The 288,358-nt window shown below is 41.4% G+C and overlaps 1 protein-coding gene across 4 annotated transcripts; it reads right to left on the reverse strand.

The window, feature by feature from the left end:
• Window positions 1-15,773: 15,773 nt before the first annotated feature.
• Window positions 15,774-233,644, reverse strand: LOC126248465 (epidermal growth factor receptor kinase substrate 8-like protein 2). 4 transcript variants are annotated; one of them, XM_049949474.1, is made up of 19 exons: window positions 233,590-233,644; window positions 96,651-96,741; window positions 93,341-93,411; window positions 92,871-93,082; window positions 92,607-92,762; window positions 85,867-86,047; window positions 80,610-80,826; window positions 79,567-79,687; window positions 70,262-70,497; window positions 68,057-68,213; window positions 54,133-54,290; window positions 42,860-43,133; window positions 42,077-42,250; window positions 37,987-38,098; window positions 32,514-32,681; window positions 22,254-22,422; window positions 22,028-22,163; window positions 21,512-21,704; window positions 15,774-16,095 (listed from the first exon to the last, which is right to left on the reverse strand). In XM_049949474.1, exons 2-19 carry the CDS (start codon window positions 96,704-96,706, stop codon window positions 16,010-16,012), a joined length of 2,877 nt encoding a protein of 958 aa, XP_049805431.1. In that variant the 5' UTR covers window positions 96,707-96,741; window positions 233,590-233,644; the 3' UTR covers window positions 15,774-16,009. The 4 variants fall into 4 exon arrangements, with proteins under 4 accessions (XP_049805431.1, XP_049805428.1, XP_049805430.1 ...); XM_049949471.1 differs by lacking the exon at window positions 233,590-233,644 and adding an exon at window positions 216,670-216,794; XM_049949473.1 differs by lacking the exon at window positions 233,590-233,644 and adding an exon at window positions 100,233-100,269.
• Between the last annotated feature and the right edge of the window lie 54,714 nt (window positions 233,645-288,358).

Genomic DNA, 288,358 nt, shown 5'->3' on the forward strand with positions numbered 1-288,358 from the left:
TGTGGTGCCATCTCCCTCCAGTGACCTATCAAGGCCTCATTGCTTCCAGGCCATGAAGTGTTACTGCTGTTATCTGTGCCAAAGGCATACTGACTATTAGGTAGGTGGTTATAAAGTTCTGGCTGACAGTGTATGTGGAGATATTATATAGATTTCACCTCAAACAGTACTGATTGAGAGCACCTGCATTTACTGATGCCCAGCTTTGCTTTCAATCACACAGTAACATTTCCAACAGGGGAAGAAGGATATAGTGCAACAGCAATTGATAATTTCTAAATACCTCCATCTTTAATAAAATAGATATGAGCCCAATAATAAATTATCTATCTGACCACAATGGTCAAATGACAATAATAAAGCATCCCCCCCTCAATTAGGTGTCGTGGCAGCCGAGCAGCCGACCCGAGCGGAACGCTGCTCTCTGCACCTGGCGTAGCTGCCCGCTGATAGCTCCTCGGAGTGGTCTCAAATAAGCTGCTACTGGCGTAGCTGCCAGTGACGCTCTACTGAGCGGCACGAACCCGCGCAAGCCGCTTAACGCTCTCGGGCGCTAAGTGGCAAGAGTTTCGGCTCAACTCCCTGCAACTTCGGTTGCAAACCTCCCCAGCGGGACTCTCCCGTTCTTTGGTAGGGTAATCTCAGTGTCAGGGGCCCGTTCACGTCGGATAACCCCGCGCACTGTAGGCCGCTCTCTTCATCCCGCGCTCTCTTGCGCCGCGCATTGCACTCCGCGCAGATAGGACGTAGGGATACCCCTCTTCTGTAGGAACACGATACACAGCGCTTTCGCTAAAAAGCAAATTTTGTCTTCTCGTGAAAAGAGCAAATTGTCGTGCATCCATCCCTCCCTATCCAATAAAAACTCCTGTAACAGCAAAGATGTCCGATCTTTCCTGTTCTTCCCCACCACTTACCCGCAGCAAAGCTGCAGCACAAGAGGCGGAAATGCCGGCTACTCCCGCCGCCATTTCCGTCCCACTGTCCACCTTCCAAGAGCAGGTAGCCTTGAAGGACAGACAGATCGCGGAACAGCAGGAGCTGATCGCAGAGCTGATGGGCAGTGTAAACACACAAACAGAAACACCCACAACACACACACAGGCACCTGCTGAACAACAGAAGGATATGCCCCCTACTTCACCTCTGGCAGCCCAGGCACCGACGGAACCGGAGCCAGAGCCGACAGAGGACACAACAAATACAGATGAAGACGGGCCGTGGCAGCAGGTCGGCCCAAGGCGCAAACAGCAGCCAAATACGCAGACAAGTGAGCCCACAAACTCACGAGGCAACGGCCGAGCGCTGCTGCCAACACCATCTACACCGAGAACAGACAACAATAACGCAGGGACCAACACAAACAACCCTGCGACTGCAGCAACCACAAATATACAAGCAGCTACGCAGAACACTAACAACACCGCGACCGGCTTCCCACCGGTCATCATTCACAACTACGGAGACCTAAGTCTCCTAAACAAAGAATTTAACAACAAGCACAGCCCCACAACATACTACTCTAAGCTCACCGGGGAACACGCCGCACTCTACGTGGCGAACAAGGCAGACTACACGAATCTACTGGACTTTCTCAAAGAACACTTCACGTACAGGACAGTCTTGGAAAAGACACAGCAGTACGTGATAAAGGGGATAGACTCACGAACCCCAACGGAAACAGTACACAATGAACTCTCTGCTCTCGGGTGGGAGTGCATTCGGGTAAACCGAATGTCAGAGTTCGGCACAGCGAGACCGTCTCACAACTACATGGCGGAGTTGGCCGACACGGCCAAATCCCGCGACCTGCTGAAGATAAAGCTATTTCTTCACATGGTCGTCAATGTGGAGGTGTACAACACGCCGCGCACCCCCCAACAATGCCACAACTGCCAGCGCTATGCGCACGCGGGTATCAGATGCGGTCTCGCACCCCGCTGCCGCATTTGCGCTGGCGGTCACACAACCCAACGCTGCAAACTCCCCCATACAGCTCCTCGCAAGTGCGCCAACTGTGGTGCTGCCCATCCGGCAAACTACAGAGGGTGCATTGCTTACAAAGCAGCTCTGAGGCGCAAAATCGCGAAACATGCGAAACCTACCGCCATAACAGTCCCAAAGCCGCCCCCGCGCCCAGTAAGAAGTGGAATATCCTTCGCTGGAGTGGTCGCTGGCAGCCCCAGCAGCGCGGGACGGTCAGAGGAGCCCCAGAGCTCAGAACACGCTCACCAAACACCCCCAGCAACAGACACACAACAGACAGGCACAACACCTGACACCACACCCGCACCGGGCACACCACACGAAACAAGCAACAACAACACACTACCCCCTGAGATCGCGAACTGCAGCCCACCACAGGCTACAGAAAACGCACCTACACAGGGACAACCCCAGCGCCAGAGGAGGAGGAGAAGGAGAAACAGCCGTAGCACGAGGAACACGACCGCACCACAACAAGTAAACAGGCAACAGAACACCAACACCCACGAACACATCCCGGACACCAACTCAACAACCCACATAACACACCCACTCACCACAGAAAGCACACAGGCGCCAACAACTGCCACACGAACAACCGACTCGCAGGCCAGCCCTCACCAAACGCCAACACTGGAACAAGCGGCCGCTAACACGACCAATAACTCGCAGGCCGACATGACCAACATCACTACAACATTCCAGAGAATAATGGAAACATTATTCCCCGGACGCACGACCACCGAAATAGTCACGAAGATTATGGGGTGTGTCTCACAACTCTTCATGCAGTTCATGTCGGGTACGCTCAACTGGACTAGCGCCAAAGCTACTATCACACCGCTTTTTACACTACTACATGGATAATACACCACACCAGCCCCGAAACGCAGACTTAAACACTATCACACAGATCCCGTTTCGGAATGCCAACGGGATCGCAAGCAAAAAAGCCGAGATGGCCGCGTTCATGGAGCGAAAGGGTATCCGAATCGCTCTTGTGAACGAAACACTGCTTACGCCTCGCAAACAACTAAACTTCCCAGGTTATTGCGTCTATCGTACCGACCGAGCGGATGGCAGGAGGGGAGGCGGCACGGCAATCATCATACACAGAGACATCGACCACACGAACATCGAGCTCCCAGCACTTGAAAGACTAGAGGCTACGGCCGTCAGGGTCAAGTTCAACGGAGCCAACACCACACTGGTATCGCTATACAATCCTCCTAAAAACATAGTAACACGCGATATCAGCACAGTACTCAACATAGCACCGCGGGTAATAGCCGCTGGAGACCTCAACGCAAAACACCCCGATTGGAACTCACGAATACGAACCTCCAACGGCAAGAAACTGTACGAACACGCACTAGGCCGAAACTACATTATACTTGGACCGGACGTTCCCACGTTCGTGCCCACACAGGCCCGACATAGGCCAGACGTGTTAGACATAGCCCTCATAAAGGGCATCACATGCACACTCAACCTAACGGTTGAAAACGATCTGGACTCAGACCACATGCCTGTAATACTGCACATGGAAGAGACACTGCAGGACATCGTACCACGCAGGATGCTTAACTACAAGCGTGCGAATTGGACACTGTTCAAGGAAACGCTTGATAGTCGCATTCCTAACACCCACGAAATTAATAACACACAGCAAATCGATGAGGCTGTGGAGGCTCTCACAACTGCCGTCCAAGACGCAATGACTGACGCCATTCCATTTACAACACCAAGACAACACTCGACGGCCCTGCCCCAGGAAATCCTGGGCCTTATCTCAATGAGGAACCGCCTCAGGAGATACTGGCAGCGTACCAGGCGCCCGTTCTATAAACTGCACGTCAACAGACTCCAGGGCATAATACGAAATAAAATTCAAACATTCAAAAACGAACAATGGGGACAGAAACTCGCAGGGCTGGATACCACACGTCCTGGCGTGTGGCAGCTGGCCAGACACTTCACCAGGGAGAAACATTACATTCCCACGTTACAAGGACCAGACGGCCCAGCCTACTCCGCGACGGAGAAGGCAGAGCTTATGGCCTCAACACTTGCAGCGTCTTTCATGCCGAATCTGGTTCCTTCAGACCCAGCATTCACACTTGAAACGGACCAGGAGGTTACACGACTTGTAGCCCAGCCCTCGCGCAACGAAATAAGACGTACTAGCACAAATGAAGTTACATGGGCTATCAAGCACACCACCGCTAGAAAAGCCCCTGGGCCTGATGGCATTCAAAACCGTGTCCTCCAGGAGTTCACGGATAAAGCCGTAGAATACCTCGCACACATAACGAATGCCATCCTGACACACCAACACTTCCCTGACTTTTGGAAGGCGGCCAAGGTCCTGATGTTCAGGAAGCCAGGGAAAGACCACTCCCTCCCACAAAATTACCGACCCATCAGTCTGCTGTGCTCGCTCAGCAAGATTGTTGAGAAGGTAATACTAAAACGTATCACTAGGCATTGCATCGCCAACGACACCCTAAGACCGGAGCAATTCGGCTTTAGGAATCACCACTCGTCAACACAACAACTCCTCCGCGTAGTCGAACATATAACACACGGCTACAACATGAACAAAGCCACAGGGGCCGTGTTCCTAGACATCGAAAAGGCTTTCGATCGTCTCTGGCACAACGGACTCATACGCAAACTAAGCGAAGCTGGTTTCCCGGACGGACTCGTACGTCTCATACACTCATATCTCACGAACAGATGTTTCAACACTAACGTGCAGGATAAACAATCAACACAACACGGTATCCAAGCTGGAGTACCCCAAGGAAGCATCCTAGGGCCCATCTTGTTTAACCTGTACATTAATGACTTCCCAGCGACACGAAACACGACGTTAGCCGTCTACGCGGATGACACAGCCATCCTCGCGCAAGACTGGAAACCGTCGAACATCAACTCACGAATACAGACAGCACTCAGAACAGCTGAGCCTTGGCTGGAGCGATGGCGTATTAAAGTAAACGTCGACAAGTGCGAAGCAGTTCTGTTCACACGCAGACCGAAACTACTGCGCAAACACCAACACTGTAGACCGATAACACTACATACACGCCCAATACGTTTCCGAGAGAAAGTCAGATACCTTGGTGTCTGGCTGGACCGGAAACTTACATGGGGGGACCACATTGAATACGTTGCCAACCGAGCGCACGCGAGGCTCAAACACCTCTACCCAATGCTCAACAGGGAAAGCACACTGAATAGGAGGGTGTCGAGGTCCTTATACACGACACTGATTAGACCTCTGATGACGTACGCAGCTCCCGTCTGGGGATATGCAGCTCCCACACGACTGCGCCGCCTGCAGATCATACAGAACAAGGTGCTACGAATCATTAGCAATGCTCCACGCTACACACGCACCGTGGATCTTCACCGTGAATACCGCCTTGATACCCTCAAGGAAGTATTCAAGAAACACGCCACACGACTATACAGGAACTCGAGACACTCGAACAATCCGTTCATCCTCACTCTGGGAAACTACGATCACAACCACAGGTGGAAACACAAGCGGCCAAAGACACTGCTTGCTAGGGCATAACCACCTATGGTAAACTAACATACGCAAACAGCGACAAACGTCGGTAAGCCCCTGCATATCAGCAACACTGACTGGCAACTACCAGCTGCTATTAGAGCCGACCAACAGGCCACAGCAGGGACACCGACGAGCTCGCACACAGACGCACGAACAATCTCCCAACACTCCCTCACACTGTGCCTCCGGTATATGACCATCGGACACGAGACCGATAACAAAACTAACTGTTGCAGGTTGCAGGAAGCTGAACGAGGACTCTGTACCAGCACCAGCCGCCGAGCAGCACAAACGCACGACATCAAGGTATCGACATGCATGATACCCACTACTAACAAAGCCTATCCTTGTACAACCTATCGCAGGCAGCAAGACAACCGCTACTGCTCTTGCCGCCCGACCTAACTTTCGCAGAGGTTTTTTTTCCTTGGCTCTTGCCTTGGCACTTTTTTTCCTCTGCCCTTCAAACCGCTACCCTTCGTCAGACTTCGACCAATCTATCTCCAGATGAGCGCGTATTAATGGTTAATCCTAACCAGACGTACGCAAACATCGCAGTACCCACATCCTGCGACACCTCACTTTAGTGAATACTAACCCTTATGCAGAGATGGCAGTAGACCTTTTGTGTTGGCCATCATGCCGGTGTGGGCGTGGAGGGGCTCCACCTCTATTTAAAAAAAAAAAAATCAATTAGGTTTAGCCAATAAAAGAAAAGTAAATTTTCACATAATTGTAAATGCTGACTCAGTTACAACATTCAGGGTAAATTTACAGGAACAGAAGTGGGAAGACGTTTGCCAAATAGTAGATGAGAAATTTCATCCCTTTCTAAAAACAGTCTTACAACATTATTAATCCAGTTTTCCTTTACAATGGGTTGTTCACATTTATAGTGAGAGCTGAGACAAAGGGTGGCTGCCGTATCCTGCTACAAGTGCATGTGAGTGTGAGTGTGCTGAGTGTAGTGTCACCGCGCGTGTGTACTTAAATCAAATGCCAATGGTATCAGTATGTGTTGCCCACTAGAGGCCACCTGTAGGAAGCATGCACATGGCACAGTCTCTTCACAACACTTACCAGTGACTCGCACCTATACAGGGTGTTACAAAAAGGTACGGCCAAACTTTCAGGAAACATTCCTCACACACAAAGAAAGAAAATATGTTATGTGGACATGTGTCCAGAAATGCTTACTTTCCATGTTAGAGCTCATTTTATTACTTCTCTTCAAATCACATTAATCATGGAATGGAAACACACAGCAACAGAACGTACCAGCGTGACTTCAAACGCTTTGTTACAGGAAATGTTCAAAATGTCCTCCGTTAGCGAGGATACATGCATCCACCCTCCGTCGCATGGAATCCCTGATGCGCTGATGCAGCCCTGGAGAATGGCATATTGTATCACAGCCGTCCACAATACGAGCACAAAGAGTCTCTACATTTGGTACCGGGGTTGCGTAGACAAGAGCTTTCAAATGCCCCCATAAATGAAAGTCAAGAGGGTTGAGGTCAGGATAGCGTGGAGGCCATGGAATTGGTCCGCCTCTACCAATCCATCGGTAACCGAATCTGTTGTGGAGAAGGTACGAACACTTCGACTGAAATGTGCAGTAGCTCCATCGTGCATGAACCACATGTTGTGTCATACTTGTAAAGGCACATGTTCCAGCAGCACAGGTAAAGTATCCCATATGAAATCATGATAACGTGCTCCATTGAGCATAGGTGGAAGAACATGGGGACCAACCAAGACATCACCAACAATGCCTGCCCAAACGTTCACAGAAATTCTGTGTTGATGACGTGATTGCACAATTGCGTCCAGATTCTCGTCAGCCCACACATGTTGATTGTGAAAATTTACAATTTGATCACGTAGGAATGAAGCCTCATCCATAAAGAGAACATTTGCACTGAAATGAGGATTGACACATTGTTGGATGAAGCATTCGCAGAAGTGTACCCGTGGAGGCCAATCAGCTGCTGATAGTGCCTGCACACGCTGTACATGGTATGGAAATGTGGTGTCACCGCCAGACACCACACTTGCTAGGTGGTAGCCTTTAAATCGGCCATGGTCCGGTAGTATACGTCAGACCCGCGTGTCGCCACTGTCAGTGATTGCAGACCGAGCGCCGCCACACGGCAGGTCTAGAGAGACTTCCTAGCACTTGCCCCAGTTGTACAGCCGACTTTGCTAGCGATGGTTCACTGACAAATTACGCTCTCATTAGCCGAGACGATAGTTAGCATAGCCTTCAGCTACGTCATTTGCTACGACCTAGCAAGGCGCCATTATCATTTACTATTAGTCTTGTGATGCATGTACCATCAGACCGATGTTCACCAATTATGGATTAAAGTTAAGTATTCTAGCAGCTATGTACTTTATTTGCTATTCTCCATTACGTGTCCTGTTCCAGACCTCACGCCAGCCTGTGTGAGCTAAATGCGTGCCTTTCGGTCTCCCGTCCATTGTGGATTGGCTGTCTTGCCAGTCCACAACAGGAAACAACTGGTTCTACGTAGCACTCTCCATACAGTGACGTGGTCAACATTACCTTGTACAGCAGCAACTTCTCTGATGCTGACATTAGGGTTATCGTCAACTGCACGAAGAATTGCCTCGTCCATTGCAGGTGTCCTCATCGCTCTAGGTCTTCCCCAGTCGCGAGTCATAGGCTGGAATGTTCCGTGCTCCCTAAGACGCCGATCAATTGCTTCGAACGTCTTCCTGTTGGGACACCTTCGTTCTGAAAACCTGTCTCGATACAAATGTACCGCGCAACGGCTATTGCCCCGTGCTAATCCATACATCAAATGGGCATCTGCCAACTCCGCATTTGTAAACATTGCACTGACTGCAAAACCACGTTCGTGATGAACACTAACCTGTTGATGCTACGTACTGATGTGCTTGATGCTAGTACTGTAGAGCAATGAGTCGCATGTCAACACAAGCACCGAAGTCAACATTACCTTCCTTCAATTGGGCCAACTGGTGGTGAATCGAGGAAGTACAGTAAATACTGACGAAACTAAAATGAGCTCTAACATGGAAATTAAGCGTTTCTGGACACATGCCCACATAACATCTTTTCTTTATTTGTGTGTGAGGAATGTTCCCTGAAAGTTTGGCCGTACCTTTTTGTAACACCCTGTATACGTGCAGAGCAGCACTGACTCTCTCACATGCACTAGTAACAGGATACAGCAGTGGCTAACATCTGGGAACAAAACATCTTGTCTACAAAGAGAGAACTTCACTTAATGCAGAGGACTGTCTCTAATTAAGCCTTAAAATGAACTCTATGCAGTACTGCAAAATTCTTCAGTATGTCATCAAAAAACAAAAACCATGTAATATGCACAAAAAATTCAAAATTTCAAGAACAAGGCAAGGACAATTTGGAGCATTATTATGCACAAAATGAGCACACTTGAGAAGGCAAATGACATTGGGCTCCCAGATGACAGCAGCAGCAAGGTAGATTATACGAAATTCAAATCATTGGTCACTAAATGCGAGGAATTCTTTCTAACAGTAGCTGCAAACACAGCAACAAATAATCTTCCATTGAAAACACATCCAATAAACTTACTTGGGCAGGCAATGTACATATCACCACCAGACATCAGTCCTGCCAGGACAAAAAAATCATTAGATCAGTACAAAGTTGTAGCTTTTCTGGTTATGATGGTGTCCCAGAACAGTGCTAAAATCTTCTGCTAGATTGGTAGCACCAAACTTGAGTTGCCTTTATATTAAGTCAAGAGTATTTTCTGAAAGTCTAAGGTATGTGATAGTAACACCAAGATTAAAGAAAGTGGAAATAAGCTACTGAGCTCTAATTATAGACTAATGTCCCTTCTTCTCATATGCCCAAAGTTTTTGAGAAAGTAGAATGCAGCAGAATACTGAACCATCTATCTGAGAATAACCTTTTAACGACAGCTCTTGGAATTCCATAAGGCTTCTCTATTGAGAATGCAATATATGATCTTGCGAACTTAATTCTAGCAGAATTAAACAAAAATTACCCAGTTGACATTTCCTGTGATTTTCTCAAGGCATTTAAATGAGTAAATCATAAAATTCTGCTTTGGAAACTAAAATGGTATGGTATTAAAGCTCTCCCCCTTGCATTGGTGGATCCTTACAATAGAAAATGAAGTGTCACATTAGTAAATGATACAACAGGGATAAGATTAAATTTAGAGTGAGATAACATTAAATATGGTGTGCTGAAAAGTTCAGTGCTTGGTCTGCTCCTGTTCTTCGCCTATATTAACTATCTACCTGGCACATTGTAGGTCTCTTCAAAAACTGTAAAGTTTGATGATGGTATGACTATACTGGTAAATAGACCAAAGACAATCATACCAGAGAAAGCTGAGGAAATAATGGAATTCAATCACAACTGGCTCACAGCCAATGGCTTAACACTTAATCTTGCAAAAACTCAAATTACTTCTGTCCAATGCCCAGCTTTTGTATCACTCTCTTGTTTGGTTTTTAGAAAACTGAACAAAGAACATGTTTGGTGAGGCCATCTCTGGCGGGCTGCTTGAATTTGCACATGCAATGGCTAGATTGGCTAACTTCAATGCTAATTAACTTAGAAATGGCACAAGATACTTAATTTTTTCTCAACAATTATTTCTCAGCACAACTAACCCTAAAATCCTAAAATACCTTTACTAACTTTTCAGGTTGTTCTGACCACCCTGTCCAGACAACTGATATAGGTCTGTGTAAAGCTTCATAAATGCTTTGTTTTTAAATATTGGATAAAAACAGCAGCTGAGTAGCACAGGAGGAGCAGAAGTGGTTTTCTTTTTTAAGAAAATAGCTGTTTTTCTCTTAACATACACAGCTATAAAAAGTAATCTAGAAGTAATCATCATAATTATAGTTTGAGTAGATTAGTGCGAGTCACAATTTGGTTTTAGTATGCTTTACAGAAGCAGCCAGTGATGGTTGTTTCTGATTCTTAATGTATAACTTGACTCATTCTGCATTCCTGAAAGATCTCTTCCATAAAGAGATGTAGGGAACATGATGTGTGAATGAATAAAATGACTGAATCAGCAACTGTTTGCCTGATTGGAAAGTTCACAGTAGTAAAATGTTGAATGGTGAAGCTAAAAATAGCTATAAATCAATACCTGTAGAATTTTTAAGAAAATCTATATTAAAATCACCAGCAACCACTATTGCTTTTTGCTGTCAAATAGGAAAATAGGGCCTCAAGACAATTTTTGAAAGTATCGAAATTTCCTACATATGCTCAGTATACACTTACTATTGTAATGAATTTGTTATGAAATTTTACTTTTGTCATACATGCCTACATCTGCTGCTCTAAGCAAAATGTATTTATGTTTGTCAGAATGAATTTTCACTCTGCAGTGGAGTGTGTGCTGATTTGAAACTTTCTGCAACATTAAAACTATGTGCCAAACTTGGACTCGAACCTATGTCCTTTATATTCTGTTAGCAAATGTTCTATTCACTCAGTTATCTAAGCTCAAATAATGACCTGTCCCCATAGTTATACTTCTGTCTCCTGCACACGTGCAAGGTATCTTTGAAATCTGGAAAGTTGCTGAGAGGTACTGGCAGAAGTAAAAATATGGTTCAAATGGCTCTGAGCACTATGGGACTTAACATCTTAGGTCATCAGTCCCCTAGAACTTAGAACTACTTAAACCTAACTAACCTAAGGACACCACACATATCCATGCCCGAGGCAGGATTCGAACCTGCGACCGTAGCAGTCCCGCGGTTCAAGACTGTAGTGCCTAGAACCGCACGGCCACCGCGGCCGGCGGCAGAAGTAAAGCTGTGAGGGTGGGTCATGAGTCTTGCTTGGATACCTGTCAGCAGAGTACATGGTCACCAAAGGCAAAGACCCCAGGTTTGAGTCCTGGTTGAGCACATAGTTATAATCTGCCAGGAAGTATTTATGTTTACGTTCTTATACGTATGAGAATTCCTTATGAATATGGAAACTCCTCCTGGGCACCCACATGGTAAATTGTTTTCTGTCTACACTGGCTCAAGTAGCGAAAGTTTAATTATAACCACCCTGTATGTTGGCAAGGTTTATATCACCACATTTTAAAAGTCCTTGCAAGAGCTGTTACATGTTTTCTCTATCACATCTCTTGTACTAGTGAATTTCCCTTGCCCACATCAGTGCAGCTGGATAGTCCACTGAAACATTAGGGGTAAATGTCATATGCCCTATCCAGCAGCTTCATTGTGCCCCTCATGAATTCTATAATGAGTGTGGTCTGACACCCAAATGACAACGTGAATTCGCAATCCAATGTGAAAATATTTTTTATGGATCACTATACAGGGTGGTCCATCTGAAGTTTTGGATGAGATTATCTCAAAAACTATACATAAGTTAAAAATAGTGGGTAAGACAAGTTCATAAGCTCAAAGGGGGGACATCAAATGATACTACATGTCACCCCCAACCCCCACTTTGGGTGGGGCAGGGGGCAACTTTTAAATCTTAAATGGAAACCCCCATTTTTATTGCAGATTTGGATTCTCCATAAAAAAGTAATCAAGTTTTGTCTGAAACATTTTTTTTAAATCATTCACAGATGGTGCTGAAATCAAGAAAAATTAAAATTTGGGAAGAACTCCGATTTATTTAGAAAGATCATAGGACGCATCAAATCAATACAAAATGTGCACCAATTCTTTTATTATGCCAAATTAAGCTATTTTTCTACAAAATGTATCCTACCCGCCACAGTTTTTGATGGAGGGAGGCAGAATGGTATTAAAATCTCATTAGGGAACTCTTTCACAATTTCGTTACTCACCTGACTAAGGCGCTACCATGGCCAAACTGCAAACTATGGCTCAGTATAAAGGTCGGTGCAATGCTATCAGATGTCACTTCACTTTCTGATTGTGAACCATTAACATCAACTGACTAAAGTAAATTATTCTTTAGCGAAACATGGCTCACTATCCTCCTACAGAGATTGTTGATATGATGTTAATTCTAGGCGAATGCCATAACAATTACGTTGCAGCTGCGCAGTTGTATGCGGATTGTTTCCCAAACAGATGACATCCAAGTGAAAACATTATTCGAAATTGCACTCAATGAGCTCAAAATGGATACATGCACCGTCCACCTCGTCATTGCATATACAATGAAAATGATGCCCATACCCTTACCATTCTCACCTGTGTTCAACTGGATCCAGAAATGAGTAGTCATGCAATTCAGAAACAAATTGGAATACCTAAATCAACTGTTTTGAGGATTTTGAAGGCACATAAATACCATGTGTATCATATCACACAGACACGGGCATTAACACTGAAAGATATGCAAATACACATGCATTTCTGCCAATGGGCCTTGGAAATGATAAGAGGTGACAATGATTTTTTTAGATACGTTATGTTCACCACTGAAGCCACTTTCAAAAACTGTGATGAATTAAATCGTCATGATTGTCATTATTGGTCCCCTGTCAATCCACACTGGCACAGACCCCTGACAATCAACAAAAATGGTCGTTAATGGTCTGGTGTGGAATTTGAAACGGTTACGTGATACGACCATATTTTTTTGACCGAAATGTTACTGCGGAATCATATTTACAACTTCTCCGCGATGATTTGTTGGAGTTAATGGAACATGTTGATTTAGAAACTAGGCAATGAATGTGGTTCCAACAGGATGGAGCAGCTCCTCATTATGCTAAAAATGTGCAGAATGTTTTAAATTTACAGCACCCTGGTCAGTGGATAGGGCACAGCAGACAAATACAGTGGCCTCCACGTTCACCTGACCTAACATCTCCCGATTCTTTCTTGCGGGGTTATTTAAAAAAATATTATTTATGAAAGACAGCCCATAACCCAAAATGATTTTGAGTAATGCATTCGAAGAGCGTGTGCAGCCATACCACGGGATGTGCTGCTCAAAGCTGTGGGCAACTTTTGCAGATGCATTGAAGCAAATGGGGATAATTTTTAACAATTTCTTCATGGCTAATTTCATTAGTTAAGCACCTCAAATTGTGAGAGGCAAGGGGACTCACACTAACGAAGCACCCCAACATGTGAGAGGCAAGGGGACTCACACTAAAGAAGCACCCCCATGTGTGAGGCAAGGGGACTCACACTAATGAGCAACCCGTGGGAACATTATTCTACTATGTCCATGTCATTGTTCCTGGGTAATGCTAAAAGTAGGATACAGTACATTTTGTACAAAAGTAGCTTAATTTGGCATAACGAAAGAATTGGTACACATTTTTTATTGATTTGACACGTCTTTCTTGGATAATTCTAAATAAATCAGAGTTCTTCCCCAATTTTACTTTTTTCTCAATTTCAGCACCATCTGTCAATGGCTTAAAAAAAATGTTTCACACAAAACTTGATTACTTTTTTATGGAGAATCCAAATCTGCAATAAAAAAAAATGGGCATTTCTATTTAAGATTTAAAAGTTGCCCCCCACCCCCACACAAGGGGGTGGGGGCTGGAGGTCACTTGTAATATCATTTGATGTCCCCCTCTGAGCTTACGAACTTGTTTTACCCACTATTCTTACCCGATGTATAGTTTTCGAGATAATCTCATCCAATACTTCAGATGGACCACCCTGTATGTAAAATAAATCATTTAATCCAGAAGCCAATATGCAATATTATTTTCAAATATTGACACATTTGTTATTTTTCTTTATACAAATATCTATTGCATACAAAGTATATGTCACAAAGCTCTAAGAACCCTCTGTATTCTCTTGATGTCTGGGTGACAGCTTTGACAGGTTTTTATGATCCTGTAATTGAAATTAGTGTAATAAGCATTAAGAAAACAACTGTATAGATATAAACAGCATTAACATTTATGAACTTGACAAACTGCACAGATGGATTACAGACTGGAAATGGAGGAAAAAGGGTCCTATGAACATGCACTTGGAAATGCATTATTGCCACGGTAAATGGTGCTGACAAATAACGTTCCTTTGACCACATGCCATGTGTTTCTCCTGTGTAGCACACTGTGTGATTGACATAGCATACTGTAAGCAGCAGAATGGTCTGGTATTCATGTTGGGAACAAGCCAAGATAGTGTTTTTGTACTGCCAAGCAGATGGAAACAGTTGAGAGGCAGCACAGCTACACCAATGCAAGTACTCTCACAGACATCAACCACATCATATAACATTTCAAGTTCCTTTTGGGTGTTTGTGTGATCACGGGTCCTTTCAGACAGACGAACATGCAGAGAGGCAGCAGGCTGCATGTACAACAGATTTGTTGGACTGAGTTCTATAGGATATTGAGGCGAACCCTAGTACAAGCCTCAGGCAAGTGGCCTGCCAGTGTGGTGTAAGCCAAAATATGATAATGTGTATCCTGCATGACAACTGTTACTATCCCTATTACCTACAATCCTGTGGAAGCCACTTCGAACATCTGTTGTGACATGAATGCGATGCAGCTCTGTACTGTGTTCCTGGAAGATCTGTTGTCATTGTATGCACACCGTCTATTTCTGGACACATGTTCATAGGAACTTTTTCCCTCCATTTCCAGTCAGGAATCTGTCCCTCCAGTTTGTTGGTTTTATTAATGTTCATCTTGTTTAATCTTATTAAACTACTATAATGGAGTGTGGGCCATTCTGTAAAAATACACTTTTTTATTTATATTGTATTCATAAAACAGCAACAAGAATCTTTGCTAGTTTAAGATACAACATTTTACTACGTAGAGAACATGATACAGAACAAGAGAATAAAATGATGAAACTATCTCTTATGGAAGTATGTGCTTTTTACACTCTTATTTCTTTCTCTTTGTAACTGACATAAAAATTAAATCTTATAATTTGAAATGAAAGGCAAATACATTTTATGGGCTTAAAACTATAACTGATGATCACAAATTTAAGACCATTTTCAAACATGTACTAAGTAGAAAAAAGGGAATAAAATGTATTTCAGTATTTCATCAGAAAAATAATTTTTTATATATTTACATACAGAAACTTGGAGCTACAACTTTGCAAAATTAATAATTAAATATACAAGGGAATCATTATAATATCATCTGTATGTCTAATAATATAAAGCCATCTGCATGTCTAATAGGAATTTACATATACAGTGAAGCAGGAATAAATTGTTTGTTCTGAAATTTATACAAAGACTTGAAAAAGCAAGCAGAAAAAAATAATAATAATTTCAAAAGGGCTGATAAAACAATTGGTTGAGCAGAACAAAGTGTTGAAATTTTTGTTTTGGTAGTTATGAGAACACCATTTTAAATAAAATAAACAAACAAAGATAACTCCCGCTAACGACACATAAACGCATGTCATTATTTTCAATATGTGTGTTCATGTTATGCTTTGAATCTTCTGTTATTTTTTCTGTTTCATTTCTAGGAGCCTCTGCTTCAGCATGTTACTGAAGTGAGAGTCAGAAGTGGCATCATTATCTTGTGAATCTGAAAAAAGTAATTACACTCTATTATATGTCTGCTAAGCAGAAACATTTCAAGTTCCTTTTGGGTTTAATAAAAGTTCCCACCACACACTAGTAACACTAAATGTACATGTCTGTTCATTAATTTCAATAAACCTAATAACTGACATCTAATTCCCTGTAGATATCATATAAAACCATGGCTACAGCTGAGTAAGCAAAGCAACAGTACAACATTGGTAATCATGTCAGGTTTATGTAATTGTTTTCATCTATATGCAGTATTATTCAGAAGAGTGATGTGTATACACAAAATAGTTAGCTGAATTGGTATGTTTGGTCACCTGTGTGACAATGAATGACCATTCCATGGTGCCCTGTTGTTCCAAGTAGTGTTGTGATGTCTGCTGTGTACTTCAAGCAGTGGTATGATACAATTTATATGGTTATGCACTTCAGTTTCTTAGTGACAGTTGACAGTGTTCACATCTTTATTATGGCTCCAAGAGTGAAAATATCCATAGACAAAGGTGCTGCAATTGTGGTACCCAAACAAGCAGGCAGAGGTGTAGGCCAGCAGTTGCAGGAAGTGCTTGGGAGTGAGTACCAGGTCACCAGCATTGTGAAGCCTAATGCAGGATTGGCTCAGGTGACTGTTAACATAGGGGGGTTATGTAGGGATTTTACTAAAGAGGATCAGGTAGTGACTGTGGGTGGGGCTGGTAATAGTATTGATAGGGATGAGGAGTATAACATAGATGGTGACCCGGAAAAGATAGCCACTCAGACTGGCAACACGAATGTGCATTTTGTGGAACTGTTTCAGCGTCACGATCGGCCTCATCTTAATACAGCCGTCAGGCGTAATAACATGAGACTTGGGGGTGCGTTGATGACAGAAAGCATGGGTCACATTTCAGTGGTGTCGGTGGAGTCTATCAGCAGGACAGGTTTCACTAGACATGGCCTGCACCTCAACAGGTATGGGAAGGGGAGGTTGGCAAAGCTTATAGGTGACAGCATAGGTGGGGTTGGTAGGATCACTCATGGGAAAATTCCTGCAGTAGTGGGTGTTAGGGCTGCACCTTTTTTAGATTGAAGTCAGCTGATAGGTATTCCTGCTTAAGGGAAGTCTCTCTAACAAAGGAACCACTTTTGACAAAGCTTAGGTATCCGAGTAATGAGGGAATTAGTATATTTCATCAAAATATACAAGGTATTAAAAAAAAGGGGTTCAAATGGCTCTGAGCACTATGGGACTTAACATCTTAGGTCATCAGTCCCCTAGAACTTAGAACTACTTAAACCTAACTAACCTGAGGACATCACACACATCCATGCCCAAGGCAGGATTCGAACCTGCGACCGTAGCAGTCCCGCGGTTCCGGACTGCAGCGCCTAGAACCGCATGGCCACCGCGGCCGGCTACAAGGTATTAGAGATAAAGTTAGTGAACTGCTTATAGATGTTGACTCTGAAATTATTGGTATATCCAAACACTTCTTAAATAAGGAGATAATTCAGAGGTTTCCTTTACCAGGAAACAGGTTGGCTGGCAGCTTTTCGAGGAGCTCTTTTTGGTGTGGGGGAGTAGCCATGTATGTGAAAAACAGCATCCCATTTGAGTCAATTGATGTTTCAAAGTACTGCACTGAAAAGGTGTTTGAATGTTGTGCAGGTGTGGTTAAATTTAACGGAGCTAAACTTCTAACTGTTGTTATTTATAGATCCCCAGACTCCGATTTCACAACATTTTTGCTAAAGCTAGAGGAGGTTCTTGGTTCACTTTATAGGAAATACAAAAAGTTAGTTATATGTGGTGACTTCAATATTAATTGTATAAGTGATTGTGCAAGGAAGAGGATGCTGGTAGACCTCTTTAATTCATATAATCTTATGCAAACCGTATTCTTTCCAACGAGAGTGCAAGGGAACAGTAGAACAACCATAGACAACATTTTTGTTCATTCCTCATTACTAGAAGGGCATTCTGTTAGCAAAAAGGTGAATGGCCTTTCAGATCATGATGCACAAATTTTAACTCTAAAAGGTTTTTGTGCTGCAACACGTGTTAAATATAGTCATCAGCTGTTTAGGAAAGCTGATCCAGTTGCTGTAGAGACCTTTGTAAACCTTATCAAGGAACAAGAGTGGCAAGATGTTTATAGCGCTGATACAGTAGACGATAAATATAATGCTTTTCTCAAAACTTTTCGCATGCTCTTTGAATGTTGCTTTCCATTAGAACGTTCAAAACAGGGTACTAGCACAAACAGGCAGCCTGGGTGGCTGACTAGAGGGATAAGAATATCTTGTAGAACAAAGTGGCAATTATATCAAAATGTTAGAAACAGTCAAAATCTAAATGCAGCAGCCCATTACAAACAGTATTGTAAGGTGCTTAAAAATGTTATTAGGAAGGCAAAAAGTATGTGGTATGCAGATAGAATAGCTAAGTCTCAGGATAAAATTAAAACCATATGGCCAGTCGTAAAGGAAGTGGCTGGTCTGCAGAGACAGGTCGAGGATATAGAATCAGTGCGTAGTGGGAATGTCCGTGTTACTGATAAGTCGCATATATGTACACTATTTAATAATCACTTTCTGAATATAGCAGGTGAACTAAATAGAAACCTAGTCCCAACAGGGAATCATATAGCGCTCTTAGAAAAAAGTGTTCCGAGACTGTTACCTGAAATGCTCCTCCATGATATTGACAAGAGGGAGATTGAGTTAATAAGTAAATCACTAAAGACCAAAAACTCTCATGGATATGATGGGGTATCTAGCAGAATACTGAAGTATTGTTCTATGTATGTTAGCCCAGTACTTAGCCATATCTGTAACTTTTCCTTTAGGAGTGGTCGGTTTCCTGACCGATTAAAGTACTCGGTAGTGAAGCCACTTTATAAAAAGGGAGACATTGATAATGTTGACAATTTTAGATCTATTTCTATGCCATCAGTGTTTGCTAAAGTTATCGAGAAGGTTGTATATACAAGGTTACTGGAGCATTTAAATTCACATAATTTGCTGTCAAATGTTCAGTTTCGTTTTAGAAATGGTTTAACAACTGAAAATGCTATATTCTCTTTTCTCTGTGAGGTTTTGGACGGATTAAATAAAAGGTTGCGAACACTAGGTGTTTTCTTTGATTTAACGAAGGCTTTTGACTGTGTTGACCACAAAATATTACTGCAGAAGTTGGACCCTTATGAAGTAAGGGGAGTAGCTTACAATTGGTTCGCCTCTTACTTTAAGAACAGAAAGCAGAAGGTAATCCTCCGCAATATTGAGAGTGGTAGTGATGTTCAGTCCCAATGGGGCACTGTTAAGTGGGGCGTTCCCCAAGGGTCGGTGCTGGGGCCACTGCTGTTTCTTATTTATGTAAATGATATGACTTCTAGTATTACAGGTGATTCAGAAATATTTCTGTTTGCTGATGACACCAGCTTGATAGTGAAGGATCTTGTGTGTAATATTGAAACAGTAACAAATAATGTAGTTCATGAAATAAGTTCGTGGCTTGTGGAAAATAATTTGATGCTAAATCACAGTAAGACTCAGTTTTTACAGTTTCTAACTCACAATTCAACAAGAACCGATATTTTGATCAGACAGAATGGGCATATTATAAGCGAGACAGAACAGTTCACGTTCCTAGGCATTCGGATAGATAGTAAGCTGTTGCGGAAAGCCCATGTCCAGGATCTTGTTCAGAAACTAAATGCTGCTTTATTTACCATTAGAACAGTATCTGAAATAAGTGACACTTCAACACGAAAAGTAGTCTACTTTGCATATTTTCATACGCTTATGTCATATGGTATTATTTTTTGGGGTAATTCTTCTGATTCAAAGAGGGTATTTTTGGCTCAAAAACGGGCTGTTCGAGCTATATGTGGTGTAAGTTCGAGAACCTCTTGTCGACCCCTATTCAATAGTCTGGGAATTCTGACATTGCCCTCACAGTATATATTTTCTTTAATGTCATTTGTTGTTAGCAATATTAGCCTATTCCCAAGAGTTAGCAGCTTTCACTCAGTTAATACTAGGCAGAAATCAAATCTGCATGTGGAATGCACTTCCTTGACTCTTGTGCTGAAAGGAGTGCAGTATTCTGCTGCATCCATTTTCAATAAGCTACCACAAGAACTCAAAAATCTTAACAGTAGCCCAAACTCTTTTAAGTCTAAACTGAAGAGTTTCCTCGTGGCTCACTCCTTCTATTCTGTCGAGGAGCTCCTGGAAGAGCTAAAAAATTAAGCAAATTCCAGTGTTACATTGCTCATTTTCTTTATTTAAACTTACGACTTGTCACCTGACTATGTTTTTTTATATTTCATTTTATCTGTTTCTAATATTGTGTTATAATTTCATGTATTGACTCGTTCCATAACCATGGGGACTTCTCCTTAATTTGGTCCCACGGAACAATAAATAAATAAATAAAAATACAACAGCACAAATTCGTGTAGAACTGGTTGAGCTGAACAAGAAAAACATATCTGTTGCAAAAGTAAACAGGAGACTGATTGATGCCTGTTTAAAAGGACATGTGGCAGCAAGGAAACCCCTTCTGAAGCCCACGGATAAAAGAAGAGACTCCAATGGGCTATGAAACATAGTAATTAGACATACAAAGAGTGAAAGAAAGTGTTATTCATAGCTGAATCAAAATTCAAGATTTTTGATGCTAGGAGGAGGACATTTGTTCATTGATATGAAGGAGAAAGGGTGACCTTGCAGTGTATTCTACCTACAGCTAAAGACAGTGTGGTTTCAGTTATAGTTTGGGGATGTTTTTCAAGAGAAAGAGTTGGCAACATTATGAAAATAGAAGAGTGTACGGATCAATGAACTACCATTGCCTACTTCATTATCATACGATATCATGTGGACTGCACTTAATAGGGAAAGGGTTCACATTACAAGAAGATAATGACCCAAAATATTGGCCAGTGTTTTGTAAGAAGCACATTGCATCAAAGAAAAAACAGAAGATACTGAAGGATATGGAGTGGTCCTCCCAAAGCCCTGATTGTAACCCTATTGAAATGGTCTCAGATGAAGTAGACAGATGTATCCAGAATCTTCACATAACAAGCAAAGAACATCTCTGGAATGCCATTAAGGATGTATCGAATCATATAGACTTGCAATACCTACAAAAACTTATTGACCACATGCCTCAATTTTATGAGGCACTCACTAAATCCATATACTTTGATAAAAGTAAAATATGATTTATCTGTTTGGATATAACTTTATTCCTCCAAAAATAGTTTTTTTGTGCTCCTGTTTGAAATATCAGATAACAGTCATGGTTTATTGAAATTAATGAGCAGTACTGTATGAAATAACTAAGGTGGAAGTCACTGCCAATGACATCATCATTTTCTGAATGGGCTATATGCTGCTAGTTAATTTAGACTCACCATCATTGTCAGGGAACAAATTTGCATTTTGAACTTCTGCAGTCAATGGTTTCTGACTTTCTGTGTGCTTATCAGGAGGAGGTGGTGGTGAATTTCCCTTGTCTGGTGTATCATGGCTCTCAGTAGCAAGCTCAGCCTTTCTTCTTGCTCTTGCTAATATTGCACTCAGTTCTGATGAGCGAGCAGTTTTATACTGCAAAACAAGACATTACCTATGTGATTGCTAATATACAATAAATGATAACAACTTCTTATCTACAATAAGTGTTAGGTGTTATCATTACTACAACACAGTAATAATAAATATCCAATGGCAAGAAAAAGACTGGCATTCTGCGCCACTTCTCCAAATGGCACTGTATAATTAGTAACATCAGTAATAACAAGATGTACACCTGAACAAATAACTTAATTTAAGAAACAAAGGTCTTACTAATATGTAATGTAAGAAAGAATGGAATGACATTCATAATTTTAACATGACTTTTAAAAACAGCAAAAATCAAATATACATACACCAGAAACATTTCTCTGTATTGTTATTTGGGAATCCAAACGGTGACCTTCAGTCTTCCCACAGTAAGTCTCAAGCTGTGTTCGAGTAAGTGCAAACAGTTCATTCCCTGTCATACCTTTAAGCTGCTTACAGATCCTGAAATGATTAATTTTACATTTTAAGAAGGATTTCATAATTTTATGTAGTTTAACATTGGTCACTTCACGTAGCTATTTTCACTCTTACTTCTCACTAAAGCCTTTTTCCTGCAGCCACTGCTGCACTTCATCAGGTGTAGATTTCTGATCAATGTAAACTTCAGGAGTTTTCACAATATCAAGCTTCCTTGTTTTGCCTCGGTATAATGTCAACACTGTCTTTAGCTCCTCTTGCATTATGTCCTGCATACTTGGAGCTGTAATGCAAACCAATTCAGTTTGTAGTGTATGGAATTTTTTTTACATTTGATAAAATACTAAGTGTAATAATATTTTCACAATAGTAACAGAAAAAAGGAACTAATGCTAAAACTGTATTTATCTTCCTGTTTGGTATACATAAGGTGTATTCAGAAAGTAAGGTCCAATTAGGCACAAAAAGGAAACCACTGTGAAAATCCAATGGAACTTCGCACAGATGTGTTGGGCAGTGCCTATAGCATGCCTGTCGATCACTTCACGTTGCTCTTTTCAGTTCAGAGTGTGAAGTCTTCACATAGAAATGCCTAAAACAACAGTGTCTCCTGCAAAGTATGTGGATCTGGTATGAGATTTTGCCTGAAGCTATGCAGCCCACATAACATAAATGTCATGCATTTCTTTCTTCAAGGCAAATTTCAGCTGCATTCTGCAGGGGCAATGAAGATGCTCCTGCAGCATTTTCTATGGGAAGTGTTTGATCGCTCACAATACAGCCCTAAATTTGCTCCATCCATTGTTCATCTCTGCTCACATGAACCGCTGGCTATGAATACAACATTTGGCTCAAACAATGAAAGGCGGACTAGTGTAGAGAATTGGTGGAAAGCACAGGTGGCTGCTTTCTGTGACAAGGGTACTGGAAAGTTTGTACAACATCATGACAAATGTAACAGCCGGAGAAGTGACTGGAGAGGTAGCTGGAAGGTATGACTAACTGTTGCAAAAAAAAATTATTTTCACTGTGGTTTTCATTTCGCGACCAATTGGACCTTACTTTCTGAACAGCCCTCATAATATCAAAATTATTTGCATTTCATGTTCCAACAAAACTTGTCTTTTGTGCACTGAGTGGCATGAGTATATACCATTGCTTAAATTGAAGATAATTATTGAAGAAACTGCAATTGCTCATTTTTTAAGAAATAGCTTTATTTGTTTATCCATTAAGTAGTTGTCAATTCTCACCAAGCTCATCATTAGACATACAATAGGTCAGCTGATAATTCTAGCTATTTGGAAGTCTGGTCTAAGTTTTTCACATATTCCTTGCTTTTTTTCGGTGGCCAGACATTTAAAATGATTAATACAGGATGGGAAGAAAGGAAGATAGGGTTTAGTAAGCATTCAGTTACAAAATGATTAAAAATGGAGCACAAGTTCAGACAGGGCTTATGGTCATTGATGAGTGCAAATGTTAGTTAAGGGCATGAGAAAATTTCCCAATCATCAAAATTGAAGGAGGAATGGGTGAAAAGTTTTCACACAGCATTAAGAAGCAACACATGTTTCACTCTTTTGTGCATTTCAAATTGTTCACTGCTAAATGGTGCTTCCATGACAATGATGGGTTAACAGGAACTGTGACCAGCTGAGTATTATCACTAATAGCAAATTTCTGTGAGAAAGATATACAATATCTGGTCACAAAATATGATCATTATTTCAACAATGGAGGCAATAATGTAGATAATTAATACAACATATTTTGTGAACAATAAATATTATCACTATTGCATCTCAAGTTAATTTTTGTTTCTTTTTTTTTCAGAATGGCGCCTACTTTCCTAATGATCCTCATAAAATCAACTACAGGATTTAGGGCTGTAAAAAAAGATACTTGAGACACCATGGATGAATGGATTGCAAAAAGCAGACTTGAGAGAGATTAAGGTCAAATGATGGTTAAATTGTCATTAGAATCTCATCAATAGATTATTTTGGGTTCTTTCTTGAGTTAATTAACTACATCTGCAATTGAACATCATCTCTGACCAAACCAATGTATGGGATGCATTTCATCTCCTACAACTATACAATATCTCCTTAATCAGATTTTCCAATTATCAGATTTTGTGTGCCACATGTTTACTTCACAGCTTCTCCAACAGCAAGGTACAGACACATTATCAGTGTTTCAACTTTTAACATTGTTTTACCCAGCTTACAGCTTGGGTTTAGAGTTCTCCACTCTCATGCCAAGACCCTAACTTCACTCACATCCCCTTACTCACAGTCTCTACTCCACCTGTTCTATCTCCCCTCTCAACCCACTCTTCCAGCTCATCGTGAGCACCACAAGCTCATCTAACGCATTGCTGAAGCAACATTCCTATCCAATGCACCAGTCTCCTATCCTTCTCCTTCTCCTTCTGCAACCTGCTCTTCCACTCCCTCTCTCCTTTCTTTCCTTACCCACACCACCCCATACAACTACTCACCACAGTCAAGCCACAGAGCTGAAGTGCCTAGTCAGCCAGCATGATCTTATCATACAGGCGCGCACACGTGTGTCTCTGTGTGTGTGTGTGTGTTTACTTCTTAAAGTTAATACTATAAGCCCCTTAAACTATGGCACAAAATGATGCACTTCCTGCCTACAGGTCTTCATATTCTACCCAACAAAATGATCCATTTAGCACACAGCCTTTTAAATATGCTTGTCAGATTTTTGGATTTTCTTACCTTGTCTTCCCTGTTCTAACTTTGCTATGAAATTTCATATCCAGGTAGCCCCCTTACTAGAAAAGACATAAATAATTGGAGATTCACATTTTAAACTATTGATATCATGTACAAACTGAGTCATTATAAGTGTACACTCTAATTTATGTGACCAGCACAGAAATGGCCCATACAAATTATCACAAGCAAACAGTCTCTGTCACATGTCAGGAACTGGCAACAGAACATAGTTTCATGTAGAACAGGAGGTTCCACGTACTTTTCAAGTTACTTTTCTCATTTATATCCTGTAATGAACACCCATGTTCTGCAACAGTGATGGTAAATTATCTTGATACACACAATTATTCCCCAGTTTGGATCTAAATAAAATGTATCATACCTCCTCTTTTAGCTCTTGCCTAAATCCTCCCCCCCTTTCCAACTGTCCACACCCTTTTTTACTTCTAAACCTGTGTAGTAAAGTGATTTGTCAAAAGTGTCCTAAATTTGAAGGCCCTATTGCACATGCTATGCCTTTGCCTCTCAATTGCAATAGCATTAGAGTATAACATGGAACTTGTACCATGGCCTAATGTGAAATTTTTCCCTAGTACAAAGCATTGCCAATGGTGAAAGAAGTGTTACGTGATTTACTTATTAATTAGAATAAAAATTCTAGGGTATCAGACCTCGAACTTTTACATTTTTTCTATGACAACCATTCACAAAGTTACAGGAAATGGATTTTTTAAATATACACTACAGCACATATTCAAATACAGAGATATGTAAATAGGGAGAATATGTCTCTGCGGTCAATAACTCCTATATAAGACAAGTGTCTGGCGCAGTTGTTAGATCTGTTACTGCTGCTACAATGCCAGCTCATCAAGATTTAAGTGAGTTTGAACATGGTGTTATAGTCGGTGCATGAGCAATGGGACACCACATCTCCAAAGCAGCGATGAAGTGGGGACTTTCCCATACAACCATTTCATGAGTGTACTGTGAATATTAGGAATCCAGTAAAACATCAAATCTTTGACATCACTGTGGCTGGAAAAAGATCCTGCAAGAACAGGACCAACGACAACTGAAGAGAATCATTCAATGTGACAGAAGTGCAGGCCCTCCACAAATTGCTGCAAATTTCAATGCTGGGCCATCATAAAGTGTCAACGTGTGAACAATTCAATGAAACATCATCGATATGGTCTTTCAGAGCCAAAGGCCCATTCATGTACCCTTGATGACTGCACAACACAAAGCTTTACACTATGCCTGGGTCTGTCAACACCAATATTCGACTGTTGATGACTGGAAACATGTTGTCTGGTCGGAAAAGTCTCATTTGAAACTGTGTCGAGCAAATGAATATGTATGGGCATGGAGACAACCTCATGAATCCATGGATCCTGCATGTCAGCAGGGGACTGTTCAAGGTGGTGATGTGCAGTTGCAGTGATATGGGATCCCTGATATGTCTAGATATAACTCTGACAGATGACATGCACGTAAGCATCCTGTCTGGTCACCTGCATCCATTCATGTCAATTGTGCATTCCGACGGACTTGGGCAATTCCAACAGGACAATGCAACACCCCACATGTCCAGAATTGCTACAGTGTGGCTCCAGGAACAATCTTCTGAGTTTAAACACTTCCGCTGCCCACCAAACTCCCCAGATATGAACATTATTGACCATATCTGGGATGCCTTTCAACATGCTGTTCAGAAGAGATCTCCACCCCCTTGTATTCTTACGGATTTATGGACTGCCGTGTAGGACTAATGGTGTCATTTCCCTCTAGCACTACTTCAGACATTAGTTGAGTCCATGCCATGCCATGTTGTGGCACTTCTGTGTGCTCGTGGGGGGCCCCCTACACAATATTAGGCAAGTGTGCCAGTTTCTTCAGCTCTTCGGTGTACACATGACACTTACTTTATCTAAGCACTTCAGTTATATTTTTAAAGTCATATTGACTGTTAATAGACCACGACTGGTTCAAAAATATGAAAAGGTGTGTCGGGTAATGGTCTTCGAAAACCTTTTACATACTTTGAATATGTTTTTGTTCCTGGTAACGGCTAACTTACTTATCATCTACAATTACTTTCCAACTTATTTTTCCCCCCTTCTTCCTTTACAAAATCTGCAGTTACTAGTATTCTTCCATTTCCTGCTCCTACTATCATCTTTCTTCTGCCTTCCACAATATCCCTGCCTTCAGAAACCTAAAAATTTGGTAGTTTTTTCCTTATTTATACCTAAATTATGGTATCACTTTTCTCTCCACGTCACATGTATATTCCGTTTTCCACCTTTTCTAATTTTTTTTATTTTAAAAATGCAGTACTTTCAAATGTCAGCTACTGAACAAACACCTCAGTGGGTCTGAAAGTTTATAATTTGTGTGTGCACTTAACACCAGTAATGGTAGGGAGATCCTCTCCAGGAATAGGATGCTATGTCTGGATGCTACAAACACAGAAATGTTTATGTGAGGTACTCTGGGCTCTCATTACATTTTGGTCAGATTCATCTTTAGAAGAGTTCCCTAAAAGATCAGCTTGAAAAATAAATTTCTCTGATTTCACATAGTGCAGACTTGAACAGAAACTGGCAGCCAAATCTGGTAAATTTTTAAGTTCTATAGAAATAGCCAAAGTGGACCAATGTTCCTAAGATTTTACACCTGTTTCTTTTCCACAGAAGAGTATGAAGTCATAATGGTCCAATAGCTGTCAAAGTAGGTAATGTTGGACTGACATGCAGAAAATTGCAATAAGATTTTGTATCATAAATCACAAAATTAAATTATTCACAACCATTGTGGTTTCATAAACAGTAGGCCATGGGGCATACTCAGCAATTTCTGAACCCACATCTTGTTACACTATCTTTGGCTGAATAAACGGCAGCAGGGACCTTAGAAAATCAGTTGTTTCTAATACCAGTTATTTAGGGGTATTAAATTACTTAAGTATGAGCTGTGAAGATGGGTTAGTGTAGCTAGATGAGGAGTTAAATAAGATAAAGTGGAATATAGAATGGTTATCACAAGGCAGATAAAAAGTTCTAATTGAATTAAAAAATAAGGTAACTTTAGAGGAAAAGGTATGGAGGAAATTCAAGAGTTAGCTTTATTGTAAATATGAATAAATATTATGGATATAGAAAGAAGTGATCTTGGACAGAATGGCAAAAGCTGCTTTAATAATAAGCAGAAGATATTCCATGGAAGTCATTCAAATCTATGCTCCAACATGTTTACATTCTCATCACAAAGTAGAAGACCTTTGTGAAGAGTTACAGAAGCTGATAAGTGACAGAAAATCCCATTACAAGACAATAATGGGAAACAGGAACTAAAGAACAATTCCTCAATAGGAAGGTTTTGGCACATCAGCAAAAATGGCATAGGTCCTATATTAGTAGAATACATTGGCAGAATCTGCCAAGAAGAACATGATTGTCATTAACATATTATTCCAAAAAAAGGGCAGTGATAAAATGGACTAATAGAGAACAAAAATGGGGCCAAAAATTAAATGATGCAACAGTCTTAAACCACAGTCAAACTGCAAGTTATCACACACCTGTAAGCTGCAGACTAAAACTAGATAAAAAGAATTGGAAAGAAGAAGAATCATGCAGTAGGATGTAAGAAATATAGATAATCAGGATTTATCTAAAAATAGACAAGGTATACTATGTAAAATTAAACAATAAGTTGAAACTCTCAGAAAATGTAGATTATACAGGTAGTCAAAATGAGCAACTACTTGACAAAGTTAATTATGCAAACAGCAAAAGATACTGCAGGTATGAAAAAAACAAAACAAAAGAAAACTTCAAAAAGAGCAAAATAACTATTACAGGGAAGATGAGAGCTTTAAGCAAACAATAACTGGAACTTAATAGAATCTGCTGAAGCGACCAAAACTGTTCACAAACATCTTCAAGAGGGTGTGTGGTCACAAATTGATATTCATAGAGGTATCTACAGATAATGCAAAATTCTAAGCATTGACAGTCGATGGATGAATTGTGATGCTGCTGCACAATTTCACCACACAGCTGGCAAGGATAGTAAACAGGGGACATGTCTATACCAGGGCATAAAGTCTATGCAAATTTCATTCCATGTACTCAGTTGGACAGCAACTGTGCCTCGTGGACAGGCGTGTACACAATAAACACAGGTGTCAGCATTTGAGGGAGGAGGCACAGTTGGGCTCAAAGACGACAGGTGGAGTAATCGGCAAATCATGCAACATCTGAATGGGAGCAATGCCACTGTTTGATGATGTTGGCTAGAATGGGTGAAATATGGCTGCAGACAGCATCAAAAAGGAAATTGTTTCCCTAGAGAGACAACACAATGTGAGGACCAAGCAATCATAAGAGAGGCACACAGAGTCCTGGATTCATCATTATCACTGGTCTGGCATGCAACTGATACTTCAATGACCACAAGGACCATTAACAGGCACCCTGCAAAAAGGGGTGTGAGCTCACGGTGCCCATTGGGTCAACTACCACTGACCTCTGTACACCAACAAGTCTGTTTGTTGTGGTGTTGGGCACATCCAGCCTAGAATCTCATTGAATACAGTTGAATTGTCTTCAGGGTTCAGTCCTGCTTTGAAATGAGCCCTGACAACCAGCGGAGATATGTCTGGAGATGCCCCAAACAATGATGGGATACCAACCTGACAGTCATCCACCATATGGCCTGAAAACCAGGAGTGATGATCTGGGACGCCATTTCATTTCGTAGCAGGACCCCTTTGGTTGTCATCCAGAGCATCCTTTCAGCATACCGGTACATCAATGATATTCTACATTCTGTTTTGTTGCCCTTCATGGCGAGTCATCCTGGGCTTACATTTCAGTAAGATAATGCCTGTGTGTACACATGTTTTCCCCAACTGAGAATTTTCACAGCATTATGGACAGCATCCTCCAACCAGGTTAAGATTTGATGATGTAATGTGCCAAATTGGCAGAATTTGGCACAGTATCTCCCAGGAGAACATCCAGCAACTGTATCAATCAATGCCAAGCTGAATAACTGCTTGCTTAAGGGCCATATGTGGATCAACATGTTACTGACTTGCTCAATTTGTGAAGCTCTTTCTATTAAACAAACCATCCAATTTTTCTGAAACTGTAATCCTTTGTTTGTCTGTACATGTACATCATATATACAGATTTCCATCCCATTCAGGTAATTCCTTCTAGGTGCTTTTTTAAAAAAATAAAAATAAAAATGTATAACAAAAACAAAACAGAAACTCACTTTGGTATACGTCACATTTCCTTAGTTACGATGAAAAATAGCACAATAATTAACAAAAGATAGAAAAATGTCCAAGCAGTCCAAGATTTCTTTACATGTTTGTATATGTTAACAAATTAATAAGATGCAGACTTAGATAATAATAGATTATTGAGAGAGCTAGCATAATGCCAGACAAGATGTATAAAGACACTCACGGCATGAAGAAGGCACTGAGAGAGGCTGAGAGACGATGGCGTTCTAATAAAAATATTATGAGCTGGAAGAAAAGGTGTACAAAAACAACTTGCAAAATTATTTATAGAATGTTTGTTGAAGAAAACAAATACCCAAAACTGGACATTGTTGTCATTCTCCTTCTGTGATGTACAAAATATTCACTTATACAGCCACCAATCACATTGAAAAAAAATAGATTTTAATCAGCCAAAGGAACAAGGTGGCTTTACAAGTGGATATAGCACAATGGGTCTCTTGCAAGTTATAAAAGAAATCACAGAATGAAGCAATGAGTATGAATTAACACTTTGTCTGGGATTCATTGATTTTGAGAAAACTTTTGTCTCAGTTTCAATAAAATTTGGACTAAAGAACCTTGGAAAACAAGGCACTGATTCAACCCATGTTAGTATACTGAGGAATACATACTGCTTTCACTGATTTTCTTGACACATTTATGTACACGCAAGAGAGAATGTAGGTTTATTGGGACCTTTATCCATATGGAAGAGAGCATGCTGACAACTAGAGGGGCTGGATAAAAATATGAAAACACCATGAGAAAGGCATGCTTGAACATAAATGCATGTGCTAGCCAAGCCCAGAGGTTTTGCTGTTCTATTCGACCACAAATGGCACTTGTGTGATGTCCTCAACATGCTGCAAGTTTAATGTTTCACTCGCAAACCATGTCAGTGTCAAAACAACATGAAAGGAGCTCCAGAACCAGGGAATTGCAGGGTGAGCTGGAATTTGAACCACTCATCAGTAATCCAAATGTCCATAACAGAGAAACATGATGGCAAAGCCACAGAACCAGGACTCTGGAGCATTGGAAGAAAACAATTTGGTTGTATGAGTCTTGTTTCACACTGTTTCCAACTTCTGGCCAAATTTACATCCCAATAGTGAAATACAGCGAGGGTATAGTGATGATTTGGGCAGCCATATTGCAGTATTCCATGGGCCCCATAGTTAATCTGCAAGGTCACATTACTGCCAAGGATTATTTGACTATTTTGGCTGATCAGGTCCATCCCATGGTACAATTTTTGTTCCTCAATGGTGATGCTGTGTTTCAAGATGACAGGGGCCCTACCTCAATATTATTGAGCCATTGTGGTCTACGTAGGAGAGAAGGGTGCTTCACTGCTATCCACCTCTATCATCATCATCTGAACATGCTAATGTTTTGGAGGATGAAAGTTATAAGATTTCCTTGAAAACCATAAAGGACCTATATTTAACTATTCCTAGATGGCTGGAATCTGTTTTGAATGCCAATGGTTTTCCTGAGCTGTATTAGGCATGGTAATGTGTTGTAGTTATGATGTTTCCATATTTTTGTCCAACTCTTGTATTTCAAATCCATCAAAAATAATTAAGAAAGCTGGCTTCAACATTATGATTTCAACATACCAAATTTTTAAAGTTATGTGCTTCGACAACACCAACGAACCCTGATATTCTTATCTCCTCCATCATTATAATGCATGCTTTTATATTATAAACACTTTATAGAATATTTGGTCAAAAATAACACTAAATAGTGGCCACCAATCATCATACAGGCCACATCTCACATCTTATTCCATCATCTGAAATTAAAACTACATGAAAAGCAACTTGAATCATGGTAGATCATTTCAAAGAAATCAGAGGAGGGCCGGACGGAGTGGCCGAGCGGTTCTAGGCACTACAGTCTGGAACCGCGCGACCATTACGGTCGCAGGTTCGAATCCTGCCTCTGGCATGGACGTGTGTGATGTCCTTAGGTTAGTTAGGTTCTAAGTTCTAGGGGACTGATGACCTCAGAAGTTAAGTCCCGTAGTGCTCAGGGCCCAATCAGACGAGGTTGTGAAAGCTATTCCAGAAGACTGGTTTCAGAATATTTACCAGTACTGATGATCATTATTCCAAATACTTATGAGGCACACCTGACTGCTAGTGAAATAGCACATCAATCTTCACCATGCCTAAATTATTTCAGGACAAAAGATTCATTCTCAGTCTCTACTTAGTGGTTCTCAAACACTAACAAAGAGTGTATGCATATTTCCTTATTTCACTAAAAAAAATTAAAATTTATGAAATTATATGATAGAGTAGTTACCTCGTGATAGTACAGTACTCGTTCTGGGTGTGTGTGAAATGGACTTAGGTTCAGAGTCAGTTGGTGTGGATACCGGAAGTGGAGGGGGTGGTGGGGCAGGGGGAGAATGGTTCACACTTCTCTGCAGGCTGCCATCATCAGAGCTCTGTTCAGAGTCGAAAGTCATTTCTGTAACTCGGCATATCAAACAATACTGATAAGTGACAGTAATATGGTTAGTTAACTACTTAAGTTAGTTAACCTTACAAATAGGTTATTTGTATGCAGTTCAGCAAAACAGAAAATCCTTATGTCAATTTTATTGGAGTAGTACTAACACTGTGCACATATATGGAAGTTTTTAGAGCTGATAGATGCAAAGTCTCTAGCAAGAAAACTTATTAGTAGTGACACATTTGCTGAACAAAAGATACTGCAGATATGGTTGAGCATAGATAACTGTTACTGATGTTGCAGGAGCCAAATAATTTACAATCTGTTCTCAACATCATAGTTATTTGTCATACGTGGCCTTGGTATAGCTAGTACACTGTAGTGTTTCTCGAGTCTCTTAGCCACCAAACACATTCATTCTGAAGGCATCTATAGTGTACCATGTCATTAGATTCATTCTTTATCTTTGGTGTTAACATAAAATGAAGTGTCACCAGGAACTCAATGTGGAAAACTACAGATTTACGTTTTTTTATTTCAATAACGTTGCAATTGAGGTAATGCTTAGCACAAGCTCATATATATTTTTCATTTTTAATGATAAAGGGCTCTTAAGAAACAGTTTCTTCTACATTCACAGCACACTTTTACACACAAAAACCTCTGTGCACACTGAGACAGGAAAATGGGACAGCACATGATAGAAGGAAAATAAAAGAACTGAAGTAGTTATGTTCTTACATATAAGTACATTTATTCACTTTCACAATACATATTATCAGATAACAATCAATATAATTAAAAATATACATTCAAATCACCTTTTACAGTAAAAATGGCAAAGGTAAACAAATCTGTTATAACAAACACCATACTACACAATATACAAACAAGGGATCTTTGGAATGCAAGAATTCAGTACACAGTTGAAAGAGACACCACAATTAGCTATCATGGACAATGGACAGTTGCTTTCTTCTTTTTTTTTTAGACAAACAACAACAGGTCACTACATAAAACTCCACTTTTTGATAATGAGTAAGACAGCAAATTCAGCAAACAATTGACACGTTCACAATCACATCTCCATGTATATTAAAAATATATAGTGTTTACTGCAGGCATTATAACCTTTTAATAATACATAAATCGTATTTATGTTAAACTGAGTTTATTATTATGAGATTATAATATATACAGCCTGTATGTTAGCCACTGTGTCATCTGTTTCATGGGGTAACGACAGATACAGAAATGTAAATCGCCAGAAAGAAATGAATGCAATTAGATAGACAGCACAGGTTCTAATGTGTATTCTCCTACCCCATCTAAAACATTTGTCGGTTTCTTTTTTTTACTTATTTATGTTAGGTAAATGAAGTATTAAAAATTATTTAGTTTACAGCTGTTATTTCAGTTTTCCACATACAGTATCACTACAACACAGCATTCACTTTGCACTGTCTTTTTCTTTTTCTCTATATCAGTGCATTAAGAGCTTTTACAACACTATAATAAGCTTGACGGTACCTAAATGGTAGAGGTATTGTAAATGAACTTCATTTAGTATGTGGAACCCAACAATATTAAAACTTTCTAAGTCACTTAAATGTGTGATACCAGGTAGACTGTTAAAATACAGGAGTATCATAATTCAGAAATTAAATGAAACTTAACATATTAAATTTAAATGTCATATAATATTAACTAATATTGAATGCTGAAATTATTCCTAAGAGCTTGAATATTTATTCAAAATCTAAGTGAGGTGATGGTGATGTAACTGTTTATAAACAAATAATAATAATCTGTGGCAAATTTGGATAAAAATCTACTTAAAGCTTTTTAATGCCAAATGTATACTGTGGATGCAAAGAAACTCTAATTACATACAATTTCATTTTTTCTGCCCACTCTGCAGCATCAGTATTCACATAAACTCATCACTAAACTTCACTGCTATCCAGAAAAGACTGAAATACAGTGCTTCTTCTTTGAGGATTTATGCAATAAATGACAGACTTTTTCATTCTTCTGGCTGTAACTTCATTGTGTTTGCACATAGAATATAAGGTGAATTTGCTACAAAAATTAAATGTAACTGGCAGAAGATTACCAAAGTGCATTATAAATTTCAGGAATAAATTACATTACTTAGCTAACAAAGCCAACAAATAAACATGTAGCTACATACACAAAATAACAACACATCAGATGTAGATGACAGAAAAATACTTAAATAAAGGAAAAAACTGTGAAGCAGGTGTGCCGATAAGAGAAATAATGCTCCAAATCTATATAATTTGTAATATACTTGTGTATAAAATGTTGTATATACAACACAAATGTTCTAGTGTATTACTAAAGCTGTTGCATTATGCAGAAACAAAGAGTCACAAATTAACATGGAGCACAATTAACACTGAAAGAATATTAATTTTCCAGCACATGCATAAAGATTAAAAAGCTGATGAATGATAGGCGCTATGGCAACAAGACATTGAAATCAATATATAAAGAAATTTTAGTTGTTTTCTTAGACATTTTCAAAATTAATCTGCCACAGGACTTGTTTTGAAAAGGAAAAAAGAGAATAGTACTGTGCTTGTTCATGTTTTGCACTATAATTTATACACTGCAGTTTTGTTAATTTGCAATCTCAGACTCAGTTCAAAGGTTTTTGTTTTTCCTTGATTGTAATAGGAAGTTGACTGTAACAAATATTCCAGTCCTTAACAATGATCAATGGACAAACAAAGCAATCACTGTTCTTCTTTACACTAGAAGCATGACCCTATGTTTAAAATGTGTGTAGATAACAAGAAAAAATGGAATGAAAAAAGCTAGATGTATTTAAAATGTTGTTATATAAAATGACAGTAAATACTAAATGAGCTGTACTGACAAAAGGTTAGATAAGAGGAAATAAATCTGTGGAGAAATCTTGAGACAAGCAGAGATACCATGTTGTGGCACAGGTGAACTCATTCAGGATTAGTTTATTTACAGTAGGTTGGGATACATAAATTGAAGATATATTTTATAGTGATGAGAAAATTGTCTGTGTTATGCAAACAAGAAAAACAAAGCTTGAAATCAGTAAGGATTAGTAGAGGGACTAGCTGAAGGTATGAAAATCCATTACTCCTCATTTTATATCATTAGAGTTTAAATCCTGGACACCCTGTTTACACTAAGTTCTGTCTAAAATTGAACAGCAATGGTAAAGATTCTTTTTAAATGATTAAATTCTTCTTTATGAATATCAATCTTTTATATAGTTTTAATACTATCAGTGACTAGATAAATTAACAGTGTGCCAGTTCTTTTATACTTTTATATGGCAGTACTAATGTCAGCCAAGTTTATGTTTTTAAGCATTTATGAATGCTTAATTCTGAAATCTATTTTCAGTGTAAGAAAATGACCATGTTTAGAAATATTCAGCAGAAAAGTAAAGTTTCAAGTATCAGAAAAATCTAGGCTTTCCCATTATAACAGAGATAAAGCTCAAAACCAAAGCAAGTGAAGGGTGCAGATGTCAATAATTTTCTACAAGCATAAATACAGCATGTGTAATAGATTTACTGAAATCTTTGCTGATAGAAAATTACATCAATGCACAGTGAAACTGAAAAAAATACATTTTCACCTCCCTGATCGATCAAAAATTACCATACACATCCCACAGTTCCTAACAGTCTCTTCAATTATTCATGAATAGTAATAAGTGTTTTTTAACTTCAAACCAAATTTGTCAGGTAATGTTTCCCAATTTTCATAGCAGACTTAAAAAGTTTTGGCTCTGTCCCTCATTTCAGTAAAGTGAGCTTCTCTGTTCCATTCACACTTATGATATTCCTCTTTTTCAGTAACCTTTCTTTAGACAAAGAACCCTCCACCACTAGGAAAAATTATCAGGGTTTTATATTTTTGATTCAGGACATGAATCTTGTGGCACAGTATGTGGTTTCCTCTGTTTATTCAAATTAGTCTTAATGTTAGCTTACTGTTCTATCACCTATGTTGCAGTTATTTTGTGTATGATTATACGTACTGCAGAATTGTTAATACTCCTATCAAAGCACATGTGCATCTGAGACAATTATGGATGCAGTGAACTGTAAAAACTGCAAACCATTCTTCGAAGGTAATACATTGTAAAATCTTTTCGTGAAAAAAGAATCAAATGAATTAACATTACAATGAATGCAAATATTCTAGATGCCATGACAAAAGAGAGAGGACAATCAGAAAAAAAAATTATAAAAGGAATTAAATTTCCTATGATTGTTAGGCAACAGTGTAAAATGTGATCACATTTTAGAGATGAATTACTGACTGAGTAGCACCTGGACACATTGTGAACAATTAAAGACTAACTCTTTACTGCTAATGTCCCACAAAACTGGAGATCTAAATTTTTTAAGGGAGTAGTATCACTAACTTAAGCACCAAAAAATGGATTATGGATAATGAAATAGCATGAACAGACAGTTTGAAAGCAATGATATCTGATAATAAATGAAATGACACATCTATATGAGTGAGGTAGATACATATCACTGTACCAACAAGTATTATATAAGTGATGAAGCCTTAAAATCAGCTATAGTCTCACAAATACTTCCTGTGAACAGTTAATTAATTCATGTATTGCATTGAAAACTGACCAAATGAGGAGACTGTGAAATATGATAGTTAAATCACTACATTAGCCTGACATAATGTGTAATTAGTAAACATGCAGGCCCAATGTTTATTTGCACTTTCCTCAGTTTAATAAAAGATTATCAATAATATTGTGTAAGCTTATATGAAACTATGATGAGTATTGTAACATGTCCTCACATACAGAAAAAATGTAATTAAAGTTCATAATAAAAGGCAGTCATTTCTATACAACATAACAATAAATTGTTTTTCTTCTATATGTGTGTTCTCATCTTGTGGCAGTTCTCAGGTATTACAAGGATTTGAATACCTATACTGTATCTGCTGTTCATGTGTGACACTGAATGCAAACAATTCATTCTTTGTCTGTGTAAACTAGATCAGCGTTTACATACTGCCACTGCTTTCCTCTGACACTGCTGCTTCAAATTTTCATGTATGTGATTTTATTGTGAAACAAATTGTTTCATTAAAGTCATTGTCGCAATGTAGTCACTTACATTCATATTGTCATAAAAGTACTGGGACGTTTCCCTTTCTTAGCAAATTGAAAGCCTTAAAAAACAGTGAATATTCTGGCCTTTTTGAGGACGGAGCTTGGGACTTTCCACAAAGTCCTCAAATATTTAGAAGTATCTAAATTCACCTTTCTTTCCAAGTCTTTCTTTACGAACCCAGTCAGCTGGGGCAGGAGGTGGAATTGGTGGTGAGCGTGTGGGCATTCTTCCATCACCTGACCCTGCATCACGTGGCGAATCCTTCAAAGTGAAAACACAAAGTAACTTCTCTCACAATCATGTAAGAGACACTAGTATATAAATATAATATGTACTTCAAAGCTAAACTGTCACACACTAACTAAACAAGTGTACCATTCAATCAAAATTAAAGTCACATTACTAACTCTTAAAGCATGCATTACCGACTTAGAAATTAATAACTATACAAGGATATTTCTGAAGGTATTGTACACTGATAGGGTCATATTAATGTACACAGATCAAACAGTCTCAAACTAGTGTATTACATGTCCTGTGAGATATACACTGTCGAGTCAGATTAATGTGACAACCTACCAAAAGCCTGAATAACCACCTTTTGCAGCACACGACATGCAGGAAGAGAGTCAGTGAGGTTCTGGAAGGTACTGACAAGGATGTGGAGTCACAATGACTCCAGTGTCATGCAAGCTGCACTAGGTTCCTCAGTTGAGCCTGATTAAGGTGGTCCTACAGATTCCTGACTGGGTTTTAATTTGGGGAGTTTGCTGGTCAGGAGAGTGTGGTAAACTCACCTCAGTGCTCTTCGTACCATGCACATAAACTAAAAACTGTGTGACATGTCGCATTGACGTGCTGGTAAATGCAGAGGAAATGCAAACTGCATGTAGGAGTGGACATGACCCCAAGGATGAACACATACATGCATTGATCCATCGTGCCTTCCACAATTCTGAGATCATGCAGGAAAAGCCTCAAAAACATTCCCAGACCATAATGCTCCCTCCTGGTTTCAGGGTGTTTGTTTTCACATGTTTCACAGCATACATGCAAACAGCCAGCTGTTCAATGGATATGGATCATAAAACATTCATCTGAAAAGGCCACCTGTTGCCAGTAAGTGGACATCCAGTTGCTATACTGCACGTATATTCAAGGCTTCATTATCAATGAACAACAGTCAGCATGGTTGCATGAACCAGTCGCCCACTGCAGAGGCCCGTATGCAGCAACATTTGTTGAACAGTCATTGAGGAGACATTGGTGGTTGCCCCCTGGTTCATCAGGGTGGTCAGTTACTCAACAGTTGCATGTCTATTCATCTGTGCACATCTCTGCACCCATGATTCATCCATCATCTATGGCCTATGGTGCACCAGAGTTGCCTCGACACCAGTTTTGGAATCACCACTTAGCCATGCATGGTATACTTTAAACATGGCAGCACATGAACAGTTTACAAACTTAGCTGTTTCAGAAACGTTTCCATTCTTGGCCCAAAAGTCAATGATTTTGGATGTCAGATAAATTGCTTGTTTTCACATTAAGATAACGACTGCACTGTTTCCTGCGACCCCCAACATGCTTTATATACCCTCCACTGCTAGTGCTCCCACCTGCTGTCTGTGAGAGGTTATTGCATGTTGATGTCAAAAATAAACTAATTAATGTGACTGGACCATGTAAGAACAATTTCATTTTATAAAGTAATCACCAGGCTTTAAGAAACAGTTGCAGCATCAATCAAAATTAGAGTCACATTACTTACTCTTAAAGCAGGCATTATCAACTTAGAAACTAAGCTAGAGCTAAGATGCTTGGAATGTTTAGGATTTAGTATTTGGCCAGAAAGAGCTTGATATATGAAATACAGGTTCTGTATTCAGAGGTGACATGGAAAACAAAAGATAGAAAATGGTAAATAACAGCGGCTAAGACTCAAACAAAAAGGGACATAAGCCAGTTAGAATATAAAGCCAAATTAAACAAAAGTACTGGACATAGATCAAATACAAAGAATGGAAAGCAGCAAGAAAAGTTTAATGGATGTCATAAAAAACAAAACAAGAGAAACACTGACTGGAGTGACAAATGGAAGGAGAATTTATCATGTTCGCTGTCAAAGAATCACTGGAGAAGTACGAAAGTGAGCACTTTTGATGCAGGGAAAAAATCAGTCATTACATAAACATGAAAGTAACACAGCAGAGAGAAAAAATAGATGCAAAAAAACACATATTAAGTTATATCTAAAAACAAAGGTGATGTGACTTACCAAATGAAAGTGCTGGCAGGTCGACAGACACACAAACAAACACAAACATACACACAAAATTCAAGCTTTCGCAACAAACTGTTGCCTCATCAGGAAAGAGGGAAGGAGAGGGAAAGACAAAAGGATGCGGGTTTTAAGGGAGAGGGTAAGGAGTCATTCCAATCCCGGGAGCAAGTTATCAACACATGAAGAGGCCATTGAAGATGGAGAAGAGCAAGAAAAGTAAAAATCCAAGAAATTAAACAGCAACATGGAATCTAAAAACATATTATTTGGAAATTCTTAACAGATTGAAACTATTGTGTTGGACCAGGACTCAAACCTGGAACCCGGATGGGTAATAACCACAGCAGGTAAGGTTCAAGTTTGGAGTCCTGGTCTGGGACACAGTTTTGATCAGCTAGGAAGTTTCAAAACACTGCACACTCATCAGCACAGTGACAGATTCATTCTGTAAAGATATTATTCATTAGCTAAAGCTGTTCTCAAACTGAACCTTGTTTTTAACACAATATTTCTTTACTATGCATACTATTGGAGGTGATATGGCTTTTCCTTCCTCCAGCCCTTGAAATTACTTAACCAGCCAGATATAGTAGGGCTACGAGTTTTATTGTGGACTTCGTACCACAGTGCCCCTCGGCTTTTCTCATTTACACAAGTCACTGCCAGAGCTGAAAGAATGACATGTGTCAGAAAAACAATGCTAGTATCAACAGTGGATTGAGTCCTGGACTTCTGGATTTTTAGGCTGGCACTTAACTCATTTCACCACTGTGCCATACCGTCATTCATTATTGAGATTGGTTATGAATTTATCTGCAGGGTATCCTCCATAAAAGTTGAACAGCCACAGATTCATCAAGTCTACTAGTACTATATTGAAATACTTGAAGAAAAAGTGAAGTCACATTTAAAATTTATTGATTTTGCTTTATCTGTGAATACACATGTGCATAATGCTCAGTCCACATTGTGTACTGGAAAAGTTTTGCAGTGTGAGGCACTGGGTTGGCAGGTCAAAACTTCTGTAAGTGAATGTTACTCCTGTCATAAGCACTAAGAAAATTATACCATAGCACTTATGACCAATGATAGGTAATGCTAAGGTTAGTTAGTTAATTGGTTAGTCAGTTACATATTCCATGGCGGATTTTGCACAGTAGATTGTAATGATGTGGAATGAGTCATTTTACATTCACATCACAAATTGATTTGTATATATGATTATATTCTGAACATTTGTAAATTATTATTATTATTATTATCATTACTGCACAAAAACAAAAAATATACAAATGTAAGTTAGTAATTCCTACCCACCACATTACAGTAATAGAAATTCTTCTACAGAATAGAAGTTGTCAAGGATAAACTTTAGGTATTATTCTTCTTCAAAGCAACTGATCTCTGCACATTGCTCAAAAAAGAGGCAAATAAAACTTTCCAATGTAAATAGTTTAATCATCCATTTTAGTGTCCTGATCAAGCACCCATTGATTACCATTCTTTTCTATAGCAAGAAGTGAGTTATGTGTCAATAATCTGATAAAACTGAAGAACTGAGGAGTTCACTACAAAATTGGGGCACCTCCCAGGAAGAACAATTTTATACAAAGGTTTCTTTGAAACTGAAATAGTACCTGAAGAAATTATATCAAGATGCACGTGATAGAAACCTGTAATGCATGCTTCATTTTCTTATTCATTCCTTCTATGTAATACATTTTCTTATTCATTCCTTCTATGTAATAAATTTTTTTATTCATTCCTTCTATGTAATAAACTACCTCTTATTTTTAAAATGCACCGTGTATCACATCTTTGTATGAAAATTAGTTTCATTCCTAGAGAACTGTCAAAATTCTGTGAAAAATTTATTCTTGAAGTTCACCATCTACTATCTACTAATCAGCCAAGAGAAAAATGAATTATTTACTAGAAAATTGATTTGCCCCCACCTGGCTTGCATAATGGCGGTCATAGCCCCTTGGTGGAGCATACAGAGGATTGCTGAAGACATCACTCGAGTCAACACCTCCTGGTGGATATGGAGTGACTATTGTATGTGGAACATGAGCCACTTGGCCTCTAATATTGCGTGCCTTCCACCACTTTCTAGTGTCATCAATGACCTAAAATACATACAAATACAGTTTTCAGTACCCATTAATCTTACTCTTGTAGAACAAAAATATGTACATGCTGGATTAAGATAACATTGTTAACAATTATGATACCTTAAAATATAAGAATACAAGTATAATCATTAAACTGTTGTCAAAAATTTAAAATACTGATTAATATAACAAGGCTTCCTGTTTAAAATTGTTGAAAATGTATTCCTACCAGCTCTAGTAGCATTTAAGATAATTTATTACCATTTATTTCATTTCTATCCTCAAAACAACTTCATAAGAAACTCTAAAAAAATACTATGAATTCAAAATTCTTCTTTTTATCAAAACATAGCTTCTTTTTATCAAAGCCAAGCTGAAGTTTAAGCACATATTTCATTAATAAGTCTTATGTGTGGAAGCCTTTAATTTCCAGTACTAAGCACAACAGAGTAATTTCATTCAAAACTTGTTATTATTAAAGCTTGCATTTACATACCCAAAAGATCCATTTCAAACTTGATTAGTTATTCAGTAACATGCAGATGGATGAAAACAACATACATAAATTTTATTATGTTTTGTCCCACAGAACAACATTCATTGCTAAAAATAAATAAATCTCACCTCCAAAAATTCTCCTCGTACTACAGTCAACTCTTTGTCATTATTGGCTGTTCTGGGGTATGTAACCTGGACAATCTTAGCTCCACGACTACGAAGATCCTCCAACCAGCGAGCTTGATCTCTGTGAATTTCTCTTCCACCACCAGTTCTCTCAATTGAATCTGCTGAAATATCACTACGTGAACTTATATCTCTCGGTGACATTGGTACTCCTCCCATTGATGGGACTGCTGAGAAGTCCCTATCAGAACCTCCTGGACTCTGTGATCTTTCCCTAACACAGACATTACAAAAATTACTTGTAAATTGTCAGGGCATACTGACATCAGAAAATAGTATTAAAAGGGAGTATGAAATTTGTATCACTACTTAAACAACATATCTCATTAATTATTGTTTAATCTATATGATAATTAACAGAACTTCACAAACTGATAAAAAATATTAAACCCATTAAACAAAAACAAAAATTCTGTTTAAACAACAGTAAAATACAAAAGTAGATACTAAATCAAGTGTTTGTTCTCTGTATGTGATATGAAATAGAAAGACAAAATCAAGTCCTGAAAGAAGTGTTGGATTACATGGAGGTTCAAGAGTAATTTGCAATTTCAAATAATGACAAAAAATTTAAAAAAAGCAGTGTCAAGTCAAATGAAAGCAATGATAAAGAGTTAAAGATAAACTATAAAAGAAAGTGAAAGGAGGTGAAGGGGCGAGAAATAAATTACTTAAAGAAAAAAATCATAAAATAGGAAACAACAAGAAAAATTAAAAGGAAAAGACAAGATGAGTGGGGGGAATACATGGAAAGAGAGCAGGAGAAAGGCCATCAGAAAAATGACCATTACTAGTGACAAGATGGTTCAAATGGCTCTGAGCACTATGGGACTTATCTTCAGAGGTCATCTGTCCCCTAGAACTTAGAACTACTTCAACCTAACTAACCTAAGGACATCACACACATCCATGCCCGAGGCAGGATTCGAACCTGCGACCATAGCGGTCGTGCAGTTCCAGACTGTAGTGCCTAGAACCGCTCGGCCACCCTGGCCGGCTGGGACAAGATGATAGGAGCATAAGGAAAGATGTAGGAAGATTTGAGTACAGTGTCACGTGACATTTTGATTATTATAGAAGTAGCTCTAAGTCAGATAGACAGGGAAGGGGGACAAAATTACACATTGAATTGTTGAAGGAACTGAACCATCAAGACATTCACCTGCACTAATTTAGGTAAACCATGGAAACTTAAATTCAGATGGATTATCAGAGATTGAAAATTTGATATAATCCATTATGGAGTCGAGGTAGCAGTTGTCGTTATACTGGTTATCAATGTTAGCATTCAACCGCGATTCTTATACATATTTTAACAACGCGTTTCAAGAGACAATGCTCTCATCATCAGGTTGTAAAATCTATGTCATGAAATTAAACGGACTAAAAAGACAAAATACCATCACCAATAGTTGGGAAGTCCATAGAGTAAAACAGAATTAAAAGTATATTGGACTGTGGGTCCTCGTCTTACATTGAAGTTGTTGACACAAGTCAATGGCCGTCCCATAGCTACCAAATATGCTGTCGACTGCGCCGGCTCGGGAGCTGTTGTGCCTAGGTGTTGTGGCGTGGTTACAGCCGTGTGCTTGACGGTAACGCTACGCTATTGGGCGCCTCATTTCCTTATTGCATTGGTCTGCCATCGTTAGCCTCTCGCAACTCCGTCATTGACATGCTACAAGTTTAAAGTCGCATGCCTGCCCTAAAATAATTCTAAAAACCCGCTAAAAAATCTCATTTCTTTAAAGTTATCTTGTACATTTAGGATATTGCTTTGTTTCTTTTCATGGATAGCTATCTCGAATTCCTCTAGTAAATCAAGTTTCCTCCCTTTCTTTTCTACATGCAATATTTCTACGTTGTCTTCTATGCTATTAAGGGAATGGCCTGTTTCATATATATGGTTCGCAACAGCTGATTTGTCATAATTTCCTAACCTGAACGAATCTTTATGTTCTTTTATACCGGATCGCGAATGATCTTCCTGTCTGCCCTATATATTTTGCATCACACGTTCTGCACTGAATCTTATAAACTCCTGATCTTTCAAACTTATTTCTCTTCTCGCCAATATCGTGCTTAAGGCTATACCTCACTAGGTTATTAGTCTGAAAAGCTATTTTGACATTGTATGGCTTAAAAATATTTGCTATCTTTTGTGAGACTTTTGCGTAGTATGGCATCGTGATAATTTTCACTTTCTCTCCATCAGGTTTATTCTTTTTGCACTTATTACTTTTCCGTAACAGTTTTTTAACCATATCTATTCTGTAACCGTTATTCATCGCTATTCTCTTAACGGTATTAATTTCAGTCTCCCTATCTTTTTCACTCATAGGTATATTGACTGCCATATGCACGAGACTACGGAAAGCAGCTTCTTTATAAGCCTGCGGATGGCATGAATCATTCAGGATCACGGCATCAGTCGTAGTTTGTTTTCTATAAACGGAGAACGCATGTTTGTTGCCCTGCTTTTTTATATTCAGGTCCAGGAACTGTAAACAATTGTCAGTTTCATACTCCATGGTAAATTTTATTTTATTATGTGCGTCATTGAACTTTTTTACTATTTCCTCCATGTCCTCATGGGAACCATCGACAAGTAACAGAGTGTCGTCTACATAACGTTTGTAATAAACAATTTTATCCATAATGTTATCATCATGTAGAAAAGAAAGGGAGGAAACTTGATTTACTAGAGGAATTCGAGATAGCTATCCATGAAAAGAAACAAAGCAATATCCTAAATGTACAAGATAACTTTAAAGAAATGAGATTTTTTAGCGGGTTTTTAGAATTATTTTAGGGCAGGCATGCGACTTTAAACTTGTAGCATGTCAATGATGGAGTTGCGCGAGGCTAACGATGGTAGACCAATGCAATAAGGAAATGAGGCGCCCAATAGCATAGCGTTACCGTCAAGCACACGGCTGTAACCACGCCACAACACCTAGGCACGTCAGTCCACAACAGCTCCCGAGCCGGCGCAGTCGACAGCATATTTGGTAGCTATGGGACAGCCATTGACTTGTGTCAACAACTTCAATGTACGACGAGGACCCACAGTCCAATATACTTTTAACCCTCTATTGCACAAGAACAGTAAAACTAAGAATTTTCCAATAACAACTTTGGATTTATACTTCATAGTGCCCATGAATGAAAAATAGATGATGATAAACTTTCTAGTATATATATTTTGGAAAATATCACTCTGTATGTTCAAATATACACTGCGCAAATATGGATGTAATGAGTACGTACATATTAGTTCGTATAAGGTACTACATTTTTGGAGAAGAGAGTTCAAAATTTATGGTACATCGACAAATTAAGACTTTAAAATAATTTTATTTAAAAAACGAAAATAAAAAACATTATAAAAGTTGGGTATACATCATTTAGCAAAATGTCACTACTATGCAGTTACATATTTCCAGAATTTATACATAGTGAATATTGTAGAAACAATTTCTATCTGGTACAAAACACAAATAGGTGTTACATTTGGTACACATTACTTTTGTTATTTTTTGACATTTATTATATTTACATCTGGCAGATTTTTCACAGTAGTTAGGCCAGTGATCGATTCTGTCCTTCCTGATGTCAGCATTTGCTGTATTTGGCTGCCTTCTCTTTTTGGTGCCACTGCCTGGTGAGCTATCCAGCGATTGTCTCTTGGATGGTTTTCCTGACCAGCATAAGGATTCAGCAATATCAAGCTTGAAATCAAACAAAGCCATCTGGGTTTTCTCTTCAATACTATTTTCATGACAGGCTCTCTTGTAAAGTAGCCAAGCAACAACACAACTCATGTCCAATAAATGGAAGAACAGTCTCATGTAATATTTCTTTGACCTGATTTTCGTTCTGTACAGAGCTAATAAGGAGTCAATAGTGTCAACACCTCCCATAAACTTGTTGTACTCCTTCACAATCTTTGGGCATTTTATTTCGATATGTTGCTTTGTTTTTTTGTCATATCTTGCAACCTGGCTTTCTGGGTGAGTGCCTGAAAAGGTGCCCAGAAGGCTGACACACCTGTTGTCTTGCCATTTCACAAGAATCAGGTCATATCCAGAAACAGATGCAGTGGATTCAACAGATGTGCCTCTTCCCTGCTTTTTCATTTCAGCATCAGATGGCATCTTATTGTTTCTCACTCTATTCAACTGTACTGTTCCCAGACAGTGAATACCACATTTTACCAGCTCAACTTGAAGCTCTGGACTGCAGAACCAGTTATCATAGAACAGTTTATGATTTTTGTACTTTTGTATTCTTTCAGCCAATCTGAGCACTACATTTCCACTGGCGTTTACATTAGGAAGATGACTGGGTTGATTGACGGGTCCAGAACAGATTTCGAAATCATAAATAATACCACTGGCACCTGCTATGCAATATATTTTGTAGCCCCACTTTTTTGGTTTCTTGGGATTATACTGTTTCAAGCTACTGTGACCTTTTAATGGCACAGTTTGTTCGTCCACTGCAATGTGTCCTTCAATTGGTATTTTTGATAAATTTTTTTGCAGCATATCTGAGTATACAGTGCACGTCAGTGGCACAGTTACATCACATGAGCCAGTACAGAGTTCTGAAAATATGTATATTTAAATATACACAGTGCAATAGAGGGTTAATTCTGTTTTACTCTATGGACTTCCCAACTATTGGTGATGGTATTTTGTCTTTTTAGTCCGTTTAATTTCATGACATAGATTTTACAACCTGATGATGAGAGCATTGTCTCTTGAAACGCGTTGTTAAAATATGTATAAGAATCGCGGTTGAATGCTAACAGTGATAACCAGAGATTGAAAACATGCATCCTCAGAATATGAGGCCAATATCATATCCAATGTGCTACCTCCGAGAGTGAAAGAATAATGAAATGCGATTGTTTTCCAAAATAGTGCCAACAATGTCAGTGTAGCAGGCTTTTGATTGTTATGAAATATAAGAAATTTACAAGTACGTGTCTCTCATGCATTGCACATTCAACATATCATTTCACATTTGAAACATTCGTTTTTGATCACTCGTGTCAAATCTCAACATACTTAGTTTAGGGCCCTGCCACCTGTATCATTTTGAGCCTTTTAGTTTGGAACACCCAGTTTATAAGCCTAGCCTACCCATTTCAGAGGGTGGTGTAATTCTGATGATTACTTATCATGCCTTCTTTGAACATCTGGTATCATTCTTATTAGTTATGGCCTTCCTTTGTGGTTTTATGATTTTCAAAAAAAGTACTTTTTCTGGGAATAACAATGGATATAAAAGACATTTTAACTGTGATACACATACACTTTTCTTCAATTTACTTCCAAGATTACATGCACTTAACACACCCAGTAGGCCTGCCGCTGGGCGAGAGAAGAAGCTAAACATGTATATGCACTCATCAGAACCACCTATAATATATTTTGTTGAAAAATCTTACTTTCGAACCTATTCCACTTTTTGGAAAGATGTATTTAACTGGGTTTAATATAATCTTTAATAGGACTGTGCAGTCATGGGATGATGTATAAAACAACACATGAAACTCAGCGACTAATATTGCCTTTCTCTGATACCTCTCTATCTTCCTCCACTTCATCTTGTTAGTTCACTTGAGGTTACACCCTGTCCTTTCTGCGGTCACGAGCTCATGACGTCAGGTCACCAAGTACCTAGTGCTGCCCACAGGTGTGTCAGTCAGCGAGTCAATCTCAGTCACGTGGCCTGGTCTCGAGGCAGAAAAGCTATTCTTTACATGAATATTTTGTCCATAAAGGAGGTATCATGAGGGCTGTGACTATTGGAATAAATAAAACAGTTTACTTGCAACTGATGTAATAAACTGTTTTATTTGTATTATTTGTATGTTCGGTTAGTTATTTGTATGTTCGGTTAGTATTGGTGAAACAAACTTAGTTCCTTTGTTGACATCAATGAATGCAAGCAATTCCAGTGTTCAGAGCATGGGAAGCAGTACAAATATGACAAACATCTTAGAGAACATACTTCAAAGATTTGCCCAAATAAATTGAATGTAAGTGCATCTCTCCAAAAAAAGTCAGCGTAAAGCCTGTGATAAAAATTTCAGTTATGAATTCAGCTTCAAGGGTCATCAGCAACATTATCTTGGTGAGATCTCAAGTAACTGAGTTGGGAGAAAGTCAATAAAGTACCGTGTGTGTAATTTTGAAGCATTGTCAAGAAAAGTGCTATTTAGACAATCTAGATGTAATGCACAATGTTCAGGTTAATATGGAAAATACACAGTTCTCAGTGTTTTCTGATTTTTAAAAGTGGAAAGAAAATACTGAGAAGATAACAATGGCAGTCTTTGTTAAAACAAAGGTAGCTCTAAAATGGCAAATGATGGTACTATGAGACATTAATATATATGCCATCACTCAGGTCACTCTATTCCACAGAGTAAGGGTATCAGACATTCTAAATTGCAAGGAAGCAAAAAAATTGGTGGAGAGTGCCCAGCACAAATTAAAGTTACTCAGACCTCAGGTGGTCGATACCAGGTAATATTTATTTCAAAGCATATTGGTCTTGACAACAACTCATGTCACATTAGATTAACGGAAAGAAAAAGTGTCAGCATAGCTGTAGATATGATGAAGAAAATTCCTTTTCAGATTAAAGTGGATAAAATCAGAGCTTTAGTCTCTGGTTTTGAACTGGGAAGGATTAATCTCCTAATGAGGCACGATATTGCAAATACTAACCCAACTTGTCCTCATCAGTAACAAATCAGGACGCAATTAGAGTAGAGGCCTTGGTGCATGAAATAAGCACAGGTGATAACACAGAGCTATTTTGTAATCCCAAGGGGTAGTTAGTGAAACTCAAACAAGCCTACAAAGCTCTAATTTTGCATTAATTACAATGAATAAAGCCCAGAGGGAACTCTTGAAGAAATATGGACATGGCTGTGTTTGTGTGGATGCAACACATGAATTAAATAGACATGACTTTGAATTAACTACATTATTAGTGCTAGGCAATATGAGACAGGAGTTTCTTTGTGCCTTCCTTACATCAAACAGGAAGCAAGCAGTCTGCCCTGACACACGAAATTTAAAGTAATGCTCCAAGAAGATAAGGGGCATAGCATGCCATAGTGGTTGTTTTCCCACGTACTTTAATATCTTCATTCCATTTTAATTGACGGTTGACATATTTCTCACATGCATTGTCATTAGTCATGCCTAAATGTTTGGGATTGCCATGAATATCCAAAGTACCTTCAAAATGCAGAAGTACAAATTATAACAAATTATTGCAAAAGTGCTCAGTGCACTGTACTGCTTAAAATGACACAAATTGTGACTTCCTTTTGAATGTGATTTAAAGAAAAATACTAATAACAGTGTTAAAAATAACACAGTAGGGTACATGAGGACCAATTTTACACATTTTCAATGAAATGAACTTGGATATTATGGTAACTTAAGCCTGTTGGCAAATAAGTACACATTTTCATGAATCATGCATTTTGTGGTGTTTATAAGGGTACTAAATGAATATTTATATTAATAGCTAGCTCCTTTTATTTCTATTTTTGGCATGAAACAGACATACCATAATACTGTGTTATTTTCGGACATCGAACATGTCAAAATACACTAATGCACATACGCAATCCGCAATCTGGTATTTACAGTTTCTCCTCATTGAGTTTACCATGGATCCATACCACGGTGCAGCTTGCAACATTTTTTTGAATAAAGCAAAAAAGATCAAATACACAGTACATCTGAACACTATTGGTACAAAACTATATAATTGACAACCACGATGCCATTATATCTGCATAAATTGTTTTACCATTTGTACACCTGACTGTTAGGTTCTTTCAATAAAGGTGGCAAGTTCTCATTTTCAAAGAAACAAAGGACAGCAATGGCTTCCAAAACTGGAATGAGCTGTTCGTTTAATTCGTCTGCTAGAAAGGCTGCCTTAGTTTAGTATCTCAAATGATCTCAAAAGTTGATATGTAGCTTCAATCATCTTTAATACCGTGTCTGCACATCATAATGACACCAGACTTGAGTTTATCATGGTGCAAATAACTTCCTCTCCCTTGCTGGTATATAGCTTTTTGCTTAGGTGAAATCAGCAAACTTGGGAAGTTAGATGGCTGACTCATTGAGTGTGACATCTACTGACATCACTAGGTACTTAGTGGCCTGATATTTTAAGCCTAAAATACCAGAAGAAAGGACAGCGCATAATTTCAAGTGTTAGTTCTTGCATTGTTTTTTGTCTTATTTTCTCTTTCATTTCTTTTTCCCTCCTCTATTGTGTTCTTTTCAACTTTTCATCACATTGCTGACTTTGCACATAGTAATTCCATGAAAATGTCTTGATCAATAAAAACTTCATTTATGATCCATTTTGAGTCATCAACATAGTCCGCTCCCTGTAGCTGAATGGTCAGCATGACAGAATATCAATCCTAAGGGCCCAGGTTCGATTCCTAGCTGGGTTGGAGATTTTCTCCGCTCAGGGACTGGGTGTTGTGTTGTGTTGTGTTGTGTTGTGTTGTGATCCCCATCGACGCACAAGTCACCGAAGGGGCGTCAAATTGAAAGACTTGCACCAGGCGAACAGTCTACCCGATGAGAGGTCATCATCATTAGATAACTGTGGAAAAATTTACACAAAAAACAAATTCAAAAAACTAATACATAATACTTACGAGGCCAAAGTAACATTGAGAACAGAAATACATATCACGTAGTAGTACTTACAATATGCTTAGGGAAGCTCATGTAAGTGAGCAATACAAGAAAAATGTATAGTCTCATACGCATTTGCCATTAGGCAATATTTGCAAAAGATGTCATTTGGAGACTTCGCACTGTAAACTGAAGGTAGTCAACTTGAGGACTGTATTGTAATGACATGACGCCAGATGGCGTTGATGTCAAAGATTGAGACAAACCAAGACATAAATTTTGTAATACGCAAGATAACATAAATATTCCTACCATGTTACATCTGTTTTTTTAACAGTGTCATATCATTAATAAATAAATAAAACAGAATATGCTATGAGTCAAAACCTGTCACAGGACGTACAATACTTCATACAGCACCTTAGACAACTAGGCACATTGAGAGAGGAAGCAATGCAGATGCTGCCATTATAAAGGAAGACATGCAAGGATGCTTCAACCTATTGACACCACAGGTGGGTCATGTCACAAAACAAAACCTATCACAAAATAACAATTTTTCCAACTGTGTCAGAGTGCTGGGGATGGATAGGAACAAGGAACAAGGGGGAGTGGCTGTAGGGGGAGGGGGCACCAAGGGCAAGGTAAGGGTCAGATGAAGATAGATGTTGAATTACTTGGAGGGGGGAAGGGATAGGTGTACCAGCATAATGGTCTACTTTGAAAGATAGTAATGTACTGAAAAATAAAGACCATGGTCATTTCTATTGTAATGTAATTTTAATGTCATTATGTTTGTTATATTAAGTTAGTGAAAATATACCATTGGAACAATATTTCCTCCATCCCTTCCTTCTTTATTCTCCTGCATCCCTTCATGCAGCCCTTCCGTCCAGTTCGTCTGTTCTCCACACCTTCCAAACCTCTGTCTTTTCCTACACAGGTCCCCCTCCCCCTCCAAGTAATTCAACATCTGTCTCCATCTGACCCCTCTTCTGCCTTTGGTTCCTTCCCCCCCTCTTACAGCCCTCCACTGGTTCCTTGTTCCTCAGTCCAACCTGACCCAGTTGGAAAAATTGCTACTGTGCTTTTCAACAGACATGCTGTCCCATACACATTCTTCATTCTCTGATGAAGTTATAGCAGTGTTTCTCCTTTGGCAGCCAAGAAAAGAATAACAGCATGCTGGTCCTGTTTGGATGAATTTGGTAATAACATCGCCATAGTTCACATTTCTGCAGTCACAACATGCATGTTGGACAGATACGAATGCCACTCTAGTCCCTTGCCTACATGTCAGTGCTTATATACCCACATTAGACTGAGTTATGTCACTTACATGCTGTGGCAATGACATCAAATGGAAACTCTTAGATCGCCCCTTACATCTATGTGCCACCTGAGAATGAGCCATCACTCTGAACTGGTAGTGGCAAATAAAATGTTTAAAAAAATTTAGCTCTAGTGGATTATTATTACAACAGTATGCATTTCACAGAAACTATTTAGTTCAAAAGCAGTGCTTATGGGCTGCACGTGTGTCCAGCTTGTATAAGGATCATTACAGTCCCACTTGATAGTGAACTCTATTTCTAATTATTTCAGTCTATATATGAATCAAAAATATACCTGCAACTAGAAATAAAAACATAGTTTTGCAAACTTCATGGAGATGACACAAATACAGGAATTAATTAAGATGGTATTATACCTGATTGTGCAATAAATGTTTTGTCCCTAATCTTCTTGATTGCACAATAAATGTTAGCTTGTTTTTAGACTGATGTTACAGTCTGTTGCAAATCAGTACCAGTGTCAACAAACTGACATTTCTTCATGGCTGCTGAACAACCCCAGATGGGGTCTACAGGCCAGTAATGACAAATGAGTGTTTCAACTGTTGTTTGATTTTTGTAAGTGCAAGAATTTTGCTTCATCAACAAAAAAGGAGGAAATGGTTATGGGAACTGTGTGTAATCAAGGATTAACTAGGAGAAATATGCAGACCTGGTATCAAAGATGAGACAGCTGTGGTTCTGAAAGCCAGCACCTATGTAAAATTTTATGTGCACCTCTATCTGTTGCTGGATGGAAAACCGAGCGAGGTGGCGCAGTGGTTAGAACACTGGACTCGCATTCGGGAGGACGACGGTTCAATCCCGTCTCCGGTCATCCTGATTTAGGTTTTCCGTGATTTCCCTAAATCGCTTCAGGCAAATGCCGGGATGGTTCCTTTGAAAGGGCACGGCCGATTTCCTTCCTCATCCTTCCCTCACTGGAGCTTGCGCTCCGTCTCTAATGACCTCGTTGTCGACGGGACGTTAAACACTAATATCCTCCTCCTCCTGGATGGAAAGTATAACTTTTTTTCTATCTATAATTGATGGTAATTTCAATTTTAAGATGTTTCCTTATATTTATTGTATACTGATGACATTCATGGTAAAGAAAATAAAAATAACTGACACACTAAACTTATGAAATCAGGCCTTCAATTTATGATGCACTTACCTTTCATCACGACTGTACCTATCAGTTCGAGAACTGTAGTATCTGTTTGGATCAGGAGGGGAAGCATCCTGCTGCTCATAGTCAAAGTAGTCACTGCTATAGTGTGAATCATCACGCTCAGGTTCACGGTGATGGTAATGTTGGTCACGGAGATCAGGCTGTTGCAGAAATGTTGAGACTAAATACATATTTACTTCACTATAAAATGAAGTAAAAAGGTAAAGTACATATGTCATTTAAACAACAACAAAATCTGATATCAGCATATTCCTGCCTTACATAAAATGTATATGTATATGTTTCAGAAAAATAAAAGAAAAAACCCACTGAGGATGAGGATGCCACAAATGGGGTGAAAAATTTTTTTGGGGTTAAGCAAAACAAAAACTGAGTTCTTGCAAGAAGGTGGACCCTCTTTAAATCATTATTATTTTCTCCAAGTATGGGAACATAGCTTAAAATTTGATCAAGTAATTACATAGCAAATATAGCATAGCCTATACTCTCTTCTCTGGATATTGCAGGTGTTTGTATTAATTGTTACTCTGAGGTGACAATACCAAAATTTATTGATAGGGACCCATCTGCCTTGTGTACAAAATGAGATGAAGATGAAGTAAAAGACATCAGTGGGAGTAGAAGATCAAAGATGGTACATTACAATGGACCATGTGATGAGGTGTTTATCATCCTGTGATTATATATTTTATTGTCCCCTGCTAGGTACACTATGTGGTCAAAAGTATCCGGACACCCTCAAAAACATACGTTTTTCATATTAGGTGCATTGTGTTACCACCTACTGCCAGGTACTCCATATCAGCGACCTCAGTAGTCATTAGACATCATGAGAGAGCAGAATGGGGCACTCTGTGGACCTCATGGATTTCGAACGTGGTCAGGTGATAGGGTGTCACTTGTGTCATATGTCTGTACGTGAGATTGTCATACTCCTATACATCCCTAGGTCCACTGTTTCTGATGTGATAGTGAAGTCAAAACATGAAGGCACAAAAGCATACAGACCAACCTCGTCTGTTGACTGTCAGGGACTGCTGACAGTTGAAGATGGTTGTAATGTGTAATAAGCACACATCTATCCATACCATCACACAGGAAATCAAAACTCCATCAGGATCCACTGCAAGTACTATGACAGTTAGGGGGTAGGTGAGAAAACTTGGATTTCATGGTCAAGCAGCTGCTCATAAGCCACACATCATGCCAATAAATGGCAAACAAAGCTTTGCTTGGTGTATGGTGAATGCCCAGTGAACGTCATCTGCCAGCATGTTTAGTAAAATTCGGAGGCAGTGGTGTTATGGTGTGGTTGTGTTTTCCATGGAGGGAGCTTGCACCCCTCGTTGTTTTGTATGGCACTATCACAGCAAAGGCTTACATTGATGTTTTAAGCACAGTCTTGCTTCCCACTGTTGAAGAGCAATTCAGGGATGGCGACTGCATCTTTCAACACAACTGAGCACCTGTTCATAATGCATGGCCTGTGGTTACATGACAGTGACATCCCTGTGATGGACTGGCCTGCACAAAGTCCTGACCTGAATCCTATAGAACACCTTTGGGATGTTTTGGAACACCGACTTTGTGCCAGGTCCCACCAACAGACACTGATACCTCTCCTCAGTGTAGCATTCTGTGAAGAATGGGCTGCCATTCCCCAAGAAACCTTCCAGCACCTGATTCAACATATGCCTGTGAGAGTGGAAGCTGTCAGCAAGGCTAAGGGTGGGCCAACACCAAATTGAATTCCAGTATTACCGATGGAGGGTGCCATGAACTAGTAAGTCATTTTCAGCCAGGTGTCCAGATACTTTTGATCACATAGTGTATATGATCTATCAGGTTTTATTTGAAACATATAATTCTCACTGCCATCACTCACTTCCTGCACAGGCTACAGTTTCACACTTCAATGTGTGATATTCATAAAGGCTGAAGATTCATCCCCATTCAAACTTCATAACTTTCCCATATTTGTTACAACGTTTGATACTGGTAAACAAAAATAAAATGTTCACTGGTCTGCTGCAATATTTTCTGTGTGTCTGAATGAGCTTTCAGTGTGTGCTGCCCTACACACCCATACATTTTTCTAATGTTAAATATTTGCAAACTGTTTCTTTCTATTATTTGAATACGTCATTAAAGATGATGCAATTTGTAGATATAGTTGTTCACTTGGTAGAATTTTTATAATTATCTGTTGGAACATGGTTTGACAAAACAGGCAAGACATGTAATTACTGGAGACCTTTATTCACAACTCACTGTACGGAGAACAGCACAGAACTAAGAACCACAGAACAACAGGTTATGGGCCCAGGTTATTCGATTGGCAAAAGTTCCTTTTTTTGATTAGACAAAAACTTAAATTTGTAAGCTGAAAAGTGTGGACATAAACAAGTTCAGTAACAAGTCAAATACGGTGTATGTGACTGCTGCACATGGAGTCTGAATAGAAACACTTTCACGTGGTAACTACAACGCATGGAGAATACATTACTCTGCAGCAGAGTGTGTGCTGATGTGAAACTTCAGTTTTAATCTGCCAGGAAGAGGGTAAAGTCAAAGTGATAGTAAACAGATTGGTAAATTGTTTTATTTACAAGAAAATTGTCCATAGGCATGTGTTGTTGCCAAACCTAAAGTTAAGAAAAATGATATGCAAATCTGGCATGCTTGATAAGACAGTTGCACTTGCAAGATTTGGTCAAAATACTCAATGTGAGAGGCTTTAAATCAAAGATGTCAATCTCACTTGATGCACTATGTGTCTTGAAGAAAAAATCACATCCACTCCCTTCACCAAATGAGAAAGGAACTCAAACAATCTTCTGGAGTTAATCCACTCTGGTGTCTGCAGGCCAATGACGGCAACATATCAAAGTGGTGCAGGTTTGTTGTGACAACCACAGATGATGGTATCAAGTCTATTTCCTTTGACATAAAGCAGAAATTGTCAATAAATTTGTTGAATTCTAAAACCTAGTTGAAAATCAGACTGGTCATAAAATTAAATCATTTCAGGCAACTACATCCAAAGTCGTTGCTTAACTAAAGGACGGTACAATGAAAATCCATATGAGAAGCGGCTGAAGAGAAAATCTGATCTATCTAATTTTCATGTATTTAGTCAAAAAGTTGTCATCCTGGATAAATTACTAACTTAAATTTAAAACAAAGGAGAGTTCAATCCTAAAGGCAATGATGAGGTTTTTGTAGGCTATTCCAACTGTTTGAAAATCTATCATTTGTGGTTATCAAGAGATCACATGATTCAGAATGTCAAGATTTGTGAAGTTCCATGATCATGATAGTTTTGATCCCAAACAAAGTTATGTGGCCTCCTGTGAAGATGAACCAGATCATCACCAAAGAAGAAGCATCAACATGATTTCTGTGGGAGCAGATTTCAGTGGTGACACAAACAATGAATCAGAGCCACAGTCAGATGATGAACTATTCTACGGTTTCAAAGATTCAAAGAAGATGGGCCTCCAATCACTACATGCCAAGAATTCATCCCCAAAGATGACTTCAACTGTGATCACGACAATAATTCTCCAAGTGTCACAGCTGCTCAACAGTTTGTATCAGATGTAGAATCATCAGATGTTTCAGTTCATGTTAATTTAATTGCAAATGCAACAGATGTCAATTTCAATGATGTGTTATGCAGTACAGATCATCGAGAGTGGTTCAGGGCAGTATATGATGAGATCAAGTCACTTGTAAAAAAAGATTCATGGGGCATTGTAGACAGACCAACAAATGAAAGAGTAATTGACAGCAGGACTGTTCTGAGTAATAACTATACAAGTGATGGATCTCTGTTAAGGATAAAAACATAAATAGTTGCATGAGGATTCAACCAAATGTCTGGAGTTGACCCTTTGTGGAAATATTCTCCCAATTGCAGGAATTAAATCCTTTACACTACTCATGACTCTGTCATTCAAATTTGACCCGGCGGTTCTCACAAATGGATATCACCACTGCATTTCTCAATGTGGTGAAATGTATGCAGAAATATTCATGGAACAGCCAGACTCGCTGGTCTAATTCTTATAAAAGATTAAATATGTGGAGAAAGATAACCATATAGTCAAGAAGGCAAGTGACATGCTTCAAACACTGAAATCCAATGATAAAAGTGTGTAAACTTAGAAAGGCATTTATGGGCAGCACCAAGATGGCCGACAGTGGTATGTCAAGTTGAATGCATTGGTAATGTAATTTGGATTGCAACCCACAAATTCCAATCCATCCACCTCAGTAGACAGTTTAGGAAAATGTCAAGTCTTCCTACTCATTTGTGTAGATGACACTATGATTGCTTCAGTAGACCCAGAAAGGACAAAACAAATCAAGGACTGATTAACTGCCAGATTTAATGTAAACAATTTTGGTGCCATCAGATGCTACCTGGCTATATAGTCTGTTGAAAACATGACATTATGCCAAACTGGTTAAACCAAAAAAGTTTTGCACTGACTCAGAATTGATGACTGTAAGCCAGTAAGGATTCCATTAGCTAGTGGGAGCAAGTTGGATGCAAGAGCCACAAATACAGAAGCTGCATCCATTATCCATTCAGAGAATTGGATGGAGCACTGATGTACATTGCCATTGGTATTCAGCTGAACACTATCTTGTATTCCAAAACATGCCCTCATGTCATAGATATCTTCCCTTTCCTCCAACAAAGACTGCCAGCAGTTATTATGTTATTGACTTTGCATTTAATCCTATGCACAGGACAGGATACTTCTGCCATCAAACTAAAGACCCCTCTGCCTACAATGGATTCATCAGGACAAGTATTAGCAGGTTGATTGGCAACTAAACTTGTGTGTGTGTGTGTGTGTGTGTGTGTTTTAGTACTCCTTCTGTGGGAATTGCAGTAACCATTGATTAAAACTGCAACACTGTATACATGAATATATTAATCAGCAGTTACTCAACAAATTCCTGGAAAGATGGTTTGAAGTACTATTAGATATCATTGACAATCCTAATATGAGAACATTCAACACTATGGAAATGATGCAGCCCAAAATGGTACTCTTCCTTTCATACAATTCTGAAGCTGTATTGCAAGAACACACTATTAATTCACTTCCACATTCTCCGTGCAAATAATACTTCTTCTACTCTGGCCTACTCGTCTGCCTGACACTGTAAAAAAGAAAAGTCATCTACATGGAGTACTAACTCAATTGGAGAAAGATGAGGGAATGAAGGTTACTTGGTCTACTTAAGGAATAATACTGGTATCCATCTGCATTGATGTAGGGCAACAATGGGGAATGTAACTCGGAACTGCTTGACATAAGAGTTGAAACCTGCTTCTTGTAATATTAGTGTCTTAACCACTGCCTCGCCCTGTTTCAACTCTTTATTATGTTTCTATTTTTACAAAAGCAATGTTCACAGCTGAGAAATTTATAACTGCTTCATCGAGCAGTATAAAAGAATAAGATGACCTATAAACTGAACTTAAGGAAGCTAAATTGTAAACTGGTGTTAAAAATTTAAAATTTATGCATAAATTACAACCATCAGAGAACATTTCTGATATGGGCAAAGTTATAACAATTGGTTACTGCAAATATTCCATTTCATAATTGTAAACTACATGTAAAATGATAGAAACAGGGAAAACATTTTGACTGTGTGAAAATTAATTCAGTCAATATGAAAAGTTACCATGGGTGTGGAGAAAAATATGGAGACACCAAAGGCACAACACATTACTGTACCTACTACCATGTACGAAAACTGTTGGCATTCAAAACAGCTCCCAGTCCTCTCCGGATGGATAAATACAGGTTTGGTACAATTTTCAAGGTAATCTTTTACCGTTCTTTCTGCAAAATTATGGGAAGTCCAGGTAATGATGATAGAGGTAGATAGTGGTCACATATGATTCTCTCCAAAGTAGACCACAAAGATTTGGTGAGTGGTGGCCAGAGGAGATGCAACAATTCATCCTCATGTTGACAAAACTGGTCTTGGACAATGCAATCTGTCTGATCAGGGGCCCCCTGTCTTGGAAAATAGCATCACCATTGGGGAACAAACATGGGATGGACCTAATCAACCGAAACGGTAACATCTACATCTACATCTGCATCTACATAGATACCCCACAAGCCACTGTAATGTGTGTGGCAGAAGGTATCCTTTACCACTACCTGTCATTTCCCCTCCAATTCCACTTGCAAATATACTGAGGGAAAAATGACTGTACGCCTCCATATGAGACCCAAAATCTTGTATCTTAACTTCATGTGCCTTATGTGCAATGAACGTTGGCTTCAGTGGAATCATTCGGCAGTCAGCTTCAAACGTTGGTTCTCTAAATTTTCTCAACAATGTTTCCCAAAAAGAACGCCACCTTCCCTCCAGTGACTCCAATTTGAGCCCCGAAGCATCTCCGTAACACTTATATATTGTTCAAAACTACCGGTAACAAATCTAAAAGCCCTCCTCTGAATTGCTTCGATGTCTTCCTTCAATCTGACCTGGTACGGATCCAAAACATTACAGCAGTACTCAAGAATAGGTCGCACCAGCGTACTATATGCAGTCTCATTTACTGGTGAACCACTCTTTCCTAAAATTCTCCCGATAAACTGAAGTCGACCATTTGCCTTCCCTACCACAGTTTTCACATGCTTGTTCCACCTCATATTGCTTTGCAGTGTTATGCCCAGATATTTAAACGACTTGACTGTGTCAAACTGGACACTAGTAATACTGTATCTGAACATTACAGGTTTGTTCTTCTTACTCATCCACATTAACTTCCATTTTTCCACATTTAGGGCTAGGTGCCATTCATCACACAACCAGAAATTTTGTCTACGCCATCTTGTATCTTCCTACAGTCACTCAACTTTGACCCCTTACCATACACCACAGCATCATCAGCAAACAACAGCAGACTGCTGCCCATCCAGTTCCCCAAATCATTTACGTATACAGAGAACAACAGCGGTCCTATCACACTTCCCTGGGGTACTCCTGATGATATCCTTGTCTCTGACGAACACTCACCATCAAGGACAACATACTTTGTTCTATTATTTAAGAAGTCTTTGAGCCACTCACATATATGTGAACTTATTCTATATGCTCGTATCTTCGTTATCTGCCTGCAAAGGAGCACCATGTCAAATGCTTTCTAAAAATCTAGAAATATGGAATCTGTCTGCTGCCCTTCATCCATAGTTCTTAGTATGTCATGGGAGAAAAGGGCAAGATGAGTTTCACACAAGCACCGCTTTCTAAAACCATGCTGATTTGTGGACATAAGCTTCTTAGCCTCAAGGAAGTTTATTATATTCGAACTGTGAATCTGTTCAAGAATTCTGCAGCAAACAGGAGTTAGGGATATTGGTCTGTAATTTTGTGGATCCATTATTTTACCTTTCTTATATACTGGAGTCACCTGCACTTTTTTCCAGTCACTTGGGACTTTGTGCTGGGCAAGAGATTCATGATAAATGCAAGCTAGGTAAGGGGCCAATGCCATATAGTACTCCTTGTGAAAATGAACTGAGATTCCATCTGGACCTGGTGACTTATTTGCTTTCAAATCTTTGAGTTGCTTCTCTATGCCAGGTACGCTTATTTCAACGTCGCCCACATGGGAATCTGTCCGACGATCAAATGACGGTATGTTTGTATGGCTCTCCTGTGTGAATGATTTCTTGAACATGAAATTTAAAACTTTGTCTTTCATTTTGCTATCTTCAACTGCCACACCAGACTGGTCAACAAGGGACTGAATGGATGCCTTAGACCTGCTTAATGATTTTGCATACGACCAGAATTTTCTTGGGTTCTCTAACAGATCTTTTGCTAAGGTGTGACAGTGGTAGTTGTATGCTTCGCACGTAGATCTTTTCACAGACAAATGAATCTCTACAAACCTTTGCTTGTCGTCATTTGTGCATTCCCTTTTGAACCTAGAGTGCAACAGCCTCTGCTTCCTCAGCATCTTATGAATTTCGTTATTACACCATGGGGGGGTCTTTTCCATCTTTTATCCACTTACTAGGCATGTAACTCTCCAGACCACAATTTACAATTTGCTTAAACTTTGTCCATAATACTTGGCAGTAATGCGCCCTTGCAGAGTAGTCATGAGGTCTATGGAATACCATGGTTTGGTTGCCCAGATCATCATTGAACCCCCAGCATGTTTCACTTTTGGGACATAAACTCACCCAGAAGTTGGAAACAATGTGAAACAAGCTTTCCCCGACCAAACTACATCCCTCCATTTCTCCATAATCCCGGTTTTATGGCTTGAGCACTGAGTTTTCCTGCTTGCCAATCCTCTTTAATGACCATCTGTCACGATGGCTCGGCACACACTTTTGTCGGCATCGTGACGAAACGGATGATGTTATCCCATTTTTCCTGTAAGCAGTATATATATCTGACATGGTGCCTCTTAAAACACCCAACACTTTGGCTCCCTTGGTCATGGAAGCACTCACCATATGAGCACCAACAATTTATCCCTCTCTCTCTCTCTCTCTCTCTCTCTCTCTCTCTCTCTCTCTCACACACACACTCTATCTGTCCATCACCTCTAAGTATTCCCGTCTCTTCCACATTCACCCCAGTGGCATCAGAACAGGATATAGGTGTGAATGATCTAGCAAATAATATATGCAACTATTCTTATAATGTATGGTTTCCTTTGCCTACACAACCGTTGTAAGACTTCCACCTCCACAACAAAAACCAGCTTTTTCTCTTCATCTATGAAATTCGATAAACTGTCAACACAAATAAAAGGTTAACTTTGCATTCCTTCATGATTTTAAAGTATTCACTCACTGTATCCTTGTAACAGATATATGAACACTTACACAATATTTCTCTAACTACAGAAATAGATTATGGCAAATCTTCACAGAAAGTGAAAGCAATGTTAGGCACACCACAAAAAGTGTGATAGGAATTGCAATACTCATCACTACAACATTGTACCAGACAATGTATTCATGAACTGTATAAAAGGAACCCTCTCCCCATGAACCATGGACCTCGCCGTTTGTGGGAAGGCTTGCACGCCTCAACGCTAGAGATAGCCGTACCGTAGATGCAACCACAATGGAGGGGTATCTGTTGAGAGGCCAGACAAACGTGTGGTTCCCATAGAGGGGCAGCAGCCTTTTCAGTAGTTGAAGGGGAAACAGTCTGGATGATTGACTGATCTGGCCTTGTAACATCAACCAAAACGGCCTTGCTGTGCTGGTACTGTGAATGCCTGAAAGCAAGGGGAAACTACAGCCGTAATTCTTCCCGAGGGCATGCAGCTCTGATGGCGTCCTCTTGGGTAAAATATTCCAGAGGTAAAACAGTCCTCCATTCGGATCTCTGGGTGGGGACTACTCAGGAGGACGTCATTATCAGGAGAAATAAAACTGGTGTTCTACGGATCAAAGTGTGGAATGTCAGATCCCTTAATCGGGCAGGTATGTAAGAAAATTTAAAAAGGGAAATGGATAGGTCAAAGTTAGATATAGTGGGAATTAGTGAAGTTCAGTGGCAGAAGGAACTAGACTTCTGGTCAGGTGAATACAGGGCTATAAATACAAAATCAAATATGGGTAACACAGGAGTAGGTTTAATAATGAATAAAAAAAAACAGAAACATGAATAAGCTACTACCAACAGCATAATCAACACATTATTGTAGCTAAGACAGACACAAAGCTCACACCTACCACAGTAGTATGACTTTATGTGCCAACTAGCTCCGCAGATAATGAAGAGATCGAAGAAATGTATGATGCAATTAAAGAAATTATTCGGATAGTTATTGGAGATGAAAATTTAATAGTCATGTAGGACTGGAATTCGATAGTAGGAAAAGGACGAGAAGGAAAAGTAGTAAGTGAATATGGACTGGAGGAAAGGAATGAAAGAGGAAGCCTCTGATAAAATTTTGCACAGAGCATAATTTAATCATAGCTAACATTTAATTTCAGAATCATGAAAGAAGGTTGTATATGTGGAAGAGACCTGGAGACACCGGATGGTTTCATATTGATTATATAATGATAAGACAGAGATTTTGGAACCAGCTTTTAAATGTAAGACATTTCCAGGGGCAGATGTGGACTCTGACCACACTTTATTGGTTATGAACTGCAGATTGAAACTGCAAAAAGGTGGAGGAGATGGGACCTGGATAAACTGAAAGAATCAGAGCTTGTCGAGAGATTCAAAGAGAGCATTAGGGAATGGTTGACAAGAACACGGGAAAGAAATACAGTAGAAGAAGAATGGGTAGCTTCGACAGATGAAATAGTGAAGGCAGCAGAGGATCAAGTAGATAAAAAAACGAGGGCTATTAGAAATCTTTGGGTAACAGAAGAGATACTGAACTTAGTTGATAAAAGGAGAAAACATAAAAATGCAGTAAATGAAGCAAGCAAAAAGGAATACAAATGTCTCAAAAATGAGATCGGCAGGAAGTGCAAAATTGCTAAGCAGGGATAGCTGGAGGACATATGTAAGGATGTAGAAGCACATATCACAAGGAGTAAGATTGATACTGCCCACAGGAAAATTAGAGAGACTTTTGGTGAAAAGACAATCAATCACCTGTATGAATATCAACAGCTCAGATGGAAAACCAGTACTCAGAAAAGAAGGGAAAGCAGACAGGTGGGCCGGCCGGAATGGCCATGCGGTTCTAGGCGCTACAGTGTGGAGCCGAGCGACCGCTACGGTCGCAGGTTCGAATCCTGCCTCGGGCATGGATGTGTGTGATGTCCTTAGGTTAGTTAGATTTAATTAGTTCTAAATTCTAGGCGACTGATGACCTCAGAAGTTAAGTCGCATAGTGCATAGTGTTCAAGGAACCAGACAGGTGGAAGAAGTGTACAGAGGGTCTACACGAGGGTGACGTACTTGAGGGCAATGTTATGGAAATGGAAGAAGACGTAGATGAAGATGAGAGGGGAGATATTATATTGCGTGAAGAATTTGACAGAGCACTGAAAGACCTAAGTCAAAACAAGGCCCCGGGAATAGACAACATTCTGTCAGAATTACTGATAGCCTTAGGAGAGCCAGCCATGACAAAACTGTTCCATCTGTGAGCATCATGTATGAGACAGGTGAAGTACCTTCAGACTTCAAGAAGAATATAATAATTCCAATCTCAAAACAAGCAGGTGTTGACAGGTGTGAAAATTACTGAGCTATCAGCGTAATACACAGTTCCAAAATACTAACATGAATTCTTTACAGATGAATGGAAAAACTGGCTGAAGCCGACCTCGGGGAATATCAGTGTGGATTTCATAGAAATGTTGGAACATGCAAGACAATACTGACCCCACAGCTTATCTTAGAAGATAGGTTAAGGAAGGGCAAACCTACATTTCTAACATTTGTAGACTTAGAGAAAGCGTTTGGCAATGTTTATTGGAAAACCATCTTTCCAATTCTTAAGGTGGCAGGGGTAAAACATAGGGATCGAAAGGCTATTTACAATTTGTACAGAAATCAGAAGGCAGTTGTAAGAATCGAGGGGGACAAAAGGGAAGCAATGATTGAGAAGGGAGTGAGACAGGGTTGTAGCCTATCCCCAGTGCTGTTCAATCTGTATTGAGCAAGCAGTAATGAAACCAAAGAAAAATTTGTGCTATGGAGAAAAGAGAAAAACTTTGAGGTTTGCTGATGACATTTAATTCTGTCAGAGACAGCAAAGGACCTGGAAGAGCAGTTGAACGGAATGGACGGTGTCTTGAAAGGATATAAGATGAAAAGCAACAAAAGCAAATTGAGGATAATGGGATGTAGTTGAATTAAATCAGGTGAGGCTGAAGGAATTAGATCAGGAAATGAGACAATTAAACTAGTATGTGAGTTTTGCTATTTGGAAAGCAAAATAACTTATGATGGTCGAAGTAGAGATTATATAAAATGTAGACTGGTTAGTGCAAGGAAAGTGTTTCCGAAAAAGAGAAATTTTTTGAACACTGCATATAGATTTAAGTGTCAGGAAGCCCTTTCTGAAAGTATTTGTCAGGTGGCTTGCGGAGTATGGATATAGATGTAGATGTAGATGTAGTGCAGCCATGTATGGAAGTGAAACATGGACAATAAATAGTTTAGACAAGAAAAGAATAGAAGATTTCAAAATGTGGCGCTACAGAAGAATGCTGAAGATTAGATGGGTAGATCATGTAACTAATGAGGAGATATTGAAGAGAATTGGGGAGAAGAGGAATTTGTGGCACAAGTTGACTAGAAGAAGGGATTGGTTGGTAGGACATGTTCTGAGACATCAAGGGATCACCAATTTAGTACTGGAGGGAAGCATGGAGGGTAAAACTTTTAGAGGAAGACCAAGAGATGAATACACTAAGCAAATTCAGAAGGATGTAGGTTGCAGTAGTTACTCATAGATGAAGAGGTTTGCACAGGTAGAGTAGCATGGAGAGCTGCATCAAACCAGTCTCAGGACTGAAGACCACAACAACAACAACAACAACAACAACAACATATGCGGGACAAGTGCCTTTTTGGAAAACTACAAGGAAACAAAACATTATCCAAATAAAATTTTTAGTTGGCCTATAGAATGGTATCCAAGACCGTACAAAATGACAACTCTAAAATAACTCTATCTTCAAAATATCATTTGTGTTGCCACTGTAAAATGAAGTACAATACAATAGATCATCTACAAAGATGTATTGCCATTTCTTATTTCCCTAAATTCAGAAATGTAACCCAAAATGAAACAGATGTAACCCTACAGGACACAGATAACCGAGGTAAAAGCACCATCTGCCAATCACTAATAAGTGACTCGTGTATTACACATGTAGATATTATGCTATCCTGGCTTAAATGTTGGACAACTGTACTCTTCTTTTTTTATTCGTATTAGATTCCTGCAACTTTCCTGTGAGTTCAAGGATCTACCATATTTGGAAACTCAATAGTCAACACTTACTTGCATCATACCTCTTAAACACACCATTATCGTTTTCCTGATGTCCCCCCCCCCCCCCCAACTTGGTTATATCACTTATAAAGTGCACAGAATGCAACACCTCATCTACATCAAGGATAGAAAGTCTAGTAGCTCACAGCAACAGTGCACTTTCTTGTATATAATCAACTCAACAATTAATAGTACTGAAATTGTGTGAACACCACCTAGATACTTTTCACAGGACTAGAGCAGATAAAATACATGGAAGTATTGAAGGACAGACAGTATTTACAAAGATTTATGACAGTTCATGCACATTGCATAATGTGAGCATTTCAGATATGGAGTCCTGTAGGAAACCCACCCCTAGTGTATATTTTCTTCGAAAATACTGCCTGAAAACACTCATGCCTTCATATGGCTTGACTGGTTTCCCACTTCAAACATGTTTGTTGTGCAATTTTTTTTACGTTTCTGACTGTCTTGTCAGTGCTCGTTCACACTCCTGAATAAGCTCTATGCAACACTTGGATTCATCCAGCTACATTAACAGATAATTTCACTCAATTGTCAGTTGTGTTGTAATCTGGACTGACAATCAATGGTTTCAATACATTATATGCATACATGTCAATATTTTTATCACAACAGTGGACTGGACTTGTTCAGCTATATGAAATCTTTGGTTAACCATCACAAACTGTTTAGTTAGACTTATATGCTGTTATTTATTTGTGAGATGAATTCTTCTCACAATGACTTTTTGGTTATGTTCATTTCCCTCTGTTTATAACTATTGCAATATCCCTTCAGTAACTATACTGCAGTGTTTATCAGAAATTATCTAAATACCATTCTGTTTCAGAATCTTGCACTGAATGAAACAGAAAGCAACTTATATTTCCTTACTCAATTTACCTCATGGGTTGCTGCCCTCATGTCTTCTGGATGTGTCCTCTTTTCTTCTACAGAAGATGAGAGGGGACCAGAATGCTCATCTGTGACAGGGTACTCTGGTGACCAACCATCAAGGAAAACAGGATGGTATGGTGCTACATAACTCTTCCACTGATTACTGCAATGAAATATCATTTGTCATTACCTTCTTGAATGGATATTTGTAACTGTATGACTGTCTCTTACTTAGCTAAGCTAACTGGTTACAACAAAAATTATTTTACATGACCACATTATTGAACTGTTACTGTGTGTTAAAAGCCACCATTTTCTCGGGAGAATGTCACAAGCATGTATGGCATAAGGAAGAATAAAAAGCCCCAAAACCTGAAATTTCCCCATGTGCATAGTATAGGAACAGAAAGAAGGGAATAAAAATGTACTACATTTTATGATTATGCGGAGGAAGCTTACTGCAGAAAGAGAAGTGTGGAAAAAGAATTTAGTAAATACAGCCAGAGTGCTTTACAAGCAATTCTTTATTTATGAAATGAACACAAAATATAACATTGCAATCAAACTAAAATACAGTCAGAAAAGAACATTAAAAACTATTAATTTCATCTCAAATTATTTCTAATCATCATCACAGTGCAAAAACAATACTGCCCATTCAGTTCCATAAATATGCTTATCTACATCTATTACTTGACTGAGAGCACACACATGCACATGTATGTCCTAAGGCTCATACGCACGCACACACACACACACACACACACACACACACACACACACACATATGTGCCCCTCTCCCCCTCCCCCCCCACACACACACACGCATATGCACCCCTCTCCCCCCCCCCCCACACACACACACTAACACACCCACCAGAAACTTGTTCGTATCATTACCAAGTCCATCATCTCTGCTTCTAATACGTCTACTTGTTATGCAGCACTTTTCCTTAAGGATGAGTCTTGTCTTCTCACTCACAGTTCATTTTCATTGCAGAATGAAGAAAACTGAAAGTACTTTATTCATATTTATTTACTGTAATATGACAAATGTTCTATTCAGAGTAAAAACCACAAAAATCTTTAAAAAATGAGCTTCATCTACATTTTTTGTTTCTTCTTATGGCAGTTCCACAGTCTTTAGTGCACCATATGATATTCAGAACAGTACAGATACAGTATGTGGTCTGAAATCCATACCTACGGCATATTTATGAATGAATTTGATAGACAAAGCTTTCTTTTGTTTTGTATTTCCTGTAAACATAATTTCATTTCATTAACGAAGTTGCAAGTTTGGGCACATATCATCATTTCTGGATTCCCAACATTCTGATGTACTATCAACAGTTATTATAACATTTCCTCAAACAAAATTGGAGTAATTTTCTAGCTAACCCACTGTTTTCATTTAGTCAAACTTATTTGCCTAAACAGTTTGAATCACCATGAATTACTGTAAACAACTGTTGCCTTGTCTGCCAACTGATGAACTTTTTTTCATCGTTCTCCACACATACTGTGACAGTACATAGTTCAAAAATACCTATGACACCAAAAAAATATTATGCACATAACAAACATAAATAAAGAACTAGCATATGTGTGGTATTAGTGTTGATAGAAGCCATCAATAATTCTTTATCGTTATATATGTTAAACGACTCAATGGAGTTACAACCAAAATAGAAATTCAATCTACCTTTTACAATATAATTGTATTTCCACAAAACCAAACTTAAACAATAAAAACTCAAACTCCCAAAGACTATTACTGACATTTCACATAAGTGGTATGACCAAACTTAATACACACGTTTATCAATGTTAGAAACCCATTTTCCCAGTCACTCACCCATTAACTACTAATTTTGCACCCGCATCAATTATTTTTGTGATGTGTGCATCAGCATCTACACTTAAACTACATGAACCAATGAGTAATATAAGATGAAGGATAAGCTTAACAGAGATTTAGTTGGTTAAGGTCCATTTAAAGATGTGTTACAGATATTTTTCTGTAAAGCAGTATTAGTTATGGCAAGAATGGAGTGTTATAAGTTGAAAATATTCAAAGTGTTCATATACTTGATAAATTTGAAACCTTGTATTCAGAAAATCTTTGTACAAAACTAGCATACGTATATTATAATGGCACACAGTTTACAAAACCTTACACTTCAGCAATCAGACTCTTCTTGTTCATACCTTGGTATACGCCAGGCATCTCCCAGTGAATGCCACAGTTCAGTTTCCTTGCTTGTAACACAGTTCATTAAAAGATTAACAGCTTCTTGTGTAAGTAGAGGAGACACCACCTTTGCTGGTAAGTTGGGTCCATAATGTGTGTCATGTGATGCATCCACAATTAATGCCAAGGGAGTGAACAGAAAGTGAACTAGCTCTGGAGCATTGGGGTCGTGTATGTGTGTTTTCAGTTTAGCCTGTTAAAAAAGAAAAGAAGCTCAAAAAACATAGTTTAATAAATTTTTTGTATTTAAATGAAATAACAACATTTTTTTAGTATTTGACCTATTAATCTTCAGTTACTATTAACATTCCAACAAAAGAATGTTTAAAGTTAAATTACATCACAAACAATATTTCAATCTCATAACAAGTTACACTTCTAAAATGAACAAATTTAAAAACCTGCAGGTAGAAAATAACAATATTATTCGCCATGCATCTGAAGCCTTTGAAATTGTTTTAGATAAGTTGCTATAATTAATCTCATAAGTGGACGAAAACACCACAACAAACAATTTCATAAATTGTACAACATATCTGCACAACCATACCACCAACAACCAATTTCAGGCTTGTGCAGGGCAACAGACTGGATGATTGACTGATCTGGACTTGTAACATTAGCCAACATGAATCCTGGTAATACAAGTAGCTGAAAGCAACAGGAATCTATATTCATTTAATTTCCCGAGGACATATAGTTCTACTGTGTGGCTTAATGATGATGACATCCCCTTCAGTAAAATATTTTGGGGATAAAATAGTTGCCCATTTGAATCTACAGGCAGATATGACTCTGGAAGATGTTGCCATCAAGAGAAACATAACTGGTGTTCTATAGTTTACAGCATGAAATGTTGGACTTCTTAATTTGGCACATGGTTTAAGGACTTTAAAAAGGGTAATGGAGAGGCTAGAGTTAGATATAGTGGGAATTAATGAAGTGCAGTAGCAGGAAGAACAGGGCTACTGGTCAGGTCAGTACAGGATGATCAACACAAAATCAAATAGGTGTAATGCAGGAGTATGTCTAATAAAGAATAAGACAATCCAGGATGAAATAACGACAATATTATGAAAGGATACACTGCTACTCACCGCATAACAGAGAAGTTGAATCACACACAGGCACAACAAAAATGCTGCTAAACAAGTCAACTTTCAGCCAAAAGGCCTTCTTCTGAATTAGAACACACACACACACACACACACACACACACAGGCATGCACGCTTGCACACACTGGCGCGCGCGCACGACCACTGTCTATGGCTGCCATTGGTGGCTGCAGTTACTTGCAGTCTGTCCTCAGCAGCCAGTGGTCATGTGTGCGAGCTGCATTTACACCTATCACAGCAGTACACATTTATATGCCTTCTAGCTCTGCAGAATATGAAGAGATTATATGATGAGATAAAAAGAATTATTCATATAGTTAAGGAATATGAAAAGCTAATCGTGGTGGGAGCTTGGAATTGGATTCCCCTCAATCAATTCTTTGTTTCAGAATTCAAAATTCCCTTATACGCCATATGTTAACCCAACGAGACGTATCAATGGATCAATTGATATAACTGTACATGCATCCGACAAGGTCTCTTGGTGTGGTGTGGAGTGATACATCTGTCAGCCCCATGTAATGTGGGTGAGCAACAGTGGCAGATTTAAAGACTGCCTTAGACTGTCTTGGCCTCATTTGTCTCAGTTCGCCAATGTGTACTACATACTCTCCGGTGGACTTAATTTTCGACAGTGTTCAACTTGGCTATCTTCTGGACAATGATTTGGACTCTGTTATTCCTGTCTATCAATAGTTGGCTTGCACACAGAGATGTTTATTTTCATAATGTGGTGCAGTCTCCGTTCTCCGTTCAACAGCATATTGTGCCTACGTTGAGTGCACTGATGGCATGTGTGTGCACCAAGACTCTGAATTAGACTTCCTTCCCAGCATTACAAAATTACAATGTTCTCCAGCATTAATGTTGAGTTCTCCAGTAATTCTCCAGAGCATTTTAATTGCAAAGAAGCACTGACTTCTACAAGTATTTTTTCTGTCTGATCCATAAGATTTAATTGTACTTAATTGGTGTTCAACAAGAATCAGTCATACAACACATATATAGGCAGAAAAATTCAAAACTGCAGAATATCTAAGGATGTGTGTCAAGAGCAATTTAATGTTGAATCCCAACATAAAAGTAATGGAAAGATAGGTAAATTATTGTCTAAGATTCATGGCAAGAATGTTAAAGAAATGTCATTCATTCATGAAAGTGATAGCTTATAAAACCACAGTTTAACTGTTTCTTAAGAACTTCTTTCCACTCTTAAATCCTTACTGGTATGATTAAAAAATGGATACAGGGAAGACTCAGACAAGAGCAGCATGTTCCGTCCCTGGTTCATTTAATTAGTGTGAGAACATCAAAAAGAAGTTGGTATACATTACAAGACAGTGTGCACCATGGAAAGGCTTACTATGACAATTCTGAGAATCCAGCTGCAAACAAATTTCATGCAAAATACAGCTTCCTCACACATATAACCCTTGAAATGATTTGGATATTTAATGTTTCTGTTATCATAAAACTGGTCTTGGGTGATACTACATGTCTGTGAGGTTCGTACAGGTAAAATATGTTAGTCATACAGAAGTGTAGACTGTGCATAGGACAATAAATGTGATACAACAAATGAAAATCTGAAACTACAGATAAAAAAGGATAAAAAAATAATACTGTCTAAATGTCAAATACGTATAGTTTTACTAGAGAGCTGACCTGGTTTCGTACTGGTAGCATGAAGTACCTATGGTCAGACAAACTGACTGGCATAACATTAATAACTTATATGTGTACGCAATGTACGAAGAACACAACAGACCATGTCTTTGATTAAAATGGTGACTCATGTACATTTCAAGTATTTCCTTCTCTTGATTTACACAATGATCAACATTCCTGGTTCTGATTCCAATTTTAGTAGCAGTCTCAAAGAACTCTTTAGAGGTTTCCCTTATATGAGATCCAGGAATAAGTGTGTACTGACATCCTTCTACACCAAACACACATGTATCAATTCAGTATCAGTTTGAAGAAGGCCACTACACTATGTAATGGAGATCGACGAGTATCCAGAGCCATTTCTTACAAAACCACAAATTTATTTCATCATTAACCCCTCTGCCATCCCACTCTGACCCCCCCCCCGCCCCCTCATCCTCGATATGCCCTTACCAATGAAGAACAGAAATATGAATTCAATAGCAAGGAAATTTTAATTTTTTCTATTTGTTTTACTTAAGTACAAAAGGCTCCATCCATCTCTTTCCTATCACTAGATATACTTACAAGGAATATTTATGGAACGTGAAGTTCAGAACTCAAGTATCAATTACCCAAAGCTGTTCAATGCAACTCTCTAAATTCTCAAGGAAACTCTTTGAAGTTTTCAGAGAAACTTTAATTCACTAAAGTTATGGCAATTTTCACAACTAGCTGTGTGGTTTGCTCACAAGAGAACCTCCCCATTACACCCCCCTCAGATTTAGTAATAAGTTGGCACAGTGGATAGGCCTTGAAAAACTGAACACAGATCAATCGAGAAAACAGGAAGAAGTTGTGTGGAACTATGAAAAAAATTAGCAAAATATACAAACTGAGTAGTCCATGTGCAAGACAGGCAACATCAAGGATAACATGAGTTCAGGAGCACCGTGGTCCCGTGGTTAGCATGAGCAGCTGCGGAATGAGATGTCCTTGGTTCAAGGCTTCCCTCAAGTGAAAAGTTTACTTTCTTTATTTTCGCAAAGTTATGATCTCTCCGTTCGTTCATTGATGTCTCTGTTCACTGTAATAAGTTTAGTGTCTGTGTTTTGTGACCGCACCGCAAAACCGAGCGATTAGTAGACGAAAGGACGTGCCTCTCCAATGGGAACCGAAAACATTTGATTGCAAGGTCACAGGTCAACCAATTCCTCCACAGAAAAACACATCTGATATATTTATATGACACTGGTGACGGCATATGCGTCACATGACAGGAATATGCTGTCGACCCACCAAACATGTACACTTGGCGAATGGGTAAAAAGATTCTTCTACCTTGCCCGATTAAGGTTTTCTTGTGGATGTGATAATCACTCCCAAAAAAGTGATGAAAACATAAGAGTTTGTCACATAAACTACTACAAATGAATGCAACAGTTTCACAGTCGCACAGTTTTCCCTGTGCTCTGCCAAAACGTATGTTTTTAATGTTTTCAAATTTTTCCATGTGTTTCAATGTTTGTTTACGTGTAGCATCCCCATACTATGGCGCAGTTACCTCGCATCGGATGGACGGACGGACAGATAATAATTGTCTGAAAATAAAAAATTAAACTTTTCACTCGAGGGAAGACTTGAACCAAGGACCTCTCGTTTTGCAGCTGCTCACGCTAACCACGGGACCACGGCGCTCCTGAGCTCACAGTGTCCTTGATGTAGCCTATCTTGCGCATGGACTACTCAGTTTGTATATTTTGCTTATTTTTTCAGAGTTCCACACAACTTCTTCCTGATTTCTCGATTGATCTGTGTTCAGTTTTTCAAGGCCTATCCACTGTGCCAACTTATAACTAAATCTGAGGGGGTGTGATGGGGAGGTTCCCTTGTCAGTAACGTTGGAGGATGGTAATCAATCAACAAATCTCACTCGCGAGTGTATACCTGTCCTTTTTTCCCCCTAAGGTAAGTCTTTCCGCTCCCGGGATTGGAATGTCTCCTTACCCTCTCCCTTAAAACCCACATCCTTTCGTCTTTCCCTCTCCTTCCCTCTTTCCTGACGAAGCAACCATTGGTTGCAAAAGCTAGAATTTTGTGTGTATGAATGTGTTTGTTTGTGTTTCTATCGACCTGCCAGCGCTTTCGTAAGGTAAGTCACATCATCTTTGTTTTTAAATATATTTTCCCGCCCTGAATGTTTCCCTATATATATATATATATATATATATATATATATATATATATATATATATATTTTCATCAATTATACAATGATTAACACACAATTAACCATCAATTTTATGAAAAACACTCGTCTTCTTGTTTTTAATTACATACTGTACACAAAATTCCAGGTTTCATTGCAAATACAAAATCATAATTACCAATAGTAGAGCACTTGCCTGTGAAAGGCAAAGGTCCCGAGTTCGAGTCTCAGTCTGGCACACAGTTTTGATCTGCCAGGAAGTTTCATAATTACCAATATTTTATAAAAGATTGTTAATAATGATTTTTTATTTTTAAAAGAAACATTACAAATTTATTAACACTCTGCTTATAAAATATCAAAAATTAAGAATTTACTTTTGCCATGGAAACTGGAATTTTGCATGTGATATGCAATTAGAAATGAAAAGATGTGCATTTTTCATTAAAAAATGATGATTACATATGTGTTAATTAGCTCATGTTTGATGAACTTTATATTTAAATGATCTAAGTATTAGACGTGGATTAAAAAATAAAACAAGAAAAAGACTACACTTAGTTTTGAACCAGTTATCCGTAGTGTGATACTGTGCGAAGAGTGAGGTCCCATAGGAATGTTGGTACCTCATGATGAAATCACAAGCTAAAGACAGTTGCTGTCAGATGCAGCAACAAATGACAGACATTGAGCAAGACAGTCCTCAACAGGTTCCATACATTACTGCTGCTGTAAATCTACTTATATCAGAGCACAGTGCCATTTGACCCACTCTTTGATAGTGCTGTTTGACAGCAGCATCACTGCAGTTCAGATGCAGCAGCAAGCTAGTGTCATCAGTCAGGACTGTATACCAAAGTTAATAGCTAAATGTACAGGGATGCGTGCTGTCATTCAGTAGCATTCAAAGAAGTAAACAATTATCGTTTTCTTCTGTGACAATACTAATATATACTGTTACTCATGTGGACACAGATTTCATCCAAGTTAAATATTTGTATATTACAGAGTTTTACTAAAATTAACTAATATATTTTTTTTATATGTGCTGTAGTAATATCTCGACCTCCTTCAGAAGTAAAACTATCAAAGTATCATCTAGGCTACAGTGAATTAAAGCTCCTTAGAAAACTTCAAAATCAATTTTCTTGGGAATTTTTTAGAACTGCATCAAACTACCTTTGGTGAGTGATATTTGAGTTCTGAACTTCATGTATCATAAACATATACAATTTAAAAAAATTCTATTGCCAGGTAGCTTCCTTGTAAGTTAAAAAAAGTGTGGTAGTTTTATTCTTGTCTAATTTTAGAATGTATATTTTCTATCCTTTCCCATCTCCCAACTTCCAGTTCTCAGTATCTTTATTACAAATATTTCTATTAATGCATGTGAAAAATATACATTACACAGCAGTATTAGTAAAAATCAGTATCACCAGTCCAATTGAATACAAGGCTAGACTGATGGCTACAAGAAGTCTATCATCAATCTCAAAATGTATCTATTTTATCTGGTGAACTGATACTGCACTTGATGATTATTGGTGGAATTTTGCAAACAGATCGGAATTCTCTAAGAGCAGCTAAGACAGAAGTGGTGAATATGTAAAAAGAAAAATCAGCAAACAGTCATGCAATTTGAGAAGTTATTTTATTTTATTTTATTTTCACAACCAGTTTTGGCAATTCAATATGCTATCTCCGGGCCCCGTATGCACCTTATGTACAGACACTCAAAAGTATGATACTGGCATACTGGAGCCATCAGTTTCTGGAAATCATGAATTTGTATTCAAGTTCTTCCTTCGAAGACCTGATAATTCTTCAAAGAAAGTACTTGAAGTGATGTAGAAATCTTAAGCTAATACTTTCATAAATTGAGGTTACAACCTAACTCAAATGAAAGAGAAGATGCATGTTTTCATTTGTCCAACAGATTGGCACACAAAGCCCTCATATCTATTTTGAGCAAGACAAAGTTTGTCACAACGTGCATCCAAAATAACTTGGGATCATGTTAGTATACTTTCTTTTAAGGAGCACTTGACATGAATATCTGCTAAGCTTGAAAGCAGAAATAACATTCTTGTGTCAGCAGACACTCTTCAAGTATTGTCACTCAGACTGGTAAACTCTGCAGTGGAGTACTGTGCATATGTCTGGCTTAATAGTCCATATGTGAAAAACATAGATGTGCAACTTAATTTATCCATGAATGTAGCTAGTGGGTCAATGCAACCTACTCCCACTAACTGGTTACCTATCTTGAGTCACATTCCACCGCCTGATATCTGACAGAAGAGTGCACTACTAAATGAATACTAGAAGATGTTGATAACCCCAACCTTCCAGTACTGAATGACGTAGTCCCACTGTAGGGAAAAATATTATGATCAAGACATTCCACTCTTATGACAGCCAGGATTCTTACTGAAAATGACTCAATAGCATCCATGGACAAAATGCTGTTGGCAACAAAACTGTCCTCCATAGTGCCTGACACTGTCTGCATCTAGGAACAGCCCCCCAAGATTTAACCAGCTTAGGATGATTTGGACCACTCTGAAACACATCACAATGGGCAGAGGAAGATATGCAGACACTCTCCAAAACTAAGGCAAATCTTCATCACCATATTGTGACTGTGGTGATGAATGACAGACAGTTGCTCATGTTGTCAACATGTCCCACAAGTACCTACAATGGTCCTTTCAAAGATTTCCTGACAGTGACAAGTGGTGTGATAAACTATATAGGGTGATCAAAAATTCCCATAACGCACTTCTACAACTTGTACAGGGGGGGGGGGGGGGGGAGTACATAATATTTTGAATAGGAAACCATGTCCGGAGACATCATCCAACAATGCTACAGAATGTCGAAGTTGTGCCAGCATCTGTAAATGTATGTATATACAGGGTTATACTATGATGATGTTACAAACTTTCTGGAATGATGGAGAAGGATAAATGTATAAATTTCAGTTAATGGTCCTTGACCCAGAAACGAATGAGTCGAAATTAATAATTGAAAACTGTTCTGATAACTCCCACAGTAGAATACATATACTGGTACTGTTGTTACAAAGATTATAGAGTAGGCAACTTTCTGGGGGGGGGGGGGGGGGTGTATGGACCAAAACAAGGAAAAAATGTCCAATAAATATGGGCTCTAAAATGCATACCTGAGGAGCTATGAACACTTGTTCACCTTCACAACTGTGAAACACACCTCCTCTCTTGAACAAACGCTCATAGCTCTTAAGGTATGTGTGATTTCCCAATTCAAAATATTATGTAATCATTCCCCTCTACAAGTCCTAGAACTTTGTATAAAAGATCTTGATATTCACCTACAGCTATTGTCATTTGTGTTATATTATGCTGGAGAGTTGTATTGAAGTGCTGATACACGGTAATTTATTTATCTTTGTATAAAATCTAGTAATGTATACCATACAATAAATAAATGAAATATATCAAGTATGTCAGAAGTGGTCTTTCCTCATAATAACTGTTAACTAACACATGTACAACTGTAAAATACAGCTACACACTACTCCAGTTTTAAAGGATGATACATGTATTACAAATGTCTTACATAGCTATTGCTAATCTTTTCAATATATCTGTTCCAAGTACACTATCCAATCAAATGTATCCTGACACCTATTAGAAGGCATTAATAGGGTGTTCCACCTTCACCTTTATGATGGCTTGAACTCTCTTGGGTGGGGACAAATTCAATGAGGTGTCTGAATGACTGTGGAGGAATGGATGTCCATTCCACCTCAAGAGCTAAAACTAGAGAAGGTAGTCATGCTGAAAACTAGGCCTGGAGTGTAGTCAGTGTTCTAACTCATCTCAAAAGTGTTACACTGGGCTCAGATTGGGAATCTGGGTAGGCCAGTCCACTACAGGAATGTTATTGTCCACCTCACACATGCTGCTTTATGACAAGGTGCACTGCCACGTTCATACAAACAATTGTCATCTCTGAACAGCTCCTCTACTGTACACAGTACACTGCCAGTCACAGTCAGGCTCTAGTGCTCAGAGGCAGTAGCCATGTGAATGTAAGTTGTTGTTGTTGTGTGAATGCGTAAGAGAAAGGACTTTGTCTGAAAGCTTGAATATTTCTACTTTTTTTATGACTCAACACTTCCTCTATGTGGTGAGTGGTAGTCTATCCTTTCTGTATTGTTGTTTTTCAATAAAATGAGTTTGTCAGGTTAAGAACATCGTTAGTGAGAGTATTTATTAGCATTAAAAAAAAACATATACTACTCACCAACAAATTAAAGGAAAGCTTGAATTTCTGAAATATATCTACAAATTCAGCTTCTGGTGGAGGCTTTGCCCTCATTGTCAGCATACCATCACCCAGATCTTTCTTCTTTGACTTGCGAGTCCTGTTGTTTACAGAGAAATGAAATAGATAATGTATTTGCATTATGTGAGTAGAATCTGCAATTACCACTGATCAGTACACCTGACATTATTTTGTTATTAAAAAATAGTGCTCATTCCAATTTTATATACGGTAAATATAGAAAATGTGTATGACATTATCAAATGACAGTTATTTTACATCTAAAAGACACAATTTTAAAATATATTATAATGCCACCAATCTCTGGAAGCCTACAGTTGAGTGGGTGCATTAATGTGGCCCAGGAAGAGGGAGTGGAGGCAAAATGAGAATATAGCACTAAAAATAATGCAAGCAGCAAGATATTTTCCCACTTTTAGTGGAGACATGGACATGGGTCATTCATACCTGGTATTACTGGAAAAAGAAAGACATGGTAAATCGGGTTGGATATAAAATGACATCTGATTATGGCACACAAAAGAATCTTTGAGTGTACTCAAGGCACTCAAACATCTTACATGTATCATTGCTTCACTACTAGTTCCTATAATAGGATAAATGTCAAATACAAAGAAGCAGCAACTAAAAGCAGACCTACGCATCATTTCTCTCACAGAACACTGTTATCTCACCACCTTTAGTAATAACACACATACATAAGAATACAAATAACACACTTTATTCGCTGAAACTCACTCTTCAGTATTACAATTCAATAGCAACTCACTCTTCAGTATTACAATCCAATAGCAACTAACAATTATGTGCCATACAGTCACCTCTAGAGGTTGCAAAGAGAAATTATGTATGCATAGTCTCATAACTGTTGTAAATCTCAAATGTAATTATGCACAATAAATATGATTTTGTGTTGAGTAACGCATGAATTCACAAAATGGTAATACAATATAATACACAGTCAGATTTAGTTTTCTCAGGTATAATGTACGCGCATTTACCTGCGCCTGCGCTCCAGTTCTCGTGAGGCAGCAGCTGCATGTTGAAGCCTTGCAATGAATTTTTCAATATCATCAAAACAGTGATTAAGTATTGTAACATCACGTTCATACTTTTCACTTGATGTTGAACTTGAATCATCATTCAGCGGCATATCATCACGTTGAGGATACATCCCTGATGCTAATTCTGCATGTGGGACACCACGTGATTCTGATTCTGAAAAATTAAATATTCTAACTGAACCCATTACTACATTAATGTGGAGTGTTGCTTTTTAGATTTAAATCATGACACTTGTCAATAGTAAGCAAGCAATTTCTGACACAGTATCTCATACCAATTCTAAATCTCTCCTATTTGGATGTAAACACATAATACACATAATAATTAATCAATCCTGCATTTCAGTAAATTCAGTGGGTGAAAGATCACACTAAGAAACTAGGCATAATATAAGATTCACAACTTAATCATTAAAATTGTAACTAACATCTTTATTGACTGATTATCTTCAACTGCTTTCCAGAGCAAAGTCCATGTCTTATATTAGATATGTTATTAGAAAGTCATGCTGGAAAAATATCTGCAACCAAACTAGTATAGACCCTGGAACAAACTACAACATAATTAGTGACACATTAATGCCAGACAAGGACCAGGAAATCAATTATTAGACTACTGAAGAAATTATAGTAGTTTAAATAAACAGGAAAGAGGATAAAATGAATCTTACATCTCTTGAGAAATCTTATTAAGTTTATTAAGATTTACTGAAGGAAGATTAACATAATTGTTAACCTTTAAATCTGTTTTTACAATCATGATCCAAGCTTGTGTTCCATTCCTAATCTACATCTATGCCTACATACGTACTCCACAAGCCACCGTACCTTGCATGGCGGTGGGTACCTTATACCACTACTAGTGATTTCCTTTCCTGTACCACTCACAAATGGAGCAAGGGAAAATCAACAGTCAGTATGACTGCATATTAGCCCTAATTTCTCCTATATTGTCGTCAAGGTCCTTACAAAAATGTATGTTGGCCACAGTAGAATGATTCTGCGGTTGGCTTCAAATGCCAGGTTTCTAAATTTTCTCAACAGTGTTTTGCAAAAAGAAATCTTCCCCCCATGGCTTCCCATTTGTGTTCACAAAGCATCTCCATCATACCTGCAAGCTGATCAAACCTACTGGTAACAAATCTAGCAGCATTTCTTTGAATTTCTTCAATATCTTTCTTTAGTCTGGCCTGGTGGGCATCTCACACACTCAAGCAGTATTCAAGAATGGATTGCACCAGTGTTCTACACACTGTCTCCTTTATAGATGAGCTATATTTTCCTAAAAGTCTCCCAATTAATCAAAGTTGATCATTTGCCTTCTCTACCACCATCCTTACGTGCTCGTTCCATTTCATATCACCCTGTAACATTATGATTACATACTGTATTTAATCAATGCAACTGTGTCAAGCAGTACACTACTAATGCTGTATTCAAACATTACAAGACTGTTTTTCCACCTCATCTGCATAAACTTACATTTCTTTTTTAACATTTAGAGCAAGTTGCCATTGATCACACCAACTAAAAATTTTATCTTCAGTCATTTTTGAACCTCCTGCAGTCACTCAATGACAATATCTTCACATACACCACAACATCATCAGCAAACAGCCAAAGACTGCTGCTCTCCCTGTCCATCATATCATTTATGTATATAGAGACTAAGAGCAGTCCTATCTCATTTCCGTGGGGCACTCCTGGTGATACTCTTGTCTCTGATGAACACTTGCTGTTGAGGACATTATACTGAGTTCTATTACTTAAGAAGTCTTACAGCCACTCATGTATCTGGGAACTTATTCCATATGCTCATACCTTCATTAGCAGTCTGCAATGGGGCACTGTGCCAAATGTTTTCTGGAAATATAGGAGTATGGAGTCTGCCAGTTGTCCATCCATGATTCATGGTACATCATGCAAGAAAAGGGCACACTGAGTTTCACATGAATGATGCTTTCTACATCTGTGCTGATCTGTGGACTGAAGCATTTCTGTCTTCAAGAAATTTATTATATTGAAACTCACAATATGCTCAAGAGTTCTGCAGCAAACTGATTTTCAGGACATTGGTCTGTAATTATGCAGGCCCATTCTTTTACCCTTCTTATAGATAGAAGTCACTTGCATGCTTTAACAGTCACTTGGGACTTTGTGCTTGGAGAGAGATATGCAATAAATGCAAGCTAAGTAGGGGGCCAATGCCACAGTGTACTCTCCAAAGTGGTATTCCATCTGGAACTGGCAACTTACTTCTTTTTAACTCTCAGTTGCTTCTTTACACCAGGGATGCCTATTACTATGTCTTCCATACAGGAATCTGTGTGACAGTCAAATAGTGGGATGTTTGTATGATCCTTCTATGTAAATGATTTCTTAAATCCAAAATTTAAGAATCCAGCTTTCCTTTTGCATTCTTCTATTTCGACACCATACTACTCAACAAGTGAATAGATGGAATCCTTCAACCCGCTTGGCAATTTTATGCAAAACAAGAATTTTCTCAGGTTCTCAACAAGCTCTTTCACAAAGCTATGATGGTGGAAGTTATATGCTTCATGCATTGATCTTGTTACAGACATACAAATTTCTAACCAACTTCTGCCTATCGACATTAGCATGTTCTTTTTTGAACTGAGAGTGCAATAACCTCTGCTTCCTCAGCATATTCCAAATTTGGTTATTAACCCACAGTGGATCATTTCTGTCCTTAATCCATTTACTCGGCACATATTTACCCATAGCGTGATTTACAATCAGTTTAAACTTTGTCCATAATTCTTTAATTGTTACAAAATTATGTCCGTTCATTGCCTGTCAGACACTAAAAACTGCTTATTTGCTCTATCCAGCATAAATGCTCTCCTAGCCTTCGTGACAGATTTATTAACTTTAGGAACCGTGACCACTATGATAACATCATGATCATTAATCCCTGTCTCTACATTCATACTCTCGATAAGGATAGGCCTGTTTGTAGCTACATGGTCTAAAATATTTCTATTGCATGTGGGTTGTGTAACTAGCTGTTCAAGAAAGTTTTTGGAAAATGCATTCAAAAGTACTCCACAAAACTGTCTGTTGTTATCACCTGCAATGAATTCATCGAAATCCCAGTCTACACTCAGTAGATTAAAGCCACTTCCAACTAATTTTGCACAATCTGGGTACTTCCACACTACTGAGAAAAGACTTTCTTTGAAAGATTCTACAACTGTTATGGTGGAATCGGGTGGCTGACAAAACATGTCATAATTAACTTGAGTTTGCTTAGGTCTATTACTCACATCCAAATAACTTTAAAGTCAGACTCAATTTCAACCATGACAGAAACACTATTTTTGTCGAGAGCAATGAACACTCACTTTCAATGGCATCCAGTCAGTCCTTTTGATAAATGTTCCATACCTCGCTAAATATTTTGGAGTTTTCTACTTTGGGTTTAAGCCAGATTTGAGTTCCAAGAATAATTTGAGCATGACAACTTTTCTGGAGGGCAGTTAAGTTCAGGAACTTTGTTACGAGTAGTTCAAAAATTTACTGTTAAAATTTTGAGAATCTAAGTGTCTTTACCTTGTACACAGTCTGATTTTGCTCTCTGCATATTGACTGATGAATGTTCATCAGAGAACCTCAAACGACTGCTTAGCCTAAAAAACCTCATGTGCACTCCACAAGTACTCTGCTATCTGACTAGCTGCATTCTTTTTGTGCTGCACACCTGACCTATCAAGGGGAGTCCTACAATTCTCCACCACATAATGAAGGTCTAGAAATCTGCAGCCAAAATCAATGGATCCTTTGGTTGAAACCCTCTCCCCACCCTCAGCTCCAAACCAAAGGACATCAATCAGTTCTAGGAACAATGTTGCAAATTGTGAGCTCTACTTGCACCCTGCATGCAAGGCCAGTAGTCTTCATCCAAATTGAAATTTCCTCAGAACCAAAGCAACAGATGTCACTGGTGCCAACATGAGCCACAACCTGCAGCCAACTGCATGTCGTACACTCTGTAGCTGCAGGAAGGGCCTCCTCCACATCTTGGATGATCCCTCCCAGCAGACATACACAGTGCACTTTGGTTTTCTTTCCAACCCTGGATGTTATTTTCCTAAAGGGGCTCCTTAATGCACCTAACAGTAAACTTCTATCCCTGTTTGGACCCTGTTGAATCAATTGCCACCTGTCCACTCAAAAGGTGAATGGATGACACCAGACGCGCAGTCTCCACACTGAGTTTCGGCCTTGGGCGACACGAACGCACTACAAATTGCCACTCAACCTGCGGAAAGTGCGGATCCCTGTGCCAGGTACATTGGAAGTTGCATTGGCAGCAGAGCATGAGGGCAAAACAAGTTGCACCTGAGGTGTGCCATGTGATGCACCAGATGCTCCATCAACCCAAGGCAGCAACCTGTGGATGGCTGAACATCTCCATCTTCAGCTGCTTGTGAACTGCAGCCAGCTCTTCCTGTGACCACGCCACGATCATGTCCATGTCCACACACACACACACACACACACACACACACACACACACACACACACACACACACACACACACACACAATATTCATCCAACTACTACCAATTTAAGAACTAAACAATAAAAACAAGAAAAATTAAATACACAACTTGCTGCTCTTCTGGTGTCACAAATGAAGGCTGGCTGCTGACTGCTGTGATCAACAGCCATTGACCTTTCAAAACAAATAATTAATGTGCTACAGATTGTACAAATATACACTATACAGATACTAATTCACAAGACTACTCCCTGACCTACAAAAATATGCAACGAATTTAAGAATTAAACTATGCATGCACACAAAAACATGCAAGGAATTTAAGGCTTAAACTATGAAAATTAGCAGAATAAGCTAAATATTTGACTTGATATTCTCCACATGAGTCACCAATGGAGACTGGCAACTGACCAATGTCTAACGATCTTGTTGAAGACAAAATGTTAAAACCTCATTTTCTTTCTTTACTTTCTTCTAATATCACAGAGCCCTGGAGTGTCTTCCAAACCTCTCCCTTCCCCTCTACCCTTCACATCTTCTGCCCCTCCCAGTCACAACCCTGATGTATTTTGACAATTATTAATTACTGATGTAGATAAGCAGTATGAAATATATTTATCAACTTTCTAGTTGCTATGGCATAAATATTTTGAGTTGTTACTTACGATGAGCTGCAGCATTGAAGACTGAAACCTGTTCCCTTACACTTATCCCGTTACTTGGTGGTTCTGGAGGGGGAGTTGCTGGTGGTGGTGGAATATGGCGAGACTGCCTTCCAGGAGGTATTTTTCCAACTCGTAGCATCTTCAAATCCTCAACTAGTTCTTGGGCTGACACTGTCTGGCACTACATCAACAATCAAAAGGCACATTATTCAGAGAGATACAATGACAATTAACATTTACTAATAACGAAATCTAAAATTTTTGGTAACTGAGCCATATTACTCTCTTCAATGCATAAACAGTAGTACTTTGTGAACATACAGTTACAAAACATCTAAAACAGACAATACAGATGGGAAAGACATACTAGGATGACTAAATGAAGTTATTACAACACAGAATGTGTACTGAAACCACCAATAGTGTCAACTCACTATTATATGAAATGAATGTGATGATATAGTGGTTATGACACAAAAGGAATAAAATTAAAACACCAAGCCAGCCATACTGACTCAGTCTTTCCATAATTTCTCAAAACCAATTTGGGCAAATGTCATGATGATCATGATCAATTCACCAACACTGTCTAATGAAGTTGCTGTTGTTCTGTAGTGGATCATCAAATTCTGACTGCCCTTCCTCTCTTCCTTCCTCCCTTTATACTACTACATTATGCTACCTGCATTCAGAACTTCTTAAAATAGCACAAGTCTTAAGAAACAAATTACATCCAACCTAAGCACATGAAAATCATGAGAATCATATAAATATGAATAAATACTATGATTTCAAAGGTGGGTACAGAGCTGCTGAATTCCCCCTCTATCAACTGCAAAAATATTATGTCCACTGTAATTCTAGCTTTGTAGGTCTTCCTTTTTTCCTGTCAACTGCCTTATAAGATCTTTCAATGTGGGGTAAAACCAGAAACTTAAAAATGTACAATAACAGCAACTAAATAGGCTGACTAAGTGAGGTGGTACAGTGTAAAAACATTGGATTCACATTTACAAGGATACCAGGTCAAACCTTTGTGCAACCATCCAGATTTAAGTTATCCATGCTTTGTATAAATTGCTTAAGGCAAATAAATGTTAGTTCCTTTGTAAAGACCTACCCATTTTCTTTCCCCATCTTTCTTTAAACTGACATTTTGCTCTACCTCTAATGGCTTCATCATCAATGGGACATTAAATCCTAATCTTCCTTTCTACAATAAAAAGCAGCCCTTAGGAACATTTCAGGAGATGCTATATTTCATTAGTAAGTACTGTCCTTTCATCAAGTAGACAGTCTCAAAATATTATCTTGGGCAACTGTTTATCAACGTGACACAATATCTGTAAAAATAACGTTCTGTACATCTACAGATTAAAAATAAGGCACTGCTGAACAAATGTGAAAGTCTTGTTTTCTCCCATTGCAGTACAATCAAGTGGCAGCGAGCTGAAGTTTTGTATATCCTGACATTTTCCTAAAATACTAATAGAGGAAAAAAGAGTAACAAAAACTGTATGAAAGTGGTAAAATATCATTTGAAATATTCCATTAACTGCAACCTAAATGTTGCAAAGGCAAAGAAATTGTAATTATGCAGGATTAAAATCCCAGATAAATTAACAAAACTGTGTAGAGGAGAAGCTTATTACCTAACTGCAGAAAAATACTTTATGTGGTTGAAAAATAAGATGTAAATGGCTATCACAAGAAAAATGAACAAACGTAAGTTTAATTATAAGTAAGTCAGGCAAATGAAGATCAAAAAAGGGAAAAACAGTTTGAAGAAGAAAGCAATAAATGATAGGAAATAAAAAATAGATAAATAAAGGTAAAAGGCAGATAGTTATGGAAAATATGTTGGGCCACTTTTCTAAGTGTGACAGGACTCCAAAGGTAAGTACTGAAATATGCAGGGTCTGCACGTAAGATAACAGGGAATTTGAAAATGTAGAGGTGGAACTGTCTGATGTAATGTCATGAATTAATACATTAAATAATACTAGATTTGTCATTTATAAACCCTTTATTCAATATGTGCCACCTCATCTAACAATATCATAATTTTCTGTGTTTCATTTTACTTACATTTTTTAAAAAATTTAAATACCTAAGAATCTATGAGGGGCATTCAATAAGTAAGGCAACACAATTTTTTCTGAAAGAAGATCAGTTTCATTCAGGATTCCACTAAACCATATTATTTCCCATTCTTCTGGCTAAAAAACTATATAATTCAATTTAATCTTCATTCAATGCAACGGATTTATATCACCTTACTTGGAGGGCCTGTAAGCCTGCAAGGTAGCACTTTACTGCTCAAAATCAGAGCAAACATCTTGCTGAATCGCTCGAACAGTCCACGGGTGTACTGCCGGTCCATAGTGTCCAATGGGCACAATATTTCGGTGATCAGACATGTTGCCATCATCAGGTGCACTGACGAACTGAGCTCCTGAGGGCAGGTGGCCGTATTAAATCCCCTCCCCTCACAAGGCATTCTCTCTGCGGTTCGTGCCCCCACGTCAGTGGTCACTGAGACGCTGGCTTCGGCATCTGTGGTGGGGTCGGTGTAATGGCCTCATCTGCCCTAGTCGCCCGTTTGTTTCCTTTGCTGCCCTGCTCAGGCTGTAGCCGCAATCTTGGTTGATAAGTCCATCCCTGGAACGAATTTCGATAACATCTCTAACAACGCTGACCCAGTATTTAGATGTCTGTGCGAAGACCCTGGTATGTTGATAGTCCATTTTGTGATTTTCAGACAAACAGTGCTCTGTGAGCGCCGACTTGTTGTGGTGACCAAGTCGAGTGTGCCTCTGATGTTCTCGGCAATGATCTGCAATGGTGCGCACTGTCTGTCCAATATGTCTTCCCACATTCACATGGAATCTGGTATATGCCAGCCTTCCGCAAACCAAGATAGTCTTTGTCACTTCCCAATAATGCTCATGTTTTATTTGCCGGGCAAAAGACAGTTCCTACTCAGTGTTTCCTCAATATTCATTCTATTTTCCCAATAGTGCACCAGTATATGCTATATAGGCAATGGCTATCTCTTTCTCCATGACTTCTTCCATCTCCACACGCTGTACTGTAGAAGTGGGGCGGAGAGCGCATCTGATCTGCCATTCCGAGTACCTGTTTTTCCGGAATACAGTTTTGAGGTGTCCCAGCTCTTGGGGCAGACTCTCTGCGTCAGAGATGGTGCGTGCCCTGTGGAGTTTGTCAGCGCACCTGACGATGGTGACATGTCTGATCACTGAAATATTGTGCCCATTGGACACTATGGACCAACAGTACACCCGTGGACTGTTCGAGCAAGAAATATGCCGGGAGAAACTGAAGAATCACATCTTGCTGCATCAATAACCTTGTCACCATCCAAATATTGCATCCCATGGAGTACATCCTCCATTGGGCCAATAAGATGGAAGTTGGAAGGTGCGAGATCCGGGCTGTAAAGTGGATGAGGTAGAGCAATCCAATGTAGTTTTGTAAACTCCTCTCAGGTGAGCAGACTTGTGAGAGTCCTTGCTTCGCGATGCAGAATGAGAAGTTCATTTGCATGTTTGTGCTGACAAACACACTGAATGCATTTCTTCAGTTTCTTGAGGGTAGCACAATATACTTCAGATTTGATCATTGCACCATGAATGAGGGCAGCAAACAGAACAAACCCTTCAGAGTCCTAAAGACCATCACCATGACTTTACTGGCTGACAGCGCAGTTTTGAACTTTTTCTTCTTTCTTGGTGTGGCACCACTCATGGATTGCCGTTTTGTTTTCTGGTTCAAAGTTATGAACCCATGTTTCATTGCCTGAGAAATTTTCAACAAAAAATTATCACAATCAGTCTCGTAACACACAAGCAATTCTGCACAGATTGTCCTTTGTTGCTCTCTAAGGTCTTCTGTTAGGTAGCAAGGAACCCCACAAGCACACACGTTCGAGCATCCCAACTGGTGGACGAGCATGTCAGCGCTACCAACAGAGACGTCCAGTTGAGCAGCTGTGTGCAGCCAGTCTGTACATGGGAGATCAGACAGGTTTCCATGATCTTGTTGCAATGATGACAGACACCTTGCCCAACAGCTCACCATCCTTTAGTTCACTGCTGGGTGTCCATAGACATTTTGCAAGGCCCTGGTTTTCCACCAAAAGAAACTCAACGACAGCTCTCTGCTGAGGCACCTCTGTTACAGACGCCATTTTGAAGACTATATATAGTGCCACTACCCATTGGAACTTCATTAAACTACACACACTGAAGCAGAAATATTCCAATACATTCCACAACAAATTCCGCATTTTTTCAACCAAAAATGGCCAAGGAAAATAATGTGTTGCATTACTTATTGATTGCCCCTTGTAAAAGAAACATATTCTGAGACTAGTCCATTCTGCAATCAGCCCTGATTGCTAAATTTGCACAAATTTATAAAAAACATTACTGGGTTCAATGAATCAAATTTCCTTAGGTTTCTAGCTGTGTCAAGTGATTAAAAATTTAAACACTTTTAGTATTGGTTAAAAACAGTCTTGGTTGCAATTTTAGTTTTTTTTATATTTTTCAACTACGCGTTTCGCCTTATTTAGGCATCTTCAGGTTGATCTTAATTTGGTATTTCTTAGAACAATCCTTTAGACAGTGTAGCCAAATGGCATTGTCGAATACATCAGGCCAACATTGCCTTCATTAAACTCAGTAAAAACTTTTCTAGATGGATGCGAGTGACTCCAAGACCTGCATAACATGTTCCCATTCACAGGAGGAGGAGGAGATTAGTGTTTAACGTCCCGTCGACAACGAGGTCATTAGAGACGGAGCGCAAGCTCGGGGGAGGGAAGGATGGGGAAGGAAATCGGCCGTGCCCTTTCAAAGGAACCATCCCGGCATTTGCCTGAAGCGATTTAGGGAAATCACGGAAAACCTAAATCAGGATGGCCGGAGACAGGATTGAACCGTCGTCCTCCCGAATGCGAGTCCAGTGTGCTAACCACTGCGCCACCTCGCTCGGTCCCATTCACAGGAGTGAGTAACAGAATAAGATGGGGCTCAGGCAGTAAGTTTGATATCACATACTATATCAATGGCACTAGGTATCAATGGAATCAAAACCAGAAGCATAGGTACATTTGAACATTGCAGTAACCACACATCAGTCATACCAGTTGAAAGTGACATGGATGCTAAAGACCTATAAGTTGAGACTTTTAATACTGTCCTCACCATGATAATGACTAAGGACAACTTTTCTGAAAGCTATTTGGCTTTTGGAGCCATTGAAGGGAGATGCTGCATTCAAACAATAATTTTCTTATGCGCAATTCTACTGTCTTTGGTACTATACCACAACAAAGATGCAGATTATGTATGACAAGTACAACAACTATAGTAAATTACATATAAAGTAGCCATGCATTTATTACAAAAGCTTCACATCCTTAAAGAAATTAGACTGCCAATTGTATTTCTCATAAAATTCTGTGCTTGTGAACAGCAAGTAATATGTAAGACTGTTTGACATGTATCAATAACAGCTGTAATTGTAAAAAATTAATTCACTAGAGTTTGTACATACAAATGTAATTCGTTTAAATAGATGTAATCTCTTGAAATGATTTGGATGTACTTTTGTTTGAATTACTGAGATCATTGAGTTTTTAATAGAAAATACATGAAATATCTGCATTAAATTTTTTCATTGTTCAAGTAGAATAATGTTAGAGTTGGAACTCAAACTTGTGAAAATATGCACCAGGTTTTTCATTAGGAGCTGACTGACTGCCATGAGCAATGTGTGTAGTCTGGCTTACTATTGGCAGAATAGAAAATAAACAGAGAGATGAGTACAGCCCCCCTATTCATCTCTGCCAGGACTACGAGGTGGAAGGAGAATGGAGATTGCCCTCAGCACTACCACTTTTATTTGAAATCAAGTTTTTTACTTTGGTTCTTTGAGGATACTCAATTTCTTTCAGCACCTGACTCAGGCCATTCAAGAATTACACAAACTGTCTCTGTTAAATTTGCTAGTGCAAATCTGAATTTTTACCACTTTTTTTGTTATGAAGCCCCATAAAGTTGCAGCATGAGATAAAATCTTCACATCTTTGAAAGATATCTTATGTCTATGTTCAGCCATCAGTGACTGTTCCAAGTTTACAAACTTGATACATTGTTTTCACTTACAACTTCCAGACTGATAGGCAGTGGTCGATGTATAAAACTCTCCCCTGATGTTTTCATCTCCAACTGCAGGAGACATCTTCCAAGGTAAAGTGGCAAACACAGAGGATGTCTCCCACAGTCGGAGACAAAATATCAGGGGAGAGTTTTATACATCAACCACAGCCTATCAACACGGAAGTTTTAAGTGAAGACAATATCAGCCGTGAAAGCCTACATTGTATGATTGATACATTGTTCTTACTGGTATAGTAGTATGACACTGTGCAGATTGTCTGCCCTACATAATTTTCACCACATTGACTCTTACAACAGTTTAAACATGAAGATAACTTTTTACATATATGCTGTTGTGAAAAAATTAGGAGGCCACATGTAAAATGTATGTTAGACAATACCCTCAGTGTTGAATATGAATAATTTCTGAAATATGGGAGCAAAATTTCTTGGAAGAAAATGTTGTCTAGTATAGATTTAGGATGAAGTGAAATCATATGACAGGCAGTGAATGTCTCATACAAAGATCCTTGCAATTCAAGCAAAATTTACCTGAAATATGTGCATTTCCGAACGTTGTCCAGCACGTTCATGTCTCTCATCACCAACAACAAATACCAGGATGTTGTTGTAAATCTCCATTGGGTCATGACTAGTGAAAGCCGTAGGTTCTTGTATCAGAGCAACAGGGAAACGTTCCATAACAGCCTACAGCACATAACAGTCACACAGTTAAATGTAAACTCTTGACCATAAGATACAGATAAATACAAATGAGATAGAGTAAGTGTATTTGGGAAAACAATAAACACACACCCCTGTTTCATAGTCCATTATCAATACTTCCTGTCGGTCCAAGCGCAACGACATTTTTTGTGACCAAATACCATTTGACTTTTCTAACTGTAGTAGTCTTCTCATACCATCTGCTGGATAAACAATTCCTGTCTCTTTTGATACTGAAAATGTGGCAAGATGCTCCATAACGTAGGTTGGAGCATCTTCTCCAACCACACTTTGTTGGCCATCTGCAAATAGTATTATATGAGCTCCATTTTGGAAGATAAATAGAAATGTTTCAAATTTTAAAATTTTCTTCACTGTTACTTTTTCTGTATTTTCATAAGTGTTATGAACTGCAAAGCTCAGTACATGAAAGCAGCACAATCTGAGCACTATGTTATAAAGTTGTATAACATTATTGTGTAACATTATTTCTTCAACATTGCACATGAAATTCAGTTCTGCAATTCAGATTGCATAGGGAGCATCAGACAAATACTAACCTCCAGAGTAGCCATTTGAATGGATGCTGCTGTGGTGATACATGCTCCTTGGATCAGAAGAATATGAAGTTCTGAAAATAAACAAAAGAAAATGTTAGTTAAAGCATTTACCTAAAGATACATCCACTGATTCAATAGAATACTCACATTCTCAGTCACACAAATTAATATTAATTTTTTCCTTGAAATATGAATCATTTTATTTAATCTGAGTCATTACTCATTTCAGATTCCAAATCAGGTATAATTAGAACCACCAAATGTAAATCCACGCAAGTACTTCTAGGCCTACTTATCAATCGTTCATCTTGTGAAAGCAAAATTATCATCGGGTACAGAAATGGAGTACAGGATTGATGGAGCATTAGTAAACTTAAAGCAACTTACGACCAGTAAAAAAACACCTTTAACTAGCAATACTGAGTTCCAATATGCTGATGACAATGTTGTTCTGTCCAAATCAAAAGATTATCTACAGGCATTGGCCTAGTTCTTAACCTCAAAAAGACCCATATTCTGTATCAGCCTACTTAAATTGCTTAAGCAACGCCTCTCACCACCATAATCAATGGCAAGTTTTTGCAGAGCATATGACGTTTTCCCCTATGTCAGCTCTTACCTATCAACTTGTGAAAACACTGATGCTGAAATTCAACATTGTCCCAAATACACCAGCACAGAGTTTGGTCACCTAAAGAAAGGGGTTTTCAATAATTATAACATCAGCTCATGAGCTGAGCTGTATGTGTAGCAGTCTACTATAATACCAAGATTAACTTATGGCACTGAAACTCTGACCACCTGCAGGAGAGATGTCATTTGCTTGTAGAAATATAATCAATTCTCTGAAGAAAATCCTTAAAATAAAATGGCAAGCTTAGTAAGATTGGTGTCCTCCAAAAAAGCAAATGCTATTAGCATTGAGGCAACAATAAACAAACATAAATTTTGGTGGAGTGGTCATGTGCTCCCTATGAAAGACTCTCATCTCCATAAGCAAATCATGGACACGCAACTTACAGGTGGATAATGTACATATGGAGGACAGTGCAAAAGGTATTAAGATGCATCAAAATGCAAGATGCAGAAATGCTTGATCAATACTCAGAATTGGGAGCCTAAGTACCTAAGTGATTAGCATGTCGTCGACACTTCAAACAGGCAGGTCAAAAATATGAAGTGCACAAATGACAGGCAAGGAATTAGTGTATCGCCATTTGAATGAGCAACGTGAGCAAGCTGTGGTTGAAGAAAATGTCTATCATTGTGGAAGGATTTGCAATTCCACAAGTGATCCATGTAACCATCAGAGAACCCATAACCAATGAGCTGAGATCCCAAAAGAATCAGACTCCTTAGCAAGTGACAGTCTTTGATGATGACATCTTTGAGTTCAAGAATTACATATTCCAGTTCATTCAACTACATCTATATCAGCTCCCATCACCTTGATGTTAGATTTTCACATACAGAAGGTAATACTATTTGGGTTCTAGTGTTCTTCCCTGTTTGCGACTAACTTTTGACACTATTAGCTGCAAACATTGTCCTATTCCTATTACTGTTTAACATGAGAACTTCCACGAATATCTTCAAAACCCAAAAGAAGGCTCATTCTATCTCCTTTTTTTAGTAGCATTTTATAAATATTTAAATCTCATTCTGTCTATATTTACAAATTAACTGAATCTTTACTGTTATAAAGAAGTTTTAGTTATGGTTGATTAAATTTCCTCCTGATTTAACAAGAGATTAGCTAATATAATGCACTAAAATAAATGCCAAATGTCACTGTGGCATTCAGATGGTCCCTCACAATCCAGCCAGACATCACACAACAGAGTGATGTGGGTTGCTCCCTTGTCAAGATGCCTGCAACTCAACTGCAGACCATCCCACCTTTGACAGCTGCTGCAGTATCCGTGAGCACCACACTGGCCGGAGACAGTGCTGCTGTTGCCAGCACTTGTTTGCCTCCATGAGTCACATAATACTAGACAACTTCCCAGCACTCTTCTGCTGGGTGGCCTTAAAGGGTGCTGCCCAGCACCTTCCCAGTCATTGCCAGTTCCAACCTCGACCTCGACACTTAACATTTGATGTTTCATGGGTTTATTCACCAGAGCACAGCAAAGCCCTGTTGGAACCAAGGACATTGTCAGAGGCATATATACAAACCTTGCCTACAGCAGTGTTTCCCTTACTGTAACAGACTGTGTACTCAGCTTGTACATTCAAGAACTGTTATTGTGTTAGTGACAAACTTTCACCATAATATGATGACCTTTCAGTTGCATTCATTCTGAAACAGTTTCAGTTGCTATCCAGAACTGAATGTCATTGTATACTCTCTGTGTTAGTAATAAAGTTCTTGGATACCTGGGCACATTTCTCTTCTTGTAGTGTGCATCACCCACAATGGGATACTAAATTGATAATGTCTATGAATAAAAAACAAGACCCTAAACATAGATAACAGTCCAAATGGACAGAAGCTGCAGAGCCTATTAATCATTCTTATATGGGTACCAATTAATACTTTACTTTATACAACCAGCACTATGTATAACACAATGCAAAATCTATTATCTTAGACCTGTTCTCAGTCGTTCCACTTTTCTGAACTGCACCACCCTTGATGCACATAGCACGCAACACTTGCAGTATCATAAACAGGTAGTTAACTGTATGGGGATAGCTCACTAATCAGTAAATAGAGGCATCGAGAAGAAGACACATGCAGGAGGACAATTACCAACACACACACACACACACACACACACACACACACACACACACACTCTTGGAAGGTTAACATCACTTTATTTATCACTATTCTTAGCTAGTCTAAGAGTGCATATGGCTTTATGGCTCACCCAATAAATGCTAAACTATATATCCAAGTGTTCTGGGTTTGACCCCACCCCCGTTATCTTTAAACTTTTGTTTCTTCTTTTTGTGTAAATTTATCTGGTACCTTGATTTAGATTGGGTGTTAATCTGCAGGTTCTCCTAATAATTATATGTCTAAACAAATCCACAGGTCAGAGGAAGAAAAGAAAATACTTCATCTAACAGGACTATGACTGGCACAGTCTTTGGATTCATAACTACTTTACAAGTGAACTTAATCGTTAGTATGGAACTGTTGTTATCTATATATAGCTTCTCTGTTGGTGTTATTCATTATCCAGCATGGATTATATCAGTGAGAAAAAGGGAAGTGTAGTCTCAAATTCTAAATTTCAATTAGCTCGCTACAAACACAATGAACCACGAAAGAACACAGCAGCGGAAGTAGTAGCCCTACCTGTAACTGCTGTCCTCCCAGCTCTCATCCGGTGATGCGTGCCTGACTCCTGGCATGGTTGCCTCTACACCAAGGAGGGAACCTCTTTTGCCTGTAACATAATACACTTGTAAGTTGTCTTCCATATTCCACATTCACAGACCCAGACAAAGTGACACACACACACACAGTTAATTACTAATTACTATTAATGCATTTAAATGATTACTTATCACTATAATTACATGTAATAACTAATAACTATTATCCCAAATCTGAGATGATGTTTTTCATTCTAACAGTGGAATTTGCAGACTGTTTAAACAATGGGAATAGATTAAGTTGCCTATGAGCTCTACCCTGAACATTCATCAGTTTTATATTACTGCCACATATTCGCACACACCTTAAATACCTCCATGTGTCTGGTGCCACAGTCAGTATAATGTTCTTGTGACACAGAAACAAAATGGGGAAGTAGTGTAAACTCAATTAAGTTGTATATAATGTTCGAGATATTACTGCCTCAACATTTCCACCCAAATTAAAATTTAAAAAAATTGAGACATAACTGTGTGTAATTCTCATTCGTAAACTATTACTGAATTTAGTTAAAATGGTTAGGACAAATCAGATACATTATTGCAGATCAGATAATAGTAAGTTATGGTGCTACACTGAAGCACAAAAGAAACTGGTATAGACATGCGTATTCAAATACAGAGACACGTAAACAGGCAGAATATAGTGCTGCGGTCGGCAATGCATATATTATACAATATGTGTCTGGCGCATTTGTTAAATCAGTTACTGCTGTTGCAATGGCAGGTTATCAACATTTAAGGGAATGTGGTGTTATAGTCAGTGCACGAGTGATGGGACACAGCATCTCCGAGGCAGTGACAAAGTGGGGATTTTCCCGTACAACCATTTGACGAGTGTACCGTGAATATCAGAAATCCGGTAAAGTCATATCTCCGACATCGCCGTGGCTGGAAGAAAGGGGCCAGTGACAACTGAAGGGAACCGTTCAATGTGACAGAAGTGCAGCCCTTCCGCAAATTGCTGCAGATTTCAATGCTGAGCCATCAACAAGTGTCAGCGTGCAAACCATTCAATGAAACAGTATCGATATTGATGACTGCACGACACGGTCGCGAACCCTTGATGACTGCACGATACAAGGTTTTACGCCTCGCCTGGGAACGTCTACACTGACATTGGACTGTAGATGACTGGAAACATGTTGCCTGGTCAGACGAGTCTCTTTACAAATTGTATCGAGCGGATGGACGTGTACGGGTATGGAGACAACATCATGAATCCATGCACCCTGCATGTCAGCAGGACCGTTCAAGCTGGTGGAGGCTCTGTAATGGTGTGGGGCGTGTGCAGTTGGAGCGATATGGGACCCCTGATACGTCTAGATATGACTCTGACAAGTAACATGTGGTGTCACCGCCAGACAACACACTTGCTAGGTGGTAGCTTTAAATCGGCCACGGTCCATTAGTACATGTCAGACCCGCGTGTCGCCACTGTCAGTGATCGCAGACCGAGCGCCACCACACGGCAGGTCTCGAGAGACGGACTAGCACTAGCCCCAGTTGTACGGACGACTTAGCTAGCGATGCACACTGATGAAGCCTCGCTCATTTGCAGAACAGATAGTTAGAATAGCCTTCAGCTAAGTCCATGGCTACGACCTAGCAAGGCGCAATTAGCATGTATCTACAGAGTCTCACTTGTATTGTCAAGAGCAATGTACAACAAGGATGGATTAAAGTTAAGTATTCCAGAAGCTACGTACTTTTCTTTATAGCATTCATTACGTATCCTGTTTCAGACCTCTCTAGCCTGCGTGAGTTTAAGCGCGTGCCTTTCGGTTACCCGTCACTGTGGACTGGCTGTCTTGTCAGTTCACAACATAACATATGTAAGCACCCTGTCCGGTCACCTGCATCCATTCATGTCCGTTGTGCATTCCAACAGACTTGGGCAATTACAGCAGGATGATGGACACCCCACACATCAAGAATTGCTACAGAGTGGCTCCAGGAACACTATTCTGAATTTAAACATTTCAACTAGCCACCAAACTCCCCAGACATGAACATTATTGAGCATATCTGGGATGCCTTGCAATGTGTTGTTCAGAAAAGATCTCCACCCACTCGTATTCTTACAGAGTCATGGGCAGCCCTGCACGATTCATGGTGTCAATTTCCTCCAGCATGACTTCAGACATCAGTCGAGTCCATGCCGCATCGTGCTGCGGCACTTCTGCATGCTCACGGAATCCCTACAACACATTAGGCAGGTGTACCAGTTTCTTTGGGTCTTCAGTGTAGATGTGAGACTCATTGTAGAAAGCTGTATAGACCAACTGAAAATGGAAACACATCAAAAATGATGTTTTGAGGACAGAAGGAGAAGGAAGAAATAAGATGAGAGGGTAGAAGTCAGTGAAGCTTACAACAAAGAAAATGAGAAATGGTGGAAAAAAGAATGAATGCTTGTAGTACAAGTGATATGAACAGCATTTAATTGAACAAACATTCATTGCTTCACGTAGTGGGAGCAAGTTGTGAGGAAAACATTTTTGAAAAGTAGAGTAGTAAGGGCTATTACAGTTCTGATGTTTAAGATAAATAAAAGTGAAACAAAAGAATACATTATTACTAATGAGATATGGTAAAAATCTTGCAGTGAAGAATTTGAAAACAGCAGAAATAAAGGCAATATTAACAATAACTGGAGAGAAGAGCTACATGAGAAATAGCTGAAACCAAAGCGAGAAAGAATAAAAGTGTCAGTATGAGGAATAAGGAACTTCACCGATGTTGGTATCTTCATTTTACTTAAAAAACTATAGACAGGAAACTAAAAGCTTTTTCAAAATCAGAGATAGTGATGTCTTCTCAAAAATGAGAGCATTGACTGAAAAATTAGAAAATTAAGGAGAAAAAAAAAGATGGAACTAATTTATGGAAGAATGAAAAATAATTATTGGTCGGAAAAGTACTAAAAGAATATCTGTCCAAATTATATAGCAGTAACATGAGCATGTCGGTTAAAAGCGAAGGCATAGAAATTTGAGAAACCAAACACACATTAGGTAAAATACAAATAAAAAGACAGGTGTAGATAGTGTGTAGTACATATGAAATAAATGTCGATGTAGCCAAGCAAGAGTGAAACATGACACCTCATGCACATGAGTTTGGCAACTGCTAGGATCGGTGCAAATCAAGTCACAGCAAAAATGACATTTTGCTATGAGATACTCATGCTCACTACCGTGGTGACATGTAACTGAATGGTAATTAATAATTTAAACAAAAATTTTAGATGATTCACAAGAAATTTGACTAGCTAGCTAGCACTAGGTGTGGTGCAACTAGTGACAATATTTCAGGCCCTGCTTTGTTTTGAAAAGAACTTATCATGCAGTTCTTCTTAGTGAAGGAGTTAGTGTTATAAATCCTCAAAAGTATGTGTTCTGTAGACGACATACGCAGTATGACATCTTGCTGGTTTAAATCCTAATCCTCCCAGCAGTAACTTCAAGGGATAGGGTATAACAAATCACTGGCGGTATACCTGGTCGAAGGATAACTTTCGAATGTTTTTCGATATCTTCTCGTTTACTTTCAGTTCTCGTGTGCTCTTTAATAAAACACGTGCACTAGCACAAAAAGACAGGCGCACATCACATGAGTAGAAACACACGAGACACGAAGAACGAAAAACTATTACCACTATACTTTGCTGAAACAAAAATGCAGGATATCTGCGTTATCCTCTACGGGCGGAAGCCCCTAGCTATAGGACCACTCTCTCTTATTCTGTAGCCAGCATGTTTGCTGATACACTCCCATGCTGGTGCGCCAGCATTTCGTTTTTCTGAAACGTCACATCTTCCGGAAGCCTCTGTCCCATAAAACTAGGCTCAACAACGTCGGGAGTCTATTCTCTCTCCGTAGCGTTACAGGTTCACTGCAGCGAGACAATTTAATTTCAGTTACGACACAGTTTAGATAAAAACAAATACATTGCAGTAATCATCGACGGACCAGGTCCACATTAATATTTATCATGTCATTACATATGAAGTGACGTAGGTCTATTCTGATGTAACATGAATTCCAGATTTCCAAATTCCGCTCGTTGGTCGAAGTGGAAAGGAATGTAAGGGCCAAAAATTAGTAAATCAACACACGTGATCACAGATTCAATTGAGTGTGCCAAGAAACCGCATTGCCAAATCATGAATGTGGGTGAGATGCCTTCATTTTATTCGCGAATTTAACGTTTACTTCAACCAAGCGGGCACAGCCAGGATAATCAACAGGACATTTGCACCTGGCACAATAATCGAATAAAGCAAGGTGGAATCTTTTTTTTCTTTTTCTTTTTTTTTTAAACTCAATATTGAAATGTGGCCCTTGGGAGAGTGCATGCTGTATAGCGATCTAAAAGCACTATGTAATGCCGAACCTTGCCACACTGTAACGAATGTACCGGCAACAGTAATAATGTCTGTGTCAATACTTCATAGTTTTAGAAACCTGCAACAAGTAGGAAGAGTCACAAACTTCAAAAGAGCACTTCGGGAGCTAACATCTCGCGTCGCCAGGACATAAAAGAAAGAGGAAAGTCATTAGAGATGGCGCATTAGCTCTAATGAAAAGGGACGAGAAACAAGAAGCAACAGTAGCCTGTTTACGCAAGCACTCCATCGTTCGCATGAAGTAACGTACATAAAACATGGAAATTGTAATTCATGTTAGCCGAATGGGGATTTAAAACGCAGACGTACTGAATACGAGACCATCGTCCCAATCAGTAGATCTGCTGCGAAACGTTCTCTCCAGCAACAGATACGAGAGAAGTGACATGTGACTTAACATTTATATTCCACGATAAACTTCAACATGAGAAAGCACTGGTAATATGGGTAGAATAACACAAAATGCACCTAGTGTTTGATTAAAATAACATCGAGGGACTTGCAGATCTGCTGCACCGAGAAGAGATTACCTACTGATCTGTGTTTTGCTTCGGTCAACACTAAAAATACAACACTAAACACCACGAGGAGAGTTCTTTCCCGTTTCTCCCACAGCTAGAATCGTCCAGTTTAATTTGAATTTTCTATTAAGAGTGGTGGTGATATCATCTGAAAATCTTTACACGATATCCTCTAAAAGAGGAAAATACCCATTATTTGTTAGAGCACGACCGTGTCAAAAGAATATAGGAAAGCAAATTTCTCAAGCTGATTGTGCAAATTGCGAGCACTTGTTCGGCGCATTTTTGAAAAATGATATCGAAATTCCGGATGACTTGCTTCAAACTACAGAGACAAGAAGTGGATGGAGGTTGTGAAAGACATGTACTTGACCAAACCTAGCAGGGAATCCTAGTCGTTCCTTGGAGGCAATGACAGCATAGTACGTTTCATATCTTCCCCAGTGCCGTAGCCTCGCATATTTTAATCAACGCTGGAGCTTCAAACGACTTTTATAATGCCAAATAGGTCAAAGAATACCTTACGAAGACAAAAGTGCCTGCACTATAAATGAGGAGCCCTCTATCTAATTTACTGTGACTGACGTTGCCACTACACTTACAGGAACTACACTTGCCACAACCCAATACTCCCGACTCCATCCACCCCAAGCTACATTTCCGTGCTGGCAAGTTTGTAGTATTGTTAACGGCACAGTTCTTTATCAACATTTTATGCATATGAAGGATTCGCGCATAACGACACACGCTACAACTGTCGCAGTCTTGAAACCAGGCATATTTGTTGACAGCCATGGGTTATATGCTACGAATGTACCTTCTCAGAGGCTCGTGTACAATAGGATCAGGCCATAACTAAGAACGTCCCGACCCTAACGAACAGGTGGCTTTCCGCCACAATCGCAGCTACATAGAGCAAATGGTGATGTTTACCATATACCGCGAGGCTGGCTTCCAAAAAGTCTAAAAATACTAGCGGTGTTCATCGTCTCGACTGCTTTATTCAATGCAGTGTGGATAGAAAGCCTTCTTTATAAGCTTTCTGAAGTTGTAGCGTGCGATATCGTTCTTATTATCAATAATACGTTCAATAACTGAAACTTCAACGTTATTTTGAGAAACAAGATATAAACATGTATGACAGTACTGTGTTTCTTTGTTCTCGGTATTTTCCTAAACTTTACTGTGGCTTTCTGTTTTCACTGATTTCCTTAATTGTTGCTTTAATCAGCAATTATAATAAACAGTCAAAAAGTTACACATATGAACCGTTTTGTTTGGTGAGCAAAGAACCACAAATGAAGCAGCTGCCAGAAAGGTTTTTGAAGAATTTCCTGAATACAGAAAGCCGATCCCTCACTCATGTTGGACTAATATGCAACTGATAACCTTGTTAAAAAGTGTGTGGTAACGCATGATGCCTGTTTTCATCTATAAAGGATGACCATCTCCAAGTAATGTTGTGCGAAGTTTCACTGTCAAGTGCAATATTTCATGTACAACCGCCTCACAGGAAACTAAGAAAATTAATATCGTACACAGCACGGGGTGAGAAGGCATTGCACCCTCTTAGAAAAAAAACCCTTCGCAAAACAAACTCACTTATTGCTATGCCAAACAAGCAGACGTATCAATTCAGTAGCAGTTTGTAGCACGCCAAAAAATGTAGGTATGATGGTTATTGTATTGACAAGTAGCAAGTGTACCCAAAGCCATTTGTCAAAAAATCTCAAAACTATTTCGTCATTTACCGCAGAACTAATGTGTGCTGCACCCCCTCCCCCCCCCCTCCCTCCCTCCCGCTTTCTCCCAGCACTGATCCTGGGTACATTCTTGATTTCGTAAGTCACAATGCCAAATCCGGTTGACGTCAGAGGGGAAGCGAGAAAAAAATTGACTGTAGTCTTTCAAACCATCTCAGTATCTGCTAGAAATCATTAAAGAAATCACGAAAAATTCTAATTTGAATGTCTAGGTGGGAGAATTAAAACCCACTGCTTTCGAATACAAAGTGTTATCCACTGCTCCATGTCACCTACCAAGAATAAGAAGATTAAATGGCACTTCGTTTAAATGTAATTTCGCGCTCAAACTATATTCAGTATGCGGCAAAGTAACGGTGGAATAGAATATAAGCGAAACATTGGCGGAAACGACACGACATGAAGTCTAGACTGCAGTTGAGGCTCCAGGTCGAATGTTTTGAACGTCGAGGAGTGGATTCGTCTACGTGATTCTTAATGCGGGGAAGTTTAGTAACAAACTGCAGGGAACACAGAAGAAACCCGAGGAGTACTGGTCGTTTGCCTTTCGCAGCCAGCGGCCTCGATGCCTGGCACGTTTCGCAAGAGTGACGTCACAGCCGTTTGGTGCGCGTCGCTCCCGCAGCTGCCTATAGATAGCCCTTCCTGCCGGTAGGCGACGTGACGAAATGCTCCCCGCCTGAATGATAATAGCGGAGAGAGCTGTACAAACGCTGTCAGCTTTCAATGGATTCGTCCACATTACAATGACGGTAATTTCTTTTGGGATGATATGCATAACGGTAGTTCCTTATTCTCCACGACTTGAAAAGACTCACATCATATTTGAAGTCCACTGTCTACTGCAACCGTCCTGCAGTCCATTGCCCTGACTGAAATTTTTTCTTATCACAATACAAACCGAAACGCAATTTCTGTACCGTTTTTAGTGAAAATATCTAAGACATATCGTATTTAGCTCGGTGCATGCTCTTTATTCACGTGCATGTTACTTATTTACAGCGTTCTACATTTACGTTAACTACTGGAACACAAATTCACAGAAAATAATTTTTTTTATTGTTAACATAGCTGTATTATACTTCAGATGAAAGTAATATGAACTCCGCCAAACAACTCTGCAGATGTTCATGCGTGAAGCAGCTTCTCCTAAATAACTTGAAAAATGTGTTGTTACGTCTTCGTAATGGGCAAAATGAGAATATTTACAAGAAATTTTGATTATTCAGAGAAAAAAGGCCTTGAAAGTCCTAAGAGAACCAAACTTTTATGTTTCTCCATCCGTAATAACCAAAAATGGGATAAGCATAGCTAAATCCACATTAAGACTCGTGCAGAAGCTTCCGCGTCTTTCGACACAAGAAGATGCGCAAATGAGCGACCAGACACGTATTTTGCTTATGTTCGTGCACATGTAAAATATGGCCCAGATCCCTAGGATCTGACACTAGGAAAAGTCTCCATTTCTAGCACTTACCCATCAGAGTTTAACGTCTTGTCTGCGGCGGGGTCACTAGACACTCAGCACAAGCTCAGATGGAGGAAGGAAATCTTCCGTATTCAACAAAATACTTTCGCATTCGAAGGAGAAAGTTGTTGATTGAAATTTCGTGAGAAGGTTCAGCCGTAACGAAAAATGCCTTTATTTTAATGGTGTCCATCCCAAATCCTGTATGATGTCCGTGACACTCTCTCCCCTATTTCGCGATAATACAAAACGTGCTGCTCTTCTTTGAACTTTCTCGATGCGCTCCGTTAATTCTATCTAGTAAGGATGCCAGACCACGCAGCAGTACTCCAAAAGAGGACGGACAAGCGTAGTGTAGGCAGTCTCTTTAGTAGACCTGTAACATTTTCTAAGTGTTCTGCCAATAAAACGTAGTCTTTGGTTTGCCATCCCCACAATATTTTCTATGCGTTCTTCCCAATTTAATTTGTTTGTAATTGTAATTCCTTGGTATTTGGTGAATTTACGGCTTTTAGATTAGATTGAGTCATCGTGTAACCAAAGTTTAATGGATCCGTTTTAGCACTCGTGTGGATGACAACACATTTTCCATCATTTAGGTCAACTGTCAATTTTCGCGCCAATCAGATATCTTTCCTAAATCGTTTTGCAATTTATTTTGATCTTCTGACGAGTTTACTAGACGATAAACGACAGCATCATCTGCAAACATCCTAAAACGGCTGCTCAGATTGTCTCCTAAATCGTTTATATAGAGAAAGAACAGCAGAGGGCCTATAACACTCCCTTGGGCAACACCAGAAATCACTTCTGTTCTACTCGATGACATTCCGTCAATTACTGCGAACTGTGACCTCTTTGACAGGAAATAACGAATCCAGTCGCATAAATGACACGATACCCATAAGCACGCGATTTCACTAAAAGCCGCTTTTGTGGTACAGTGTGAAAAGCCTTTTGGAAATCTAGAAATACGGAATCAATTTGAAATTCCTTGTCAATTGCGTGTGTATAAAGAGTTGGTTGTGTTTCACAAGAACGATGTTTTCTAAATCCGTGCTGACTGTGTATCAATAGACCGCTCTCTTCTTGGTAATACATAATCCTACTACCTTCCTTGAATATTGATGTGCCCGCATCTCGTGGTCGTGCGGTAGCGTTCTCGCTTCCCACGCCCGGGTTCCCGGGTTCGATTCCCGGCGGGGTCAGGGATTTTCTCTGCCTCGTGATGGCTGGGTGTTGTGTGATGTCCTTAGGTTAGTTAGGTTTAAGTAGTTCTAAGTTCTAGGGGACTGATGACCATAGATGTTAAGTCCCATAGTGCTCAGAACCATTTGAATATTGATGTGACCTGTGCAGCTTTCCAGTCTTTGGGTATGGATCTTTCGTCGAGCGAGCGGTTGTATATGATTGTTAAGTATGGAGCTATTGCAGCAGCATACTCTGAAAGGAACCTAATTGGTATATTGTCTAAACCAGAAGACTAGGCCGCGCGGGGTAGCCACGATGTCTACGGCGCCTTGCCACGTTTCACGCGGCTTCCCCCATCGGAGGTTCGAGTCCTCCGTCCGGCATGGGTGTGTGTGTGTGTGTGTGTGTGTGTGTGTGTGTTGTCCTTAGCATAAGTTAGTTTAAGTTAGACTGAGTAGTGTGTAAGCCTATGGGCCGATGAACTCAGCAGTTTGGCCCCGTAGGAACTTACCACAAATTTCCAGAAGATTTGCTTTTATTAAGTGATTTAAGTTGCCTTACTACTCCGAGGATATCTGCTTCTAAGTTGCTCATATTGGCAGCTGTTCTTGGTTCGAATTCTGGAATACTGTGTTCCTTACTTCAAGAGCTATATTTGCAATACATATCCAGACATTCAGATTTTGTGTCTAATTTCCTGTGCTAAATGGTACCAAAATCTGTGTCACCAAGTGAACAAACTCTCGCGTCTGATAAAAACTGCTATGGAAAAGCGGACCAGGTTCACTAACTTCCGCAGTTGGTGTTCTAACACATAGAATACCTTACCATTCTACAAACAAGCCTTAATCTTTCTCGCTTATATTGCTGATCAAACGAGCAAAATACGCTGTAGGTCATCTGAAGATAAAACTCCAGGGCCTGACATCGGAACTGGCATTATTCCATTATATTAAACAGAGGAAATTGAAATCGTTTCTACGTTTCCTTCAAAAATAAAAATGATGTGTATTTAGAGGAACCGTCACACAGTGCTACTTTTGGAAACGATAGCAAATCTTGCAGCTGTATTCCGTGGGGTAACTCGAACCCGGAACCTTGCTTTTAGGGCCATACACTGAGCATAACCCACAGCCAGTCTGCTAGTACCTCTCTCAGGAACTACTGGATAGCTCAATGGGATGGTGCATTGCCGGCGAAGCCCAAGGATCCAGATTATGGTCCCGGTCTGACACACAGTTTAAATATGTCAGGAGGTTTCATAACTGCGTAAATTCCGTTGCAAAATGAATGACTATTTGATAACATGCGTCTATTTTACTTCTTCTGAGTAGAAAGAAAGGACTGATCATGTTTCATTGCTTATATGACGGAACGACACGTCTCCATCTACACTCCTGGAAATTGAAATAAGAACACCGTGAATTCATTGTCCCAGGAAGGGGAAACTTTATTGACACATTCCTGGGGTCAGATACATCACATGATCACACTGACAGAACCACAGGCACATAGACACAGGCAACAGAGCATGCACAATGTCGGCACTAGTACAGTGTATATCCACCTTTCGCAGCAATGCAGGCTGCTATTCTCCCATGGAGACGATCGTAGAGATGCTGGATGTAGTCCTGTGGAACGGCTTGCCATACCATTTCCACCTGGCGCCTCAGTTGGACCAGCGTTCGTGCTGGACGTGCAGACCGCGTGAGACGACGCTTCATCCAGGCCCAAACATGCTCAATGGGGGACAGATCCGGAGATCTTGCTGGCCAGGGTAGTTGACTTACACCTTCTAGAGCACGTTGGGTGGCACGGGATACATGCGGACGTGCATTGTCCTGTTGGAACAGCAAGTTCCCTTGCCGGTCTAGGAATGGTAGAACGATGGGTTCGATGACGGTTTGGATGTACCGTGCACTATTCAGTGTCCCCTCGACGATCACCAGTGGTGTACGGCCAGTGTAGGAGATCGCTCCCCACACCATGATGCCGGGTGTTGGCCCTGTGTGCCTCGGTCGTATGCAGTCCTGATTGTGGCGCTCACCTGCACGGCGCCAAACACGCATACGACCATCATTGGCACCAAGGCAGAAGCGACTCTCATCGCTGAAGACGACACGTCTCCATTCGTCCCTCCATTCACGCCTGTCGCGACACCACTGGAGGCGGGCTGCACGATGTTGGGGCGTGAGCGGAAGACGGCCTAACGGTGTGCGGGACCGTAGCCCAGCTTCATGGAGACGGTTGCGAATGGTCCTCGCCGATACCCCAGGAGCAACAGTGTCCCTAATTTGCTGGGAAGTGGCGGTGCGGTCCCCTACGGCACTGCGTAGGATCCTACGGTCTTGGCGTGCATCCGTGCGTCGCTGCGGTCCGGTCCCAGGTCGACGGGCACGTGCACCTTCCGCCGACCACTGGCGACAACATCGATGTACTGTGGAGACCTCACGCCCCACGTGTTGAGCAATTCGGCGGTACGTCCACCCGGCCTCCCGCATGCCCACTATACGCCCTCGCTCAAAGTCCGTCAACTGCACATACGGTTCACGTCCACGCTGTCGCGGCATGCTACCAGTGTTAAAGACTGCGATGGAGCTCCGTATGCCACGGCAAACTGGCTGACACTGACGGCGGCGGTGCACAAATGCTGCGCAGCTAGCGCCATTCGACGGCCAACACCGCGGTTCCTGGTGTGTCCGCTGTGCCGTGCGTGTGATCATTGCTTGTACAGCCCTCTCGCAGTGTCCGGAGCAAGTATGGTGGGTCTGACACACCGGTGCCAATGTGTTCTTTTTTCCATTTCCAGGAGTGTATTTTCTTGTTTATTTGATCAGCACTCTTTCTAATAGAACGGCACACAAGACCCGTCTGACAACTATGTACGAACTACTCAGCGATGACATTGCCCACTGAAACAGCACATATTCCTCGAACTATTATTATACGAAAGCAATCTCACATAACCATACCGTAGGCGAACTTCTTATCGTAGCATCTTGCTCTTATCCAACAGTTAGAATATTACGTAGCTGATTTATTTCAGCGTACGGACAACGTTCACATCCTGCATACAAGCCCCTTTGGGGCATCAAATTTCATATTCAATCTGAATCAGTGTATTCTGGTAGACATCCGAAAGCCGAAATATGGTTCATGTATTACAAGTCACCTGTATGGCCATCCAGGATAGCTGAGCGCGTTAACATGCCGCTTTCGGCCTACGGGGAGACTAGCCTGCCCCGGATCGGAATTAACGACGACGTCTGGTGGGGTGGCCAGTCTGGATGTGGTTTGACGACCGTTTCCCACATCCACTTGGTAAAATAGCCAGCTAGTATCCACGACGCCTCAGATATATGCTATGCAAACATTTAGAAACGTTTCTCACTTTTGCGCACGAGATTAACTCTAGACGCCGACAGATGGGTATACACAAATCTTGTCCCGAAAGGAGTGATGGTGTGAGGAAGGATATCCGGCCACCAACTACGACTAACATTGCGTCAACCCACATAACCACGCCGACCCCGTGGTGCAACGGGAAAAATGAAGAAGAAGATTACGCGTCAACTACATCTTGTTGGAAGCACACGAATATTGTGAAGCTTATTTGGTGGAAAAAAAAAACGCGTCTCCCATAGCAGAAATTTCATCAACCACGTCTTTCAAGTCCAATTATACACATATAACAATGAGGAATTTAAAGTAACGATTATTCGTATGGAGATCGCTGACTAGGGTTGTACTTTATGACGACTATAATACATGTGCCAGCACTCGCTAAAGAACTGGCAACCACTGCTATTCCGCGTCTAAGTCAAAGAGACATCGAAATAATTGAAAGGAAACAATATCGCAGCATGAAAGGAGTAGAAGCGCAAGGAGAAAAGACGGTATGTTTAAGATTGTTAGAGGTAATTACCCAATAATTCATAAATAAGAAAGTCAGCAGAACAGTCAAATGGGATAGACGAACTAGTTAGAATATAAGTCCGTTCAAGGTGAAACTAAAAGTAAGACACTAGTTCCGAAGCGAATTATTAGAAGGAGAATAACAATCGGCGACACATAAAAAGTGAAATAGACATCCGTAATAGCAGGTGTGAAATGGTTCTAATATATAAAAAGCAATACTACACAAGATGGGCAAAGTAAGAAAGCACGTAAGAGCAGATTTCATCAGGCGAAGAAAGCTTTTTCGCCGAAAGCAAGTTGTTGCTACTTGACTAGAAGGAGGGTGGTAGGACATGTTCTGAGGCATCAAGGAATCACCAAGTTAGTATTGGAGGGCAGCGTGGAGGGTAAAAATGGTAGAGGGAGACCAAGAGAGGAATACACTAAGCAGATTCAGAAGGATGTAGGGTGCAGTAGTTACTTGGAGATGAAGAAGCTTGCACAGGATAGAGCAGCATGGAGAGCTGCATCAAACCAGTCTCCGGACTGAAAACCACAACAACAACAACAACAACAACTGCAACAACAACAAGTTATTACTGTCATAATATACCTATAATCGAGGAAGAACTGTGCGTTCAGCGTACAGAGGAGTGTGGACAGTGGCAAAACCGAAAAATAATGAATTACGATGCTGGACGTTAAAACCGCAACACTAGAAAGAATACTATGTAACGAAATTTTACAGTACAGCGGGAAGAATACACGATTAAATTTGTAGATGACTTTTGGGCCGTACAGTGTGCGAAATTTAGTACACAGAGCTGCAACCTCTGGCAGCAAAGCAGCTCCAACACGATTGGACATCGAGTCGAACTCTACTTGGATTACAGATACAGGCAAGTCATTCTGTGCAACGAGGGCGTGCTGAAGATTAATGTCTGCAAACTTTTTATGTGAAAATTCTTAAAGATTTTTAAATAAAATAAAGTTTATTAACATTCTGCACCTTAAGTCTTCATATCTACATATTTATTTCTCAATATTGTTACCCTGGTGACAACGAGAGATCAGTTTTTTAATATCGTCGCTATAGAAAGTTTGACTTCGTTGACGGAGCCACAACCTCACCTCTACTTGCACCGCTTCATCACAATCAAAGTGAAGTCCTCGAAGGCGTTCTTTTAGTTATGGAAACAAATGGAAATCCAATGGAGAATGATCGTTGTAAGTGAACCCAAGGCGTCGGATTGAGATGTCGCACCACTCGTATGCGATATGGCATTGTCATGTTGGAGAAGAAGGTGCTCCATGTGCGGACGAACTCTTCGAATTCGATTACAGCACGCTGTTTCTCACGCACCGACATAGTTACATTACACACCACCATATTACACGATACAATTCGGTGCCCTCTAGCGGCAGGGGTTACAACATGCGCCAGCGAAGCGAAAAAGTCGACCGAGCAATACACATGACATGTAGTACATCAACCGATATTGAAAACAGAATTAAAAATTCGGAGGAATTATTTTTCAGCACGCCCTCGTACTTCATCTTTAAACCAGAGTTAATCAACTGTAGTGGCAAGCGAGTGGTGACGTGTAGGCCTCTCGGGAAACTATGAACATATGTATGTTTTCATTGGGCACATTTCCTGACCCAAGGTACGTGACGTGGATGAACTATCCTTCTCGGCCGAGCGTACAATATGTCTGCCCTCTCGGACGCTAGTTGCGTGGGACCGTTGAGATAACGTGTGGCGTTGACTACGGTCATTGACAACCAACATTAAAAAGCGATTTCTGAGTGAGAAACCCGCTGCATAATCTTTACTCATGCACAGAATGAAAATGGCTGTACTCCTACCTACTTTGTATGGATGCACTGAAAAGCTATTGTTTTGCATATCCAAGTATGTCGAGCACTTCACGCCAATTTGTCGTTTGTTGCATGCCGTCTCCACGGCGTTACAGTTTTACTAGCCAGCAGTGTAGGTGCGTCTGAAACATATTTTACAAGAGATACACTCGATTCAAAACGCACAAATGAACCCGAGTGAGCCTTTTAGTTGGTTTTCCTTTATCACCTAATAAAATGCTCCACTATACATGCTGAAAAATTTCACCTGATACATGAGAGCTGTTTTCAACTTTATTCATGACGGCTTATTTTCACTACGAAAGGTTATGACGCAGAATAAAATCTTTCATCTGGAAAGGAATGCTTGGCGAAATCTTTGTGATATACTAAAATCATGCGCCGAGCCGGGACGTAGACTCGGCTCTCAGATTTTCTGCGTCTAGAGTTCATTGATGAGGTATTGAGAGAAGCTACTTTATTGAAAGAAGCTGCTTTACAGTCCTAGAGCAGAACGGTGGCCTTACTGATGACATCATTTATTGATTGCGTAGGTATACCGTGTGCTTCATGAACGACACAAGCACCGTATCCGGCGTTATGCGGGAACCAATACCGAGAAGGGATACTCCGATCATTCCATACACTGTGGTTCGTTCCTCGGATTTTGGCGGTGACCTATCGGTTTCAGCCGAACTAGACGAGCTAAGGGCGCCTGGAGAAATTAAGGAAAATTGTTGCATCATGTAGCTCTCCCTATGGCTCGTCAGTATCATCTGCTCACAGAGCTGCGCATAAACTCAAACCTGAACCTTACAAAGTAACGCGGTCCGGCAGTGTTGCTCGACATCAGTACTGCAACTGGCTCTTGGAGTCTGTCCACAATCGAGAAGTTGATCCTCAAATGCTCTTTTTCTTCCCGATGAAGCACAATTACATGTGCTGGGTACGTGAACGCGCAGATAATTGACAATGGACTTCTCAAAGTCCCCATCATTCACGTTGAGAGTCTCTGCATGATGTGAAAAAAAAAAAATAGTAGGATGTCTAAATGCGGGGGGAGCGTTGGGTGGTCATTTTATGCATATTTTATTTGTAGAATGGGTAAAATAATATGAAATGTATGTGTCAGTTCCTTCGACGTTAACAGTGTGTGTGTGTGTGTGTGTGTGTGTGTGTGTGTGTGTGTGTGTGTGTGTGTGTGCTGCTCAATTATGATATGTTGGCTCAACTTACATAGCGAGCGATAAGGTGTGTGTTCCCATCCCATCTACCTTACTGAAACACTGAAATACCTTGGACTAATCCTCGACCACAAACTAACCTGCCGCTCCTGTCTACTAACCACACAACAAAACGCCCACAATAGATTATATTAGTAAAACTGTTAACAGACCGTATATTGGAATTACGTCTTTCCACCATCCTACACACCTATGAACATCTTAACCGATTCACACTTAACTTTGTTGATGTAGCTTGTATCTCTGCACCATCAAAATTTTACTCTTCATTACAAGTCATAGAACGCCTTGTACTCCACCTCGCGTCCCTTATCAATCTCTTCTCTTCACATGCACCCTCTATCAGTTCATTACATCCTCCCTCTTCCTCCTCAAATTTATCGAACATCTTTATCAAAATCGGAGGTATTTGTTACATGGAGTTATCCGCGAATTTTATTTACACAAGATACGCTTATTTTCTGTCTGTCGATCGTGGTTCATTTCAAAATGACATGTTTCCGGCAACATTGCCCGAAACCTGTCATTTTGAAATAAACAACATTGCCCACTTTTAGAAAAATGGTTCAAATGGCTCTGAGCACTATGGGACTTAACTTCTGTGGTCATCAGTCCCCTAGAACTTAGAACTACTTAAACCTAACTAACCTAAGGACATCACACACATCCATGCCCGAGGCAGGATTCGAAGCTGCGACCGTAGCAGTCCCGCGGTTCCGGACTGCGCGCCTAGAACCACTAGACCACCGCGGCCGGCCACTTCTAGATCATGTGTCGTAGTTACAGAGTAACTTGTCCTAATGGAACTGTCGACTGGCAACAAATAAGGCTGTTTCGTCGAACATCTTTGCAAATCCTATACATCTCGCAAACTTCAAGATAAAACTTTCGTTGTCTTCTCATTTCTCTCCACCCCCCGGATGTTGCTCTGCCCTTAACCCTGCAAATCCACACACTCCATATCACATACTAAGGAAACTACAACAGGTTCCCTCTTCCTTACCCGCGCAGACATTTCTCCAGTTATAGCCTTAACCTCCATACCTGTACCTTATAACAAGGTTCCATTACTCCTCCCAGCCTACTAACCACCAAAACCTACTAAATCTTCCTTTTATACACCCCAGTTATCGACCAAACATTTCCCAATCCGATATCATCCTCTCCGTGCTCCGTGCTCTTCCAGACATAACCCCCCCCCCCCCTTATTGCTCTCATCTTTCCACCGTTCCTTTCTACGCTTACGACACTTACTAGAACCTTAACTCCAAGCACTTGGCAAAAGCAGCATCGTCATTTACATCATAGTATCAGCCGCACCTTTGCCATCGGTGTTTTCATACTAATAACATCGAAATAAATAATCTTCTATTGCATTTCAATCTCATTTTATTCGTTAAGATGCAATATGACTCACAGCCCATGTGACGACCAATAAAGGAAAAAAAAAAGAAACACGTGTGGTGGGAAGTCTCGTATTATTCCAATGGCTATAATATGTAGATGAAGCTTTTATTGTTTAAGCACTCGTCGAAATCAGTTGAGAGTGAATAAGTGTATGATTAAACAAAGAAACAGTAATTTAAAAAACAATTAACAGCCGAAAGTGGTAATGTGGTTGTAACCTTTGAGAAGCTTACAGAGACATATGGAAACACTACGATGCCTGTGTCACAGATAATTTAATATTCTGACACAACTCATACGCTGGCTGCTCGACCCGTCGACTTGACATCAGCGATGTTCATTCATTCTTTCAGATGGCCTCTACTCAACGTACACAGCGTTACAACACAATGGAAGTTTGAGCCGACAGCACAGCATGGGAAAAACTGTGTGAGCGTAGCGTTGACCTTGAATTATGAATAATCTTGAAACCCTTCTTTTCGCTCACAGCGCAACGAAGGTGGCCGTGTGCTGCCCTGGAAGCGTGTATCTGGTTACAGAGTGCGACGATAGTGAAACGTCCGTTCACTTTTATATACAAAATGTGTTCTTATGTCCTTACTACTAACGGAAATCCACTTTGACTGTGGCGATCTTTTTCAGTTTTATTTCTCTTTCATGTCGAATCACAATCTTTTCTGAGTAAAAACAAATGCTGGCATAACCAAGGTCTGATACCTCTGAGGGCTGGAAGATTCTAATGATGATATAATAATAATAATATTTGTTTATTTATTTATTTAACCTGATCAGATTAAGGCCATCAGGCCCTCTCTTACATCGGACCAGTGTTTCACACATGCAGCATTTTACACATCATAGTTACATCATGACAGTAGTTTGAATAAGAAAAATACATTAATCTAGTGACAATATGAATAAAGAGTAATGACTAAGACCTAATAAAGTAAATACTGGCAGTATTTTTACAACAGCTGCTATACATAAAAATTATGATAAAAGTAATAATAATAACAGTAAAAGAAAAAAATGAAACAGTAATGGTAAACATGAGAAAGACTGGCAATAGTAATGAAGACTTGTGCAGATGTACATTAATATATTGGTGTATAAAGTAGTTGTTTACTGGTATAGCGAGTTTTGGGGAATGGAGATTCAAGGAGGCCGCATCAGTTAAGAAAAAAAAAACTGGGAACTGAGGAAGATCTAGTAGGAAAGAAGGAAGTAATGGGGTGAAGTGCATTCATTTACTGAGGAAGACATTACTGTTGCTTAAGTAGATACGTCATTAACTGGTTTTTGAAGCCGGACATGTTTTTAAGTTCTCTAATATAACGAGGCAGGTTAATCCGGAGTCGGGTTCCTGCTACTGTAAAGGACTTCGAGAAGGTGACTGAGCGATGCAGTGGAACAGAGAGGATTTTATTATGATGGGAACGTGTGTTTCTGTCATGTTGTTCAGACATGAGCGTTAAGGGCGAGGAGAGATATGAGGGACAGTGTACATTTATAAGACAGTAGATGAGACAGAGTGTATGGAAATCTCTGCGTTTGTCTACACGCAGCCAGGGCAGTTGTGCATATGCTGGTGAAATGTGATCAAAAAGTCGAACGTCACAGATATATCGGACGGAGGCATTCATGATCAGTTCCAAACGTCACGAATTTTCCTGAGAGAGACCTTGTAGGATAATATCGCTGTAGTCAATGACTGGAAGCATAAGCGTTTGTACTAATTTCTTTTTCAGATCGAAAGGGAAGAGTTTCTTATATTTTTGTAGGGCATAAAGAGATACTGATGCTTTTTTGCACACTGCAGTTACGTGCTCTGTCCACTTCAGATTTTCACCTATTATTACTCCCAAACTCTTTGCTGAAGGAAAGAAGTTGATATTTGTTCCATTTAACATTAGATATGGTACGGATTCTCGATGTTTTGGGCTAATGAGCTTAGAGTGACCAACAAGTAACGCTTAGGTTATAGATGGATTGAGTTTTAGTCTTATGTTCTGTGCCCATTTTGATAAAGCATCGAGGACAGTATTGAAATTTTCAATAGCTTTCTTAAGATTGATTGGTTTGGCACTTAGATATAACTGAACGTCATCAGCATACATGTGATATTTGCAATAGGTCAGAACCGGTGACACATCATTGACATACAGAGAGAAGAGTATAGGACCTAATACTGAGCCTTTGGGGAACACCTGACACTACCTGCCGCCATTGTGATTTTATATTCCCGGACAGGACGCGTTGCTGACGAGACGTCACGTATGAGCGAAACCATTCACTGCACTTGGTGAGAAATTTAGACCGCTAAGTTTGGCAAGTAAGATGTCGAAGTCGACAGTATCAAATGCTTTGCTGAAATCTAAGAAGGAAATGATAGTCGCTTCTGTCTATCCATGGCAAGTTTCAGGTCATCTGTCACCTTTATCAATGCGGATGTTGTGCTTCGATGTTTACGGAAACCTGATTGGTGTTCGTCTAATAGGTTGTTAGTAGTTAGGTAGTAGGTGAGTTGGTCATGGGCTATATATCCTAAGGCTTTAGATAGTGCAGGAAGAATGCAGATGGGGCGGTAGTCAGAGGGTGCTGTGGCAATGTCCTTTTTAGGCAGTGGCTTAATTTGTCCCAGTTTCGAGGCCTCAGGGAAAATACTTGTGATTAAGGAAGCGTTGAAAATGTCTGTTATAGAGGGCAGTAGTGGATCGATAATAATAATAATAATAATAATAATAATAATAATAATAATGCATCAAATGTGAGTATTCATGGTACGAAAAGGCTGTCGAAATTTAGGCTTGGAATCAAATCTACAAACAGAACGCCCTTATGTGCTCACCACACATGACAGTTTAAACAGTTAATATCCACCAACACATTCAGCAACAGGCAAGAGGGTGCAGCACTTCTACCGTTGGTTTTAAAGTAACTTTTAAAAGGACATAAAACATTTATGTGAAGCTAAGAGGGCGCAACGTGGATTGTCGCTTGATATGAGGAGAAGATAGAGCTGCAAATTAGCAATTGTTTTGATAGAAAATAAAGATAATAAGTTCGAAACGCTAATGGCCCACGAATTACATACACAAGCTGGTGTAAATGAAAAAAAGAAAAAAAAGATGGGTTATGTGACACGGAAGGGCGGGGGGAGAGGGCGGGGACAGCTGCAGAAAAACAAAATAAAATTCTGGTGTGCAAGAGACCCTTTGAAGAGATTGGTATGGTGGAGAGAGACGCAGGGTGAAGCTTTGAAATGATCATTAAAAGAGGTTTGGTTGCGTCTGATGGAAAAATGCTTCCCGCGAAGAAAGAGTTTAACGTCCAATCGGAAAGAAGCTCGTTAGAGACGGAGCATAAGCACGAAAGAGAAGTCAGCCCTGTATTTCTTAAAGGAACTATTCCGGCATATGCCGTACTCCATTTAGGCAAATCTCGGGAAACCTAAATCTGCAATCGCCAACAGAAGTCCAGTGTTTACCGACCCGACAGGGGTGACTAACATTCCATAACGAAATCGATGGGCAAACCCACTTTGTGATGGTTATTGTTCAATGTAAACTGCTGTCGGCAGGACGTTATTCCAGTAGGCAAAATAGAAAACGTAACAGACTACAGTTCATATCGTTACAAGCTGGTAATAAGCAAAATTATATCATTTCCGTATCTCGGTCCCGTGCGATTAAGATTTCTGTACCTGAGTGCATTCGTATACATTCCAACGTCCGCCTTATCATATTCGCCGAAAATCAGCTTGTCGCGTAAGAACCGATTGTACAAAATTATCAGAAAGTCGTAGATGCGCTATCAAACGCGCGCCACTTTTCTTGAGTTCAACAACCGCTCATTCTCGAACTTACGCTCATTCTAGAACTTCATAATTTATTTGTTATACAGTGTGTACAGCTTGTAGACAAAGCTTATGGCCAAATAAATAACCATGAATTTCGTTAAATTATTCAAAAGTATCTCCCGCAGACAGTTTCACAACTGGTTAATACTTCTGCGCCGAATCTCGCACAACTGATCCAGGGCCTGTTCTAGACGAATACTAGGATCCGTCACTGCACTATTACCTTAGGTCACCATAAAGAGCATTTTACGTCCAGTCTACATAATCTTAAGAAAATATTACTTGGACGTTGATGTTGTATGGTTCAAATGGCTCTGAGCACTATGGGACTCAACTGCTGAGGTCATTAGTCCCCTAGAACTTAGAACTAGTTAAACCTAACTAACCTAAGGACATCACAAACATCCATGCCCGAGGCAGGATTCGAACCTGCGACCGTAGCGGTCTTGCGGTTCCAGACTGCAGCGCCTTTAACCGCACGGCCACTTCGGCCGGCGTTGATGTTGTAGAGGCTGAGCTCGGATGCACAGTTATGGAGGCAGCAATGTAAATCTTGTGCCTCTTCCTTCAAATTCCACAGAATAATAAACTCAAAGACATGTTTGAGTTCCTTACTCGTCTTTAATGACTTACACAAGACAGCTGTAGAAAATTACGAGAAACATAAACTTGGATAGTGGTGGCGAGGCCATTCCGCGTAAGTATCTTCCAGTACCGCTCTATTTGAGGAAACAAACTGGCGGATAGCCCGCTCTTACTGAAGCACGGAAGCACCACAACATGGGCATTCTCAAAGATGAGGTAGCTGTTAATGCTTAAGCGTCCTGATTCCTACATAATAACTGACAGTTGCAGTCACGAAGTAAGAGGGATAGCGACAGACGTATGCAGAGTCAGACTGACATCAGTGATAACATTGCAGCACAACGCTATATGACCATAGCGCACCCGTAGATGAGATTCATGTTTTAGTGGTAAGACAGTCTTTAGACTGTATAGCAGAGATCGTCAAACCGCGGGCTGCATGCAGCCCGTGTCAAGCATCCGTGCGGCCCTCTGTTCACAGCCGGCCCTCTGTTCACAGCCGTATTTTACACTGAAGCGCCAAAGATACTGGTATAGGCATGCGTATTCAGATACAGAGATATGTAAACAGGCAGAAAACGGCGCTGCGATCGGCAACGCCTAATACGACAACAAAATGTCTGGCGCAGTTAGATCGATTACTGCAGCTAAAATGGCAGGTTATCAAGATTTAAGTGAGTTTGAACGTGGTGTTATAGTCGGCACACGAGCGACGGGACAGAGCATCTCCGAGATAGCGATGAAGTGGGGATTTTTCCGTACGACCATTTCACGAGTATACCGTGAATATCTGGAGTCCGGTAAAACATCAAATCTCAGACATAGCTGCGGCCGGAAAAAGATCCTGCAAGAACGGGACCAGTGACGACTGAAGAGAATCGTTGAACGTTATAGAAGTGCAACCCTTTCGCAACTTGCTGCATATTTCAGTGCTGGGCCATCAACAAGTGTTAACGTGCGAACCATTCAACGAAACATCATCGATGTGGGCTTTCGGAGCAGAAGGATAATTCGTGTACCCTTGATGACTGCACGATACTAAAGCTTTACCCCCTCGCTTGAGCCCGTCAACACCGACAATGGACTGTTGATGACTGGAAACATATTGCGTGGTCGGACAAGTCTCGTTACAAATTGTATCGATCGGATGGACGTGTACGGGTATGGAGACAACATCATGAATCCATGCACCCTGCATGTCAGCGGGACCGTTCAAGCTGTTGGAGGCCCTGTAATGGTGTGGGGCGTGTGCAGTTAGAGCGATATGGGACCCCTGATACGTCTAGATACAACTCTGACAGGTGACATGTACGTAAGCATCCTGTCTGATCACCTACATCCATTTATGTCCATTGTGCATTCCGATGGTCATTGTCAATTCCATCAGGACAATGCGACGCCCCACACGTCCAGAATTGCTACAGAGTGGCTCCAGGAGTACTCTTCTGAGTTTAAACACTTCCGCTGGCCGCCAAACTCTCCCGACATGAACACTATTGAGGATATCTGGGATGCCTTGCAAAGTGCTGGTAAGAAGAGATCTCCACCCCCTCGTACTCTTACGGATTTATGGACAGCCCTGCAGGATTCATGGCGTCAATTTCCTCCATCACTACTTCAGACATTAGTCGAGTCCATGCCACGTCGTGTCGTGGCACTTCCACGTGCTCGCGGGGACTCTACACGATATTAGGCAGGTGTGCCAGTTTCTTTGGCTCTTCAGTGTATAATAATATCCATCTAGCAACTGACAGCCGAATCCAAAAACATGAACTAACGTTAGGAGCTTCGTAAGAGTGTAGTTTTCCTTCTCAGTAACAAACAAAAATACAGAGATAATAATGTTTTAAAGATATGCTTAAGTGTAATTAATATCGGTGAATTTGTCCCTGAGTTGAGTTGGCTGCTTACCTCGGGGGCAAAGGAGTAACTGCGGGGTTACATGATGTGAGAGGGGGAATGTTTTATTGACTGCTGCCTGCACTGAATTCACGGGCATGCGTGACTCCTACCAATCAGCTACTATGGTATAAATTTTGACACGGAAGTGTTCATGAATGCGCAATACAAAGACGATCATCTTCAAATTCGACAACAAACATTAAATTAAAACCGAGCGAAGTGGCGCAGCGGTTAGCACACTGTACCCGAGTTCGGCCATACTGATTTAGATTTTTCGTAATTTCCCTAAATCGCTTAAGGCAAATGCCGAGATGGCTCGTTTGATAGGGCACCGGCGACTTCCTTCCACATCCTTCCCTATTCCGAAGGGATCAATGACCTTGTTGTTTGGTCCCCTCTCCCAAATCAGCCAACTAACCAACCAATCATTAGTGCGACACAGTGAGTAGAAAAAACTGGAATTTAAGTCACTAATCAAACTTCTGTCATGGTGTCTCATATTCAACAGCGCATCTAAATATGAGTACAAACACTATTATTAATCAAAATCACTCACATAAACAGTAAAACCAACAACACTTAACCACGCACCGAGCGAGGTAGCGCCGTGGTTAGCAAACTGGACTCGCATTCAGGAGGACGACGGTTCAAACCCGCGTCCAGCCATGCTGATTTAGGTTTTGTGTGATTTCCCTAAATCGCTTAAGGTAAATGCCTGGACGGTTCCGTTGAAAGGGCACGGCCGACTTCCGTCCCACCCTCCCCCAAACCAACCAACCAACTTAACCACGCAACTAGAGTGTCACAAAAGTTAGATCACTGAATTCGCAGCAGTCTGACACAGACCAGTCAACATGTAGTGTTCCGAATGGTGCCGACTTTTAACAATCAGCATTTTCGGGTCGGTCGCCAAGTTTGTCTACTGGGGGATCAGAACACGCTAATTTACGTAGGTTACCAATCAACAATAAAACTGGTACATATGTGGCCCTATGTGTTCCTCCACAGTGTCAGTATTGGCTCTTGAAAAAAAAAAGTTGGTCAACCACTGCAGTAGAGGGTGTTGTTGGTGCATGCCACCTAACCTATTCAGGTGGCGCTCGTTCAGCAAGCACCTGTTTGGTATCCCGGTGGCGAAAGAAACTTTTTCCAGGAAATTGGGGTTGGTAAAAAAAAAGGACAGGCGACGGCATGTGGTTAAAAGTCAATTACCTAGCTTACATTTCAAATATCCGCCAAGTGTTTCCCGGAGTGAAGGTATGAGACGCTGTTGTTGATGGTCATCCGGCTTCAGATACTAACCCTGAAACTTATGAGACCGCTTTGGTAGCATTCAAGCGGAGTGGGCCACATCATCAACATCATAAGCATAACAATACATTCTTCAGGTACTAAATAATTACATCGATAACACTAACACTTCACGAAATAAAATTGTCACCGCTCACGCTCCTACTCCAACAAGATGAAAGAATCTAATTCTTAAGAGTCTTTAAGCGAAAAATGCCCTGTAAGTTTACTTTTAAGCTTACCGCTGAAGCACCTGATAGAAAAACAGCTGAAGCTTTATTTAGTGCATATCATCTATATAATAATGATACCGAATGGTGTTTTGGTTAATAAAAGAAACTTTTCAGCAATTTTGACGTTTTACTAAAAAAGCCCACGTTTTCGATACAACAACTCGTTATTTACATGTTTTTAGGGCTACTGAAAGATTATTTCACTCTGGTGCAAAGCTACTTTCATTTGCGAGACTAATTCTCCGACATGTAGCGGGACGTGCAAGTCTTGCGCGTACAATATTTCGGTGACGTAGGTCGACGCCATGATCAGGTGCTACTGATACTACTGAATTACCGGTAGTAGCTGATGATGGCGACGAATTACGTTACTGAAATATTGTTCAAGACATTCAAACATGATTACATGCTCTAGAAAAGATTTCGCAGCTACAACGCCATTTCAACCTGAAGATTTACTAAATTTATTTGATTGACGTTTTAGTGTCATCAAAAGCGGAAGATTTTAGATGGACGACGAACTTCCCTGTCAGTTTGAGCTTCAGATAGCGATTGACGAAAGTACAATAACAAACGTGAAAGTCATGGAAAAAAAACAGCGCCCTGAGGTCGTGTTATTACCAAGACGGTCAATCAATCTCGTCTTTAACAATGGCAAGGCATCATCTCGCCATTAACTGAGGGCAGCCTTTGATATTACCAGTCACAAAAAGAGCCTTTTTAAAGATGAATAGAGCTTTTCAGTCCACAGAGTACCCAATATATATATATATATATATATATATATATGTGTGTGTGTGTGTGTGTGTGTGTGTGTGTGTGCGCGCTTGTGCTTTATTTAGCACTAAGAACAGATCAGATTACCGTACCAACACTATAACTTCACCATATGTTGAAATATCACTACGAAATAAAGTGACGTTTTCGTACAATGTGCTCCTGGAGTGATGTTTCTGCAGGTATCCCCTTGACCCCGTCTATCGCAAGACAGTTGAACTACGTCGTTCGAACGCTTACGTTGATAGCCATCAGACTTATCCTTCTATCCCTTGTTGTTGAAGCTGACGGCGTCTGTTATTAGCTGGTTGTTGGTAGACGTACGAGTGTGCGTGTGTGTGTGTGTGTGTGTGTGTGTGTGTGTGTGTGTGTGTGTGTGTGTCAGACTAAGGATGTGTAAGATGAAGAGGAACAATAGATAGCAATTAAATTTTTCTGCGGAGCTAATTTTTCAGTAAAGTGATTCAGAATGCATAGAGTGGGTCAGCACTGACTCAGACAACCGGTTTTGAGCGGCGTAGGCGTTTTCGTGAGGAACAGTAGACAGGGAAATATAGCAAACGCAGGCTCGGTAAACACCAATTCGGACCAACGATAACATCTCAGCTGCTGCTAGTTTGATAATAGAGGGCCGGGAAGTGACGCCTCGGATGACAAACACTAAACATCAGAAAAGAATTGGCTTTAGAATCATGGATGAAGGTCTGAACAAACGCAAGCTATGTGGAAGATCTGTATAGCCTGCTCTGGCACGGGAGCAAATGGACGACCTAGTTGAGGCTTGTCAGGACTTGTTATCCATGACTGACCGCGACGAAAACTTATTTAGAGCCCATTATTGCTAATGACAAGACTTGGCGTTTGACTGAAGATCCCTAAACAAAACGTCAGATTTCCGAATTTGTCAGTAAAATACCCGGAAAAAAAAACGAAGAAAAACACGCGCTTTCAAAATTCCACGGCGAGAACGGCGTAGATAATGTGTTTCTGTTGCAGTAGCGTCGTTCACAAAGAATTCATAACTCCCAAACAATAAATTCTGTGAAGGAGTGATAAAACGCTTGTTCCAGTCCAAGAATTTCGTTCGCGATTCCCCCTCCAACCCCCGCGTCACGGCATTGCATAATTCACTTTATTCACGACTATTTTCTCTGTCCAGAAACTTAAAATACTCCCCAAGGGTTACGAGTCAACTCTATTCAAGATATCCAGAGGGCTGTGAACGACTAACCAGAGACAATTATTTATTTTTAATTTCTGCTACCAAACACTTTTATTTTTTTATGTTTAATGTAACATAATACTAAGCGTTTCGAATAAGTTCAGTTCATTATCAGGCGTTTATACGTACATACATACACAGAAATGGTACTTAAAAATAAATTGTCTTGAACTAAATTAACCTAGAACTTTTTGTCCATTGTTCAAGGAACAAAAAGTTCTAGGTTAATTTAGTTGAAAAAAATGGTGCAAATGGCTCTGAGCACTATGGGACTCAACATCTGTGGTCATAAGTCCCCTAGAACTTAGAACTACTTAAACCTAACTAACCTAAGGACATCACACACATCCATGCCCGAGGTAGGATTGGAACCTGCGACCGTAGCGGTCGCGCGGTTCCGGATTGAGCGCCTAGAACCGCTAGACCACCGCGGCCGGCTTAATTTAGTTGAAGACATTTATTTTTAAGTAACATTTCTCTGTATGTATGTACGTATAAACGCCTGATGATAAACAGAAAACGTTCGAAACGCGTTGTATTATGTTAGATTAAACATAAAAAATAAAAGTGACTGGTAGCAGACATCAAAAATAAATAATTATCCCACAAAATCACGGTTCACAAACGTAGCAATTATGGCCGAAAATAATAATAACTAGAGACAACTGAGAGGGCAGACATTTCTGAAGTCGTGTAACGCTTTAAAATTCTTGCTGCCGGCCGCGGTGGTCTAACGGTTCTGGCACTGCAGTCCGGAACCGCGGGGCTGCTACGGTCGCAGGTTCGAATCCTGCCTCGGGCATGGGTGTGTGTGATGTCCTTAGGTTAGTTAGGTTTAAGTAGTTCTAAGTTCTAGGGGACTTATGACCTAAGATGTTGAGTCCCATAGTGCTCAGAGCCATTTGAACCATTTGAAAATTCTTGCTGAGCAATGATTCACGTCCAAATGTCCCCTATTTTGAGAAAATAAACATTTAAAATCCACATCCTTTTCATTCTGTATTTGTTATTGCTTTAGTCCAGAAACTTCTAAACAACACTGTGGATACTTTGGTGTGGCCTAACACTAAACGAAATATAAACTATCAAGTCAGCAAAAATAATCTTTACGGAGACCTAAATTTTTCGAAGAGAAAAAATTTAAATCTAGATTCCCACACACGAAAAAGAACGGCGTTCACTTCAAAATAATTCAAAACGTGATCGTGATATAGCTGCGTTCTCTGCTGAATATTTTTCCTGGGATATGGCGCTACCTCATGTTTGCTATCAAAGACTTTCGTATGAATCTTAACGAATTTATTGTCGATAATTATCTTTGAGGGGAACAAGCATGTGATTCGTTTGCTTTTACCGCAAATGTAATTTTCAATCTTTATGAAACATCTTGGTACACTTGCGATAAATTCAATGCAGTTTTTCAGAAATCTGGGTGTCGTTCAGGCAATGGGTTACGAAATATAATGCGCCACGGTATGAAAGCATACGTCTGACGACAAGAAGAAAGTAAGCATTGTCGATTAACTGTATTTAACATGAAACTGTAAAATATCGTCTACCTTTTTTGGGTAATATATTTTTATTAACTGTATTGTTGGAATTTGAGAAAGCCGATGTTACCTGCTAAAAATATGTGTTACAGAAACAAATTTTATACAAAAGTTATCTTCATACGACAACATATTCGAGATTACATTCTGTTGTATCTTCTTGCAATCTTGTATCACTATATGGTTAGTGTAACTAAGATGCATAAGAGAATCGTCAAGTTACTAAGAGTGAATATCTCGAAGTCACAAGAAAACAAAAAGCATTAAACTTTGGAAAGAGTACCCACTGAACTCAGTAAGAATGAAACCTCTGCGCCCAGTAGAGGAACATTATTATATAATACGAAATTAATGTCAAATGCTGATCTTGTTTATGCAGTTAAGAAATAAGACAATGGAAACTATATGAACAGAAAACGTGTGTAACACATGGCTGTTAGGTCAACAGATATGCGTAAAATGGTGTGGAAATTAGCAGGCGGCGTGTTTTGGTTTGAACGGAAAGAAAATCCTGAGCATTTACATTTTTTTTTTTTTGTTGCATAAACAGATCTTCATGACATGAATAGGTGATATTTAAACAGCACCCGGTACAAAACCAGACGTAGAAATAGTATTACATTTTGTAATCGAATAAGCAAGAGATGACATACGAAAGACAGGGTTACAGTTTTGGAACGTCAAGGGAAAAATACATATTTTACACCAGGGGGAGAGGGGGGGGGGAATATTATGCATTAGAGTGCGCGCGTGAAACTGGAAGAAAAAGATTACAAAGTTTTGGTTTTATGAATCTGTGAAGAAACAAATTGTAGTAAAAATTGCACAGTAATGTGAACCGTTTCAGCAACAGGCAGCTTGACAGATAGAATGACTCTATAAATTGCATAAAAATAAAAACAGCCCGAAATTCAATGCAAACTGCTAGGAAAACAAGGTAGTAATAATATAGAAAACATCCACTGCATTACATTATTTACAAGAGCAAATATTTATTAAAACCCCCTTTCTGAAGCAAAACAGTCATTCCACACACGATAAAACGGGCTTGGCTGATAACCTATGGCTACAGCTGTAACAGACCACGTGGACCTGACTCAAAAAATCAATAGTACTGTTAGGGCCGCTCTAGGGTGTGAAGAGGCAAGATAAAAAAAAAAAAAAGCACACGATATTCAATCGTGACTGTGAGTGAACTGGGATCAAAGGTTTGTTTACACAGAAAAAGGGCCACACTTACGACAACAGTCACAAACATTAAGTGGCGTAAATGCAAGGTAAATTACTGTTTCGGCCTTACCTCTTCCTCTGGAGAGATGTCGCGGATAGGCTAGTAGAGGTTTTGCATCGCCACTGACCAAATTCGTGTTCGCCGTTAAAGAGACGTATTCTTGTGAGCACGTTATCGAAACTGCCTCAGATCACATCAGGCGCCTGACAGGGAGCCAGGCGTGTGTGTGTCAAATTTGATATGATAACGCAAGATAAGTAGAAATGCGGCCATTGCTGGCTGCCCTTTCCTGTGAACGTATTAGCAGTGCCTCTTCTCCCGTATTGCAAAACCGTAAGCTCCTGGAAGTGTGTAATTTTTTAGTATGTAAATTCGGTGTCTCACACTGAACTTTGTCTCATGGTAACATACGAGTTGTAATGTTGCTATAACACTGCCAATAACACATAGGAAACTACCCTTCTTCACTGCCTCCTCTCACCTACGGTTCCTCGACCTGAGTAAAGGTGTTGTGTGTGAGAAACGTTAACTAAGCCCTACGTAATCAGAAAGATTACTCCCAAAGTTTGTGTTTCGCAAGTAACGCACACTCTTCTGCATCTTTAAACAGAAACGGAACAGTACTTGCTGGCAAAATTTTTGCAGTGCATCATCACGTTCAATCTTAATTCGCTGGTACATTATACAAGATAAACATTTACAATCCGGAAACTTAGTCACGCCGAAAATTGTAGGAAATCACAAAAATTAAATTAATAGATTTTCATAGAACATAATCAGGGATGTTAGCCATGGACTTCCGCAATTTCAGGTAACGACTGGTTGTTCATTTCATAATGGTGGGACACTGCTTGTAATTTATAATAGGTCCACTTTTGATAGTCATAGTTCCCCGGTACTTAAACTAGTTTTTTGCCACTTTCTTATCCACCGAGGGGAGTGGTAAAGTGGGTAAGAGAATGGACTCTTCAGCGACAGAAGTTAGGTTCAAAGTTTCCTCTGGTTTCTCACAGTCAGTTGAGGTGAATGCCTAAGCGGTTGTGTCAACAACGCTACGGCCGATTTCCCTACTCATTCTTGTCCAGCTAAGCTGAAGTTCCCTCCCTGACAAACTTTATATCGACGAGACGTTAACAACTTAGTTTCCTTACAAATTCTTACACAGAGATCAATCTAGTGAAAATACACTATCCAAGTCAATAGCGATAGATCTTGATTCAGAGCCATGGTGCAGATTTAATCCGACAGATGTTACGACTGGACGGAAAGATGAAGTCCTCTAGTAGCTAAGCACATAAATTTCCATTCAACGATCGAATCAGCTTTACAAAGGGCCCCACACTATCCCATGAAAATACGCCCATTTCATTACCGAATCACCTTACCGGCCCGATGGCAAATGGGATCCATGGATGTAAGAGATCGAAGCCAAATTTTATCTCTGAACCAGACTTATTTTTCAAGTAATTTAGATTCCAGTGAGCACGTCCGACAGCTCAAGATCGTAGTTGGTATCAACAGCGTGCTGTTAATAAGGGCGTCTTCGTCGGTTCTGGGTTGCCATCAGCCATCGACGACAGAAGTCGCATCACTGACGGCATCGAGACGTCTTTCACGTGCTACTTATCGAATATGGATGTAAATTGGACAGTATCCCTCCTCCATCATCACAGGTGAAGTTGATTCGACGTTAGATGTCGCGATTATTGATCACCCGTGGTTGTTCCAGCGCTGTTTTCATGGTTCATAGACGTACTCCTGAAGTAGGTCTCTCGAAATTCTCGAAAATTTCCGAAATTAAATGTCCCTTTCGTACCTCTTCAATTACCTTTCCTCCTCCAATATCCAGTAAATCTCGTCAACTAGCCACAATCGAGTTAGAATATGTTTCATAACACATGAAACACGACAGCTGAAGGAACTGATGACGTTCCGTTTATGTCCCTTCAAGTCACGTTACCTTATTTGATTATATCTACGTCTACATATGCTAGTTTTTCCCACAGGGTACTTACCGGTGCATGGAGGCATGCACTTCATACCATTAACAGAAATAGCTTTTAACATTGTAATACATTTGGCGCAATGACACTATTATTGATCTCAAAGTCCTCCTCTACCCTACGTTGGGCCTAAATAGGACTGCTGAGACGAAACTGTGAGGAGTTATTGCTCCCATTAAGTTCTTACCAGTTTCGATTTCAAGTCAGAAATAAATAAGCTAGCACAATATACACACAAGGTGCATCAAAAAGAATCATCCGATTTGGCACGTCTATATTTCTGAAACTAATAAACATATACAATGAATTTTGTTTTTTTATGAACGGGAAACTCAAAAAGTTTTTTTTTTCATAACTTTTCATAGGTGTTCAATATGTCGCGCTTGAAATGCACGGCATCTGTCAATGCGGTATTCAAATTGTTCCCACACTGCAGTGAGCATGTCTTGAGTTACCGCTTTCACAGTTGCTGTTACGCGATGTCTCAGTTCATTCATTGTTGTTGATAACGGAGGCACATAAACAGAGTCTTTTATAAAGCCCCACAAGAAATAATCACATATAGTCAGCTCCGTTCACCTTGGACGTCAGTAATGTACGGCTGAACGATTCGGTCCAGTGCGACCGATCCATCATTCAGTAATCCTTTGATTTAAAAATTCCCGCACTTCGAGATGCCAGTGTGGCGGTGCCCCATCCTGTTGGTAAATGAAGTCGTTAGAATCAGTCTCCAACTGAGGGAAATAAAGTTCTCAAGCATATCGAGCTATGTTCTTCCTGTAACCTGTAACAGTGTTCTCGGCAAAGAAAAATGGGCCATACACCTTTTCCCGTGAAATTGCACAAAATCCATTACATTTTTGAGAGTCCCTCTCATGTTGTACAATTTCATGTGGTTGTTCCGCACCCCATATTCCCACATTATGACGGGTTGCCTTTCCATTTAAATGGAATGTTGCCTCGTCACAAAACACCAAAAGTGGAAGAAAACTATTATCCGCCATCCCGCAAAGAACGAAATACGGAACTCCACACTTAGTTGTTTTCCAGCTTCGCGAACACCTTGCAGTAGCTGAATTTTGTATTGTTTCACGTGTAAGCGTCGACGCAACACACGCCAGACGGACCTGGGGGCATGTTGAGCTGTCGAGCTGCACGGCGAACGGGTTTTTGCGGACTCCTTCTGAAACTATGGCGGATGCGTTCGACGTCTGTGTCAGACCTCGGCGACGGCCCAGCATTTTGCTTTTACACAAGCAACCTGTTTCTCGAAGTTGTTCATGCCGTCGTCTAATGCTCTGTGCTGTAGGAGCATCCACACCATACTTATTACGGAAGTCACGCTGAACAGTTATTACTGACCCGCACTGCGCAAAACGTAGAGCACAAAACGCTTTCTGTTGTCCCGACACCATTTTTACTAGAACTGGAGTGGGCGCACACTGTTGCTATCTAGCGGGAACCATGTAAAACTTGAGAGTTTGCTCTTTCCAAGAGTACGTTGTTCACGCACATATCTCAAATAAGATAATAGTTATGATTTTTTTAATTCGGATGATTCTTTTCGATAATCCCTGTATTTTATTTGTATTTAGCGTCAGCTGCCAATATTTACACCAGATTTTAAATATTTGTAAGTTTGTACTTCAAAAAGAGTTGTAACTCTGTCACATCGAAGTACACAACTGCGAGGAAGGTCCCTGAGTAAAATATGCTACGTAATTCCCACTTTGGATAACGCTGTTTGTGGAGAGTGCAGATGAAAGTCAGGCACGCGGCAGTTTCACATTTCACTTAGATAACCAAGTCAATTTCACAGATCTCCAGCGCCTGGAGAAAGGTAACTCACCCTTCTCCATTAAGCGGTTGCGCTGTAATGAAGCCTCCCAGTGAAGTCGCAGGCGGACCTCAGTAGCAGCTCGCCGCTCTGCCTTCTGATCTGTCGGCCTCCATTTTACCTTTCCGCCGAGTCATTACATATCAACTTCCGAGGTCTCATGTCAAATGTACAGACAATTTCTTGAAAAGCAGACAGACTTCATTCAAGTCGAACTAACGGGAAACAACGCTAACTGAGCTAAAGAATCAAATGTCATCATAGTGCTTTAAATGCAACCTCGGTCGAAACTGCGGAACAGGGGATGCTTTGTGTTGCTACTGCAACTAGTTGCTTTATAACCTATTTATAAAAATCTTTTTTTCCTTCGAGTAAACAAATTTCTAGTCACTGCAGGCTCATATTTCGATAGTGGGTATTTGCGGTTACTCAATGATTTACATCAGTTTGAGATGGTCGGCGGTGAAAACAACTGGACTTAACAGATTCTGCCGTTTTATGCATATAAGAATCGAACAAAGAACTGCCTCAACTGAAATCTGTGATACTTGAGATGAACCAGAACACGCTGCCCACTATTAAATAGTGATTTCCCTAAATCACTCCAGGCAAATGCCGGGATGGTTCCTCTGAAAGGGCACGGCCGACTTCCTTCCCCATCCTTCCCTAATCCGATGAGACCGATGACCACGCTGTCTGGTCTCCTTCCCCAAGTAACCAACCAACCAACTATTAAATAGTTAAAACTCACCCATTTTATCTCCCTATCCCAAAAATATTTGTATTACTCAAGACACCCACTCATTTCGCGTCTATATATCTGTACACATGAGATGATATTGGTGTAACTATGTATAATATCATTCGGCTACGGACTCCAACATGTCAAAGAACGTGAAGTGGCAAAGTGTCATAACTCAAAATTTGTCACTCTTGGCGCACATGGCGAGTGTTTGTACACAAGCTGTTAAAACAACTGACGTGTTATTAGCCTCGAAGTGCAATGGACTATTTTCAAGTGCCACACCTACAACTTCAGGAATTACATGAAGTTTAAGTGGCAAATAACATCACATTTATTTATGTACGAATACATAAAGCTGCAGAATTTATATAATTCCATCTATTTTCACCAGCGCCACGATCCCAGAGACTAGCTGCACGTGGTATAAAATATAAAAAGACTGTTATTACCTGCTATCTTTGGATAAGCTTGTGGTGGCTCAAAAGCTAGCTGCTATAAATGAGGTTCTTCAGAAGCATTGTAAATCGACTAGACTCAGTATCAAAACAAAACATGCGCTATCTGAATCACAGTCACAGGTTCAACGTCCATAATAAATACGAGAAGTAGAGGAGTTTTTTTACGACAAAATTTTGTGTTTCGTTTACCCTTAATTAAGTGGTCCTACTAGTTTCGAGTGAAAGATCTATTAAACGCGAGATCTCCAGTCTTATCTACCTCCGTGAGTAGATCATCTTGCGAATTATGGGTTCCAACAACAAAGTTGACAGCTTTCAATGATGTAAAACTAGAACTGACTTAAAACACAAAGGAATTACAGACATCAGCTTCGAATGGGCATTGATTTAAATCAACGTGGAAAGTTGAAAATTTGTGCCAGATTCGGATTCGAACTCATATCTCTTGCTTACTAGGCAGATGCGCTGACTACTGCACCATCCGGACACATTGGTTCAAAAATGGTTCAAATGGCTCTGAGCACTATGGGACTCAACTTCTGAGGTCATTAGTCCCCTAGAACTTAGAACTACTTTAACCTAACTAACCTAAGGACATCACACACATTCATGCCCGAGGCAGGATTCGAACCTGCGACCGTAGCAGTCGCGCGGTTCCGGACTGAACGCCTAGAACCGCTAGACCACCGCGGCCGGCTGGACACATTGGTCATCGCAACTGCACGGACTACCCTCGCACGCCTCCCGTCGGATCCAGATTCTCAACTTACTCACACACTACTAATGTAGTTCCCCTAGCCTATTATCCTCATTACTCGAGGCATTTCGCCGATTCACGTAAGAGTTCGAGGCTGGTGCGCATCCGCGCTGAAGAGATCATGACCGTCCTCGCCTTTATTATATTATGTGGTGTGTTACTGGCTTGTTTAGGAAGAAGAAAGGAAGGGAGGTAGATTATGGTTTAACGTCCCGTCGTGGAAAGGAGAAGAGCATGATTCATTATTTCTGAAGGGAAGAGCTCTGATTTCTGAAAAGGAAGTACTACTTAAATTCGTCAGCGAAGCAATATCTGCTGCATTACAAAACGTATATCACTCCTAAGAGTAGTCAGGTCTCTTTTCTCTAATATCTCTGAAGATGTTTTCAATTTTCTTTTTGAGACGTGTAGGTATTTTCCATTTTCTCTACACCAGCCACACGACTACTTAAATAATAAACTGTACACTAGTTACGTCCTTCTCCAAAATTCGTTTTAAGTTGTATTCCAGCGAAGACTACAAGCTTACTGGCCGTGAACTCATTGTATTACTAGCACAAGTTCTTGAACGAGAGAAACTCTTGAAACACTGTATGTTTGAAGTTGTATATCCAAGATCCAAGATACAGCTGAGAAGTTCAGTAAATTGAACAAATATCTAAATGTGTAATCGTGCTCATATTGAGAAGCATAGCACGTGCCGAATACACTACGCTGAAGCAGATTCGTTTAATGCGGTGAGTTGAACGTAGAGAATCTGAAACTAGTGTCACAGTGCTATGATGCAAACCACGTAGTGTTGATGCAAACTGCGAACAACGATGACAAACGTGCAAGCGATGCTGATGCTAGTGAAGAGCGTAAAATGTGATTACGACTGGTTCAATGTACACTCCTGGAAATGGAAAAAAGAACACATTGACACCGGTGTGTCAGACCCACCATACTTACTCCGGACACTGCGAGAGGGCTGTACAAGCAATGATCACACGCACGGCACAGCGGACACACCAGGAACCGCGGTGTTGGCCGTCGAATGGCGCTAGCTGCGCAGCATTTGTGCACCGCCGCCGTCAGTGTCAGCCAGTTTGCCGTGGCATACGGAGCTCCATCGCAGTCTTTAACACTGGTAGCATGCCGCGACAGCGTGGACGTGAACCGTATGTGCAGTTGACGGACTTTGAGCGAGGGCGTATAGTGGGCATGCGGGAGGCCGGGTGGACGTACCGCCGAATTGCTCAACACGTGGGGCGTGAGGTCTCCACAGTACATCGATGTTGTCGCCAGTGGTCGGCGGAAGGTGCACGTGCCCGTCGACCTGGGACCGGACCGCAGCGACGCACGGATGCACGCCAAGACCGTAGGATCCTACGCAGTGCCGTAGGGGACCGCACCGCCACTTCCCAGCAAATTAGGGACACTGTTGCTCCTGGGGTATCGGCGAGGACCATTCGCAACCGTCTCCATGAAGCTGGGCTACGGTCCCGCACACCGTTAGGCCGTCTTCCGCTCACGCCCCAACATCGTGCAGCCCGCCTCCAGTGGTGTCGCGACAGGCGTGAATGGAGGGACGAATGGAGACGTGTCGTCTTCAGCGATGAGAGTCGCTTCTGCCTTGGTGCCAATGATGGTCGTATGCGTGTTTGGCGCCGTGCAGGTGAGCGCCACAATCAGGACTGCATACGACCGAGGCACACGGGGCCAACACCCGGCATCATGGTGTGGGGAGCGATCTCCTACACTGGCCGTACACCACTGGTGATCGTCGAGGGGACACTGAATAGTGCACGGTACATCCAAACCGTCATCGAACCCATCGTTCTACCATTCCTAGACCGGCAAGGGAACTTGCTGTTCCAACAGGACAATGCACGTCCGCATGTATCCCGTGCCACCCAACGTGCTCTAGAAGGTGTAAGTCAACTACCCTGGCCAGCAAGATCTCCGGATCTGTCCCCCATTGAGCATGTTTGGGACTGGATGAAGCGTCGTCTCACGCGGTCTGCACGTCCAGCACGAACGCTGGTCCAACTGAGGCGCCAGGTGGAAATGGCATGGCAAGCCGTTCCACAGGACTACATCCAGCATCTCTACGATCGTCTGCATGGGAGTATAGCAGCCGGCATTGCTGCGAAAGGTGGATATACACTGTACTAGTGCCGACATTGTGCATGCTCTGTTGCCTGTGTCTATGTGCCTGTGGTTCTGTCAGTGTGATCATGTGATGTATCTGACCCCAGGAATGTGTCAATAAAGTTTCCCCTTCCTGGGACAATGAATTCACGGTGTTCTTATCTCAATTTCCAGGAGTGTATTTCGTGGCAGAAATGAAGCGGTTGATGAGGCGAATACTTGCGGGTGATCCGTCAGTAAACATAATAATAGTCAACATGGACAAAGTACGACAGATGCTAGCACAAAGTCGTCGAATGTGTGTAAATCAGAATCGGAGGAATTGGGAATAAGCAAGGACACAAAGTTAATGTCGTCATTCAAAAAGATAACACCAAGAGGAAGGTCTGTACCTCCAACACACTATGTGAAGACCCGAAGGCAACCTGGTGATGCCTCTGCTACGTGAAGCGTGATGAGCAACTATTACGTTCGCAGTACACATTTCATCTGTATCTTATTAACTTGTGACATCAATGGTTTGACCGATTCCATAAGAGTCCTCAATTGTCAGAGAAGAAGGAAGATTTGGGTTTAATGTCCCCTCGTGAAGCTGCATCACAAGCTCGGACTGGACAGGGATGTAGAAGGAAATTAATTGGCAGTGTCTTTTTCGGGCGAACCATCCCAACGTTAATCCTATACTATTTAGAGAAACTATGGAAAAATCTGTATCAGGATAGCTCAATGTTGATGTGAACCCTGGTCCTCCCGAAGGCGAATCCACTTTCTTAACCACTGCGCCACCTTACTTATTGTCACTGACACGTGCACTAGACCATCAATGTTGCCAAAATTGTAATACAGCAAATGGAGATTTCTTTGATTTAATATATTAGAAACCTAGTTGAATTGCTTGTGATGGCAATTACAAAGAAAAATGTTTCATAATGAGGACAGTTTCTTTTTCATACCAATGACGGGCCGGCCGTGGTGGTCTCGCGGTTCTAGGCGCGCAGTCCGGAACCGTGCGACTGCTACGGTCGCAGGTTCGAATCCTGCCTCGGGCATGGATGTGTGTGATGTCCTTAGGTTAGTTAAGTTTAAGTAGTTCTAAGTTCTAGGGGACTTATGACCACAGCAGTTGAGTCCCATAGTGCTCAGAGCCATTTGAACCATTTTGAACCAATGACGAAATAAAAGCTGCTGCCACCAGTTGTTTATCATCAGGCGAAAATTTTCACTATCGACGTAAACGTGTCCCATGCTTCGATAAGTGTCTCTGCAATACAGCTAATTATACAGAAAAATAGCAAAAGCTATGTTGTTTCACGAGAAATTTTTTGAACACCGTATTGGAACTTAATTTGTGGATGACCCGTTTTATTTTGAGTAACAACTAAATTTCCATCCGTCCACATTTATCAGCTGGTTAATGTATAACGGACACGCATGAGGCGTAGATGATAATACTACGTTTCTTACTACTGAAAAATAATTACTTGTGAAATTAGAATAAATAAACTGAAATTTCGTTGTACGTAATAGCTTCGGATACAATAATGAAAAATTTCAATCCAGTTATCCCGAAAAAAACAACACCGTAATTAAAAGTTATGAATGTCAACGGTTCATAAACGATGTGACCAGCATCCATTTCATTTGACCATTTAGCGTAAACAGTGACGTGGGAGTAGCAATGCTTGCATCCCGACTGTCAGTACAGATGACATACTACTCTTCACTGGTCGGCACGAAGGGGAATTCAGGTTGCTAGTAAACAAATGGACAAATGGGGGACAAAACTTACAAACAACACCGAAACAGAACAGTCACCTACGTAATACTGGAACTGTAAAAGATTAGTGGAAGATTTAAAATATAAAATTGTGTAAGCGAAAAGGCATAATTTAATACAAGCTGCAATTATGGTTTTTAGATTGGGGTTGGGTTGTTTGGGGGAGGAGACCAGACAGCGAGGTCATCGGTCTCATCGGATTAGAGAAGGACAGGGAAGGAAATCGGCCGTGCCCTTTCAAGGGAACCATCCCGGCATTTGCCTGGAGCGATTTAGGGAAATCACGGAAAACCTAAATCAGGATAGCCGGACGCGGGAGGTTTTTAGAAGTTCACAAGTGTATGAAATATAGCGCTAAACAAGAACAGGACTTAGTTCCACTCGCCATAATTCAAGACACTTTCAGTCAGTTGACGATGAATCTTTTACATCATGGTAGATCTCCCTGTTAGAATTCAAGAGATCACAATCTATCTAAGCTGAACCAGACTGGTCGCTCTATTAGCAAAATATGAAACAGTACCCAGTGAAGCAATTTTCTGTGGGAAGTTATATACTCTTTGATAGTTTACTACAGGGGCATCGAAAGAAAGCTACTCTTGTGCTAAAACCGAGATCCTGAACGCAAAAGACGCGAAAAGCGTCGCCAATGGGACTACAATAAACGCACATACATTGTCATAATTATTGTGATCAATGAATGAGCAAATTGTGTCAGATCTTACAAGAAATGCGTAGAGTTATTCAGATGTTTACACCAGAAAGTGAGAAATACGTTAGCCATTGACCTTTCCGATTCTGGATCTGATACTGAATCACTGCCGACCAGAGTGGCCGAGCGGTTCTAGGCGCTACAGTCTGGAACCGCGCGACCGCTACAGTCGCAGGTTTGAATCCTATCTCGGGCATGGGTGTGTGTGATGTCCTTAGGTTAGTTAGGTTTAAGTAGTTCTAAGTTCTAGGGGACTGATGACCTCAGAAGTTAAGTCCATAGTACTCAGAGCCATTTGAACTGAATCACTTTTTGACCCAGCCACACAATGATCACACCACCTTCATAACAAATAATTTTTTTTTTGCATCTGTACGAAAGATTGCAAACGTTACCGGCTTTTCACAAATTTACACTTGGACGAGCACCAGATTTGGATTTGTAGGTCTCTGCTGTAAATTAATAGAGGTATGCTTCAATATTCCACATTGATTTCTGATGTTATAAAATAAGTCTCCGTACGCATCCGAGGAAGTACACTTTAAAGGAGAACTGCATCAAGATTAAAAGAATGGAAATGGAGTACATTATAAGTTTCAAATGTAAATTCAGTCAGGGAAATTAAAAAACAATATATCTCTGTTTGTACATAACTTATTTGTATCCAACAAATTGAAAAGATATTCTGATACCACAGAATTATGCTGTTCGCTTCATCACTGCATAAAATAATGTGACAAATTAGCCGGCCGTGGTGGCCAAGCGGTTAAAGGCGCTACAGTCTGGAACCGCGCGACCGCTACGGTCGCAGGTTCGAATCCTGCCTCGGGCATGGATGTGTGTGATATCCTTAGGTTAGTTAGGTTTAAGTAGTTCTAAGTTCTAGGGGACTGATGACCTTAGAAGTTAAGTCCCATAGTGCTCAGAGCCATTTGAACCATTTGAACCATTTGACAAATTAGAAAATAAAAACTTTATTAGGAACGTTCTAAGAGGCAAGTGCCACACCAAGTAAATGATTCGTTCTAGGTGCAAACAAGAAAGTTTCTACGTGTCGACTCTTACAAAGAAGAAAAAAAGCAACCAGCCACTGCTAATAATGCTATTAATTACAAAAATAGCACCTTTATCCATTTCGAAGCAACAGGTTCATCTTCGGAGGCCTTATCACGTTTACATTACATCTGTTGTTTGTTACATTGGTTCTTGGCTGTTTTTTCAACAAATAATGTACATAACAAATACAGACATATTATAAAAATGTAAGTCTGTCTGTATGTGTGTATGTATGTTCCACGGCTCCTCCTAATCCATGGACCAATTTCAACCAAACATGGTACACATATCACTTACTGTCTGGAAATAATTTCTGAGGGGATAAGAACCACGGACTTATCAACTTATCAAAGGGGTGGGGGTGAAAACGAAGCGTAGCTCACGACAAGCGAATTCCGACATTATTCATCCAGAGAATGTGAGCACTTAGTGTCTTGCAATAAACTTTATACATAATTTCAAACGTTTAAGGCAAAAACGTTTCTCGCTTACTACATTTCGCTGTTCATGCATGCATCAGGCATGACGTTTGAATTTACTGCGTCTTTACTACAAACTGTATTTGCGACACACTTTGCAGACAGTATTCACACATACTATCGAATGGACCTAAAAAATTATATAACCACATAGATCAGGAGATATGACGTCATGAACAATGAGATGCGTAAAAAACTACCGCAACACGCATGACGTTTAAATTTATTACTTCTTTGCTACTAACTCTGATCGCAACAAATTTCGCAGACAATATCTGCATATGTCGCTGAATGTGCCTACAAAACTATCTCGTTGTACAGCACATAGTTCAGGAGACACGACGTCATAAACATAGAGTTACGTAAAAATGAAACTGTGGGGCGAAATTCGCTGGAGATACAGGTTAAATACGTATACAGATATGTGTGAAATAACGGGTGATCAAAAAGTCAGTATAAATTTGAAAACTGAATAATATACATAGAGAGGTACAAATTGACACACATGCTTGGAATGACATGGGATTTTATTAGAACCAAAAAAAAAATACAAATGTTCAAAAAATGTGCGACAGATGGCGCTTTATCTCATCAGAATAGCAAAAATTAGCATAACAAAGTAAGACAAAGCAAAGATGATGTTATTTACAGGAAATGCTCAATATGTCCACCATCATTCCTCAACAATAGCTGTAGTCGAGGAATAATGTTGTGAACAGCACTGTAAAGCATGTCCGGAGTTATGGTGAGGCATTGGCGTCGGATGTTGTCTTTCAGCATCCCTAGAGATGTCGGTCGATCACGATACACTTGCGACTTCAGGTAACCCCAAAGCCAAAAATCGCACGGACTGAGGTCTGGGCACTTGGGAGGGCAAGCATGACGAAAGTGGCGGCTGAGCACACGATCATCACCAAATGACGCGCGCAAGAGATCTTTCACGCGTCTAGCAATATGGGGTGTTTCTTTTCGTTCTAATAAAACCCCACGTCATTCCAAGCATGTGTGTCAATTTTTACCTCTCTATCTACATTGTTGTTGTGGTCTTCAGTCCTGAGACTGGTTTGATGGAGCTCTCCATGCTCCTCTATCCTGTGCAAGCTTCTTCATCTCCCAGTACCTACTGCAACCTACATCCTTCTGAATCTGCTTAGTGTATTCATCTCTTGGTCTCCCCCTACGATTTTTACCCTCCACGATGCCCTCCAATACTAAATTGGTGATCCCTTGATGCCTCAGAACATGTCCTACCAACCGATCCCTTCTTCTGGTCAAGTTGTGCCACAAACTCCTCTTCTCCCCAATCCTATTCAGTTCCTCCTCATTAGTTATGTGATCTACCCATCTAATCTTCTGCGTTCTTCTGTAGCACCACATTTCGAAAGCTTCTATTCTCTTCTTGTCCAAACTATTTACCGTCCATGTTTCACTTCCATACATGGCTACACTCCAAACAAATACTTTCAGAAATGACTTCCTGACACTTAAATCTATACTCGATGTTAACAAATTTCTCTTCTTCAGAAACGCTTTCCTTGCCATTGCCAGTCTACATTTTATATCCTCTCTACTTCGACCATCATCGGTTATTTTGCTCCCCAAATAGCAAAACTCCTTTACTACTTTAAGTGTCTCATTTCCTAATCTAATACCCTCAACATCACCCGACTTAATTCGACTACATTCCATTATCCTCGTTTTGCTTTTGTTGATGTTCATCTTATATCCTCCCTTCAAGACACCATCCATTCCGTTCAACTGCTCTTCCAAGTCCTTTGCTGTCTCTGACAGAATTACAATGTCATCGGCGAACCTCAAAGTTTTTATTTCTTCTCCATGGATTTTAATACCTACTCCGAATTTTTCTTTTGTTTCCTTTACTGCTTGCTCAATATACAGATTGAATAACATCGGGGAGAGGCTACAACCCTGTCTTACTCCCTTCCCAACCGCTGCTTCCCTTTCATGTCCCTCGACTCTTATAACTGCCATCTGGTTTCTGTACAAATTGTAAATAACCTTTCGCTCCCTGTATTTTACCCCTGCCACCTTTAGAATTTGAAAGTGAGTATTCCAGTCAACATTGTCAAAAGCTTTCTCTAAGTCTACAAATGCTAGAAACGTAGGTTTGCCTTTCCTTAATCTTTCTTCTAAGGTAAGTCGTAAGGTCAGTATTGCCTCACGTGTTCCAGTACTTCTACGGAATCCAAACTGATCTTCCCCGAGGCCGGCTTCTACTAGTTTTTCCATTCGTCTGTAAAGAATTCGTGTTAGTATTTTGCAGCTGTGGCTTATTAAACTGATTGTCCGGTAATTTTCACATCTGTCAACACCTGCTTTCTTTGGGATTGGAATTATTATATTCTTCTTGAAGTCTGAGGGTATATCACCTGTTTCATACATCTTGCTCAACAGATGGTAGACTTTTGTCAGGACTGGCTCTCCCAAGGCCGTCAGTAGTTCCAATGGAATGTTGTCTACTCCGGGGGCCTTGTTTCGACTCAGGTCTTTCAGTGCTCTGTCAAACTCTTCACGCAGTATCTTATCTCCCATTTCATCTTCATCTACATCCTCTTCCATTTCCATAATATTGTCCTCAAGTACATCGCCCTTGTATAGACCCTCTATATACTCCTTCCACCTTTCTGCTTTCCCTTCCTTGCTTAGAACTGGGTTTCCATCTGAGCTCTTGATGTTCATACAAGTGGTTCTCTTATCTCCAAAGGTCTCTTTAATTTTCCTGTAGGCAGTATCTATCTTACCCCTAGTGAGAAAAGCCTCTACATCCTTACATTTGTCCTCTAGCCATCCCTGTCGATCTCATTTTTGAGACGTTTGTATTCCTTTTTGCCTGCTTCATTTATTGCATTTTTATATTTTCTCCTTTCATCAATTAAATTCAATATTTCTTCTGTTACCCAAGGATTTCTACTAGCCCTCGTCTTTTTACCTATTTGATCCTCTGCTGCCTTCACTACTTCATCCCTCAAAGCTACCCATTCCTCTTCTACTGTATTTCTTTCCCCCATTCCTGTCAATTGTTCCCTTATGCTCTCCCTGAAACTCTGTACAACCTCTGGTTCTTTCAGTTTATCCAGGTCCCATCTCCTTAAATTCCCACCTTTTTGCAGTTTCTTCAGTTTTAATCTACAGGTCATAACCAATAGATTGTGGTCAGAGTCCACATCTGCCCCTGGAAATGTCTTACAATTTAAAACCTGGTTCCTAAATCTCTGTCTTACCATTATATAATCTATCTGATACCTTTTAGTATCTCCAGGGTTCTTCCATGTATACAACCTTCTATCATGATTCTTAAACCAAGTGTTAACTATGATTAAGTTGTGCTCTGTGCAAAATTCTACCAGGCGGCTTCCTCTTTCATTTCTTAGCCCCAATCCATATTCACCTACTACGTTTCCTTCTCTCCCTTTTCCTACACTCGAATTCCAGTCACCCATGAATGACTATTAAATTTTCGTCTCCCTTCACTATCTGAATAATTTCTTTTATTTCATCATACATTTCATCAATTTCTTCGTCATCTGCAGAGCTAGTTGGCATATAAACTTGTACTACTGTAGTAGGTGTGGGCTTCGTATCTATCTTGGCCACAATAATGCGTTCACTATGCTGTTTGTAGTAGCTTATCCGCATTCCTATTTTCCTATTCATTATTAAACCTACTCCTGCATTACCCCTATTTGACTTTGTGTTGATAACCCTGTAGTCCCCTTACCAGAAGTCTTGTTCCTCCTGCCACCAAACTTCACTAATTCCCACTATATCTAACTTTAACCTATCCATTTCCCTTTTTAAATTTTCTAACCTACCTGCCCGATTAAGGGATCTGACATTCCACGCTCCGATCCTTAGAATGCCAGTTTTCTTTCTCCTGATAACGACATCCTCTTGAGTAGTCCCCGCCCGGAGATCCGAATGGGGGACTATTTTACCTCCGGAATATTTTACCCAAGAGGACGCCATCATCATTTAATCATACAGTAAAGCTGCATGCCCTCGGGAAAAATTACGGCTGTAGTTTCCCCTTGCTTTCAGCCGTTCGCAGTACCAGCCCAGCAAGGCCGTTTTGGTTATTGTTACAAGGCCAGATCAGTCAATCATCCAGACTGTTGCCCTTGCAACTACTGAAAAGGCTGCTGCCCCTCTTCAGGAACCACACGTTTGTCTGGCCTCTCAACAGATACCCCTCCGTTGTGGTTGCACCTACGGTACGGCTATCTGTATCGCTGAGGCACGCAAGCCTCCCCACCAACGGCAAGGTCTGTGGTTCATGGGGGGGGGGGGGGGTCTATCTACATTATTCCGTGGTTTATAAAGTTTCCAAATCTATACTGACTATTTGATCACCCGGTATATTAAATATATGTGAAATGTATGCAACATGTGCGTATGCGGCCAAAGCGGCGGATAAAAAAACTCCTCCTAAGCCCCTAGATCGACTTCAACAAAACTTTGTACACATCTTACTTACTATCTGCAAAGAAATACGGTGGGAGCAAGAATGAACAACCTCATATTGGGGTAAGGGTGATAACGGGGGAGGAGAGGGGGGAGCAGAGATTGACAGACATAGATGGGGATAGAGAAGAGGGCGACACAGATATGGGGGAGAAGAGGATGGACAGTGAAAGAGGGGGGAAGGGGAAACGGAGAGAGTAAGGTAAGAGTATTTGAGATGGACGGAAATAGGGGGAGGAGGAGATTTGATTGAGAGAAGGGGGAGGAGGTGGACAGAGAGGGGGAAGTAGATAGAGAGGATGAGGGGAGATAGAGCGTTGAGGAGAAGATAGAGGGGGTAGGATGAGACTGAGGGGAAGGAGGAGAAGGACAGAGGGGGGAGGAGTAGAGGGACAGAAGAAGGGGAGCAGAAGGATAGAAAGAGTGGGGAGGAGCAGACTGACAAATAGGGGGCAGTAGCAGATGTGCATAAAAAGGGGCAGGAGATGGGCAGAGACTGGGAGTGAAGGAGGTAGACAGAGAAACGGGAAGAAGGAGATGGACGGAGGGGTGTGGAAGGAGGAGACGGCAGAGAGAGTGGGAAGGAGGAGAGGGACAAATAGAAGTAATACATACTCGGGCATTGCTGGCTGATCAGGTAATGTAAACGTGAACTTAAAGATAAACCTAAAGGTGAACCTGTCGGTTCGAAACTGGTAACGCGTAAATAAATAGCATTACTAACTGTGGCTGGTTACTGTTTCCTTCTTTGAAAGAAACAACTTATTAGGTGCACAAAACCACATTCTTAAAAATGAGCAACTACGTTTTGTTTGTAATAATACAAGTAAAGAAATACAGTATTGGGTTTTTGACTAGTAGAACTGTAGTCAACAAACACAACTCCTCATATCTTTTAAATTTTCTCATATCTTTTAAATTTCTCATATCTTTTAAATTTTGGTACCCCAGAGTGAAGCACAGCTTGGCACAAAGACCATACGCCATCTACTAACGCATATTTGAAAGACTTTCTCCATTGTTTGGTACATGGATCGAGTCTAGGGACATGCAACAGAGTACCGTGAACACAACAGCACTGAAAACGCATTTCTTGAAAAAATGGCATTTACAATGTTTTCCATTTCCACTCTTCATTTAGTACCTACCCGCCGCCCTATTTATTGGACTAGTTATTGAGTATGGCCGTGCGGTTAAAGGCGCTGCAGTCTGGAACCGCAAGACCGCAACGGTCGCAGGTTCGAATCCTGCCTCGGGCATGGATGTTTGTGATGTCCTTAGGTTAGTTAGGTTTAACTAGTTCTAAGTTCTAGGGGACTAATGACCTCAGCAGTTGAGTCCCATAGTGCTCAGAGCCATTTTTTTGAGTAACAAACCTAAAACTAAAATTAATGTTATTTGTCACTCTAGGACAATTTTCAACCACGCTTTCGAATATTAATGAAATAGAAATTCATATGAGGCGACGGTCCGGAACCGCGCGACTGCTACGTCGCAGGTTCGAATCCTGCCTCGGGCATGGATGTGTGTGATGTCCTTAGGTTAGTTAGGTTTAAGTAGTTCTAACTTCTAGGGGACTGATGACCTCAGATGTTAAGTCCCATAGTGCTCAGAGCCATTTGAATTCTTGAGGCGACGGTGTAAATTGGGGTAATGATGTCACATTGGCACTAAAAGTCACCGCAATTTTGTCCAACGCCATCGTAGACGTGTCACAGAAGAGGATGGTTATCATACCCGCTCTTACCCACATTTCACTCCTCTTTTGACGCCTCTGCGTTGGAAGTTATAATAACGACACCTACCGTTGAAATAACGCGGTTTTCATAGGGTGGCCAAGAAACACATTTCAGACAAACCGTCGCTCAGAATCGACACGAAAAGCCGTCACGAGGTGGCATAAAGGGCGTCAATAAAAACACCCCTTCCCTTGGAGTGCTGATACCCACACATTTCGCGGTCTAAAACGACAGCTGGCAGTGCTATAAGCAACAGGACGACGTTCTTGACAACATTCGACACTGCTGCCACACCGCAATCTTTGCTCTGGTATACAGTATGGAACCACTATGGACCGTGCAAAATTATTCGACGAAATCTGAACGGCCGGCCGTAGTGGCCGTGCGGTTCTAGGCGCTTCAGTCTGGAACCGCGTGACCGCTACGGTCGTAGGTTCGAATCCTGCCTCGGGCACGGATGTGTGTGATGTCCTTAGATTAGTTAGGTTTAAGTAGTTCTAAGTTCTAGGGGACTGATGACCTCAGATGTTAAGTCCCAAAGTGCTCAGAGCCATTTGAACCATTTTGAACCAAATCTGAAAGTGATCCGAAACAGCCTTTTCAATCCCACTGTTTCGTGCCCTCCTGTGGCGTCATCACGGGGGTGGAGCAGCATTGACCATATGTGAAAACAAGGTAAAGGGCTCCTATAATACCCCGAATTCGGCAACACTCTCGATGCCACCCACTCAAATTTCTTGAGCACTTTCAAAATGAACCTGCGTTGCAATGGGAGACAGTTACGGGGCTTCGAAAACGTTATACTTCTCTGTACAGCGTATCTTTGAGGTAAATACACATAAAGACGGACCACGGAGGACTTATACGAATGGGACGGTAATCGGTAGATGTGATGTACATGTGCAGACAAAAAAATTTTTACAATTTCAGAAAACTGGATGATTTATTCAAGAGAAAGAGCTCCACAAACTGAGCAATTCAATAGCATAGTCCGCAGCTCGTGGTCGTGCGGTAGCGTTCTCGCTTCCAGCGCCCGGGTTCCCGGGTTCGATTCCCGGCGGGGTCAGGGATTTTCTCTGCCTCGTGATGACTGGGTGTTGTGTGATGTCCTTAGGTTAGTTAAGTTTAAGTAGTTCTAAGTTCTAGGGGACTGATGACCATAGATGTTAAGTCCCATAGTGCTCAGAGCCATTTTAACCATTTGAATCAATAGCATAACACGTTGGTCTACCTCCAAGCAGTTATTGGGCTTCGCATTGATTGATGGAGTTGTTGGATGTCCTCCTGAGGGATATCGTGTCAAAATGTGTCCAATTGGCGAGTTAGATCGTCAAAATCCCGAGCTGGTTGGAGGGCCCTACCTATAACGCTCCAGACGTTCTCAGTTGGGGAGAGATCCGGCGACCTTGCTGACCAAGGTAGAGTTTGGCAAGCACGAAGACAAGCAGCAGAAACCCTTGCATTGTGCGAGCGGGCATTATCTTGCTCAAATTTAAGCCCAGGATAGCTTGCCACGAGTGGCAACAGAACGGAGCGTAGAATATCATCGACGTAACACTGTGCTGTAAGGGAACCGCGAATCTAGATCTACATATATACTTCGCTAGCCACCAAGCGGTGTGTGGCGGAGGGCACAGTTCGCGCCAAAGTCATATTTCCCCCCCTCTGTTCCACTCGCGGATCGCGCGAGGGAAAAACGACTGTCTGAACGCCTCAGTACGAGCTCTTATTTCCCTTATCTTCGAATGATGAGCATTATGCGATTTGAAAGTTGGTTGTAATAATATATGCTCTACATCCTCAGTGCAGATTGGATTTCGGAATTTAATGAGCATCCCCTTCTGTTTAGCGCGTCGTCTATCTGCAAGTGTGTCCCACTTCAAACTTTCTATGAGATTTGGAACGCTCTCGCGATGGCTAAATGTACCAGTCACGAATCTTGCCTCTCTTCTTTGGACCTTCTCAATATCTTGAATCAGACCCAACTGGTAAGGGTCCCATACAGACGAACAATATTCTAAGACTGCACGAACTAACTTATTGTAAGCTATTTCCTTTGTTGAAGGACTGCATCGCTTCAGGATTCTACCAATAAACCGCAATATAGAGTTCGTCTTAGCCGTTACTTGTGTAATCTGATCATTCCATTTGAGATCATTTCGAATAGTCACACACAGATACCTGACTGATGTTACCGCTTCCAAAGACTGATCATTTATTTTGTACTCGTACATTAATGGGGACTTTCGCCTTGTTATATGCAGTAGGTTACACTTACTAATATTGAGTGATAACTGCCAGTCATTACACCACGCATTTATTTTCTGCAAATCCTTATTGGTTTGTTCACAACTTTCGTGTGATACTACTTTCCTGTAGACTACAGCATCATCGGCAAACAGTCTAAGGCCGCTGTCAATGCCATCAACCAGATCGTTTATGTAGCCGGCCGCGGTGGTCTCGCGGTTCTAGGCGCGCAGTCCGGAACCGTGCGACTGCTACGGTCGCAGGTTCGAATCCTGCCTCGGGCATGGATGTGTGTGATGTCCTTAGATTAGTTAGGTTTAATTAGTTCTAAGTTCTAGGGGACTTATGACCACAGCAGTTGAGTCCCATATTGCTCAGAGCCATTTGAACCAAGATCGTTTATGTAAATCGTAAAAAGCAGAGGCCCTATTACGCTGCCCTGGGGCACACCTGAAGTTACTCTTGTTTCTGTTGAAGTTACCCCGTTCAGGACGACATACTGCTCCCTGTCTGTTAGAAAACTTTCTATCCAACCGCATATGTCATCGGATAGACCGTAAGCGCGCATTTTTTGTAGCAAGCGACAGTGCGGAACTGAGTCGAACGCCTTTCGAAAGTCGAGAAATATAGCATCAACCTGGGAGCCGGTATCAAGAGCCTGTTGTATATCATGCACAAAGAGGGCCAGCTGTGTCTCGCATGACCGCTGTTTCCTAAAACCGTGGTTTCTGCAGGTGAGCTTCTCAGTCTAGAAAGGTCATTATGTCTGAACACAAAATATGTTCCACGATTCTACTACAGATCGATGTCAGTGAAATTGGCCGGTGACAACCGAAGGGGTCTGCTATGAAAAGAAACGGCACCCCAGACCATCACTCCTGGTCGTCGGGCCGTATGGCGGGCGACAGTCAGGATGTTATCCCACCGTTATCCGCGGCGTCTCTAGAAACGCTTTCCACATGGAATCTCCAGCTTTTCTGAAATTATAATAATTTGTTTGTCTCTATTGATTGCATATTCCCTTGGCTGTGGCCTCATTTGTACGGCTGCACCTTATGACAATGTTCTTTATCTTCGAAGATCCCTCTCAGAGATAATTTCAGACTGCTATTTCTTCTAACTGCCGTTCTCGTACTGTTAACTTTCGCAAGCCACTATAATCTCATACGTGCTTTCCCTTAATATATAATAACAGGTTTTCTGATTCATGCCTCACTGGAAATGTACTACTTAATGCTGTGTTCTTTTAAGTGATATTAAGTCAGTTTCATACGACGTAATCAAAGGTGTGGCTGTCATCAACCAGAAAGTCTGTTTGAAAACTGCTTCATTGGGCACGATCCTATTGAAGATGGTATGTTTTCGCTTCCTCCAACATCATATGGCTTACCCAGGCAGTTAAAGTGGCACCTCTAACCCACGGTGCAACTTGGCATTTTGACAAATCATTGCCAGAGGTGAAAAGAGCAATAAGCTAGAGAAAAACATACTAGGATGGACTGAGGACTGAATCCCAGACATTAACATTTGTAGTCCAGCACCCACCTATAACGTTTCTAAACTGTACTGTGAAGCACCTAATAGCAAAATACTTTGATAATGGTTGCTCGTTTAGTTACACTAATTTCTCGTAAAAATCCTTTTCTCTTATTATCCACCCTCTGCACAAGCCCAAGGGTCAACCAGCTACATCAGTACAACTAGAACAAACTTCAGCGAAACACTGAAAGTAGTCATTCAAATATCAGTTTTCATAACAAAAATTCCTACTTTTTAACGAGTTTCTTGACTCCCTGGTTACGAGTTTCGCAAGTAAGATGTGTGGAAAAAACACTCACGAAAACCTTAATCCGTAGGAGATTAACAAAATAAAATGCCTTGACCATCAGACGTCTTGTCGAATACCATATATAATATCGAGCGTCTTTTCTTGCGTGACTCAAATGAAAACACATTTACATGGGCTGCAGATTCCTCGACTTGCGCCATAGGGTGGTGGGGTTTCGGGTTCCGCTGGATAGGTCAGGGGTCCACTACACGCAACAAGCGGCTACACGGGTAGCAGGGGTTGTGTGGCGTGGGCTGGGCGGTTTTTTAGGTTAGATGGCCTTGGGCATGTACAGAAAGGGCAACAGCCTCAACGGGTGCGGGGCAAAGTCAGGACATGCGGGGACCAAGCAGCAATCGGTATTGTAATTGTCAACTGTCGAAGCTGCGTTGGTAAAGTACCGGAACTTCAAGCGCTGATAGAAAGCACCGAAGCTGAAATCGTTATAGGTACAGAAAGCTGGCTTAAGCCAGAGATAAATTCTGCCGAAATTTGGAAGGATAGATTGCATGCAACCGGTGGTGGAGTGTTCGTCACTGTTAGTAGTAGTTTATCCTGTAGTGAAGTAGAAGTGGATAGTTCCTGTGAATTATTATGGGTGGAGGTTACACTCAACAACCGAGTTAGGTTAATAATTGGCTCCTTTTACCGACCTCCCGACTCAGCAGCGTTAGTGGCAGAACAACTGAGAGAAAATTTGGAATACATTTCACATAAATTTCCTCAGCATGTTATAGTCTTAGGTGGAGATTTCAATTTACCAGATATAGACTGGGACACTCAGATGTTTAGGACGGGTGGTAGGGACAGAGCATCGAGTGACATTATACTGAGTGCACTATCCGAAAATTACCTCGAGCAATTAAACAGAGAACCGACTCGTGGAGATAACATCTTGGACCTACTGATAACAAACAGACCCGAACTTTTCGACTCTGTAAGTGCAGAACAGGGAATCAGTGATCATAAGGCCGTTGCAGCATCCCTGAATATGGAAGTTCATAGGAATATAAAAAAAGGGAGGAAGGTTTATCTGTTTAGCGAGGGTAATAGAAGGCAGATTTCAGACTACCTAACAGATCAAAACGAAAATTTCTGTTCCGACACTGACAATGTTGAGTGTTTATGGAAAAAGTTCAAGGCAATCGTAAAATGCGTTTTAGACAGGCACATGCCGAGTAAAACTGTGAGGGACGGGAAAAACCCACCGTGGTACAACAACGAAGTTAGGAAACTACTGCGAAAGCAAAGAGAGCTTCACTCCACGTTTAAACGCAGCCAAAACCTCTCAGACAAACAGAAGCTAAACGATGTCAAAGTTAGAGTAAGGAGGGCTATGCGAGAAGCGTTCAGTGAATTCGAAAGTAAAATTCTATGTACCGACTTGACAGAAAATCCTAGGAAGTTCTGGTCTTACGTTAAATCAGTAAGTGGCTCGAAACAGCATATCCAGACACTCCGGGATGATGATGGCATTGAAACAGAGGATGACACGCGTAAGGCTGAAATACTAAACACCTTTTTCCAAAGCTGTTTCACAGAGGAAGACCGCACTGCAGTTCCTTCTCTAAATCCTCGCACAAACGAAAAAATGGCTGACATCGAAATAAGTGTCCAAGGAATAGAAAAGCAACTGGAATCACTCAACAGAGGAACGTCCACTGGACCTGACGGGATACCAATTCGATTCTACACAGAGTACGCGAAAGAACTTGCCCCCCTTCTAACAGCCGTGTACCGCAAGTCTCTAGAGGAACGGAGGGTTCCAAATGATTGGAAAAGAGCACAGGTAGTCCCAGTCTTCAAGAAGGGTCGTCGAGCAGATGCGCAAAACTATAGACCTATATCTCTGACGTCGATCTGTTGTAGAATTTTAGAACATGCTTTTTGCTCGAGTATCATGTCGTTTTTGGAAACCCAGAATCTACTATGTAGGAATCAACATGGATTCCGGAAACAGCGATCGTGTGAGACCCAACTCGCGTTATTTCTTCATGAGACCCAGAAAATATTAGATACAGGCTCCCAGGTAGATGCTATTTTTCTTGACTTCCGGAAGGCGTTCGATACAGTTCCGCACTGTCGCCTGATAAACAAAGTAAGAGCCTACGGAATATCAGACCAGCTGTGTGGCTGGATTGAAGAGTTTTTAGCCAACAGAACACAGCATGTTGTTATCAATGGAGAGACGTCTACAGACGTTAAAGTAACCTCTGGCGTGCCACAGGGGAGTGTTATGGGACTATTGCTTTTCACAATATATATAAATGACCTAGTAGATAGTGTCGGAAGTTCCATGCGGCTTTTCGTGGATGATGTTGTAGTATACAGAGAAGTTGCAGCATTAGAAAATTGTAGCGAAATGCAGGAAGATCTGCAGCGGATAGGCACTTGGTGCAGGGAGTGGCAACTGTCCCTTAACATAGACAAATGTAATGTATTGCGAATACATAGAAAGAAGGATCCTTTATTGTATGATTATATGATAGCGGAACAAACACTGGTAGCAGTTACTTCTGTAAAATATCTGGGAGTATGCGTGCGGAACGATTTGAAGTGGAATGATCATATAAAATTAATTGTTGGTAAGGCGGGTACCAGGTTGAGATTCATTGGGAGAGTGCTTAGAAAATGTAGTCCATCAACAAAGGAGGTGGCTTACAAAACACTCGTTCGACCTATACTTGAGTATTGCTCATCAGTGTGGGATCCGTACCAGATCAGGTTGACGGAGGAGATAGAGAAGATCCAAAGAAGAGCGGCGCGTTTCGTCACAGGGTTATTTGGTAACCGTGATAGCGTTACGGAGATGTTTAATAAACTCAAGTGGCAGACTCTGCAAGAGAGGCGCTCTGCATCGCGGTGTAGCTTGCTCGCCAGGTTTCGAGAGGGTGCGTTTCTGGATGAGGTATCGAATATATTGCTTCCCCCTACTTATACCTCCCGAGGAGATCACGAATGTAAAATTAGAGAGATTAGAGCGCGCACGGAGGCTTTCAGACAGTCGTTCTTCCCGCGAACCATACGCGACTGGAACAGGAAAGGGAGGTAATGACAGTGGCACGTAAAGTGCCCTCCGCCACACACCGTTGGGTGGCTTGCGGAGTATAAATGTAGATGTAGATGTAGGTGTACATGTCAGTGTAAGACGCCTGCGCGATATCAGTGGCATACGACGCGTTATGCCGAAGCGTTGGAGTGCCGTCGCCTTAACAAAGCTTACCGATGATTAACAGCAGCTGCGTTTGAAGGTTGCTTGATAACGCCGTGACACCCTTATCGCTACTGCTACGATTGTCACGTAGAAGAATTCGATAAAATGCCATAAGCTATTGTCGTAAAGTTAAACTTATCTCTAGGCGCTGGAACTCGAAATGCCGGCCGAAGTGGCCGTGCGGTTAAAGGCGCTGCAGTCTGGAACCGTAGGACCGCTACGGTCGCAGGTTCGAATCCTGCCTCGGGCATGGATGTTTGTGATGTCCTTAGGTTAGTTAGGTTTAACTAGTTCTAAGTTCTAGGGGACTAATGACCTCAGCAGTTGAGTCCCATAGTGCTCAGAGCCATTTGAACCATTTGAAACATCTTCCTTGAACAATCTGAGTCTTATGCTACGGTATTACCTGATTTCAAGAATGACCTAAACTCTACGTTCACAATGGACGGCAGAACGAGAGGGTAGACATTAGTAATCATGACGCCCGTCATCAACCTATTTAGAAATTAACAACCATGTTCTGTGATAGTAACACTTTAATTTCCTCCACTCTGCGTTTCGCAGGTTACACCATCATCATCATCAGGATAGCATGACCATTGAAACCAGTAATTAAAGTGAATAAAGTTTAGCCCACAACATAACAAATGGCTCTGAGCACTATGGGACTTAACATCTTAGGTCATCAGTTGCCTAGAACTTAGAACTACTTAAACCTAACTAACCTAAGGACATCACACACATCCATGCCCGAGGCAGGATTCGAACCTGCGACCGTAGCAGCCCCGCGGTTCCGGACTGCAGCGCTAGAACCGCACGGCCACCGCGGCCGGCCAACATAACATAATTGTTATCTGTTGATTATTAATGATTCCTAAAAAAGCGCTCCGTTATGGACGATGCAATATTTGTTCAATGTAGATAGCCAGTCCGTCGTTATTATTATTATTTGCATACATTTTTACACAGACAGGTTTATTTCGTATGAGAGACAGAGGACAGTTATTATTCAGCACTGCAGAAGGTTGAATTACGCCATTTATACGTATCCAGTTTCCTCACTTTTGTCACCCATCAAATGCCTATGAGACAGGCTGAGAGTTCCGTGCCACATGTTCAGCGATATTGTTGGAGATACCAATGTCAAAATGCTTTCTAATAAGGAGCGCTAATCTGATCTAATATGTAACCAAGTAGAACCAGACCGTGAATTTTCAAACTACGCGAGAAAATAAACTGTAATTCAGCAAGCACCGACGACCAAACATTCAAAGACTAATGCGATGTTGCGGTGCTGCGCTACCTCCATTATTCGAGTTTATAATCAACCCAAATACGTAACTGTTGCAGTTTTGTTTCATCAATAACAGTTTTGCGAAAAACAGTACTCTAAGTGGATGCGCATTAAAAATAACACGATATTTTAAAATCATTCATAAATATGGGCATCATATCAACAGGCATAGTTTATGGCGTTGTTACCACGAGGGGTGGATTCAGCAGCCAAATAGTGAAGGTCTTCCTTCGTCCGCAAACAATGGCATATTCTTTGACGAAGTGTGTTATGTCATGAATGAGCTGGATGAGTTTAAGTGACTCTGATGAGAATGCGTTGTGCTTCAGTGTCGTGTTTGTTTTGTTGACCACAAAACAAAAAGAAAGAACGGAGATGGTGAAATCAGGTGCCAATACACAAACTGCTCCTCATGATTAGCATCAAGGGGACCACAAAGCCTACAGTCCTCATCCGACGGGCGGATCACCAACAGCATTACACGGCCTCACATCTTGAAACCTGCTGGCCGGGTTGGCCGAGCGGTTCTAGGCGCTACAGTCTGGAACCGCGCGACCGCCAAGGTCGCAGGTTCGAATCCTGCCTCGGGCATGGATGTGTGTGATGTCCTTAGGTTAGTTAGGTTTAATTAGTTCTAAGTTCTAGGCGACTGATGACCTCAGAAGTTAAGTCGCATAGTTCTCAGAGCCATTTGAACCATCTTGAAACCCTGCAGAGAGGCATGGAATTTAACCTAGGACATTGGGGCACTGTCTTGTGATCAGGAACTGTCTGCAAACACCTACGCCCCCTAAATACTAACGATGGAAATTTCTTCCAGCACAAGGTCTCAAACCAGCTATCTTAGCATCGAGTGCCACTGGAGAAGCGCACCATAGCGACCCGGTTTGCGGAGACAGGTCTTTCGAACCACAGTATTCTTAACTCAATTTTTTTATTTATTTTTTTTTTTTTTAGAAAAATCACAGACCTATCGTAAGACCAGGCTTAAGAGTCAAGAAATTTCTGACTTCCACAACCGCATATAATGACACCCTCACTAGTTGAGTTTTTCAATAATATGACTTTGTTCAAAACGTAATAATGTCGTTGGCTCGTGAAACGGTGACCGACGTTCGAATCGAGCATCACTGCACAGGCATGCGAAAGTGACAGCAGCTGTGTATAACTGGCACATAGTGTACAGGGTTATTCAAAAATACGTAAACTAAACTCCGTCCGAACAGGTCTCGGAAGGCCCAACACTACCGGCCGACCGTCGTGTTATCCTCGGCTGTTAGGCGTCAGTGGATGCGGATATGGAGTGGCATGTGGACAGCACACCGCTCTCCCGGCCGTTGTCAGTTTCTGTGAACGGAGCCGCTACTTCACAATTACGTAGCTCCTCAATTGGTCTCACAAGGGCTGAGTGCACCCCTATTCATAAATACCTACGTGATTTCAAAATATGACTGAGCGAAAACTATAAGACATACACAACATACCATACACACATATGAATGGGTAAAGCATCTCTCCAAGTTTTTCACTCACATTAAGGGTGCTTAATTTTGGCATCGTTTGTGACGCAACAAATATCAAGTTCCGCTTGTAAACCATTGAAGTCGCGGACACGAACTGCTCGGGAAGGCACGGTAGTATCTCACTTTGGAAATCTGTTTTCAATGGGTTGCCTATCTATAGTCGTGAACAAATTGGATACGGCAATACGGAGTGGATGATTTGTCTACATGTTCTGACACGCCTTCCCTCTAGTGCGCATTAAGGGTCGAAACTTGAATAAATTCTGTATCCATTGACATGCGTAATTTTTCTGTATGTGTAATCTTTCTGAATAATCCTGTATACAGTTAAGAGCTACCACGTCCACCACATTGTCTGCCTCTGTAGCTCAGGGTCAGGCTGCTATGTGCACGACCCATTTCGATTCCTGGTACAGCTTTGGTGTAAGGACTGGAACGGTGTGCACACAGCGTCGTGATGCCAAATGAGGAGCTACTTGATTGAGAAGTGGCGGCTCCATGACCAAGAAAGCCGAATGACAGCGAGAGCGGTGTATGGACCTCATGCCCATTCATATTGCATGTAAAGGATGACATGGCGGTCGGTCGGCCCCGATTGGCTCGCCTGGTCCACAACGTGGAGCTTAGCTTAGCTTTGCTATCCTAAGTCCACCAAGTCCGACCTAAGCACACTGTCAAGGCAAATCGACGACACTTGATTTAATTGCTGATGCAACGAAAATTTAGACACAACGTAAGTCTGCAGGCAGACTGTGTTGCTACAGGTTGCATGAAATCGCTTCGCTTGAAGAGATGAAATCGAATATCTATTAGTATCTACAAAATATTCACTACACTGAATGCAGTCGACGTTCCACCATTCTGATTTAGGCTTCATGTCATTTTCTTAAGCCACTTGGATCGAATATGAGAATGGTTAAATGAATCCAATCCGAACTGGTAATTGAACTGTTCCCTTCTTTCTTTGTTTCGTAATATACTCCCATGTCACTGCGCGGATTCACATCTACAATCAGCGGCCGTGACGTCCACAAGTATACTGTAAGCCTATTCTAATTGGTAACTGCTTGAAAGAATGGAGTAATAAACCGTTGTCCAACGTAGAATGAGGACCAGGTAACGAAACAGTATTCTTCTAGAGAAGCTCCGATATTACTGCACCAGAAATCTTTCTAGTAATTGGTTTCCATTGTATCTAACTACAAGAATACTGTATGTATGTCACCTTAAGAAACCCAGAAACTGTACGCAACGAAACAGCATCTCCAAAAGAAGAAATAATTACTACGTATGTACCACAAGGATTGATATTGGGCTAGCTCCTTTTACTTGTTATACACTGCCTGACAAAAGATGTGAAGCATCCAGAAGGGAAGGAGCAAACAGAATTAGACTTCACAGATTGAGATGATACGTGATGTTATTGCAGTGACTACAAAATAGAGTCAAGATTACAAAGACCTTTGCAGTAAGAACCCACTTACCAGTATGACATTGCACCCCCTCTGACCTGGATATATGCACTGATTCGGTTGGGAATGGTGTATTGAAGTCATTGTATCTCTCCTCAGACAAGATGGCCCACAACTGTTGTCACTGGTCCTTCGTATCCTGGGTATTAACACTGTGACGGATCTGACGTCCGAGCTGGTCCCACGAATGTTATATCGAGGACAGATCTAGGGTTCTTAATGGCAACGGGAGTATCTCAACATCACGCGGACAGATCACATACATACGTGTCATGCGTGGATGAGCATTGTCCTGTTGAAAAATGGCACCACGATACTGTCGCAAGAGAGATAACACACGAGGACAGAGTATGTTCAAGGAGGTACCATTGTTGCGCCAGAGTTCCCTCAATCACTATCAGCCGTGACACGATGCCATACCCTATGGCTCCCAATAGCATGACTCCACGAGTAGCACCACTATAACTCTCCAAAACTTTGGAGAATGGAACCTCTTCCTAGGTCGCCATCATACTCCCCAATGATGATTGTACAAGGCAATGCAGAACCACGATTCATTGCTGAACATAATATGACGCCATTCATCAGCAGTCCATGCTTCCCGGTCACGGTAGCACTCCAAAAGGTAACTGCTTTTGTTGTGGTGTTAACGGCAGCGTACGCATGGGATGGTAATTCACCAGTCCAGCTGCTCTTAGCCTCTGATCAGTGGTGCGGGATGACACAGAATGTTGCAGGGATGACAGCTGCAGATGTGAAGGGGTTACGATGTGTTTGGTGCACAACTTGGGGATCCTCCCTTGTGGTGCTCTATCTTGGTCGAACGGAATATTGATAACGCATATGCCTGCCCTCACGCTCCCTTGGAGTTCAACATCGAGCCACTGTCACATCCCAATGCCCCACAGATCTGGATATTGCACGATTCGACCAGCCGGCCAAATGGAGATTCACAATGAGGTCCCCTTCAAACTTTCAGGTGCTAATAATGCTGCTCAGATGAGTACGCTGCATCTCTATGTCCTTCAAGGTGATCGCTCAACCTTTGCACTGTTCACGCAGAGTATATACTCCACCAGGTCTGGTAACAACACTAAGCACGAAACGCACCAACGCACTGTGGTGGCCGTTCTACCTGTCACAGAGAATTGCAATTCTAATGATTTACAAACCAGCCAGTGGTGTTACAGAGTCCCCTCGGGCATGGGTGTGTGTGTTTCCCTTAGCGTAAGTCAGTTTAAATTAGATTAAGTAGTGCGTAAGTTTAGGGACCGATGACCTTAGCAATTTGGTCCCATAAGACTTCACCACAAATTTCCAAAAATTTGTTACCGTGTTTGAAATTCCGTACATTGCCAGCCGACCACGTCTTCTTGATGCTTCAGCTACGCAGGCTATATAAATGATCTGCCATAGTATATGCAAGAAGCAGAAATAATCCTTTTTCTGGCGATGCAAGTATTATAATCATGCCTAATGGGGGCTCTTCCATACTTGAAACATATGAACAAATTTTTCTTGAAAACAAATAATTGGTTATCTGCAAATAAACTGACACTGGATCTAGATAAAACAAACACGCAATTCTGTACTGCACAAGCCATGTCTACATCATTAGAAATAATGCAAGATGGTAAATAAATAAAGGAAACAGAATGTTCTAAATTCTTAGTTGTATATATTAATCAGAGCCTGAACTGGAATCCTCAAGTTACGTGGCAGAAATTTTTTTAAATGTCTGGATTATGGGACTTTTGAGTTACGAATAACAGCAGATTTTCGTTCACTTACGTCTTACGGTATCATATTCTGGCACAGTTGAAAAAAAAGTGTTTGTTTCACAAAAGGGTGTAATACGGATACAATGTGGCATCCGCTCTAGAAGCTCTTGCAAACAGCTCTTTACACAGTTTGGAATACCGACAACAGCGTCACAGTACATTCAAACTTTTATTGAATTATTGTAATCTGAAAACAATAGTAATATCCAGAAACGTAATACTAGAAGGAGAAATGTTTTACACTACTCATCACTCAGCGATAGTGTGCCTAAAAAGTACTGAGGTATCTCTGTCCTCTTACTTAGTGATGTACGGAAGCTAATAGATAAGACAACTGTCTTCAAATACAAACTGAAATCATATCTGCTTGAAAACGCCTTCTACTTTACAGAAGAATTTTGAACGTACGTACGTGTGTGTGTGTGTGAGAGAGAGAGAGAGAGAGGGGGGGGGAGGGAGGGAGGGAGGGAGGGGGAGAGAGAGAGAGAGAGAGAGAGAGAGAGAGAGAGAGAGAGAGAGAGAGAGAATGAACGAATGGACGACATCACAAGTTGCTTCCGTAACACGGATGAGTGGAATGTATAACGTTATATGCATTACAAGTCTTTTTGCCCTGTGTTATTGCTTCATAATGCCCAAGGAGACAAAATTAGCTACATGCTAAATAGTGAAATTAAGGGGTTAAAAATAAAACACACTACGCAACAAAATGAGTTCCTTCATGAAATTCACAGTGGCTGTGGACGCAACACACAAAAGACTATTGAACATACTTACCTAAAAGTTACAGTATGTAAGTAAAAAGAAAAAGAGAAAAAAGTTAACTTACGACAATCAGGTAAAGGATCGACGTACTGCCACACTTCTCTACTGAAAAACTGAAATATAATCTGAGCAGTGACTCGTTTCACACCGCAGCGCGAGGGGTTGCTGGAATGTGAAAATAACTAACAGTGGTACGGTAACTAAGGAGTGCAAGCTGTCCGCTTGCCAAGACAAGGGGGCGCTTGTTTTCACACGCATTCCGCCAGTGGTTGAATTCACTCATGTTCTAAATTTGATTTTGTAAATTACAGTGTCCTTGTTGCCATATTTCAGTTTTTAACCATAACTGTACTGTATTATCCATGTCACATTTCAAATAAAATAAATGCATTACCTACAAAAATGTCTTAACTATTGTGATAAAACAAAAATTGCAGGGGAGCAAAAAGAAAATCCAATATCTTATCAAAGAAGAGCAGTGCGTTTCGTCACGAGTTCGTTATGCGATGGAAGATGTTACAATGGTGGCGTTTTATGACATGGATGATTTCCGAGACGGTTGCAGGCAGGAAGAGTCAGCAACATATTATTTCGTCCCACATACATCTCGAGAAATGAACATGAGGATAAAATGGAAGGAATCGTCTAATGCTACAAATGTTCTTCCCACACACATTTCGCGTATGGAAATGTTCGTTCTACACGAAGCGCCCTTCGTCACATACCGTAACGTGGCTTATGGAGTGTACATGTAAGTTTAAAGCCACAACGTTTACTTATGTGAAAAAAGTAGTAAGTATTTCCCTTTTTCTACGCTCAGAAAATAACGTCCGTATCGTCAACTTCGAAGCGAATTGGCCGGCCGGAGTGGCCGAGCGGTTAAAGGCGCTACAGTCTGGAACCGCACGACCACTACGGTCGTAGGTTCGAATCCTGCCTCGGGCATGGATGTGTGTGATGTCCTTAGGTTAGTTAGGTTTAAGTAGTTCTAAGTTCTAGGGGACTTATGACCACAGCAGTTGAGTCCCATAGTGCTCAGAGCCATTTGAACCATTTGAAGCGAAGTGAGGGAGCGATATGAATGAGTACCTGAAGGCCATAATGCGCAGCATGAAAATGGCTGATACTGATGACGTCAAATAATTAAAATAAAATACAAGTAGTCACTCTTTACTACAGGCATGAGAGGTTTCCATCTACAATCTCAATCGTTTGCACAAAATGATAAAATATGATCGTGCGAACGTGTTATATGAAGCATATAGCACAGAAACGTCTTTTATTGTGATAGCTGGTACAAAATAACTGTTAACTGACGCAGTCGATACCCTCATCATTAATATTTTGGCGACAAGAGTTAATGATAAATGTAACCATTGACCACGGGTTTACTGTTACAAGATGCCAAAGATCAGTTCACAGAAAGAATATTAAAAATGGAAGATACAAGTCCCAGCAACTAATATTGACGTCTGTCAATCATCCTCCTACGCTTGCTCTCTTGGCTGACATCTGTCGATAGCCCCATATCTCCTACGGCAGGAATCGCAGCTAGAACGACTTAATTATAAAGACAGCAACGCGTAATGTTCTCGACAGCCTTTCAATTTGTTAACAGTTTGTTCTTTTTATGAAAAAGGCACATCAGGTGAATGATTTTAAAAATCAAAACTGTAATTTTCCACACCAGTGTCATCAGAAGCATATGGACATTTGTGCCGACGATAAATTCTACAGAATACATCGTGAAACTTCCGTACCACAAATAAAATACAGAGAGAGTCAACACATTACATCTGGCTCTGGTCCTACAGTTTTCCATGAAGTTCACCCTAAGCAGGTTTTCAGTAACTCCCAATTAAATTTTAATTACTGAAAATAATTTCTATTTTACTCATTACACAGAGTGCTTCCTACAGTTTTCCATGAAATTCACCCTAAGCAGGTTTTCAGTAACTCCCAATTAAATTTTAATTACTGAAAATAATTTCTATTTTACTCATTACACAGTCCGCAGCTCGTGGTCGTGCGGTAGCGTTCTCGCTTCCCACGCCCGGGTTCCCGGGTTCGATTCCCGGCGGGGTCAGGGATTTTCTTTGCCTCGTGATGACTGGGTGTTGTGTGCTGTCCTTAGGTTAGTTAGGTTTAAGTAGTTCTAAGTTCTAGGGGACTAATGACCATCGATGTTAAGTCCCATAGTGCTCAGAGCCATTTTTACTCATTACACAGAGCGATGTGGCGCAGTGGAAAACCGGGAAGTCCGGTCCTGTCATCCTGATTTGAGTTTTCCCTGTATTATTTTCATTGGGATGGTTCTTTCTAGAAGAACGTGTCTCATTCCTCACTTACCCTTGTCCAACACAGCTTGTGCTCCGCTCCTAATGGCAGTGTTACCAACGAGAAATTGAACTTCCCCTTCTTCCTTCTTTTACACTTGTATTCCGACGTCTCTGACGAAACAGTTTTAATGTCAGTGTCTTCCGAATGCAATCCCCATCCTTTGTACCATACCAGCGGCAGCTCTTCATCCAAAGCGAACCGTTGGTCTTGCAGTCGCGTGTTTACATGTGTAAAATTAACACAAGCTCGGAGTGGGGAAGAAAGGTGAAGATGATCGGCCATATTCCGAAAGAAGAACGTAGGGATTTACTTTAACCAATTCGGGAACCACGTACAAATTAAATCTGGATGGACGGACCGGGATTTGCACCACTATCCTCCCGAAAGCGAATCCAGTGCTTTAGCTACAGTACCACCACGCTCGGTTTGTGAGATAAGGCAAACTCACATATACACGATGTAGGCAAGGTACTCAATAATTATGGAGCCTACTGCACCTAAATAGTCTGCACGATTCTTTTTAGCGATATACAAGAGCTTTGTCTTGATATCAGACTCTTTTTGCTATCAAGCTTGAACAGACGGATGTAACACCTTATACGGGTTGATTCAGGCACTGTCTCATATTCAGGTCCTTTCTATACACCTAAGCACCAAACGTTTCAACATTTCTATTTCCTTCCTAATAGACTTCGATTTTCGGACTGCAAAAAGTGAGCCGTCCACTTCGTGTTTTGTGACTTGCTGGAAGAATATTTTATTCGCCTGTGGTAATACCATTCACTCATCAAGACAAGCCACATTCGAATGTCTGAACATTTATTTGTAAATTCCGGCAAAATGTCTCAATTTGTTTTCTTGTCAAGAATGAGTGTGGTACCCACAAAGAACAATGATTAGTTAGCAAATTTGTCTCTCATGTTACTCTTTCTTGTGATATTACACCATATGCCTAACCCGGCAGTTCACATACTATAAAAACATGATCAACAGTAACTGATAAGTAAACATTACAGAGATGAAGACAGTCTTCTGCAAGCATTCGAGACATTTTCGCTAAGCACTGATTCATGGACACCAAACTAGAGCAACTGTACCACAACATTTCTCGCTAGTCTTATTCTTCCATTACTACATTTCTTGATGCTAGCTAATCAATATCTACGGCAAAACTGATAGCATAAGTTCGGGATCTTGTCTCCAACTCATGTTTTGATATATCTAAATATGAAGAAAAGCAAGTACCAGTACACCCGCACCTTCACACTGTAAAACTTTTCCTTGTGTTGCTTTTCCGAGGGCTATTCGGAAAGTAAGGTCCGATCGGGCGCGAAATGAAAACCAAAGTGAAAATCTGATGAAGTTTTGCAGGTGTCTGTTTGGCAATGTCTCTACTATGCCCGTCGATCATGTCACGTCGCTCTTTTCAATTCTGAGCACGTAAAGATGCCTAGAAAATAGTATCTCCCGCCACGTATGAGGGCCTGGTGAGAGATTTCGCCTGATGTCATGCAGCCCATATAACATAATTGTTCTTCATGACAATTCTCGGCCACACTTAGCAGGGACAATGAAGGTACACCTGCGGCGTTTTCGATGGAAAGTATTTGATCACCCATAATACAGCCCGTAATTGACTCCCCCTGAGTTTCGGCTCTGCTCACATGAACAGCTGGCTATGAAGACAACGTTTTGGCACAGAATTGGTGGAAATCACAAGCGGCTGCCTTCTATGACGAGGGAATTGGGAAGTTGGTACAACGCTACGACAGATGTCTAAGTCGGAGCGGCGACTACGTAGAGATGTAGCTGGAATGTGTAGCTCAACTGCTGCAAATAAAACATTTTTGATTTTCACACTGATTTCCATTTCGCGATCGATCGAACTTTATTTTCCGAATAGCTCTCGTATTTCCGTGTGTATCAGCATGCTTCTTAGCAAAAAGATCGTCCTGAAACTTACTGATCCTTTTGAAATAAATAGTGATAATTCTGAGAACCATGTCGACGTATAAGAAAACTAACCGTCTCACAGTAAATGAACTCAAAGTTAAAATTCTTCGCACATGTAATACGATCAGTGGTGTGAGGAAAACACTTCACACGAATTCTCTACTATCCCGCTCTCGAACAGCTCGCGGAAAAAATGATCACCCATATCTTTCCGTGCGAGCAGTGACTTCCCTTATTTTATTATGATAATAGTTTCTCCCTAAGTAAGTCGGCTTCAACACAATACCTTTCGCATTCCGAGGAGAAAGTTATTCTCTCTGCTGTTTTTATAAAGAGCAACATGTTTCCCTCGTGAAATACCCATCGCTTTTGTATAATTTTCTTTCTGAATTTGATGTAGTACTATTGAGCTGCAGTTTAATATCGCGAAACTATTTTAGTATATCTCCAAATTATAAGAAGTCTCATTAAGAGATCTAGTTGCAGTAAAAAATAGAAACTATAACAAATTAATTCCCACCGAAATTTTAAAATATGTGCAGGGATATACGTAATGAGTCCGATTAAGACAGCCGTAGCATTTTATTGTGTTCGAGAAGCCGCAGAATATCCTTTTGTAATTCATAGCTCCAGTGAGAACTTATTTACCCATCCATTATGTCATTATGAGAGGTAACATGAAGTTGTGTTCCATGATCCTTTTGCTCAAAACTAAAAAAGTAACGCATAGAATAGCTACCCGATTGCATTACAGTTGCCATTATATGATAGTACAATCCGGAGTGTAATAGAAGAAAATAATTCAGAAATCACTGCCCCAACCACACGTCAAAGTTTTTCAGCAGAGGATTTTTATTTATACTTTCTTCGCCAGTCTTAGATCACCTTAGTGTCTATTCTGGTTCGAGATTCTTGCATAATCTTGCCACCAAAATAGCACCCGAAGTCACTACTACAGGCTACAGCTGTATCACTCAACCTGTAGTGGAAGAAATGTTATGATCACCAATTGGTTGACAAAGAAGGGGGTGGGTGTGTTTGGCGGGGGGGGGGGGGACGAGGGAAGGGGTCAGGAGGGGAGGGAGAGAGAACGCACAGATTTTGCGTAATGTGCGCCAAACCACTGGGCGGAATCTCCTCGCACAACGATATACTATCTACGTCCTCATCACATCGACCTCCAGTAGGCACACATTGCAAAGTAAAGATGCAGAGGTAGGCAAAGGAACAAAACCTGTCCAATTAGACAGCTAAACAAGCCCTCGTGATATCGCACTCTACACTGAATTAGGATTTTTTTTCCTATTCCTAAACGAAAAATTTTTGTTTCGTCTATTGTATCTCCAGTGATTTTGACGCCTATTCACAGACTATTCAGTTAAAAGATGTAGAGCTGTAAAAGCACAAAGAGAGAAGGATTGTCATCTTGGTGCACAAATATACAGAATGCTTTATATGAGAGAACAACCTTTCCCACTTCGAGCACTGGAGAGTACTGATCATGAATGGGCAATGAGGGGGATGAGCGATAATTGTCCGTGACAAGTCGGAAGCACACTTGTCAGGCACATATAACGGTCATTTTATGAATAAAATAGCTGTAAAACTTTTACGACCCAATGGACTGGTGTCCCAGACAGGAGTAAGAGAATGCTCCCTCATCTCACAAGCACAACATGTTACTTGCATGGAATGCCATAGAAAGAAAGAAAACTTTTGCAAATGTGATAAAACAAATTTTTGCAGTTGTTAATAAGTCTTTTTGATGCAGCCGCGCGGGGTAGCCGTGCGGTCTAGGGCGCCTGTCACGGTTCGCGCGGCTCCCCCCGTCGGAGGTTAGAGTCCTCCCTCGAGCATGGGTCTGTGTGTTGTCCTTAGCTTAAGTTAGTTTAAGTTAGATTAAGTAGTGCGTAAGCCTAGGGACCGATGACCTCAGCAGTTTGGTCCCAAGTCCTTACCACAAATTTTCAATTTCTTGTTGATGCAGCGGCAATTGAAAGAGACATTTGGACTGGAGGAACATAAGGTACAGGGGGGGAAATTATAGTGAGCTGGAATCCAGGGAAAGATTTGTTGTACGCTGGAGGAAACTGTACAAGGTCGCTCCAGGAAGATCACTTCTGTTGCGGACTAAAGCTCTCTATCAACGCTGGCTATACATTCTGTTCCAACGGATATACTCTGTTCGATTTCTGCTGCGGGGTCCACAGAGAAAAGTGGCGCATTGGGGTCGCAGGTTCGAATCCTGCCTCGGGCATGGATGTGTGTGATGTCCTTAGGTTAGTTAGGTTTAAGTAGTTCTAAGTTCTAGAGGACTGATGACCACAGCAGTTGAGTCCCATAGTGCTCAGAGCTAATTGAACCATTTTTTTGGCGCATTGGTTACGGCGGTTAATGCTTTAAGTGACAATTTTTTTCAGCGTAAAAATGAAATACATGTCAGCATGTACTCTTTGGGAATAGTAATGAATAAAACTGCTCCAGGTTTCAAGACTTTGTAATTAAAAGTCTAAGAAGCAGACCTTGCCTAGGGCATTGGACGGGGCACAGGAGGTGGATGGTGAACGTTCCATGAGAAAAGGTGGACAGCTGCGAATACAGAATAAACAGTCTCGGACCAAGGAAAAATAAAATCAAATCCACTTTGCGGCTGCCTTGTAGCAAGCGGAAAAGTGGTCAGCGTCTGTTCACCAATGGTGCGGCTGAAATTTATATTCTGGAACTAACCCTTCCTGTCTTAACACTATGAGTTCACTCAGTGAGTCTACTCAACACCGCCTGATTCCAGGTACAATCATTATGGAGCATTTTGATAATCACAATATTACCCCAGGTGGTGAACCCACCTCTAGTACTAATGGCGGAACTGGCCTTTCGGATTCTGGGAAGGCCGGGTTAAAACGCAATGTGATTCAACAGAAGAAGTCGCAGTCCTCTGGCCAACTTAAAAACCAAAACTAATACATTTTTTGCAACACGTAATATACAAACATTTTTGCAACCAAGTAAACGTCATAAATTGGGCTATACATTAAAAGAACAGAAGATTCAAATTTTGGCACTTCAAGAAACACGAATGACGGACAATAACACCATGGATTTCGGCAATTATCGTCTTTTTAAAAGTAAAACTACAAAAAGAATGCTTAATAATACACCACATCTGGGAGTTGTTTTTGCAATCTCCAAATATGTTTTAAATTCAGTAACGGAGATAAAACACATTAATATTATTCTAATGACAATTTATCTTAAATTCGTAAACAAAGCATACACTTTAACTAATGCCCATCTGCCAGTCAGAGAGGATAACCGTAAAAAACCTGAAGAAGTTAATGAAGCTTGGGAAACGTCAGAAAGTATCATCTCGAAAATTCCCTCAAACCATGTTAAAATTTTAATGGGTGATTTTAATGCTCATTTAGGTAAAGAGAACAAAATATAAGGAAAGGGTGGGTGGATTTTCTGCGCATAAATGGACAAAGCAAAATGGCCAAAGACTTGTTGAAACGTGCAAAAATTTTGACCTTAAAATCATGTCAACACATTTTAAAAAGAACCCTTCCAAACAAAAAACTTGGCCGGTACCCAATACATTTATTGGGTAATTTCAAATCGATCATGTAGCAACTTCATACCCTAACTACAAAGAAATTTTAAATGTACAAGTTAGGAAAGGGGTCAATATTGACTCTGACCATTATCTAACTCGAATAAGAGTAAAACTTCACCCTCAAAAACTCTTCAAAATAAAAAATGTTGTCTCAAAATTTGACACTGCTAAAATAATCTCAACTCGAACATGCGAATTTGATGAGAAACAATCCAACAATCAGCAAAGCCTAAAAGAAAAGTTCATCAAAACAGCACAAAATTTAATTCCGCTTCGAAAGAAACAAAAACGCACTTGGTGGAATGCGAATTGTGAACCAGCAGTTACGTCTAGGCTGAGGATTTCAAAAACTGGAATAGTAACAACTGAAAATACGTGCACAACTTTCTAAGTGCACGAGAAGAAACATCTAAATTAATCCGACAGACTAAAAGAAACTGTGAAAATGCCCAACTTTTAGAAATCGAAAAAGGCTTCCAAACGAAGAATACAAGAAACTTTTATAAAACATTCAGAACAAAACAAACCGGTTACCAGCCTCAAACTTTTTGCTTCAAAATTGAAAATTGCAGTTTGGCTCACTAATTATAAATTGCTCTCAACGTAGCCAATGTCGCCGTGAGAACGGTTCAACGTCTTGTTTACTGTGAGTCAGACTGGAAATGTCATCCGCGAATAAAGACAATGACATCAGTTCTCCTTGCAATTTAATGCGTCTTATGAATTTCTGTTTCACTTTCCACACTCCAATAGAAGCGATTAAAAGCCTACGAAACAGTTGACGCCATAGTTAGAAGGAAGAGTACGGTAAGTTTTAAAGGCAGAGTCAACTGCGAGACAACTGTAGAAGAGATGGGTGTCTCATCTGATTGCTACAGACCAAAAGTACATACGACGCGGATGTTTTCACTGTTTTACAAACTAACTTATTTTGTACGCCTATTCGATACTGTGGATGAAACGTGGGTCCACCACTTCACAGCAATGAAATCAGTAAGTGGACGCTGATAAATATTCACCAAAACATGCGAAATCGATTTCATGTTATGACCATTGTTTTATGGGACCCAAAAGGAATCACTCATTACCTTGCAAAAGGTAAGACAATAACAGGCGAATACTACGCAGTTCTTTTGGATAAGCTAACTGAAAAACGTAGAATGGATAGGATTAAAAAAAAAAAAAAGAAAAGACGTAGATTTCCTTCAGGGCAAGACACTCGTTAACGAAGGTGCATCGGCAACAGGATACCCGATGGATCTCATGTATGAACTGCTGGAATTTCCATCCTATTGACGAGATTGACGTAAAGCTGTCAACCCAAGTTTGGTGTGATCACCACAGTACTTTGCTAGGCATTGTGTTATTTGAGGTGGCATGCTCTTGTCTTCCTCCGAGTTTTGAACTGACTTACCCAGACAATTATAGGAGACCTACTGTCGTAGACTCCGAATCACAGTGCGACTCGGAATTTTTCACATTATTAAACGTTGCAAGAGGTGAACGAAGTGATACGTGACAGGTAGAAATAGTACGACTGACCGGTGATCAAAGCCGTACCTACGTATTTCAGTCTGGCATTTCGCCACTGAGCCACGAATTTAGCAGGCCTTTAACTTCCACCTGTTTACAAATCTAATGCTTTTCGTGGCTAGAAAACGTTTTGATTCCAATAAAGACAATACGGCAGCATTTTAAGGGTATTTTGCAGACCACCGGCCTAATTTCAGGGATGAAATCTACCCATTGCAAAAATGTTGCACAACGTGCAATGACAAAAGTCGGGACTACGTTGAAAATGTGACCATTTTTTACACGACTGACCGAGAAATTTTCGTCTTGCCCTCGCACTCGGCCTTAAATGACCTTGATATCAACTGGATATTTAACTCTTTCCTTCTGTTCCTACGCTTCAGCACTAATTACTTCGGGACACCAAACATCATACTCCACTAGACATGATCAGAACTTTCGCTGCGTTTCCAAATTATATAAAGTGACGAGTTTTGCGTGTTTCCCGGCGGCTGCGAGCATTTCTCTCGGGATGTGCGGGCTGGCTGTGCGGCGCAGGCGCGGCCCAAGGCCGGCTTTCTCTCGGCATTCCGGCCGCTTCCGCGCACTCCCTACTTCCGCTTCCCGCTCGCCCGCTCTCTACGCACAAAATCCGGCACTCCTCTCGCACCAGCTGCCGTTCCAATCGTTTCGCCGACAGTTATTAACGGTTCCACCACACGGACAATTCTCCGCTATTTTCAGTTGATGCAAACAGATCGGATCCGTAAAGGTTAGGAATTACTTTCTGTCTCTCTTCAACAGTGACGTTCCGGGCCTAATCTACAATTAACGCAGACAGTGTTACAATTGTGGCTGTGACTAGGAAAGATGGGGGGAGGGAGATGGAGTCATTAAACGATCGTCAGTCGTTTAAGTCTGTTGTAAGTTCAATCTACGTCTACAGCTATATTCCGTAATCCCCCTTACGGTGTGCGGCAGAGAGTACTTTGTGTATCAGCATCACTCCCCCTTTACCTGTTCCAGCCACAAATGATTGGCGGAAAGAACGATTGATTGCAATCCTCTGCGTAGAATCGAATCTCTCTAATTTTATGTTCTCGGTCTTTTCGCGAGTAATACGTCGGAAGATGCAGTATGTAGGATGATGCTCTAGGAATTCAGCAGTAGGACACACAGTGATGCAGAATGCCTCTCTGACATTGTCTGTCACTGAAGTTGGCTGAGAATCTCCGTGGCGCTTTCGCGCTTGCTAAATGAACTTGTAATGAAACTACTTCTCTAAGATCCTATCTAGTATGGATCACAGACTGACGAGCAGTTTTCAAATATTTGTCGAAAGATTGTTTGTGAGCCACTTCCTTCATTGATGCAGTAAATTTCCTGAGGATTCTTCCAACGAATCTCGGTCTAGCACCTACCTTACCGCGATTAATTTTGTGTGATCGTGCCCTTCAAATCGCTCCGTACGCATACTGCTTGGTGTTTTACGGAAATAACAGCTTACACTGATTGTTCTCCAGTCGTGTAATCATACAGTAAAGGTTCTGTCTTTCTATGTATACACAATACGTTACATCCAGGTTGAACTACCATTCCCCGCACCAAGCGTCGATCCTCCGCAGGACTTCCTGCATATCGCTAGTTTGCTAGCGTTGCGACTTCTCTGTATACAACAGCATCATTCGCGAAAAGCCTCATGGAAATTCCGACGTTATCTACTAGGTCATTTATATATGTTGTGAAAAGTAATGGTCCTATAACACCTCCTCGAGGCACGCCCTAAGTCACTTTTATGTCTGAAGATTTCTCTCCGTTGAGAATGATATTCCGTGTTCTAATTTCTAGAAACTCTTCATCCCAATCACGCAGCTGGTCTGATATTCCTACGCTCGTATTTTGTTCATATTTTGTTCACTATGGGTCAATGCGGAACAGCAGCGAATATTTTCCGGATGTCAACGAACATGGCATCTAGCTGGGCGCCTGTATCTTTTGTTTTCTGGGCCTCGTAGACAAACGGAGCGAGCTGGGTTTCATACTATCATTATTTTCAGAACACATACTGATTCCTACAGAGGAGATTTTCGGTCCCTAGAAATGTCATATTGCGCGAACATAAAACATATTCCAAAATTCTACGACAGATCGATGTCAGAGATATGGGCCAATAGTTTTGTGCATCTGTTCGACGATCCTCCTTGAAAAAGGTGATTACTTATGCTTCGCCCCTCCAGAGACATACGGTACACTGCTGCTACTAGAGGGGCAAGTTCTTTCGCTTACTCCATGTAGAATCGAACTGGTATGTCGTCAGGTCCAGTGGCCCTTCCTCTGATAAGCGATTTCAGTTGCTGTTCTGTCCCTTGGTATCATATTTCGGTATCTGTCATTTTGTCGTTCGGGCGACGATTTAAATGAAGAACTACAGTGCAACCTTCCTCTGTGAAACAGTTTTGAAAAAATACTTTTAGTATTTCGGTCTTCTCTGTGTAATCCTCCGTTTCAACGCTATTATGGTCATCATTATTATTATTGTAAAGGTATATTTTCTGCTTCCTTTATCACGAGACTAAGTTTAAGCTTCCGTCGTCTTACGAACACGGAATGGGGTGGAAATACAGGGTGTTTGTGAGTCTTTGCATCAAACGACTAAGAATGATAGATAACATCATGGGGAACAAGTATTGTTAGAGACAAATTTTCGCTGACGCTTCTCAGCGACACTAATCGTCCTTTTGTGCTGGTTATGCTCATGAGAGGCGACATGCCATAGGCACTCTGCTGTGTGTGTGTGTGTGTGTGTGTGTGTGTGTGTGTGTGTGTGTGCAATGCGTTCAAAAAATGGTTCTAATGGCTCTAAGCACTACGGGACTTAACATCTGAGGTCATCAGTCTCGTAGAACTTAGAACTACTTAAACCTAACTAACCTAACGGCATCACACACATCCATGCCCGAGGCAGGATTCGAACCTGCGACCGTAGCGGTCGCGCGGTTCCTGACTGAAGCGCCTAGAACCGCTCGGCCACATAGGCCGGCCGTGCTATGCGTACTGCCTATAAGTTAATCATCGGCTCCGCAAAATTAAAGTTCCTGAATTGCTTCTAAAATACCTTTCGCAGCTTAGGGACACTCATTCTTGTGGTTTTGTCGTTGAAAGTCATTCTAGCAATTTGCCAGCGTAGGTAGTATACAGCACTCTTGCCTAGTAGACTAGTTCGGTAAAATCTCGTCGTCTCATGCATGGTTAATATCGAAGGCCGCCTAACGTCGCTGGAGAGAGTGAATGAACATTTTGCCTCTATCAAAAATTGTTCTCATGACGTGATCTATCACTCTTAAATGTTTGATGCAAAGTCTTCCAAAGACCATGCATTTAGCGGCCCTGTCGTAGGAAGTATTCAGGCAATAGCCTGGTATGGCAGGAGAATCTGAATCCTCTTCCTGCCGGACATGGGTCCAGTGAGGCATCAACCGCGGCACCTAACTTTGTATATCGTAATGAAAAGGAAGAAATCCTATCAAATTACGCAATTCATTGTCATGTTTATCTGAAGAATGCCGAACTCACACAACAGTCCAGATGATAGACTACAGCATGTCTCCTCGTTGGTACCGCTAGGTACGTTGATTATCGGTTTGGAAGGCATACTTCATCCAGTAGGACCATTCCTATTAATGCGCTGTTGTGTCTCGATTGACCTCCAGGTTCACGACTCCTTTGCTAATGTATATCTTTCTCTCTCGTATGCAACTCTGAGACTAATACTACAGTCGTCTAGAACGTAGGTCACTACAAAATGAACAAACAAAGGTTAGTGTTTAATGTCCCGTCGACGCCGGGGTCGTTAGAGGCTGAGTTTTCGATAGGACTGAACTAAGATTGGGAAGGAAAGCAGCCGTGACGATGTTGAAGGAACTATGCTAAAAATTATCTCAACTGATTTAAGCAAACCGAAAACCATGATGAGGTTGGTTGCATGAGGATTTCACCCCACTTCACCCGAGAAACCAAACGACGGGGCATAGTGACTGAGGCACTGGACTCCAATCCGCGAGGACCGGGGTTAAAATCACCTTCCCACTGTCCTGGTACAGGTTTTCCGTGGTTTCCCCAAACTGATTAAGGTAAATGTCGGGATGGTTTCTCTGAACAGTACACGGCTAATATCCTTCCCCATACTGTTTAATCCGAGTATGTCTAGTGACAGTCGGGCCTGATGGTCTAGTGGTGAAGCGTGTGACAGGTAATCGAGAGGTCGCGGGATTGAATACCGGTCGGACAATGGAAATTTTCACTGTGGCTTTAATCTAGCCTTCAGCTCTCAACGATGTGAGAAATCTTCAGGAACGACGCATGTTTCGGCTTCCATGTTAAACTGTAGATCCCATTTCTCCGGTTGGATAACTGGGGTCAGTGAGCAACACAAAATTATTATTTTATCTCTAGTGACCTCTTTGTCTGTGAGATATAGAACATTACTCTTCGTTCTTTCCCTACACGAGCCCAGTGCTTTAACCGTGACGCCGCATAGCTCTTTCTGTAAACCCAGACTATGCGTCCGTCCAAGCCATCTAACAAGGGAACCTCCCCATCGCACCCCCTCAGATTTAGTTATAAGTTGGCACAGTGGATAGGCCTTGAAAAACTGAACACAGATCAAACAAGAAAACAGGAAGAAGTTGTGTGGAACTATGTAAAAAATAAGCAAAATATACAAACTGAGTACTCCATGCGTAAGATAGGCAACATCAAGTATAACCTGGGCACAAGGTCACCGTGGTCCCGTGGTTAGCGCGAGTAGCTGCGGAATGAGAGGCTCTTGGTTCAAGTCTTCCCTCGGGTGAAAATTTTACTTTCTTTATTTTCGCAAAGTTATGATCTGTCCATTCGTTCATTGACGTCTCTGTTCACTGTAATAAGTTTAGTATCTATGTTTTGCGACCGCACCGCAAAACCGTGCGATTAGTAGACGAAAGGACGTGCCTCTCCAATGGGAACCGAAAACATTTGTCGCAAGGTCATAGGTCCACCGATTCCTCCACAGGAAAACACGTATGATATATTCTATACGATACTGGTGACGGCATGTGCGTCAAATGACAGGAATATGTTGTCGACGCACCTAACTTAGCGGATGCGTAAAAAGATTTTTCTACCTTGCCCGATTTAGGTTTTCTTGTGGATGTGATAATCACTGCCAAAAAAGTGATGACGGACAGATAATAACTGTCTGAAAATAAAAAATTAAACTTTTCACTCGAGGGAAGACTTGAAACAAGGACCTCTCGTCCCGCAGCTGCTCACGCTAACCACGGGACCACGACGACCTTGGGCCTACACTATCCTTGATGTTGCTTATCTTTCACGTGGACTACTCAGTTTGTATATTTTGCTTATTTTTTACATAGTTCCACACAACTTCTTCCTGTTTTCTTGATTGATCTGTGTTCAGTTTTTCAAGGCCTACCCACTGTGCCAACTTATAACTAAATCTCAGGGGGGTGCGATGGGGAGGTTCCCTTGTAAATGTCGTGCAAAAATTTGAATACTGGACTGAATACATAAGAACAATATAAATTATTCTGTGAAAATCTACTCATTTTGCATTGGCATGTGAGTGTTTCGCGCACTGTAACATTACTGCCATACCGTTTTCAATGGAGTTGCGAATTAGCATTGGTCTTTACAGCTGGAGGGCGTAGTTAGATTCCCGCGTGTAATGACCCACTTTTTTAAAGGTCTTAGAAATAGCTCTCATTTATTTCTTAAATGTCGCATCACTAATGAAGTTCTCGAGCGTCTTGTTCAGATGAGTCTGCATAAATCAGTTTAACACACACCCAGCCTCAGTGACGTTTCGTAACTGGCTTTCTTTCAACCATGAATTGAAGCCGTGGGATTCTTATATCAATTAACGTCACTTTATGCAAATAGCTTAGCTTGCCACGTAACACACTTATTTCCCCGCTCTACCCTCTTGCGATCGTACCAATAAAACATCGATAGTAAATTTACAGAGGAACTCCTCGAATTCAAATTTGCGGCTGCAATTTGGTGTCAGTCGCTGGTAGGTATGGAAACTGTACCGTCTTGTAGAAGCTGCTATCGACTAATAAAAGTATAGTGAATAGCTAGACTCACATATACTCCGTACATGGAAAAATGTCTTACCTCAGCACTCCCCAAACAGGAGTTTAATACTGAACCAATGTTCAGATTAAGGCGAAGGGGCAATCTGTAAAAGGGACCTCATAAAACGTGTAACTCTCACATATAGTTTTTTGTGATTCGTACAGAATTTTATTCATGGTTACCTAAACCTGAGTCAAAGATATGTCACTTTCGAATGACGCCGTTGACATTGACAATAATTCCTAGGTCGAGCATGAGAATCATTGTTTTACCACTGAAACACCTGTTGAACCTACTGCTTGATATACGTAAAGAAAAACGACAAGGAAGAGAAAGGGTATGAGGAAGTGGGTGATCAAGATTAAAAATGTTGATAATACCGCCAAACAACAATGGGAACTGAACAATGATCGGTTGTCTGTAAGCTGTATAATAATCTTACTACAACATGTCACCAGGAACAAGGATAGCAAATTTGAGGAAACAAGAAATTTTCAGAACTATAAAGTGATGTCTAAAAATTAAGCTCTTATTTAAGTAACTATGTAATAATCTTAATAATGAAACAACTAGAGAAGTAACGAAGTGCAGTTCAGTTTTTCGAAGAATCACATAAGAATTTTCCAATGTCAATAAAAAAAATTTTGCATCTGTTTGGTTACAGTTGGGTTTGGGACTTCTTATTCATTGTTTGACGCACATCTTAGCTACAGTTAGCACGACAGCAAGAAAGTGTATTTTGTTAAAGTTACTTTAAGCGGATCCCGGCATGGTTTCCTGAACTAGTCTATCTCAAAATCTTTGTCATTCTTTCGAATGGATATAACGCTGCAAGTGTGGCGACTTCACTGCTGACAAGGCGTTAAGTTACATTTACGACACCAATAAAAAGTGTGACTGTGTGCTTTCTTAGAAGGCGCGAGAGATTTATCTTTATCTGACGTGGGAACATCTAAGATGCATAATGGCATCAGCCACGCCAGTGCTCTACGTACACATCAGTAATACGAAGCACTCTGTTAACAACTTATTTGTCCTTTCTCTGCGTTTGTATTTAACGTAGCAACAGTGATATTCTCTTTGATCAGATCTCATGAGTTAGGCGTCAAATCTGTGTACCGAATCGGTCGCAAATGCTCTGACTCCCGAAGGCATCTCGAAGCGGTATCAGAGCTACTTCAGAAGTAAACAACTGCTTACTTTGTGTGATTCTCGCGAATCACATATCAGAAACAGCCTAGAACAAGACACGTCGAGCATATAGTACACCGTTATCTGCACGGTGTTTCACCAAAGAAAGATGCGGCATCCAATCTTTCTAACTGCACGGACATAACAAATAGCGATCTGTGCTTCCAGATACTGCCCCTTTTATTAACGCTTACGATCTTAGCTCTTACCTTTGGTGCATCTGATAAGAGACTCCACATTGCCCATCAGCGTAGCAAAACTGAAGCGCGGATGAAAGCTACTTTTCGGCGGCAAAATAAAGAAGGCCTAGTAATGTATCGTCCGACGGCAACATGGAATAAGATCGTTGTAAGAGACTCTGGTGATGCATTGGCCGCGGCTGTGTTCTCGGTATACTGAACGCGACGGGCAACGCGATGCCCGCCGTCGCTTATCTGGCAAAATCCATTACAAAGCGTGTTAAAGTACTGTGCCAGCTGCGGCATTGGGTGTCGCAGGCGAGTGCGCTCCGCTGAGGTGAACACGCGCGCGCGCCGCTACGCACGCCGACAGTACCAGCCGGCACAGTGCCAAACGCTGGCCTTGAAATTTCGGCCTAGGCGGGGCTATCCAGTTCTCCAAGGACGGACGTACTTGTTTAGGTGCGGGTTCCTTCATTCCCACGGACCCCTGATTCTGAACGTAACTCAGTGGTATCAGTTGTTACGACACGGGTAAAACCAGACAAGTAACTCGACTATAGATTATGTCACTCTGCGTTTGTGTTCGTAGAGGGAGTACTAAAAGCATGGCGGCGGAAGTAAGGCTCGTATTACACTGTTAAATATATCTGACCGATCTTTTATAAAAGCTGAGGCCACGATTAAAAGCATCCAGTACCCCGTAAAATATTTTGTAAAATTCCTGCGAAAAAGTTATTGCACTGTATCTAATTGGACACATTGAGCGTGAGCATCCCTCGGTTGCATGTATGTACATTGTAAGAGTTTACATTTGCTGTTATTGACTATCCCCCAGTTCATTGATTTTCCCCCAGTTGATTCAGTTCTGGAAGCAACCTGTACAAAACATTGGATTGCATTTAAGCCGAAAGTGTGCAAGAGCTTCGGTTTTAATTATGTAAGAGAGAGATTTAAATTACATCAGAGCTTAACGATCAGTAACACGGAATAAAATCGAAATGCGTAAGAAATATGTCTAGCCACGAAGCGCAACCCAAAAGCAAAACCAGAAGGTAAAACTACTAACGGATCCCATCATCTGTTCACTAATTATCCCTTCTGTTTAATAAAAGATCCAAAATTGTTTTTTGTTCCTCACACATATAGGAAGAAGTAACTTCTCAAATCTGCTTACCGAATGACACAAAAGTAACAGAAAAATTGAAACCTCAGTGCTTATAAAAATATTATCAGCAGTTCGATGTAATTTTCGAAGAAATATACAGAAACACGTGGGGACCTTTCTAATAATGAGCTAATATACGCACATCAAAAAACGTTTTGCATCACCCTGGTTCGCAGAACCCCTGAAGATAGACGTTAACTGTTGATATTGTATCACAGACACAGTCCCTTTGACTGTTCAGAGATGTAACCAAACCCGCCCAAAGATGAAAACAAGCATGCATGAGCAGCGCCTATTAGATGGATGGGGTCAGACAGCCGATCAGTTCCAGTCATTCCACCAGGAAGGAGGTACACGACTCGTGTTGTCTGTAGTTCAGCCATGCATAGACGGTCAATACTGCGGTTCGATCTCGTCGGCATTGTTACTTTGTGCCAGGAACGGCTCTCAACAAAGGAAATGTCCAGGCGTCTCGGAGTGAACCAAAGTGATGTTGTTCGAACATGGAGGAGATACAGAGAGACAGGAACTGTCGATGACATGCCTCGCTCAGGCCGCCCAAGGCCTACCACTGCAATGGATGACCGCTATCTACGGATTATGACTCGGAGGAACCGTGACAGCAACGCCACCATGTTGAATAAATGCTTTTCGTGCAGCCACAGGACGTCGTGATACGACTCAAACTGTGCGCAATAGGCTGCATGATGCGCAACTTCACTCCCGACGTCCATGGCAAGGTCCATCTTTGCAACCACGACACCACGCAGCGTGGTACAGATGGGCCCAACAACAAGTCGAATGGACCGCTCAGGATTGGCATCACGTTCTCTTCACCGATGAGTGTCGCATATGCCTTCAACCAGACAATCGTCGGAGACGTGTTTGGAGGCAACCCGGTCAGGCTGAACGCCTTAGACACATCGTCCAGCGAGTGCAGCAAGGTGGAGGTTCTCTGCCTTTTTTGAAGATGCATTATGTGAGGCCAACGTACGCCGCTGGTAGTCAGGGAAAGCGCTGTAACGGCTGTACGATACGTGAATGCCATCCTCCGACCGATAGTGCAACCATATCGGCAGCATATTGGCGAGGCATTCGTCTTCATGGACGACAATTCCGCCCACATCGTGGACATCTTGTGAAAGAGTTCCTTCAGGATAACGACATCGCTCGAATAGAGTGGCCGGCATGTTCCCCAGACATGATCCCTATCAACCATGCCTGGGATAGATTGAAAAGGCCTGTTTATGAACGACGTTACCCACCAACCACTCTGAGGGATCTACGCCCAATCGCCGTTGAGGAGTGGGACAATCTGGACCAACAGTGCCTTGATGAAATTGTGGAAAGTATGCCACGACGAATACAGGCATGCATCAATGCAAGAGGACGTGCTACTGGGTATTAGAGGTACCGGTGTGTAGAGCAATCTGGACCACCACCTCTGAAGGTCTCGCTGTATGATGGTACATCATGCAATGAGTCGTTTCCATGAGCAATAAAAATGGCGGAAATGATGTTTATGTTGATCTCTATTCCAGTTTTCTGTACAGGTTCCGGAACTCTCGGAACCGAGGTGATGCAAAACTTTTTTTGATGTGTGTATTACCAGTAATTTACGTTTTACAGTGAAGACAACAGTTAACTGATTGGCATATTTGCACACCCATAGCGTTAGGTGAAATACGAATCGCACTTCACGCAGTAAGCAATTCACAATCACAAAAGGGGCTTACATTTAAATAAGTATCTTTATAAGCCCTTAAAATAGCACAAGAAATTTATTGCAACTAGGAATGGTTTCTTTTCGACCTCATAGATGACGCAGGTTGTATTTAAATAAAATTTCGTGTTCTAGAAATATCTGAACCAAGTTTTTCGATTATTGCATTAAGGCATATTTATATCGGGTGTCTCTCCTAAGAGTTGTCAGTGGCATTTTCTCTGATGTTCCGGCAAATATTTACAATTTAGTTTTTGCAATGTGTAGCTAGAGTCTGTCCAAACAAATGCTGCTCATCACGTCTTGCATTCGACACCCAGCGTCGATGGAAAGCGTCCGTTTGTTTCCAGCTGCAAAGAAAATGATTTTTGAAGTGAAATTTTACGTGTCCATCCGACAGTGCTGTCCCAGATTAGTCTAGTGCGATATTCGTTTCACTGACATGTATTAACAGGGACAGCAAAACACGACGAATACCGAGTACTTCAGCAGCGACCTCACCGCGCTGGCCCGCGCTGACTGCCACCGCCATGCAGAAGCACGCTGCTCATTTGCTGTTGGAGTACTGGTTGTTCTTCGTGTTTTACTTCTCTTGTTAATACGTATCGGTGAAATGAAGATTGCACTAGGCAAATCTGGTAGAGCTCTATCGAATGGACAAGTATAATTCCGGTTTTAAAATTAGATTGTTTGAAATGGGAAACAAAGATTCGCATTCCTTCGACGTGCCGGCCGCGGTGGCCGAGCGGTTCTAGGCGCTTCAGTCCGGAACCGCGCGACTGCTATAGTCGCAGGTTCGAATCTGCCTCGGGCATGGAAGTGTGATGTTCTTAGGTTAGTTAGGTTTAAGTAGTTCTAAGTTCTAGGGGACTGATGACCTCAGATGTTAATTCCCATAGTGCTCAGAGCCATTTGAACCATTTTCCTTCGACGTCGGGCGTCGTATGAAATTCGTGACGACCAGGATTTGACAGGGCTGACACCATCTACACGTTGCAAAAACGAAATAACACGTAAGCGCGGTAGTAGGGAAGGCGAATAGTCGAATTCGGTTTATTGCAAGAATTTTAGGAAAGTACAGATGATCTGTAATGGAGATCGCGTGTGGAACGCTATTGCCATCCATTATTGAGTACTGCTCGACTGTTTGGGATGCCCACCATGTCGTATAAAAGGAAGACATTGCAGCAATTTAGGGGCGGAACCGGCAGAGTCGATCAACATACGACTATTACTGAGATGCTTCGTGAACTAAAGGATCCCTGGAAGGAAGACGACGTTATTTTCGCGTCTATATTTAGAGAAGCGACATTTGCGGCCGACTGCAGAACAATTCTAAAGTCTCCAATGTAGGCGTATATTAGGCTTATATTTTGCGTAAGGACCGCGAAGACATGATAAGAGAAATTAGTGCCCTACTTGTGAGTGGAACAAAAAAATGGTTCAAATGGCTCTGAGCACTATGGGACTCAACATCTTAGGTCATAAGTCCCCTAGTACTTAGAACTACTTAAACCTAACTAACCTAAGGACATCACACATACCCATGCCCGAGGCAGGATTCGAACCTGCGACCGTAGCAGTCCCGCGGTTCCGGACTGCAGCGCCAGAACCGCTAGACCACAGCGGCCGGCTGAGTGGAACAGGAAAGCAAATAAATAGTAGTGGCACAAGGTAGCCTACACCACGCACTACGCACAGTTTGGTGGCTTCCGGAATATGTATGTACATGTAGATCTAACGTCAATGTGTCTTCAGTAAAGCAGTGAGACACGAACTTTCAGTATGAAAATCTGACAAAAATTGTGGTTGTTCAGCATTCAATGGAGAGATACATGATGTGAATTATTTAGAGAGACAAGAAAGCACACAAATGGATCTGGGAACAAAATGGGGCGGAGGATGTAATGAAAATGAAACTGAGGTAGGCGGCGCATGTAAACGAGCCAAGAAAATCGCAACTGGAACACGCACTTGATTACTCGGAATTTCCATGTTAGTTTACATAGCCTCGTAAATAACAGCACGAAGAAAACCTAAACAGCAGCAGAACATAGTCTTTCATTTACAGCTGTAACACTATAACTAGCAGCTGTGACAATGCTAAACTATGTTCGCGGTCAAGGATTTGTAGCTATCTGTAGTAGTAGTAGAGTAACATACTGCGACACGAATTAATTTGTCGTCACGGTGTTCAATCAACAAAAATTGTTGCAGAGTCCTGCCTGCGTCACTAGCCTCCCGTCCTCATCATTCCTTATTGGGTCTTTCCTATTGCCCTGGAAATGAGGCGCCGAGGCAAGTAAGTGTTTATACCGCGCATGGCGAAACATTTAACATACCATTCTTCCAGATTGACTGGACTTCGGCCTATGTATTGGTATGAAATACGGACAGGAATGCTCTTTCGAGTGAACAAATAACAATAATAACAAACTAATAATGAATGAAATTTATTCCATTACAGAAGAGTGTTAAAACTAAAAATAATAAAATTAGGCTGATGGTTCAGTTGGAGCAATGCAAAGATATTCTTAGCACTCTGTTACTAAGTTCCGTTCTCGCTCTTTGAAGAGAAAAAGGGAAAAAAACTGAAGTGATAGACATCGACAGCCCGACGAGATCAGAACAAGCAACTACTCCCGCCTTAGATCATGAAACGAGCATGACTCCACAGAGCGAACACGACACTGCTTCGTTTAACTCTGTCATTGCTCTGCTGGTACTTAATGCAGACAGTTCAGAACAAGAAATACAAGACGTGTTGAAATTTATGTGTGAAATGACCTTCCTAAGGTCAAAAAAATTTAATTTAGGATACCGATGTCATATAAACGCGATGGTTGTTCAGAGTACTTCATCCGTATGAAAAGAGAATTTTAAGAGAATTTAGCAGGATCACACAGTACCAATCCAGAAAGTGAGTGAATGGTCACGAGGTGCCAATATCGTCAGCAATACTGCCACATGTCAACAGCACTAGCAAGATGAAGAACTTCATGGACAGTTCACCCTGCTCTGGGCAGCCCTCTCAATGGAGCTGCGCTACCAGACGCCGGTCTAAGAAACAGATTCAAACCGACAGGGATTACACTATTCAGAATTACAAATGAGTCGCACACTTATCCTGTTCGGCTTGCAGCGAAAGCTTATTTGAACAAAACTAAAAATGTGTGCAAAACGACTGTATCTATAAAGTCAAGAAACACTATTGTCTACCTCAGACAGACTGTATCCACGTCTGGTCTTCTGTCACACACAATTAGAAATCAGGAATATCACAAAAAAGTGGAGATATTACGGATAACAGACTAATAATCGGTGCCACGAAGTAATAAATCAAATTCTGGATTCACAAAAAAGAATGTATGACTATTGAAGCAGAAACAGAACAGAAGAAATAGACAAATGTCCAGTCGTGCAATTTCTTACGTTTTTCACCTCCATACGTTTCTAGCATTTGTAGACTTATAGATAGCTTTTGACAATGTTGACTGGAATATTCTCTTTCAAATTCTAAAGGTGGCAGGGGTAAAATACAGGGAGCGAAAGGCTATTTACAATTTGTACAGAAACCAAATGGCAGTTATAAGAGTTGAGGGGCATGAAAGGGAAGCAGTGGTTGGGAAGGGAGTGAGACAGGGTTGTAGCCTCTCCCCGATGTTATTCAATCTGTATATTGAGCAAGCAGTAAAGGAAACAAAAGAAAAATTCGGAGTAGGTATTAAAATCCATGGAGAAGAAATAAAAACTTTGAGGTTCGCTGATGATATTGTAATTCTATCAGAGACAGCAAAGGACTTGGAAGAGCAGTTGAACGGAATGGACAGTGTCTTGAAAGGAGGATATAAGATGAACATCAACAAAAGCAAAACGAGGATAATGGAATGTAGTCAAATTAAATCGGGTGATGCTGAGGGGATTAGATTAGGAAATGAGACACTTAAAGTAGTAAAGGAGTTTTGCTATTTAGGGAGTAAAATAACTGATGATGGTCGAAGTAGAAAGGATATCAAATGTAGACTGGCAATGGCAAGGAAAGCGTTTCTGAAGAAGAGAAATTTGTTAACATCGAGTATAGATTTAAGTGTCAGGAAGTCGTTTCTGAAAGTATTTGTATGGAGTGTAGCCATGTATGGAAGTGAAACATGGACGATAACCAGTTTGGACAAGAAGAGAATATAAGCTTTCGAAATGTGGTGCTACAGAAGAATGCTGAAGATAAGGTGGGTAGATCACGTAACTAATGAGGAGGTATTGAATAGGATTGGGGAGAAGAGAAGTTTGTGGCACAACTTGACTAGAAGAAGGGATCGGTTGGTAGGACATGTTTTGAGGCATCAAGGGATCACAAATTTAGCATTGGAGGGCAGCGTGGAGGGTAAAAATCGTAGAGGGAGACCAAGAGATCAATACACTAAGCAGATTCAGAAGGATGTAGGTTGCAGTAAGTACTGGGAGATGAAGAAGCCTGCACAGGATAGGGTAGCATGGAGAGCTGCATCAAACCAGTCTCAGGACTGAAGACCACAACAACAACAACATGTACCACAGGTAGTGCGTAGTGACAATCTTGTTCATTGTTTCCTTAATTTTTCCCCCATCTGGTTTGATACCGAGATGAACAAAATACAGATTCGTCTCACTGACTTGCTTAGAATTTGTTCAGAGACTTTCATTGGTCTTGTTGGTGGTGTAGTTTGGTTCTGGCGATGCAGACGACTGTGACTAATCCTGCAAGGTTACCAAGAGACATTTAATACGGTGGGTTACGATTCGTCACTTACTTGTGATAGCAGCTCAACTAAATCAGTAGCGAAAGGAAGTGATAAGATACAGCTTTTTGCAGCAAAACTGGAACTGATTTAGAAAGCAGCTACCGTTTCAGAAAGTGAGAAAACTCGAAATTTGTGGTAAGATCTTATGGGGCCAAACTGCTGAGGTCATCGGTCTCTATGCTTACACACTACTTAATTTAACTTAAACTAAGGACAACACATACACCCATACCCACGGGAGGACTCGAACCTCCGACGGGGGGTAGAAAGTAAGCACTTTACAACTTTGCCGACAAGACATTGCTGCAGTAAACACTCTTGCACTGCCATAATAGTGGCTGAGATGCAAAGTTCGCAACGCTAACGATGGGAGTAGGGGTAGTTTATGCATGACTTGGAATAAAAAAAAGTTAACTTTACCAACTCAATACGATATCTTAATTGGGAATTATTCAGAATATTTCGTCGAGATGGCAAGACAAAGTTAAGGGAATTTAGCAGGATAAATCAGTCCCCACCCGCAAATCAATGTTATGACAACAGAGTTGCCAAACAATGCCTACGACGTTGCAAAGTCTTGTCTACGCTAATAGCAATAAGAATACATTTTTGCAGCTGGAATCCTGAATGATCTGATCCTAAAATTCAATCTAGCGCTAGACTCTTTACTCTCTCTACTTATCAAATAACAGGAGCGTCTTAATGTCTTACATGAAATCATGTAAACAAAAAAAATGTGGCATCATAAACTGCAGATATAGAAGAAAAGCACGAAAACGCGACTCAAGAGACATTAATATAATAACATTGGCTAGGAATGTATCACTACAGAGTTATGAGAGTGCGTATATAACTAAGTGTTTACTGATACGTCCTTTTTGCCGTAATTAAATGCGAAGAGCCGGTATAATACATAAATCCCTACGCAACTCTGCAATCATCTCAACAACACAGGTTCTACATTATCGTCTGGACAGACATTATTGGTGCAACAGAGTTACTGGATGGAATTACACAAATTTGTTGCTCACCTACAATATCCGATTACTTGGAAGGTAGGTTACTAGCGTTCCGTCGAAAGATCTTAAGTCATGCATGGTGATACTCCATCAGCAACCAACCTGTCTGTCCGCAGGCATCTTATGCTGGACGCTAGATAGGTAATGGTGAACTGACCGCTCGTTGGCCACCCTCCCATTACGAAACATCTTGAATTTTCAACTGCGTGAATATTTAAAGTCTGTTTCGTATACGACTGTTGTTGCTGATGGACCAACTCTCCGTACATGCTTTGAGGGAAACTGTCGCCGCCCGGTGTGGCCGAGCGGTTCTAGGCGCTTCGGTCTGGAACCGCGCGACCGCTGTGGTCGCAGGTTCGAATCCTGACTCGGGAATGGATGTGTGTGATGTCCTTAGGTTAGTTAGGTTTAAGTAGTTCTAAGTTTTAGGAAACTGATGACCTCAGATGTTAAGTCCCATAGTGCTCAGAGCCATTTTCTGTATTGTTGATAAATAACACTGATTTCCACAAATGAGAATCAACACGCAGTAAGTTGCACGCAGTCACTTTCTGAAAACCTAATTCTACAAAGCTCCAACTTTTACAACGAAATAACAGATTTAATTTGACGGTTGCTAAGGCCTAACGTTTACAACGAAAACAACGACCTTTTTCATTTCGAGATACGTTCCCCTGATGCAGATTCTCTTTGCTGTAGAGAAATAAGTATAAATGAGGAGTACTCAGTACTTGCAGGCAAAGGCGCCCACGTTTGCATTCCGCCCACAACACCTGCGACCTTGGCGCGGTTTGCATCACTGAGCCAGATGCCAGCCAGCACTCTCTGTGCGCACAAAGGATACAAAATCTGCTGCAAAAGAACGCAGGCAAAAAGGTAGAATCCTACGGAAAAGAAGAATAGACGCTGTAGAAAATAAAATTTGTGACTTCATCACTGTTAAATTCTAAAATTTTGTTGTTACCAAGTAAGGAAAAGTTCCTCGAATACAGAATTAAACAAAAAGATTAGCAGCTTTACGCCAGAACGAGTAGTTAGGAAAGAAACTATGCAAAATTGAAATGCAAGATAAAAATGATTGAATTATCAAATGACTGATGGCAACTCGGTCAGTTGTCTAAATAGAGCGCAAACCTGGCACGACGACACGACAACTCTTCGTACTGAAATTGTCAGAGTCATTAAAAATTTGTCATAGTATGTCTCAATCATATTATATACACTCAATGTAAGACTTGCAAGCGCAGAAAAATCCATTCTTGTTGTAATTCACTTGCTCAATTTCACGTTAGCACATCACATTGGATAATACTGATAAAAAACACTATTGTATCATCTCTATGTAATTCAGAAGTAAATTAAATTTTTGTATTTGTGGGGATCCACAGCCTCCAGATGTTTTATAAACGTAAACATGGTCCATAGTTGGCTGTAATGTGATTTTTATTTAATCGTCCGATTAGTTAATTTCGACTACTTGTCATTGTCAAGCACTTATAAAACTAACACAAAAAAGCACTACATTGTCTGAATACATCGCCATGTGTAAATAAAACTTTACACGCCTCACATTAAGATAAAACATTCTAGGCTGCTGTCTCGAGTGATTTAAGGAAACCACGGAAAATCTGAATAAGCGCACATTCTGCTTCTGAATAGAAGATTCATACTGGGAACAAACCCTATCGGTGTTTAAGCACAATGTGCAGTACTGTTTTATCTTAATGTGAGGCGTGTAAATTGTTATTTATACATGGTGATGTACCCAGATAATGTAGTGTTTTTCCAAGTTAGTTTTGCAAGCGCTTGACAATGACAAGTAGTCGAAATTAGTTAATCGCACGATTAAATAAAAATCACATTACAGCCTACTACGGACCATGTTCACATTTATTAATAAGAAGTAAATGTTATTTCCAAACATTTCATAGGCTGTATTATGTACGCAACAGTTACGGGGAACTGTCAATAAAATGCTAAACATCAGAATAAGCAATTATTGAAACAATAATTATTACTACTTCCTTGGGTATAGACGACAAGAAGTTTTCGATAATTACGAATGTGCCGATCGTCACCACGGCAAAAAGTATCAAAGGCAGAAAATGAAAGGCATATAATTCACCTTCAGACATACACGGACAGTTTAAGATGCGCACCTACAGCTCCAATAGCAAGGGCAGACGGAAGGCTGGTTGACAAATATTCAAGTCCTGTTTCCATCGCGATCATTGGAGATAGTGAATAGTCAACTGGACAAAGATAGGTGAGGGTATCGGTGGTCTACTTGTTTCACAAACGGTCTAGGCGGCTGTTTCAAGTGATTTAAGGAAATGGCGGAAAATCTGAATCAGCTCACACTCTGCTTCTGAACAAAAGATTCATACTGGAAACGACCCCTACACTGTGTTTAAGCCATTTCCCCCAAAGTATCCTTTTTTCCGGAAATACTAGTCCAGCGAGGGAGGAAAGATAACTTTTGTGGAATTTTCAGCTAGAAGATGCGAGAAAGGAAATGCTTGTATAGCAGCTGTGAGCCGAACCTGGATAGCTAAGGGGTAGAAGCTTTGCTCTGAAGGGCAAGAGTCCGTCTCAAGTTCCAGTCCGGTACACAGTTTTAATCAGTCAAGAAGTTTCACAGCAGCGCTCAGTCGGCTGCAGAGTGTAAGATTCATTCTGAATCAGGATAATTGGACAGTGAAGTGAACCCCTCCCCTCCCGAACACTGGCCTAACGCCTCAACCACTGTGTCACTACGCTCGGCACAGAACAATGAGGTATTTCCCGAAAACGACACGAAGATAGTTATGGCCGTCGCTGACTGGAAAACGCTCACGTATGTAACACCAAACCTCAAGATACCTCACAGTTTCTGCTTTCTACGTCTCTTAAATAATTAACAAACAGTACAGACACAGATCATGATTCTTCCATTTGTAGTCATTCCATTTCCAGATATCACGAGGCGGAGTGCACCCCGACAAATGGCAACAGCACATGGCGGGCCGGATAGTTACCCATCCAAGTGCCGGCCACGCCCGAAAGCGCTTAACTTCGGTAATCTGACGGGAACCGGCAAGGCCGTTGCAACTTTCATACATACAATATGTAAATGTGGTTCTGCCTTGAGTAAACATAATTCATCTTTTTTTAGAAGCCAAACACATATCGGAGAAGTTTCTCCATCTTCAATGGGTTCATTTATTCTCTGATAAATAACATATAAAGAACTTTTGCATCATAATACACAACAGTTTTTGAGATTATAAATATTACGTTACTAAAAGTATTAAGAGAAATATTAGCACGAAAAATAACTTTCTTGTTGTCCGCTTAAGGAACACACCTTCCTTTGCAGTTAGCTGGGTATTGCTTAATCATGAGAGGCGCTTATCTCTATGGATCGAAAACTTAGTCCGACACGCATCCAAACAAAAGTGTGTCGTTTGTTAATTGCACGTTGAAACTCAACTGAATGCCACCGACGTTTTACAGATGAATCTGGTGTCTGACCTGTAACGAAACGTGTTAAGGAAAGCGCCTGCTGGTTTCATAAAAAGCACTGACGTATGGTAATCCGCATTTAGACACCTAATTTGAATAAGCCACCAAACAACATTACGCTTGTGCTACTTTGTAAACGTGATGGGTATTTACTCACAGAAATTCAAAAATACGAAACACACAATATTAATACATATTGCCCGGTTAGCCGTGCGGTATAATGCACGGCTTTCCGGATTGGGAAGGAGTGTCTGGTCCCCGGCACGAATCCGCCCGGCGGACTTGTGTCGAGGTCCGGTGAGACGGCCAGTCTGTGGATGGTTTTTAGGTGGTTTTCCATCTGCCTCGGCGAATGCGGGCTGGTTCCCCTTATTCCGCCTCAGCTACACCATGTCGGTGATTGCTGCGCAAACATGTACTCCACGTACGCGTACACCACCATTACTCTACCACGCAAACATAGTGGTTACAGCCGGCCGTAGTGGCCGAACGGTTCTAGGCACTTTAGTGCTACGGTCGCAGGTTCGAATCCAGCCTCGGTCATGGATGTGTGTGATGTCCTTAGGTTAGTTAGGTTTAAGTAGTTCTAAGTTCTAGGGGACTGATGACCTCAGATGTTAAGTCTCATAATGCTCAGAGCCATTTGAACCATAGGGGATACACTCGTCTGGCGTCAGACGTTCCCTTGGGGATCCACCGGGTGCCGAACCGCACAATAAGCCTGATAGAGTGGTTCGGTGTGGGGCGGTGGAGGGGTGAAGTGGACTGCGGTAGTCGTCGTGGGGTTGTGGTCCATTGCGGCTGCGGTGGAGACGGAGCCTCCCCGTCGTTTCTAGGCCCCCGGTTAACATACAGTACAAACAATACAATACATATTAGAATTGCAGTTACAATTAACTCGACAGTTCCCCAAAGAACATGTGTACTAAAATGTTGACGCTTAGTTTCTCTCTTCACTGTAACAAGAATCGGATGTACAATACAAAACTGACGTGTTTTATTTGCGACGGCTGAATTGGAGATACGTTCCCGCTTTTCGCTTCCCGTTTACATACCGGGATCCTTGCCAACGGTAGCTCCACATGACGACTAGAATTTCCTTGACAGAACATTTTTAGGGCAAACCTTCATCCAAAGTCTAAATAAAATAACATCTACGCACATCTAAAATTTGTTGATATAGTTCGTGATGGTTCCTTAGTCACCCGTTTAAAGTACACCATAGAAGTCTCGATGTTCATGCTAAGTTTTGATCTTGGAATTCCGTGCACCTGCATGCTCGCACGCACGCACGCACGCACACACACACACACACACACACACACACACACACACACACACAGAGTGTCTTTAGGTGAAAGAAACACCCACTGTGGAAACAACATAATACATGTTTTAGAGTAAGTCGCTGAGACATATGGTCTCCGTAGAGATTTATTCAAACCAGCAATAATGGCTCAATAACAATGGGGACGTGTAACAGCGATGATGCGACTACGGTATCTCTAAGCGCACCAGAACGGTTGGACAAGGTGGAGTAGGAAAATGGCATTGACCTTGTTGAAAAAGTCATCCCACGATTCACCTGAAGTGTCTAAGAGAAACAAAGAAGAAAAATTCACGGCAAGTTGAAACCCAATCCTCTTGAATGTAAGTCCATTGTCTTAGACAACTAACCATCTCGTTTGATGACTTTTCTCGTGGCTGACGCTATCTTGCTTTTGTATGTTGATCTCGTATCCTTATAAGAGCATCTCCTAGATCTAAAAAGTACAACAATATTTATGAGTAATGTTACAGATACATCGCACCAAAAAACAGGCTTCATTTACAAATCACAAATCCCGTATTCATTACGGACAAATTTGGATTTATCGTACTTGGGAATTAAGATACAGCAGCATTGAATCTATTATGGAAGTGGCCTTTAAATCAAGAAATACTAGTTTTGCTTCGCCGAAACGAAGTGATCGTCGCTACCCAACTTTCAAAAGTACGTGAACGGAAGCAGGCCACATGCGTTTGTGTGCGTGTTACGAAAGTCACCGCCGACATCGGGAATGCGCTTTCTCTCGACTGGAAGACAGGTATGCAGGGCACGGCTTCGCCACTCCTCAGCATCGTCCAACTGCGTATGCCTATCACCTCACAGTAATATTGATGCGCGTGCGATAACACAGGTCATTGTACTTAAGTAACTGTGCTCTTGATAGTTAATAGCAACGAACGTCTGTATAATATTAAGGAACGACGAGGTACGTCCCTCTTCGGTGAATAAGCCCGGAGGTTAAGAATTAGAGGCTTCAAACTTTTCTTAAAACGCTTCACGTTCACTCTGCACCAACTCCTTGACAGAAATTCTATTTGAAATTCTTGTACTTCCTGCAACCGGAAATAAACACCAGTTATTCTAAAGGAATTTGCCGATTTAACATTGTCTGAGGCAGCGCATTTCTGTTCACATCACAAAGAGCTTTTGGCAGTAAACCCTGAAGTGTCTGTTACCGATGAATCCTATCATCATCATGATCATCATCATCTTAGCTCTGTGCTCCAGCAGTCCTCTTAATATCAACAGGCTATCTCTTCTGTGCTTTTCCAGTGCTTCTTTCCTGTCCCCAAAGTCTCCAGCAAACCATCATATTGATCCATCTGTTAATGTCTCGTCACGTTATGTGGCCGGCACGTTATCATTTCAGCCTGTTAACTCTTAGGATGTCTCTTACTGGTGTGGTTCTTCTGAAGAATGGTTCCTTATAATGTCCCTCGGGATGATGGCTAACATACGTCTCTTCATTGGTCCTTGCGCACACTGCAATTTATAATCACTTCCCTTCCTCGGAACCAATATTCTAGAACCGTAAACTGGAATAACATTATTGGACAAAATAAAGCGAAGTTTTCTGAATGATATGCAACTTTACACTTTTTTCGTGAACTTGCTACCTTTTGTTGGGCTTCCCTAGTTGAATTTTATGGCAAAGTTATTCAGTCACGTCTTCAGTAGCCCCATGGTCAGTTTTATCTAGTTGGATTTCTGGACTCAAAATTTTTAAGTTTTTCTCATATTCGTCTCCAAACCAAATTTTGTGGAAGCAGCTTTAACTTCTTGAACCATAACTGTTGAACCATAACTGTTAATTCTATCTTCACTTACAAGAACGATGCCGTCAACAACACGAACTTGGTTCAAGGATTGGCCATCGATTTTGATCCTCCTATGGTCCTAGCTCAAGTCTTTGAATACATCTCACACAGCTAGTGTAAACAGCTTAGGAGATATCGCGTCTACCTGGCGAACTTCTTTGCCTACTTGGATCTTGTTATTAGGTCTTCACGTACTCTCACTGCCATCGTTGCTTGTTCATAAATGTGATTTAAGAGCCTTGCATATTTTTGATTGACACAGGCTTTCATGATTGCCTACATCTACACTCAATCAAATGCTTTACGGTAGTCAACAAATGCTAGATGTATTGTGAAGTTGTGTTCCATGATCTTTTCAAGAAAGTGTCGAGTGTATGTATATGGACAGCAACTGACAAATCTTGTTCGACTGGTTACTAGAATCCAACTGTTCAGTGAATCGGTAGGTCATGACTTTAATCAGGCGCTGTATAAAGATGTGCTAAACGACTGAAAGGACGTTAATTCACAATATTTTCTGTGCACCCCCTTCTTGAACAATAGTATCACTGCAGAATTTTTGCAGATGTTTGGTATCTTTCCAGGCTCAATATACTACTGATTATGAGTGCTTTTATAGTTATAAACATATCGTTCCCTCCTAGGTTTTGCACTTCACTTCTTATTGTATTCGTTTTGCAGCCATCGTGTCTTTCATTTGATACATCGCGTTTTCTACCTTTGTGATCATAGTTTTATATGTTTCTTCAGTTTTGTTGTTCAAGGATGATAGTTCTTCTTCAGGCGGTACGTCTGTAACCGAAGAAATCATTTACAGCGCAAACAATTTCTTGCTTATCTGTGGCAATCTGTTCCATCTTGTTCTTAATCTTTGTTACTTTTGATCTTTCTGTTGCTATCCTGTATTTCAAAATCTTCATGCATCGACTTCCTTATGTCCCAGACGTGATAAGATTGCTGTAAAACCATGTAATTTACGGAATATCCACCCTGATAAATCTGCCTTACAGAATGAGAGTACTTAGTCACGATGGCCGCACGAGTTCTCTCGAGATTGATGAGATGTGAACACCTATATTATTTCGCTGTTCACAAATGTTTTCGCTAGGAATATACAATCACAAAAATAACACCAGTGTTAACCGTTTAACATTACTGCATTCGCGTTCAGTGAAGACAATATCTGATGAGGCAAATCCTCGCTATGTGTAAAACATCTCTGTGGATAATTATGAAGTGCCTGGCAGGGGGCATTTCTTATTGTGCCATGTATCATGGTTTGTTCCCATTTCATTCATACGTGAGGGCATGTATCTCATCTGAACGATTTCTACGGGATAAATAAGTAGGGACTGAAGAATATCCTTAAAAACGGTTCTCGAAGTTACCGAATACAACTAGTATTCACCAAAGTGAGAAACATTGGAAGGACGTAAGCTGAAGATGGCATTTGTGACAAAGAACATATCTCATCAAATGAATCGTTTGGGGGCCACATAATGTCAATTGACGTATTTTCTTCATTAGCCACTGGCAAAGAGTTGAGCTTTGGAATACCAGAAAAGTAGATTTTACAGCATTGTGCGGCTAGGTGATGGTAAGAAAGTAGATCCATTCTTTGTTCTGAAATGCCGATTTTAGTTTTCTACCCATAGCTTCTCTACACCACTCCATGTTCCTTTGAAAAGTTCACAGCCCAATCCTTACCTCATCCCGCTCGAGCTGTGTTTGTGCTTATTCTGCAATGGGCTTGACGTTGACGCGAAGAAGATGTTACCTCCAATCTTTCTTTCTAAGAAGAATAGCCACTTGGCATACTAACGCCCCAAAAGTTAGTGCAGATTCAACAAAAATAGTTCACAACGAAGTATTTCTGAAACTGGCAAGAAAATTGTCAGCAGGAAAACCAGATTCGAACACATATCGGGAAACGATTTTCTGTAGTTACCGTTGAGGCCAAAGATAGTATGAAAGGCCATGTCTACCGTTCCTTTCACCGGTCCTTGCTAAAACTGAACATGATCTCATCCTGTAATAGTCTCGCTCTGAACTTCTCGTAAGTGCTTCGAAACGTCATTATATAAAAGTAACAGCATCGATCCGATAACAACAATTGATGCTCCAACCCGCTCCGTAAGCGTTCGCTGAAAATTAATTTCGTAGAAAACTACATAAAGCGACTTATTTTTATAAATATTCTTCTGTGTCGGTGGCATTAGATTTCCCTTTGGCAGAGCTCGGAAGAGGGACGTGTTTTGCCTAAGCAATCACTTACACAACCGACCGAAAATTTACATCCAGGCTTCTCTAAGACCCCGTTAGTTTCAAAAAGTTATATGTCAACTCATTTGGCTATTCGTTCACGAAAACTTATTTTTTTCCGCAGTTCGCTTGAAGCTTCACGAACGATAATGCACGAAAAACAAACCTGAAAAACAAAAAACTGAAAATATTTGTTAAGAAATTTCTTTACAGTGCATGGCCTATATGTACAAAACTTTAAGATTAATATAGCACTCGATGGGTGCAGCAGAAAGAGGAAACAAAGCCCATCAATAAAGTGCAACTGAGTTGCTGATGCACAAACCAGATCGTCATTTCGTAAACAAATTACGGCAAATTCAGATTAATATTTTACTCTTCTTCTAGTTTGTAACGCACAGTACGAGAACTTCAAGACGCATATTGCCGATAGAACAGTATGATATTGTACGCGTATTGTCGACAGTGAGATTATAGGTTAAAAAGAATACTTAGAGGCACTCCGTACGTTATATGCCATAAAAACAGGAACTATTCCTCCAGAACGTCACAATGCCAAGTACCGAGGTTTTGATCAGGTATCGAAATAGCCAAATGTTCCATAACAAAAAATTCTGCTAAATGAGAATTCTTAATAAACGCTTTTCGGTAAGTTAAACATACACAGTAACATGTTTTACACCAAAACTCTACAGAAAATGACTATCTAATGTTGATCTCTAATGTTGCACATCTGATTTGATATCGAACCTCTTTTTGGTGACGGAGTGGTGCTGATTGCACAGGAAACACAGATTAGATTACCGGTTTGCTGGAGAAGCCAATAACAAAGCTTTGCTGCTATTTGTTAATGTGAACTCTTGTTTTGTGCCTCTACGATCATTCGTTGAAGACCGCCATCAGCTGGTCGACGATTTACGGAAGAGAAGCAGAAGGGATTACGGTTTCGCAGGAGGAAAAAATCCACTTGTTTGTGTAGGAAAGAAAAAATTTAAATAGGTCAGCGAGATTCGATCCAAAATCTACCCCCAGATTCTCACGAATGTCTAGTAACGATTGTCTGCGACTCTACTAAACTGCAGATTTAACACTGCCGAACGGGACGGGTAGTACTGTGATTTTAGTCACATCTTGGCTTTTTATGGTTGTCACGCTGTTCACGGGAAATTAGGTCAACTACTTGAGGCTCGGCGGTTTCGGCGCTGTTTCGCAGTACAAATGGACGCGAACTTTTACAGAACAACGCAGAAATCGAATCATCAATATTTTGGAACTTCCTAGCAGATTAAAACTTTGTGCCGGACCGAGACTCGAACTCGGGAACTTCGCCTTTCGCGGGCAAGTGCTCTAACAACTGAGCTACCCAAGCACGGGTAGCTAAGTTGGTAGAGCACTTGCCGGCGAAAGGCGAAGTTTCCGAGTTGGAGTCTCGGTGCGGCACACAGTTTTAATCTGCCAGGAAGTTTCATATCAGCGCACACCCCGCTGCTGAGTGAAAATCTCATTCTGGAAACATCCTCCAAGCTGTGGCTAAGCCATGTCTCCGCAATATCCTTTCTTCCAGGAGTGCTGGTTCTGCAAGGTTCGCAGAAGAACTTCTGTGAAGTTTGGAAGGTAGGAGGCGAGGTACTGGCAGAATTGACGCTGTGAGGACGGGGCGTGAGTCGTGCTTGGGTGGCTCAATTTGTACAGCACTTGCCCGCGAAAGGCAAAATTCCCGTGTTCGAGTCTCGATCCGGCACACAGTTTTAATCTGCCAGGAAGTTTCATATCAGCGCACACTCTACTGCAGAGCGAAATTCTCATTATGGCATCAATATTTTCTCTGTTGCTTCCTCGTACAACTCATCCATCCACAATTCCCATAAGGCCACCCCCTCCCTTTATTGCACAACGGAATCACAACAACGGTTTACTGTTTGTCAGTAGACAAAGAAGACGTGATACATACAGTTCTACGCTACAGAGTTATCGTAGTTGCATCTGATGAATAAAACCTTGCTATACCGTAGGTGTGTACATCTATACTTAGAATACGGTTTCAAATACATCAGTCAGAAAAATAGAACACCTTTTTATTCGCAAGAAGAAAAGAAAATAGTGTGAAATTTCAAGATCGACAAAATGTCCATTCCATGAATAGAGACCTTCTCAAGTTCTATGGGGTGCAACAGGGCGCCATATGCAGTAATAGGGTTACGAATACTGTATTTCTGATGGCATGGCTGCACAGTAATGTGACAAATTGGAGAGATAAGGACAGAGCAATTTGAAGATGGTTTTGGGAGATTTCCAACATTTGTCTAATCGTATACTGGCCCTGGTTTACACTTTACCCAATCAACCCAAGCACTGTGGCCTGCAAAATAAAAGATTAAAATCATAAAAGTAATGTAATAAATCCAGTAACATGATCAGCCGTGAAATTCTGAATGCAAACAAAATGTCATCAGAGTTGAATAACAGTTTTTTAAAGCTTATTCCTTGCTTTTCCGCTTTGAGGAGCGTTAATGGATTTTTTATATTGGACAGGCTTTTCTCAATAGTTCTGACTTTTTTAATTTTATTCTTTTAATTTTCAGTGGTAAGTTAACGTTACTGGAACGTGACCAAATTGTCTGTCAATATTTTCTAGCTGTATTTTGTAATTCGTAGAATATCGTTGATTAAAGAATCTGAGAATATAATTTCAGATCGTTGAATAAAAACAGTGGCATTTACATTCATACAAATAACACAAAAAGACGTACTTTGCATTTGTTGTTAAAATATGCTACCGTTTAACTATGAAAGTAATCTGCATCAAAATTTCCAAATGAATAAGTACAGATCGTTAGAGATAAAACAAGTTTGGTACACATCCTGTCAATATAAATTCTTACGGCTGGACGCTTTTTCTAACTCACCGAATAAGTTACACAAAAGTAGCTATTTTAGAATCTTGCTCCCTTTTGGATAAATTTCTGCGGCCGCCCATGCCTATGTTACTCTTGGCTGGTCCATTCAGTAGATTAATTTGAATTCGCCTACAAGACATGAGCAGACCTCGTCAGACGAACGCGTTACGACAGCTCTGCTGCAGTGTGGGTCATGGAAAACAAATCGACTACAGATATAGATAGGTAGACGACAGGCGAAACTGGTAAAGCGTTTGGAGCTGACGCACTGAATGAACGAATGACTGTCATCGTATCTAAATTCACCATACGGTGACATGACTATCTGTACTGTCATCCTATCGATAACAATGAATAAAATTGGAGACAAACCACTGAGAGAATGCAAGACATTTCGTTCTAACAATGGGACAGGTTTCCCACCAGTGGCACGGACGTGGATAGGTCAAGGGGATTGATGGACGAATTCTTTGCGAGCGTACTGAACAACGCACAGTATCTCAGAATGAAAAGCTGTTGAAACAATTTATGCTGTGGGATGCTGTACTTGGATGGGTGAAATTTACCTAAATTTAAGAGCTCGATGACTTAAAGCTGTAGGCAGAAACGAGGTTCCGACTTCATAAATTAGTAAAATGTGACAATTCTGAGGATGATCGATCCGTCACCCGGCGGTGTAATTCGATAGAAGTACTCTACGTACGGCGCCAAGTCTCACTTGCACCTTTCCTTTCATTTCTATAATTATTCATGTCAACAAAAGACATTATGTTACATTACGCAAACGCTTGTCAAATTCATGAGACAGAAATACAAACCGACTACACTAGATGAGGAGAGAGAGAGTCCTTAAGCATATCCTACGAACATCCATGAAAATAGGTCATATCTTTCAGCTTCCATGTGATGACTACGGCTTAACAAGTTAGTCTGTGTAAACTGAATATTTCCCCCCCCCCCCCTCCCCTAATATCTGATACTCACTCCAAGAATTTCAAACAAGTTACTAAACAAGTGATACTCCATAATGAATATCGTTCTGTAAAGACACATTTTTAACAGAACTATGTAATTTTTGAACGGTATTCGAACTGGTGAAAATTTTAGAACAGTCTACAAGAAGTCAATGTCAGGATTGAAGCTTATCGCAATATGGTTCAGAAAATGTGTTAAATGTCGTGGTCTGCAGAAACAGCGCAGTTGCACGTTAGTTGCCATTACGCAACAGAGGTGAAACTATTCTGCAGGTTTAGACCTCATTTTCAGCGTATTTCCCAGCTATTTTTACGAAATCTTTCACGCTGACTGACGTGTATTATACCATCTGTGCTTCTCTTTACACGAATAAATGTCATTAAAGACTCCATTTTTACTTATCGGCAATACAGTGAAAACCAAAACCGGATAGCAATGTGTGTTAAAGCTCTGCTTTCAGGAAGGGGAGGTGCGCCGGAGGATTAACGACTAGGGTAGATATGCAGGCCAGCCTTGATGTGGCTTTTAGGCGGTTTCCCACGTCCCACTAGGCGAATATCGGGTTGGTACTCAAGTCTAGCCTCAGTTACAAGATTCGCAAACATTTACAAAAATTTCCTCACTATCACATTCACAGCCACCTTTTTAAATAAACCGTGCCAGATCCATAAATGACTACGCTAAACCTGCGCCGATGCGGGCAAAGACACAACGAAAAGGAGATACAATAAAAACTAAATCACGTGTAACTTGCCGAAAACCTCGTTTCGATAACAGCAACTGCTTATGAAATCCGAGGAACCCAAGATACGTAGCTATCCTGGATGGCAACAAAGAGAAAATTTCTCGTCCTAGTAGCGCAAACCCCTGTTCTCAGATCACAAAAGCACTTGTTTTGTGACTTAGTTCCCCATTCATGTCAGTGAGTTTGTTTCAACGGTTTTTTAGTAAGTAGATTCCATCCATGCAATGTAAATAAATGTTGTGAGTCTGCAGAATACTTCTCAGTGGTTGTCACGGCACTCTCATTTGACTCAAAGCGTTTCTTAGCCACAAATTTATTTAGGAGAAGTTAGAGGGTGCCAAACTGGTCATCAGAATGGGTATTCCGACAATTCGTACTCAAATTCTTCTCTTTTCATATTGCCAAAGTACTTCTGTAGAGAGGCTCATTAACCTGTGAAAGATGATTTTTTTTTTCTTTTGCTACGCAAATCTTTTCACTCGCAGTTTTTTCTTATAGTTGATAGAGAAACCTTGCATCATATTCGCTGGTTATTATTTTACTATTTACAATGTAATCAATTCTTACGTTTTGCATCATAACAAAAGCTGATCATAGCCTTTCTGGCAGGCCGGCCGAGGTGGCCGAGCGGTTCTAGGCGCTACAGTCTGGAACCGCGCGACCGCTGCGGTCGCAGGTTCGAATCCTGCCTCGAGCATGGATGTGTGTGATGTCCTTAGGTCAGTTATGTTTAAGTAGTTCTAAGTTCTAGGGGACTGATGACCTCAGAAGTTAAGTCCCATAGCGCTCAGATCCATTTGAACCATATGAACCTTTCCGGCAGATGAAATCAACTTCACCTTTTTTGATTCACAGTTATCATCTTTCACCCATTGCTTTCATGGCCGTTCGTTTCTGGCGTGAAGCAGTGGACACACGTGTTATCTACAGTCACAAACCGACGCACGAAATATAGTGATTTATTTTTAAACTAGTCCAAACATTCATTTTCGCGCTTGATTTTGATCAGCATTCTTTGTCATATGTGACTCTTCGTGTGAAGTGTATCGTACTGCTTCCTTTGGTACAACTAAGACATCATGTATTTGATGCACCTTCAACCGTCGATCGCCAATTCCATATTTTGCAATTTCCCATTTTCATCACTTGAGAATATACACTCCTGGAAATTGAAATAAGAACACCGTGAATTCATTGTCCCAGGAAGGGGAAACTTTATTGACACATTCCTGGGGTCAGATACATCACATGATCACACTGACAGAACCACAGGCACATAGACACAGGCAACAGAGCATGCACAATGTCGGCACTAGTACAGTGTATATCCACCTTTCGCAGCAATGCAGGCTGCTATTCTCCCATGGAGACGATCGTAGAGATGCTGGATGTAGTCCTGTGGAACGGCTTGCCATGCCATTTCCACCTGGCGCCTCAGCTGGACCAGCGTTCGTGCTGGACGTGCAGACCGCGTGAGACGACGCTTCATCCAGTCCCAAACATGCTCAATGGGGGACAGATCCGGAGATCTTGCTGGCCAAGGTAGTTGACTTACACCTTCTAGAGCACGTTGGGTGGCACGGGATACATGCGGACGTGCATTGTCCTGTTGGAACAGCAAGTTCCCTTGCCGGTCTAGGAATGGTAGAACGATGGGTTCGATGACGGTTTGGATGTACCGTGCACTATTCAGTGTCCCCTCGACGATCACCAGTGGTGTACGGCCAGTGTAGGAGATCGCTCCCCACACCATGATGCCGGGTGTTGGCCCTGTGTGCCTCGGTCGTATGCAGTCCTGATTGTGGCGCTCACCTGCACGGCGCCAAACACGCATACGACCATCATTGGCACCAAGGCAGAAGCGACTCTCATCGCTGAAGACGACACGTCTACATTCGTCCCTCCATTCACGCCTGTCGCGACACCACTGGAGGCGGGCTGCACGATGTTGGGGCGTGAGCGGAAGACGGCCTAACGGTGTGCGGGACCGTAGCCCAGCTTCATGGAGACGGTTGCGAATGGTCCTCGCCGATACCCCAGGAGCAACAGTGTCCCTAATTTGCTGGGAAGTGGCGGTGCGGTCCCCTACGGCACTGCGTAGGATCCTACGGTCTTGGCGTGCATCCGTGCGTCGCTGCGGTCCGGTCCCAGGTCGACGGGCACGTGCACCTTCCGCCGACCACTGGCGACAACATCGATGTACTGTGGAGACCTCACGCCCCACGTGTTGAGCAATTCGGCGGTACGTCCACCCGGCCTCCCGCATGCCCACTATACGCCCTCGCTCAAAGTCCGTCAACTGCACATACGGTTCACGTCCACGCTGTCGCGGCATGCTACCAGTGTTAAAGACTGCGATGGAGCTCCGTATGCCACGGCAAACTGGCTGACACTGACGGCGGCGGTGCACAAATGCTGCGCAGCTAGCGCCATTCGACGGCCAACACTGCGGTTCCTGGTGTGTCCGCTGTGCCGTGCATGTGATCATTGCTTGTACAGCCCTCTCGCAGTGTCCGGAGCAAGCATGGTGGGTCTGACACACCGGTGTCAATGTGTTCTTTTTTCCATTTCCAGGAGTGTAGTTTTAGGATGTCCTTCACGTGAATCATCTTCAGCAGAAGTGAGTTTGAATTCAGTTACTTATTTCTTAATCGCTGAAAATGAAGAATCACTCCTTGTAAAACACCACAGTTTTCGTTGTCGACAAAACCTCCAAAACAATTTATTAGTGACACAGTATTCCCTTTATCCATTTTACAGCTTCCTAAAGCTACAGAGGAAACAAATTTTTATGTCCAGAAGATGACACTGTTTTTTTACAGTACTGGCCATATAAATTGCAACACCATGAGCACGGCATGCAACAAACGTCAAGTTGGCTTGAATGCTTGGATCTGCAAATGATCAGCATTTCAGCGCCACCTCAACACCCAGTACATTTTGTGTACACTGAGATGACAAAAGTCATCGGATACCTCGTAATATCGTATCGGACTCCGTTTTCCGCGGCGTAGTGCAATAACTCGACGTGGCCTGGGCTCAACAAGCTGCAGAAACATTGAGCCGTGTTGTCTGTATAGCTGGCCACAATACAAAAGTGTTGCCGGTGTAGGACTTTGTACACGAACTGACTTCTCGATTATGTCCCGTAAATGTTCTATGGATGGACAGATCATTTACTCCGAATTGTCCTGAATGTTCTTCAAACCAATCGCGAACAAATGTGGCGCGGTGACAAGGCACATTGTCAAATGGTTCAAATGGCTCTGAGCACTATGGGACTTAACTTCTGAGGTCATCAGTCCCCTAGAACTTAGAACTACTTAAACCTAACTAACCTTAGGACAACACACACATCCATGCCCGAGGCAGGATTCGAACCTGCGACCGTAGCGGTCGCGCGGTTCCAGACTAGCGCCTAGAACCGCTCGGCCACCCCGGCCGGCGCACATTGTCATCCATAAAAATTCCATCGTTGTTTGGGAACATGAAGTCCACGAATGGCTGCAAATGGTCTCTCAAGTAGCCGAACATAACCATCTCCAGTCATTGATCGGTTCAGTTGAACCAGATGTCCCAGTCCATTCCATGTAAAAACAGTCCACACCATTATGAAGTCATCACCAGCTTGCACTGTGCCTTGTTGACAACTTGGGTACATGGCTTCGCAGGGTTCAAAATGTTTCAAATGGCTCTGAGCACTATGGGACTTAACATCTGTGGTCATCAGTCCCCTAGAACTTAGAACTACTTAAACCTAACTAACCTAAGGACATCACACACATCCATGCCCGAGGCAGGATTCGAACCTGCGACCGTAGCAGTCGCGCGGTTCCGGACTGAGCGCCTAGAACCGCTAGACCACCGCGGCCGGCGCTTCGCAGGGGTCTGTATCACCCTCGAACCCAACCATCAGCTCTTACCAACTGAAATCGGGACTGACCAGGCTACGGTTTCCCAGTCGTCTCGAGTCCAACCGATATGGTCACGAACCCAGGAGTGGCAGTTATGGCGACGTCCAGCTGTTAGCAAAGACACTCGCGACGGTCGTCTGTTGCCATAGCCCGTTAATGGCAAATTTCGTCGCACTGTCCTAACGGATACGTTTGTCGTACGCCCCACATTGATTTCTACAACTCTAGCCAAACGCCGCTGCTATCGGTCGTTAAGTGAAGGCCGTCGGCCACTGCGTTGTCCATGATGAGAGGTAATGCCTGAAATCTGGTTATCTTTGCACACTCTTGACACTGTGGATCTCAGAATATTGAATTCCCAAACGATTTCCGAAATGGAATGTCTCCAACTACCATTCCGCGTTCAAAGTCTGTTCATTCCTGTCATCCGGCCACAATTACTTTGAGAACCTTTCCACATGAATCAGCTGATTACAAATGACTGCTCCGCCAATGCACTGCACTGCTCTTTTATACCTTGTGCACGCGATACTACCGCCCTCTGTAGATACGCATATCACTATCCCATGACTTTTGTCATCTCAGTGTATGAAGGATTGCGCAGCGGATTTCCCATTCAGAAATCATATGGTTATTTGTGAGATGATATAGCTAAGCCGTGTGTAAGAGAGTGAAACCTCTACCAGCACGTGTCAGAATCCGCGAGCGATATAATCGTGGGCTATCGGAACTTTGATTTACCATGCAGCGGTATTGGTTGTCCCTTTGGTCAGAATCCAACGCTGTCAAGCAAGTACTGAATCGACAGGTTCAGGAGGACCATACTCAAAGCCATGCTGGATGACAGCGCCCCGGCGACTAGCGCCCGAGAGGAGAGACATAATGTTCACTTAGTCATGCAGGATCTTACAGCCACATCACATACTTCGAGTCAGGAAATGGTGTTGTCTGTAGTTAGACAAGAATCGACCGGACAAAACAACGAAGTCTGGAGCATTACGTACTGTCAGCATGGCGACCACTGTTGCGGCTGCCTTTGACGCGTCAGGAGAGAGTGGCTGGCCAACAGTGGTGTGCCCATCCACACACGAATGACACCACGTCGTCTTTTCATACGAGTCCTGGGGTCTGTGTACAGCATTGTAATGGACGTATCCGTGTGTCCAGGCTCTAAGGAGAACGAAAGTTATCATACAGCATTTGTCGTCATCATATGGGTCCCACACATGGCGTGATGGTATGAGGGTGCCATTGGGTACAGAAAATGATCACCTCTGGTTCGCATAGTTGGTAACTTGGACAGCAGCAGCTACATTTGCGACGTGTTACGCCCGGTGACTGTACCCTATCTTAGAGGTTTCAACAAGATAACTTGCGGCCGCATGTTGCTCATGCTGTGCGGGCTGATGCGCTGGCCAGCACGCTCTCAGCCACTGAAAACATCTGGTCTTGTGCTGCCGAGAGACTGCCACGCCACTACTCGCCAGCCATTACGACTGGTGAACACTGGCATCGGGCTGAAGCACAAAATGAAATAAAGTACCCGTACTGTCTGTAATATGGGCGCAGTTCGGTTTGATGGCAAGTCGTTTTAGAGCCTTTACTGCCGGCAGAAGTGGCAGCTCTAAGTACAAAATTTCGCACCTTGAACAGCCCTAAACCACCTACAAACCTAATAATGCACTCTTCCTGCTAAACCGTATTCCGTTACTTGCTACCCTACATGGCGCTGCGATTTTAGTGGCCAACGGCGTACCTTGAGCATAGAGTGCGGCGCAATTGACACGGGCGGTGCACATACCAACGAAGGGCAGAAGAACAAAACACAGCGTGGCCTACAGCGATTGACGGCCGATGTTAGTCACAGGTGCGGAGATAAGGCAGCTGCAGGAATGGCACGCGCTGCGTACAAGGCCGGCCTGCAAGCGCAGTCGCAGCCGCAGCCGCGGGTACCGTTGCGACACGTCTTCACAACGGCGCTTCTACACCGATGCGGTGTGGAGAGCGACACTTAACTTACAAACCTCTTATATTTGATATACGTTGCAAGAAATCGAAATATCACTGTAATTTTTAACTGTCTTATTAAGGTTTTATTGCTCCTGGGAACAGAAGTATTGTGGTGTGGTATGTCGTTGCCATATTTATCGGAATCATAGTAGGAAACGTGATGAATATGAGACGAAAGTTTTATCAAATCAGGATAATTTGATCTCCGCTAATATTAAAACATGTCATAATTGGCTGAGCGAGCGGCCTTAACGATTCCTGTCAGATCACTTAAGTTAACCGCTGTCGGGCTTGGCTAGCACCTAGACGGGTACACTGGACTCGCATTCGGGAGGACGACGGTTCAATCCCGTCTCCGGCCATCCTGATTTAGGTTTTCCGTGATTTCCCTAAATCGCTTCAGGCAAATACCGGGATGGTTCCTTTGAAAGGGCACGGCCGATTTCCTTCCCCATCCTTCCCTCACCCGAGCTTGCGCTCCGTCTCTAATGACCTCGTTGTCGACGGGACGTTAAAACACTAATCTCCTCCCTCCTCCTCTCCTAGACGGGTGACCGTCCGGGTGTGCAGGACGCTTTTGGCAAGCGGGGTCCGCTCAGCCCTTGTGAGACCAACTGAGGAGCTACTTAACCTACAAGTAGTAGCTCCGGTCGCTAAAGCTGACAACGGCCGGGAGAGCGGTGTGCTGACCACAAGCCCCTCCATATCCGGACCCACTGACGCCTAGCGGCTGTGGTTGACACGGCGGTCGGTAGGTAACGTTTGGGCCTTCCGAGGTCTGTTCGAACAGATAACTGGGCTCTAACTGTTCAGTATAAGCACATCTCCCAGCAGTTTTTGTGAAAATTGTTGCTGTGGCCCATAACAAGCCATTACACACTGAAGTGCCAAAGACACTGGTATAGGCATGCGAAGTCAAATACAGAGATGTGTAAACAGGCAGATTACGGCGCTGTGGTCGACAACGCCTATATAAGACAAGTATCTTGTGCAGTTGTTAGATCGATTACTGCTGCTGCAATTCCACCAGATTTAAGTGAGTTTGAACGTAGTGTTGTAGTTGGCGCACGAGCGGTGGGACACAGCATCTCCGAGGTAGCGATGAAATGAGGATTCTCCCGTACGACCATTTCAAGAGTGTACCGTGAATAGCAGGAATCCGCTAAAACATCAAATCGACATCGCTGCGGTCGGAAAAAGATCCTGTAAGAATGGGACTAGCGACGACTGAAGAGAATCGTTCAACGTGACAGAGGTGCAACCCTCTCGCAAACTGCTGCAAATTTCAATTCTGGGTATCAACAAGTGTCAGCGTGCGAACCATTCAACGAAACATCATCGAGAAAGGCTTTTGGAGCCGAAGGCCCACTCGTGTACCCTTCATGACTGCACGACACAAAGTTTTACGCCTCGCCTGGGCCCGTCAACACCGACATTGGACTGTTGATGCATGTCAGCAGCGGAATGTTCAAGTTGGTGTGGGATGTGTGCAGTTGCAGTGATATGAGACCCCTGATACGTCTAGATACGACTCTGACAGGTGACATGTACGTATGCATCCTGTCTGATCACCTACATTCATTCATGTCCATTGTGCATTCCGACGGTCTTGGTCAATTCCATAAGGACAATGCAACACCCCACACGTCCAGAATTTCTACAGAGTGGCTCTAGGAACATTCTTCTGAGTTTAAACATTTCCGCTGGACACCAGACTCCCCAGACGTAAACATTATTGAGCATGTCTGGGATGCCTTGCAACGTACTGTACAGAAGAGATCTCGACCCCCTCGAACTCTTACGGATTTATGGACGGCCCTGCAGGGTTCATGGTGTCAATTCCCTCCAGCACTGCTTCAGACATTAGTCGAGTCCATGCCATGTCGTATTGCGACGCTACACGACATTAGGTAGGTGTACCAGTTTCTTTGGCTCTTCAGTTTAATATACCCCTGTGAACCCCATTAACGTAAACACGGCGTCCCATAGTTTAATAAAAACACATTTGCTTCAATTTGTCGACAGATAAAAACAGGGCAATATTAACTAAAGAAGAAAATACTTGGTCGTTCGCATATTACCTCTTATCTTTTGATTCATTGCATGTTTAAAAAACTATCAGAGGTTTTCACGTTGCGGCAGGGCCGTTGACTGGTTCCACGGTCGTAATAACGCTCCAGCGAATCGGCCAGATATTTACAGCGAGTATTCTACTGTATGTTCTCTGCAGCAAAGATCTTGTTAGACTGTTATTTAGTGTACTTTGCAAAAGTAAAAGAGGAATGAAAAAAGCGGGCTTCGTGTCACGTCGAAAAAGAGATGCTTAAAGATGAAGCATCACCTCACTCTGAAGGTTGGAATACGAAATCGGACGTGCTATTTGCAAAGGAACCAACCTGGTAATTGCCTTAAGTAGTATAAAGAAATCAGGGAGAACTTAAAACTGCGTGGTCGCACAGGAACGTAAATACCGATCATCTAAATGAGAATCAAGTGCCTCAATAACTGTGGTGCCTCACTCGGCGCTAAAGTGTGCAGTCGGTTCAGAGAAGCAGCATTTTCTACCACTGAAAAGCAACCACAGGCATGGAACGATGAACGTGCATAGCTGTCAGAAGATACTTAGAAACAATTAACTTTATGAGTGTGATCGAAAGGTGAAAGGTACTGCAAAGTTTCCCTAGTTCTATAAATATAATGCTGCACTATTTGGACCCCTCGTTACGTATAGAAGCAGTTTCGAATTTTTCTTTATCCTGTGGATACAAAAATGCTGATAAGATGATTAAGTAAATTCACTGGACAAAATATTAGTCATCCCCCAAAAGATCACACTAATCGCGTTACGGTGCTGTAGATGGTATACAGGGTGTATCATAATTAATGGCGCAAACGCATGCAGTTGAAAGTACACGATACTAGAAGCAAAAAAGTCTCAGTAAACATATGCATTTTAGAGCACATGTTTATTGGACTTTTTTTCTTGTTTTTGTCAAGATTACCATTTCCCAAAATATGGAAAGCAAAGAGTTTTCAGTAGAAGAGACTGGCTTCACAGTATCGAAGACAAAAAATTGCTCGTAGTTCTTAAGGTATGCATTTCCGCCCCTTTGTTTACTGGGACTTTTTTGCTTCTAGTATCGTGTACTTTCAACTTCATGCTTTTACGCCATTAATTATGATACACCCTGTATAACTGGTACCATCGGTTGTGTGACCCACCACTGCCGAAATGTCATGACTGTGATGTAGTGTGTATGTGCAGTTGTATGGTATCAGTGCAGTAAGACTGGCCGACGTAGAGACGTACGGAATGGCAGAAAGGAGCTATTGCTACTGCATGTGCCCATCACCACACCGAGAATAAAGTTGCCCGATTCATTGGTGTATCAACGAGGACTCTCCGACGTGTCTACAAGGAATGATGCACCACTCGGAGCCATGTAACACGGCGTAAGAACAGTGGTAATAGAAATATTCTAATCGACAGGTACTGGAGTCGATTGTCGCACCTTGTCAGTGACAATTGGTTTCAACGCCGATACGAATTGCTGCTGTCAGTTTTCGAGAGAACATTGTGAAGAGAAATGCATGCAGTGGACTTCTGGAGTCGGTACCTCACAAAATGCCATTGCTTACAGCGAGACATACACTATCTGAAGTATTCATACACCTATTAGTGCGCATTTATATAGGGTGTGTTCAGTCTTCGCCGTTATGAGGGCTTCAACTCTGCTGGAGGCACTTCCAATGGAGTGTCTGAATGTCTGTGGAGGAATGACAGCCCATTCTTCGATCAAAACCAAAACCAGAGGCGGTAGTGATGTTGGAAGCCGGGGTCTGAAATGAAGTCGACGTTCTAACTCATCCCAAAGATGTAGCAGGTCGAGACTCTGGGGAGGCCAATCCATTACAGGAATGTTACTGTCCATAAACCACTGCCTCACAGATGATGTTTTCGCAGAGGCTGCATTGTCATGCTGATACAATCACTGTCTCCGAGCTATTCTTCTACTGTGCGCAGTACATAATGCTGTGAAATATATTCATATCTTTGCGCATTTGTCGTTTTGTTAAGCGCAATTAGTGGATCTCGCCCTAACCACGAAATAAAACTCTATACCGTAACACCATCCCCTCCGTCCGTCAGTGTTAGCACTACACATGACGGCAGGTAACATTACCCAGGCATGCGCCAAACCCGAACCCTTATATTAAATGCGCCACAGGGAATAGCGCGATCCACCATTCCAGATCACTCGTTTCCGGTCTTCCACTGTATAAATGTGTAGCTCATGAGGAGCAGCTCGATCATTTTACCCCACCTTTTTTAACCCCCTACACATCGTTATTTTGCTACCTGGACTGCTGGTAGCACTTAGGAACTCATTGATTTCATTCGAGTTTCTACAACTACCCTCCACAACGTTCGACTGTTCTGTCCGTCAGTACATGAGGTTCACCTGACCCTGGTTTAGTTGCCGTTGTTACTTCGCGTTTCCACTTCACAATCATATCACCAAAATTCGAGCAACTTTGGAAGGGTAGAAATGTCCCTGATGGCTTTGTTACTCTGGTGACATCCAATGACTAGACCAAGTTCGATGACCGACCCATTCTGCTTTGATGCTTCTCTAGTGACTACACAATAATCAAATGGTTCAAATGGTTCTGAGCACTATGGGATTTAACTTCTGAGGTCATCAGTCACCTAGAACTTAGAACCACTTAAACCTAACTAACCTAAGGACATCACACACACCCATAACCGAGGCAGGATTTGAACCTGCGACAGTAGCGGTCGCGCGGTTCCAGACTGTAGCACCTAGAACCGCTCTGCCACCCAGGCCGGCAACACAATAATCCTCGCCTCCTTTTATACTACCTGGTCCGCCTCTCGTGGCAACTGGTGCTCAATTCCGCATTACATAGGAATGTGCGGGAACTAGAGATCAGGTAGTGTAAAGTAGCACATGTTCACCGGACCAAAAAACAGAATCTGAACAGTAGCTGACTGGATGTGTGTAATGTGGTCTGGCGAGTCACCATTTCACCTCATTTCAAGTGATGCAACGCGTCGAGTGCACCGAAGGTCCAAGGCGTATAACCCGCAGTATCTGAATGGAGTCCTTGGGGCCGTATGTGATTCTGTGATGTTTTGAGGATGTTTTTCGCACCATAACTTGAGCCTATTAATTCAGGTTATCGTGAACACTGACGAGGAAGTTTATTTCAACATTCTTGATGACCAAGTGTTTCCCTTTCTTCAGCATCTTCATGATATGCTGCCATCTTCCAGGATGACTACAGCTGTGTTTGCGTAGGTTTCACGAACACTCAAGTACCCCATGCTATCGCACCCAACTGTCTGTGACTATTTGAAACAGCAGGTGAAACGTAACAATGAACATCCCTTTAATTTGGCAGCTCCAGGTGAGCTAATCATCAGTGAGGGCGGTTTTAACGGCATTAGCGTGATATTTCCAGCGAGTGACATTTTTAAGCGTTGTGCTTATGTTGGTTTCATATCTGCTTTTTCATCTCATTGTTGACCAGCACAAAAGTAAAGTTAGCGTACAATACTAGTAAAAAATTTCTGTCCAGCCAATGAAATTGTAACGACTTTGTAAGAAGAAGTAAAACAACTATGTTAAGGAACCGTCGTAATATAGCGACTGGTAGTTTGTACTGTTCTCCACTTTACCACTCTTCTGCAACAGTGAACGTCGCTGGTGCAAAGGGCTCCCTTCGTTCTCGCTGCTAGTCACCTCCGTCGTTCTGGCGACGCCGTTTGTTTCATTCATGATGCGCATTCCATTCTCTCCCAAAGGTGTTGCAGACACCTCTGCTGCATGTCTAGTGAGGAACGCTGTTTAAGCGCCCGGCAGGTGGCAACAAAAGCTAAGGATCCGGAAGCGTGTGTGTCGAATTGGATAACGCTGTGTTTACTGTTTAGCGCGTCATCCACATTAGAGGGAGTCCAGATATTCCTATTTTTCCAGATTCGGAAAGAAAAGCCAAAGAATCTGCGGCTAACCGACCGATTTTGTGAAACACGTAATAATCGTGGTATGGTCGGAAACAAGATTGGGGGATTTGGTGTAACAACCAAGTTTTACAGCACGTCTTAGTATATTTTCAAGTCTTTATTTTATTTGGTTATAAGTGTTTCATGTGTCTTAATAGCTCCTCGGTTAAATGTCATAAATCAAATACAAAGATTGTGCGTTTAATCGTCGGATGGCTATCGGACTTTTTTCCTGAAACTATTATGAATTGCACTATTTAGGTAAAAACTATCTAGCTGTATCGTGGTGCGCATTTCACAGTGAATTTTAGTTCCCTTCTTCTTTGACTCGGCGAACCGACTCTCATGCCGAAAGGACATACTACAACAAGCGAGAAGAGTCCTTCGAAGACTGACGGTATTTAAAGTTAGATTGGTGTGGTACATTCTGTTTCTGTCCTTCTTTGCATCTCTCTCCACCCTTCCACTCATCTCTTCCCTTTTTGTCCACTCTATGGTCATGTCGCCGTAGAGAACGTAAGGGACGAATCCCTAACTCGGACGGGCAAAAGCAGAAGATATCGCGAGTCAGGGTTATTGCCATGTGTTGAATCACTGTTGGTTCACTGCCTCTTACAGTGTATAAATGGTTTTCTACCATGGGCCTGCCAGTTTTGTACGAATATTAAGAAGCATTTTAGATGTCAGCACAATAATCTCGTAACCAGTATTTCCAGAGAACAGAAATTAAATAGACGCATTCATGAATCAAATTACACTTGCTTTCTCCTGACACACCACTTAAAATCTTCCAAGTGATTGGTTCACTGGCACTACTTGTATGAACAACCCTATTCTTCAAAACACAAATAGTCTCTATCAAAACAGGAAACACTATCCAGTTAAAAATTCAACGAAAATGTTCCACCTTAAGATGACTGACGATAAAAAAGAATTCGTCAAACATTCAGTGTTGTGTTCTATAAGATCTTTAAATTGGTGCGCCTAAAGCCAACTCACACTCATGTGAATGCCTTAATATTTACTTTTGTAGCGTTTAAATCACGCTATCTGAAATTTTTTTAATACTGCAACGTGTGTTCTTCGGGCCCCTCCATAGAAGTGTAGTTGAGATTTCGTTCACGTACAGTGTTACTAACACCGCCGGGTGGCAGTCGTCCAGGAAAAAATGTGTGAGAATGGCCTGACGCCGAACACTTCTGGCGTTGTCTCAACTTGGGCTACGAATATCAATGACGGCCGCCGACAAGAATATCGAAAACTCAGTTTACAGTGTAGACCGTAAACAGCTGGGTATACCAACAGAGTTGTACACTACGGCTCGAAGTTTCGCCCTCGCAAAATGTGGGGTAAACTAGGTAGCTCTACATAAACGCTAATGAACCTCTCCTCAAAAGATAACGGAAGAACATAAGTCGAACGACTAGGAAGAGAGACAAAAGACTGTGCCCTAAAATACTCTGTTACGCTGAACATGGTAGGAGAGGAAGCAGTCAAAGGTTTGCAGCTGCCCTCATAATAGCTCAGATGTAACTAGGAAACTGCTAGGAAACCCCCGTTGTGCAGTGGTTGCGCAACATCATCAATCAACAAAAACCCTGAACAAACAGTCGTGGACCGTGTACAGGAACAATACAATGCAATACGATGTATAATGTGCCACAGGAAAAAATAGAGAAATTGCGATCCATCGTTCGTTTATGTATTTACATCTCAGCCGAATTATCTGATTTTAGTATTTGTATCTTCCATGCGTTAAGGGCACTGTACTGCAAACTGTATCTAGCAAGACTAGGCCTCACTCGCCCCGCAGACGATTAAAGACCCATTAATTACCTCAAAATATCATTTTATAGCCATGTTGGCTTTTATTCGACTGTGACTGTTTTCTGCAATCTATAAATAGGTTTTATAGGGACAGCTGACAATCACAATTCAAATGGTTCAAATGGCTCTAAGCACAATGGGACTTAACATCTGAGGTCATCAGTCCCCTAGACTTAGAACTACTTAAACCTAACTAACTTTTTTTTTAATGTGTGTGAAATCTTATGGGACTTAACTGCTAAGGTCATCAGTCCCTAAGTTTACGCAACACTTAACCTAAATTATCCTAAAGACAAACACACACACCCATGCCCGAGGGAGGACTCGAACCTCCGCCGGGACCAGCCGCACAGTCCACGACTGCCCTAACTAACTTAAGGACATCACACACATCCATGCCCGAGGCAGGATTCGAACCTGCGACCGCAGCAGCAGCGCGGTTCCGGACTGAAGCGCCTAGAATTGCTCGACCACAGCGGCCGGCGATGACAATTCTTTGTTATATAGCTCATATTATATTAATACTAAAAAATGTTTCGAGGTGTGACCTTGTTACAAGACAGACGTACAAATACAAAAACATTTAGTGTAAATAGACAGAGCTTTTGAGTTACATGTTTTGTAATTGTGACTGCTAACTGGCTCTATAAAACCTGTTTATAAAACAAAACTACATGACTTACGTTCTTTGAACAGAAATCTTGACTGATGACATTTCATTTCTAGACTGAACATTCTAGTCCTTCTCCTTGGCTTCTATCGGCGACATACTATACTTAATATGCACACTGCTTGACAATTGATACGGATCAGAGACACTGTTGGACAGGAATGATCACAGGCAATGATGGACGACATGAAACACAGTACATACGTAATAGAGGTATAGTGGTGTATTTATAACGAAAAATGGTAGATTTCACAACATTGGAAAGCAGGATAACAGACATAAATAACGATCATGTTTGACATTGGTCAGATATGCAACATATAGGTCCATATCAGTAAGGAATATGCCCTCCCTGAGCACTGATGGGCATTTTGTTCCTGTTATTCATGCTGGCTACCAAACTGCTCTGGAGTCCTTGGGGGATATTGTACCACTCCTCTCTCAAGGTGATTTTCAGTTCTTGAACGGTCTGGAGAGGGGGTGTTTGTTGCGAAACACGTCTGCCAAGAGTATCCGAGGCATGCTCTATGCTGGCCGCAGTGGCTGAGCGGTTCTGGGCGTTTCAGTGTGGAACCACGTGACCGCTACGGTCGCAGGTTCGAATCCTCCCTCGGGCATGGATGTGTGTGATGTCCTTAGGTTAGTTAGGTTTAAGTAGTTCTAAGTTCTAGGGGACTGATGACCTCAGACTTTAAGTCCCATAGTGTTCAGAGCAATTTGAACCATTTGAGCATGCTCTATAGGGTTAAGTCCGATGAGTACTCAGGCCATCCCATACGTTCAATATCTTCACTTTCCAGGGTGTCCGACACTTCAGTGGTGTAGTGTGGGCGGGCATCGTTGTCCATAAACACAAAGCCTGGACCTACCGCAACCCTAAGCAAACGAACACGATCCAGAATAATCTCCCTACAACATCGATGTACTTTAACGGTATCTCGTGCAGAGAGATGCAGCGGTGTTCGGCAGTTGTACATAATGCCTACTCACACATAGCGCCTAGGTCATACCGGTGAAACTCATGAACATTCTGTGATGTGTAACGTGTTCTTGTATCTCTCCGCCCTAACTGGTGGCCGGAATCACTTGCCACAGTGAAGCAGAATTCGTCGGAGCACATGACTGTTGCTGACTATAATCAACATGTTTCCTACACCGACGAACCCCTTCTCGACGATGGCGTGGTTCAAGTGGGAAGCATTTAACAGGTTTCCGAGCATACAAATCAGCCTCTTTTAATCGCCGCGAAATGGTTCTAGCAGAGACACGTTTACCAGTGTCTGTTGCAAGGCCTGCAGCGATCTGTCTAGAAGTTATACCTCTGCTCCCTTTCGCCACCAGAGCTACGTATCGATCCTCTTGCGGTGTGCTGGTCCGTCTTTCGCGTAGCATTTGCACACTCAGTGGTCTTTTGGGCACGCACACTACTGTGGCCACAGTAGTGGCACTCTCACCGGCTTCGAACCGCCCAAATGCTCGTTCACGATCATGACCTAGTGAAGAAGTTGTAGTAGATTAGGCGATTGGATGTCTGGCTATGGTTGGAAATGTTCAGGATTCGATAATCGACCTTTTCAACGACTCATTCACCTATCGAATATAATGCGAGACATACGACAAAGGCAATAAAACTGAAGCGTACAATAGCATATCGTTAGCAATCACATTCTGCAAAAGTGGCTACAGGATTGTTTCCCTGTGAGGCCATCTGACTGTTATAAAGCACTCTATCTTTAATATAATAAACCATTACAGAACTTGTAGGGTTCTAAACACATACATGTAGCTGACTGGCCATTTGACTCCTCCCTTTAACACCGCTTTCGTTGTGTGTGTGTGTGTGTGTGTGTGTGTGTGTGTGTGTGTGTGTGTGTGTCTGTGTGTGTGTGTGTGGAGTTTACGAGCACTCACCACCGAGGTTATCAGCGGCTATTTCCTTTCGTTCATAACAGCAGATCGCGCAGGTTGTACCTCAACACTTTGCACCTCAAGAGACAATGAACAACCAAAATTACAAATGCATTTCAGACCGATTTCAATAGGATAATCATAGCGTCACCTTGCTCCGTATATAACTGCTAGTGATTCATTCCACCAAGAAGTTTAAATTCGTGCAAAAATGGTATACTTTTAAAGATTTGAAACCCAACTGGACGTAAAACATCATTATTATTATAAATATGTAGGCCTCTGTGATCAGCTTCAATCTGAACAAAAAATGTTTGGACATTAGATCGCGTCCTTGGGTAAACATAAAAAAGAACCATAAAACAAAAGCCGACGTTTATATAGATGTGTTGCGGGACTCTTCGGGACAATGAAGCTGCAGTTTCTTCGGCATGAAAAGGACTACATCGATTTTTCTGGAAACGAAGGCTTTTTTTAGTTCTTGTTAACTATACAGACTGATTCAGCGGAACACAAAAAGGAATTTTACTCAAATCGATATTGTTGACGCCGTCGGGAAACCGCCCAAAAGAAACTTTAATGTCTGACCTCCTTCATCTATTTAAAAAGCTTTTAATTGAAATTTACTGACAGAAGGGTAAAAAAGCAGTAAGCTGGGGAAATATACGTTTTCTAGTTGGTTTGGGTGCTTATAAATGGGTATGCACAAACCTGAGCAGGTGTGGGTTATACAGCTCGTTGCTGCGTTATCATGCTGTTTATGACTCTCGGGATATAGATTTCTTCCATGAGTCGGAGCGTCTTAACACCACATAATCTTATCTTTGGTATCGTCTCGTCCCACCCATCCCACACATTAATTATCAGAACAAGTGCATAAGTAGAACACAGCTTCTGTAAATTTGTTACACCTGTTTTGACGATTAACATCCCTGCATAGATTCACCTATTGAGTTTCAAACGCAGATAGAATTAGTGTGTTGCTAAATTCTAACCTTTTAGAGCAGCTGACGAAAGCTGGAGAGTGAGTATCGGAACATGCAACTTACGTTAGACCATAAGTTTCGATTGGGAACTTCAGTAAACAACCAACTCGATTTCATCACGTACGCAAAAGTTGAACGGGCGGAATAAGGCGTAATACAGTCAGTACTATATCATACGCAGGCACTCTAAAAATTATCTACGCACAATTAACTCAAAGCAAATTCGATTGCATTTGAAGGGGATAAGTCTGAAATATGATGCCGTGTTGTTCATTTAAGATCCGTCACCATCACCGAGCGAGGTGGCGCAGTGGTTAGCACACTGGATTCGCATTCGGGAGGACGACGGTTCAATCCCGTCTCCAGCCATCCTGATTTAGGTTTTCCGTGAGTTCCCTAAATCGTTTCAGGCAAATGCCGGGATGGTTCCTTTGGAAGGGCACGGCCGATTTCCTTCCCCATCCTTCCCTAACCCAAACTTGTGCTCCGTCTCTAATGACTTCGTTGTCGACGGGACGTTAAAAAACACTAACCTAACCTAACCCATCCGTGGCCATCGAAATGTTGCTTTTCTTCTGAAAACGTACGCCAGAGGTGGAATGAGGACTTGCATATATACTAAAGACTTTTCTTCTAATACATGAATTAATAAGACTGTGTCGAAGAATGATGCATGTTTGTAATGATGTGAAACTAGCGGCAATGACTGAACAATGTTGAAAGTTTCATATCACTCACCATCACGCGCACAAATATTCGAAGTTCTTCGAACTGCACCGGACGTGGGAGACAGAACAGACACCGATAAACAGTACGGCTAATTGAACCTACGCCTCAGTCCATAAGTTACTCGTGTAGCATTTCACGCGGATATGGAGACTTACGCTTGAGCTTATAGATATATTATCTGAGATATGAAATTGATCCGGTAATGCTGATAGCATTATCCGCTAAACGACGTTCGCCATTGTGGTCATCATATGCACCAAGTTCTGGCATTGATCAAGCAGTCCTTGGTTACGGTACTTTGATTATTTTATGACGGATTGTATACGAATAATATGTGCATAAGGACAGAGAGCTTTGTCTGTGGGCGGACTACAAGAGCACTTAGCAGGACTCTTAGAATGAATTAGACGTTTCATCTTGCCTTGTGTCACTGCTTGCATTTCTTAAGGCGAAGAGCGCTTTATATCTAACTGCATATATCTCTAAGAATGGTACTTTACAACTTGTAACATTCTATTTTTACCGAATTGAGTTTAGTGATTCATCATAGAAAGAGAAACAGCCCTTATACCGGTAAACATATTGTTTGTTGTCTGAAAAGGAATCATCTCGGCATCCCATTGACTTCGCGGAAAGCACTGAAACCCCATCACGGTACAGCAAGAATAGTCGTGCTGATTACGAGCATTCTCCAGTAAGAGAATGGAATACTGTATAGAAATCACACAAACGTTATATGTGCCGTCGAAAGTGCCCTTATACACACGGAAAATCTCATACTGCACTTTATGCGTGTAAAACTAGAGGGTTCGCTACATAATACTGGCTAAAACAGAAAGCTGGTCGATAGTGGCAGCTTCCTTAAATTTTGAGATCTTTCTGCGCAACTGGAGTACGGTATACAGGGTATTACCTAATACGTGGGAAAACTCTGGGGAATGGATACTGGATTTAAAAAGGAGCAAATAAGTTCATACATACGTGTGGGCATTTTTTTATTGTCTTTGTTACAGATACATTTTTGTTGTTACACGTTTGCTTCGTTTCCGCCATTTTGTTTTCAAATTTACAATTTGGTTCTACAGGTATTGTTCCTTTTCAAACGATGTCTTCTGATAGTTAAATGTAATGCTCAAAATGGCTACCATTAGCTCTAACACAAGCTTCTAAACGCTGCATCACGGATTGTCTTACTCGCTCCCCTATTCCAACTGTCTGCTGTATCTGCTGAAATCCTTCTTGAACACGCTGGCGAAGTGTGTCAACATTCGCAATAGGTCTTGAATTCACTATGTCCTTTAAATACCTCCAAAAATAAAAATTCAATGGATTGAGATCACCTATTTGGGAAAAGCCGAGCAGAGCAAAATGAGGTGGTGCCTCATCGTGCACCGTGTTCCATACAGCAGATATCTGGAATATGGGAGCGGGTAAGACAACCCAAGATGCGGCGTTTAGAAGTTTGTATTAGAGCTGATGGTGGACATTTTAAGCACTTCATTAAGACATCAGGAGACAATATAAGAAAAAGAAAAAAGAAACCCGACAGAAACAAGGTGGATACATTAAAACAAAAAGAACGAAACGAAGCAAATTTGTGACAACAAAAAATTGTTTGTGACTAAGGAAAAAAAAATAAATTGACCATATGTGTATCTGTACTTTTTGGCTTCTTTATAAGTCCTCTATTCCTTCCCCAAAGGTTAACTCACTGTATAAAGAAAAGAGTACGAACACAAATTTTTCAACATACGAACCTCCGGCTTTTTTCAGGTTTTGGTGTAATCAGGATGTCCAGGCCAAGGCCAGTACCGACCAGATTATTCCAAGAAAACAGGACCTGGGAAACACTGGACGTAGATTTCGCTGAAGAATCACCTTGCCAAGCAGGTGCACTTACTCTACGCGGTTTTCGACAAGGCTGAGAGCGTAAAGGCGTGTCTGCGTCTGAAAGATGAATCATACTGGATTCAGCTGCTTTGGTTACTAGAAAATTCACCGAGAACACTTAGCTGAAGCATCACGATGCACCACGAACAGCGTAACGCTCAACACGATCAGCAACGAATAACAAGACAGTTACACTGATTGCCTAAAGTAACATCAAAATTCAATACAGGAACAAGCAGACACGTTTCTGACGGGGCAATGAAGTGCGCATTAATTTGCAAAGGCTAAGGGGACAATAGTCACACCAGGGTCTCTCTCTTATAGTTACCGCATTGGAAGTGCTCTCTAAGTGAATTCGGGAATTCTCTTATCGAGTGATAGAGAACTGCAAACATTTGGCTTCCTCAGACAACTAACAGCAACAGTCTGCTAATCCGTTCAAATTTGAGAAAAACTCTTAAAGCAATCGTCGCTGAAGATGTGCAAGTTTAGTAGTGTTTTCGAGGTGTTATTCAGTTTCACCGCACCCTTACAACTAGAATGTCAAATTTGACAAACAATTTGTTAGACGAATCTACAGAGGAGACTATATCGTCCCATCTAAAGAAAGCAGCTTTCGAAGGGGCTCTGCAGAGACTTCATTGCCAGCCGTACAAATTCCCTACATCCCGAACATGGTGCTCCTACCTCTAGGGCTTAGCCCTCATCAGTTAGTCGCTGCAAGTGGCACCTGGCCTTTGCTTCACTTATCCCTTCGGACCATATATGTCACTGCTACCTACGTCAATCAACCAAATGCGCTAGCGCCAACGAATGTGATGCGTTTCGCGCAGGTGTCTTGGCGTGCGGTGAATAAGCTCCGCCATTTGTGAAACCAAACGACCCAGATATTACTGAATCATAAGGGGAACAAACTTCGATTTCTTGAAATCTTCTGATCCGATCATCACTCAGTTAAGTGATAAGATCTCGAAAACTATCAGATTCAACGTTGCTAACTGTGTGTGCGGTTGTAAGAGACGGAAAATAAAAATATTTCAACTAACATGTGTTATCCGTGACGAAGCACAATACACAGTGTTCTTCAAGTTAGCAAAATCAAACTTAAAGCGACGAATAAGACTTGTGTCTCTGTTCATAGCAGTCCAAATACTTCAAGAACTGCGGCTGGACATAACTAACACCATTATTAATTTAGTCACACACACACACATACACTGTCGATGCAAGTGATACCGAATATTTGAATTCTTTGTCTTTAAATAGGGGAGAAAGATCTATTCACGCATCAGTGCCGGTACAGCTTTTGTTTAGCATTCTCATCGATAGGTTACTAGTCCTCTATTCGGCTGCTCAGTTAGTTGTTCAGACGTTTTTAAACGGAAAAACTGGAAGTGCGACTTCCTTAAAGAGTTAAATCCCACGCGGCCCAGTATGTCATGCCGTCTTTCTGCACGCGACTTCAACATGCTTCCACGCTCAAGCACGACAACTTCTATGCTGTACCCTATCATTTACCATCACCTACATATCAACAAATCTTACGCCTTCCTGTGTTTCCTGTAACAGATAGTTAATGTTAATATCCCAAAGATGTTCGACGTGGATGGAAAATATTCTTTCCCTACTTTCCCCAAAGACTACATTGATCGAGGTGACGCACTGATTAAAACAACAGACTCGTATTCCAGAGGAGCAAGCTTCGAATCTCCGTTTGGCCTTCCTGAAGTGGGTTGCCCTTGATTTCAAAACATCACTTAAGGCGAATTCCTTTAATTACCCCAGGCCCGATTTATTTCTCTGTTCTTGTGCAACTTTGCTAATGCCCCGTTTCTAATGACCCTGATGTAAAACTCCTAGCTTCGTGCGTTGATTGCTTCCTTCGAAAACGACGTGAACAAGACTGACTTAACATGCAAATGCAGTTTTTCGGCAGCATCCGACTTTTGTGACGACAGGTGACACTTCCGTACAACTTGTGATGAAACACGAATCGCTGATTAAAAACTGCAGAAAATCCCTTTAATTTAGGCATAGATATCTTTAATTAGGTAAACGTAATATTTGAATTGTCCGTACAGCATGGACATCTAAATATTTTTTTCGGGTGGGATTACATTATCTTCCATAGCTCTAAACACTCTGGTAATTAATATGTCTTTATACGAGTATTTAAAACCCACCTATGATGAAGGTACAGGACACTCCATCAAATTTCTACACAGACTTCCCACATTACCATTTAGAGAATAGCGTCTCAGCTTTCTTGCTCCATCAAAATTTTACCATACGGATGGTGGGCGTTCCCTCACAATAATTTCAAACAGCAACCACACTTACCTAATGACTAAGTAGCGTAGCTGGCTCAGTTAATGTGGTATCCGCTAACGCTGAGAGCAAATCTCTCCGCAGCAGGTTGTGCACTGACCGCAGCGCACGACACGCAGGAGACTTCTTCCTTAACTTATAATTCGCCACATCAATTAGTGCCAAGAGGGGAAGCTGGCGCACTGGCGCCCCACATGTCCAGTCGGACTTGACGGATTAAGTTGGCGCGCGGCAGCGTGCGACCCCAACTCGTGACTAACAGGATCACGTTCTTCGACATGGTGGTTGCACTAACGAACGATTTTTACCCCCTACATCAAACTGAGAAAACTGGTGCAACTACTGTATGTTCCACCAAGTGCAACTAAGTACGCGCTTTTTATTCTTCAAAACATAGCAGCCCAAAAAGGAGAGAATAAAAGAAAAAAAACAATGATGGGTTTCTTAAAACTGAAGGCGGCGAGTGGTATATACCAATGAGCCAAAACATTATGATCACTGCCCACGGCGAGGATGAATGCCTTCTGGTGGTGTTGCAGGCACGTGACGCAGTAAGGAAAGAATGTAATAGGACGAGAGACGATTGGGCAGTCATTATAGCGAAGATACGGCCGGTAAATGCCGAAATACACTTATATAAGCGGTTTTGACACATGGCACATTGTTGTGGCGTTGCGGCTGGAAACGTGAGTCTCAAAAATGGCTCCAAGTACTATGGGACTTAACATCCGAGGTCATCAGTCCCCTAGACTTAGAACTACTTAAACATAACTAACCTAAGGACATCACACACATCCATGCCCGAGGCAGGATTCGAACCTGCGACCGTAGTAGCAGCGCGGTTCCCGACTGAAGCGCCTAGAACCACTCGGCCACAGCGAAACGTGAGTCTCTGAAACGGCGAAGCTGGTCGCCTATTGGCGTGCTACTTTCGTGAGCACCAATGGAAAGTGGTTGAAGGATGGTGGAATAACGAGTAGGACGAATGGTGTTGGACGACCACGTCTCATCACAAAATGTAGAAGTCGGAGGATCCCCCACTGTGTAACCCAGGAGAGGCAGCGATCTGTGGCAGATCTGACGACTGAGTACAATGCTGCTGCAGGCAAAAACTTTCGGAGCACACTGTCAAAGGCCATTGTTGAACATGGAGCTCAAAAACACACGACCCCTACGTGTTCCTGTGTTGGCCCAACGACATCGTCAGTTATGATTGCAGTGGACACAGCATCACTGAGTTTCCACCGTGGCTCGATAGAAACGTGTCGCCTGTAGAATGAATCGTATTTCTTGTTACACCAGGTCGATTGTTGGCTCCTTACATACAGTCATCCAGGCAAATGGTTGCACGAAACATGCACCGCGCTGCAGTTGCAGTGCGATGAGGCCAGAATTATGCTATGGGGTACACTGAGTTGGGCTTCTCATGGGATGTGTGTGGTAAACGAAGGAATCATGACAGCAGTGAATTACGTTAACATTATTGTGGACCACTTGCATCACTTCATGCTTCAAGCCTCCCACTACTGCGATGACATCTTCCAGCAGGATAATTATCCGTGTTGCAAGGTCAGAATCGTGCTACAGTGGCTTGAGGGGCATTATAGTGCACTAGCTCCGTGCCCATAATTTGCGGGAATAGCTTGACCTTTGCGTAGACACCTGGTGCGACATAGTTCTACAATCCTGTCAAGGACTTGTAGAATCCATGCCAAGCAGAATGGCTGTTGTACTGTGTTTGGAAAGTGGAAGAACACGCTATTAAACACGTGGTCATAATGATTTGGCTCATCGGTGTATATATAAGCCTCGGGTGCAAAATCCATTTTGACTTCATATAACATATTCCGTAATTTATCACTAAATTCAAGTCTATGCGCAAAGAGTACTCATAGGGATAAAGGGAATAAAATTCTCCATAAGTTATAGTACAAGTATATACATGACTCTCCAGCTGTTAAGCTTAAATGTTACATACAAAAAATATTAAATCTGACTTGCATACTCGCGGTGATAGATTCATGCACGAATTCGCATTCAGTTCTAGCTTCTATTCTCAAACGTCCCATCCGCCCCCGAAAGGAAAACAGTCTGCATGTACGAAATCACCCATTTTCTTGACTTTTGAAATACATAGTTGTCAAAGTAATCAGTGATGTCCTACGTGAAACGTAAATACAGTGATTAAAACGTAGATAAAGTGAAGGAAGACAATTCGTGCCAACTTTCGCAGGACCGCAGATCACATTAAACTTTCGCAGGACCGCAGATCACATTATGTATGACCACGATAGGTGAGGGGAATACAATAGCAGTTCGCAATCTGTGGCTGGTATGCAAGTCAGTCATGCACTGGAACGGCTGTTAAGGGTCCAGCCATTTCAGACACACTGTACGTAACATTGCATCCTCCTCGTATTTCAGCTGAAGTTGTCTTAAAACAGACAAGCGACGTTTAGTGGTCACTGCGTTTATTTGTGGACCTAGGCCAACATTACTTGGAACTGAAACCTATCTGTTGCCTTAATTTCAAGCAGCTTTCCGGAGTAATAAAAAAAAAGACCTCGTTCTACCTGAACGTCAGACCGCCTACTCAGTGACTGCGTGTTATGATAAACTAACAATTTACACATTGCACGTATAGCAAGGTTATATTTTAGTAGGTTTGCCAATAACTTCCTCTGCCTTGTGTACATAAGGTATAGATGTGTAACTGTTTACCATGGATGACTGTAAAGACTGTTTACGAATTACAGCACTATGACTGTGTTTTCAAGGATGAATACGAAAATGAAAGTTAGTCGTGTAAAAACAAAAGCTGGCACACAGAGCAATCACACAGAGAGAGAGAGAGAAAAACCTATAGGATTAGCCTAACCGAAGATGTCACACTGCTCTGTCGTCAGTTCATACTATAATGTTGGAAATATTGAAATATGATCCAGGAGACTTGCATGCACTAAAATACGAACCCTACGCTAGCAAGATTCCTTCTTGTTTATGACACGATTGGATTAGGGAAGTTTCTTTCACCGCCGCGACCTCAACTGGCCGTCCCATACTAAAAAGATTCTTCTCACTGTTAACATTCTGAGGCCTCAGTCACGGACGGATCAGATTCCCGTTTTCGTGGTTTCGCTTTACCACCACAAAAATATTGCTACAATCCCTAAATCACTTAAGGCACATGTAGAGATGGTCCCTTTGAGAAGGGCACTGCCGATCTCCTTGCACATTCTTCATCCACTCAGAGCTTGTGCTCCATCTGTAATTATCTCGAGACTAAACCTTAATCTTCATTCCTTCCTCGGTCACGGGGAAAAGTCCTCTGAGCTATAAACGAGTCACTGTCTCTTAAAAGTAATTATGCCCGGCGTACAGGTTATTGGAATCTTCATGAAGTTTATAACAGCGGCCGTCTACAAGGCAGAGATCTATCAGGTGATTTGGTTGTCATGTTTTATGTAGTATCTGTGGCAAATAATGAAACGGGATGTCTTGTCACTAACGTAAACTTCCATCGATAGGGCTACACTCACCTTCTGGATGACAAGCTTCTTACCTCTCTATCACAATGGTAGACTGTTACAAAGCTCAAGAAAAGTACATCAAGCATAATCGAAAGAACACTGTATTATAGCTACACTCTATGAAGATGGCGTATTCGCCACAGTGGAGCCGCAGTAAATATAAGGTCGCAAAGCTGGGAGGCCCAGGAGAGGATGTTCATCCGCCTAATTGGAAAGGCAGTTAGAGTTTTGTATGCTAAGTGCATCTGTCCAGCGTAGGTGTTTGTGATGAGTACGTTCAATGTCACTGTGAGTCACTCTGACTCTTGTTTGTCCTTTACCGTACCTAAAATGTAGTTATATGTTTATGGGTACAGTCACTCACATAACATCATTCATTCAAATATTCTTATTGCTCATATGGGCATAGCAGTACGTGTTTCGAGCTTTCGTCCATCACCTTATGTCTTTTTTTTTCAGTAATTCTTTTACAACTTAACCTATTGCAACAGGTTGTTTGCTGTTGCTGATGTTTTTCCTGTGTTTAATAGCGGTTGGGTGCATTCAACAAGTGCACTCACCATGAGGAAGCAGCGAAAACTATACATCTTTGAGCCAAAACATAAACAATGTCCTGTAAAGTATCTACGCCTACGAAAACCGCGGAAGTGATTAAAAAAAGCGTGTGTAGTGCTACGACATCACGCCACGAATTCATTAATGCAACACCAGTCTCTGCTTCCTCATGACCTGCGCAGTAGTTGAATCTACCCAGCTGCTGATGTTAAACAAACAATAGACATCAGCAATAGCAAACATACTGCTAGACAAAGTTAAGTTAGGATAAGTTTTATATTATTTTACGGCATATAGATGTGTTGGCTCTGAGCACTATGGGACTTAACTGCTGAGGCCATCAGTCCCCTAGAACTTAGAACTACTTAAACCTAACTAACCTAATGACATCACACACATCCATGCCCGAGGCAGGATTCGAACCTGCGAGCGTCGCGGTCGCGCGGTTCCAGACTGTAGCGCCTAGAACCGCTCGGCCACCCCGGCCGGCAGATGTGTTTGGCTTCAGCAAATAAGCTACCAGATGAAGACGTCCGAGACACGTAGTGTTACGCCCTCAAAGCAATATCAACATTTGAATTAACAGTGTTATGTGACTGCGGCCATAAACATACAGCTCATGTTTGTGTTGTTAATGACGATTACAGAGAGAAAGGAAAGGGTGAAACTCGCTTCGACACATAATCTATTCCTCTCGAATAACACCAATGAAGCGGCCAAATTCATGTCCCCATTCGACAGATTGATCATCATCGATAATTGCACATGCGCTCACTCCATGAGACACTGGGGAAATCTTGTTCAAAAGGTACTCTAACTTTTTCTAGGGACCATCTCGTTGCCTTGAGAAGCGAAGGACCTGCGTTCAAGCCTCGCCTAAGAACATGGGTCTGAATTTTCAACGTGACATTACTATGACTGTCTTCTAAATAGATCAGTATGTATTTCATAGAACCGTTTGCATTCGAACTTTCAGTGCTATGTCAACTAAATATGTAAAAAATAATTATTTGCGTACGTCTACATCTATACTCGAGCAAACCACTGTGTAATGCATGGCAGAGGGTACTTCCCACTGTATTACTTATTAGGGTTTCTTCTGGTCAATTAGTTTAAGGAGCGCGGGAAGGATGACTGCTTAATTACCTCTTTGCGTTCTGCGATTAGTTTAACCTTGTCTTTGTAGCCCCCATGTGAACGATACGTAAGGGGTTATAATATAGTCTTAGATTTTTCACTTAATGCTAATTCTTGAAACTTCGTAAATAATCTTTCTCGGGATCTTTGACGTCTATCTTGACGCGTCTATCAGTAAAGGTTTTTCTGCACCGCCATGACGCACTTCCATTGGTCAAGCATTTGTGAACATTTAAAGCAGTTTGGCTTGGATTCGAACATCAGTGGTTAACGACTGCCTGAATACATGATGGAAAAAAATATAAATTTTTCAATCTCGCCACGAGCTTCTGTACAGGGTTTCGCTAAAATTAAAAGAATTAAGCGAGAAGAAACGTACAGTACATTTAAAGTTACGAATTAATGTATATCTAACGGCACAGTGTATACTTTCACTCCAGGATCTCCTGGTAGTATTTTAGTTCCTTTTAATATTTCTCAAATTTGTAACGTTTTATACAATATAGCCTCTACAATTTATCACGCCGACGAGAATGATTAATAAGAAGGCGCCGTGCCTCGAAGTGATCCTTCAATTTCGCCCTTAGGACAACTAAATGCAAATTGAACTGCAGACTATTTAACCTGAAGTTAATGTGAAATAATAAGCACAAAATGTGAATTTGTATATTACGCTGTCGAGCCAATATGATAACTTTAAATGAATTTTGTCCTATTCTGCAGAGCTATCCATCCAGACGATGTTGCGAAATAAGATATTTGAAGAATTACGGTATGCCTCGCAGACCCAGCACAAAATTTAACACAAGCTGCGTTTAAACAACTTTCATAGGAGCGCGTGGGATCAAATGGTTCAAATGGCTTTGAGCACTATGAGACTTAACATCCGAGGTCATCAGTCCCCTAGAACTTAGAACTACTTAAACCTAACTAACCTAAGGACATCACACACATCCATGCCTGAGGCAGGATTCGAACCTGCGACCGTAGCGGTCGCGCGGTTCCAGACTGAAGCGACTAGAACCGCTCGGCCACACCGGCCGGCCGCGTGGGATCGAAGTGACGCGTTGATAGAGACACTGCACTGTATTCGTGAGTCGCAAGACTCAAACACCCGTCGGCCGTCCTGGTTTGGATTTGCCATAGTTTTCTTAGATCAGTTAAGATGACTCAGGCGATGCTTCTTTCAACAAGATTATGAGCGATTTACAACAATATTCTTGTCCAACACAGCTCGTAATATTTCTCTAATTGCCTTGATGTCAACATGACATCAAACTCAAATCGACGTATCTTCGTATGCCAACAGGAATACACTGGGGTGATAAAAGTCACGACGATGATGATGTTTGGTTTGTGGGGAACTGAACTGCGCGGTTATGAGCGCCCGTACAAATTCTCAACCTTTGCTCAGCCCAATCTCGCCACTTTTCATCAATGATGATGAAATGATGAGGACAACACAAACACCTAGCCATCTCGAGGCAGGTGAAAATCCCTCACCCCGCCGGGAATCGAACCCGGGACAAAAGTCATGGCAGACCTCCTAATATCGTGTCGGACCTTCTTTTGCCCGGTGTAGAGCAGCATTTCGACTTGGCATGGACAAGTCCCCTTGCAGAAATATTGAGGCATGCTGCTTCTACAGCCGTCCATAATTGCGAAAGTGTTACCAGTGCTCCGGCCGCTGTGGTCGAGCGGTTCTAGGCGCTTCAGTCCGGAACCGCGCTGCTGCTACGGTCGCAGGTTCGAATCCTGCCTCGGGCATGGATGTGTGTGATGTCCTTAGGTTAGTTAGGTTTAAGTAGTTCTAAGTCTAGGGGATTGATGACCTCAGATGTTAAGTCCCATAGTGCTCAGAACGATTTTTTTGTTGCCAGTGCAGGATTTTGTGCACCAACTGACCTTTAGATTATGTCCCATAAATGTTCGATGGGTTTCATGGCGGACGATCTGGCTGGCCAAACCATTCACTTAAATTGTCGCGAACAACTGTGGCATGGTGACATGGCGCATTGTCATTCATAAAAATTCCATCGCAAATGGCGGCGAATGGTCTGCAAGTAGCCAAACATAACCATCTCTAGTCAATGATCGGTTCAATTAGACAAGAGGACCCAGTCTATTGCAGGTGAACACAACCCAAATCATTATGGAACCACCACCAGTTTGCACAGATCCTTGTTGAAAACTTGGGTCCATTGCTTCATGGGGTCTGCGCCAAATTCGAGCCCAACCATCACCTCCTACCAACTGAAATCGGGGCTCATCCGACCAGGCGGCGGTTTCTCCAGTCGTCTAGCGCCCAACCGATATGATCATGAGTCTAGAAGAGGTGCTGCAGGCAATGTCGTGCTCTCAGCAAAGACACTCGCGTCGGTCGTCCGCTGCCATAGTCCACTAACGCCAAATTTCACGCACTTACCTTACAGATACGGTCGTCGTACGTGCCACATTGATTTCTGCGGTTATTTCACGCACTGTTGCTTGTTTGTTAGCGCTGTCAATTCTACGCAAATGCCGCTGCCATAGGTCGTTAAGTGAAGGTTGTCGGCACTCCGTTGTTCGCATTGAGAGGTAGTACCTGAAATTTGGTACTCTCAGCACACTCTCGACACTGTGTGTCTCGGAACATTGAATTCCTTATCGATTTCCGAAATGGAATGTACCATGCGTCTAACTCCAACTACCAATCTGCGTTCACAATCTGTTAATTCCCGCCATGCGGCCATAATTACGTCAGAAACCATATCACATGAATCATCTGGGTACAGATGACAGCTCCGCCAACGCGTTACCTTGTGTACGCAATACTACCGCTCTCTGTATATGTGCATCCCATGACGTTTGTCACCTCAGTGTACTTCACATACCATCATTCCAAGAATTGCGTTTTTTCGAACAATTCAGCTGCGGCATGTGGGAAAATTAAAAAAAAAAAAAAAGAACCACAATGACCGCTCGTAAAAAATGTTTGGACTGCCACGCGTCGATGGGTCTGATACTTCGATGCTAAAGTTTCGAACTGAGGGTCACTTGGGCTCTGCGGGAGAGGAAACTCGATGCAGAACCTGTCTTAACAAGTCACTCAACATCTGTAGCAGTTCACGCTCCTTGTACTGAAGAAACGGAAGTTACTATTCTCAATCTGGTCTCTGCCTGCGGGATACTGATGTTATAACTTGTGATACGGTGTTTGGTAGGTTGGAAATTGGTCAGCTACAGCGAGATTTCAAATGCTGGTGTAATATCAAAAAGCGTAATTTCGTGGCTGTGGACTCGATTTGAAACAAGGAGAAGTATTCGGAAAGTACGTGACCTGCTCAGAGACGACTGGAGTAGTACTTACAAGGGAACTTCCCCATCGCACCCCCCTCGGATTTAATTATAAGTTGGCACAGTGGATAGGCCTTGAAAACTGAACACAGATCAATCGAGAAAACAGGAAGAAGTTGTGTGGAACTATGAAAAAATAAGCAAAATATACAAACTGAGTAGTCCATGCGCAACATATGCAACAATAAGGTGATAGTGAGCTCTGGAGAGCGGTGGTCCCGTGGTTAGCGTGAGCAGCTGGGGAACGAGAGGTCCTTGGTTCAAGTCTTCCCTCGAGAAAAAACTTTTAATTTTTTATTTACAGTTTGTCACAAACTCTTTATGTTTTCATCACTTTTTTGGGAGTGATTATCACATCCACAAGAAAACCTAAATCGGGCAAGGTAGAAGAATTTTTTACCCATTCGCCAAGTGTACAGGTTAGGTGGGTCGACAACATATTCCTGTCATGTGACGCACATGCCGTCACCTGTGTCGTATAGAATATATCACACGTGTTTTCCTGTGGAGGAATCGGTTGACCTATGACATTACGATCAAATGTTTTCGGTTCCCATTGAAGAGGCACGTCCTTTCATCTACTAATCGCACGGTTTTGCGGTGCGGTCGCAAAACATAGACACTAAACTTATTACAGTGAACAGAGACGTCAATGAACGAACGGACAGATCATAACTACGGGAAAATAAAATTTTCACTCCAAGGAAGACTTGAACCAAGGACCTCTCGTTCTACAGCTGCTCACGCTAACCACGGGACCACCGCTCTCCAGAGCTCACTATCACCTTATTGTTGCATATGTTGCGCATGGACTACTCAGTTTGTATATTTTGCTTATTTTTTCATAGTTCCACACAACTTCTTCCTGTTTTCTCGATTGATCTGTGTTCAGTTTTTCAAGGCCTATCCACTGTGCCAACTTATAACTAAATCTGAGGGGGGAGCGATGGGGAGGTTCCCTTGTTAGAATGCAGCTCAATTGCAGGGACTCTTCCAAACTGCAACAATACGCAAAATGTCAACCGCAACTGTCCACAGTCATCCTCCCGAAAGTGGCCTCAAACCTCGAAGACCTGTGTACTCTTTTCATTAACTTAAAACCGTAGTGCACGATGAGGATCACGGCAGATTAGGTACGCCGAATGTAACTGTGTTTTGTTTTCTTGCTAAAAGTATTTTAGTGTAAAGGTTACCAATTATTGCATTTACATATGGAGAGTGCAATAACGCCACACGAGTGTGTCAAATATACCAATATCTTCGAGACAGAGGGACATTGAGGGCAGGAATCAGATCTGGCTGATGAAAGGACATCCATGTCAGGTGAAGAGATTCTTTGCTCGGTACAGTGATACAGTGATGAGTTCCCTTGTCGTTCCGCTATTTACGCTCCTTTCCTTTTTGTGGACAACGGTGCTGTCAGCACAGAGCTCAGCTGGTGAACGACAGACTAAAAAGTGAGATATCTCTCGAAAGGTCCGACCAGCGTACTGGAATACTATTGAATATATCTGGAACCCGCTTGGAAGACGTATTGTAACTGGGCCACCACAACTCACTACTGTTCGATTGCTGGAAGTTGTGTTTGGTGGTGTGGCGAAATGTTCTTCAGGAAATCATTAACAATTTCATTAAATTCACGTCAGCTTTGAAGCATGGCTGGTAATTCACCGTAACATATTAGAGGAAGGAACTATGTTCGGGTCTTCTGCCTCTGAGGTATTAAGAGTTTTCACTTCTAATGACATAGACAACGAATACAGAGCACCTATATTGGTAAATTTAAAGATTATACTTAAGTGCACCCATGGTGCTAATCCAGAGCTCCTGGTTATATCAGCGAGACAGAACCTTACGACAAATACCTGTGGTGGCAAAACATGAGTCAATAGATATATCTTTTTATATTTTCTTATGAGTTGCCAAATAAATCTGCCCCTCGTCTGATTGTACTTGTTTTCTGTTAAACAGCCCTTGAAAATAGCAGTCAAGAAGGCTGTTAGTAAGATCGGAATAACTTCATTCCCTACAACGCTTATAAAAAATTATTACTGTCTAGCTTCGGATGGAACTGTCTCTCTTGTCCTTTTTATCCTTTGTGTAACATCTAGAAAGAGGGCTATGTCGATGAGATCAAGAAAAAGGTATGAAAATCTAAAGCAAACATAAGTGCGTCTCATTAAGTCCTTTGCTACTCTGATAGTTTGTCAATAGATATCTTTTTAGGAGAGCAACTCAATGTCTTCTGTAAAATTAAAAAACAGATTGTAATTCATGCATGCGGTGTTTGTCATTACAGGACAAATAATTACGTTTATCATGTAATGTTCCGAGAGTTGTGAGGTTACCTGAGCTACCTATGGAGTGGGTGGTCTAAAGAGAATCCAGTTAAGCACAGCTTCTTTTTCTGAAATATGTAAATTCTTTAGATAAAGTTGTGGACTTCCCGACAGGATTCCAACCCAAAGTTTTTTGTAGCTAAACATTAGCACGTCCAGTCCACAAAACAAATTATTTGTAGCGTCTGCATCCTTTAAGTCGCACGCTAGTGTCTTCATATAGACGCAGTTTATGTACAATACTAGTATAGTGTATTTGTTTTCAGGAAAGTGAAGCTCACAGTTCTGCGTCGACAATTTTCCTCTTTCATAAAATAATTGTATTATATTGGAGTAATGATATTTGTTTACTAATTCATTGTGGGCCCAGACCTACATTAATAACGGCAATTAGTACTTGTACTGCAGGAAAAGAACAGACGATTTTCCGAACAAAATATTTTGTTAACTCCTCGAGTTCGTTACTAAGGGCGACACCACACGAAATGCAAGAGAAATCCTCACAAAGTACGAACGTTAAGTGAATTAATATGTTACCAACTCACTTTACTGTGCAAACTCAATAAAATCACCAGAAAGATCACAGCAGATAAATCATTACGTAACATTATAATAAAGAGAACTTCATATGAGTAAACGTATTGACGAACTAAAAGATAACTAACGTCTTACTCTAATACATGTATACACAAACCTGAATCAAACCGACAGTACATTTCATGTTTAAGTGATTCAGTCCAAAATCGGAAAGTAAATGAGATTACTGCATTTCTATCTAGATAATAAGTAAAATACACCCGTTCCCCTAAAAAAGAAAATATTCTGTTCCGCTGATCACCAATGCGAAACCGCTGTTACGATTTCGTGTCTGTACGGGCGTCGAAGTCTCCAGCTGTTCCCTATCCGCAAACGCCATAGAACAAGATTTCGAAAAGAATGTTAGGTTTACAATGGATGTAATAAATACCGAAATATTCTCCTAGGGCAAAATCTCAGTGATTATCCGTATGCAATTGATGCTGAAGGGAATGTGTAACTACACACGTCATGACCTTCGTTTAGCGAACGTAAAACTTCTGTTATACTTTTACGAGTTAAATGCTTATTCGTTTGCAGCGACAATCCTTACGAACACCGATCTGTTACGATTAGTTACCAATTTCCTCTAGGTCAAATGAGTGAAGAAAGTCATTGACATGTTTAAAAGACCTCTGTAATAGAACAAAACAACTGACTATATCAACCGCGATTCTAAGAACAACGTTTTCAATAAGCTCTCTAAAAGTGTATTAAAAGTCCAGCTACGAGTAATCATTTGTAAATACTCATTTAAAATTGTTTCTGTGCTGCAATTTGTCTTGGTCGTTAATTTCTATCCAGCTCTGACACAGAACGCGAATTCCGAATAAGCCACAAGCCGAATTCAATATCGCACAATAACGACTACAGGTGTAAAAACGGCAAACACAGGTTGCATACCGTGTCAAACTGTATAACTACGGGCATGCAGACCCAATATGGACCTGGAAGGCCGCGCCCACTGGTGGTATGAAGCATTCGACACAGTACTTATAACATTAACACCATTATATTTACACACAAAAGAAATATATTTGTCGATTTTTATTTGACTGTTTCCTTACGATTCGAGGCATGCAGCAAAATTCACATATATTTCTTGGGTGTTTCACTCTCAATTAAATAAAGCCGCTACAGAACGTGGAGCCATAAAGCTAGAAATCGACATTCATGCGACACATAATTCCTCATTACATTCATACGAATCCAACAAAATACTTAAAAAGTCAACTTACTTTTGTTTGGTGCAGAGTCTCCATGCTCTGAGAAGCTATAAGCAGCACAACAAGCAACCTTTAAGAAAAACGTAAATAGATTTTACTTCAAGCACATCGACTTCCGGCTTTCATATTATATCGATACTTCGAACTTTGCTTTGCACTATTCTAACGATAAGGATCACTCAATTTGTAGAAGGAGCTAGCACACTCGGACAACGCACTTCGGAACCCACGTATACACGACACAGTTCGCGAGCTTCCAGCAGAACACAGTGGCTGGCGCTAGTGTAGCTGCCCTCGCATACCACAGCCACAGCCTGCAGAACAGTTGCGCACAAAAAGAATTCACCAGGTACAGCGTGCCGCTGCAATATCTACCCGCACAGTGAGGTACGGATCTCACGTGCGTCTGGAAACAATTTGCTCTAGGATGATACAACGTAAGTGCAAGTTCATTTAACATGCTTTGTGTGCACAAAGCGATAAAATCTCCTCCGTTTTGGTGGACTTTCAGGTAGCAATGCTCTGCGAGGAATCAAATGCGCCGTTAACTGTAACAAACCTTACTACTGGAACTTCGTAATGTGTTTTAGACTCTATTTCTTACATGTCGAGAGCACAAAATGCTAATGTATATTGTTTATCAATGACGATCCACCTTGGACTGAGAAAACTACGGTATATTGTGACATTTGTAACATAATTTCTGCCACATTTTGTGTTATAGCGCAAAGTGAAAAATAAACAAAAATGTGTAAAATATCTATTTTATTTCACTTTCGTACTAGGAAACAGCCTGACTGCATTCGACCTCAGGCAGTACCAATGGTAACGTTTCTGCAATTAAAACCACACTCAAATTCTGAAACATTTTGTTTGTCAATTAGGCCAGTAACTAATAGTACCAACCGTGGACGAAATTAAGCGTTTCGAGAGACTTCTGTTTTGGTGCCAATGCGAGGGCCACATCTGTATCCTTCCTAGAGACGTTTCCCTATCAGAATAATCTCCCATCAATTTGTAGTTGATGTTCGTTCTTCGGTATTGCCCATTGACAACACACTCATAACTGGCCGAGCGCTTGTTCCGACAGAATAGAAACAGCAAAAGCAGCTGTATATAGTCGCACCGGTAGCTTGTTTTAACAAACTTCACAGCACAGCACGCTTATTGACACAGGATTATTCAGCACCTTCGTGGCCAAAAGTCGACTGACCTCAGTTTCATACAAGTACATCCATACTCAGCAAACCATCACGCATGGCGGAGTGTACGTCCCAATGCACCAGTTTTTAGGCGTTCTTCCCGTTCCGTTCGCGTATGGAGCGCGGGAAGAATGATTGAACGCCTCTGTGAGTGCTGTAATTATTCTAATCTTGCCCTCACGATCCTTATGTGCGCGATACGTGGGTGGTTGAAGTATATTCCTAAAGTCACCATTTAAAGCTGGTTCTTGAAACTCTGTTAGTAGATTTTCTCGGAATAGTTTACGTCTATCTTTAAGAATCTGCCAGTTCAGTTTCTTTAGCATTACTGTAACACTCCCCCACCGATCAAACAAACCTGTGACCATTCGTGCTTCCCTTACCTGTTTACGTTCAATATTCCCTGTTAGTCCTGTTGGGTACAGATCCCACACACTTGAGCAGTATTCTAGAATCGGCCGCACAAGTCATTTGTAAGCAGTCTCCTATGTAAACTAAATGCATTTCCCCAGAATTCTACCAATAAACCGAAGTTTACCACCTGCTCCACCCACAACTGAGTCTATGTAATCACTCCATTTCATAACCTTCCAAAGTGTTACAACCAGGTGTTTCTATGAGTTGGCCGATTCCAGCTGTGACTCATTGATATTATAGTAATAGGATACTACCCTTTTTTTCGTTTTTTGAAGTGCACAATTTTACATTTCTGAACATTTAAAGCAAGTTGCCAATATTTGTACCACTTTGAAACCTTATCAAGAGCTGACCGAATATATAAGCAGCTTCTTTTAGACAGTGTTTCATAACAGATAACTGCATCATCTGTGAAAAGTCTGAGGTTACTATTATTGTCCGCAAGGTCATTAATATACAACATGAACAGCAAAGGTTCCAACAAAAATCCTTTGTGCACATCCGAATTTGCTTCCACATCTGACGATGACTCTCCTTCCACGATAACAGGCTGTGTCCTCCCTAGCAAAAAGTCCTCAATTCAGCCACAAATTTCACTTGATACCCCATATGATTGAACTTTTGACAACAAGCGTGGGTGTGGTGATGAGTCACATGCTTTTCGGAAATCAAGAAGTACTGCATCTGTCTGACTGGCTTTATCCAAAGTTTTCAGTATGTCAAGCGAGAAAAGTGAGAGTTGGGTTTCACATGATCGATATTTTAATGGGGGGAGGTCATTCTGTTCAAAATAACTCATTAGGTTTGAGCTTAGAATATGTACTAAGATTGTACAACAAATAGATTTCAGAGATATTAGAAGATAATTTTGTGGATCACTTCTACTACCCTTCTTGTAGACGAGTGTTTACCTGCGCTTTCTTCCAATTTCTGGGCATAGATTTTTGTTCGAGGGATCTGCGACAGATTATAGTTAGGAGAGGGGCTAACTCATCCGTAAATTCAATGTAGAATCTGAAAGGGATTTCTTCGGGCTCTGGAACTTGGTTAAATTTTAACAATTTCAGCCGTTTCTCAACACCACTGCCACTAATACTGATTTCACACATCTTTTCAGTGGCACGAGGATTAAATTGCTGCGATTCTCCTGGGTTTTCCGTTGTAAAGGAATATTTGAAAACAGAGTTAAGCATTTCAGCTTTTGCTTTGCTACCCTCAATTTCAGTTCCTGTCTCATTCGCTAGGGACTGGACACTAAGTTTGGTGCCACTAACGGCCTTTACATACGACCAGAATTTCTTTGGGTTTTGTGAAACATCATTTGCCAATATTCTGCTACGGTAGTCACTGAAGGCTTCACGCATTGGACTCTTGACAGCCAAATGCGTTTCATTCAGCATCTCTCTACTTATAGTTCTATGATTTGTTTTATACCTATTATGCAGCAGTCTCTGTTTCTTTAGAAGTTTCTTTACAGTGACTTTATACCATGAAGTGTCCCTCCCATTATTAATTGTTCTACTGGTACATTTCTATCCAGTGCATTGTCAACTGTTCTTTTAAACCTGAGCCATAGTTCCTCCAGACGCTCTTGCCCAGTGCTGAAAGTTTCAAGTTCCTCATTGAGACTGATTCTTCCGATATTTTATCTACGTTACTGAACATATATATTTTTCTTCTTGTTATACAACGAAGAGTGTGCTTTAATCTTCTGGAAAGCTCACTAACTTCCAATACAGTAAACACGAATTTTTGTCCTTTCTACCTGACTTACAGCCAGTATTCCTTGTCAGATTTTTTAACTGACACAGCTGGCTCGTTACTGAGGCTATAGAGCATCTCTAAGATGTCTGACAGGGTTTCGATCAGGGGTCTTAGCAGGTCACCTTCCAGTAAATTCACCTGATCTCCCTCAACACAATGCTCATTGTTTTGTTGACAGAAGGTGCGTTTTCAAATTTTTCGTACAACTTGGATGAGGAGGAAATTAGAGTTTAACGTCTCGTCGACAACGAGATCATTAGAGACGGAGCACAAGCTCGAATTAGGGAAGGATGGGGAAGAAAATCGGCCGTACCCTTTCAAAGGAACCATCCCGGCATTTGCCTGAAGTGCTCTAGGGAAATCACGGAAAACCTAATTCAGGATGGCCGGACGCGGGATTGAACCGTCGTCCTCCCGAATGCGAGTCCATAGTGCTAACCACTGCGCCACCTCGGTGTACAACTTGGAAAGTGCGCTATTATCTAAAATGTTCGCGCAAAGCGATTAATTTATAAAGCTATTGAGAAAAACTATGATCCATGCCCAAACTAGGAGAAACGGCTCCATATCATCGAACCACCTACACCAAATTTCACTGTTATCACAAACACACACTAAGATTAGTATCGTTTGCCAGGTACTCACTCGCCTGGGTCATGAAGTGCCGTCACTCATCCCTGCATAAAATCTCTTTCCACTTTTGCATTAATCAACGGTGGTTCTGTTTACATCACTCTGACATGTTGCACATTAGCCAGCTCTAATAATCTGTGATTCCTAGGGCGCAGAATAGGCCTAAAAACAAGTTCCTCTCACATTTCTGCGCCCAGTTTCGTCATGGACCTCTGTACCTGTCTGTAATGGAATTCGTCTCCGATAGTTGCTATGTGTGCCAGTCGTTTGGTTGACGTAGGACATACACTGCAGAGCCAAAGAAACTGGTACACATGCCAAATGTCGTGTAGGGCCCCCACGAGCACGCAGAAGTGCAGCAAGACGACGTGGCATAGACTCGACTAATGTCTGAAGTAGTACTTGAGGGAACTGACACCATGAATCCTGCAGTGCTGTCCACAAATCCGTAAGAGCACGAGGGTGTCGAGATGTCTTCTGAACAGCACGTTGCAAGGCATCCCAGATATGCTCAATAATGTTCATGCCTGGGGAGTTTGGTGGCCAGCGGAAGTGTTTAAACTCAGAAGAGTGTTCCTGGAGCCACTCTGTAGCAATTCTGGACGTGTGGGGTGTCGCATTGTCCTGTTGGATTGCTCAAGTCCGTCGGAATGCACAATGGACATGAATGGATGCAGGTGATCAGACAGGACGCTTCGTACTTATCACCTGTCAGAGTCATATCTAGACATATCACGGGTCTCACATCACTCCAACAGCACACACTCCACACCATTACAGAGCCTTAAAAATGGTTCAAATGGCTCTGAGCACTATGGGACTCAACTGCTGTGGTCATCAGCCCCCTAGAACTTAGAACTACTTAAACCTAACTAACCTAAGGACATCACACACATCCATGCCCGAGGCAGGATTCGAACCTGCGACCGTAGCAGTCGCACGGTTCCGGACTGCGCGCCTAGAACCGCGAGACCACCGCGGCCGGCTACAGAGCCTCCACCGGCTTGAACAGTCCCTTGCTGACATGCAGGTTCCATGGATTCATGGCGTTGTCTCCATACCCGCACACGTCCATCCGCTCGATACAATTTGAAACGAGACTCGTCCTACCAGGTAACATGTTTCTAGTCATCAATAGTTTAATGTCATGTTGACGGCCCCAGACGAGGCGTAAGGCTTTTTAGTATCGTGCAGTCATCAAGGGTACACGAGTGGACCTTTGGCTCCGGAAGCCCATATCGATGATGTTTCGTTGAATGGTTCGCACGGTGACACTTGTTGACGGCCCAGCATTGAAATCTGCAGCAGTTTGCGGAGGGGTTGCACTTCTGTCACGTTGAACGGTTCTCTTCAGTCGTCGTTGGTCCCGTGCTTGCAGTATCTTTTTCCGGCCGCAGCGATGACGGAGATTTGATGTTTACCGGATTCCTGATATTCACGATATACTCGTGAAACGGTCGTACGGGAAAATTCCCACTTTGTCGCTACCTCGGAGATTCTGTGTCACATCGCTCATGCGCCGACTATAACGCCACGTTCAAACTCACTTACATCTTGATAACCTGCCATTGTAGCAGCAGTAACCGATCTAACAACTGCGCCAGATACCTGTTGTCTTACGTAGGCGTTGCCGACCGCAGCGTCGTATTTTGCCTGTTTACATATCTCTGTATTTAGATACACATGCCTATACCAGTCTTTTTGGCGATTCAGTGTAGTATGGTAAAAAGTATCAGTTAGTTTCTTAGATCTGCCTGAGCGGTGGCTGAGTTTATTAATTCTCTGACGTTTCCACTCTACAGTACTATCGCGCAACGTGGGAATGGTCGTATGCAACGTACGTGATATCTCTCTTATGGATTGCCCAGACTTTTAAGACTCTACAATCTCCCAATTTCAGAAAATAGGCAGTTCTCAACATGAAGTGCGTTTTAAACAGTACATCATCGTCGTGTTGAGCCATATTTACATTGTGTGTGAAAGGACCTTTAAACGAGGGAGAGGCTTCGTCACCGCCGTAGCCCTCAGTGGTTCACAACCCGCCACCCCACACCGAACCCAGGGTTATTGTGCAGTTCGGGCCCCAATGAACAACCCCCCCCCCCCCCCTCCCCCGCCCGGGATCGTCTCATACCAGACGAGTGTAACCCCAAATGTTGAACAGCGTTTGCGCAGAAATCGCCGACATAGTGAAACTGAGGCGGAATAAGAGGAAGCAGCCCGCATTCGCCGAGGTAGATGGAAAACCGCCTTAAAAACCATCTACAGGCTGACCGGCACACCGGACCTCGACACTAATCCGCCGGGCGGATTCGAGCCGGGGACCGGCACGCCTTCTCGTTCGGAAGCAGTGCGTTAGACCGCGTGGCTAGCCGGGCGGGCCATATTTACATACTTCATTTCATCACCGGAACAATCCCACTCGAATAATAAACAGTTTTGGAAACACACTTGACCTGTTTGCAATAAATAATCCTGACCTAATAACGAGTATGAAAACGGATACGAAGATTAATGAACACAGGGTTGTCGTAGCGAAATTGAATATTAAATTCCCAAATCCTCCAAAAATAAACGAAAAGTATACCTGTACAAAAAAAATCAGATAAAAATTCGCTTGACGCCTTTCTGAGAGACGCTCTCCACTCCCTCCAAATTAACAATCTAAGTGTAGACCAGATGTGGCCTGAATTCAAAGAAATTGTATTGACAGCAGTTGAGAGATTTACACCAAATAAATTAACAAACGACGGAGCTGATCCCCCTTGCTACACAAAACGGGTCAGAACAGTGTTGCAGAAACAACGAAAAAAGCCTGCCAAATTTAAATGAACGAAAAGTCTCCAAGATTGCCAATCATTTATAGAAGTTCGAAATTTAGTACGAATTCAGTGCGAGATGATTATAATAGCTTCCATAATGAAACTTTGTCTTGAATCCCGGCAGATGGTACAAAGAGATTGTGGTCGTATGTAAAGTATGCTAGTCACAAGACACGATCAATGCCTGTTCTGCGCGATAGCAATGGAAATACTATTGATAAAAGTGCTGCCAAAGCAGAGGTACTAAGCACAGCCTTCCGAAATTCCTCCACCAAAGAAGAATTCCAGAATTCGAACCGAGAACAGCTGCCAACATGAGTAACTTAGAAGTAGATATCCTCGCAGTAGTGGAGCTACTTAAATCACTTAATAACAGCATGTCTTCCGGTCCAGACCATTTACCAATTAGGTTTCTTTCAGAGTATGTTGATGCAATAGCTCCAGGCTTAACAATCATATATAACCGTTCACTTGACGAAAAATCCATACCCAAAAACTGGAAAGTTGCGCAGGTCACACCAATAGTCAAGAAAGGCAGTAAGAGTAAACCACTAAATTACAGGCCCATATTATTAACGTCGATGTGCAGTGGAATATTGTAACATATATTGTGTTCGAACATTATGAATTATCTAGAAGAGAACGGTTTATAGACACAGAGTTAACACGGATTTAGAAAACATCGTTCTTGTGAAACACAACTAGCTCTTTACACATACGAAGTGCTGAGTGCTATTGACAAGGGATTTCAAATTGATTCCATATTTCTAGATTTCCAGAAGGCTTTTGACACTGTACCTCACAAATTGCGTGCTTATGGAATATCGTCTCAGTTATGTGACTGTATTTGTGGTTGCCTGTCAAAGAAGTCAAAGTTCGTAGTAATCGACGGAAAGTTATCGAGTAAAACGGAAGTGATTTCTGGTGTTCCCCAAGGTAGTGCTACAGGCCGTCTGCTGTTTCTCGCCCATATAAACGATTTAGGAGATAATCTGTTCAGCCGTCTTAGGTTGTTTGCAGATGATGCTGTCGTTTATCGTCTAGTGGAGTCATCAGAAGGTCAAAACAAATTGCGAAACGATTTAGAAAAGATATCTGTATGGTGAGGAAATAGTCAATTGACCCTAAATAACGAAAAGTGTAAGGTGATACACATGAGTGCTAAAAGGAATCCGTTAAACTTCAGTTACACGATAAGGCAGTCAAATCTAAAGGCCGTAAATTCAACTAAACACTTAGGAATTACAGTTACGAACGACTTAAATTGAAAAGAACACATAAATAATATTGTGTCGAAGGCGAACTAAAGACTGCTTTTTATTAGCATGACATTTAGAAGATGCAACAGATCTACTAAAGAGACTGCCTACACTGTGCTTGTCCGTCCTCTTTTGGAGTACTGCTGTGCGGTGTGTGATCCTTACCAGATAGGATTAGCGGAGTACATCGAGAAAGTTCAAAGAAGCGCAGCACGTTTTGTATTATCGAGAAATAGGGGAGAGAGTGTCACTGACATGATACAGGATATGGAGTGGGTATCAATGAAACAAAAGCGTTTTACATTGCGGCTGAATCCTCTCACGAAATTTCAGTCACCAGCTTTCCCCTCCGAATGTGAAAATTTTTTTTTTGACGTCGACCTACATAGGGAGAAAAGATCATCATAATAAAATAATGGAAATCAGACCTCGCACGGAAAGATATAGGCGTTTGTTCTCTCCGCGCGCTGTTCGAGAGTGGAATAATGAAGAATTATTGTGAAGGTGGTTCGATGAACTCTCTGTCAGGCACTTAAGTGTGATTTACAGAGCATCCGTGTAGATATAGATGCAGATATATAAAAGGAGAGCATAGCACTTCACGTCTCTGTGTCATAGCATAGAAGAATGAGGCTCAGGTTTCTTGACAGTGCTGACTTCGTCTGGCTAAACAGATTTTAAAGTATAATTAGTACGAGAAGAGTTTGACAGAGCACTAAAAGGTCTAAGCAGAAACAAGGAGCCTGGTGTAGATACTATTCCATGAGAATTATTGAGATTCTTGCGAGAGTCGGCTAAATTCCCTCAGACCTCAGGAACGATGTAACAATTCCCGTTCCAAAGAAAACAGCTGCCGACAAGTGTAAATGTGACCGAACCATCAGATTAATAAGACACAGTTGAAAAATACGGACGCGAATTATTTACAGAAGAATGGAAAAACTGGTGAAAGCCGACCTCGGGGAAGGTCAGTTTGGATTTCGGAGAAATGTAGGAGCACGCGAGTCAACACTGACCCTACGACATATCTTAGAATATAGGTTCATGTAAAGAGACTTAGACTTAGAGAAAGCTTTTGACATTGTTGACTGGGACATACACTTTAAATTTCTGAAGGTAGCAGGGGTAAAATATTTGGAATGAAAGGTTATTTGCAACTTGTACAGAAATCAGATCGTAGTTTTAAGAGTCGAAGGGCATCAACGGGAAGCAGTAGTTGAGAAGCGACTGAGACATGGTTGTAACCTATCCCAAATGTTATTCAGTTTGTACAATGAGCAACCAGTTAAGGAAAGGAAGGAGAAGTTTGGAAAAAGAATTAAATTTCAGGCAGAAGAAATAAAACTTTGAGATTTTCCGATGACGTAATTCTGTCAGAGACACAAAGGACTTGGAAGAGTAGTGGAATAGAATGGATAATATCTTGAAAATAGGTTATAAGATGAGCATCAACAAAATAAAAGCAAGGCTAATGTAATACAGACGAATTAAATCAGGCCTTGCTGCGGTGATTAGATTGGGAAATGAGATACTTTTTTTTTTATTTAGCGTATGGCTATATCACAAACAAGTAATATTACAACTATTTCAAACTACAAACAAAATTCCAAGCCACGAATATAGTCTCCTGATCGCTCCATCATCACCAGGAAATCTGCTTGATTGCCAGGTAATGCTCCCAGAAGACATTCTTGAATTACGTACGCACAGTCTACTTTTCAGCGCTACATTCACAACTTTATAAAGTTATTTTCTTCAACTTTTGCAAAGAATCGGCGCACCTTCCAGTGCTGGTTCTTTTCCGGTCAAGAATGTTATCTTAATTTTGGCAGCTGTTCTTAACTGAGTTTTCGATCAAGCGTTACCCGTACGTCTTTCGGGTTTCTGTTATGTCTGCATAATCAATCTTCCTTCAAGGTGAACAGTGAGCCCTTCGTTGTCCAACTTGTTATTTAGGTGAAGTGTTGAGACTTCTGTCTTAGGCTCACTTGGCTGCAACCTCCATTTGCGGAAATACCCACCAATAGTGGATAGATCATTGGTCAATACGGACTCGGTAACTTCAACATCTTTATGCTTCGTTGCGAGTGCCCAGTCGTCAGCATACCAAAATTTTTTTGATGTGGTTCCAAGCACATCTGATATTTACAAACTGAACCAGTAGAGGGTCCAGAACAAAACCTTGTGATAGCGCATTGTTTAGCTTCATCTGCAAACTCATCTTGTTGCCCATTAGTACTTGGAAACAGCGGTTACTGAGCATATCATTGATTAGACTGCCAAGTTTTGGGCTTAGGATCACTTACAGAAGTCTCATTACGACATCTTGCCTCAAGACAGTATCATATGCACCCGTCAGATCAATGAATGGGATTGATGATTTTTCTCGGTTCTGGAAGCCAGCTTCTATAAAAAGAGTTAGGGAAAGGACTTGATTTGTGCAGCTGTGGGTAGGTCTGAATTCTGCCTGTGTAACCGGTATATGTTCGAAGATACTGTGAGATATTCTTTGTACACCATTCTTTCCAGAAGTTTATATAGCATACTTAGTAAAGCAATGAGTCGATAGCTTTCTGGCTTTTTGGTTTACTTGGTTTCAATAAGGCTACGTCTTTTGTTCGTTTCATTTCGTGCAGTATGTTGCCCGTCTGCAGAAGATTTGTGGAGAACTTAACCAGCAGGTTTTTCACATACTTGCCACTGTGCAAAAGGAATTCTGCGTGACCAAGCCACCAGGCTTTCAATTGCCACGAAAGGTCTGGTCGGTTCTTGACCGGAAAAGAACCAGCACTGGAAGGTGCGCCGATTCTATGCAAAAGTTGAAGAAAATAACTTTATAAAGTTGTGAATGTAGCGCTGAAAAGTAGACTGTGCGTACGTAATTCAAGAATGTCTTCTGGGAGCATTACCTGGCAATCAAGCAGATTTCCTGGTGATGATGGAGCGATCAGGAGACTATATTCGTGGCTTGGAATTTTGTTTGTAGTTTGAAATAGTTGTAATATTACTTGTTTGTGATATAGCCATACGCTAAATAAAAAAAAGTATCTCATTTCCCAATCTAATCACCGCAGCAAGGCCTGATTTAATTCGTCTATATTACATTAGCCTTGCTTTTATTTTGTTGATGCTCATCTTATAACCTATTTTCAAGATATTATCCATTCTATTCCACCACTCTTCCAAGTCCTTTGTGTCTCTGACAGAATTACGTCATCGGAAAATCTCAGAGTTTTATTTCTTCTGCCTGAAATTTAATTCTTTTTCCAAATTTCTACTTCTTCAATACTGAATGGTACAGAGTATTCAGGGGTGTGCGACGAGACCTATGCTGACCTTTGCTGAGGTGTGAGTCTGATGGTACCGGTACCGGTACCCGCAGGACTCAACTCCTCGAAAAAATACGGCTCTACGATAAACGATGCCGTTAACCCGCACTACACAGTCACCTTTGAAGAATGTAGTGTTACCGGTTGATGTGCGTGCGGATTCTCTGTTGCCCATATTCTACAGTTCTGCGTATTGACTTGTCCTGGAGATGGAAATGGGCTTCATCTGTGCACTGAATGATCCATGGCCATTCATTGTCCATATCCATGCGAGCAAGTGATGGTTTGTCTTGCTGATAGGTCAGCAAGAAGCAGCTCTTGAACGTAGTTGATTCTGTACGGATAGCAATGCAGGATGTTTCATAGGTTTTATACAAGGTGGACGCAGGCGTATCCAGAGTTCGGCCAATTCCATGTACACTGCACCTTTGCACACCACCGCTCGACCCCTCGCGCAGTGCTGTGGTCATATCTTCGACAGACGTCGGATCAACAGCTTTCCTTCCTCTGCTACAATGCATATCAAAAGAAACTGTCTTTTTCGAATTTTTTAAACATTTTCTCCAGAACCTTAGCAGGCATCGGACCAGTGCCTTTTTGCATACCTTTGAGTATTCGGAACTTCTGCAGGGCCACTGGCGCTCAGTCACTGTTCTTGTAGAACAGCTTTACCAGCAGCGCGCGATCCTTCATAGAGGAAGTCGTGTTGGGCGACTCATAAGCAAACTGAGGAACAACCGGGTGTAGCGCGTCTGCTGGTGTGCGCATTCTGACGATTACACCGCCATTTATTGGCCAAAGTTCGTTAATTTTTTTTTATTTGCTCCAGTGGTAGGTCAAAAATGTGCTATTTAAATTAGACGTCGTTCTGAGCAGTGGTTCTCTTTCTAAAATGTTTTGAAACTGGGACTTTAATTTTGAACACCCTGTATACATTACGGAAACCTCCTGAAAGACACTTCTCTGCTGCGCTAATTACAGCTTCAGTGAACCGCTGGTGGAATCCATCCTACACATGATTCAAATTTGCTGAGAAGCTGTCCCAGTCGGCCTTTTGAAAATTACATCGGAGCCTAGGATATAGTAAAATAGTAGGTACGTTTTGCTATTTGGGTAGCAAAATACCTGACGATGGCCGAAGCAAACTGGCTGAAGCAAAGTAAGCTTTTTCGCAAAAGGGGAATTTGTCAATCTATATTAACATATGAGGAGGAAACGTTATTAGCAAAAATTCGCTTCCTATTTTTCCACGATACTCTAATAAATATTAGGACGAACCTAGACTACATATTTTTTTAAAATAACGATGTGCAGGTTTTCTATTAAAATCGACTACGAGAAAGAAAGTACTGTGCTGTGGAAATGTGCGGCTTTGTTTTCTTTTTCGCAGTCGGTTTTAACAGAGATCCTGTATATTACGGAGGTTGTGTTTATGACTTATGGACTTATTATTAGAATACTGCTACGCAGTTTGAACCTTCCCCCATTTTGTATTGCTACCCTTTCGCAGAGTAAAACTATGCGAAATAATATCACTGTAACTACTGTTCTCACAGATCCAGTAGATGGAGAGGCGTCTCATATCCCGTATACCAATGATCCCAACCGGTTTAACCATTCAGTTTAGGCGAAGCATTGATTTACGATCACAGTGTTTTTATCATGGTCAACTGTACGTGGCCTTTCACCAAGTGGTAGGTCAGAAAACCAGTTCGTACTCTTAGCACAAAGTATCCAAAAAACGAAAAATGTACATTCTGAAGATTTTATGTGTACTGTGTACAAAAAATTTTAAAAACCTTAAAACAATGAAAACCAAAAACGAAAAGGTTTTTTATTCATATTCTATATAATTTATTCTATATACAGGGTGTCCCAGCTATCTTGTCCACCCAAAATATCTCTGGAACAATAACAGCTATTGGAAAACGACTTTCACCGGTATCAATGTAGGGCTGGGGCCCATGAATGTACATATTTGGAAACATTCTAAAACGAAAGCATATGTGTTTTTTAACACAAACTTACGTTTTTTTAAATGGACCTCCTATATTTTTTCTTCAGCAATCCATAGCATGACAAAGCACATACACAATGGCGTTGATTGCATCGCAATATTCCCATTACATCCCGAGATACTGAGACGCGAAGTTGGCGCTTGAAACACCCGACATGCGCTGCTAGCGCACGTCCTGAGGCTCAGGCGTGAACCCCATGCTGCCCGTTATCGCGATGTGATTGACATGTGTAATCACATGTGTAATCCCCCCCAGACATGAAGTTTATTGAGTATATCTGGGATGCCTTGCAACGTGCTGTTCAGAAGAGGTCTTCAACCCCTCGCACTCTTGCGGATTTATGGACAGCCTTGTAGGATTCATGGTGTCACTTCCCTCTAGCACGACTTCAGACATTAGTCGAGTCCACGCCACGTCGTGTTGCTGCACTTCTGCGTGCTCGCGGGGGCCTACACGATATGAGGCAGGAGTACCAGTTTCTTTGGCTCTCCAGTGTATGCACACCGTACAGCTGTTATGTCAGAACAAGAGGAGTTGTACCATTGCACAGGGAGTCGCTAGCCCATCATCGTACAAGCGCTGTCGAAGCAGCTGGGCACTGGTACCTACAAGGAGATCACACAGCAATCGGATTCTTGTAATCTATACTACTATATAAAGATAAGTCGTTGTAAATATAAATGTAATATGTAAATGAGGAACGTTGTTAGCAAAAATCACGAAAAGAGCTCGACAGATTTGCTTCAGATTTCTACATGATTAATAAAAGTTAAGAGTGACTTAGGTTACATCTTTTTAAATATACATGGTATATAAACATGTGTATACATCCTATACTACTATATAAAGACATTCGTTGCTTAAGGTTGGTATCAAAAGTCTCGAAAAGTTCTTCACCGATTTACTTCAAATTTTTACACGATACTCTAATAAACATTCTGACAGACATAGGTTCATTTTTAAAAAAAACAAAAAATAGCAATCTACAGATTGTCTGTTAAAACCGACTGCGAGAAAGAAAGTGCTGTGCTGTGAAAATATGAGGTTTCGTTTCCTTTCTTCCAACCAGGTTTAACTACGACTAAAAACTAAAAAAAAAAAAAAAAAAAAAAACTCCGGCCGAACAGGCCGTGAAGGCCCTACGGAACCGACCGGCCGCGGTGTCATCCCCAGCGCACAGGCGTCACTGGACGCGGATATGGAGGGGCATGTGGTCAATACACCGCTCATCTGGCCGTATGTCAGTTTACGAGACCGGAGTCGCTACTTCTTAATCCAGTTGCTCCTCAGTTTGCTTCGCAAGGGCTGAGTGCACCCCGCTTGCCAACAGCGCTCGGCAGACTGGATGATTACCCACGTGCCGTGTGTTTCTTGTGTGTTGCAGGCTGTGTGATTGACGTAGCATACCTTAAGCAGCAGAATGGTCGGGTATTCACGCTGGGAACAAGCCGGGATGGTGTTTGTGTGCGGCCAAGCGGATGGAAACGGTCGAGAGGCAGCATATCCTGTAGATTCCGGTCCTCTAAATCTGGTGTACGCACAGTCCGCCGCCTCCCTGCACGTTCGTCTATCTGAAAGAACCGAGGATCACACAAACGCCCAAAAAGGGCTTGAAATGTTGCGTGATGTGGTTGGTGTCTGTGAGGATACTTGTTTTGGTAAAGCCGTGCTGCCTCTCGACCGTTTCCATCTGCTTGGCTGTACACAAACACCATCTCGGCTTCTTCCCGACATGAATACCGGACCATTCTGCTGCTTACAGTACGCTGCGTCAATCACACAGTCTGCAAAACACAAGAAACAAAACGGCACGGGTTCAGTGGAACTTACATTTGTCAGCGCCATCTACCGTGGCAACGGTGGGACACATGTTCAAATGACCTTTTATCCTCCATTTCCAGTCAGGAATCCGTCCCTGCAGTTCGTCGGTTTTATTAATTTCCACCCTTTATATCCAATAACCTCGAAAAGTTTATGACCGATTTGCTTCAGATTTTTACATTATACAGTGATAAACATTCAAACGGACAAAGGCTACATATTCCTTTAAACGACAATGCACTTGGGTTTTTGTCAAAACAGACCGCAAGAAGAAAAATACTGTGCTATGCTGTGAGAATATTTGATTTCATTTCCATCCTCGCAGTTTTGACTACAAGAGCAGGCCATGTAAGCCGTTAAACAATTTGTTTCTCCCTTATACATTCTTAATATACAATTTTAAACAAAAATGTATACAAAACGATGCGCTGTTTTATTTCTCATCGTTGATTTTACAAAAATAAGAAAGTTATTGTTTATCGGCTTATGATTAGAATACTACTACGGAATCTGAATAGTCTGAAACTTTTTTATCATACACAGTCGCGTATTAAAACTAGTGAAATACTGTCACTGAAGCTACTATTCTCACAACCCCAGCAGCTGAAAAAGTCCTCTCATACCACGTATACAAATGATCCCATCTTATTTACCCATTTATTTTAAGCCACTTCAATTCCTAGTCAAGGTTTCGTTTGCAATAACAATAAGCAAGACTCAAGGTCAGAGAGAGGGGAGAAGAGGAGGTGGACAAATAGGGGGGGAGGGGGGGGGTGGAAATGATCATAGGAAGGGGGAAGGAGGACATGGACAGAGAGGGGGGGAGGAGAAGATGTATAGGGAGGGGGCGGGCGGAGGAGATGGACAGGGATAGAGGGAGGAGGTGATGCAAAGAGAGAGGTGGAAGGCGTTTAGGATGTATAGCCAATTTCCATAGATATGTAGCAATAGGCTATTTTCCTCTATTAAAAATATGGTTCAGATTGTTATTCTGATTGATTATAACACTTAAATAGCATTTACGATCAATATTCTCACAAAATACCTGTTATTTTTATGTAATTAAAGCTTAAAAATCATTAAATATCAAGATCTGGTCACGTGATCGAAAACGTTCTGTTATTGACCGAAGCTCTTGTGACGTCACAGGCTAGGACTGAGACGAAGCTTGTGTTGTAGGAGCGTTAGCCCAATTTACGATATTTTTAAGTGCTTTTACTGCAAACAATTTAGCTGTTTAGTGATGGAGAGTGCAATTATAGCTTTAAAGTAACAAGAGAAAGGAATTTTGTGAACGCTGATAGTGGAGCGGCGATATGTGCAACGACGGACAATCTTTTCCCTGCAACTAGTAACACCATTAAACTGGCTGAAAACTAAGGAATAGTAGAACTTTTGCAAATGGGTCCGCATATTATAACTAGATTGTCGACTATCAGTCATGAGCTACGGCCCAAAGCACAAAAAAAAGTTTCGGTAAAACTGAGCGCTGATTTCCTGTGTAGAAGACACTCAGGAGAGCTACACTGTCCCGCGCTCCTTGGCGCAACGGGTAGCGCGTAGGACTATAGTACGAGCGGTCACGTATTGGTGTTCAGGGAGAGTCATATATTTTTTAAAAATTTTACACGAACGTAGTGGAGTGTTTGGGGGAAGAGACCAAACAGCGAGGTCATCGGTCTCATCGGATTAGGGAAGGATGGGGAAGGAAGTCGGCCATGCCCTTTCAAAGGAACCATCCCGGCATTTGCCTGGAGCTATTTAGGGAAATCACGGAAAACCTAAATCAGGATGGCGGGATGCGGGATTGAACCGTCGCCCTCCCGAATGCGAGTCCAGTGTGCTAACCACTGCGCCACCTCGCTCGGTTTACACGAACTTAGAAAATAGCGTCAGCAAGAACTAATTGTAGCAGTTGTTTCAAATGGCTCTGAGCACTATGGGACTTAACTTCTAAGGTCATCAGTCCCCTAGAACTTAGAACTAATTAAACCTAAGTAACCTAAGGATATCACACACATCCATGCCCGAGGCAGGATTCGAACCTGCGACCGTAGCGGTCGCGTGGTTCCAGACTGTAGCGCCTAGAACCGCTCGGTCACCCCAGCCGGCGCAGTTGTTTCGATTGTGGGATGTCCACAGTACAACGAGATGTGGGACGATAAGATTATATGGAGAGATATAAAGCGTGTACAACAGGAATGTGATACAGACGTAAGGGCTGTGATGTTTGTGAGTGTAAACTGATTCGTCTGAAGCAGACTTTCTTCATTTTTATGTAAGATGATGAAACTGCAAACGTTTAAACAATAAGGATCCCAGGTAGACAGTACGAAGATAAAAACATAGTTTCTAATAAAATAAAAAGTGTGTGGTCACATTAAGTAGAAAATATCTTTTTGAGTGTGACGTGTGTGAACAGCGATTGCAAATGTAAGCGCATGTAAACAGCAAGGAAAGCACAATAATATTCTGTTTCTGATCGGTGTGGTGAAGTTTTGTAATTGTGATTTGGTTTTCGTGTGAGACGACTGTCAAGTCGTTTTGTAAATAAGTTAAAATTTTCTTTCGGGTTAGATTCGAACCAGCAATCTATGTACATCGTCATCGACAGTTTATCGCTCTAACACCCGAGCTTGAGGTGTAGTTACATGCCGCGCGGGATTAGCCGAGCGGTCTGGGGCGCTGCAGTCATGGACTGTGCGGCTGATCCCGGCGGAGGTTCGAGTCCTCCCTCGGGCTTGTGTGTGTGTGTGTGTGTGTGTGTGTTTGTCCTTAGGATAATTTAGGGACTGTGTAACCTTAGGGACTGATGACCTTAGCAGTTAAGTCCCGTAAGATTTCACACACATTTGAACTTTTTTTTTTTTTGTAGTTACATAAAACGACAATTTTCACTAGGAGTTTAATTTCTTCGACTGACGCTATCCTTCGTTGTAACAGTAGGAGAGCACATCTCGATTAATGTTAACCTCACAGTGCAACACACCTTTAACTATGTTAGTGAACTTGGGTGTCGACGTGGTGGCAATTTACCAGTACTGTGCAACCACATTTTAGGCATCTTCTCATTGTTTGGAACACTAAGAAACAACGTTTAAGATATTTTCGTAGAAGTATTTGTACAGTATGGTACTACACACCATTTGTAACCCATTTCCCGAAACGTAAATTCCAAAACAAGGAATCACTGTGGATTAGCAGTATGACAGTAGGAGCAGAGCGCAAGCCAGTGACGTCACAGGCATCACATGACTCGAATGAAGCGTTTAAGCGGGTGTTCAAATTATTTGAATTTCATTTCCGTTTTTATAAAAGATAACTGTAATTCAAGAGGAAAAAAAGGATGTCAGGAACATAAAATGACATAATTTATCATTTAAGACAATTTCCAGAAAACAGTCAAATGCCCTATTGCGAAGCACTGGAAGCATTGCCAGGTTCGCTAGGTTTTTTTAAATATTTTTTGTATGTGAAGTTAACTAAAATACCAGTCTTCCTAGGCAGTTCGACGCAAATCTTAAAAATTCTCGAGAAAATTGACTTTGAAGTTTTTTGAGCTTCTTCAATATCATAAAGTAAGGACCATTTTCCGATAAGCAATGTAGCTCTGTGGTAAAATGTTCACTTCCCCTGTGGGGAGCCTCAATTAAATTCCCGACCGATGAAAATTTTTAAACAAAAGCCCATGTTCTATGAGCATTTGGGTGAAGCGTAAAATTCATACAGATTGAAAAAAAAATCTGTAGCGCTCGAGACTGGTAATCGCTAGATCGCTAGGTCAAGTCTCGTTTCGGTCATTATTTTTTCGTTTTTCCCTTTCAGTTCAGATACCTACGACATTTAAATATAAAATCCATCAAATATGTGTTGATTGACGTGTATCTAACCGTCATTTTTATGAAAAATGCACGTCTTTTAATTTCTAATTACATATCGCTTACAAAAATCCTGTTTTCGCTGCAAATCTAAATTATTAATTACTGATCTTTTATAAAAATTATTAATAAAGATTGTTTGAATTAAAAGAAAGTTACAAATTACATTTTTTTCTTTGTTTATTTTAAACTTCACTGAAATGCTCGTGGAACATACACCTTTGTTTAAAAACTTTACATAATCGAGAATCGAACACGCGCGCATGCTACCACAGAGCCACGTGGCCTGGCGAAAAGACGACCTTACTTCATGCTATTCAAGATGGTCATAAAACTTCAAAGTCGATTTTCTCGAGTTGAAGCGAAATTCTTTGGGGTATGAATATTTGAGCGATGAGCTTCACGTAACAAAAATATATACAAAAAATACAAAAATCGGATTGCCTTATGGACTCCTTGTTAGTATCTTCGGCGTATCTCGTTGTCACTGGGAAGACGACAGTGAGTAATAAGGAGATGCACTACATCCACTCATGGGACAAATGTATCTGCCTGCCTATCTTTCACATGGATTCTACTCGCCATTTAGAAGCAAGAATCCGATAAGTCGTGCTGTCTTGGGTATTCTGAGTCTATCGCACCATGTTTTGTCGAATGCACACTATGTCTAAAAAGATCGTAAGCGTTTAGAATTACATTGATGACTTTTGCGGCTGAGATCGTGAGTTACATGAGCGCGTCGTGCATTGCGTAGAGTCGTCGCAATCCAGATTATCTGTTTGAGACAAGTTCGCTATCTCCCAACAGTTTTATGAATTTCTCTGTGATAAGGTGTCGAATACCTTTCATATGACGTCAAGTAGCGAGATCGTTTGGTAGGGTCTACTCTGGATTCGTTTCGTCTGGGGATTGTGGTGATTGTATCCCTTCTCCACACCCGTGGTACTGTGTCGTGACTTAGGCGGTAGGTGAATAACATCGTCAGAATTGGTGATTTTATTGTCACCGGGACTTTCCTGTGGCACTGTCTTTTTCAGTCCATTTTGTACAGAGACAGGGTGCGTCTGATTGCGGTGGTGTACATCACCTCTGTCGTTGTTACTTTTTTATTCAGAACCACTTCGTCTTGTATTGAAGCCACCTGTAGTAAGGTCGGCAGTTTGGTTTGAATGATTTATCAGAAGTAAGCGTCAAATTCGATTTTCGGGGAAGCATGTGCCCGTTCGATAACTTGTCTAACAGGCAGTTCGCCTGGACCTGAAATTCTTCACAGGGATGCCGTCTTCCCTGGTGTTGGTGGATTTCCTGCACATGAAGTGTTATGCTTATCTGTATTTTTGCTTGAAGTGATTACTGTCAGCTCTTGATTGTCTTCTCAATTTTAGGTGAAATAACTGTTATGTGTCCGTAGTTAAATATCCTTGAGTGCACAGTTTAACGTCATAGACTACTTGCAATGGGGCGCCAAGAGGCTTTTGAAATGCGAGAACTAACAAAAAAGAAATGTGTGTAGTGACATTACGCAGTAACTATTACCCGTGACTTATTGGTGGGAGACTGTTTTTAGAATGTGAATTTTGTTTTTACTAAATTACAAGTTTCTTCAAAAACGATCAACTCACCGGTAGCGAACAGTTTTCTATAAACATGTTCTCGCTCTCCCGCGGACAATGTTGTGCAGGTCGCCTTACAAAAAGAAGCGACACTGATGCTGCAAACTTATATACATATCATTTTTTTGAATTAGTGATGGTCTCCTTCAAACTGGGACCCATCTGAGTTCATGCACATCTGCAGTCACTCTTTCGACTGCTCGAAACATACACCCTATTGGCGAGTTCGGTGAGGCTAAGTAGAAGCATGATCATTTCCGTCTCCCAGCGCCTGTAGTAAGCAACTCCTCCGACACGATTAAGATGATCACGTTGATAAAAATTCTCGCGGTTTAAGGCTATATTACTAGCCTATGAACTACCCCATATACTTTATTCTGAATACATTCTCATAGTTGTGATAAATTTTGTATTCGTTTGTAAACATAAGTTTTTTTTCTTCTTTTACTTATTCCACATCTTCTGAGCATATGAGACGTTGCCTAGGGCTTAAGATTGTCTCTTAGCAGTGTCCAGCGTGTTTTGAACGCCAAGTCCTTACACACCTTTCATCTCCAAAGGGTGTCATTATTACACTACGCACGTGTGTTTCGCACAGTGGTTTCTCCAACAGGGTGGCCAAGATGTGCATTTCCCAGCTAACGTGTTGTTCACTGATGAAGCCACATTCACTAGGGATGGCATATTCAGTCATCACAATGAGCATCTGTGGACATCAGAAAACCCCCACCTTGTGCGGCACCAAGCAGTACATTATCGCTTCACACTTAATGCCTTGCTGGGTTTGGCCGGCGAATGCTTTTACCACCCCGCTTGACCACCTCGAATTATCAGATCTTTCTGGAACAAGTTCTTCCCAGCTTGTTTGAAGATGTTCCAACAAACGTGAGGCGCAGCATGTGGTTCCAGCATGATGGGGCGGCAGCTCATTTTGAACTGGCTGTTTTTAGGCAGCTCAACAAGCCATTCCCGCATCGAGGGATTGGGCGTGGTGGATTGGTTCCCTGGCCCCCACGCTCACCAGCTTTGAGCCTTGACTTCTTTTTGTGGGGAGCCACGAAATCTCTCATGTATCGCGATCGTGTATATAATGAAATAGATTTCGTTACAAGAATCATCTGCGCAGCTGCTATAATCAAATAAACTCCCGGTGCGCCCGGCAGTCAATGCTCCCCGGTGTCATGCATGCGTGGCGTTTGATGCTGCAAACTGACGTTTCTGGCTATGGTTTGCTATGCGGGTCTCAATCCTTATGATGTGCCCTGCATCCTCAGATGTTTGTCGAAATGTTTCTCGGGCACCCTTATAGAAAGGGAAAAAAGCACATATACGCTTATTGAAAGCAAAAATCATTAAACAGAATTAGTAATCAGAATTGGTAGCAGAAGCTGCAGGGCTTTTAATGTAAGCACAAATTAGATAAAGGAAAGGGGTAGCGTCGCATATACGAGGTGCATTCAAGTTCTAAGGCCTCCGATTTTTTTTCTAATTAATTACTCACCCGAAATCGATGAAACTGGCGTTACTTCTCGACGTAATCGCCCTGCAGACGTACACATTTTTCACAACGCTGACGCCATGATTCCATGGCAGCGGCGAAGGCTTCTTTAGGAGTCTGTTTTGACCACTGGAAAATCGCTGAGGCAATAGCAGCACGGCTGGTGAATGTGCGGCCACGGAGAGTGTCTTTCATTGTTGGAAAAAGCCAAAAGTCACTAGGAGCCATGTCAGGTGAGTAGGGAGCATGAGGAATCACTTCAAAGTTGTTATCACGAAGAAACTGTTGCGTAACGTTAGCTCGATGTGCGGGTGCGTTGTCTTGGTGAAACAGCACACGCGCAGCCTTTCCCGGCCGTTTTTGTTGCAGTGCAGGAAGGAATTTGTTCGTCAAAACATTTTCGTAGGATGCACCTGTTACCGTAGTGACCTTTGGAACGCAATGGGTAAGGATTACGCCCTCGCTGTCCCAGAACATGGACACCATCATTTTTTCAGCACTGGCGGTTACCCGAAATTTTTTTGGTGGCGGTGAATCTGTATGCTTCCACAGAGCTGACTGGCGCTTTGTTTCTGGATTGAAAAATGGCATCCATGTCTCATCCATTGTCACAACCGACGAAAAGAAAGTCCCATTCATGCTGTCATTGCGCGTCAACATTGCTTGGCAACATGCCACACGGGCAGCCGTGTGGTCGTCCGTCAGCATTCGTGGCACCCACCTGGATGACACTTTTCGCATTTTCAGGTCGTCATGCAGGACTGTGTGCACAGAACCCACAGAAATGCCAACTCTGGAGGCGATCTGTTCAACAGTCATTCGGCGATCCCCCAAAACAATTCTCTCCACTTTCTCGATCATGTTGTCAGACCGGCTTGTGCGAGCCCGAGGTTGTTTCGGTTTGTTGTCACACGATGTTCTGCCTTCATTAAACTGTCGCACCCACGAACGCACTTTCGACACATCCATAAATCCATCATCACATGTCTCCTTCAACTGTCAATCAATTTCAATTGGTTTCACACCACGCAAATTCAGAAAACGAATGATTGCACGCTGTTCAAGTAAGGAAAACGTCGCCATTTTAAGTATTTAAAACAGTTCTCATTCTCGCCGCTGGCGGTAAAATTCCATCTGCCGTACGGTGCTGCCATCTCTGGGACGTATTGACAATGAATGCGGCCTCATTTTAAAACAATGCGCATGTTTCTATCTCTTTCCAGTCCGGAGAAAAAAAATCGGAGGCCTTAGAACTTGAATGCACCTCTTATGTGATTTAATAGTGAAAAGACGGTACATTCTTAAAACGAAATGCCATATGCCCCTACATGTGGGCTATATTGAATCAGCATTTAGCAGGGAAGCCCTGGAAACCATTTAGAGGAAATACGAGTACATATAACGCATGTTCAAATGGATCAAGTGGCTAGACGATTGCGTCATCTTTGTGGATAAAAGCAAGATTTTGCTGGGATTTTTAACGAAATGGCGGTGTGTGGCTACCTAACAACAACCCACAACGTCTATGTACAACAGGAAGACTAACAGGGAAGCAGTAATGTTATTCACAATCTATATATGTGTATATTTCAGTGTCTATAAGGAACAGCTTTGGCAGTCAGCATTTTGTGTCGAAGGAAATTTTTTCTGGGTAGACGTTTTGTTCGATTTTGCTATATGCATGTTCATTTACGTGATATTTCGGACATGGAAGACACAGAAGATAAGCTGATGCAGTGGATATTCTTCACAATTCACACTGCATTAGTGATTCATATTTGCAGTTCATCGGAGCCTGTTATAGCACGTCGATAGTTACAGCACCCACCAAATCGCGGCACTCTCACGCAGGTGAGGGCTGCAATCACCTGCCTATGGCTCATGCCAGAGCAGCAGTCTGGCAGCCAGGAGGAGCGTGCCTATCAGAGTTCCGTCTTTTAATAATTACCGCAGTGCACTACTTCATAGATACACAATTGCTACAAAGTGGAACTGTCTGACATTAAAATAGATCGATTGCCTGGAACGGAACAATACTGTCAAAAATTTGGATTTTACCGAAAAAGGATTGCCTGCTGTCGAGTATAAAAAACATATATGTCACGCTAATGTCTTTGTGCAGTAATGAGAAACACAAAAGTTGGCTGCGTGGAAGTTCACACCTTTCAGACAATCATGATCAAAGAAAGGTTATAATCTATGCCCCGTCTGCCTACAGTTTTCAGTTATTTGAATGTGGAAATCTATGTTATGTACCCTAATCAATTGCTCTGTAGTTCTGACTATTCATCGTAAGCAAATTGAATTTCACAACTCTGGAGGGGGTGTATATGCTGTAGTTTGGAACATTTGGTAACGGTGAGATGCAATATTGTACAACAATATTCTACTACAAAAGGCGACAATAGGCATATTGTAGATGACCTGTGTTAACACAGATGAGACAGGCATTGTATTACAGCCAGGGAAACATATTTTTTTCTCAAAATAGGAACTTGTTAAAGTGATATACTGCGCACTGAAACAGATAATACCTAAACGAACCAGTTTGTTGAGCAGACTTAAGCCAGTCTCTGTTAAAGATTTCTAGTGTAACGTGCGTGTGTGACACTACCTATCGTTCTGCAATTTTGTCTACTGGGAGAATTCTCTGTCTGTCTATGGTCTGTGTCCTCGTTGTCTTTCGCAGCGGCATGTCTGAATAAAATCTCGCTTTTCAAGCCGCGTCAATTCGAAATGAGAGTGTTAACGATGTCGACATAGGTATTGATTGGCGACTCCATGTTGTCTTGTGCACAACGACCAGATAACAGGTATACTTGATAAAAGAGACAGCATTGGTCGTATATTTTTTTATACTATTGCAAAACGATTTTCTATCACTGAGTGACCATCTTCAGTGCTATATTGTATAACTTAAATTGGGATGCACTGTTGTCACTATGCTTACGGCGATCACATAGATCGCATGTGATCGCCGTAAGCATAGTGACAACAGTGCATCCCAATTTAAGTTATACAATATAGCACTGAAGATGGTCACTCAGTGATAGAAAATCGTTTTGCAATAGTATAAAAAAATATACGACCAATGCTGTCTCTTTTTTCAAGTCGACATAGGTATTATATATAAGTGCTATATTAGATCTGGAGTAACATATTTTTCTCAGCCCAGGACATTCTTCTGCACAATATTGTCAAATATATACCCAAGGAGATTCAGTTAAACTGTAGGGTAACCCACTAAGGCTCGATTTACATTATGAAGAGAGCCACTTGTGGATAACTAGACATTATGATGTTCATACAAAGAAGTATTGCAGGCGTACTAGATACAGACAGTGAGAGAATGGTTCCGTTAGTGCAGATAATTTCGGTGCTGATGGAGTCAAGGCTTATTAGTTGCTAATTTAGCTGTGCTACTCAGTCTAAGTAAGGACCATAACCAGACGTAAAGCGTCTGCAGAATTGCAACATATTACTTCCTCCTACATATGTCTTGCAACAGGAAAATCTGGGATATTAGAGCGAGTATGTAAGTTTACCAACAATCACTCTTTACGTTCAATGTGAGTTTGTTTGACCTGTAGGATAATGGGACGATTATTTTTAACGATCATTTGTTATGGTAGAGTGGTAAACTATGTAAAAATCGATTACACAGACTCCAACACTATTTATGATTCTGCATCCAACTTACTGGAGTCGGAACCCTGCTAAGTCGCCGATTGGATCAAGACTGGGTAGGATGATGGGACTGGGAAACATGTTTTATTTGCAATGATGCACTAGCAACAGTTCCCCTTCCCAGAGGTTTCTTCTATTGGTGCGAACAATCGTGATTAACGAAAGTCATTTGCTGGTGGTAGAAATTCTGATCATGTTGCTATGCTAAATGCGGTCGACGCTTGGGAATATATATATATATATATATATATATATATATATATATATATATATATATATATATATATATATATATAAATGATGAACTAGCTGAAACTGCCTTTTCTTGCGAAGAATGCATTATGTAGAGATATGCTTCTCCAAGCAGTTACTGGAATACTTCACCAGTTAGTCAGCAATTCCTGTGTGGGATCACAGTCACCGATAACGCTGCAGATAGATTTGGATTTATGCAGTATGCATAGCTTTACTGCCAATAATGGAATATAGCTATCAAGCTAAGATACAAGCATCACTTTTATATCTCTAAATTTCATCCCTAGGTGGCGGCCGCTGCATTTAGATGCGTTGTGTATAACGGAGAATTTTACTGGTTCAAAATATTCGAAGGGTCTGTTGCAGGCAATATATTACTTCCTCCCTTTACGTACATGATACTTCGGGCATGAGAAACATAGAGCATACTTGATATTGAATTGTAATTTACCCAAATAGCATGGGTGAAGTTAGAGTTCGGTGCTCGTTACCAGTCGTGGGTCAACTGGAAACGGTCCTTTTGTGACATGGTTCACTGGTGGGAAAACCTCATGTACCTCGTCATCCAGAAATCTTATAAAAAATATAACCTTCAGGTTACGTGATGACAAGAGAAAAAAATATCAAATAGTAGTACCTCCTAACTCATGAACTGCAAGCGAAAGTAGATACTGGGGAAGGTCGAAAAAGCGATTAAAAAAAATTATAAAAAGTATTATTTTGGATATGTAGGAAAGCTAGCTAAAACATGCAATGATTACGATCACCTAACAGCTGAGAAATTGAGCATTTACCGCCCTGCAAGAGAACGAAGAAAGTTGTAAACAGATATATGTCCGCAGAAGAGAACAAATGTGTTAGCGGGGATGGTATACAAGATCATCTCCAAACGCTGTATGGAGCATGACCATCACATGATATAAGAAAAACACCACAGCTATTATAAATTGTACGTACATCTGTCAAAAAAAAAAAATGGTTCAAATGGCTCTGAGCACTATGGGACTTAACATCTATGGTCATCAGTCCCCTAGAACTTAGAACTACTTAAACCTAACTAACCTAAGGACATCACACAACACCCAGCCATCACGAGGCAGAGAAAATCCCTGACCCCGCCGGGAATCGAACCCGGGAACCCGGGCGCGGGAAGCGAGAACGCTACCGCACGACCACGAGCTGCGGGCGTACATCTGTCACACGACAGTATTACTGTCATGTCACAACCAGTATCCGAAGAAGACATAACAAAAATCATGCCTAAAAACAGGAGCCCAAGAGTAGACGGTATCCCCACGAATGTTATAGAACCTTCTGGTCAATCATCCGGGAAGATTCACGGAGGTAGCGAGAGAGAAATAACGTTACAGCACTTACAATCTGAAAAAGAACCCGGAATAATCGTACTCGTTCCCAAGAAAAAAAAAAAAAACGGCAAAGAATAACGGATTTCAGACTGATAATGTTGTTATGTATAGATTCGAAAATCTTATTTCGTGTCATAGCGGCAAGATTAAAAGGAACCCTTGCAGACATCGTCGAGTCGGAACAGACGTGTGGCATACCGAGCAAAAACCTTGGAATCTTTTTCGTAAGAGATGTGGCCTTCTGCTCTTGCCAGCACCAGGCATAAACATTAGCGCTACTGATCATCGATTTAGAGAAAGCCTTCGATAAACTCATCAGTGCCTAACGGGGGTGTTAGAGAGTTTCAGATTTCCACAAGCAACAATAGATTTACTGCTACCAAATAGTTTCCATGCAAAAAGTTTATATAAAATGGAATGTCACTTCAGACATCTAAGACTGAGCTCAGGCATTGTCGTATAATACGAAGGTGTCCCCGTTTGTCAGACGAAACACCATGTAGATAGATAGGAACGTTGAATAAGAACTCCTTCTCGTCCACTTCTAACTTTAGGTGTAGTTTTAGTTTCGTGCCCACTATAAAAAATTTCGTTACAACTGCATTTACGTAGGTACTCCGCAAGCCACCGTTCGATGCGTGGCGGAGGGTACGCTGTACCACTACTAGTTATGTCCTTTCCTGTTCCACTCGCAAACAGAGCGAGGTAAAAACAACTATCTATATGCCTCTGTCTGAGCTTTAATTCCTCTCATCGTATATTCGTGATCCTTAAGTGCAATGTATGTTGACGGCAGTACAACCTTTCGGCAGTTAGCTTCAAATGCCGGTTGTCTAAATTTAGTCAATAGTGTTTCTCGAAAAGAACGTCGCCTTCCCTCCAGGGATTCCCATTTAAGATCCCGAAATATCTCCATAACCATTACGTTTTGTTCGAACCTGCCGGTAACAAATCTAGCAGCCCGCCTCTGAATTGCTTCGATGTCTTTTTATCAATCCGACCTGGTACGGACCCCAAACATTCGCGCAGTACTCAAGAATAGGTCGCGCAGGCGTTTCATGCTCGTTCCATTTCATATCGCTGTGCAACGTTACGCCCAGATATTTAAACGACTTGACTGTGTCAAGCAGGACACTAGTAATACTGTATCCAAATATTACAGGTTTGTTCTTCCTACTCAGCCTCGTTACCTTTTTTCCCACATTCAGAGCTAGCTGTCATTAATCACACCAACCACAAATTTTGTCTAAGTCGTCTTGCAGCTTCCTACAGTCACTCAACTTCGACATCTTACCATACATCACAACATCATTAGCAAACAACCGCAGATCGCTGCCCATCATGTCCGCCAAACCATTTATGTATGTAGAGAACGACAGCGGACCTATCACACTTCCTTGGGGCACTCCTGACGATACCCTTGTCTCTGATGAACACTCGCTGTCTAGGACAACATACTGGGTTTTATTACTTAAGAAGTCTTCGAGCCACTCACATGTCTGCGAACTTATTCCAGATGCACGTACCTTCGTTAACAGCCTGCAATGGGGCAACGTGTCAAACTCCTTCCGGATATACAGAAATATGGCGCCTACCTGTTAGGCCTAATCTTTTTCCATTGTTCGCAGTATGTCATGTGAGAAAAGGGTAAGCTGAGTTTGCACTAGCGATGCTTTCTGAACTCATGATGATTCTTGAACATAAGCTTCTCAGTCTTAGTAAAATTTATTAGATTCGAACTGAGAATATGTTCAAGGATTCTGGAGCAAACCAAAGTTAGGGATATGGTCTGTAATTTTGCGGGTCCGTTCCTCTACCCTTATTATATACAGGAGTCATTTGCGCTTTCATCCAGTCACTTGGGACTTTGAGCTGGGCGAGAGATTCACGATAAATTCAGGCTAGGTAAGGGGCTAAAGCTGTAGAGTACTGTTTGTAAAACCGGATTAGGATTCCGTCCGGACCTGGTGATTTATTTGCTTTCAAATCTTTCAGTTGTTACTCTGTGCCAGGGATGCTTATTACTATTTGTCCATGCAGGAGTCTGTCCCATATATGACGGTGTGTTTGTACGATTCTCCTGTGTGAATGATTTCTTGAACGTGAAATTTAAAACTTCAGCTATCATTTTCCTTTCATCAACTGCCACACTAGAATGTTCAACAACGGACTTAAAGGAAGCCTTAGACGCGATTCGTAGACCGACAACTACAACATGGGTTCTTGACTTGCTTCGTGACAGGAAGACAGAATTAGTGAGTGTAATTTTTAACAAGCAGCTAGTTGAATTGATTATTATGTGGACACACGTTGTAACGGAACCTATTAAAGGCTTTATTATAACGAAGCATGCGATACCCTCCTAAATCAACCAGTTTAACTAGCAATTATGATAATAGAAAAGTAATTGTGTATGTTAGCAATGATTGCATAACATGTCTACATAAACAGTCATCCCATTAAAATATAATTAATAACTGACCCACACAAAAATTAACATCACTTGAATACTGATACAGCAGATGTCATTATGTAAAAACACTATATTCAACTGAAATAATTAATATGAAATACGAATAATATTGGTCAACTTACGTATTTTGGATCTTCTTAAATAAAAATTACCCAATGAAACCTATTTATTCACTAGGACTGTTTTCACTCACTATTCACGTAAACACATCTATTTTAAACGAGAACCACTGTAATTTTTAATAATTCACGTTATTTACTTATGTATGCAAATGAGAGAAGTCAATAGATGTACCTTTGAAAAACGGACTTTTTGCAACAAAAAATTGTTCTGACAAGTTGACAACTCTGTCTGTCATTTTAATGACCTGTTAAATTATGTCACTCGATGTAAATTAATAACTTTTTTGCACAAATTACGATAACAGATGGATGCTTGACTTATAAACCACATATCTTCTTAGTAGTTCTTTGACGAGGTTATAAATACAAGCAGCAAGAAGCCCCGTCAGCTAGAGGTGGGCCAAACGGTTATTCTGGAGTAACCGTTATCACAGTTCCAGTTATTCTTTGATAACCGTTATCGTTAACCGTTATTAATAACTGTCAAGTTATTTTTCGCTAGCCAATACCGAATACTCCTACAGTTAAATAACGACATAGTTGGAATCCATCAGTTTAGTTATCAGTATAACTGCGAGTAGTGTAAAATAGCAGGAATGTCGTATGAATCGTGTCATAACCTTAGCTTATTAACTCCGGGTACATTTTAGTTGATGTTAGAACGATTATTAGTGTTTCATATTATATGTTTGTAGGTTATCGGTCGCTATTAGAAATATTATCTTCGCAACTGCGACAGAAAGTACGCGGAATTTCGCCAAAGCACTGTTTAAGTAAACTGTTAACAACGTGCGTTTTTAAGTATGAAGTAATATGTAAACTGAGTACTGTAGGTTAAATTCGAAGCTTAATTTCTTGTGCTGCTCACATAATAGAATAAAGTGTACAGCCTTGTAATACAACAAAAAATATACGTAATGTGACAGATTCGTTTACTCCTGTGCTGTAAAAGCTAGTCCTATTGGGGAAAGTGTGAGTACGCTAATCCAAGTTTTATGTCAGATTTGCAAACTGCTCGATTTCTCCAGCGACAGCATGTTTATAACATATGAAGACATGCAGATCGAAAAGGTTGACAGTGTTACATTTCTGGGACTACAACTCGATAATAAATTCAGTTGGGAAGGGCATACCACATTTTTTCATTCTATTATTTCATAAGGGAGCATATTCTGTGGTAACTTATCAAACGTAGAAAAAGTTTTTCGCATGTAAAAGCGTGTAATAAAAATCGTTTGTGGTATCAATTCAAGAACATCATGTAGGAACCTGTTCAAGGAACTTTGTATTCTAACCACTGCTTCCTAGTATATTTATTCCTTAATGAAATTTGTTACAAGTATTTCCAACCAATAGCTTAATACATAATATCAGTACAGCAATCTACATAAAGACCTAAAATTACTTACCTTGGTCCAAAAGGGGTCCAATATTCAGGAACATGCATTTTCAATAAACTGCCAGCAAGTCAGCAACCATTAAAAACTTGGTTTCAGATAAGGCACAGTTTACAGTGTGTTTGAAAGACTATTTGATACAGAAGTGTCTGATTCCACCCGTCATCAATATGCCGGCAATGGCTATTTTAAGTGTGTCTATGACGTCACTACATACACATGGCAACAAACACGAAGATACATATAAATAATACAATAACATTTCCCACCAAAAATACAATCAAACCAATGGGACAACTGCGGGAAGTTGGGGGTTTTAGGGTGAGGACAAGCTAGTAAAAAAAACACACCATGATCCCAAAACACAAAATGAAGAACAAAAAGAAAAAAAATACAGCATTCTGCTACACCAACAAAAATCTGCAGGAATCGGACACTTCACTTGAACAATATAGGTCAACTATAGGTGACCATACCAAAACACCAATACCCACAACTAAAAGTACGAAAATTGGAATCAGACATTTCCCTTGACCTACATAGGTCAACCTCAGATGACGATACTAAAACATCAACACACACAACTATGAAAATGGGAATCGGTCATTTCCGGTGACCTATATAGGTCCACCACAGCTACTGATGCCAAAAAACCATCACCTACAACTGTGAAAAATAAAACCACAATCCCAAAAGTCCATAAATCAATCATCCCTACATAAATTAAATCACATTCAATACTTCATAAATACACAAAACATCACAGCTAGAAAAAGAAATTAATTACCACCAGCAAATTCCGGCACTGCAACCTAGATCGACAGCCCCCCCCCCCCCACACACACACACAAAAACCAACTCATAAACACCGTGCCGTAATGACATTCACACACCACAACACCTTTACGTCCAAGCAGACGGGTGGAATCAGATGCTTCCATTGACCCCTCCTTCTACTCTGTAGATGAATATCGTAACAGAGACTGATAGACCAGCTTAGGTAAAAATTCTGCTATATTTCAGTTTTGACAGCACTTGGTTGCAACAGTCAAGATCGGGTATTCAATGTACGATAAATTTATTAAAAGTACGTAACTGTGTTTTATTCTGTCAGTGTACCAATTCTGTAAATATTAGCAGTTACTGTGATATATTCACATATTTTGACAATCTCCTGACAAATGATGAGGATAATAATTATTATATTCCACTGTATTATGTTATACTTTCTGACATGTTATTTGTCATTCGCGATGGCCAGCGGCTATTTCCGTAGCAGTACGAAAATATTTGTTCGCTCCAGTTACTATCCTCTCTGGAAATATCACCTGGAACTACGACCTTTAACTGGAGTCACCGAGTCTGGAACGTCTAGACACACAGTTATTCCGTTACCAGCTTCCAGGTTATCTGTGGTGGTAGCCCGATAACTACCAGAGAACTAGAACTACGAGCCAATAACAATAACTGCCAGAGGAGAATACAGGTCTCTGACAGTTATTTCCATAGTCGCTCGAATTCCTTAGTAACTTTCCTTGTACTACCCGTCCAAGCTAAATTAACACGTAAGGCGGTGGGTTAAGGGAACGACTGTACTTGTTAATGCCTGTACTGCAGCTCCTATCAGCCACGGCTCGGACATTAACTTTATTTAATTGTTTATGCTAAAAGTAACGAAGGCCCACGAAATAGTACACAGTTCTTATCAACAGATGGCGCGCAGTCTCACAGTTATTCCCATGGTCTATAGAACGCCTTCCAAATGCGCTGTACCATCTTCGGTCAACATATGGCGCGAGGCACTGTTGACACTAAACAGTTATTGAAATAACTGCCAGAATCAGAGGAACGGTTATCGCAGTAACCGTTACTTCTCAGTAACCGGTTATTTCTATCAGTTACGTTATTTTTTGCCACCTCTACCGTCATTTCAGTCTTGATAGAACTTCTGTAAAGCGTGTATGTTATTGCCATATGTGGAAAAACAATCCAAAGATGTTGTAAAAGAAGTGTTACTCTGTACTGTGACATCGTCGTTGGATGGTCAGCGGAGTTAAGATGGCTACCCTGCCAATAAATAGTTGAAGTTCACTTATGCTGTCGTTCATTATTTATCAACAAGCACATCAACAACACGAGACCTCATCTTTTCACCCCTAGACGAATACATACAGAGCCAACATTAACATCAAGATAAAGCAGTGAACCAGCCAGCAGCAGCAGCAACTACTACAATACAATTTAATGGCGCCAACCCAATTCTCTACATCAAGTGCTAACAAGCTTCGTATATTGGAGTGATATAGTGCGAATATAGGAATATGAACGACTGGGCGACCATTATAACGTCCACATAGGGCCGCCGCCATTTCTGCCACCAAGCTAGTGGGCGTTGGTAGCATTGCCCAGTTAGTACCTCGTTTAACGGCCGTAGAGCAATCATTCTATACCTCTCTTTGGTTTGGCCGTTGACCTCTAAATTTGAGTTGCGTTTTGCAACACACTGAAGATTCTCGTGGGCGGTAGGACCTGGCAGAGTGCTTCAGATTGCAGCAGTTTGTCCTCAGCCAGCCAACTAGACTTGGCCACTGTTTCTATGTTTCGATACAGCGTATCGATACGTGGAACTGTTTCAGTGTTTCGGAACGGCTGTGGTTCACTGTTTGGAAACAGTGGTGTTTCATTCCGCCCCTGTCTCGGATAACCGGACCAGATTCGATCTGGAGTCAGACACAGAAACTGTATCGTCGTTTCAAAGTAAGGCTGTTTCAGTCCACCTGTGCTTGGAACGGACTAATTGAATCGTGACAGTGATGTTTCATTCCGCTCTGTGTCGGACGAGATTCGGGCTCGGCACAGGTACTTAAACACGACATACCACTTCATTAACCACTTTCAAGAGTGTCGAAATCTTTCTGACAAGCAATAGCATCAAGCTTAAGATATTCGAAAATAAAGCTTCGTTTCTAGCTGACAGTCTTATTTCGAAATGGCGTAACATCTGCTTTATAAACACTAACCAAACAATAAAACAACGCATACTATTCACATTCAAAATAATAAATATGTGAAAATCATTCAGTTAAATTACACTTTTTTATAACATATGCTTCTCTGTTCACGTACAGTAATCATATTAAGAAACGCAAGTAAGCCTACAACATTTTGAATTTAAAAAAAGGCGTAGAGTGACAGTTATTAGACATATAAATAAATTTGATGTAGGTATAATTGCAAGCAATCTGTTTGACATATCACTGATAGTGTAATGGGGAACGGGAAGGGCTGGGCAGCATGGTGAATTTATAGTAACAGTTCGAAACACCTTGAAAGCCAAAATGTGTTTCTGTTATATTTTGTTATTTATTCGAATTATTTGGCGTTATTTGTGAGTATATAGTCACTGCGCCTATTATACACAATGATTCCCTTTGTGAGCATGGAAATTAGCAGGATGGGTATATTACCCACCATATTAACGGAATGTGGGAATTCCAGTAGTATATCCGTTGTTTCTGCTGTTTGCTCCCATCTCCAGTTCCGTTCGTGGTGGTTCTTCTGTCTTCAGCTATGGCTGTCCTCAGCCAGCTGAAAAGTATGAAAATCACACGACACGAAAGCAGCGCATTTGCTGCAGGAAATACGAAACTGCCAAGACGCCTAAGTGATACTTTCATACTTTCTGCGATATGATTAGCGCTCTCGCACCTCATTTGTGTTTATATGGACATACTTTTACAGTAGACATTAAAGATGATAAAATGTGTAGGTTTATTAGATTACAAAACACAAACTGTCTCACTGTTTCGAAACAGCGTATCGAAACATTACATTGTACTGTTTCATTTGTTTCGAAACAGTTACGTGTTTCAGTTTGCCCATCTCTACAGCCAACTACCATATTAATCGTGCATGGGCGGTTACACGTGGAACTCCACCTCGTAATTTTTAGGTAATTTTGAATAAAGTGCTTACCTATGCTATTCCCATCCTATGTCTGTGGTGGTTATTGTTTACGGAGTACATTTAGAAATGTTTTGAGAGTGTACAAAAAAAAAATGGTTCAGATGGCTCTGAGTACTATGGGACTTAACATCTATGGTCATCAGTCCCCTAGAACTTAGAACTACTTAAACCTAACTAACCTAAGGACATCACACAACACCCAGTCATCACGAGGCAGAGAAAATCCCTGACCCCGCCGGGAATCGAACCCGGGAACCCGGGCGTGGGAAGCGGAGAGTGTACATATTAAGACGTTTCCATCTTTATTTGCAAGTATACTAGGGGCAATTTTTTAGCAACATCACACACTAATAATGTAGGGATAATGTGCACTTGGTACACATTTGTTGCCGTGTGTTATTTGTTTAACTCAGGATAAGGATGTATTTGTTAAAATATCGCGCTGCGCTAGCTGTTTGACGAACGATATCGACATCATTTGTTTAAATGGTAACGGGGCAGTTCGTATTAACGTGTGTGTCTTTGGAATATAGAGGAACTATCGATAGAATTGTAACAAATTGTGAATAGCAATAAAGGGATGTGACCACATTTCAGTGTACTTGGAGAAAGTACAAGCAAGAGTGTAATGCGGAAGTTGTTTAAAGCAGATATTTTGTTAAAATAATGCACTGTAGTAATTTTTGAACATTTAGAATCATGTATTCACATCTACCTTTACCGAGAGAGATGGCGCAGCGTTTAGCACACTCGACTCGCATTCGGGAGGACAACGGTTCAAACCCGCGTCTGGCCATCCTGATTTAGGTTTTCCGTGATTTCCCTAAACCGCTCAGGCAAATGCCGGAATGGTTCCTTTGAAACCGTACGGCCGACTTCCTTCCCAATCCCTCCCTAATCCGATGGAACCGATGACCTCGCTGTTTGGTCCCCTCCCCAAATCAACCAATCACACATACCTTAGAATTGAAATATGGGTGGTATCCGGAAAAAAGGTAAAATTATAGCAAATTACAATGGGAAGTAGTCATACTTTGGAGTGCTTACTGAAAATGTCATGAAGTTATTAATTTATAACAGTTCAGCCAAACACAGCAATGTCAACACGTCTTACGTAGTAAATTATATTAATATCTGCTGCCATTTTGCAAAATATGCCATGAAGTCATTAAATTATAGTATTTCTGCCAATAGGACAGTCACAATATGATGTTACACATATTAGAACCGTAGGGATGAAATAGATTTCCTATGTAGCAAGAATTTGTAGTTCTACGTTTTTCTCTCTGAACGTAGGTAACATACCGATAGCTTACTGTGTAAATTTTTATCATTACAGTGTAAAAATGAGTGAGCCTATAAACAACAGCAACAACAGTGAATAACTCAAAGAATAAATTGCAATAGCCAGTGTTACTCGCCCTCAAAATTTATCCAGACTGTTGCACTACCTGCAGTATTGCGAGAATAACCAGGACCGCTGTTTTTGAGAAGTTCCAATTTCTGATCTTTATGATCAAGATCAGGTTTCGAGTGTTGGCTGAAATTACATAAAAATTATATTTACAGTTATGAATTAAAACTAGATTTCAGTAATAAAACTCCCATTAAGATTTGATATTGATCTCTCTAAAGTGAAACAGGAGACTTCTGTGAGATCTGTGGCTATTACGACAAATTTCAATAAATTAAACAGTTTGCTGTTTCATCGCTATGATCGGCTGTGACACACAATTTACATGAGTGCCTCACAGTTTCATTACAGTCTCCAGCCTCTACTATGTCATTTGTAAGGACTGAGGTTGTCTGACGCTTTGGATATCTACGAGACAAATAAAGCCACACAGACAAGAAAACACAATTCGACAACGATCGCATTGTGTACAAAAACTAGAGTGAAGTTAGTATGAAACTGTGAAACATCAATGTAAGACAAAAACAGTAGTATCTGAGAATGGCAGTGTACCATTGAGACGTGCCGTACTAATTTAATTAGTAAATGATAAACGGATCAGTAAACTGCGTTGCATTTGTGGTATTTTGAATATTTTCCAAGAATATCTCACAGCTTTTATTTTCAGTAAAATCAAGATCCTTACTTAAGTGACTTTCAATGCACCCTGTTTACAGAGCAAAGAACACGAATGAGAAGAGTGTTTCATTGATTCAGATACTTTGAACCTTCAATAGATTACCTCTGGAATACTTATCGCAATCCTTTGTAAAACAGTGTCGACTATCCTATAGAAATTTGTGTCGAAACCACTGAGAATGCGAACACTGTCTCCAGAAAAAGCATTTGATGAAAAAGGCAAAATCCTCTGGTCAATAATAACAATTTGCGAGTTCATTTCTACCTGGATACGGCTGTTCATCGTCAATACAGTGACTAGGACACTACCTGCAGTTTTCATGCCTAATAAGGCAATGACGAGAGAAAACAGTGTCCCACACTGTGCGGGAATCACGTAACATAATGCGAGCACAAGGGAGAATAGACACAAGGACAAATACAGATTTGGGTCAGTGCAGGAAGCCTGCTCGGATAACCGAAGTGATAAAGGCGATCTCTCGCGACAAGTAGGAAAGCCAGGTTCGAGTCCCAGTCTGGCACAAGTTTTCATTTTTTCTGAAGTATTCTACAGCTGATGCGCAACTATAATTGCAATTTTCGAGTTCATTCTTAACTGAATTGGTTAGCACATTGGACTTGTATTCGGGAGGACGACTTTTCAGACCCGCGCCCGGCTATCCAGATTTAGGTTTTCCGTGATTTCCCCAAATCGCTTCAGGTAAATGCAGGGACGGCTCCTTTGAAAGGCCACGGTCGATTCCCTTCCCCATCCTTGACACAATCCGAGCTTGTTCACCGCCTCTAATGACCTCAATGTCAACGAGATCATTTTTGTTTGGTTATTAGTTCGTCGCTATTATTCGCAAATATAAAAATACTACATTTTTGAAATGATCCAGTATGTGGTAAAACTTAGCCACTCTGTTGAACTACTGTAGTCTGAAACATAATTCAGTTGTTGGACATAAAGATCAGTTCTTCATATTCCATTCAAGAGAATGTGGAGTATTATTGATTTACAAGATTTACTTTGTAGTATAGTGTAGTATATTCCTAGATTCCTCACTTAAAGTTGGTTCTAGAAACTTTGTAAGTAGCTGTATCACACATTGCCGAAAAACTATATAAATGGATCCAAGTGAGCCACACGTAATCAATCAATAACTGATATTTGTTCACATGAGGTATTATGTAAGCATATTTTTTTATTCTTTAGTTTATATTCCTTTGAAAGCCATTACAGTAGTTTCACATTCTAAAATATCGCATATACATGTCTCTGATGTGCTAGTTAACAAATGTACGTACCACTTCCTCTGAGGTATCTTCAACAGAGGCGATAACAGAAACAAACAGTTAGCAAACTGCTTTGTTTTTAAGAGAATTAACACTTATTAGGGTTAGTGTTTCAGGGTATTTCAGCATATTCTTTAGCAGTATGATGATGGCACTTTATGGTCTTCTTTTCGAAACAGCAGAGTAGTTGAGCTTTGATACATGCATCAAGTACACTGAGGTGACAAAAGTCATCGGATAGCGATAGGCACATATACAGGTGATAGTATCATGTACACAAGGTATAAAAGGTGTCATACATTGGCTTCCTGTCATTTTTACTCAAATGATTCATGCGAAAAGGTGTCCGACGTGATTATGGCCGCACGAAGGGAATTACCAGACTCTGAAGCGGAATGGTAGTTGGAGCTAGACGCATAGGACATGCCTTCGGAAATCCATAGGAAATTCAACATTCCGAGATCCACAGTGTCAAGAGTGTGCCTTCACTTAAAGACCGAAAGCAGTGGCGTTTACGCAGAGTTGTCAGTGCTAACAGACAAGCAACACTGCTTGAAATAACCGCAGAAATCAATGTGGGACGTACGACGAGCACATCCATTAGAACAGTGAGGCTAAACTAGGCGTTAATCGGCTATGGCAGCAGACGACCGACGCGAGTGCCTTTGCTAACAGCATGATATCACCTGCAGCACCTCTTTGAGCTCGTGACTATATCGGTTGGACTTTAGACGACTGAAAAACCGTGGTCTGGTCAGACGAGTCGCTATTCCAAAGTTAATGGTAGGATTTGAGTGTGGTGCAGACCCCACGAAGCCATTGACCCAGGTTGTCAAAAAGGCAATATGCACGCTGGTGGTGGCTCCATAATGGCGTGGGCTGTGTTTACATAGAATGGACTGGATCCTCTGGTCCAAATTAACCGATCATTGGCCGTTTACAGCCATTAATGGACTTCATGTTCCCAAACAACGATGGGATTTTTATGGATGGTAATGTGCCATGTCATAGAGCCACGTTTGTTCGCAATTGGTTTGAGGAACATTCTGCACAATTCGGTGGAATGATTTGGCCATCCAGATTGGCCGACATGAATCCTATCAAATATTTGTGCGACATAATCGAGAGGTCAGTTTGTGCACAAAATCCTGCACCGATAACACTTCCGCAATTATGAACGGCTGTAGAGCCAGCATGGCTCAATATTTCTGCAGGGGACTTCTAATGACTTATAGAATCCTTGCAACGTCGAGTTCCTGCACTCACGGGGCAAAAGGAGGCCCAACGTGATGTTAGAAGGCATCCCATGACTTTTTTCACCTCAGTGTAATTTACGCTCTAATTCCTGCAAAAATCTATGTAATCATACTCTTTAGTAGTTTGTATATTTTCATTTCGTAAAAAGCTTTGCTGTGGCCATGGTGGTCTAGCAGGTAGAGCACTAGACTCCGACCTTGGAAGTCCTAGGTTCAGTCCCGGATTGGGTCCCGGATATTTCCTCATTCCAGTGCCTACAGAACAGCCCCACGTCCACTCAGCCGGCTATCCAATAAACACTGGGGATCTTCCCTGGGGGTAAAAACGAGGCCAGGGCGATGTGCCCACCACCACTCTCCCGCTCCTCGTGTTGCAGCAAAGAAAGAATGCACTCTCAAGTGTAGTCAAGCCAATAATTTGATCATGGGCCTGAGCCACAGACTTTTAATCTAAAATTTTTTTGATATAGTCGATAAAAAGAATGTTTGTTTTGTAGAGGGTAGTATGCGGTAAAACTAAAGAAAGGAAGGGTAAGGTATTATATCATCTATAACAAAGTCATTACAGACGCAGCACAAGCTCGGATTCTGTGAACAGGGAAGGAAATAAGTCAAATACTTTTCAAAGTAAGACCTCTGTTTCACCTTAACAACCTTAAAGCCCGGAAAATATATATCTGGACGTTCAGAACGGATTTGAACCAAACTTATCCCGACTGCGACTCCAGCACTTCAATCACTACGCTGCCTCACTCAGTCTACATCTATGCTTTGCAAAACACTTTGAAGCAAATAGCAGAGGGTGCTTCCCACTGACCCATATATTAGAGTTCTTCCTCTTCTAGTCTCATATGGAGCGCAGAATAATAACTGTTTAAATGCCGCTGTGTACACTGTGATTAATCTAATCTTCGTGGTCGCTATGGGAGCGATACATAGAGCGTTGTAGCTTACTCTTAAATTCTTCACTTAAAACTGTTTCTGGAACCTTCGTAAATAGCCCTTCGCGGGGTAGACGGCATCTATCTTCGTGTGACAGTTCATGCTGCCCTTCTTTGTATACAGTCAGTACCCCTTGTTAATCATTGTTTGGCAAGTCCACGAGTGCATGCTGCATCCTCCCTACCAAGAGAGCCTCAATTCAGTTACAAATTTGGCTTGATGCCGCATATGATGCTACTTTCGTTAATAAGTGTTGGTGTAATAGTGAGCCAAATGCTATTCGAATGATATCTATTTTATTGCCTCGATCCATGGTTTTCAGGACGTCGTGGGACAAAAACGAGAGTTGGATTTTGCATGACTGAAGTTTTCAGAATCATTATAGCTCATTACGTCGGAACGCAGAATATGTTCTGAAATTCTACAATAGACTGGTGTCAACGATATTGGACAATAGTTTAATGGATCCTTTCTTTCACCCTTCTTGTATATGGGTGTAAACTGTGCTTCCTTACAGCAACTGGGCAGTGTGCTGATCAAGGTTTCTACTGTACATTATAGTTAAAAAGAGGCCAAAAACTGTGTGTAAAGATTGACTGGAATTCCATACGACCCTAGAACTTTGTTGAATTTTAGCAGTTTCGGCTGTTTTTGATGACCAACGACACAAATCTCTATATCTTTGCAGTAGTGCGATAATTAAACTGGGGAAGTACCCTTAGATTTTATTTGTGAACGAACATTTGAAATCTGAGCGTTGCTGATTTTGGTTTGTTACACTTGAATTCATCTTCCATAAAATCCATGAGCCTCTGGGCATTAACATTGGTGCCAATAACGTGCCTTAACATATAAACACAAATTCTTTGGGCTTTGTGAGATGTCTTTTGATAAGCTTCTGATATGTCTGTCTTTGAAGGCTCTTTTGACAGTCAAACACATTTCATTTGGTATCTGTCTATACACCAATCCTTTGTTTTACATCTGCTTTGCAGTAGTCACTCCTTTAAGAAATTTCTTTACAGACACTCAGACATATCGTAATGGTGCATGTCTCGAATTTAGTAATAAGCGAGTCTGAGTGAAGGTGGGCGTGGCTAAGTAGTTCAGCACAGTGACAGCAGTATACGAGCCAGCACTGACAAAGTGTGCGCGGAATTCCCAGGAACTTGTCACCCAAGACTGCACCTGATGGCTACTACTAGGTGCTGCCAAATAATGTCACCATTTCCATTATACTACAACTACAGTTGTGTGATGTAAAAAAACTACTGTCATTCATGTGTAGCTAATCAATTGCATCACTTTCGAACATTTACTGTGTTATAAGAACTGTCTAACTAATTTTTATATCCTGTAAATGTCAATTATTTTTTACTTTTTACTTGTGTAACATTTTTTGTATGATCTAATTTGAATGCAAAAGGGAATGTTCGTGAGAGTACCTGCAAGAAGCACTGTTTGTTCTTGAACACTAAATCTTATTGTCTTTGTTTTTATAACAGTCGTGTAGCTGTTGGAGTGTGAGACCTGCCTGTACTCCCTCCCTTCCTCCTCCTCCATCTCCCCCTCTCCACCTCCTCCTCCCCTCCCTTATATTCCAATTCCTTCATGTATAAATGGCGGAAAATTAAAAATCAGAGAGGGGATGTTGTCCTACTGGTTGAGGCATATGATAATAACCTGCATGGTTGCCAGATTTCCTGTGTTTATTTATGACTCTTATCAGTAGAATTTATTACCCAAGAAGACTGGTCCTATGTCACTCCTAGCTTTATCGTTATAGTTTTGGATCCAAAGTGGCTGCCAGATGTTTTTCCAATGTAGTCATACCTCAGTTAGCATAATTTATGACAAAATACGACAACCACAATGAAAAAATTAGCACCCAAAGTAAGCTCGACACTATGACATTATAGTGGACACAGCCAAGTGTAAAACTGTAGGAAAATTTAAAAAATCCAAGCGAGATTGCATGATGTGTTTATGGAGGAACCTTGCTGTGCTCCTCAAGACATGCATGTAGCAGTATGGTGCTAAGAACATGCTGCAGCTCACACACAAAGCATTGCTAAATTGCTCTGTTGAAGAGAATAGACAAATTACACTGACAGCTTATGATTCCATGTTTAACAAATACCACAGGCATTTTTCTATGCGGTCACACTGAACCACATGTTGTAGTAGGAAGGAAGGGAACAATTAAATTTTTATTTAAAACAAACAAACTGTAGGATGGTGTCACCTACGGTCCGCGTGAAGCCTGCTTCGGCGGTGTATTCGTAGGCCCCAACGCTTCACTGCTGGCTGAGCATTGGCAACCACCTCCCCTCACACACTGTCCTGTGCGTACTACAAGCACTGCTACGTAACTGTTGTGCTAGGGAGGGATCGCCGAAGGCTGCTGTTGGCAATGCACCTGTATAAATGCATATCAGTGCTTCCATCCTACACCAGCAGCTGAAAAGCAACTTCGAGCTAGCTACTGCCGAAACTCGCGCCACCCAGTCCTGCAGCCGAGCCTCGTGAGATGCTTCTGTACATGTTATTACAATGAAACGATTGGCTATGCTGATGGCTACCAAGGAAGTTCTGACTTTGATCACTGTCATTTGTATTTCTCTTAAATTCATTTTTTCGCAACACATCTAATGTGAAATATGTATTAAACAAGTAAGTATAACAGAGCACCATATCAGTAAGCAATCGTGAGTTGCTGAGCAAATATAACGTGACACACTCGATAGCAGTTGGCTAAAATGTATACGGAACGGTCAAACGAAAAAGAGACAGATGGAAAAACTGTTCAGTATTTCAAAAGTAATCGCCATAACTGTTAGTAAATTTAGCCCGCTGTGAGACAAGGTGGTCAGTACCTTCACGGAAAAATAATTGTGGTTGCCTACAGAACCACGATTGTCCCAGGTGTGCACCTCTTCGTCCGAGGCAAATTGACGATCATGAATGTCTTTCTTCCAAAAATATTGAAATCGCACCGAGAGGGATTGGAACTGTAAGGAGAATGCGTAAAGACTTCTGCAATGTAGTCGAAACAGCCTTGGCAACACATCCGCCATACAGTCTCGATCCCTCTCCATGCGATTTCAATGTTTTTAGAGCCCTGAAGAAAAACATCCATGGCTGTCGATTTGCTTCGGATGAAGAGTGCACGCCTAATCATTGCTCCATAGGCAATTGCAAAAAATTTTCCATGAAGGCATTGACTATCTTGGCTTACAGTTGGATAAAAGTATTAACAATTTTGAAATACTGAACATTTTACTTAATTTTTCCCATTGTCTCATTAGCGTTCGACTACCCCTTACATATGATATTTCTTTACTTAAAACACAGTATGGTCTACAGCACTAACCACACACACACAATTTTGAGCTGCAGAGCAAAGGACACCACATTCGATAGTGGCTGACTCATACGACCGCGGAGGTCAAAGGCCTCTGATAAGGGGCGCTAGACTTCACTTGTTCATTAAACATGTCTTTTCTATCCCCCAGCATCGTCATCAGCTTCCACAGGGAACAGCTTTACGGAACTCAGTGTTCTGGCTAAACGCACGCTTATACTTCGATAACGATGTATAACGCTTAACAAAACAAAGTCTAATTACAAAACATTGCCACTGAACAGCTGCTATACTTCAGAAACAACTGGAACAAAACTATTACGTGTACAACTAAGGCGTAATTGAGACGGCATAGCCACGTGAAAATTCCTATAACATGGACTTTTTCGCAATTAGGAACTATACAAATGTATATATTATAACAATGGAAGCTTCATATGGCTTACCCAGACGACACTTAGTCTACACGAAGATTGTATCGAAAATCAGTTGCGTAACACAGATTTTATCCTCTTATCAATTGTGCATTGTATAGTAACCTCCCTCGTTTAAGGTAGTAACAGTTCTGGACTATCTAGTGTATTTTGTGTTCTAAATAAGATCTGTACATACACAGAAATGGGACGAAATAGCATATTACCCCATATAACAGTCCCAAAGTCACGTGGATTTCGTTTAATTGCCAGAACATGTAGCAAAATGGTTCAAATGGCTCTGAGCACTATGGGACTTAACATCTGAGGTCATCAGTCCCCTAGAAGTTAGAACTAATTAAACTTAACTAACCTAATGACATCACACACATCCATGCCCGAGGCAGGATTCGAACCTGCGACCGTAGCGGTCGCGCGGTTCCAGACTGAAGCGCGTAGAACCGCTTGGCCACACCGGCCGGCAGAACACGTAGCAGATGTATTAAAGAAACTGTCTACACTACGCTTGTCAGTCCTCTTCTATAGTACTGCAGCGTGGTATGGAATCGCTACCAGATGAAACTGATGTTTCTTTAGAAAGAAGGACAAGGACGGCCGGTGTGGCCGTGCGGTTCTAGGCGCTTCAGTCTTGAACCGCGTGACCGCTACGGTCGCAGGTTCGAATCCTGCCTCGGGCATGGGTGCGTGTGATGTCCTTAGGTTAGTTAGGTTTAAGTAATTCTAAGTTCTAGGGGACTGATGACCACAGATGTTAAGTCCCATAGTGCTCAGAGCCATTTGAACAAGACCAATTTACCTCCTCATACTTATCTAATTTGCACTTGCGCCACCCAGTCTACTATTTACTATAGCAAACACTGGAAGCCAGACATACAGTACGATTGTAATAAACCGATTCCACGTATTACAGTAACGACAACACGTAACACATCACAAACGTCACAAGTAATTAATAATATACGAAAAACGCACTTGAAAATTGTAATCAATATCCGAAATCTGTCATGCAGGTGATAAATAAAATTAAAATCTTGACTGAAAATACAAAAAAATTATTCCATAAATAAGCCCATAACTTATATCGCGTTCCGAAGACGGAGAAAGTCTCGCTATTAACGTATCTTAGGAAATTTGTGGTGAGTCCTATGGGACTAAACTGCTGAGGTCATCGGTCCCTAGGCTTATACACTGCTTAATCTAACTTTAACTTACCCTAAGGACAACACACACACCCATGCCCGAGGGAGGATTCGAACCTCCTACGGGAGGAGCCACGCGAATCGTGGCAAGGCGCCTGAGACCGCGTGGCTATCCCGCGCGGGGCTAATTTTACGTTAGAGCCTGTAAAGTGACGTGTCCACGGGATTTGCAACCGTTTACCTGGGGCGCAGATCAGTCTGAGAGTTGTTCAGACATCACATATGGAAATCCCGGGCTGGTTTCTCATCTCTGCTACGTAAATGGCATTCCGTGCACTTTAAGTGTTTCGTTTTTGAGGGAGTGTAGCGTAATATTCTCAGTGATTCTCTTTTAATCCTATCACGATGCAACAGCAGCATTCCATTAGACAGAAAGCTGCAGCGGCCTGAACCGCTACAACTATACACGAAATTCACTGCCTCATGAGATTTCCTCTCTCCGCTCTACGAGGTGCGGCTAGAAAAAAACCGGACTGATGCTGGAAAAAACATTTATTTACAATTATTTACAATTTCATGTTATCTCCTTCAATGTACTCTCCTCCTCGGTCTCTACACCGCTCCATACGAATTTTCCACTGTTCATAGCAATGCTGCAGATCATTTTCGGTAAGTCCATACATTACTTCCGTCGCTTTTTCTTTTACTGCTTCAACAGTCTCAAATCTAGTTCCTTTCAAAGCTGACTTGACTTTAGGGAAAAGAAAAAAGTCACAGGGGGCCAAATCAGGTGAGTAGGGTGGATGATCTAAGATGGGAATGTTGTGTTTTGCCAAAAACGTCTTCACTGACAACGCACTGTGAGCTGGGGCATTGTCTTGGTGAAGGATCCATGACTTTTTTCTCCACAAATCGTTCCGTTTTCTCCGTACTCGCTCACGTAGGGTAGCCAGGACGCTAATGTAGTAATGCTGATTCACTCTTTGTCCCTCTGGTACCCAATCAATGTGCACAATCCCTTTGATGTCAAAAAAAAAAAAACAATCATCATTGCCTTGAATTTCGATTTTGACATTCGTGCTTTTTTTTGTCGTGGAGAACCAGGAGTTTACCAATGCATCGATTGGCGTTTAGTTTCGGGATCGTAAGTAAAAAACCACGATTCATCGCAAGTAATAACATTTTGTAAGAAGGTGGGATCACTTTCAATGTTTTCCAGGATGTCAGAACAAATCATTCTTCGGCGTTCCTTCTGTTCAATTGTGAGACACTTTGGAACCATTTTTGAACACACTTTGTTCATGTTGAAACTTTCATGAAGAATCTGCCTAACACTTTCCTTGTCAACTCCTGTTAACTCAGACACTGCTCTGATTGTTAGACGGCGATCTTGTCGAACAAGTTTACCGATTTTTTCAATGTTTGCATCAGTTTTTGCTGACAATGGTCTGCCAGTGCGAGTGTCATCACTGGTGTCTTCGCGGCCATCTTTAAATCGTTTAAACCACTCAAACACTTGTGTTCGCGATAAACAATCATCGCCGTACACTTGTTGTAACATTACAAACGTTTCACTTGCAGATTTTCCTAGTTTGAAACAAAATTTGATGTTAACACGCTGTTCTTTCTGTACACTCAACATTTTCCGACGCACAGACAAAACGTCAACTACTTAAAACAGACGCCACGGGCAGACTGAGTGCAGGAGGCAGATGAAACTCCAGCAGTAGGCGGAGCGAGAGTCACGTGACAGGCCACGCCACTTTCAGCCTTATTGCATTCGTTTTATTGTTTCACCAGTACTAGTCCGATTTTTTTCTAGCCACACCTCGTATCAACATGAGGCGCACACCGACAAGCAAACAATACAAAAAATAGAGGTTAAATGAATACTGATACTTCGAGAACGATGGATGGCATTTAACAAAACCAATTCTAATTACCAAGTATTACAAAAATGTGTCTACCTCATACAGGGATCATTGACTGACGGGTGACCGAGCGAGGTGGTGCAGTGGTTAGCACACTGGACTCGCTTTCGGGAGGACAACGGTTTAAACCCGTCTCCGGCCATCCTGATTTTGGTTTTCCGTGACTTACCTAAATCGTTTCAGGAAAATGCCAGGATGGTTCCTTTGAAAGGGCACGGCCAGCCGCTGTGGACGAGCAGTTCTAGGCACTTCAGCCTGGAACCGCGTAACTGCTACGGTCGCAGGTTCGAATCCTGCCTCGGGCATGGATGTGTGTGATGTCCTTAGATTAGCTAGGTTTAAGTAGTTCTAAGTTCTAGGGGGCTGATGACCTCAGATGTTAAGTCTCATAGTGCTCAGAGCCATTTGAACCATTTTTGAAACGGCACGGCCGATTTCCTTCCCAATCCTTCAGTCCTTCCCTAATCCGAGCTTGTGCTCCGTCTCTAATGACCTCGTTGGCGACGGGACGTTAAACACTAATCTCCTCCTCCTGATGGGTGAAGTGACCGTGTTACAAAATGTGTAATGTGTGGAGTTCTGGGGCACAGATCCGTATTCTTTACTACACAGCACATTTAAAACAAAATGTGTGTTAGTGAATGCCTTTTCCTTACAAGAATTGAAATAAGCCATCCCTCACTTTATTATTTACAATGCATTGCCACCCTGGCACTGATTCCTTTAGTTATACAATCAGTAATGACTCCATTTTTAGGAAAGGGGGCAACGCTGACACAAAGGTGTTTGAACAAAGACTGTATTACTGAAAAGTATGGGAACTACAGAACAGTCAGACCGATGACAGCCAGATGTTAGTAGGGGTACTTCAACACAATACCATTGCTTTTCAGCGTTTAATACACATACACAGTCTTCTACAGTGCTAAAAACAACACCATCAACTTGCATTTTTAGTCCTTGCTGTGTGATATTGTTAAGAGATTTAGATCAGAACTACACAGTTCACTATCACTTCATACAAGTTCCTTGTGATGTGTGCTTTTTGAGTTCGTTAGATATAAGGTGAACATCAACAAAAGCAAAACGAGAATAATGGAATGTAGTCGAATTAAATCGGGTGATGCTGCGGGAATTAGAGGGTTGGGTTGGGTTGTTTGGGGGAAGAGACCAAACAGCGAGGTCATCGGTCTCATCGGATTAGGGAAGGATGGGGAAGGAAGTCGGCCGTGCCCTTTCAAAGGAACCGTCCCAGCATTTGCCTGGAGCGATTTAGGGAAATCACGGAAAACCTAAATCAGGATGGCCGGCGGCGGGATTGAACCGCTGTCCTCCCGAATGCGAGTCCAGTGTGCTACCACTGCGCCACCTCGCTCGGTTGCGGGAATTAGATTAGGAAATGAGGCGCTTAAAGTAGTAAATGAGTATTGCTATTTGGGGAGCAAAATAATTGATGATGGTCGAAGTAGAAAGATGATAAAATGTAGACTGGCAATGGCAAGGAAAGCATTTCTGAAGAAGAGAAATTTATTAACATTGGGTATAGATTTAAATTTAAGTGTCAGGAAGTCGTTTCTGAAAGTATTTGTATGGAGTGTGGCCATGTATGGAAGTGAAACATGGACGATAAATAGTTTATAATAGAAGCTTTCGAAATGTGGTGCTACAGAAGAATGCTGAAGATTAGATGGGTAGATGACATAACTAAGGAGGAGGTATTGAATAGAATTGAAGAGAAGAGAAATTTGTGGCACAACTTGACTAGAAGAAGGGATCGGTTGGTAGGGCATATTCTGAGGAAAGGGATCACCAATTTAGTATCGGAGGGCAGCGTGGAGGGTAAAAATCGCAGAAGGAGACCAAGAGATGAATACACTAAACAGATTCAGGAGGATGTAGGTTGCAGTAGGTACTGGGTGATGAAGAAGCTTGCACAGGATAGCGTAGCATGGAGAGCTGCATCAAACCAGTCTCTGGACTGAAGACCACAACAACAACAGGGGGATGGTGTTCTAGGAATAATGGGCATCAATGACCTACTTTCAATTCTATTTTTAGCCTATGACGTACCTTTATTTCCTGTGACAGGACCTTCACCCAGGAAATTCAAAACAGTAACCCACTCCATCACACCAGCCTGATATGAGCAATCATGATTGGTTCACAGTAACTGGAGTGGGGAGGTGGTCGGGGCCTCACATGTGTATATACATCTACCAAGCCCCAACAGTTCATCCATCTAGTTATGCCTTTCCGCTGTAATTTATGTTACTAATTTCAGGAACAAGGCTGTGCAGGGTCGCCGGCGGAGGTGGCCGAGCGGTTCTAGGCGCTTTAGTCTGGAACCGCGCGATCGCTACGGTCGCAGGTTCGAATCCTGCCTCGGGCATGGATGTGTGTGATGTCTTTAGGTTAGTTAGGTTTAAGCAGTTCTAAGTTCTACGGGACTGATGACCTTAGTAGTTAAGTCCCATAGTGCTCAGAGCCATTTGAACCATTTTTTTTATGTCCAGGTTCTCTGATAATAACCACACATCAAAGCACTCGTCAGTTGTCTCAGTTTCATGGCTCTGAGCACTATGGGACTCAACCGCTGTGGTTATCAGTCCCCTAGAACTTAGAACTACTTAAACCTAACTAACCTAAGGACATCATACACATCCATGCCCGAGGCAGGATTCGAACCTGCGAACGTAGCAGTCGCACGGTTCCGGACTGCGCGCCTAGAACCGCGAGACCACCGCGGCCGGCGTCTCAGTTTCATCCATAATAACTGAAGAATGTTTAGCACTTGTAGTGAGATATGAAGACACTTTCCATTACATCACAATAGTGATCAGTTGCAGTTATCAGGTCCCCTAATGCATTCAAAATATCTGAGATGTTGGACACTTCCGAGCACGTGATTATGAGGTTACTTGCAGTATTACTTTCTAAATTTGGTAGGCCATTTTTTGCTGTTCCTAGTTACATGCAGTTACATACTGTATGTGTAAGCAAAATGTATCAAAAAGCGATGATTTTTTAAGCCATTACATTATTTTTTAATGTTAATTTCAATAGAAATACAATCTTAACTTTCCCCTTTTGGGGTAGAGTGCAACAGCATGCATACAAAACACACAGGTTACTTATCGTACTGCACAAGAATGATTACAAATCACTGATTATGTGTGAAAAATCTTTGAACTAGTCTACACTCTCTATATTATTTTCTCAAAAAAATCGTCTTAGTTCTCTTAAACCTGTATCAAAGCCATCCGTATAATAAAGCGATCATCCATGCTAAGTTAACTTTCGATGTTACCAGTTGGTTGGCATCTACCCCATTTCTTTTTTTCTTTTCTTTTTTTAGTTGTTGTATATATTCGCTTGGTAGGTTTTACTGTTCGGTTCAAATGGCTCTGAGCACTATCGGACTTAACATCTGAGGTCATCAGTCGCCTAGAACTTAGAACTACTTAAACCTAAGTAGGCTAATGACATCAGACACATCCATGGCCGAGGCAGGATTCGAACCAGCGACCGTAGCGGTCGCGCGGTTCCAGACTGAAGCGCCTAGAACCGCTCGACCACAACGGCCGGCTTTTACTGTTCGCTTAGGAGTGACACCTTGCATTAAAAAAAAAGACACTGTGGTTAATATTTTAATAGATAAACACTACTAAATTTCCTCCCTAAATAGATGTTTTGGTGTGTAGAGTAACACTATGTGTACAGAAACCACATGCATGATGCTTGTTGTAATTTCCAAGTATGGTTATAGATCTCTGATTGCAAGTACAAAAATTCAATCCTACATCCAAAAAAGAAACTCTATCTACTATTTATCAAAATACACTGCTGGCCACCGTAAATGCAATACCAAGAAAGACAAGAGATAGCACAACAAAATTTGTTTTGTAGATAACATATTGACCAAGTATCAAATGATTACGTTTACAGATGTCAGTGACATGTGGTTTCTGCCAGAATCAGTAGCCAGAGTAGCCGCCATTGTTGGAGATCACCGCTGCCACACGTCTCGGCATTGAGTCAAAGAGACGTTGGATGTGTTCCTGGGGTACAGCAGCCCAAGCAGCTTCCACACGTTGCCAAAGATCATCTGGTGTGGCAGCTGGGGATGTAATCTGGGTCACTCGTTGAGCAACCATGGACCACATGTTTTCTATCGGCGAAAGATCCGGAGAGCGAGCCGGCCAGGGAAGCAATTCAATCTGGTTATTGACGAAGAACCTTTGGACAATGCGTGCCACGTGTGGTCGCGCATTATCCTGTTGAAATATGGCTATGGCCGAGCCCTGAAGGTAAGGAAGGACAACTGGCTCCAGCACCTCGGATATGTAGCGCCGGCTATTTAAAGTACCGGCAATGCGTACTAGAGGCGTGCGAGAGTAATATCCAATACCGCCCCATACCATAATACCCGGTGCAAGACCAGTGTGGCGGTGCATAATGCAGCTGTCCAGCATCCTCTCTCCACGGTGTCTCCACACTTGAATCCGACCATCGTGGTGCTGCAGACAGAAGCGTGCCTCGTCAGTAAAGACAACGTCATTCCATTCTGCCGTCCACATCCGTCTGTCATCACACCATTGACGACGGAGACGTCTGTGGTTCTGCGTCAATGGTAGACGAAGCAATGGACGTCTTGCGGACAGACCACTCTGCTGTAAACGGCGTCGAATGGTACGCGCAGACACTGGATGATGCGTTACAGACGCAATGTGCTGTGCTATGGTTCGGGATGTCACTGAGCGATCCGTCACTGCCATGCGCACAATTTGCCTATCAGCACGTGCAGTGGTGCACCGAGGTGAATGCGATCGACCACGTCGGTCCGTCGTACCCTCCTGCATCCAACGGTCACATATCCGCATTACAGTTGTTTGGTTTCGTCCAACACGACTAGCGATTTCTCTGTATGATAATCCACAATCTCGGTAAGCCACTATCCTTCCTCTGTCGAACTCGGATACTTGATCAAAATATGTTCGCTGTTGTCTACGAGGCATAACTGATCGTCTTGTGAAACAACCACAAGGTAAACACACGTGCCGAACGTAGGTTGGTTGGTTGGTTGGTTGGGGAAGGAGACCAGACAGCGTGGTCATCGGTCAGCTGATGCCGAACGTACACTCGTCGAAATCGCCAAGCCTTAAATGGCGCTATGAGGTGGCGCCACAGGCGCGCGTGATGTGCGTCTGCGCTGAAATTCTAATCAGTTGCATATCTCATCGCTGCAAACTCGTGGTGTAAATTTCACTTGATTGGGATGCTTCCTTCAGGGTGTTGCATTTACGGTGGCCAGCAGTGTACATCATACTTTGAGTATAAAAAACATATGTAGCGGTACTGACCTAACTTTGTTATTCTGTAGCAGAAAAAAACAGACATGGCTCACATATTGGCATTACTGGTATAAATCACAGGTCAAGCCAACACTTGTCAATGAGCTTCGTTTGATTTTTGTACTATGGAACGCTATTCATTCTGAATATGGCTATTCTCAGTGTTTCATGCTGTAAGTCAGAACACATTTATGCATCTCTCACGCTATGATAGTAAAGTGCGATTACACCTCACACATAAAAGTAATACAGAGGAATCTAGTAATATGCATGACTGGAAATTGAACATATTGTAACTTTTTGAGAACAATATTCAATTTATTACTCTCACATATTCAAACTTATTAATACATGGTTACTTGTCTTTCATTACAATCATTTACCATACAGCAATATTTATAAAATCATTGTTTGTTGCACATGTTAAATTTAGCTAGTATGTGATCATGTTAACATATGACTATGCAGTCATGTAACTCAATGTCCACTTATATTTTATGTCGCTATACGAAGTCCACTATGTAGTTGGAAGCGTTTTTAATTCTGTTGGTTAACTGATATATTCTGTGTATTGCAAAACACACTACATCATACACACTGTGTATCTTTGTAACACTTGGTTTTTTAAAAATATGCTCAGTGTAGTCTCTTCATCAAGTAGTTTCTGTGCTATACCACTGAACAGTGTTACTGTTGAGGCAGTAGCATGACTACTGCTGTTGGTAGCACCGCTGCTGTACAAAAAGTTGATGTTCGCCTTTTGAGCGGTGTATTCTGTGGTGAGTCAACTCTCGATGTATGACAGATTCTTCCAAAAGTGTCTCCACCCAATTTGATTGAAACAAACCATTTCTACTTTTCTGCACATTCTATAGCTTAGTTGCAGTAGCAAACTTGGCTTTTGGCACTATTCCATCATTGACCCATTTTGATCTGGAAGTGGTCAAATAAAATGTACTTGTGAACAGCAACATTGCTCTCACAGCTAACTAGATGGGTAAACTGGTGGGCTTTGGTAGGTTTATTTACACATGTAAATCACCCAGCACCTCCCACTTCAGTCTGTCTACTAATCACAAATGGCCCAAATCAGCCTAGCGTGGCGAGGGGTGCTACTGTTTTTAATTCCCTGGATGTTGGTTCTGTCACAGCAAATAAAAAAGTACGTCATAGGCTAAAAATAGACTTGGAAGTAGGCTTTGATCACCATCATTCCTAGGACACCATCCCTCTGACCTACTTTATTATTCACATCACAAGGTACTTCTTTCCAGAAAATGTTAAACTGTATACTGCTGGCCTAAATATCATAACAATGTTACTCAGCAATGAATAGATCTGGCAACAATGCAGGCTGCCCTTATACTCGCACAGAAACACTACAAAAAGTGTGTCATGAACCAGCTTCTATGCTTAAAGAGATGGTTTCTGGAGCATGTCAATAATGTGCTCTGTTTTCCCTGCAATGTTGTG

Source organism: Schistocerca nitens, chromosome 3 (genome assembly GCF_023898315.1).
Source record: "Schistocerca nitens isolate TAMUIC-IGC-003100 chromosome 3, iqSchNite1.1, whole genome shotgun sequence".
Lineage (NCBI taxonomy): Eukaryota > Metazoa > Arthropoda > Insecta > Orthoptera > Acrididae > Schistocerca > Schistocerca nitens.

Excerpts from the sequence above, each read along its gene's own strand:
- LOC126248465 (XM_049949474.1), bottom strand. The coding sequence starts at position 96,706 with ATGCCAGGAGTCAGGCACGCATCACCGGATGAGAGCTGGGAGGACAGC. Across the intron at positions 93,412-96,650 it reads TGGGAGGACAGCAGTTACAG|AACTTCATATTCTTCTGATC; the intron begins GTAGGGCTACTA and ends GTTTATTTTCAG. Across the intron at positions 93,083-93,340 it reads TTCAAATGGCTACTCTGGAG|ATGGCCAACAAAGTGTGGTT; the intron begins GTTAGTATTTGT and ends TACTATTTGCAG.